General features: G+C 43.1%; 1 protein-coding gene across 1 annotated transcript; it reads right to left on the bottom strand.

Moving 5' to 3' along the window:
• Positions 1-20,489: 20,489 nt before the first annotated feature.
• Vat1l (vesicle amine transport 1 like) lies at positions 20,490-182,995 on the bottom strand. Its single transcript, XM_028862516.2, has 9 exons — positions 182,602-182,995; positions 156,816-156,945; positions 150,119-150,334; positions 114,357-114,499; positions 104,452-104,555; positions 102,297-102,352; positions 97,166-97,360; positions 24,715-24,798; positions 20,490-22,975 (listed from the first exon to the last, which is right to left on the bottom strand). Exons 1-9 carry the CDS (start codon positions 182,826-182,828, stop codon positions 22,877-22,879), a joined length of 1,254 nt encoding a protein of 417 aa, XP_028718349.1. The 5' UTR covers positions 182,829-182,995; the 3' UTR covers positions 20,490-22,876.
• Between the last annotated feature and the right edge of the window lie 56,996 nt (positions 182,996-239,991).

The raw sequence follows: 239,991 nt of genomic DNA, 5'->3' as shown, positions 1-239,991 counted from the left end.
ACACAGTTCATTTCCTGTTCCCTGAAGATCAAGATGTAAAACTCTCAGCTCCTTCTCTAGCACCATATCTGCCTACATGCTGCCACATCCCACAATGATAATAATGGACTAAACCTCTGAAACTGTTAAGCCATCCCAATAAAATATTTTCCTTTATAAGAGTTGCCATGGTCATGGTGTCTTCACAGCAATAGAAACCCTAACCAAGACAGAACTTGGTACCAGGGACTGACCATTTTATTGTTTGGAGGAATTTGAACCTTTGTACTGTCTTAGGGTTTTTATTGCTGTGAAGAGACACCATGATCATGGCAACTCTTATGAAGGAAAATATTTAGTTGGGGCAGCTTGCTTACAGTTTCAGAGGTTCAATACATTATCTCATGGTGGGGAGCATGGTGGCATGCAGGCAGACATGGTGCTGGAGAAGATGCTGAGAGTCCTACACCTTATAGGCAACAGGAAGTACTCCAAGACACTGGGTGGTATCCTGAATATAGGAAACTTCAAAGTCTGCTCCCATAGTGACACACTTCCTTTAACAAGGTCATACTCTCTCCCACAAAGCCATACCTTCTAATAGTGCCACTCCCTATGAGATTATAGGGGCAAATTACATTCAAATGACCTCAGGTACTTTGGGTTACAGTGGAATGCTTTAAGTACTGCTTAATGGACCATACTAGTAGGAGCGTGGAAGACTGGAACTGTGGGGGCCTGGCTCAAGATGTTCCATAGGAGAAGAATTTTAGTGTGTTGCCTAGAGATTGTTCTTGTGATATTGTGGTAAAGAATGTGGCTGTTTTTTGCTGAAGGCTTGTTCGAAGAGTGAAGAGATTTGGATTAATTTTATTGGCAGAGAAAATCTCAAAACAGCCTGGTACAGACTCCGTTGTGTGGTCATTAACTCTAATGAAGATTTATAATGAAAAGGACCACACTGAGAATGTAAAAACACAAATTGTACAATTTGAGGAGAAAAGGAGCACCAGGAAGTAGGATGGAGCTAAGTCCCATGTTCAAGGAGATAAACAGATTAAGAAATGGAATGAAGAGAGTGAAGACCTCAGGGTAAAATCCTATCCAGCTAAATTTCTAAGACAACGACCCTCAGCTTGAATGTGTTCTATTGATTTTCCAATGTTCACACCTCTCTTCTTAGGCATTAAGTTACTATTATAGAGTATCCACAAGGCCTTTTCCATGGTCCCTGAGCCCATTTGGTTAGAGTTGAACTCCTAACAACACACAGGGACAAGGTCATGCTCCAAAGGAAGGTCAGGTACAATGGTCAATGGGCCCCAAAAGTACAAGTGTCTGCTGTGCCAGGCTCTCACTTAAGCATTTTGCATCTACCAATTCATCTAATCTGCATCATGATGTTTTAATGGTAGGAGGGTGACAGAGGTCACATAGCTTGTCATTATGAGTCAGTGTTCAAATCTAGGCTATCCATCTTCGGATTCCCTGATTCCTATCACAGCTACCAATAGAACATGCAACAGGGCTCCAAACCTTAACACAACTGACTCCATGGTGGAAATGACATTCAGGACATAAAACTCAGCATGTAGGTAGCACCACCTGCCAAACTGAAAACAAAGGCCTAATCCACTAATGTCAATAGTCCTGGGAAAGGCTCTAACTGTACTAACCTTGCATCTTGGCTTCTGTAGTTCTGCTTCTGGCTAACTGTTCTTGTGAACTGAAGTATGTCCACCCAGAACATGGGCTTTGTGTTTAAAAGCTCACCCTGAGAAAGGCTCAGTGCTACAAAGGGATCCTGAACACCCAGTGTAGCTGGCATACTAATAAAGACTTTCTATTGGCTTAAATCCATGTACCGGCAGTCTTGTCCGGTGGATATTCCACAATATTTCTGGAGGTCCCACAGAGACCCCCCCAGAGACCAGACCTTGAGACACCAGGAATCTCAGGAGTGGTGAAGAGTACAGTGGCCATGGAGCTCCTAGGGGGTGCACAACCTGAGTTCCAGGTCCCCAAGACTCCCCTTGGTCAATTGTTGCTCAGCACTTTGGAGGAATCTGACACCTCCACCCCAAAGGATACAAATTAGAAAGTTGCCTGGTCTGTCACCTCTGGAGGTAAGTCCGGTTAAGGCACCTTATGTTTGGACACATAGGAGAGGCTGGACACAGCTGCTAATCCATTGTCGAGGGTCCATGTGAGATGTCACTGGATTCTGCTTGTTTGCTCAGGTGTGTGAATGTGTGGTGGCTCCTCTGGTTGTCTTCTCTCTCTCTCTCTCTCTCTCTCACTCTGTGTGTGTGTGTGTGTGTGTGTGTGCATGTGTATGGTATGTGTGTGTCTTTCTACGTGTTTCTTTTAGTTCTGTTTCCCTCTGTTAACTAACGGCTTTCTTTGGTGTGAGACATCCCCCACCCCCGGCTTAAGACCTGTGCCCCCTCCTGTTGGGGACCCAAATATTTTAGCTTTGCCAGGTCACCCAGGGAAACAAACAAACAAAAACAACAACAAAATCCAAACCAAACCAACCAAACAAACAAAAAACCAACCAAACAAAACTAACCAAACAGAAACCCTGCCTGCCTCACTCTGGAGCTCTATGTTGTTTACTTGCTTGACTCCTGCTCACAGTCAGAGACATCCGAATGTGGAGGGGGCAGGGCAGGCCTCTCTTCCAGGGTCCCCCTGCCATCTAAGTGGAATGCACACAGGCCGGGAGAAATAGTTCCCCTGAGGTGAGCATTCTGCTCCTTTGCCTGCTCTAAGCAACCCCAGCAAAAGGAAAAGAGAACATTCCACTCCTTTCATGACGTATGTCTTCACCCAATGATCCATATAATTGAAAACTTCTGAACCTATCATTCTCTGAAAAGTAGAAAAGCCATCCCCCCAGGCTGGATAGGGGGAATCATGACTGGACAAAGCAGCAGCCTAGATAAAATGGATTTTCTCTTCTGGCCAAAACTGACCAAGGAGACTTTAAACTTTTGCTAGGTCCTTTGTAGAAGAATTAAATACAGCTGCTAAAAAGATATCCTTTGTCATCCATTTGGCCCCAGATATTAAAAAGTTAAAAAATTTAAAGGTATAAGTAGATCCCAGTTGCTGGAGGTAGCTCAAATGGTGTTTAAAAAGACAACTGATTGGGACAAGACCTTTTGCATAAACTGAAAGCCCCCATGACTTCTGGTGGTGAGGCACAGTTAGATTTATAGATACCCAGCAAAATTTTGGTGTCTACCCTCTGTTAGAAGACTATCTTCTAGCTAAAAGCTCTTCCTCCAATCAAAAGAAACAGTTGGACTGTCTCTCAGATTGAAAATAAAGGTTCCTGGGCGTATGAGCAGAAACCATCCTCCCAGGACTGGCCCAACACCAGGTTCCTATAATTATTCAACTAATCAGTTCAGTTACCCCCATCTAGATTAAGTAATAATCCAATGATCCTGGAAAGAAAAAAGAAATTGCAGTCTGGCTTGGAGAGACAGTCATCCCGGTACCCTCCCAGTCATCCTAGAATACATCTCTCCTGCCTGGGAAGAAACTTGGGACCTCTGATTCACATGAGTCTGATTCTTCCAGAGAAACAGGTGTACACTGTCTTGGACACAAAAGATGCATTCTTCAATCTCCCATTGGCAGAGGTGAGTCAGTCTATCCTTGCTTTTAAATAGCCAGACCCAGAGGGAGGTTACAGTGGACAACTTACATAGACCAGATTGCCCCAAGCATGTGAGAATTCTCCAACTGTTTGATGTTGACTTCTTGACCTTCTATTTGAGGTTTCCTGGGAAAATAGATTATAAAAGGGCCACTGAGGGACTGTTGCAAGCACTATAGACTTTGGGCTAAAGAACATCAGCTAAGAAAGCCCAACTTAGTATATCAGAGGCCATCTATCTTGGCTACCAGGTAAGGGGAGGCAAAAGGAGCCTGTCTCAGAGTAGGATTGCTGCCATCCTTCAGATCTCAGCTCCAAAGACTAAGAGACAGGTTCAAGAGTTCCTAGGAGCAGTTAGGTATTGCTGCCTCTGTATTCCAGAGTTTGTGGAAATAGCAAGGCCCTATATAGAAGCATAAAAGGGGGCACTGAGCCCTTCATCTAGATTGAGACTCAACAAAAGGCATTTGAGGCTTTAAAAACAGCTCTGACCTCAGCTCATGGCCCAGAACTTCCAGGTGTCTCAAAACCTTTTCACCTGTTTGTTCAAGAAACAAAAGACATTGCCAAATGGATTTTAACCCAAACATTGGGATTATGGAAACACCGTGTGACATAACTGTCCAAACGGTTGAACCCTGTAGCCACACAATGGCCCACCTGTCTAAGAGCTGTGGTGGCTACTGCTAGCTTAATGAAAAACAAACTCTGGATCAGGATCTTAAAACTCACAGCACCCCATGCTATTGAGGCCCTCTGAGGAACACCAGAATGCTAAATGTCTAATGCCTATGTGGCCCAGTATCAGGGCCCATTCCTGGACCACTCTCCAGTCTGGTTTGAAAAAGCCACCACCATCAATCCTGCTACTCCTTTGCCTGATGACAACCCACAAGTGCTCATCCATGACTATCACAAGATGAAAGATAAAACCAGTACGTGGGAGCTGCAGCAGTTACTTTAGCTGAGACGGTTTGGGCTCAAGCCAGGTACCTCAGCTCAGAGAGCAGAACTGATTGATCTGACTCAGGCTCTCAAATGAGGAAGGTCCACCACCAAAGGTGCTATGCCTTTACTAGCAGGCATGTCCATGGTATGATCTATAGAAAAAGAGGGCTTCTCACCACTGAGAAAAAGGACATTAGACAATCTTGGCCCTCCTAGAGGTCATTTGGCTTCCCCTACAAATTGCTGTCTTCCACTGCTGAGCTGCTGACCTGGCTGTCTGATGAATGGTCCTAAGACTAGTAGGGCCTATTGGTATTCTGATGACATATCCTGGCCTGGTGCAGCCTGAGACTCCATGGTAAAGAAAGAATGGCCAGTTCAAACCTATAGGCTGATGGAGGACACCAGAGGGAAAGATCATTCTCCTGGAAACAGCTGGCAGGACTCTGATAACTGACCTTCACCAGGCTACTCATCTGGGGTCCACAGAGCTTTCTGGGTTCCTCAGACTAAGGTATGTTACAGTGTGGGATGGCTTAGTCAGATACCAGGTTTGTGCTCAAGGAAGTCCAAAACAAAGAGCCCTTACCCAGGGAGGGGTGAGCATGAGAGTCCCACACCCTGGCAAACTGGGAAAACTGACTTCACTAAGTTCCAGCCTGCCAGGGGAGGACAAAAAAGTACTTGTTAGTTTTTACGAGTATCTTTTCTGGTGGGTAGAAGCATTTCCCACCTGGACTGAAACTGCTTTAATGGTAGCTTAAAAGTTCCTGCAGGAACTGGTATCCTGATTTGGCCTCCCCATAGCAATGGAATCCAACAATAGTTCAGCTTTCATAGCTAAAACCTCTCAATTAATAACTAAAGCTTTAGACTTAGATTGAAACTTCTTAACTTAGGTAGATTGAAAACTTCATTGTGCTGGGGTGGTGGCGCCCGCCTTTAATCCCAGTACTCAGGAGGCAGAGGCAGGCAGACACCTGTGAGTTTGAGGCCAGCCTGGTCTACAAAGCAAGTTCCAGGACAGACAGGGCTGTTATACAGGGAAACCCTGTCTTGAAAGACAAAAACAAAACAAAACAACAACAAAACCCAACCCCAAAACAAAACAAACAAACAACAACAACAACAAAACCCGAAGGAAGATAGAAAGAAAACTTCATTGTGCATAATATAGAGATCAGAATCAGAATTCTGGGCTGGTAAAACTCTCATTAGAGCCCAGCAAATTGTGGATAAACCTTCCTTTGCTTCAGTTTGGGTCTGTTGAACTCCATATAGGGACAGATTTACCCCCTATGAGATTATGTTTGGAAGACTTTCCCTTTCCCCCTGCTTCCGCAGCTCAGAGACCAGCCATTGGTAGAACTCTCTAACCATTCCATTCTCAGGTCACCACAGGCCCTTCAGTCCTCCGTACAGGCTAGCCATCAAAGAGACTCAGCTGATCACCCAGTCCACAATCAGTTTCCCCTTGTTTGAATCCAGTAATACTGTCTGGGTCCAGTGGGTAGCCAAATGGGTGCTGGAGACAACTTGGAAAGAACCCTACATGGGGACGCTCTCCACTCCTACAGCTGTGAAGGTAGTTGGCATTACACCATGGATCCATCACACCCCAAAAAATGGAAGCCATAGACATTGCCTCCAAATAGACTATCTCCCAGATGATGGACCCATTAAAATTAAAGTTTCATCAGGTACCAGGGCCTTCCTCTCACTGCCCCTCTACCTCTTCCTGAGATTCATGTTTGGTTTGAATAGAGGGTTATGGGATAATCCCCACCATCTTCAGGCCTGGACCCAGGAACTAAGGAAGACAGAAACAGGGGAGGCAATAGCTAATATGGCTACAGACCAGCAATTCCATCTTGACATTTTACTGATGCCCACTTTAAGTGTCTTGTTGTATTGGAGAAAAGAAAGATATGGGAGTTTATCTTTTGACATAGAAATACAGAGTTGACAGTTCTATGCATGCCCTTAGGCTGGAGCCCCTAATTTTCAGGAATAGGGGAGTTTCCATGGCAAAAACTAGGGTTGTAAAATTGAGACTTCCTGAAAAATTCCTTAATAAAGATTCTGGCCTTTGGGAAACAGGAAAAACCTGGAAAACCAGACTCTATGTCACAAGAAGGGACCCTGGGGATAGTTAATCATTTCCAGCCAAAAATCAAGCAGAATTTCTAGTTATGCTTAGACACCTGGCCCCCATAATACATAGCAATAGAAACTAACCAGCCTGTCAGCCCATTGACTTATGAGACTCCTTGTGACTGGGGAAAGCCCAAATTAATGTTAGAGGACTTACAATGGGCTGAAACTTGTCTAATATCCCAAACCTTTAACTTAGACACTTCTCCTTATTCTGATGCCTCCTTTTCTGCCTTATGGGTTAATTAATCTTGATAAAAGCAATATTACCAAGCCCCTGAGATGACTGGGCATGTACTAATGGTTTGACTGAATGTGCCTCTTTAGATGCTTTCTGTTCTAAGTAGATAGGCTGATCAGGACCTAGAGGTATTAAAAGTTTCTTCTTCTGAATTAACACAATAGATTCCCTTGCAGGAATGATCCTACAAAATTGAAAAGGCTTAAACTTATTTCTCATAGGAGATAAGGCAAACTATATATGGATTTGGGAGAAACATGTTTTTTTCTTTCTTTTTTCTCTAATTGATCAGGATTTATTAGAGAAAATCTTGCTATTACTGTGGAAAACCTCAAAAATAGAAAGAGACAAAAACATAAATCAAATAATTGATACCAGTCTCTGTTCTCTTGGTCCCCCTGGCTAATACTCTGCTATCAGCACTGGCTGGACCTTTAATTCTCATTCTGATTGGATTAACAGCAGGCTCTTGCATCTTAAACTTATGGCCAATTATGTATCAGTTCAGTAAAATTAATGGTCCTTAGGACCAACTACCCCTCTTTAGAGCAGGATGAGTTCATGATTTGACTCATTCATTAATACCAGTGGGTAATATAACAAGGCCCCAGATCTTAATAGGCCCCAGACCTTAGCACAACTGACTCCATGATAGAAATAACATTCAGGCCATAAAACTGAGCATGTAGAGAGTACCACCTGCCACACCAAAAACAAAGACCTAATGCACCATGGACCATCTTCCTGGAAAAGTCTCTAAATATATTAAACTTGCTTCTTTGGCTTCTGTAGTTCTGCTTCTGACTAACTGTTCTTGTTATCTAAAGTATGTCAACCCAGAATATGATTTTTGTGCTTAAAAGCTCACCCTGAGAAAGGCTCAGTGCTACACTGCTGTGGAACAATCTTTGTATACTGTAAATGTGTATTACTTTCATTGGTTAATAAGGAGTTGACAGGCTATAGCTGGGCAGGAAGAGATGGGGCAGAAGAGCCAGATTATGAGGACACTGGGAAGAAGGGCAGAGTCTCGGGAGTCACAAGTGAGACACAGAGGAAGCAGGAGATGTACATGCCATGCTGAGATAAGGTACCAAACCACATGGTAGAACACAGATAAAAATATGGGTTAATTTAAGTTGTAAGACCTAGTTAGTAACAAGCCTAAGCTATCAGCTGAGTATTTATAGTTAATATTAAATCTCTGTGTGGTTATTTGGGAGCCAGCTGGCAAGACAGAGCTGACCAGAGGTCCTGACAAAAAACTCCAACTACATTACACTGGGATTCTGAATATCCAGTGTACTTGCCTGCCAGCTAATATAGATCTTCTATTGGCTTAAACCCATGTCCCAGCAGTCTTCTCTGATGGATACTCCACAACAGACACAATTGATTCTTATCAAGAAAACTAAGTCCTTGGGAGCCGAAGAAATGGCTTAAGTGTTAAGAACTCTTGCTTTTGGATCCAGATTTGATTTCTAGCACTGGTATCAGATGCTCACAAACACTTGTAACTTGTATCTCTAGATGATCTGAGGCCCTTTTGACTTTTCTGGGCATCTTCATGGAAGTGGTACACACACATATACTCAAGTGCACTTATATACACATAAAATTAAAAACAATTTAAAAAGAGAAAATTGAGCCTATTTACCATCATTTCATCCCATCTCAGAGACTTTCCTGGTCTTGTTTCAACATTGCTTCTCCCAATTTTTGCACACCAGGGTGCTGTTCATTTATCTTTGCCAGATCTGTCCTATGATTTGTATCTTTGCCTCTCTCTGTCTTCTAGACAATGAACTCTTTTCCAGGTTCTGTTTGTCTCTTAATCCTTCACAGCATGTAAGACAGAGCCATGCACATAGCCAAAACTTAGTAAATATTTGCATAACTGAACGAAATCTCTTCCATAACATTTGCTTTAACAGAGAGTGACAAGAGTTACCTGGGGTGGGGAGCATTTAATGAACTCTTAATTCATCTAGTTAGTAATTATTCACTCTAAGTGTCAATTTGATGAGGCACTGATTTCCTGCCTTACTAATTGATTAATACTGAAGAGTTGATTGGCTGTCCGTATGTAATAGTTAACCTAGAGTGTCAGCTTGATGGGATTTAGAGTCATCTAGGAGCCAAAGCTCTGAGTAGGAGGAGTGTCTCCGAGGATGTTTCCAGAGAAGTTTGAGAAGGGAAGACCATATTGCATGTGGGTGGCGCCACCCCACGGGCAGGGGTCCCAGACTATATAAAAAGAAGAGCATCTGAAGCCCAGTTCTAATTAGTCTTAATAATAAAAACCCAGAGTCAGATATGAGGGTGAAAGCTGAAAGATCAGAGAAGCAGAGCAGCAGCCACTAGAAACTTCTAGTGGCTCTATAGAAGTCCTCAGAAAGAATGGGGGCACTCCTGTCTCTACACATCCTCAGACTGAATAGGGCACTGAGATCCTGTCTCCACCTGCCTTATATCCCTGTCTCCATTTCCCTAGGGCTAGGATTAAAGGCATGTACCTCCCAAGTGCTGGGATCAAAGGTGTGAGCCACCACCATCTGGCTCGGTTTCCCTCTTTTCCTTTATTTTTATTTAAATTTCTTTATTCATTTTACATACCAGCCACAGATCCCCCTCTCATCCCTCCTCCCACTCCCCACATCCCCACTCCCTCCTGGGACCCACTCCTCACCCCCTTCTCCAAAAGGGTAAGTTCTCCCATGGAGGGACAGCAAAACTTTGTACATTCAGTTGAGGCAGGACCCAGTCCCTCTGTTCTTCTTTTAGACTGGTTCAATCTCATGTAGTCCAGAGTGGCCTTGAACTCCTGATCTTCCTGCTTCCTCCTCCTAAGTGCTGGGATTAAAGGCGTTCGCCACCACTGCCTGGCCTCTATGGTTAACTAGTGGCTAGCTCTGTCCTCTGATCTCCAGGCAAGTTTCATTTGTCAGAACATAAACAAAATATCATACAATAAGCCTACATCTCTCTCTTCTTCCTGACCTGACACAATGTAACTAGTTGGCTAATGCTCCTGTCATTGTACTCACCTCACCATGATGTACTGTACCCTCAAACCATGAGTCAACATGAACCCTTCCTTCTTTTAGTTGCTTTTGTTAGAAGTTTGGCCACAGCAGCGCAACTAATAGCCAAGACTTTTGTCCCTCAACACAGAGAGTTTTTTTTGTTTGTGGTTGGTTTTTTGGTGACGGTAGGAATTGAACCCACAGCTTTGCACATGCCAACCAACTGCTGGACAGCTGAGCCACATCAACCTGAACTCAGTAACTGGGCATTTAGGCTTATTTAGCAAAGGGTTCACTAGCCACATGTATTGTGTTCAATTTTCCAGCTTTTTGATGGGCCTTGAAGGGACAACAGTTACCTTAAAGGAAAAGGAGTCTCTCTTCCTTCTCAGTGGGGCTCCTTAGTGCCTCCTTCCAGTCCTTCTGTCCTAAAGGTTCATATGTCACTTACAAACCAAGCTAGATATCAAAGGCACCCATGCAGTTAGCACCCTGAATTTATTTTGCCTTCTGGAAGACCTAATGGGCTCCCCCATGACCTTGAGTTGGTGTTCCAAGTTTCTTTACATTCTTGAAGACTTTAAGAGGGTTCCTGTGTTGCCCACCTTCTCCACTAATAAGCTTTAGGGTGGATCCCACTCTTTCCCCCATGTGGTCTTTGTATTGGTCTGATTTCCTGTCTCACAACACAACCCCTTAAGTCATCAGGGCTGCTCGGGTTTTTCCCTTGGCCTGGGGTAGAGTTCTCCAGAGTTGGAAAAACAGTAGTAATCCCTTCTCACTTCCTAGGAAGGCTTTGGAAAACAGAGAGAAGGACTGGCACCAGGAGTTGTATTAACTATGACACCAGTTTAGAGTTTGAGTAAATGTTTCCACAGCGTGAAGTGGTTGTGTGTGTTTTCAAAGACCTGGGCATTTGGGGGGTGTGTGGCTTGATTTCTAGAGTGCAACTTCTGGAAATTCAGTTGCCGATTGTATTTTTTTGGACATCTTATTTATGTCTCTGATTTTGTACTTTATCATTGTAAAATAGGGACACCATCATTTACTTTGTAAAATGGTTAGGAAAAGTTAGAAAATTAACATCTAAATTGCTATTTTTATTTGGATTTCTCCCAAAGGTGGCTGGAAGACAAGGGCTTGAGCAAAAGTGGTTGAAGTGAAAGGAGGTGTTAGGAACTAGTAGCACCGGAATATGGGACTGCTCATACCTTTTAACCATGGCCCACAGGACAAGGGTGCTGGGTGGGTATTTATCATCAGGCTCTTTGTTTCCATTGTTTGAGCTTGCTCATTGAGTGCCTTTCCTCTACTTATAACCCATGTGTGCGTGTATCCTGTGGTGTTGGCATAAGCTTACAGGTGGAGAAGAACAAAGACCAATGTAGAAGCTTCAGATGGGAGCTGTCAGCATGCCAAGAACTGTATACAGCTCTAGGTGAACTCGGGTATAGCAAGAGCATGTATGTGTGAGATTTTATAGGGGTTGCTGTGGGAGTGTAAATCACTGTCTGGCACACAGTGCATGACCAATACAATGGAAGACTTGGGTGAGTGTGGTTTATGTGGAAGAGGATACCATAACGTAGAAATATGGAGTTGGTTATTTTACTCTTTGGAGGCCCACCACCCAGCTCCCAAATAAATATAGGGAGACCTATTCTTACTTATGAATGTCTAACCTTAGTTTGGCTTGTTTCTAGCCTGCTTTTATAACTTAAATTATCCTATTCTCTTTAACTACATTTTGCCTCTGGGTTTTTTACCTTCCTTTATTCTATATACCTTTCTTTCCTTCTTACTCCTTGGCTGGCTGTGTGGCAGTGTGGCTGGCACCTGTGCTGTGGGATGGTCTGTATGTCAAATTGTTCTGATTGGTCAATAAATAAAATACTGATTGGCCAGTGGCCAGGCAGGAAGTAGGTGGCCAGGCAGGAAGTAGTTGGGACGAGAGAGGAGAATTCTGGGAAGCGGAAGGCTGAGGCAGAGAGACACAGCCAGCCACCGCCATGACCAGCAGCATGTGAAGACGCCGGCAAGCCACCAGCCACGTGGCAAGGTATAGATTTATGGAAATGGATTAATTTAAGCTATAAGAACAGTTAGCAAGAAGCCTGCCATGGCCATACAGTTTGTAAGCCATATAAGTCTCTGTGTTTACTTGGTTGGGTCTGACCGGCTGTGGAACTGGTGGGTGACAAAGATTTGTCCTGACTGTGGGCCAGGCAGGAAAACTCTAGCTACACACCTGGTATCCTCCTCTCTTTTTCCTTTTTTTCACTACTTATTCTCTTCCCTAGATTTCTCCTCCTATTTATTTTCTCTGCCCACCAGCCCCACCTATTCCTCGCTCCTGTCTAGCTATTGGCCGTTCAACTCTTTATTAGACCAATCAGGTGTTTTAAGCAGGCAAAGTAACACAGTGTTACAGATTTAAACAAATGCAACATAAAATAATGCAACATATCTTTGCATCATGAAACAAATATTCCACAGCATAAGTGAATGTAAAGCATCTTAAACTAATATTCCTCAACAGAAATAGGGGAGTAGGAGAATAAGATGAGGAAGCAAGAGTTCCAAGGACCATTAAAAGAAAGTCATTATTGTGGACAACCTGGGTTTTATCCCTCCCTAGTGACTCCTTGAGATGTTATGTAGAACATGCCTTAGAATCATGGCACCAGTGGGCAAGGATGGTGTCTGGAATTTCTGGACTCCATTTTCCCCCACTGCTGGAGAGAGCTTTTCTATTATATGGATGCTTGGTTTTTTAACTAGTATCCTACGTTTTCTCATGCAGTGATTACAGACAGGCCATCCAACCTCTCTGAAATTTGGTACCCTATCTATAGGGTGGGACAATATGTACTGAAAAGGCATCGCTACATCTCAGTGTGGATGTATGTTTCACAGAGAAACCCTGTCTTGAAAAACAAACAAAAAAACAAAAAACAAAAAAAAAAGAAGTAAAATGGTTGTTAAATAGCAAATTATTGGTAATTTTCATGGTTTATTTTAATTTAGTTTCATCCCATGGAAATCAAACTCTGAATTGGAATAATACTTTTTTTGTAAACAATCCTAGTCTTTGAACATGAGTCCTGGCATGAGACCATGCCTTGTGGGTTGCTGTCCTGTATTATTTTTTGCTCCCTCATATGATAGTTTACTTTCTGGAAGCTTCTAATGGAAAACAATCCCCATATTCCTATGAAAAGGCATGGATTGCTATACTTTTCTTGAGATAAGTATTATTATTTACACCATACCAATTTAATAGTCACCCTAAAATATGGCCAACTAAACCATGGATGGACCCTGGGAAATTGATCGCAAAAACATTCATCCCAATATGGTACCACATCTGGTCTGCTTCCCACAGTGGATCAAGTAAAATAGTAGCATTTATTTTAGAATGGTTTCCCATGTTTTTTTCCATTCTTCATATTTAAAAAAATGTTTAGTATAAAATCTAAAACTCTTGGATTTCTTGGATAGCCATAATCCAGTGCCCCTCTTTGTTTCTCCATGGTCTTACTGTACAGCTCTGACTGTCCTGGAACAGGCTGATCTTGAACTCATAGCTGCTTTGGAACTCACAGAGATCCATCTGCCTGTATCTCTGAAGTGCTGGGATTAAAGGCATGTGCCACCATGCCTGGAAGTCTCTCTTTTCATGATGCACACAACAGCTAGGCAGATCATTCCACAAGCTTACCTTGTGTTTCTGCACTCACAAAACTAAATGCTGTGGATATCACTCTATATAAATAAAACACTGATGGCCAGTGACCAGGCAGGAAGTATAGGCGGGACAAAGAGAGAGGAGAATTGGGGAAACAGGAAGAAAGAGGGGGAGACACTGCAGCCACCGCCAGGAGAAGCAACATGTAAAGATGCCAGTAAACCACCAGTCATGTGGCTAGGTATAGATGTATATAAATGGGTTAATTTAAGCTATAAGAACAGTTAGCAAGAAGCCTGCCACAGCCATACAGTTTGTAAGTAATATAAATGTCTGAGTGATTATTTTATACGTGGATTGTGGGACTGCGGGGCTTAATGGAACCTGGAGAGAAGCCCTCCAGCAACAACTAAAGTTAGTGCATCTGCCTGGATAGTTGTCTGTGCCTGCTCTTGATGGAACTTCCTCATTAATTATAGTCATATTCTTTTCTACTCAACACACATCAATTCTCAGGATCAAGAGGGATTCTTCAAACAAATTTGCCTTTCATGTAGGAGATAAAACTTATTTGTTATCATGACATTAAACTGAGAACTCCTGCATGATGACTGAAGTTTCATTTTTTCCCCCCTGAAAGACACTAAAAAGATTAAAGCTGGATCATTCTAGGCATGTGATTGGTCTTTGTAACTTCTAGATGGAACTTGTGGGTGATACTTTCAATAGCTTACACATACATACGGTACCACATTTAATCTTTACAGCTCATGATTTCAGTTAGTTTACGGTTGGCCACCTCTGCTGTTTCTGGGTTGTGGTGAGGCAGAGCATCAGGTCAGAAGGGCATGAGAGAGCAAAGATATTCACCACATGGCAGCTAGGAAGTAGAAAGGAGGAATGGAAGGGGCTATCACATGCATGTACACCTTTCACTGACACTAGCCAGTGACCTACTTCCTCCAAAAAGGCCTCTAGTTCCACATTTCTACATCCTCCCAAATTTTGAATCTACTAACAGACTAAGCCATCAATGAAGGTAGAGTTCTCACTAATGCACTCACCTCTGAAATGTATTACCTCTTGTCTTAGTTAGAGTTTCTGTTGCTGTGAAGAGACATCATAATCATGGTTGGCAACTCTTAAAAAAGAAAATGTAGCTGGACTTTCCTTTGGGCCATCAGCTCACAAATAATGATATGGAGACTTATTATTAATTATGAAAGATAGGCCTATAGCTTAGGCTTGTTCCTATCTAGCTCTTATAACTTAAATGAACCCATTTATATTGATCTACAGTCTATCACATGGCATTACCTCTCTTCCATCTTGCACCTCCTGTTTCCTCTCTGTGTTTCCTGGCATCTCCTCCATGCCTCGACTATGATTATCTCCTCCTACTTTCCCTCTCTGTCCAGAAGTCCCAACTATACCTCTTGCCTAACTATTGGCTGTTTAGTTCTCTATTAAACCAATCACAAAAATATATCTTCACAAAGTGTACAAATATCCCACAACAGGAAAACATTTAGTTGGAGCTTTTTTACAGTTTTAGAGGTTTACTCCTTTATCATCACAGCAGGAGGCATGATGGTGTGCAGGCAGACATGGTGCTGGAGAAAGAGCTGAGAATTCTAAATCTAGATTGGCAGGCAGCAGGAAGAGAATTCCACCTTGGCCTGGCTTAAACATCTGAGACTTCAAAGCCCACCCCCAGTGATATATTTCCTCCAACAACATCATACCTACTCCAACAAGGCCACATCTCCCAATAATGCCAGTCCCTATGATCCTATGGGTCCATTTTAATTCATACTACCACATTCCATTCCCTGGCTCCCATAGGCTTATAGCTATATCATAATGCAAAGTGCATTTAGTCCAACTTCAAAGTCTCCATAGTTTAAGAGCATCTCAAATCTGTAAAAGTCCAAAGTTCAAAGTCTTTTTTGACACTCATGGAAATCTCTTAACTTGTAATACCCTATAAAATCAAAATCAAAAAAAGCAGATCACATACTTCCATCATATAATGGCACAAGATATACATTGCCATTCCAAAGTGTAGGGAAGGGAGCATGGTGTGGAAATACTGGACATGGTGAGGAAAGCAAAACTGAAAAGCAGCTGGGCAAATTCCAAACTTTGCATCTCTATGTCTGATGTCAAAATACGCTTCAGATCTCCAACTCCTTTAAGCTTTTTTTGACTGTAGTACACTTCTTCCTCTTGGGCTGTTGTTAGCAGCTCTCCTTAGCAGGTATCCCATGACTCTGACATCTCCAACATTCTTGGGTCTCCAAGGCAATCCTTTACAGCTTCACACAATGGCCTCTCTAGGCCTCCATTCAGGGACATCTCTGACATATGCCTGATCTCAGTAGTTTTCCTTAGTCATGGAGGGAGATTCCATAACCCCTTTCTTCTGTCCTTGACTCTAAAATCAGGACCATGTGACTGAGGGTGCCAAGTTCTGCAGCTTGCTGGGGCTGGAACATGGTCCCCTCATTCAAATATATTTTCAATGACTTTCTGGTTTTGATGATTTGTTTTATTGCCCAATCTTGGCTGTCCTGAAACTTGATCTGTAGAGCTAGCTTGCCTTGAACTTAGAGATCTCCTTGTCTCTTCCTCTGGAGTGCTAGGACTAAAGGCATGCACCACCATACTGGGATAGGACTAAAGGCATGCACCACCATACTGGGATAGGACTAAAGGCATGCACCACCATACTGGGCTCTAAGCTTTTCTTTAGCTCCTTTTCACAAGTTGGAAACTTAGCTAGGTGGGGTCTTGCCACGAGGTCACCACTCCCTTTATTCCACCCAACATCCGACTTTTCATTAATCTGTTTATCTCCTTGAACACAGGATTTACTTCTAACCCACTTCCTGGTGCCCCTTTTTTCTTGAACTGTAGATTTTGTACTTTTCCTTGCTCAGCTTGCTCCTTTTCATTATAGATCTTTATAAGAGTGAACACTAATAATAATAATATGACAGAGTCAAAACTAGGCTGTTTTGAAATTTCCTCTGGCAATGCCATCATTAATCCAAAACTCTTCAATTTAGTCTCAGGCAGACTTTTAAGAGAAGGGCGAAAATTAGCCACATTCTTAGCCAAAATATCACAGGAACAGTCTCTAGGCCACATACAAATATTTTCTCCTCTGAAACCTCGTGAGCCAGGATCCCACAGTTCAAATCACCTCAGCACCACTGTCTTCCATGCTCCTTCCTAGTAATAGCCCATTAAGGCCCACTTAAAGTGTTCAACTGCTTTTTTTGGTCCAAAGTCCCAAAGTCCACATTCCTCCAAACAAAAGTATGGTCATGCCTATCACAGCAATACCCTAGTCCCTGGTACCACTTCTGTCTTAGTTAAGGTTTCTATTGTTATGAAGAGACACTATGATCACAAATACTCTTATAAAGGAACACATTCAATTGGGCCTAGCTTAGAGTTTCAGAGGTCTAATCCATTATCATCATGGTGGGAAGCATGGCAGTGTGTAGGCAGACATGGTGCTAGAGAAGCTCAGTGTTCTACATCCAGATCAGCAGGCAGCAGGAATAGAATGCCACACTGGGTGTGGCTTGAGCATCTGAGACCTTAAAGCCCACTCCACCCCCACCCCCCCACAGGGTTTCTCTGTGTAGCTTTGCACCTTTCCTGGAACTCACTCTGTAGGCCAGGCTGGCCTGGAACTCACAGAGATCTGCCTGCCTCTGCCTCCCAGTGCTGGGATTAAAGGCGTGCACCACCACCGCCGTTAAAGCCCACTCCTAGTGACACACTTCCTCCAACAAAGCCACACCTACTCTAACAAGGCCACACCTTTCAATAGTGCCAGTTCCTATGAGCCTATGGGACCATTTTCTTTCAAACTACCACACCTCTAAATACTGCATGCATCCAGAACCACATCTTCAATATATGAGACTTTGCGAGGTGTGAGGGGGGAATTTGTATATAAACCATGACCATACACATCTCCATTTCAATAGGAGAAAATTCAGATGCTAAATCAGTTTTTCCAAAGCATTACTCCCTGTTGGAGAGATTCTAAGGCTTTTGCTCTTGCTCTTTTCACTGGAGTTGGGGCACACGCCTGTGCTATGGTTGGTTTAGTCACTCCTGCATAAGTTGCTCCTTTGTTTGGAAGTTTGGATACCTGGTGAAATATTCAGAGGTCATGTTCTCTACCATCTTTGTAGTCAGGGCTTGGCTCAATCTATTTGTGACAGAGAATACCAAGTCACCTGTTTCCTCTCACATAAACAAATTAGGAAACAAGTAAGTATTAGGATCTATAAATTCTCTGTTGTATTAAGACAGAAGGAAAAAGAGTCTTCTAACTTTTCCCCACGTGTCTGTTCTTCTCAGCATTGGCCAGGGTGGATAGAGAAAGGAAGATAATGTTTCCTAAGAGCTTACTCACTTTAAGTTACAATTCCAGGTGTTGTTTCTGGGCTGTGTTTGGATGTGACTAGGCACACACAGCACCCTTTGAGGGCAGCTGTGAGATAGATTTATATACAGAACAAAAGTATTAAACAGGAAAGGATAAATGAGGAAGTCTCGGTACTGAGACTGTGTCAGACTCCTTGGCAGTGCTGAGGATGTAGCTCAGTTTGAGAGTCCTGTCTGGTGGTATGCAGGAGGCTCTGGGTTTGTTGCCCAGCACTGCAGAAACTGGATGTGGTGGCACATCATTGTAACCCCAGTAATCAGGAGGTGGACACGGGAGGATCAAAAGTTGGAGGTCATCCTCCACAACAAAGTGAGATTGAAGCTAGCATGGCTACTAGAGATCCTACTTCAACGAAACCAAACCAGATAACGAGAAATGTCATGATAGTCTCCTCATCCTTTCTACTTTGTCAATTGAGACTTATCCGTGTGGCCCATGGACGGGGGCTTGGGGCAATGACTCTGGTTCATCAGCTTCCTGCTGAGAAACATGGGGAAGCACTGAACAGTCTCCAGGAGTGAACTCCTCTTTCCTGAGATCTTGGCCCATGCCAAGGTATTTTTCTTGATAACCTTGAGAATTTTAGATTGTGAACATGGACATTGTTGAGATTATACAAGCTTTAAAATCAGATTTTTATAGACTACTTGGATGGAAGGCCAGGAGGGGAGCAAAGAGCTTCTCCACACCTGTATTAGTCGCTACAAAGTGAAACAAATTTGCAAGCACAGTCTTGAAATCAAAGGGAAACAATCCCTGAAGGAGTTCCAGTGAACAGGAGATGGTGATTGGAAATGCATCACGTTAGAGCTGCTGCAAAGGAAATGTAGCAGTGGGAGTCTGCAAAGGACACTGACACTCAGTTCCCTCCAGTGAGGTTTGTTAGCACGAGAGGGCCTCAAGGGCATCATGGGCCTCATGGCGGGAGGGAGAGCATTGGATAGAAACAATATCTGGAGATTGATCTGGACATGATGAGGCCTTAAAGGGAAGGAAAGTCTCTCTGAAGCTTTGGAAAGGAGAGAGAGAAAGAGAGAGAGGAGGAAGAGAGAGGAGGGAGGGAGGGAGGGAGGGAGAGAAAGAGAGAGAAAGAGAGAGAGAGAGAGAGAGAGAGAGAGAGAGAGAGAGAGAGAGAGAGAGAGAGAGAGGAGGAAGCTGTTATGGGAGGGATGGTGGGTAGAGGGTACAGAGGAGGTTCTTCTGAGATAAGCCTTCAGGACCAAATCCCTCCAAGGAGTCTTGGGCCAGTCCCTAGAACAAAGGAAAGATTTGACTTTTTGTAATCTTTTAGAGCTAATGGGAAATTTCACATCATGTGACTTAGTTGAGCATCGCCTGGCCTGCGTGATAAATAGCATGAAGGAGCTAGGTACCATTAACTGAGAGCCGTCAAGTCACAACACAGGCTGCTTCTATATTTTCTGTTCCAGAGAAAATCTGCAGGGAGGTGTGGCCTGACTCAGGCTTTGGCATCTGCTTTGAAGTTGCAGACCGTGTTGAGTTCTGACAGTACCAGTGTTTAAAGTGTGAGACAGTGTCCTCGGGGGTTAAGAGCATAGTTTCCCAGAGTGAAAGCCTGGCCGGATCTTGGTGAGTGCTGGCTCTGTCATTTACCAGCCATGTGACCTCAGATGGTACTGACACTTCATGTGCTTTGGTCTTTCTGCCCATGCGTGGGTTCAATACCAGACTTGACTTGGCACTGGTGGGAGAGTCAGTGACTTAGCACATGCATTCCTTGGTCTTTCAGGTGCATTCAGTAGGTGTCTCATAAATGCTTGCCATTATCCTCATTGTTACTTTCTATCATGTTTGATATCACCATTGGTATCATCTGCATGCAATTAAAATTATTTTTGAGACTGGGGCTCACTATGTAGCCCAGGCTAGTCTCAAAATCATCATTTTCCATTCTCTGCATACAGGCTTGCATCACTATACCCAGGTACTCGTAGTAGGAGTTTTTTGTTAGTTTGTTGGCTTTTAGGTTCTGTTTGTTCTTTTGAGATGGGGATCTTTTATAGTTCAGGCTGGCCTCAAAGTCATTATTTAGCAGAGGATGACCTTGAGTTTCTGACGCTTCTGCCTCTACCACTCAAGCGCTAGGATTTCAGGTGTGCACCACCAACCCTGGGAACGATGTCTTTTAAAAATGCTCATGTCATTTCAGCTTCTTTCTCTATCAGATCTTCAGTTTGTACTTCCTATCTTAGGTGTCCTCCCCCCACTCCCAGTTACCTGCTCCCTATGTTTTCACAGTGAGGCCGCTCATCCAAATACTTATGTGGAGTAAAGGATGCCACAAGAGGTTATGCTATGCTGAATACTTTATTTATATTTTTATGTAAACATAATTTGCTTTGTAGGCACAATATAACAATATAACGAAAGCTCTGAAGCCACAGACACATTAGACAATGTTCGGTTCATTCCAATAAAGCTCAACCTTCCGAGAAGCCTTTGTAGCTCCCTTAAGGCAAACAAAGACACTCTTTACACTTCCTCCAGGAAACAACCACGAGAGGGCAAAGAAGGTGCTTAACACAAGAGTCCACAGGATGACTGACTGATTCCAGTTGTCCCCCACCCACCCTCCTGTTCCTCAAGGTGATGCTGGTTACACTCAAGTTTTCGCATTCTGTGTTCTCAGTAGAGGCAGGCTTTCACGTGTAACCAGTGGTTGGGGAGAGGTGACTTTCTATGCTTCTCTGCTGTACATGACAAGACCATTTGCATTCTGAATGTGAGTCAGGTTCCGTGTTCCCCAGAAGAGAACCTTCCTATGGCCAATGGCCAGAAGGCTATTTCTACACACTAGCAATAGCACTCTGAGAGTGGTCCTCAGGTCTACCCACCCTTGAGCATGGTTATGGTGGAAACGTAACTGACTATACAGTATTTAGCAAGGGGCATCATCTCTCTGGATAGCCAAACACTGGAGTGCTAGTCACTCCCTGGAGCTAGGAAATAAAAGTCTGTGGTTGGCACTCTCTTTTAGATATTCTCATCCCCTGGCTTATTGGCTGGTGGTACCTTTTCTCATCTCCATATTTGACTCACACAGTCACAATGAGGAAAGACTCCATTCAAGTAAATATTTGGCATGAAGAAGTCATCATCACAGGTTCAGGATCGAGATAAAGGAACATGATGAATGACATGAGACTGGTTACAGAGACTTTGCAAACCAAGCAGGGGACTGCTGAAATGTGTTTGTACCCAGCCCATGGGGGAAAGAGTGGGGTCCACCCTAAAGCTTATTAATGGAGAAGGTGGGCAACACAGGAACCCTCTTAAAGTCTTCAAGAATGTAAAGAAACTTGGAACACCAACTCAAGGTCATGGGGGAGCCCATTAGGTCTTCCAGAAGGCAAAATAAATTCAGGGTGCTAACTGCATGGGTGCCTTTAATATCTAGCTGGGTTTGTAAGTGACATATGAACCTTTAGGACAGAAGGACTGGAAGGAGGCACTAAGGAGCCCCACTGAGAAGGAAGAGAGACTCCTTTTCCTTTAAGGTAACTGTTGTCCCTTCAAGGCCCATCAAAAAGCTGGAAAACTGACCAGGGTATGTGATTAAGCAGTTTGGCCCCTGATTTTGAGGGAGCCTGCAAACCAGCACCATGGTTTTGTGTGTTGGAGAGGGGACCACACACTTGGCATCAGATGCTGGGTAGCCGCCATCTTTATCCTTAGTGCTTATTGCACAGTAGAACATGCTTTGGGAAGGCAAAAGAAACCAACTGATTTTTCAGCCCCAAATGTGGTTGGTCTTCAAGGGAGCTCTTCCTTGGGAAAGGCATTTCTTGGGCAGGAACTTAGAAATAATCATGGTAATTCTGAAGGCTGAGGGTGAGGGTGAGAACCTAGGTGAATGTAATGACATCTGAGTTAGGCCTACATGTGGTGAGTGTTTTTTAGGATTAAATAAATTGTGTGTGGCCACAGGGAGGACTTTGCTCGGGAGACATGGTTTCAGAGGAGAGGTCTCTGTAGCTGGTCTTCAGATAGATGCTGTTGACCCATCTCTATCCTAGAAAGAACCCATACCTGCTTCCCTGGTTTATGGTTTATAAATGAGAACCAGGGACAAGAGTTAAAGAGAGGCTCAAACCTTAAGGTGCAGAGACAAAGGCAGGGGCATGGCCTCTTAGAGGGGGAGTGACAAAGCACAGCTTGGAGAAGTCTGCATGTGTAAGATCTCGAATTCTCCTCCTGGCCTACTCTCTTGCCACTAGCCAAACTGACAAAGTGCCATAGTTAGAGGCATCGCTGATGGCTGGCGGGCAAAGAGTGTCATTGGCCTGAAGAATAATGGGACAGGGCTCGCTTTGTGACAACACCTTTCAATCAAACGTAGCCTTGTCCATGTCTGGTTTCAGACATTGGGCTCCACGGTCTTGTATTAATTTGCAAGGCTATTCTAAATCTGTCAAGAAGGACCCGAAGAAGGAGGGGTTTGATACGAGGGAGAGGGGAGAGTGTGATACACAGACCAGGAAGGGACACAATACTGCGTGGAATGGGATTGGCACTTAATTCCAAACACAACAGTGATCAACAGCTTCTTAGCTCGGCTGACTGCAGACAAACACGACACGCACTGGACTACAGCATTGGTTCACGGGGGCACAGAGGAGTTCTGATGGCGGCCGTTTTCTTGCCGGCCGTCCTCTACTTTCACAGAGATGAGGTCTTACTGGATGAAGGGCATCCTTTCCTTGTTCTCACTGTCGCCTTCGTGGTCCTCTTCCTCCTCCCCTGCCTCGCTGGTCTCTGTGCTGTCGTTGGCCATCTGCAATTCAACAGAGGTCATGATGGAGGCTATGTACCTACTCCCTCATCATCCCTGAGCATCAGACAAAGCATTGTGGGATGGACCTCTTTCACAGTGTTCTTTCCGACAGAGGAAAGTGTCTCTGAGGAACCCTTCTATACCCTTTACTAATACCCACCAAGGCCCTGCGGCTTTCTTTAAGGTCACCTGTAAGCCCTGGAGGTCATCTCATTGGATCCATCCTGAATCTCACAATGACCTAGATTCAGTTTGACTTCATGCTGTCTTCTTGCATCTAGAAGGGCTGCGGCATCTCCCCTACCACCAATGCTCCAAATACTCATTCTCTACTGTCTCTTTGTCCCTTTGGGTATCAGGGTAACAATATTTCCAGAAAACAAGCGCAACAATTCAACAGAAGCAGACCTGAGCTCTTGGCTTGAATGGGGGCATCATCTGGCCTTTGATAGGCTCTGCCCCTTGGTCAAGCAACCGTAACCCCTGCCCAAGGGCCATCAGAATCTCATGTGTTCATGGAGATAGGCCGTCCCTCTGCACAGGAAGCCAGTGCCAGCTATTTTGCTTAAATGCAATAGTTGGCTAGGTCAGCTCTAGAACCTTCTATGCATGGGGCTGAAAGAGACCTATTCACGTGGGCCGCAGGGAATTTGCATGAAAGTCCTGGGACCCTAGCCCCTCTCCCTAACTTCATGCTATCGTTTCTCCTTCAACAGTCCCGTGAACTTCGTGAGTATCTAAAAACTCTATCCATATCATCATCAGCAGCTTGTGTCACAAAGTGCCCCTTCCTTTGACTGTTCTGTACGGAGTGAAATGGCCATTACCCTTGAGCCATGTTATGGCTACAGAAGACCAGGAGCTATTTCTGAAAATACACACTTGGACTGACAGCTATGGATCATTTTAACTCTTTTTCTTGAAAAAGACAGAGACTGACACAAGACTAGTGCGTTAGTAAAGAAACTTAAAACAACAACAAACCTCCATGTTCTCGTTCTCTCTCTCTCTCTCTCTCTCTCTCTCTCTCTCTCTCTCTCTCTCTCTCTCTCTCTCTCTCTCTCTCTGCCTCTCTCTCTTTAGCTTACCTAGAACTTAGCATGGCTAGTCATGCTCAGTGAATGCCTTTCTAGTTGATCTCAAAGAACCTGTCATTCTCTAGCTCATCAACAGGACCAAAGCTGGAGTGCAAAGCAACTTTCCCAGGTTGCAAATGGACTGAGCATCAGGCTTTGAATGCATGCAGTCGGGAGAGTCTGTGCATTGAGGGCTGCATCATAGGCCACCCCTCCCCCAAAGCAGCCAGTTTGGCAACAGGTGAATCTGACCTGTTGTATTCTTGTGGATTGCCTGGATATTAGGGTTTTATCTTAATAAATGGAACAGGAGCACCAGGAGCATCCTAGAGGCAGCTGGCACTGTTCTGTTGGGCACAAGCAGTGCGTTGTTTAGAATTAACTAGGAAGTCTTCCCATTGTCAGCAGCCTTAGGGATATAACCGTAAAACAGTCCTTTTCTGTCCATTCCTGTCTGTCCTCACTCAGCAATTTTCCTGTCTTTCTCCATTTTCATCTCAGCCCGTGGCTGATCCCTCATTCTAGAGTCATCTGATCACCTCTAGTTTTTGAGAGCCTGTAAACACTGCCTATATTTCCTTCTTCATCAGCTGTGCTACACGTGATGATCCAGCAATTTGCCTTCGGTGTTGAGCCGGGCAGTTTTCTCTGCATTCCACTCACCAGCGGAGTTGGAGTCTTTTCCACATCTAGAATCAGCTTCCCAATGTTCCCTCGGTCGTGGATGCGCTGCATGGCCTCCTTTACCTGAGACACAAGGGAGACAGAAGCACTCATCAGTGAGATGCCGCTCCTGGAAAACGGGCCTGGAAAAGTCAATCCGCCGGCCTTCCACCAGAGGGCGCTGCAGCTCAAATAGTGGTTCAGACAGCAACTTCTGGGGGGCGCAAATATTTTCATTCGCCTTGCGTCAATTTTACACTGTGACCCTCTCCTGTAAGCCCGCGTACTTAAGTTTTACATAACCCTGGCTCATAATTTGGCTAAATAAACCAGTTACCAGGGCTGAACCGCATTTGCGAAATTCCCATAATTTCTAGTTGCTGGGATGAAACTGCTTTCACCCAGCAGGAACTCTCTTCAGAAGAGCATTCTCTCTAGAAAAGAGGATCGATGGCCTCCTTTCCCATATCTGGGTGCTTGTCAGACTCATGAATGTAGGGGACCCTCTCTGAAAGGAGGGCTGTAATACACATTTCCTGTTTGTTCGGAGCCTTTCCTTCTGCTGCTGTGTAGGAAGTGAACTGCAGGGGGCGCTGTGGGGATTAATGGAGAAGACACTGAGCCACGTATGTAAAAATTTATAATAGATTGAGTCTAAATATTTTTCTTAAAGTCTCACAATTTAAAATATTTTTGTTCCTTCAGCCCACAAAAAAAATTCAGTAAATGTTGCTTCAAGGCTAGATGCTATGACGTAAAAAAAAATAGAAAAGTCAGACATCGTTAACTGCATGTGAGGAACTCAGCCTGTGGCTGTTGGAGAAACGTTTGCTTATTGGAAACTCAAAGGCTTCCATTCATTTGGATCCAAACTCACAGAACCATTAAAATGTTTGTGTTCAAATTGCTTTTCTGGGACTTCAGAGACACAATTCAATTTACGGGAGAAAAACATAAAAGATAATGAGTGTATTGCTTTTAGTGGCAAAACCCTGAGACAGCGTATACGTCCCAGTAAAGGGATGGGTAAATAAACAATGGTTTCTACATTCATCTACCGAATGGAAATGCTGCATAGCTTTTAAGGAAAAGAAAGACATATTCCACTAATTATAAAGGAGACACAGCAGGATCAAATGCTTTTGTAATCCTGCTAAATGAGAAAACTGACAGGCATACTTTTATTTACATCTCTATAAAAATCTAGACATTCTAAAATAACTAGGAAGGCTTGCAGGTGTACTTGGAAAGTTAAGTGGAGGAGAGGTGGGCTTTTTAACTCTACTATCCAAATAATGTTATGTGGTAACGTGCTGTCAAAGTCAACCTTTAATATAAATTTAATGCATCTTTCAAATGTACTGTTTTTGGTCACTTTGTGGTGAGAAAGAATCTCTGTTTTGTAGACTGATAGTGTCCTGTGATTGTTAATTTTTTCGACCCCGATAAACAAACCAGTTGATTCCTTCCATTTATGTAGTGACTTCTGAAGTATTTTCACACTTGGTTATAACAACAGGTAACACCTTTGCCCCTCGGTATCTGTGGCAGGTCGATTCCAAAGCTCTTCATGGATTCCAACATGTGTGGGTGCTCTTATATAAAGCAGTGTGGTATGTATCTGCATAGACCCTACATACATTTCCCCATAGACTTTAAGTTCTCTCTAGATCACTTGTAACACCAAATACAACATGACACCGTGTTGTTCTACTATACAGAGAATCATGACATGGAATCAAAGCATGCATGTTCGTGCAAACTCACCCCTCCCCCACACACCCCTCCCCCGCCACCTCAAGTATTTCCTCTTCAAGGTTTGCTGAAACTGCTGATGTAGAATCTGCAGATGAGGCAGGCCCACCATGCTTATTGAAAAGCTCTATATGGTGACAGATAATTGTTGGTATAGCTCTCTGCCCATCATGGGAGTCATGTCCTTGTGTGATTCTCTCCTGTTGAGTATAGGCCGGAGCTAGGGACCCTGCAGAGCACAGCAGATGGGATGGGCTCCTCCTTTCAAGATTAAGTTACAGAAGACCACGTCTGTGCTGCAATGACTCTAGTGAGGAATGCTACATTGCCTGGGGCTACCCTACAGAGTCCCTCCATGAGAGAGTCCTAAGACACGCTCCATCCAGTAGTCAGTAAGGAGCTGAGACCCTCAGCTCCTCTGAGGAGTTAAATCTTGCCAACAACCCCTAAAGAACTTAAAAGTAGAATCTTCTCCAACAAGCCCTGAAATGAGATCATATCCTGCTGACATCTTGACTGTAGCCTTGTGGGGGGGTCAAAGGACCCAGCTAAATCATCCCCAGCTCCTGGTACCCTATCCTGAGCCTATGAAATCACCAATGCTTTAAAGTTCATTTTTTTTTTTTTTAGTGTGTGTGGGGAGTAAATGGGATAATAAAGACTTAACAGACTCCTACCTTGCATATATGTTTAGCTTGCAAGACACAAATAGTGCCCATTTTAAGGATAAGTACCCCGAGGCTAAAGAGCATAAGCAATTCATTCAAAGGTTACATGGCTACGGGGAACCAAAGTATGGTTCAGAATTAGGTTGGATAAACTTCAAATCCAGCATTTCCCCCTCAGTTTTACCTAAAGAGGCCTGTTTCACTTGATTCTAGAAAGTAGAAGGTCGTAACAAAAACCCTCACAATGTTCCTTTTGAGTATTAGGAACACTATGCACCTTCTGTATATCAGGCAAGTGCTCTACTACTGAGTTACATCCTTAGCTTCCTGATGGTGGATTCTGGCCAATCACTTGACCACTGCCCCGAGTCCCTCATTGTCAGATTCTAGTCAAGTGCTCTGCCACTGAGCTATGCCCTTAACTCCTCAATGATGAATTCTGACCAAGCACTCTATTACTGAGCCATGTTGCCAGACCTTTCCTGATGGTTTCTAGCCAGGCACTCTGCTGCTGAGCCAACCCCTAACCCCTCACTGGCTATGGTAGTTTGAATGTAATTGGCCCCTATAATCTCATAAGGAGTAGCACTATTAGGTGGTGTGGCTTTGTTGGAGTGGGTATGGACTTGATGGAGGAAGTGTGTCACTGTTGGGGGTGCTTTGAGGATCCCTATGCTGGAGGAAGTGTGTCACTGTTGGGGGTGCTTTGAGGATCCCTATGCTCAGGATACCACTCAGTATCTCAGTTGACTTCCTGTTGCCTGCAAGATGTAGGACTCCCAGCTTCTTCTCCAGTATCATTTCTGCCTACATGTTACCATGCTCCTCACCATGATGATAATGGACTGAACTTCTGAAACTGTAAGCCAGCCACCCCAATTAAATGCTTTCCTTTATAAGAGTTGTGTGGTCATGGGGTCTCTTCACAGCAATAGAAACCCTAACTAAGACACTGGCAGATTCTAGGCAACTGTTCTAACACTGAGTCATATCCCTAGTCCTTCCACGGTGGATTCTAGGCAAGTGTTTTACCACTGAACCACACCCCAGCCTTCCTTTCACTTTTTATTTTGAGACAGGGTTTCACTCTGTTTCCCAGGGTGGTCTAGAACTCAGTCTGAAGTCTAAGTAGACAATGAGTTTGTAATCCTCCTGTCTCACTCAGCATCTGGAAGAGCCAGGATGACAGGACACAGTTAGGCACACTTTAAGCTGCTGCTGTACTAAGTTGGAGTCCAGGAAAATGTAAAGAGCTGTTTTCTCACAAGTTAAAGTGGATCGTGATGCTCGAGGGGTTGGAGGAAGTCCCCCTGTAGGGTTGCCTTTAATCTGCACATTTTTGGAAATTTCTTTCCGAAATGAAACACCGCCTTGAAGTCCTGGTCTATGGAAAATGGATAAAGGACCAGGAGTAATCCCAAGAGGTCATTTAATTACCCCCACCCCAGTCCTGCTGTTGGACTCTCCACGCTCTTTTAAAGGCTGCTCCTGGAGCAGCACAGGAGCCCCACTGGCAGAGGCTTAGAAGGAAGGAGACTCCTACTTTTGATCAATTCTTTATCAGGCACAGTGTGTAGCATTTTGCACGCATGGTGCTATTTCATCCACTTGCTGAGCTTCTTGAGGGAATGTCTGCAGCAGCCTTTCAGATGAGAAACACAGGAGGAAGCATCTGAGAGGTCTGCCTCTACCTGTCACTTAAAGAGGAAGAGCCGTGTGGGAAAAGTGAGTGCCAGCTTCTCCCTCTAAAGCTCTGTGCAAAACCCATTACAAGGCTGTGCTGGCCACACCCCAAGACTGTCCTCTGCTGATACTTCTGCACAGGGTTTAGACTTAACCACCAATTTATCAGCTTAAAAAAGGTCCCCTAATAGGTGATGTTCTTGAGATGTTTGAGAGCACCTGAGAAGATTTGTCTCCTCTGCATTTAAGACTTGCCTAATGCACCTTTCCATCTGAAACCAAAATTGCAATGAAGAGAAGAATCTTGTAGGCTTGCGTCATCTAATCCAGTAGCCACAGGTCACCTCCGACAACAGGACTTGCACTTGAACGTGATACTAACTGCCACATGCTGTCACCATAAAATGTGTACCAGATTTCAAAGATTTAGTAGTTATGAAGCCACCAGAGCACAAAATAGGGCCTGGAGAGATGGCTCAGTGGTTTAGAGCACATACTGCTTTGGTAGGAGACCAGAGTTTGGTTCCTAGCACCCATATCAGGTATCAGGTAACTCACAGTTCCATGTGACTCCACCTCTAGGGGATTCAATGCCTTCTGGCCTCCATGGGCACCTGTACTCACACTGAATGCCACTCAGGCTCAGTTGTGTACACACACACACACACACACACACACACACACACACACATACAAATAATTAAAAAACTTATAAAAATTGTTTTAAAAACTGAAAAAAGAATGTAAAATATCTCAGTGAGGATTGTGGACAATGCTTAAAGGTTCATATTATGATATTTAGACACTGGCTCAAGGCGGGCTCATTCAAGTCATCCTCTTATCCTCTGACCGGGTTAGTAGAGCACTTCAAAACTTCACCGGTGGCCTGCCAAGTGTCCTGCTCTGCTCTGGACTGGCTGCCCCAGGAGCCAGTTCTTGCACCCTTCACCCCACAACTGAAGATATGCCTGAAGCTCAGTCGGCTGTCTGCTGTGCCTCTGTGTGTTTCCTGGAGCTTCCCAGTCCTGGCGCTATCTCAGTTGACAGCTCAGCTGTGAGCTCCTCTGGGTACTTGTTCTGTGCCCTGTACACTTGACCTTCACAATCTGGCCAAGTACTGTGGGGTCCTGGCAAGGCGGGCTGGCAGGTAACATCAGCTCCCTCCCTGTACTTGTAACATCTACAGCAGCCTTTATGTTGTGAGCCAACAGAACAACACACTCAAATACAAACACAAAGCAAGCTACAGATATGACAGGAGGTTTTCCGACTAGGCACAAGAAGAAATGCAATGAAGCAGCTAATAAAATTGATTTCAATAATATATTTTACCAACTCTATCCGTCCTACTTAGCTTTAATTACCAACATCTTAGTGTAACTTGAGAAGGTAGTCTCAGTTGAGGGGTTGCCCAGAACAGACTGATTCACCTGTGGGCATGTCTTTGGGCGGCTATCTTGTTAATTGATAGAGGAAGGCCCAGGCCACTGCGGGTGGTGCCATTCCCTGGGAAGGTGGTCCTGTCTTGTATACAAAAGCTAGCAAAGTGTTGGTCTGTGAGTTATCCAACACAGTGTTCCTCTAGGATTTCTACTTCAAGTTCCTGCCCTTCCTTCAATGATGGACTGTGACCTGTAAGTGGAAATAAACCCTTTTCTCCCCTGGGTTTGCTTTTGGTCTTGATAGTTTTCACAGTGACAGATGATAACGGGGACACTATTCAAAGCTCCCTCATTTCACTATGTACTCAAAGTGATATCAAGTTAATGATGTGTGTTTGTTCAGCATTTTGGGAATTCAGGGTATACAGCAAATTTACAAAGTATCTAAGTCAGACTAGCCTCTCTTTAAATACTCAGAGGCCCCACATGGCTCATGGGCAGCTTGGGGGTGCCTACAGGAACCCCCAGTGTAAAGGAAGGTCAGCATATGCTAACCTGCAGAATAAATGCATAAATAAATGAGAAGATGAAGGAACAAGTGGATATGTGAAGCAGCTGAGATGCTATGTGGCTGAGCCTCACCCAGTGGGTTTCCATCCTGTGTCTACCCCACTTCCCAGAGTGGGGCAGCTGTCTCTTGGTGGCCTGCTCTGTGCTTCCTGGGTGGCCTGGAGGAGTCTGCTCCTAATCAGAGCTGTGCTCCCCATACTCTGTGGGAGACAACAACAACTTCTGCTAGCTGTTAGGCCATCCAGATGTGTCTCAGCAGCTGACTTTCCCAGGGCTGGGCATTGTGGAAGTTCTCAGGCTCTACCCACTGGCACTAGTTTCCCACACACACAGTGGGAGGCAGGGAATCTGAGTCGTGCCATCCAGACACGTCAGCATCTCAAGATCCTGAAGTCACTCGAGCTTTTTCTGATATGGCTGTTTTTCATGAGGCTACTTGGATGGCAACCTGAGCAGATGGTGGCACAGGTGACTGGCTCTGCTTCTACTTGGTGACACTGTTTGATGTCCCTGGGTTTTGTCTTTGGTCTACATGAAACAGCAATACCTATGTTACCTACTCCCTCTGCCCTTTGACAGTACCAGAGCCCAGGTAGAATGGGTGTGCTCTATCTTTGAAAAAAAAAAAGACTTTTATTTTTAAATTCATGGGTCTCTCTCTCTCTCTCTCTCTCTCTCTCTCTCTCTCTCTCTCTCTCTCTCTGTATGCACAGGAGTGCTGTGCCCTTGGAGACCAGAGAGGGCATTTTATCCCCCTGGAGCTGGAGTTACAAGCAGTTGTGAGCTATCCTACATGGGTACTGGGAACCAAACTCAGGACCTCCAGAAGACCAGCAAATGCTTTTGAACTGCTGAGCCTTCTCCCTAGTTCCTGCTCTACTTTGAAGGAACCCCACTTTCCCTTCTTAAACGGGTTAATCATAAAGATAACATTCCATGACTCCCTCAAGAATGTGCTCAAAAAAGAGAGAATGATGTTTGGTTATGAGGAAAACATGGCCATGGAGAGGGGCAACCTATTTGTACAGTATGACAGGGAAGGATAGTGGGCCTCCTCAGGGTCCCTGTCACCCCACCCCCAGCATTCCCTACTTACTAACTACCTGCCATTCCTGTGGGGACCCCAGCCTGTCCTGCAAAGCCTCAGGATCTCATTGGAATCCAGACTCCTGCATTCATCACATGACATTATTACCTAATGTTCCTGGGACACTTTCCCCCTGTGAAGTATGGGGAAAGTTTTACATATATTTGTTCTCCCTGATGTAACAAATGGCTTCTAGCATGGTGCTTGAAGCACAAATTTATTTTCCTATAGTTCTGGGGGTCATGAATCTGATGTGAGTCACACTGGTCTAAACTCAAGGTAGGTTCAAGACCATGTATCTCTCTGGAGGTTCAAAGGAGGAACCCATTTCTTTGACTTTTCCAGCTTCTAGAACCCTGCATCCCTTCGCTGGTATGTCCCCACCACCATCTTCAAAGCCAGCAGCACAGAACCTCCTCATCTTGCTGACTCTGGCTTTCTTGCCTCTGACTTTTAAGGACACTCGTGATTACTCAGAGCCCCAAAGATAATCCAGGAAAACCCACCCATCTCAAGATCCTTAAATTAGTTTCATCTGTGAAATCACCTTTGCTTTGTGAGGCCACATGACCCCAAGTTCTGGGGATGAGAATGTAGATGGCTTTGAGGGGAACTTACTCTGCCCATCACAAGGTTAGGCCCACCTCGTAGAACCACCATTATGAAGAGTGACAAGAATGGCACATTAGGAATTTGGCATTGTAATTGGCCCCAAACTAATTTCATGTAATGTCTGCTCAGGACCAGGAAGATGTTCTCTACTGGGAGTTACTTTAGGAGGAAACCTGAGGTCTCAGCGCCCTCTATTGGAATTCTGAAAGATAGTCGAGTTCTCCCAGATCCAAGCCTGTCCTAGTGGCTTAGGTGGGACTTGAGGGTGTGAGAAAATTAGCCACTCACAGGCTGGATGCTTCTGCTTGTACTCTTGCCTCCGGCCCTGCACATGTGACAGTCAGACCTGGCTGTGACACAGGGGTTATGTAGTGTGACTGACAGGACCTGGTAACTGACTGTGGGGTGTGAGGGCGGCAAGAACTAAAGATGGCAGCTCATGGTGATGCTCTAAGACACGAACGAGTCAGAGCAGGTGATGAGTGAGGGTAGCTGACATCACCACAGGGATGACAATGATGATAAAATACTGCATATCCATATGAGGCTCCTCATGGTCATCTTTGACCTTCACTGTTGAACAATGCTTCGTGATGAACATTGATTTCTTCTTCCATCTCCATCCCTAAAATGTGGATCCAAGACTGAACAGGCCCTGGGATCTGACATTCAGACCAGGAAAAGGAGAGGGAACAAGAAGCTGAACATCCCAGAGGGAAGAAGGCCAATGGCAGGCAGGTGTCCCTGGGTCTGATGATGCAGAGGGTTTAGAATCAGCAAAGCTAAGCCACGGTGCACTGACTGAGAACAGCCCTTTGTGGGTATCCTGGGACTCTTATCTCTTGCATTTTGCTTCTTTACAGACCCATAGTCAACTCTTGATCTCCAAACCTATTCTCTCCATGCAAATTGCCCCAGCTGTTGCACCCAAGGTTAAACACAGACTGTCATGGAGGTTGCAGTCTCCTAATAGAGGTTCTCAGAATAACTTATTTAAAACTTCTTCATTGTGTGCAGGTGGCCTTACTCACGGAGAGTCCCTGGCTGATTTGTGTGGCCTCTGCACTGCAACCCAGCATAGTTCATCTGGTGCCATTGGTTCATGCTCTGCATGAAGTCCATTGTGTTTAATACTCAGGGCATGACCCACAAGGAAAATTTAATTGGCTCACAGCATGTAGGAGCAGTGGAGCAATTACGACTGAATGTGCTCATTTCTGTCTACACCAGAACCAGGAGAGATGAAGTTTCCAGAAGTCTAGCAATGCTGGCTCACTGATTGCACCTTTGGTGTTTTGTTTATTCTCAAGACATTGTGCCTCTCATTCATTCTTGGGCCTCTTTGTTCATTCCTCTGCCAGAGACTCTGGCAGCAGAACAGAAAACAAGAGGGGTAGTGGAGGCTTCCCCTTTGGCCATCCCTGCCTAGTGGAGGCAGATTTCTGGCAGGAGCTAGGTCTCTTTGTAACTGCAGCCATTGCCAGCTCCCAGCTCCCTCTCTGGCATCTGGTAGTATGACTGTCCTGACAAGCATCAAGATATTTTAGAGAGACATTTGTGTCCTTCTCTTTTAGCTAACAGACTATTGAAACAAAGTGCCCCGAGGACTTGGAACGTCCCCCAGAATGTCATGCTGGGAGAAGAGAAACAATAAAACATGGCAACAAATGGAGGGGAAGCTTGTGTCCCAGGAAGGAACTTCACACACTTCTGACAACTTATCTTAACTCTAACCACACAGGAGAGGCTGGAGCTCAGACAATGGATGGCAGGACCACACTTGGACCAGAACTATTTTGTTTTCCGTATCTCTGGCCTTGGCTTTAACCCAAACCTCATTACAGAAGTCTGGAGACGGACTGTGGGGTGGAGTGAAGGCTGGATCCTGTTGTTCTTCCCAGAGTGGCCACATTGAATAGATCTCCCATTTCTAGTTTTTCCTCTTACTATTTCTTTTTCTTATTAAGAGTGGATGGACAAACACAGCTTAGTGGGTCTGTCAGGGACCAGTCTCTGACCCTTACATGCCCAGTCATGGTAATGCTTATTCTTTCTCACACACCTTCAAGCTTGGGGCGGGCAAGATCTTCCTGCTATTGCTGGTTCTTAGGTGTCTCAACCTCTTCGTTGGTTTCTTCAACTCTGAAACATGTCAGTGGACACTCCCATCATTTAAGGTCTTCAATCCTCTGGGTTAAGGTGCTGTGGTGTCACCTAGGACACTTAGATTGGCACATTTAATCCATTCATCAAATTTAGTGAAGCTGGGCCATCGTTTGAGAGGATTGCTATGAATGTAAGGTCAGCCTAGGATAAACTGTGAGACCTCATTTCAAAAAATAAACAAACAAAATGTGTTGAGTGTACACTCAAACTTAGGTCTGGGAAGACTGATGGGCACATGATGGCTCCAAGAGTCCCTACCAGTGTTCTGCTTACTATCTTAAACACAAGCTTAGACACAACATTGTCATTTGCTCATTGCCCATTGGTGTGAGGACAATGTGTATAGGGAATTTGACCTGGCTGGAGGACCAGGGAGAAATCTGAGAAAGAAATAATTGATCTGGGATTTAAGAAATGAATGGAGTTTATTTATAGCAAAGGGGGATGGGTTAGAGAGGACAATTTCGACCAACAGGAGAATGTGAAAAAGACCCCCAAAGGCTAATGGCTATGGGAACTATAGAACAAAATGAACGTGAACCTAGATGTGAGAAAGGTGCGTTGGGACATTCCAAGGATATGTATTGTGATGGCTAGCCCTGTCAAAGTGACATAGTATAGAATCGCCTGGGAAGAGTGTCTCATCAAGAGACAGTTTACATTGGGTTGACCTATGGACATGACTGTAGAGAATTGTCATAATTGAGTTAATTGATGTGGGGAGACCCAGCCCACTGTGGAAGCACCACTCCCTATGTGGGAGCTCCTGAGCCATATGAGAGTGAAGAAATCAAGCTGAGCAAAAACAAGCAAGCTGCATGCATGCATGCATCTATTCCTCTCTTTGCTACTGACTGCAGATGTGCTGTGACTAGCTGTTTGAAGGTCTTGGCACCTTGACACCTCCACAATGATGGGCTGTAACCTGGCACTGTGATGTCTCCACAATGACAGGCTATAACCTGGCACCATGATGTCTCCACAATGACGGGCTGTAACCTGGCATTGTAAGTTGTACAATGACGGGCTGTAACTTGGAATTGCAAATTGAAATAAATTTCTTTCTCCCCTAGTTGTCAGAGTATTTTTTTCACAGCAACAGAGTTGAAATAACATGTATCATACAAACGGAACATCCCTGTATTCCACACAATCTTTTATACTTGGGCAATGAGTGTTATAGAAAGCTCAGTTTTTGTTTGGGGTTCCATTTAATGCTTCATGATATTCAATTTTCTTTTGAATGGTATGAAAGGGATGAAGTCATTAAGGTACAAATGACATCACTTAATAACTATGGCACTGAGCTTGTGTTATGAATAGTAATAAGAACTGTCCACCTAAGATAGGAAAAGAAATGAAGATGGATGACTATGAATCACTGTGCCTATTAGATGATAAATTAAAAGCTTTGAAAATGAAGAATTGAGAAATACCATAATGACAAGACACATCTAGTAAAGTCATCTGTGAGGCATTACACTAACTATGCCCATCTCTGGGAGGGACCAAGGATTGCTTAAAATCAAAAGTGGGTGTTTAAGGGAAGAATAATCATGACGAGTGCCCACAGGATCTAGATTTCCTTGTTCTACTGTGTAGTTTCAGATATGAAAGTGATAGAAACCCAAAATTTAAAAATATATTTATTTTATTTTTACTTATGTACGTGTGTGTGTGAGTGGTTATGTGAGTGCAGCTACTTATAGCATCCTGAAGAGGGTATGAGATCCCTTAGAGCTGGAGTTACAGGCAGTTATGAGCCATGGGAATGGGTGCTGGGAACCAAACCTGGGTCCTCTGCAAGAGCAGCAAGTGCTCTTAACTGTTGAGCCATCTCTCCAGTCCTCGGCCCGAAGGTTTTATAGAAGAATGACTGGAATTATGAAATGTCAGACCCATGGACTCACATGCCAGGAAGAGAGCGAAAATAGAGCAATCTTCATTTTCTCCTTTAACAAGCTACATGGGGATCTTTGTGGTAATGCAGGACACGAAGTCACATTTAAAGAGGACCTTGTTCTCAGAACCATGCAAGTGCAGGGTTAGCACCTGAAAGTGAGGACTGCCTTCAATTTTGTACCCTAGCAACCACCCTGTCTTTCTCTTATCTGGGCTTGTATGGACGACTATTATTTGGAAAGGCAGGTGGTGAATTAGATATTATATTTAAGGCAAGTCTCTACTTGGCAACAGGAGAGCTGGTGGCGATACTTCAAGAGCATTGTGTTTGTGTGGATATATACATGATTGTGCTTGTGTGCTTGTGTGTACATGCATGTGCATGTGTTGACCTTGGATGTCCTCTTCAGTCATTCTCTACTTTATATTTCGATCACTTTCTACTGTGTAATTTGAGACAGAGTCTCTCACTGAACCTGGAGCTTACCGATTCCTTGCTAGCCAGCTCTATGGATCCTCTAGGCTCTGTCTCCCCTGGGCTGGGGTTACAGATGTGTAACACTCTGTGTGGCTTCTTATGTGGGTACTTGAGATCAAACTCAGGTCTTCCCTGGGCTTGTGTGGCAAGCACTTTACTGACTGAACCATCTCTACAGCTCCCTCAAGAGAATTTTTAAGGAGCCTTTAGTAGCAAGTGTTGGCTCAGAAGACACCAGGAGCATCATGAGAGTAAGGAGCAAAGAAAAGCAAAAAGCAAATCAGAACCACCTAGATGGAGTGGTTCATTCTCTTGTCATGAGCATCTGGATGGCATGGGGTCCCTTGGTCAAATATATATTGTGGTCAAGTGAATTAAACAGAGCCAAAGTCAGCCATGTGGCAGAAATCTACCTAATCCTTATAGCAAGTCTGAGTGTTCATACTTACTCTGCTCTATTTTTTTTTTTAATGAAAGCAAGAGGTAGGAAAAACAATTGTCAAGTGTATTGCTGTGATAATTATTGATTTAGCCATTCATTTTCTTTTTGAGACAGAGTATAATGTACCAGAAGCTGGCCTTGAACTTGCTATGTACCCAAGAATGCTCTTGAACTTCTGATTCTCTCTCTTTTACTTTCTGAGTGCTGAGATGATAGGTGTGCTCTGCCATGCTTGGCTATTATGTTTGTTTAATTAGCAATGGATTTGGGTGGTTGGGAAGAACTGAAGTAAACATCCAATGAATGCTAATTCCAGTGTGTATGAGGCCAGGGGGAGGGAGGGGGATACAAAGAGATACAAAGAGTTTCCTCTCTGGAGACACAGTCTCTCAGAAAGGCCTAAACTCCAATATATACTGTGCAATCTTTGATGGTTATTACTGCAGTTTTTGGGGTCAAATCAGGGTTCTCATGCATGCTAGGTATACAGCCTGCCATAGTACAGTAAGCCACACCCCTAGATTGTTGCACAAGAGAGATGTTGGGGGGTGTGATGAGCACAGAAGAAGAAGCAATTTGTCTGGGAATAGGCCAAGGATGAAAACATGAGACAGCCATGGAGAGGAAGTGATTTCTCACCTAGGACCTGAAGATGAGTTAGAAATTTATCATTCAGTCAAATGGAAGGACTTAAATAATCTAAGAAAATATTGTCCTATCTAGAGAATGGGAGGTTAAGACAATAACCTGAGCTTCCAACATTTGTGGGATTCCACAAGCCAATGGGGAACTTGGAGATTACATTTAAAGTTTATTCTTGTTTTGAATATTTTAGAAAAAAAATCCTTAAATCTGGGAAGAGATGCAGTATTTTTGCCTGAAAGGATCTAGCTCCTCACTAAGGATATAATGACCTTGCTGCCAGATCATGTGGGTTTTACTTACTTACAGGGGAACAAATGAGTCTTTCCTACCATGCCTGAAGGTTTTTGCCTAGAATTATCAAAAGGAAGAATTTGTGGAAAGGGTTAAAAACCATAAGAAGTCCAGGGCTGAAGAGAAGGCTTAGTAGGTAAAGAACTAGCCATGGAAGCATGAAGACCTGAGTTTAATCCCCCTAACCAAGTAAAATTGCCAAGTGTGATGGCTCATGCTTCTAACTCTTGCTGGAGGAGTGGAGACAGGAGGATCCTCTGGGCTTACTGGCTAGCCAATGTATTCAAATTCATAAGGTCAAAAAATCAGGCAGAGAAGCCAAAGAAGAAGACATCCAAAACAATGACCTCTGACTTACACACACACACACACACACACACACACACACACACACACACACACACACACACACACGCTGCAAAAAGTCCAAAGATCTTTCAAGGCCTTGAAATTCTTAAGTGGTTAGCCATATTTGAAGGGGATGATGTTGTGGTGATATATTGTGTCCCCCAATATATTGTGCATCCTAATAAACTTATCTGGGGTCAGAGGACAGAACAGCCACTACATAGACATAGAGGCCAGAAAATAGTGGCACACATGCCTTTAATCCTATCACTTGGGAGGCAGAGATCCACCCAGATCTCTGAGTTCAAAGCCACACTGGAAACAGCCAGGCATGGTGACTCACGCCTTTAATCCCAGGAAGTGATGGCAAGAAGCAGAAAGGTATATAAGGAGTGAGGACCAGGAACTAGAGCTGGTTAAGCTTTCAGGATTTCAAGAAGCAGTTCAGCTGAGATCCATTTGGATGAGGACTCTGAGGCTTCCAGTCTGAGGAAACAGGATCAGCTGAGGAACAGCAAGGTGAGGAAGCTGTGGCTTGTTCTGCTTCTCTGCTCTGATCTTCCAGCATTCACCCCAATACCTCAGGTTTGATTTTATTAGTAAGACCTTTTAAGATGTGTGCTACATGACAGTGAACCTCAATGACACTGGAAGCTACAATTTAGTAGGCACAGGTGACTTTTTCCTTAGGCTTTGCAGACAAAAGGCTGGTCTACAGGGTATAGGGGGAAATTTCTGTACTTAAGGGAATGGAGATGCATTGACTAGGTGGAATGGAAATGACTGAGTCTGTGTAAAAAGCATTTAGAATAAAGCATTTCTGTACAAAGAGCTCCTTCAGAAAGCTGGTCCTTTCCCTCCTTGATGGAGGGACGTCCATCTCGGTTGGCTCCTTCCACTGAGAGAGGAAGAATGGGGAGGGCTCTGGGCTCTGAAGAAGCATGTAGTAGTGTGAGTCACTTCCTGCCAGTGGGTTGTAGGAGAGAGCTGAAACAAAAACTTTGGTAAATGTAAAGGACAAAGCAGGGGTGGTAAGTCCCTGGGTGGCAGAGGACATTGAGCAGTACCATCACAGCCGCTGACACATGACAGGTGCTGTCACCAAGCAAAGCACCTGATATGCATTCTCTCATTTTGTTGCATCAGTGCCATGAAGCAGGTGGGAGTCTGTCAGGCTGTCACTCAGGGTTACATAAAAATACTTCCGTTTTTCTTCTTGAGTCTCTGTCACTCATGGGAGAGAGTTGAAAGGAGAGTGAAATTTAGTGAGGTTAATGGCTTGCCCAGCGGAGTAAGGAGAAGCTAGCTCTGGATACACGCAGAGCTTGAGGCATTGTTGCAAAGTGAGAGTAGGCAGCCTCTGGGGATGATACGGGAATGGAGAAGAGGACTGAAGGATGAAGAATGCTGGGGACTGCAGCACAGGACCATCAATGGACTGTTTCCCCTGCACTTGCTTTTCCTAGGTCATTGCTTTTCTGCTGTCCTCTGGGGAGGGATTGTTCAATCTATGACATTTAGGGCTGGATGCTTCTTTGCTGTGGTAGTGGTCCTGTGCACTACAGGAGAGTAAGCAGGACTCTTGGTTTCACTGTATAGTTGTAGGCAACACCCTCTAGTTGTGACAAATGCATTTCCAGGCTTTGCCAAATGCCACCCTACTGTACAATTCCCTCCAGTGAAGAACTAAAGCATCACGGGAATGTATTGTACACATTCACCTTTCCATTGGTTAGTGGACATGGTTTTCAAACAGCATCTTGCCTCATCTTAATCCCATGTAACACCTTGGACAGGGACTTGCCTACCAGAGATTTGGTTCTGTTTTGTTCCTGGGACTAGGAAGAGAGTATAACACACAGCTTGGGAGATGCTCAGTAACAGAACACATTTGGTCTCTGATTTTGTATGCTCATTAGTTAGAATGTTTTTTTTTTTTTTTCTTAAAATTTAGATTGGAGACAGCCTCAATCACACACATGTGGTGCCTGAAAGCATAGTGAACTGGTTGTCTTAGTTCCTTTTCCTTTTGCTGTGATAAAATACCCTGACAGAAGCAACTTAAGGGATACAGGGTTTATTCTGGTTCATAGTTCAAGGGCATAGTCCATCGACGTAGAGAAGTAAAGGTAAAAGAAGCTTTGGGCACCACATTGCATCCACAATCAGAGAGTGGAGAGTGATGAATACACACTACTGTTCAGTTCCCTATCTCTATTTATATATTTTTATAAAACATTTATGTATTTATATATATGGCCTAGCCAAGGGAATTGTACCACCTGCAGTGGGCAGACCTTCTACCTCAATTAACATAAGTATGATAACCCCCCTCAGCCACAGCCAGAGGTGATTCTAGATTCTGTCAAGTCGACAATTACCATTAACCATCACACTGGCCATGCTGTCACCTATATGATCCCAAAGCTCTGAAATTCTGGAACTTCTGAATTCAAACAGTGCTTCATTTAATTAACAGTGCTTGGCCATCAGGAGATAGGCACTGTGTTTAGCTGATTCATGTGAAGAACAGAAGAGAGAAGTCTCTGGCTGGGCAAGATCCCTGGAGAGGATGAGGTGATGAACACCTGGATGAGGCCTTGGTTACTGCTTGGTTCAACCATGACACCATACTGGAAGTCAGCAAAGAGCTACAGTGATGAGTCTTTCAACCCTAGGGCAGCAGAGGAGGAATTGGATCCCAGTCTCTGTTCTGTGCAAGCATCAAATAATTAGATTTCCACTCAGTGCAGAAAGAACCCTTCAGGATATTGTTGTACCGTTAATTAAACTCACTCACCATCTCTGTGTAGTCCCTCGGAATACCCCCTCAGTTGAGCTTCACCTGCCTATTCTTGAAGGGGCTGGTCTGGATGATGGTGGGATTTTGATGAGTAAGAATCACAGGGTTGGTAGAATACCTCATAGCCCAAAGGAATATGATGAGACCAAACTTACTGTGATATGAGTTGAAATATTAGAAGCAGAGGTGCATGTTGGGATTGTAGCAGGTGGGCCTGACTCATTCTTAGGGAGGAAATAGGAGTCAGTATGAGCCAAAGGCTAGTAGGGACATGCATACCTGCACTAAGGGAAAAACAAAACAAAACAAAACAAAACAAAACAAAACAAAACAACAACAACAACACAAAACAGGGCCGGGGAGATGGCTCAGCCAGCAAAGGCACTTGCTTCCAAGATTGATGACCTGAGTTCAGTCCCTGGAATCTACATGGTAGAAGGAGAGAACTGACTCCTGAAAGTTGTACTATGACCCCCATACACAAAGTGGCATTCACATGCATGTATGTGTGTTGTGCACATACACACATGTGTACACATACACACTAAAATAAATGCAAAAATTAAAGAATTGCAAAATAGTGTTCTGCTGAATAAACATTTTTTAAAAAGGCAACCATACCAGAATAGTTACATCTGCTTATATCTACAGATAAGTAAATAATTGCATATAGAAAGGACATAGATACACCTTAGAAAATTATAATCCCTGGATAGCTCACCAAATTGGAGCTAATTTTCATTTTCTTCGTTTAAATTTCTCTGTTTTTAAAAATGCACATTAAGTTATTAAGAAACAGGGTCCAGAGAAAGCTTGTGTGGTGGACAGCCTAGAGTCTTTGTTGGGAGATGTGTGAGCAAGCCCTAAATAAGAAGAGAGCCCATTTCATGTCTCCTAAAGGGCAGAGCTGGCTTTCAAGTCATAGTCCACAACCTTCCATGCCAAATCCTTGCCAGGGTGCCCAAGCATAGGGTGCCCTGTCCTAGGGCACCCACTGCTTCAGCCCATCGGTCAGAGGGCTTTGTCTAGCTTAAGGCTTCCTCCTCTCTCTATGGGAGCTTTTTTTTTTTTTTAAACCTCCTGCTTGATCCCTGAGGTCACTGTTTTTCCAGTCTCAGCTTGTCCCTCATTCTGCTGCGAAGCTTTGATGACTGGTAGGTAGAGTGGTATGGTTTCATGTGTCCAGGGCTTGGGATTCACTGTCAATTAAGAAGCCAATGATGGTGACTTCAGCTACACTGGCCAGCTAGAGCTAACGGAAAGTGTTTGCCATGAAGCAGTGCCTTTGCTGCAGATTAGAACCCTGTGACGGAGGGAGCATAGCTATTCTTACTTTTCACACATAGAAAATGAGAGACAGACAGGGAGGTGAATTTGCCTATGGTTGTTGACATAGTAGATAGAAGAGCTGGGAGTTCAACCTAGCTCTTTGATAATATATATATTATATAATCTCTCTCTCTCTCTCTCTCTCTATATATATATATATATATATATATATATATATATATATATATATATATATATATCTGGAGTTGAGCAAGATAGTTGGTGGATAGGTGGATGAAAGCATTTACTGCAGAGACCTGGAAACCAAAGTCCAATTCCCAGAACCAGACTCATGATGGGAGTTATCTTCCGACCTCGACAGGTGTACTGTGGCATGTGTGCACACTACTCACCTCTTTTCCTCCTTCCCCTCCCTCTCATACACACATGTAATGATAATAATGATGGTGATAATGATGATAATAAATATATGCAGATGGGGTGATATCATACCCGAGACTTATCTTATAATACTAGGGACTGGAAACAAAGGAGACACAGTGTTAATCACTATGGAAACAAGGTGAAGGGAGTACCCAAGTGTAGGGAAAGAGGACTAAGAGCATCAATATTCCATTATTGATGCTTTTGAATATGGCTTGAAAATTCTAAAAGGTTTATGAATGTGAGCTTCGGGCTTTCTTCGCAAGCAACAACTATAACAATGACTTTGTACTGAAGCGCTCACCCACTATGCCAGATGATGATGACGATGATGTTATGAGCGAAGGGTTGGGGCTTCTTACACATTCAATGCTTAGAGAAGTGTTGTTCTCATCTCCCCAGAGAAGGATGTGCCTTTTCAATGAACCAGTTCACCTTTGCCAAGGTAAAACTTCAACAACTCCCAGCCAGGCAGCATTCACCAATGAATGCTTGCAAAGCCATACCCCAGAGAAGCCCGAAGGCTGGAAGAGGAGGGAGGAGGCCATGGAGACCGTCAATTCCCATAGAGTGTGGGAAGAGCTGCGTTTTCAGAATGAATGAAGAGGCGTGGGAGCCCAGGGGAGGAAATGACTCAATTTGGAGAAAAGTGGCATTCTCACTGGGTTTCAGAAGTGGAGAGGCGTTTCCGGAAAAGAAGCTGTGCACCCTCAGACCAGAGTCCTGAAGGGGAGTAGGTGGCTCAGCCAGGAAAATGGGGTTTGGGGGTGGTACCATGCCTCCCAGAGACACTATTGAGCTGTGCAGGTGTGGCTCTGCGAGGAGCAGGGAGGGGCTGTGAGGGGTTTCAGGAAGACTTTCCAGAGGGCAATGTTGGCAGGTGGAGAAATGGGGAGTTCAGTAGGGATAGGGAGTGAGGGGTACTTGAGGAGGCAGAGCTGACAAGATCTGAAGTGTGCTACTCAGTCCCCGTTTTCAGGATAATTTTTATGCTGTCTGCAAGTTGGGTATTTCCCTCAAATGGTGGAGAGGATTCTCCACAGTGAGCCATGTTTTGAAAGACTGTCAGGGAGAGATGAGATCTTGGGATAATTTGGTTTATTTCCATCCATTTCAATTAGCACTGGAAACAGATGGTCTCATCAGCCCTGGAACTTCCTTATGTTCCCCCTGTCAGCATCTGGGTGACTCTAAGGTCTAATTTTTAATTATCCCTGCCCATTTGCAGGGACATGAAGGGGAAACGGGAACATTCTAACCCCCTTTAAAAAAAACGTTTTCCTTTGCATCTTTCCTGCTTGCCTGTAAGCTATTTTTTTTTTCTTTTAAGCACCAAGGAATATCTATTAGCCTAGGGTCTGTGTTACCATGGTAACAAGACCAAACCAGCCCTAATATATAGGGAATCCAAGGGTATAGTTGAAGGTGACATTCCTTTCCAGTGACTGGCTAATGTGATGGACATAGCCTTGTCAGACTGGACTCTGGTCCTAAAGCAGGATCCATAGGTGGTCAGAGTGGAGTGCATGCGGCTGGTAGAGAGTAGCCAGCCAGACCCTCTAGAGTTGTGGAGAAAGGTAGGTATGGGAGAGGTTCACAGAGCAAAGAGTTTAGGAGGGTGTGTGGCAATTCCTCAGTACCAATAAGAAACAAGTCATAGACTCTCCAAGCAGTGTAACAATATTTGTGGGGGGCTAGAGAGATGGCTCAGAAGTTAGGAGTGCTTGCTGATCCTGCCAAGTTCCTAGTACCTGTATCTAGCAGCTCACAATTGCCTGCAGTTCCAGCTCCAGGGGATCTGACTCCCTCTTCTGGCCTCTGAAAGCATCTATGTGCATGTGTACACACACACAAGCACACACACACACACACACACACACACACACACACACACACACACATACATACACAGGCATATATATATATTTAAAAAAAATAAAATTAAAAAAGGAAATGTTTGTGTAGTCTTTAAAAGGTCTTTTATACGCCATGCAAATTCTTTAAAATTCCCCAAATTGGTAGTTCCATTTCTGAGACCATGTCCCAAGGAAATAATCCTCCAACAGGAATTAAAAAAAGACATATTCAAAATATTTGCAGCTATACCAATAAAACAAAAAAGCAAGCTAGGTATGCACATATGGGGAAATGGTTGAATAAATGCTGTTGTTATCATGACTTAGAGTATGTTTGGTTCACTGTACTTGTACATGCTGATAAGAGTGCAAAAAGCAGTTCCTACTTTTTTTTTACACAGTATGATTGGCGTGTTCCACCAAATGCCTAACCCTAAACAAAAGAAAAGCAAAAACAAAATCCCTTTACAAAAAGACAATTTTGGAAATAATAGAACACATAAAAATATCACCAGTGATAGGAATATGGGAGGTTTCTGTTCATTTTCCTTTTTCTTTTTTTTTTTGTTTAAGTATTTGTAAAAAGAATATGCTACTTTCCTTATGCAAAGAAAAATAGCAATTCAACAATTCAAGTTCTATAATTTGGAAACAACCAGCTATGTTTCCTGATAAATGGTCTGTTTTCAGAAGGTATAGAGACAAAAGGTACTTGGGGTGGGGGATGATCTTTTTTATTGTTTTTGTGACAGGGTTCCATGTAGCTCAAACTGACCTTGTACTTGCCATATAGTTGAGTATGATCTTGAGTTCATGATTCTCCTGCCCCCACTTCCTAAGTCCTGAGGTTACAGGACTTAGGTGGTTTGAATAAGAATGGCCCCCATATGCTCATAGATTTGAATGCTTGGTCACCAGGGAGTGGCACTATTTGAAAGGATTAGGAGGCGTGGCCTTGTTGGAGTAGGCGCGGCTTTCTTGGAGGAAGTGTGTCACTAGGGGTTGGGCTTTGAGGTTTCAAGGGCCCAAGTCAGGTCCAGTGTCTTTCTCTTCCTGCTGCCTGTGGATGTGGATGTAGAATCTGAGCTACTTTTCCAGCACCATGTCTGCCTGCGTGCTGCCATGTTATCTCCCATGACAATGGACTAGCCCTCTGAAGCTGTAAGCCAGTCCCATTTAGTTGCTTTCCTTTATAAGAGTTGCCATGGTCATGGTGTCTCTTCACAGCAATAGAACACTGACTAAAATAACTAACCTTAATATTTAAAATTTAAAAATTTTTAAAATAAAAAAATTTAAAAATAAAAAAAAAATCACTTCTTTTAAAGAAAATATTTCCAGGTTTTGGCTATTTTTTTTGTACACAAAGAACTGCTTTTATTGTGATATTTTATACATATATTTTCTCATACTTTATTCTTATTCAACCCTCCTAATTTTTACCCTCTCCATTTTGTGGATGTTGGGTCTCATCCCCCTCCCCTGCATGATATATAATTGTATAATTCAGGGCTCTGAGTAAAACAGCCACTGTCTTCACTGAAGATGGTGCCTTATTGCAAGAGACCATCATTTCCTCAGAGAAGGCGGGGCTTCGGGCCATGCCATTGCCTGAGGTTCCAGCTGCCCCTCTCAGCATCTGCATACAATCCTGTCCTAATGGCACGTGGTCTGTGGTAAGGGACATCTTGGAGGTGTCAAAGTTTATAGGATGGAGGATGCTAGTTGAAGAGGGGCTCTATCCATGGAGCAGTTGGGAAGCTGAGTGAGTATCTTCCGGTGAGGACACGTTGGGGTCTTGCATGCTCCTGTCAGTAGCCCCTCATCGTGTTCTGGAAGCAATCCAGGGATAGACGTATCCAAACTTCTCCAAACTCTCCAAATAGTCCCCTCTGCTGCTTTCATGACATGTCTATTCCATCATTCTCTCTTGTCCCCACTGTTGATTTCTTCCTCTCCTCTCATAGTCTTGGAACCCTTTATACTATTGCATATAAAATCTAGGCATTATGTGAGATATAGGACCAAATGATTCTGCCTGTCTCTATTGATTTGACAGATGAGTTCTGTTAGCTTCCAGATGCTTCTAAACGTGTGCTCTGTGCTGAAGCCAGATGATCTGATCTGTATGAACACCCAAGCCTCTGTGCAATGCGGGGTCTATCCTTGGTCCTCTCATTATCTATTAGTGGGGATTTCATGCAAGCTTTAAAGACATCATCCAAGATGAAGGCAGTTTGGAAGAGCACTTTCTTTCTCCCTCTGTGTGTGCAGATTGCATTGGGAAAAAAACTGCCCAGTGAAGATCCCATCCTCTGGCATTGTTTTCCTTTCCGCAGCAGTCTCCAGAGTCTTGGCACAAACATCAGATACACAGCCACCCACAACTGTTTAAGAAACCAGAACAGGCCTAGAGTAATGACGCTGATGCAATAGGTATTTGAGCCCCGAGTACTGTAGGCAATAGTAGTAATGAGGGTAATGATGATGGTTATTGAGTTCTAGGAGCACGCCAGCAGCAGCCAGCAAGCTGCTTGCCAAGCTTCAATGCCTTTCATCCTCACAACTCAGTGCAAGGCAGGTGCATTCTATTTGCTTTGTAGAGGAGGACAAGGAAGATCCTAGCTCACACTCTGCTCAAGGTCACAAGGCTGAGATGTGGAAGAGCGAGGACTTAAATATGGGAATAGGGTCCTGAGAATCTCTCCTGTCTGTTATAATTTTGCTTTTTAAGGCTCCTCGTTAGAGGAATTATGAGGGATCATTACAATGTGTGTGTGTGTGTGTGTGTGTGTGTGTGTGTGTGTGTGTGTGTGTGTGTGTATGTACATGTTCATCTCTTTCTGTGAGCATAGGTGCTTACATGCCACTGTGTACATTCAGTGGTCAGAGGACATTCCTGGGTGTTGGTTCACATCTTCCAGCTTGACAAGGGGTCTCCCGTTCACCTCTGCACGTGCCAGGCTAGCTGGCCCAAAAGCTTCTGTGGAGTTTCCTGGCTCTGCCCCTTGTGCCTCCATAGGAACAACAGACTTTAGACATTTGCTACCACATCTGGATTTCAGTGGCTTCTTGTATGGTAAACACTTGGTCCACAGAGCCATCTCTCCAGCCATACCTTGCTTTTTAAGGAAAATATTTCATTGACCTGGGAGCCTCACCATGGAGGCTGGGTTAGCTGGCCAGCCATCCCCAGGGATCCTCTATTGCTACCTCACAAGTACTGTGATTACAGCATGTCCAGTTCATTTTTATGTGGGTTCTGGGGATTCAAACAGAAACTTCATGCCAGAGTAGGGCAGCCTTTACTAAAAAAGAAAGAGCAAAATGCTCAGAAGAACCTTCATACCCTACTGAAACTTCACTTTTGATGTGGTCAGGAGCACCAGGAGAAGAGTGCAGAGGGGGGGCGATCTTCTCGCTAGGTGATTCAAGGCGAGGCTACATCATGCTTGAGCTCTACACTGTGTCATTGTACACCAGAGGAGAATGGAACTGTCCTTAGGAAACACCCATTAGAAGATGCTGGAAGACTTGAAGGTGGAGAGAAAACACCTTTTTTTTTGATTGAGCATGAATATAACGAGATAACTTAATACTAGATTTTTGTATTTAGCATGGTTCTGGGGATTATATCTAGGGCCTCACACATGCTAGCATGTAATTCTCACAGATCTACAAACCCTAGCCCCATTAAACTCTTACCCCACACAGTGGCATGTTGGACTCAGCTTGTACTAGCTCATGGGGATCAATGATTTCAAATTACAGGAATCTAGCAAATCAGGTGATAGTACACAAATAGCTTTAATTTCACCTAGTGGGACTGTTTATACCAAGCAATTTTAAAAAATGCTACAAACTCCCCACCCTTTAGAGCTGGTTGGTAGAACAGTCCCTGGCCAAAACTTCCATGCTTCTTTTAATATGTCCCCAAGGCATCTATGGCCATAGAATTTCTTTTTTTGGGGGCAGGGTGTGATTATCTGTTTTTTTCTCCTGCCTTGTAGAATTTGTGTGGGCAGAATGGAGATGTATTCAACAGCTTCCTTACGTCTCATGATCTCATTTCCATTACTTCATCTCGAAGGAGAGCAATAGGAACTACTGTGGAGAAATGTGCTGTAATTGATTATTGCATATAAAGTAGATGAACCAGGCTTCCTTCCAGCCTATACTCTTTAATGAGCTATTTTAGTGCTGGCCCTGCTAAATGTCTGAAATTTATAATGCTCTGGAAACTCATCAGTTTCTGAGGGTGTAATGACTATTAGGAGAGGAAAAAAAAACACCCCCTAAGATAGAAGGCATAATCAATTGAGTGCAGAGATTTTACACCCTCTATATCCCCCCAAGTTACTGCTGTTTTATCCTAAGCCTTTCTGTTTCTATTTTGGCCACAGAATCTCAAACCTTTGGTTTTTAACACCTCAGAAGCAAGTCAGGGACCAAACAGAGATCGCTAGATATAGCATAATGGACAGGGCTTTGGAGTTGTGCTTGTGGGTGGCGGTCTTCAGTGCATGTGCTGTCATTGGTGAGGTGGTAAATATGCTGTTGTCGTGGTAGTGGAGGTGTAAGGGTAGGTAGAATGTCTCAGGTAGGGGAAACCCTGAATTGCAGCCTTTGCTGACGTGTGATGCCTTTGATGCTGCTGATTTCTAGCTGTGATGTTGTTTCTGAGGAGCTGATGCAGGCTGGCTCCTGCCCAGCTCTGTGTTGCTCAAATCTCCAGTCTTTAGTGTTTCAGAGGAGTGGCGAGTGCTCAGTCCTATAGAGAGGTAGAAGTAGGTACTTTCCCACAGTTAGCTGGGAGAGGCGGGATAGATTCCAGGCAGAAATGGGAGCTCCTGCCCTTATGTGCTGTCTGTGGATCCCATAAGAGCCACCAGGGGGCAGCAAAAGGCTCTCAGGAGAGGATGCAACCAGAAGTGGGATCTGAGCATCCTGATGAGTGTAAACCGAAAGGGTCTGAACCTGCATCAGGAGTGGGAAGGGGCTCCAGAATTGCTTTCCTTTCTCCATGGCTTCCTTAGCATGGATCACTTTCTAATACTAAGAGAACATTTTCATTGGCTCATTCCATTTGTTCATTGCTTTTCTGGTGTGGTACTGAGGTGTGAACAACAGTGACTAGGGCTCTGGAGGGATGGTTCTGCTCTTCATTCTTACAGTAACCCTTCCCAGACAGTGGCAGGAACTGAGAGGCCCTATGAAGGGCAACTGGTCAACTGGATGTGAGAGGCTGTGGTCCTCTCTGCAGATATGAGAGGCTGTGGTCCTCTCTGCACAGATGTGAGAGGCTGTGGTCCTCTCTGCACAGATGTGAGAGGCTGTGGTCTTCTCTCTGCACAGATGTGAGAGGCTGTGGTCCTCTCTGCACAGATGTGAGAGGCTGTGGTCCTCTCTGCACAGATGTGAGAGGCTGTGGTCTTCTCTCTGCACAGATGTGAGAGGCTGTGGTCCTCTCTGCACAGATGTGAGAGGCTGTGGTCCTCTCTGCACAGATGTGAGAGGCTGTGGTCTTCTCTCTGCACAGATGTGAGAGGCTGTGGTCCTCTCTGCACAGATGTGAGAGGCTGTGGTCCTCTCTGCACAGATGTGAGAGGCTGTGGTCTTCTCTCTGCACAGATGTGAGAGGCTGTGGTTCTCTCTGCACAGATGTGAGAGGCTGTGGTCCTCTCTGCACAGATGTGAGAGGCTGTGGTCTTCTCTGTGCACAGATATGAGTTAGGCTGTGGTCTTCTCTGCACAGATGTGAGAGGCTGTGGTCTTCTCTGTGCACAGATGTGAGTTAGGCTGTGGTCTTCTCTGCACAGATGTGAGAGGCTGTGGTCTTCTCTGTGCAGATATGAGTTAGGCTGTGGTCTTTTCTGTGCACAGATGTGAGTTAGGCTGTGGTCTTTTCTGTGCACAGATGTGAGAGGCTGTGGTCTTTTCTGGGCACAGATGTGAGAGACTGTGGTCTTCTCTACACAGAGGTTCAGACCCACTCTATCTTTTATAGATTTTCTCATGCTTGTCATTATCATCAAACAGACTTAGTCATGAATTCAGGAATCCCCTCACCTGTTTAGAGCAATGCCTTTTATTTTTAAAAGTCATCTTAGTTACTGTTCTATTGCTATGAGGAGATACTATGACCAGGCAAGTTTTAAAAGAAAACATTTAATTTGGGCTCATGGTTCCAGAGAGTAAAAGAGTTCCTGACCATCATGGTGAAGAACATGGCTTATGGGGGCCATTCACATTGTAAGTGCCACAGAAGTGTACTCCCTCCCCCTCCACAATTCTTTCCTTTATTTTTTATTGATTAATTTTGTTCTCTGATACTTTCCTACGTGTGTGTAATGCATTCTGATTACTTTCTCCCCCACTTTTTTCCCCTTTATCTCCTTTCCATTCCTAACAACACCCCCCTCATCCCTACCAGTCTCTTTCCCAGATTCATGACTTCTGGTTTTATTTCGTGGCCCATTTGATATACCCAGGGCTGTCTGTGTGACCACTGGGTTGCAACTATCCACTGGAGCCTGGAAGGGTCAGCTGAAGGCTATGATTGCTCCTGTTCCCGAATCTCTCAGCAGCCAATAATCCAGCCGTGGGAGGTAGGCCCTGAGCTTTTCCACCATCCATTCTGACCACTGAGAAGCACATTTCTGTGTAGACCCAGGATGGGTATGCTCAGCTGCTTGGAGCTCATGATTGCAATGCCTATGTCTTCCCAGAAGATGGTGTGCTGCAGCTCTTCTCCCTCCCTCCTCTTCCCAATGTTCAGCAGGCCTATGAAGAGCTCTTATTACTTCAATTTGATGGATGAAAAAAGTGAAGAAGGGATGTCAATTTATTCACGGCCACTCAGATAGTTTATGTCACAGATGAGCTTCGGATTCTAGCCAGCTTCAGATCACTGCCATTACCAACATTCCTAAGCAACCCTTTCGCTAACGATGGCTGTGCTCAGAATCCAGCCTGAACCTCTTTTCCACACCTCTTACCACATTCCTTTCTAACCTTCATCCTCCATCTCCCTTTCCTCTATGTCTTTGTCTGTCTTCGATTTGAGATGAGGGTTGATTTTCTTTATAACCATCATTGAATGGACACCAGAGGAAGTAATAAGCTCAGATTCTACTTACCAGAAGGCATTGAAGATTCCTGGTCACCCAAATAGTTAGCTCAGCTCTAATTCTCCAAAGACTGTGAAGGTGTAGCATGTAGATTCTATTACCTGAACTGCCAATTTATTCTATTATCCATAATAAGTAGTAATGACATTTCTTAATTGTGCTCATAAAAATCTCAATAGACCATATTAGAATCATGTCATAGGAGATGAAGATCCAATCCCATACAGCCAAAAAGAAATGCTACTCTCTGAATGAATCTTTCATAATTTTTCAGAGATGTCACACACTCAGTGAATCACTTCACTGGTTTCAGGGGATATCCTAGTTAAGAGGAATGAATTCCACTTGGAGGGGCAAAGGTAAGTGGCCTGCTTAGAGAAAGCCCACTGGCCTCAAGGGGAACAGAACACCATGACACCTTTTTCTCTTCATCTAAAGATTAAAAACTAGATCTGAGTTCCTATCAGAGGCAAAAGAAAAGGGAGGTCTATTTACCCAACATGGAAGTGTCCCAGCCTGCAAATTTACCCATCACAGCTTTGGCCCTGCTGCTTACTCTCCTACCCTTCCATTATCAGATGTAGGGCTTGCTATAAATTGATGTCTCCTGCCTGTTGATGCAACAGAAGATACCACACAGTTAAGCCCTTTTCCATTTTAAAGTTAGGCAATAAATCTCTCCTGTCTCCCTCTGTTCTCTTGGCTGTAATTCCTGGTTTTCTATGGTGGTCACTGTGTGGTGTTTTATAAGCTCCAAATAATTGATATTAATTTCCAACTGTTGCCATAACAAAGTACCACTTGCCTAGTGGCCATCACCAATACAAATTTATTATCATTCTGGAGGGCAGGAATCTGCAATGGCTTTCAGTGGCCTAAAATCAAGATGTCAGCTGAGATGCGTTCTGTCTGAATGCTCTAGGGAAATGTCTGTTTCCTAGGTTACCATCTGAGGCTTTTGGTATCTTGCTGTGGCCTTGTGCTTCACTCTTTCAATAACCTCATAACCCCAGTGGGCCTCCTGGATCTCCAGGATAGTCCCCTTATCACAAAACCTTTATTTAATCATATCTGCAAAGTCCCTTTTGACACATAAGGAAATATATTCACAGGTTCCAGGGACTAAAACATAGACATCTTTGGGGACGTCAACCCATCTACTAGAGCCACTATTCATCTGTTGTTTCCAGCCCAGTACTTTTCTTGATCTCTTCTTCTTCCCAATCTTTACTTCTAATTGACCAGCAAGTCCCAGTGACTCAACTTGAAACGTTCTTCAAGTCTAACACTTCCTACCTCCTCTCACCTCTGCCAACTAGGCCAGTATCATTGTTTGCCTGGATGACTCCAGAAGCTTTCGCTAAGCTCTCTTTACTTCTTCTCTTATTTCTTCTTTTCTAGAACATTCTGTTCTACACAAAGGAACCAGAATCACGCACGCACGCACGCACGCACGCACGCACGCACGCACACACACGGAGGCAACAGGCTAACAGAATCCCTTTCTTCACATGCTCCAAAAGCATCTTTCCCATCTTGCTTAGTTTGTTTCTAAATTCACCACTGATCTGCCTTGATTATGCCTCATTTCCTATTTCTCTGACCTCAGAGACTGCTACTTCCTCCTTTGTTTTCCCACCATAGCACACTTGCCTCACTGATGTGTTCTTAAAAGTAAACAGCTTGTTCCCATCTTACGTCTGCACTAGCTGTTTCCTCTTCCTCAGGCTTTGTTTAAGACTGCCTTGCTGTCTCCAGACCCTGTTGTCTTTGATGCCCTAACCTGTAACATCTGCTGTCTTTATCTGTCCCCCAATCCTTTCCCCTTAATGTGTTGTTTTTTTTACTCAGAACTTGTCATTATCAGAATTTATTTTATTATTTCTTTGCTTATTTTTTTTCTTCCCATACAAAGTTCAGTTCTGTGTGGGCAGTATTTACCACTTCCTCCAAATCCCGAATAGCAGCTAGGTACATGTAGGTGTTTGATAAATATTTGACTGAATGAATGGCATTCTGGTTCCCTGGATTCTCCCAATAGCCCCGCCAGGTAAATACAGTTCTTGCAGGATGAGGGTTTGATTTTAGTTTATCATATGTCAGCTGAAAGAGTCTTAGGCAAGTGACTTAAGCATCCAGCAACAGTTTCTCAACTGAAAATGGGGAACTCAGATAAACTGCAAGGAACTCTATACCAAAAGGAGACAGAGTAATGATACTTCAAGAGGAGGTGAGTGAAGTGTAGGTCACATTCATTCCTTCTCTTGGTCACTGGGAGAACGTGGAGGTTGAAGCTGGAGACCCTGGTACTTGCATCTGGCTTTCTTCCCCTTCCTGGAGACTCAAGAGGACTAAACTTCCCAACCTTCTCAGTTAGGTGAGGTCATGTGGCAGTTTTTAACCAATGAGATTTGTGTGGGAGAATGTTGCCTCAGTCCTTGGAGCCCTCTGTTAGAATCCAGCTCAAACACACTTGAGTCCCAGTGTTCCTTCTTCTATGAGTTAACACAGTGCTTCTGTTAAACAACAAAAACCCCTTTGTTGTTCTTCCTCCCCTTTGGATTGCTGTGAATTCATGGAGGCAAGCAAGAATGCAGGCAGGAAGAGCAGAGAAGGGGAAGCTGAGGGTACTGTGGCCAGCATTAATGACGAACTGCTGCATCTCAAGGATGGCTTCCTCAGTGGGAGGAGGCCTCAGACATTGTGCTTCTACTGTGAGTTCCAAATGGTGGAGGATGAGATAGGACTGAGAAAAGAGTCCTCATAGTCAAAACTCAGAAAACGCTGTAGACAATATCAGCATGAAATTCTGTAGGTAAGAAACCCATTTAGCTCCATTATCTAGTGCTTCTTGAATTTACTAGATTTTAAGCTTGTAGGATACATTTCCTGAGAACCTTCCCATCTTACAGCAAAACAATGACAGCCCAAATGTCACATTTTATGCCCAGGGATGGATGAATAAATGAAAACCCAGGGTACAATAATATACAGTGACCTTCTTAATCTGCCAGCCAAAAGAGGTAGGCAATACAAAATGTCATGGTAGAGATGCAGCTATTCAAAAATTACATTAAGTGTGCATGGGCCTGGGTGGGTGTGCTGTGTGGAGACCAGAGGGCAAGGTTCAGGAGCCAATTCTCTCCTCCCATCATGTGAGTCCTGGTCATCAGGTGTGGCAGCAAATGCCTTTATCTGCTAAGCCATTCTACCAGCCAGAGACACAGCTTTTTGACACGATATCAGAAGTTTTAAGTCCATAGAGCTTTGTATATGAGGAATTTGGGTTTCTACTCATAATATATGAGCCTTAATATTTTACCACCAACTCTACCATATATCAGCCTTTGCTAGCATCAATATATTTCTTTCAGCTCTATGACTTTCCCCATATCCCATAGCAGTCTGTACGTTATCACCCAGAACCAGGCTCCATAATTTTCTACTAGGATCCCATTGTACAACAGTCTGCATTTGTACAAACAAATAATTTTCTTCTGTAAGATCACTGTTTAAAAAAATTATTTATTTATTTATTTATTTATTTATTTATTTATTTATTTATTATGTATACAGCATGTATGACTGCAGGCCAGAAGAGGGCACCAGATCTCATTACAGATGGTTGTGAGCCACCATGTGGTTGCTGGGAATTGAACTCAGGACCTCTGGAAGAGCAGCCAGTGCTCTTAACCTCTGAGCCATCTCTCCAGACCCCGAAAAATCCTTTCTTGCATGCAATTTTTTTTTTTTTTTTACAAAGTTAGTTTTTACTTCATGTAGCTGGTGTTTTTTATACATCAGCAAATGCAGCATTTGAGCCTCCAATTCTTCCTTTCCCTTTTCTGAAGTATCTTTTGATGTCTCACATCTCTTACTCTCTGGAAAATTTGATGTAAAAGTTAATTCTCTGTAGCCTGTTGTTGTTTTCCAGATCTGGGAAGCAAGATCTTAGTTTTAAGTAATTTCTTTTCTCTGTGTCTTGGGTTCTTTATGCTAAGAAGTGCTCTTGAAATAGTTAAATCCTAGAATCTTTCTCCTTCAATATGGCCATCCTGTGCATACTAATGCCATTTTATGTGAGGCTAAGCTGTTCTCCCCTTCTCCAATGAAAGAATGACTTCAGGAGTCAGTGATTCGGGGTGCAATCTAACGAAAGAATGTAACTTCTGACCTCTGGAATAGAATAACCTGGGTTCAAAATATGGCTCTTTCACTGCCTGGCTGTGCACTCCAGAATAGCTGCTGTGAACTCCAGAGTTCAGTCTCATCAGGAAAATGGGGATGATAGTATGATCTAACTCAAAAGAACTGGGATTTGAACAGAAGGGAATTTAAGATCCTTAGTTTGGTGTCAAGTACATCACAAACATGCAATAAATTACATTGACTACAGAGTGTTAAGCCAGAGAGAATACAGAGTCATTAGACTCGTCCACACTTCCCTACCTGCTGTTTCTAGAAAGGCAAACACTTCGGGAGAAAAAGATAAAGAGACTTCACATCTATCCATTCCACTAGACAAGGGTGCTATACTAAGGCCAAGAAGAGAGAGAGAGAGGGGTATCTCCTGGTAACAAGAGCAAAGAGTTCTTTTAATGAGGCACTGAACACCTTGAGATTAGAAACTATTTAAACATCAAAAAGTAATCTACAATTTGCAGAGAGTTTTCTTGGGTGTCAGGAACATACTCCTGAGGCAGGAGTTCTGAGCCCATCTTAAAGGTTGGAGGTTGAATTAGGGCCAGTAATGTGTTGCTGAGTTTTGATTTAGCAAGGTAACACCTTCATGATGTTTCCCTGGAAACTGGTCCCACTCCATTATGGTAGAGCTTTCTGTAATGATGGTGAAGACCATGGTGGGGTAGGAGGTGGTGGCTGCTGTGTGGGCAACAGTTGAACAATGCCCCCAAGGAAACCTGTGGCAGTGACAGCCAGGGATATGTAATATGAGCTGAGGATACAGCTTAGTGAAGAGCACTTGACTAGTGTGCAAGAGGCTCTGAGTTCAATCCCCTGTAACACACACACACACACACACACACACACACACACACACGCACACGCACACGCACACGCACACGCACGCGCACGCACGCACGCACGCACGCACACACGCACGCACACACGCACGCACACACGCACTAGTTGCCACTGAAGCTGAGTATGACTAGAGAAAATAGACAGTATGGACTGGATGTGGAAAACAGTGTGTTATTTTGAGAATGTCAATGAACATGGTCTAGGGTTGGGTTCTGATGTTCACTCCAAAGAAGATAAAGAATTTGGGATGGGGTTTGGGTTGATAGTTCATTTCATTTGAAGAAATTGGGGGTATGGTGTGGATTGGAAACTCATTTGGAGATGAGGTCCTTTTCTGGAAAGAAAGGCCTGCAGGAAGTCGAGTGTACTATGTGAGACAGGAGGATGGCTTAGAGTGCAGTTTCAGAAACTCTTTGCTGACTTCAAATACCAGATGTATCATTTACCAGCTGCTCTCTTCAAAGTGTTTCCTCCACAGCAAAACAGACATGGGAGCCCTCCCTCTTGCCACCCTACGAGTATGGAAGGTGGCTTCTGTTTCCTTCTGTAAGGCACTTCTGCCACTCAGAGTCCCCATGGGATGCCCTGTCTGCTTCCCTCTCCATTGTGAAAGTGTCGGTGCCTCGAAAAACGTTGATGATTTGGGAAAATGAGGTGCCTTTCTTCTGCCCGAAAATTTACTTTCATATTTGAAGTGCTCTTCTATCTGCTGGAACTGAGAACAGCTTCCTGTGGGTTATTTAACCAGCACTGAATGCTGAAGGAGATTCAGCATGCCTTCACACTCCCCAGGGAACAACATGATTGCACATGCTTAAAACCACGCACACTGCTTCTACCTGTATTCAAAGATGCCATGGATCTTTCTCTCACTAAAGGTCCCTGTCTGGGAGAGAGTGCCTCATTGTTTAAAGACCACTGAGCCAGGAGTCCAACAGCTGAAGGAGAGGGAGGGGGACTTCTGGAGACAAAGAAAGATGTCACATTCCATCCATCTTGAGAATGCAGAGTGCACATAAAGAGCGTTCAGTGTCCCTTGGCATAAAAACAGCAGAGCATTCTGCTGCGGAGATGCGAGAGACTTCACCACCCATTTAACAGAGCATTTCTTGCTTTCCAGACTTCTCTCTCGAGCTATTAATAAGACAATCTATGCAATTGTTTTTCTAACTGCTTTCGGGAGGCACATGAAAGACGTTGTTCAAGAGGAGTTTCCATTTAAATATTATTTCTTTGATCTTAATTATATGTTTAAAGAAAAGCTACAGGGAGGTAGAGTGTCCTTGCATAGACACACTGTAAGGAGAGGGGCTATGGCTCTATGTCTGGGCACAAAACAGAACAAATGCTCACAGTCCTAACCCTGACTAAGGCCAAAGGCCTGGACGAAGAAGATGCAGTGACAAGAGTCATTGGGATTGGGGTGGCGCTGAGAGGGCTGTGAAGTTGTCCTCAAGTTTTATTATAGACTTAATTTGAGACAGGGTCTCATCTAGCTAAGGGTGGCTTCAAATGTGCTAATGTAGCCAAGGATAGCTTTGAAATTGTAACCCTCCTACTTCCAGTTCAGAGTGCTGGCATTACAGGCATGTGTCATCATGCCTTATGTTTTTCTGAGTTTTTATTGTGTGTGTGTGTATGTGCGTGCGCGCGCGCGTGTGTGCACATGCATGTACACACATGCACACATGTGCCTGATATGTTCAGGAGCCTGCGGAGGCTGGAAGAAGGCATTAGATCCACTAGAGCTGGAGTTACAGACCGTTGTGAGCTTCCCAACATGGGGACTGGGAATTGAGCAGCAAGCACTCGTAAGAACTAAGCTGTCTCTCCAGCCTGTTTCCGAAGTTTTGATTTTGGAATACTTTTTAGAAAACCTGGCCATATCCATGTACCTAGCCATTAGCTCCATGGGTGTTGCTTTCTTTTGTTATGTCTTAATGATGGATCATTGGTGGGGAAGGATCAAAGGAATGTGTAGTGTTGATCATCAAAGGACCAAATACAGGATCCAGTCAATTTCATGGTTAAGGTCTTTCCAGGTAAGAAGCTGAGAGAAAGGAAGGAAAAGCTGCCACTGGCTTTTTAAGCTGTTTTAAAGATTTCTCAGAAGGCATCACTCCGTGACCCAGCACCAACTCTGCTGCTCTGAGATCTGTTTTAGTCTTCCAGTCTCCCCTTTAGAGCTTATGTCTTTCTCAGGGTCAAGGAAAAAGCGAAATTGATTTTAGAAAGAGAAACTGTGAAAAATGGTTCTGGGCTAGTCTCTTCTCCTGCTGAGTCCATTTGATGCACAAACTGGGACAGACACTAGATGCCGGAAGCTGAAATGGTTCCTTTTGCTTATTTGACTCTGGGCAGAGAAAAGCCACACTGAAGAATCCCTTAATCTCCCCAGTATTCTTTCTGTGAATGAAGTGTATTGGCCCAGTTTTATAGATAAGCTTCAAACAACTTGATCAAGACTAAAGTAATAATTATTTGATAAAGGTGGCTCCAGTTCATACTTGTCAGATCAAAATTCCAGAATGTACTTAGACCTCACAAAACAGTGTCACCAGCTAAGCACCAAGTGCTTAAACACAGGCGTCTTGGGGACATTGCATATTCAAACCATAAAAGAAGGTACGCTTCCTCTTGATTAAAGAAGTAGAGACAATTTTACCCATCACCATTCCTCTCTTCAAGATGGCCACATGATCAGAAAGAAATTGTTTTCATGAAATGAAAGAACTGAAGGCAGAGCTGACTGTCACAGGTTTTGGGGGTATTTGTTGACCCCAGATCTTAAGGAAAGAAAGAAATTTCTCTGGAAGAAATAAGGAAATAAATCTGAAGGTCTCAGAGGCCAGCTTGAGGAGTATGAAGAGGAGGAAGCGATGGAGTCTTAGAGAGGGTTTAGCTACCCTAGTGTGCTGTCCCCTGGTCTCTATACTCAATCATAAAATGCTTGGTGTATGTTAGGGCTGACAGCACCTTCTGGGGCAGCGAAGGTGATGATACTGATGCTGGAGGGACACGCACTAAACAGAGATCCTACCCACAACTGCCAGGAAGACAACAGGTCCTGAGCCCCAGAAGAAGCAACTATTGAAAAATCATTTCTGGTTTCTATAGATTATAGCATTGAGTGGAGGATATGAATCAAAAAGCTTGTCTAGGGAAAGCAGGACTCCAGCAGACCTCTGTCTTAGGTACACACAGGGACAGTGAGGCTCAGAGAGGCAGAGTCAGCTGAGAAGAGTCCCATAGCCAGAAAAAGACTGCGGACTCAGCTTTGGGTGTGTTTACTTTAGGAGCTGTGTACATATATTTCTTGTCTTTGCTTGGAAAGGGGGATAAGGGAAGGCTGACAGGTATCATGAGGGATATGTCTAAGCTACGGCAAAGGGCTGGGTGGACAAAGGACCCCATCTCATTCACATGTATGCCACTAAACTCAAAAGCACTGACCCAGGACAGTTCTTATAGAAACCATTTTTTCCAGCAAAAGTAGTGCAATAGCTGTGTGTTTCAGTTTGAGTAAAAAGCAAGCAGGAGGGGACCTTGGGGGATGATTTTTGCCCATCTCTCTCATCTTGCAGAGTGGGAAATTAAGTCCCAGAGGAGAAAGCCATGTGAGCAGGCATGAGGAAGCCTTCTGATAAATGCCAAAGGGAATTTGTGCACATGCAGGCAGAGCACAAAATAAATCTGACAACAGGGCAGTTTATTCTGTTAACCTGAGTCTACCCAGGGACAGGGAATGGTGCTATGGCCTCCCGTCTGGTTCCTTCTCCCTAGCTCCTGTCAGTGACGGTCAGCAAGCTCATAGATGCCTTGTCTCCAGATCTCCTGTGAATGCTGAGACCTAAAGATGCTTGCATGGGGAAGCCTATGAGTTGGAGAATCTTCCCAAAGCTCACCACTGTGGCCAGGAACTTTGGGCTTTGAGAGGCCTCAAAGATAGCCTAGTGGTTCTCAGGCTACAGTACATGCAGAGATTGACCTGAGAGATCCATGTGGGCTGAGGCCCTCGAGTCTGCATTTTTGTAAGGGTCTTCTTGAATGGCATCTCAGGCAGTTCTTAGACAACACTATGGGGGCATGGTATAGTGAACAGCTCACAGTTTGGGAAGCCGTGTATGAGCCCAAGTTCCTTCATAGGAAAGAGGCTTCATTCCTCTGTGCTTCACTTTCTTGATCTACCACCAGGAGTTTTGGGTATGCAAGTATAATGAAAAGCTCTCAGAAGTACCTGGTCTATGACGAGAGCACTATCAACTTTAATGCAACTTTCTCCCCCTTCCATGAGAAACTCTCAGAAGCGTCTGGTCTATGACGAGAGCACCATCAACTTTAATGCAACTCCCCCCCCCCACCCCGCACCCCCATTTTCAAGGCTGCCTTTTTCCTTGCCCTCTGCCTAAGTATGATCCTTGCTGTCACATGCCACATCTCCATTGCCAGCTTCCATTCCCAGCTGTGACAAGCCGTCAGCAGCTGCCTGTCTTTTCATTATAGAGAATTAATCTCTTCTCATTCCAAGGCCAAGGCAGGAAAAGAATGCTCTCCTGCAGCTCATAATAAGAAGCACATCCTACAGTGGTTTAGGTGCCTTTGTCTGCTCCATTGAAACATGTCTAACTCCGCTGCCTTGTGCTGGAACTGGCCTTGGTAATTACTGTAATTGTGTGACTCGGAGTGGCTCAGCAGGAACACAGTGCCTTTTTATCCCAGGACCTTGTAAGAGCCGTGTGGATGTGATACATGCACTCACATACCCAGACACACTTAGTGGCATGGAGACATGCAGAGACAGACAGACACACAGACATGGGCATACACACATGGGTGAGAGGAAGATAGTCTTATCTAATACGGTATTTGCTGTGATGTCAGTTTGAGATGGTCCTCACGGGCTCCTATGCCCGGAGTTTCTCTAGATGATGGAATTTCAGCAAATTATTGCATCCCGACGGTTCAGGCCCAGTCAATAGTTTAATCCCTGGATGTATTCATGATGGAGTATAACTGGGAGGTGGTGGGAAGAGAAGATGGTGCTCATTGGAGAGTGGAGGTCACTGGGAGTGTGCCCTGGAAAGACATTCTTTGTCCCCTGTGTCATTTCCACCCCCCTCTGTTTCCCAGCCACTATGAAGCAAATAGCTTTCTTTGATGCAGACACTACCTGATGCTCCGCCTTGCTGTGCGTCTAGAATCAATGGGGCTGGCTGACCACGGACCGAAACCTATGCAGCCAGGAGCCAGGTTACACCTGCCCTTCTCAGGTCCTGGACACAGTCACCCAGATCCGACGAACGCATTCCTCAAGTTTGGACTCAGCAGCAACTTCTTGCAGTAGGAACTAATCTGAAATTAAATTTTCATTTTTCTTTTCTGAAGAGTACAGAATCCTCTGACATTGTTATACAAGAAGGTGTGGGGTGATTAAGAGAAATGCAAATGCCTGAATATCTCAAAAGAAGTAGTCAAATCAGGACAAAGAAACTGTTCATAAAGACATGAAATTAAGGGGTAAGAAGAGCAGATAGAAGAAACACAAATGAGTGGGCGGGACTCAGCCAGCCATGGGCACCCTAATCCCCAGCACCTGACCAGATGCCAAAGAAACCCCCCAGCCCACACCTGCAGCTGAATGCACCAACCAGGAGCCTGCTATGGATGCTGCAATTGGGCACTACGGTGATCTCTTTGTGATGAGGAAGCATGACCCAGCACACCACCAGGGCGACCTGAGTGGGATAAGGAGAACTACATGCAGGTCTGAGGCTGTTCACTACAGGTCTGGCAGGGAGGGGGAGAGCACAGGCCCACCTGGCACCTTGCAGTACCAGGCAGATGGACACTATTAGTGAGAGCAGAGGTATGGTATGGTGGTTCATGGGAGAGAGAGAGAGAGAGAGAGAGAGAGAGAGAGAGAGAGAGAGAGAGACAGAGACAGAGAGACAGAGAGAGACAGAGAAAGAGAGAGAGAGAGAGAGAGAGAGAGAGAGAGAGAGAGAGAGAGACAGAGAGACAGAGACAGAGAGACAGACAGAGAGAAAGAGAGAGAGGGAGAATGGTTCAGGTCCTGTGGACAGAGGCATATCTGAAGAGAAGAGAGAGAGAGGAAGGAGCGTGCTGAGATGGTGAGGGAGCTGAACCCTCGACCAGCAGCAGCACACAGGAAAGCTTGCCCTGAACTTTGTTTGGGCAGCACAGCAGTGATCACCCTGTTATTGAGAGCACAGGTGCCCAGGCCTAGACCCAAGGATATGAGTTGGCCCACCCCATCATCCACCCCACCTATGATCTGCGGGAGCATGTGAAGGGACCTGACCTGCAGACTCAAAGCTGCAGGATCTCCACAACACAGAGCAACAAAAGGATATCCAGGAGGAGCCCAAGAGTAGAAATGAGAGACTTCGGACCAGACCAATGACATTTTGCAATGAACACTGGCAAGTAAAGATATATGGACAAAAGGGTATATATATGGCATGACTCAAGGTGTCACACTGTAACTTCCATGATGAGATTTTAAAGTTCTTCTCTTTTTATTTCTCTCTTAAATTTTGTTTTATTTGGGGGTGCACAGGGGCAGAGAGCTGATACGAAGGGACAGGGAAATGAATGGGATCAAGATACATTATGTAAAAGACACATAGAATAAATAAAAATTAAAAAAAGAGTAATAGCCAAGATTAAAGAGCCAGCACTTAAATTCAAGTTGTCCAATCAATTCTTTCCACATCTCAGGTACAGTCTAGGTCTTTCTGATCAGTGCAGGCCTCTGTGTATATAAAGCATCTCTGCGTTCATTGTTTATGTTTCTACCACATGAAACAAGAAGATGGCAGTGCAGATGTCATTTTCCCCATCTTTAAAGACGGTAAATAAACCAGCTGTGTTGATGGATACCTGTAAGTCCAGCACTTAGGAGTCAGAGGCTGGTGGATCTCTGTGAGTTCATGGCTAGCCTGGTCTACATAGTGAGTTTCTGACCAGCCAGAGCTACACAGTAAGACCCTGTCTCAAAAAAGTGGGGGAAGGAGTGGCTGGAGAGATGGCTCAGTGGTTAAGGGCACTGGCTGCTCTTCCAGAGGACCCAGGTTCAATTCTCAGAACCAACATGGCAGCTCACACCTGTCTGTAACTCCTACTCCAGAGGATCTGACTTCCTCACACAGACATACATGGAGGCAAAATACCAATGTGCATAAAAAAGTAAGTTAAGTAAATAAATAAACAAATAAATGTCAAATAATTAACCCGTTTTTAAAAAAGAAGAAACACAGATGAATCCAGGTGTATTCACACTGGCTCCTTTTGTTTCTGGCTCTTTCAGGAAAGGGCAAGTGTCCTAGTGATATGTAACTGTCAATTTGACATAGCCCAGGGTCACATCTGAAAGGAAATCTCAACCGAGTAATTGCCCAGATCAGATTGGCCTGTGGTCATGGCTGTGGTAGACTGTCTTTATTAATTGACATTGGAGGGTCCAGCCCATAGTGGGTGGCACCATTCCCTGGGCAGACAAGAAAGCTAGCTAAGCATAAAGCAGAGGGAGCAAGTGAGTGAGACAGTAAGCAGTATTTCTCTATAGTTTCTACTGTACTGCTCTAGCTATTAATGAATTCTGAGGTCAGAGGTAATACCTGCCTTTAAGTTCCTGTTTTAGTTCCTGCCCTAAATTCCCTCAGTAATCGACTGTAACCTGTAAATTAAAACAAACCCCTTTACCCTTAAGTTGCATTTGGTCATGGTGTTTGGCACAGCAACAGAAAGCAACAAAACAGGAAGCATAATTCATTACAAGATTCATGGTCTCCTGAAGAGGGGAGCAAACCAGTTCTTTAAGAGAAAGAGTTCTCTTCCCTGCTTTGTGTGTTTCTTCATGAGCCCTTGAAGATCAAATTTACAGACTCCCCTATGAAATACCCTGGAGATGCTATAGCAGCATCTCTTGTTGCAGGACAGAGAATCACCAACACACTGTTCATTAAAAACAGCTTCATGGTCAATCAGAGCAGTACCTTGATTCACTACATTCTTCAGCTCTGACTTGCCCCAGCTGGGGAAGAGCAGGAAGCCTAGCTTGCTTCCTTGATAAGTCTAGGGACACTTAGCATCAATGACAGCCCTTTCTAACCCTCAGAAAAGATTTGGCCTGGGCATGCTTCATAACGCAAATTTCAGGTGGCCACATTCAGCATCAAAAATGGCAGGAGATGGAACAGATGGCTGACTCTGGTCCAGAGCGATGGAGAATTGAGCTAACTTTGGACTCACTGAATGTGGGTGTATTTGCATACACCATGTACCTGCATGGACTTTAAATATTATGTACATTCATATGCACACTATACATAGACACATTATGCACATATAAATAAATTTAGACACTTCTGAGTGTAATTCAGGGGTGTCTTCCAGTCTCTGTGAGGTGTGTGGAGTCAGTCACTTTGTTCCCATCACCAGCTCTATCTTTGTGAATCTCTAACATGGCATTTTGGAAATCTCCCTGGCTTCCTCCTCTTCCTTTACTCAGACTATTGCTTCCAGTATTTGTAAGGGCTCTTCCTTTCTACTGGTTTCCTCCACCCCTATCCTCTACATTCCACATCACATCCGACTGGAAGCAGCCAAGACTTATGGAGGCTAGAATTTTGTAGAAATCCCAGTTCCTAGGAGCTGCACGAAGTCTTGCTTGACTAGAACTGCATTTGGGCAGCAATTACCTTGTTATCCCTTCTAGAGCTTCAGCTCTGTGTGGATATGGTTCGCTTTTTAGTCAGGTGACATATCGTTGACCTATTTTAGCAACACCAGCTGTACTGGTGACTTTCCCATGACTGTGGTTAAGGAGGAGGCTCCTGGCTTGTCCTAGTTCACAGTTCAAGGAGGTAGGAGGAGTGTGAGGCAGCTGGTCACACTGCATCACAGCAGGAAGCAGGGGGATGGGAGCTGGGGTTCCGCTTACTATCTCCCCCTTTTTTTTTCATCTTGGCAACCTGGCCCATGAGATGGCACCGGCCATGTTCAGGGTGTGTCTCCCACTCTCAGGTAAGCATTTCTGGAAACATTCTCCTAGATAAACCTAGAGGTGTGCTTCTTTGGCGATTCTCAAGCTAGTCAGGTTGGCACTGAAGGTCTGCCATCACTCCAGGCATCCCTTGCTTGCTGGCCCCTCACTGCAGTCTCTTGGTTTGCATACCCACAAGACTGAGGTTTGATGGCTGTTTTCTCTCTCGCAGTTATCTTTCCTCTACTTTACAATGGACTCATTTTAGTGCACATAACATGAGTAGAAACAAATGGGCCCGAGAAGTTGATGCAAACTCATGCAAAGATATGGGATGATTTCCACATCATATTATCATATTCATCCTCCCCCAGCCTTGTTAAGCCATGGAAGGGAGTTGTTTAGTGGTTCCTCACATCTCTACCTCTCATTAATTTTACACAGGCTGCCTGGCAACACTGTCACAGAACACTTCACATTCTAGTTTCAGCCTCTATTTCTGTTAATTGGAAAATGTTTTGTTTCAACTCATCAGCCCGGTATCTTTCCCATCAAAACATCATCCCAGTCTAGGTACAACACCCATCACTGAGGGGCCTGTGTGGTTTGAAAATCAGGGGACATGAAAGGATCTGTTTTTCCACATATGCCCGGGCTTCAGATGAAGCAGTGCAACACACACATGTACACATGTATATACGCACACATGTACACACAACACACATGTGCATGCAAATTCACACTGCATATGAATGTATACACACATATGTATATGCATGTGTACATGTGCACACACACACACACACACACACTCAACCAACCTTAAAACTCCTGAGGGACTTACAGTCTCTCACTGTTAGCTAGTCGTTTTCAATACCCTCCTTACATCTTCCCATAGCAGAGCTCTCGGGTGAAAGGAAAGATGGATGCCTTAGAATTGCTTATCTAGCAGAGACACACTTGAATAAGGAATAAGCTAGATAGGAAGGAATGATGGATGGTTCCTGCCTTCTGAGCAACTTAATTTTAACTATCAGCCCAACCTCTCTCTCTCTCTCTCTCTCTCTCTCTCTCTCTCTCTCTCTCTCTCTCTCTCTCTCTGTCTCTCCCCCCACTCTCTGTGTATGTGCACGAAATGGAGGGAGAGAAAGAGAGAATTATTCTAGTAAACAAACATGAACCAGGAACCTATACACGCTAAACCCCAAGATAAATAAAGGAAGGATCCTGTGATGGACAAAGTAAGAAAAGACAGATATGCTCCGCTAGAAGGATGGATACACTTCTCTCCACTTTTAAACCTTCATTTTCATGGAGGGAAGTAGGTCTTGAGAAATGATTGGAAGAGGTTTTCCACCTGTGCTATAGAAGACACTGGCCAAGTGCACCATGGGTGTCACATAGGTTCCCAGCTGGTTCTGGGATCTGACATTTTAGTATTGGTCACAGCAAGACAAGGAGGACAGAGGTCATGGCAGGACACAGGGAACAAGGAGACGAGCAATGCATAGAGGAGTTGAACAAGGAAAATGGCCAATGCAATTACTCCAGCTTCTCTGGGGTGACAAGAGGACTAGCTAGCTGTATGAGCTATCCAGAGGGAAGAATGAAGGACAGAGGGATTAGAACATGTGTCTGAGAAGGAGAGATATCAGCCTTGGCTTCCTGCATGGATACCAATGGCATTAATTGGGACATTATGAGAAAAACATGTTTCTCTGTCACCAAGTTAAACTTAGCTTATTGGGCCCACTGTGTTATCTTTGGCTGGCCTCTGAGACCACAGAACAGTGAGCTTGCTGGGTCAGATGGCATGAGGTTGGTTAGTGAGGAAACCCTGTGCTTTTTTTCAGCCAATTATATCATATTGCTTAATGCCTTTGCTTCACATTCTTGTAGGTCATTCACACAATAACATGAATTTCTTCAAAGTGTGTCTTTTGATAGCATGCTGGCTAATACTATAACAATTTGACATAAACAAGACAACTCTAGTTGACATAAACTAGAGTTGTCTTGGAAGAGGAAATAGCAATTGAGAAAATGCTCTCATCAGATTGGTCTATGGGAAATCTTGTGGTGGATTTTCTTGACTGATTATTGATATTGCTTAGCTCACTGAGGGTGATGCCACCCCTGGACTGCTAATTCTAGGTGCTATAAGAAGGTAGGTTAAGCAAACGCTGAGGAACAAGCCAGTAAGCAGCATTCCTCCATGGTCTCTGCATCAGTTCCTGCCTCCAGGTCCCTGCCTTGAGTTCCTGCTCTGATTTCCTTTAATGATGGAGTATGACCTGAGATTTGTAAGATGAAATAAACCCTTTCCTCTCCAAGTTGCTTTTTGTCACAGTGTTTTATCACAGCAATAGATACCCTAACTAAGACTGAGAGAACTTAGGTTTATGAACCAACTCTTTTTTTCCTTTGCCACCAAATGTGGGTGCCAAGCAATCAGTGTTTCCCTAGGGTGATGGGAAGGGGCATCCCAGATCTAGAGTCTTCACTGGCCATCAATTGATGTCTACTAATCAGGGCTCCACCACCAAACACATGGAGGAACACTTTCAACCCTTAGATCACCTCCTCAAGTGCAAAGCAAATCTTCAGTTACCTAGTATATGTCATGGAGTGAATGTGAAATGTCCTTCACAAGCTCATGAGTTAGCACACTTGGTCTCCAGCTGATGGCACACTTTTGGGAGGTTGTGGAACTTTTAGGAGGTGGAACCTCACTGGATTAAGTGGGTCACTAACAGGTAGGTTTTGAGTATTATATAGCCTGATCCCACTTCAGTGTGAGCTCCTTATGTGCCGATATGTGAGGACCACCTCATGGTCCCACCACCTTCTTACCATGATGAAATTGTACCCTATTTAAACCATGAACCAAAATAAATGCTGAACTTGTGTCTGAGAGGTGTTCTGTCCCAGTAAAGAGAAAAGTAACTAATGCACAGTGTTGTGGTGGTTTAAATGAGAATGGCCCCATAGACTCACATGTTTGAATGCTTGTCCCTCAGTTTGTGGAACTGTTTCAGAAAGATTAGAAGGTGTGGTCTTGTTGGAGGGGGAGTATCACTGGGTGTGGGCTTTGAAGTTTCAAAAGCTTCATGCCATACCCTGTTAGCTCTCCACCTTATGCTTGTGGATAAAGATGTGAGCTCTCAGCTGGCCCTGCAGCCATGCTTTTGCCCCACCATTATGAACTCTAACCTTCTGACTCCGGTTAACACTTTCTTGGCCATAGTGTTTTGTAACAGTAATAGAAGACTAACTAAAATGGTATACTTTGTAACAGTATCTCCCACTTTCAGAGAAACTTATTGTAGACAAAGTGGCACTGGGCTTGACCAAGCAGTCTTTGGATTAGACAGAACAGAAATCTTGTCCACCCTATATCATTCTTCCCGATCCTCTGTCAATAGTCTTATCTGTAGTCCTGTAAACTCTGCATTAATGGAAGCTGTGGACAAGCCAAACCACATTGGTTCGTCTCTGTGCTCTGTTGAAAAGCACCTTCATAATTGCAATGATTTGAGGCTGAATAGAGATCTTGGGGACTGAATTAGGTTGAATTTAATTACCTCTGTTAAATTTGCCATGGGACCCGAGTCCCTGTAGTAATTTTTATTTTCCAATATTAAAGGTGAGATGATGAAAGATAATACTTTAATAAAAGCAATATCTTTGAAATTATAAATCACAGATATATCTTCCATTGTAATAGCGACATCTCAGGAGTTCAATAGCAGTAAGAACCCTTTCCATTTTTTATTTCTCTTTCTCTCCTGGTATCTCATCTCTGAGCCTAGAAGATGAGCTTAAATTTTCTCTAATCCTGTCCCCCTTTCCTCTCTCATCCTTCCAAATTGGCCCTTCATTAAGAAAGTGATGTTTTACGAGGACCCGAGAGACTTAGGTTCTATTTTGAAGTCTCCATTAGGCCAAGAGGGTAGATTACTCATCAGTACCTCTCATCTAAGTCCTTCAAGCTCTGGTGCTTGGCTTATAAACTTTGATTCACTGACGAATACACAAAGATGATTTCTTTCAAATCAAAGCAGTGTCTGTTAGCACTCCTGTATGACCCAGCTGTTCTGTGAGTAATGTTGCTCTGAGATTAGTCACCACTGATCAAGGGGGTGCTCCTTGCTCAGGATGGCAAAGTAAAAGGGGGGAGATGATAAGAGGGTACCCTGAAAATATGACTGACTTATTTAAAAAAAGAAAAAGGTCAATGTGACATAAAAAGATCTTTTTTGCAATACACTTAAAAAAACAGATATATCATCTTCATTGTAGATTCTTTCAAAGCCTTAATATTTCTTGGTCAACAGTTCAATGTTATAAAAATATAAAAATACTCAATTATAAAACACCTCCATTCATACATTTTATATATATACACATATATACATACATATATATATGTGTGTGTTTGTGTGTGGTGTGTATAGGTGTACCTACCTACCTATCTATCTATCTATCTATCTATCTATCTATCTATCTATCTATCCATCTGTTTTGTTTTTGTTTGTTTGTTTTTTTTTTTGAGCCAGGGTCTTACTATGATGCCCAGGCTGACCCACAACTGACTATATAGCTTAAAATCCAGCCATCTGCAGAACCTTCCTTGGTGACCCCTTGAAGATTCTCACATGAGTCTACTACTCACCAGACATTTTTATAATCTTTCTACACATTAAATAATGTTTTACAGAAAAGAATCTATTTTCTTATGTATGTCACTTGCTTCCCCCCAAATAGATTTTAAATTTCTGGTTCTCAGGATCATGGTCACAGGCAGTGATATGCTAGTAGATGTTGAAGAACTGACTTCCTGGGGGTAAAAGGGTCCCATATTTATATACATAAGTTTCTGATAAATTTTTCTGGCATGGAAAATGTGTGTTAAACAATTTACAAATATAAATAGAATACATAACACTCCTGTCAAATCCACGGAGGTTAATTTGTTCTCAGAGGTTGCATTTGTTGATTTTTTCCCAAACCCTTTTGATCTGTAGCCAACCCATGGGCACCACTCAACCATGATTTGACAAATGGAGTTGCATTCCAATCCAATTCCTCCTTCACAGGAAACTTGGTGCAGTTCAGTGCATTACGTGATTGATATCTGATCTACTAGGTACGTCAACTTCTTACTCTCAAACAAGTTTTATTAATAAGTGAATCTCTTTCAGCTTTATCACTTAGCAAGACAGCTTTTAAAGATTAATTTGCATTACTCACATTTCCTTCATTGCTGTTTCTGTTTTTGACAGTACTGGGGATTGAACCTAAGGCCTTACGCATGCTGAGCAAGTCCTTTACCGCTGAGCAATTTCCTCAAACCTTCATTACTTACCAAAGCCTATTAAACTGCTAAATACTAAATCAAGCTCTGACTGTAGCAGTTGGCATTTTTCATGGGTTAAAAATTGCTATCAATGTGTAGGTGCATGTGAGGTAGCTCATCATTAATTACACTTCCACCAAAAAGACAAAATAAAGCAAATAACTTAATAGCATATCTAATCAAGTAAAGGACTTTAAATATTAACCACCTTTGATTTCAGTAACCATTTTAAATGATATCTTTACATAATTTAGTATTTAATACAATGGTTCTATTGGATGACTGGCTCACAAAATCTCTGCCTATTTAGCAATCTACACTCGAGAGCTGGTAGGAGCCAGTTCTAAAAGAGCAGCACCTCTGTTTTGTAATCCAATGTCTTCTATGGTTCTGGGCTGCAGGGAGAGCCTCTGAATACTCACCCTGTTGAATGAGGAGCTCAGGATTCAAAAGGGCTGATGGCCAAAGAGATTGCAAAAATAAGGCAGTCCCCTGACATCTCCCCAGTAAGTATTGATGAAAAGTGACCTCTGGATAGAGAAGGAACCCCGGTATCCCTGTGAGGTTCATAGGCTGGTTCTAAATGCAGGACTACTAAGGATCTCAAAATTTCCCTTTAGACATAATGTTAGATATTGTCTTGACCAACTCCTGCTCATTTCTGTTCATACAAATTACACCAACTCAGTGACTCTGTCTTCTTCTACTTGTAACCAGAACATCACAAGACAGTTTGTGTAGTTGCATCAGAACTACTCTAAGAATTACTGAAGAAAGGAAGGGCTAGGATAAAGGGCAGAGACAAAAGCAAGCATGGAGATATGCACATTTCCAGTGATGTGTGTTTAAAAGCCAGCTTCTCCCCTGAGCAGGCATGTGCTTTTGGAGAAGCTGCTGAACATTCCTGAATTAGTTATTTTCTTGTTGCTGTGACAAATTACTGGACAAAGGCAGCCTAAGGAAGGGAAGGGAAGGTCTTTTTTTAGCTCACATTTACTGTCATGCCTGGCTTTTTATGTGGGTTCTAGGGGATAGAACTCAGGTCCTAATGCTAATAAGGCAAGCACTTTACCAACTGAGCCGACCTTCTTCTTGCCTTTTTCCTTAAACACCAGGAGCTCCAATGATCTTGGCTATTCACTTGACAATTAACTATGGAAAGCCTTGCCATGGCTTTTTAATTGTTTTCTAAAGCTATTATAGGAGAATCACCATTGCTATTCTTTGCTTTTACTTCTCCCTAAGCAGACATTAAAGTCATTGCTAGTAAAAAAATAAAATAAAAAAAAAGGGGCCATGAACTTTTTCTTTTGATGGACCTAAACTACCCTGAAGGTAGTATTGTATTTGGTATCACTCAGCAAAAGGGATGGAGAAGGGAGGAAATTTCATATACTGAACTAGTAAGTTAGTGCTATGAGTATGAAATTAAACACCATGTCTGTCCTTGCCTTTGGGAAGCTTATAGCTTACTGAAAGATATGGAAAATAAATATTCAATTATGTCTCTTCATTGTAAGTACACAGTGCTGAGAATACAAAACAGGGACTAGAGCTGCAAGGATGTTTTCCAAGACACGCATGCCAAAGCAAGACCTAAAGAATTGAACAGAAATGGACCTTAGGGAAGCCTGATGTCTGGTGCCAGGGAGAGAGGGTCTACCTTGATATTCATTTCTATAATAAGGCCTCGTGTAAACCTTCTGGAATGTCTTAAGGTTGTTTCCTCTAGTCATATTGGACCAGTTTAAAACTTTCTGCACACAGGAGACTAGTAAAAGTGAGCTGTATGTCTGGTCCAATCCACTACTCAGGAGATCCAATTGTCAGTCAACCCTATGGAACTGGGTCTGTGTGAGCTTGGAGAAGTGATGGTTTGCACAATTTCCCAGCCCCATGTTTTCAGTGACATAGTGGTGAGAGCATTTACACCAGGGAAATTGGCAAGTACTGCTCTCTTTCTAAGGGCCTATTGCTAAATTAGTTATTAGCACACCCCTGTGTGTAGTTTTACTTGGGAATTTTCTCTCCTGCATCCCACCAGGTACAACCATCTTCATAGGTTTCTATATTACATTCTGCAACCAATTATATTGGAAGCTTTGTCCAACTATTGCTGTTGGGACCTGTTCCACATAGAGTTTGGCCAGAAACTGAGAAGTTAGTTTAGCTGAGAGTTAGTGTCTGTAGGGTCACTTTTGACTCATAGGCAGTGATATTTAATGACAGATGCTCCTTGCTCTGGTTTTCCAGGAAGACAGTTCTGAGATGCATTCCTAAGTCTCCCCAGGGCCTGGGATCAAGCACTTGCTACTTACAGCAGGAGCTACCTTTGAAAATGTATCTTTTCTTTTCTGAATATTTTCCTTATATCTCCCTCTTTTGTTCTGGGATCATTGCCCAAATGAATTTCTGCATGCTGTCTGCATCCCAGGCCAAACTCACCCTAAAGCTGAATCTATTGACATTTGTATGTCAGTCTCAAGACTGTCCTGTTGTATTAAGAAGTGGTAATAAGGAAGTGGCCTATGATGAACAAATAGCCCACTGTGATGTGTTGAAAGCCTTGTCTGGTCTCCCAAGACCAATCACACCTTGCTCCCATGAGGAATCTTGGGAAGTACTCATCACATTGTAAAGTAATTAATTGATGGATCACCATATCAATATTCTCTTCTTCCATGTATTTGACACTGGGACATTGGTGGGGCCTTGTCTCCCTCACCTTACAGCATCCCCTAAGCCAGACTAAGTACTAATAAAATTTAGATGAGTGAATTAAGTAAGCACTTTAAATACATCTTTAGCGCATTTTGGAAGAGTCATTAAATAGTAACTGTGGGTGGATGGTGGAGAAATGAGTTACAGATGTGAGTCCAAACCATCCACGTGCAATGTGTGATGTAAAGGGGAAATTAGACAATATAAGCTAAGGAAATAAAGTAAGTAAGGGTTTAGCAAATGTAAGCCTGTTGTGACTGTGACATGTTCCTTATGGGCTCAGGTGTTTGACTGTTTGGTACTTAACTGGTGGAACTGTTTGGGGAGGTTGTGGAGCTTTTGGGATTGTGGTCTAACAGAAGTGAGTCATTGGGGGGCAGACCTTGAGTGATATCTGCTTCTGGTTCTGGTCCAAACTCTCTGCTTCCTGGCTAGCTTTTAAGTGAGCACCCGCTGCTGCTCCCCTGTTGCTCTACTGTGGGTTCCCACTGTGAGGGGCTCAATCCCCTGAAACAATGAGCTAGACAAATCCTTCTCCCACGTTGCTGTTGTCAGGTATTTTTGTCCCAGAGATGTGAAAAGTAGCCCATATTTCCTAAGTAACAAACAAATAAATAAAATAAAGGGACTGCCAGGGAGAGAAGCAGAAGCCACCACGACTGACAATTTTTAATGACAATCTTTCAGAAAAGCACCAACATGTCTTTTCCTCACCAGGTACACCTATAACCGCGTGGGAGGAAACACAAACACGGGCGAGCCACTTTCCAAAGCATTGAGGATGGACATTGGTACAGTAAGCCTAAGCAGCATGTAATGCTGCAAGCAGGGAGTCATGATGCACGGAAGCCTGAAGACCCTGACAAAGAAAGTCAACCATGCATATAACAAGCCAGCAGTGGACACAGGAAGATGGCTGCCACACGGAAACCGGGAGCAGAAAACACAGCAACCCAGACCTAAACTGAGAGATGAACATAGCAGGGTAGGCAGAAAGATCCTAGATCTACTTTTCAAGGTTTTTGCAGGAATTATTTGAGGAGCCCCCCTCATCAAATTTTTAAGTGCAAAAACTTGTAACATTAGAGTCTTAGCAGAAACATAACACCAGGCACCTCCTCTCAGCTTTACCTTTCCTTATGTGCCTTCATCTTAAGTTCATTCCTTCAAAGATGATGATGAGCCACAGCAACCAGTGAGTTGGCGCCTTCCCTTCCTTCCCTCCGCCTCATTTGTTTTTAACCATAAGAAAATTATTTCCAGATTTGGAGCATCTAAAGCTATCAAGTGTCTCTACAGATTGTCAACGAGAGTCACATAAACAAAGCCTCACACATTGACACTGGGCGATAGCCTCAAAGGGTCTTTCTAATTGCAAAGGGGGAGTGGTGGAAACTCCGGTCTGTGCTGTCAGTCATTCTGAGGAACCTCTCTCCTTCCTGGAACAACAGCTCTATTTATTCATTTGTTTACTTTGCAACCATTCATTTTGAAGGTGCTTTGATTTTTCTGTCTCTCCAGGTCCTGAGCTTTAGTAGATAGTAGATGCTCAGTGAAGGCAAGTTGTTTTATAATTAGTGAAAAAATTTACAGGTAATGATATGTAAATCGAAAAAGAATATCATCTCAAAAAAATAAGTGAAGGGTGTGCTATATATGCCACTTCTAAATAATATTCAAATCACATTTATTTATCTCAAGTCCTTATATTAATTAGCAAAGAAAGATTGATCTAAGTCCTTATAATAATTAGGAAAGAGAAGTTGATGTAAGTCTTTTCTTAGGGAATTTGAGAAGTATTAAAGATTGAATGATAGCGTCCCCCCAAACCCATGTGTTGAAGCCATAAACTCCGTCAAAGAGTAATGCTATTTAGAGATGGGGTCTTTGGGATGTATGAAGTATTGAATGAGAATAGGGAGGAAGGTGTCTAATGATGGGATTAGTGTCCTTTAATATGAGACTCCACAGAAGTTTATCTCCCTCCCTCCCCTCTGTATAAAGACACAGGGAGAAAGCACACATCTAGAAAGCATTCCCATCAGGTACCATATTGACACCTTGATCCTGAACTCTCAGCATCAAAAAAGAGGTGTAGGAAGTAAATTGCTATTGTTGAAGCCACCTAGTCAATGGTATTTTGCTATGACAGCCCAAGAAGTCAGAACATGAAGCAATATGCTAGAAATAATGTTAAAAGCTAAACTATTAAGAATAAAATGAAGCCCAATGTGGTGGCCCATGCCTTTAATCCCAGAATTCAAGAGGTAGAGGCAGGTGAATCTCTGTGAGCTGGAGGCCAGTCTGGTCTACATAGTGAGTTGCAGGACAGCTACACAGTGAGAGCTACACAGTGAGAGCATTTCCCAAAAAAGAAGGAGAAGGAGAAGAAAAGAGAATAGAAGAGGAGGAGCAGGAGGAGGAGGAAGGGGGGGAGGAGGAGGAGGGGGAGAAGGAAGAGGAGGAAGAAAAGAAGAAGAAGAAGAAGAAGAAGAAGAAGAAGAAGAAGAAGAAGAAGAAGAAGAAGAAGAAGAAGAAGAAGAAAAGAATAAATCAGAATCTAAGTGAATAGATAGGTAAGCCACATTGGTAAACCACTGTCATTTGTGATAAAAGAACAAACCAATAATACTAGGAATAAAAAGAGTACTCTGAAAGAATACATGCAGAGATGGAATTTTCAAAATTTATATATTTTTGTACATGTATAAGTGTTTGCATGTATGTATGTGCACCACATGTATACAGAACCCACAGAAGCCAGAAAAGGACATTGGAATTCCTGGAACTGGAGTTGCAGATGGTTGTGAGCCTCCATGTGAGTGCTGGAAACTGAAGTCAGGACCCCTGCAAGAGCAGTAGGTCCTCCTAACTACTGAGTCATTTCTGTAGGCCCAGAAGGGGCTACTTTTGTTTGTTTGTTTGGTTTTTGGTTTTTTGAGAGAGGGTTTCTTTGTGTAGCCTTGGGTATCCTAGAACTAGCTCTGGAGATCAGGCTAGCCTTGAACTCTCAGAGATCCACCTTCCTCTGCCTCCCAAGTGCTGGGATTAAAAGCTTGCACCACCACTGCCCAGCCAGAAGTGGGGATTTAATGGTAATATTGTGACTCTGTCATGTATTTAATGTCTTTTTGAAAAGTGACATAGTTTGATTTTTTTTTTCTAAAAGTACCCACACCAATGTTTCACAAACCAGAGCCTCAAAGACTGTATATGGCTTGTTGCCATTTCTCTGTGAGACATTGGGACCTGTGCTTCTTTTCCCACATTTTTTCTATGCCTTGGGTCAATCTGTTGGCTCGTGTACAAGTCTTCGACAGGTAGTAGAGCTATTTTTTTTTTAGTATCTACTAAAAGTGTGAACAGATTAATTCTCACTCTCATAGAACACCAAGCTCAGAAGAGATACAGAATTATATATGCTAACTACTCACCGCAGCAAAGTCTATTTCTAAAATTAATTTACATAGCAAATGTATGTTTAAGCCTTAGATTTAACATTGAAAAAAAAAGAGAGAAGTATAAATCAAAGGTCGGGCTTAGATTTCACAGGAGAGAAGACGATGTCTTCTATGTCCTTGCTCTGTGGTGTACTGGTGGTATGGCATCCAAGATTTACAAGGGAGGAACTTCTGGTTTAGTGTTTCTTGCCACACCCTCCTTACTAGTAGGCAGGTATGCAATTAAACAGAGGGCATGTCTTCCCAGGCCAGATATGCATTCCTCTTAAAGAGACTTTTAGTAAGTAGCCACCATGCAGGGGCAGCATTATATGGCCAGGGCAGCGGCACAGTCTCTTTATCTTTTGATGAGTTTGCTTATTTGCCAGCGTGTCTTCTTTTGAGGACCATCCTAGCTGTGCATAGCTTTTTGAGGGTCTTACATTTTTACACCAAATACAGCACTGTTGAGAATTTTGGTTTTAATCTCCATTTTAGAACACTTACCACATTTGTTATATAAAAAAAAACAACAACCCAGTAATTAAAAGAGATATTGTAGTTGAATTTCATCAAGTGCCGTGGCATCTATTGAGATAATTACACAATGTTATTATGGAAATAGGATAAATTATATAAATAATTCAGACTGCTGTTGTCCCCTGACATGCACAGGTGAGGTTAATTACAAAAAGGAATGTCATCATGCATTTCCAACTTTATCCACGGCCCTTGCTTTTATTAGAACACAGAGAAAAAGAGAGGAATATGATAAATCCATTAACAAGCAACAGCTATGGTTGTGCATACTTTTTGATTTCTAATAGAGAAAATCTGGGTGGATTATACTTATATCGTCAGCCCCCTGGGTATATATATGGTGCCATATCTGCAAACTGAACCAGCTGCGGACTGGACATATTTGAAGCACAGTTGTATTGGTACAGAACAAGAGAGGCTTTCCCCCTGTGTGGTGAGGGGTGGGGATGAGCAGTGTGGTTCATTTAATACAGCCTGTCCAAGAAGAAGCGGATGCTGCCTAGAATGTTGAGCTGGAAGTTATCCAATAGTAAGAGGCACCCAGTGGAAAAGACCAAGATTAATTGGTGATGGATGTCAGGGACTGGGGAGGAAGTTCAGATGGCTTGCAAGCCATGGTCTTGGCCCTATCTTATCTAAAGGGAATCCATTTTATTTGCTCTGATCAGGGAATAAGTCAGCAGATGTGAGCACAGGCATTTGATAGAATTTAGGTGACAATTATTCTAAATGACTCTGTGACTATAGAGGCATAAAAAGAGAAAATGCACCATCATTTATAAATCATAGGTAAGCTACAAAGGAAGGCACCAGCTTGTTCCTGAATCTCAATGTCACAACTCCAGTCCCACCTCCGACCCCTCTGGCTCTGATCTTGCTCTTTAACCCAAGTCCTTCTATCACTCTTTAATTCTCCCACAGCTATGACCTTAGAGATAAGTCTAGATCCTCCCCTAGCTATATTGACAATGCTCATCCAAAGTTCACACTGCCTCACCGAGTTGTGACACCATGTCCTTCTCTAGCATCACAACAGACTCTTAAATTGCTTATACTAACCCAGAAGAAGACCTGGGGCACCCACAGTTAAAGCTATGGGGGGGGGGGAAGGGAGAAAGAGTCATAAAAGATATGTACTGTGATAAAGGCTGGAATGGGCTGCATTAAAACAGGAACTTGTTTTCTTTAGGGTGGTACAATTCTGGGTGATTGCTAATGCCTTTTAATAGTATTTGCTAAATGTTGGACATTGTGGCCATATGGTACTTACATACTTTATTCTTTTAGCTGCAAAAATGGGTGGTGAGGGAAAAAGGCAAATAGGCACAAAAGCAGAGCGCGCGCGCACACACACACACACACACACACTATCCAGAATAAAATGACCTTAAATTCTATTACTTTTTAAATCACCCTTTTCAGTTGATCTTTGTGAAAATCTGCGTAATGGTCACAACCCTTGTCCTGATGCCTCTATGGGTTCACTGTGGGTCCTCATCTCTACAAATGACAATGGTTAAATTCTATGAACAGGGAGCCACTGTTTCCCATTTTCACCTCTGCATTTTCCAGTACAACCTTGCATGCCGTAGCTTGGAAAGTAAAGTGATCCTTTGGCGTATGTCCAACTGGTGAGCCAGGAAATGCAACAAAACTAAAACAAGTAGTACGGGATTTGCAGTAAGTGGGGGTGAGGCCCAGGGGGTGACAGTGATGGGGTTCAAGCCCTGGCTTTGGAGTGAAACGAATCTGTGCTACCATGAAGAGTTTTGTGTCTCAGCTGACCTGAGCTCGTGGGAGCTCATGGACTCTCCACTGACAGCTAGGGAGCCTGCATGGGACTGACCTAAGCCCTCTGCATGTGGGTGATAGTTGTGTAGCTTGGTCTGTCTGTGACCCCTAGCAGTGGGACCAGGATCTGTCCCTGGCATATACGCTGGCTTTTTGGAACCTATTTCCTGTGGTGGAATGCCTGGCTCAGCCTTGATGTAGCGGGAAGGAGCTTGATTTTGCCTCAACTTGGTATGCATGCTTTGTTGACTCCCATGGGAGGCGTTACCCTTTCTGAGGAGTGGGTGGTGGAGGAAGAAGAAAAAAGGTAGGGGGAGGGGACGAGGGGATTGGAGGGGAAACTGGTTGGAGTGTAAAATAAATAAAAAATTTTAATACAAAAGAGTTTGCTGTCATGGCAGCAGAGGTATCAATGCTCTCCATCACCTCTGTCTCATCTGGAATGTGGACTTCGCTCCTCCAGCCACAGGGGGCTGACGTGAGTCAACCCTACTGCACCTCCTTAGTCAGAGCATTAAGATTTCATCTTCACGTCCCTGCCTGTCCTTACCCACTCGTTGCCTGTTGAGCAAACTCCTATGTATGTATATGAAGTTGCTAGGGAAACTATCAAAATGAGACATTTGAAAGAGAAATGGGGAAGGGTTTTCTCAAGAACCCTCGCTGGCTTTTAATTTTTTTTTGACTTTTTAATTGTTTTGTGTGCCTCTGTGTGTGGTGGTGGTGGTGGTGGTGGTGGTGGTGGTGGTGGTGGTGGTGGTGTGTGTGTGTGTGTGTGTGTGTGTGTGTGTGTTCATGGCCAAGACACGAGGAAGTAGGAGAGTGGGAGTCAGTTCTCTTCTTTCATTATGCGATCCTAGGGATTCAACCCAGGCACCAGGTTCGGCAACTAGCTGTGCCTTTACCTGCTGAGTCATCTCACCTGCCCCACACTCTGGCTTTGACCCTCCAGCATCCAGCCAGCAACTTGTATATTGATTGCAAAGGGCTTTAGAACAGGCCGGGAGACCTAGGGTTATTCCCATTTCATAGATGCAAAAACTGAAGTTTAGGATAAGAAGTCCACTGTAATTGGCAAAATTAGGGACTGATGAACCAGGGTCTTGAAAGCGATTCTCTCTCCCTTTCTAATAGCCCTGAGCCAGGATGTTTCAATCATAAAGGATTTGGGAGAACCAGAGAGAGAGAGCTCAGGATAAAGGCATCCTTACTCTTAGAAGGGATCTGTGTTCTGGTTAGGAGCACAGTCTCAGGAGACAGTGAACCCGAGAGTCAAGTTCTGCCTCCATTACTTTGCTGTGTGATCCTCACCTGTTCATAGAACCCTCTCTCTGAAACTCAACTTTCTTGCCTGTAAAATGGGGTAAAGAATTGCTTTTTCCTAATGGGACCACCAGGCATCAGACAAGTGTATTTAAGGTCTCAGGGCCAGCATCAATTCCACACTCCTGTTCCTTTGTCACCCATCCAGGACTTGGTGGGCAGCTGCTCACTTACAGCTTATTAAATGACTAACAGGCACATGGCACTTTCCTGGCAGAGCCTCCCAGAATAAGCTAACAGTTTAGTAATCAGAGACTGGTTGGTGCAGGGAGGAGAAAGGCAAACAGCAGCGTGTGTTTATCATGTGTGCTACAAGGAGCTTCTACCCCCAAAGCAGATCCACAGACGCCTTTGGCAGGGACTGAGCAACATACGGCAGAGCACCAGGGGTCCCATCGTGGCACCAGGAAACTGCCACACGAGGGCCAACTGCAGGATCAGCGAAAGACATGCCTTTCCTCCCTTCTGAAGGGCAGAGGCCCCAGGGACTTTATACACATCACCTCTGGGCATCACTACAGTGTTTCCATTGAGAAGGTACCGCCATTATCCTCATTTTATAGAGGATAGAGCAAAGTCCAGATAAGAAGTGAGGTGATTTCCTGAAGGAACAAGAGGCTGGACCTAGAAGAAGGTACATGGAAACCTTTTCTAGAATCTTCCCTCTGAATTCAGATGCCAAAGTTTGTTTCTTTGGCCCTTTATAGGCCATAGCACAATTGTACTTTCCCATCATTTTGGATTCATAAATTATGTGTTGAAATGTGTCTTCCCCCTCTTGCCTGCTAGGTTTTCAGCTATAGGCTAATCAGGCTATGCCCACCTGCAGAAACCTCTTTCTTACAGCTACATTTGATATAAGAAAATGGCAAGCTCCCTACCAAGATCCTGTTTGTAAATTTCTAATTCTCTAACAGACTCCCCTGGTGCCTGAATTCCATGAAATTGACAGGGACTACTTTTACTTCCCGAAGGAATTTTTTGCAGACCTCAGGTTGTTAGAATCTGGGACAGCAGAAGGCTAGCTGCATAATGGGTACATCTCAACTAGGTGTCCCTCTCTCCCCCACCTGCATCCTCAGAGCATCACATTTCTTTCTTGGGAGGTAAGACCCTCTCTCCGCTGCTCAGTAATCAGAAACACATGAACTGGGACTGCAGACCCATACTGTGTACCACTCATCACAAAACCTTTCCCCTTCCTCTGAGATGTAAGAAGGGATCCCCACTCTGCCTTGTGGCCTTAAACTCTCCTCAGAGCACCACTGCTTTCTCTCTCTCTCCATCCCACCCTCTCTTACTCCCCCCCCCCACCCAGTCTATGGCATTACTAAGTTTCTTATCCAAAAGGGTGATCCACCTCAGCCCCTCCACACACCCCCAATCTTAAACCTTTCACTCCTTAAGTTTGTATGTTGAAATCCTAATGCTTAGGACCTTAAGCTGTGACCATCTTTTCAGATGTCGTTTGTTAGATGACAGACACTGTGCTGGAGGAGGGCAGAACCTGGTATGATCTGTGTCCTTAGAAAATGGGGAATTAGCCGGGCGGTGGTGGCGCACGCCTTTAATCCCAGCACTCGGGAGGCAGAGCCAGGCGGATCTCTGTGAGTTCGAGGCCAGCCTGGACTACCAAGTGAGTTCCAGGAAAGGCGCAAAGCTACACAGAGAAACCCTGTCTCGAAAAACAAAAAAAACAAACAAACAAACAAACAAAAAAAAAAAAACAGAAAATGGGGAATTTGGGAGACGGATGCATGCAGGGACACCATGCTATGAAATAAACAAAGAGACCAGCGGATGTATCTACAGGCAAAGGCACACTGGAGACTGTTAGCAACAAGGAGCTTAAACGGGCATGGACAGATCCTTGTTCACAGGCCTCAGAAGGCATTAACCCTGGTGCCATCGTGATCTTCTCCTTTCTGTTCACCATATTGAGACAAAAAGTTTTAGTTGTTTAAACTGCCTGGCCTACAGTACTCCATTACAGTACTGAGAGTGAGTGACCACACAATTCCTCTGGGAAACAGGATCAGTTGTTCCCATTCTATAAGGAAATTGAAGAATGGAGAAATAAAGTGTTAGAGGGTAATGGCTAGAAAGCAGGAGGGTTGAATAAAACAATCTGTTGATTCAACAACTTATACTATTTATTTAGGGGTTTGCTCACAGATGGGAACAAGTCTCATGTAAATAGAGTACTTGGCAATTGAAAGTTCAATGCATTATGGATTCTGGGGATTGCACAATAAAAATAAAAAAATCCTATAATAATTACAGGGACATGACAATATCTCCATTTCTTTTTCTTTTGTGTGTGTGTGTTTCTACATACTTGTCTTGTCCATGGACATGCACGTGGAGGTCAGAGGCCATTGTCAGATGTCACCCCCAGTTACTCTACCTTAGTTTTTAAAATAGGGTCACTCTTTGAACTTGGAGTGTGCTGATTCAGCCAGACAGGTTGGCCAACAAGATTCAGGGATCCTCCTGTCTCTGCCTTCCTCGGCACTGGGATTACAAGTTTGTCATTGTGCCTGGCTCTTTAAAAATGTGGGCTCTTGGGAACCAACTTAATCCTCATACTTATACAGCAAGCTCTTTGCTGATTCATCTTTCCTGCCCCAAGTATCTTCATATCTAATGGAGGAAACAGAGGTTCAGAGAATTGTTGATGGGTTCCCAAGGATGGGAGTGGAGCTTGTTCACAGCATGCTCAGCTGCCAGGCTGTGGCCTTTATCCCTGCACCCTCTGATGTAAATGTCTGTGCTGGGGTGCAAATGACTCCTTATCTGCGGCATAGCAAGCCCTTCCATCTGGTCTGGTGAATAAATCAACATCTGTGAATAGCTTACCTCTGTAGATACCTTGGAAAATACTTAGAGATGATTTCCATTGCCCTCTTGCAAGTAAGATATATAAAATAACTTCCCTAACAGCTCCAAAGGCAAAGAGAACCATTGGCATCAGCAGAATATAGCTTCAGATCTTTTAAAAACCCATCCAGGAGCTGCCTACATCAACGGTCCCTGGCTTGCAAAAAAGACCAGCTTCACAATATATTTTCCACCAAGTGACAGGGGCAAAGGCAAAAGATAATTATTTTCTTCAAAACAGGAATGTATCCAAGCTGAGCCCGTGGACTTCAAACAGGAGTGTTAAGCTGTGGATAATATACTGAGGTCTGTGGTGCAGATAGGACTGTTTGGATTAGGTCTGAATGGGAGATGATGCACTGGGCCAATAAAAATGCATGCTCTGAGGCACTGGAATTCTCTTGAGTTCTCCTTGCTTGGGACATTGTTACCATAACTCTGTTGTAGTGGTGTGGCAATGCACTTTGACAGCACCATGGACTTCTGTGTCAACAATAGGCTAAGCAGTCTGTCTATTAGGTCATTTAATTTTTCCAATTAGAAATGGAAGTGACCATTGCTCTCTCCATTTTCACAGGTCCATGAAAGTGACAGTGAGGGAGGTGAGCCCCTGGGCTCTGAAGGCAGAAGCTCCTAACTGAGGGTCGGGGTATTGACAACAGGGAGGGAGTTGTGTTTTTACATAGGAGCTGATATCATCTTGCCCGAGTCTTAAAAATGACCAGAAATTCTTTAGGAAGACAAGCAAGGGGGAAGGGCACAGTGAGCAAAGTTTCCAGCATGGACCAAGGAAGTGAGGTGCAGAGCCACAGTCGTCCATTGAGGCTAGAACCATGGGCACCTGGCTGGGGCATCCCTACTATCCCATCTGATTTCATTTCTTTCAAGATCAGTCCCCCCCACCCCCCCACCCCCCGAATCATTTTGTGTTTAGCCTGATGAAATTCTTTGCTCTCCATGGATGTATCTGCCTCTCTCTGTCTCTTTCTCTAGCTCCTTGGCCTTAGCTGGGCTGTAACACAGACCCAGGTCTCACTCCTGCTCAACTCTCTTCTCTTCATTTTATTTCCTTCTTATAATGTTAGACATTGACTTCTACCCCCTGCCTACTCCTTGTGTGTAGATCCAAGCCCCGTGCACAATTGTTTCTAAAGCTCAGAGACTGCTGTGGCCACGGGGAGCTACTCTGGATGTGTTTGGGACATAGATGGTGCATTAGATTCCAGTTGCTGCTGTAACAAATGGCCACAAATACAGGGGCCTCAGCCAATACACATTCATCCTCTTACAGCTGTTTAGGTATAAAGCCTCTTGTGTACTAAAATCACTGGAGCTATCTGTGTCCTTTCTGGAGGCTCTGGGTCCTTGCCCTTTCTGGTTCTTACAGTCTTTTACTATTTCTGGACTCATGGCCTCACATCAAATCACCTTTCATCCTCTGATTATGATCAAAATGCCTTCCTGTTTCTGGTCCCTACTTTTCTTCTTACAAAGCCCCTTGTGACTACACTGAAGCCACCTGGGTAATACAGAGTCATCTTAAAGTCCTTAATCACATCTTCAAGGTACCTTTGTCATATGGGGTAGCATATTCAAAGATTAGAAATTTGGAAGTTAGACATTGGTTTGGTTTTATTTGAAGTTGTCCTTGCTTAGCACCTTGCATAGTTAACTCCTGATCTTTGATATCTCAATGCTTTAGGCTTTCACTCCATAGCTTAGGCTGGCCCAGAACTCACTATGTAGCCTAGACTGCTTGTCAATCCTCCAGCCTCAGCCTCTTGACAGATGTGGACATCTTAAAAATTTTTAACTTTGTGTGTGTGTGTGTGTGTGTGTGTGTGTGTGTGTGTGCATGCACACACATGTGTCATGGCACATGTATAGCCATGAGAAGACAACTTTCAGGAATTGGTTCATTCCTTCTAGCAGGGAAGGAACTCGGGTTGTTAGACTTGGAGGCAAGCACCTTCACCTGCTGAGCCACCTCTCCAGCTGCAATCCGGACATCTGGGAAAAGATGCAATTCTGCTTGACACAGATAAGTGAGCTGAGTTAGAGCTATGCAATTTATTTGGCCTGTTGGACAACTAGGAGCAAGGGGCAGGCAAATGCACAAGTAGGTTTAGAGCCACAATCCGTGGAAGTGTTTAGGTGGCAGAAAACATGTAGCCGAGGGGTGTGCATGGAAACAGAGAAGGCTTCCCGGGTGGGTCTCACAGTTCAGGGGGATACAGTCCATCACAGTAGAGAAAGCATGGTGGTAGGAATGTGAGGCAGCTGGTCATATGACATCCATAGTCAGGAAGCAGAGAACCACAAATGCCGGTGCTCAGTTGTTTTTTTTCAGTCTAGGACCCCAGGATGATGCTATCCACATTTAAAGGTAGGTCTTCCCACCTCAACTAACCCAATCTAGATACACAGATGTCCCCAGAGGCTTATCTCCTAATGTGATTCTAGATCCTGTTGACAATCAATATTAACTATCCTGTGTCTATCAATATCTATATCTATATCTATATATCTATATATCATAGATTTAAATATAATTCAAGTATCATACAGTTCATCCATTTGTGGTATGCAACTCAATGATTTCTAGAATATTCATGGAGTTGTGCAACTACCACTACCATTTACTGTAGAACATTTTTATCCCTCTAATAAGAAATCCTGTGCCTGTGAGCAGTCCCACTTCATTTCTCATAATCTTTCACCCCAGGGAATCCTTAATCCACTTTCTAAGCAGCCCTCTTCCAGACTTGGGCTCCTGTTGGATGCTTTCCAGGCACTTACTCTGTCTGATGCCAAGCAGCGGGCTTATGCTGGTTGTCAGTCTGCCCTACCTACACATTTCCTTCCCAGCCCTAACTGGTCAGACTTCAGCCCTCACCACACCACTGAAAGACTGGCAATGGGCCCTGGTTGAACCCAATGACATCTCCCTTACACACCCCTGGTAGCAAGCAGTGGCCAATGGTAATGGCCTATCATAACTATCTGCCTAACCAACGACACTCCCTAAGGATACCTCATCTGAGTCTGACTGCCAAATGAAGGAAAGGGCATGCTAGCCTTTCCCTCTGCAGTGGAGGAGTTAATAATCCTGCTCCCAAGTTCAGAGTCAGGCTCCCTGTGTCTCAAGCTTGATACATACAAGCTCTGTGATCTTCAGAAACTTTATCTTTGTATGCCTCCATTCCTCATCTGTTGTCACAGCTGTTGTCATGGTAACCACCACTCAGGGTCCTCATGAAGATTAAATGAATGTTAATGCCTCCACAAAGTATGTGGTATATAGACTCCTTCTGTGCTGATTCCTAATATAATTATTTAGCTCATTCTTTTGTTCAGTGAATTTATTCATTGCCATTTTTTTTTCAACAGTGTCTAGGCTTTAGATTTCTCTGAGGTTCAAATGTCCTGCAAATTCAATTAAATGCAGGGTCTCTGGGCAGTGAAACCTTTCCAAAAGCTTATTTTGTGGTCTTACAGATGAGTCTAATAGCTCCCTGGGTCTTTGGGTTACTGGAGAGTTTAAGCAAGTTAATACATGAAGCATATCGAACACTGTCTGGCACATCTAGAATCTCCCAGATATATTAATGGGCACAGTTATCCAGTCCTCTTCTCTCCCACATGGATGTGGGTCTCAGCTCTCTGGGGACATCCCTACATGCTTTTCCTGAATTCCTTAAACAAAACTCATGTCTGTCTGAGTTTTTAAACTTTCTTACAGAAGCTTCTAGATTTCATCTGGGCATTTGTTTCTATAAACCGACCGCATCATCTCTTAACTTCCTGGCCTATAGTTGAAGCCGATAGCTACGTTAGGACTGTCAATCACCTCCTCGGTCTGCCAGCTCTGGCCTTGAGTCATGCCACTCTCCTATGATTGCTTCCCCATATTAATCTCCCTTTTATCCAGCTGCTCTTTTGTCTCAAGGCATAGAAAAGCACCCATGAAGCTCAGCATCTAGCCTTTCTTTCCTTCCATTCATGCCTTTAGATAGCCTGTATCTGTTTGGAGCTAGTATTGGCTTCGAGTGAAAGACACAAATATATTCAAGCCATGACTATCTACACGGAGCTAAAGTGCAGGTTATGCATAATGAGACATTCAGGACACACACATCAAATAAGTGACTCTGTTTGGGCAGTGACCTTCATGACACCACAGCAAAGAGAGCGATACATGGAAGGGCATAATTAACATAATTGACGGAGAGGCAACCAGGCCAGAAGGCTGCAGAGACAAATTTTTCCCTGCTTTCAAGCAGAAGGGTGACATCATCACATAGAACAGTTCTAGTGAACCATTCTACAATGATGGGAGTGTTCTAAACACACCCTGTTCAGTATGGTAGCCACTAGCCACATGTGGCTTCAGAGTACTTGAAACTGCATTTTTAATGTGACATAACTGAAACTTAAAGAGCCACCTGTGACTAGTGGTATCATATGGGAGACTATAGCCAGGCTCTTGATGAAATCATGTTGCAAAATACTATACATGGTGCCTTCAGCAGAGAACTTATAAATATATTGAGGGCTGGGAAAATAGTTAGGGCTCTAAGATGCTCACTGTTGGTAGTGCAAGGACCTGAGCTAGATGCCCAGACCCAAGAGCCCATCCAAGGAAGCTGAATGAGGTGCTCTGCATGTAGAATTCCAGTGCTAGGGAGGCAGAGACAGGAGGATCACTGGAGTTTGCTAGCCAGCCAGACTAGCTTACTTGATGATTCCAGGCTACTGAGAAACCCTATACTAAAATAAAATGTAGGCAGTGCCTGAGAAATAACACTCAAAGTTGTTCTTCAGCTTCCAAAAACACATATGTACATAGATGGTCTCATGAACATGGGTATCCACACACATGTGCACACATGTGCCAACATGGGTATCCACATTCATGTGCACACATACACGGTTATTAAGATCTCACAGAGCCATTTGTGAGCTGTTAACTGGCAAATGGGTAAAGACTGCAGTGATATAGTCTAGACACACAGACTTTTGATGATACTGGTGTTTTTTTTTTTTTTTTTTTTTTTTTTTTTTTTTTTGCGAAAGGGTCTCATACAGCCCAGGTTGACCTCATACTTACTACATAGTCAAGGCTGGCGTTCAACCCCTGATACCTTCATTTCCCAAGAGCTAGGGTTATACATGTGTACTATCTGTATTGTTTCTTAAAATGTTTTTTTCTTTTAAAAATTTATGTTGTTTTTTAATTATGTGTATCTATGTATGTAGGTACAAGCATGTGAGTGTAGGTACCATTGGAGGGCAGGAGAGGGTGTCAGATTCCCTGGAACTTTACTTACAGGTGATTGTACCAGATGTAGATATTAGGATCTGAATTGGGGTCTTCTGCAAGAATAGTATGCAGCCCTAACTAATGAGCCATCTCTCCAGTCCCACTGTTTTTGTTTATTGTTTTTTTTAAGGCAGGGTCTTGGCCTATAAACTAGGCTATCCTGGAGCTTACTTTGGAGCCCAGGCTGAACTTGAATCCATGTTCCTCTGCCATCAGTGCCTGTGTGCTGGGATTACAGGTCTGTACCATCAAGCCTCACTTTAGGTTCATGACAACATAGATCAGCCTTGGTGGCATGGTTGAGCCTCACTAGACTGGGAATAAAGTGGTGTCATACTCGCTCTCATAGAAACCCCATTAATCAGAAGCCAACTCCAAGTCTTGTGCCAGGCAGCAAAGGTGTCTGTGATTTGAATCCATTCCCTAAACCCTATGTCCTCTCCCATGCTTACTCTGGAGCTGCCTTATTCCTGCCTGTGATTTTGTTCACACTGTCCCTGCAGTGTGTGGTATTTTTGTGATACCCAACATCAACCAAATGATTTCTATCCATTTAGTGTGTGTGTGTGTGTGTGTGTGTGTGTGTGTGTGTGTGTGTTGTATGTTTGTGTTCACCTAGCTGTGTATACATGTCCCTGTAGGTGTGGAAACTCATGTGCTTATGTGTGTTTGTGGAGGCCAAAGGTCAATATTGGGTATTTTCCTCGATTATTTGCATCTTATTTTATGAGACTGAGTTTTTCATTGAACCTGGGTCTCAACAATTTGCTCAGATTAGGCTAATAATCTACAGGGGTCTGCCTGTCTCTGCCTCTGCAGGGCTGCATCACAGGCTCGTGCCACCATACCTGGCTTTTATGTGGGTACTGTGTATATAAACCAGGGTCTTCATGCTTGTACAGCAGGAACTTTACTGATGGGGACATCTCTTTCCTCTTCCCCTTTTATCATTCTTAAAACCATCTCTGAGCATTTAGTTCATTCTTAACTTTGTTCTCTCTGATTTCACACCCAATTGCAGTTGACACTCATACCCTGTGATTGATTACTGCTGTTCTCTAATTATTTCATTGGTTTAAGTTTTGTTAACAACTCAAGGACAGGAAACAGGTTGCCTATGATTTGTGTAGACTTGACAGCTGAAAGTACTATGAGGGCATAGGAGGCGCTTGTTTACTTACTTTTCTGGTCCATGTGACCTAATGACTGACAAATGTAACTTAAGGAAAGATGAGTTTATTTTGGCTCCATATTCAAGGGTACAGTCTGTCATGGCAAGGAGACATGGCTGCAGGAGCATGGCAGCTGGGGAGCATGGGGTGGCCGGTCACATGGCACCCATAATCAGGAGGCAGAGACAGATGAATGCTGATGCTCAGTTCTCATTCTCCTTTTCATTCAGCTCAGGATACCAGCCCAGAGGATGGTGCTGCCCACGTTGGGTGGGTGTTCTCTCCTGAGGTATGCCTTTCTGGAATTGCTCTCAGAGACACACCTAGAGGCTTGTTTCCATGGTGACTCCAAAGCAAGTCAATTTCACTATGAAGATAAGCATCACTAGTGCCCAAGGAAACAACAGCTGCTGGGGTGACAAACACAAATGTTTTGTCCCCTTTCCAGCTTTAAACTGCAAGCTAATTTTTTCCCCACAATATAAAATACAGGTGTATATTTAGCATCTGAAAGCAAATGGGAGACTATAGTATCCCCCATTCTGCTCTGTGTATTAAATTTACAATAGAGTCCCAGACAGATGGCAAGAAAAAAATCCTTAATCGTGTCTGATATTATTAAATCTTCTTGTCTGAGGGCTCAGAGAGCCCAAGAAAATTTCCTTTTAATCCCTTTGGGTTTTATATTCTATAAATGGAGTTACATAGCTGGTCTGAGAAGCAATTTTGTGTAAGCCCTTACCAAATGGGAGGAGGGAAATCATTACAGTCCGCCCTCAAAGGTTCTCAAGCAATAAGCATGCTCTACTCCCTTTAAGCCCAGAAGAGCTGCGTGGGCTTGATAAATGGCTGCATTTGGCCCAACTGCAGCTCTAAACAGATGTCTGTAAATATTGTAGAAAAGAACCCTCAGAAAGTTGGTGGGTGTCGCTGATGAGTGGCTGTGGAGGCTTTGTTGGCAAACAGGCAGCAGCCGTCTGTCTCCCTTCTGTGGAGGACCAGCCTGCTATGCTGATTACAGTTCCTTTGTTTTTCTGGTGACTGGATCATTTACTATAGCTTCTGCTACTGAAGCTTCTGTTGCCTCCTCCTCCTCCTCCTCCTCCCCTCCTCCTCCTCCTCCTCCTCCTTCTCTTCTCCTCCTCCTCCTCCTCTTCTCCCCTCCCCTGCCTCCTCCTCCTCCTCCTCCTCCTCCTCCTCCTCCTCCTCCTCCTCCTCCTCTTCTCCCCTCCCCTGCCTCCTGGGACAGGGTATCATGCACTCTAGGCTGACTTCACATTCACTATAGAGACCAAGATGACCTCTAACTTCTAATTTTCCTGCCTCTGCCTCCTGAGTGCTGGACTTCGTGGCATGCACCACAATTCCTGGTAAAAGTGGTGCTCTGTGCAGCAGTTGCTAAGCAATGGAGCTACAACCCCAGCTCCATAGCTTCTTTTAAAGCTGTGATCCTCTACTAGGAACAGTTTTCCATCACCCTTGTCTTACCCAGTGGCCCAGGGGACGTGTGACAATAACTAGAGACAGTTTTCTTTTATTGCTGCTGCTGGCATCTAATGAGTAGATTCAACATTGCATAGGGCAAGCCCCCCACCCCTGATGAAGAATTATCCAGATCAAAGCATGATTCAGGCCCTAGGTGAAAAACCATGACTTCTTTCTTTCTGCTTAGAAACCCTGTGTTAAAAATAATAATATTGCCGGGCGGTGGTGGCGCACGCCTTTAATCCCAGCACTCGGGAGGCAGAGCCAGGCGGATCTCTGTGAGTTCGAGGCCAGCCTGGGCTACCAAGTGAGTTCCAGGAAAGGCGCAAAGCTACACAGAGAAACCCTGTCTCGAAAAACCAAAAAAAAAAAAAAAAAAAAAAAAAAATAATATTATTTTATTTTTACTCGAAATTGCATTTTTAACATTTTATTAAATAAATTAACTTTTTCTCTTTTTCTCTCACACTCTCTGTATTTATGTACGTGTGTGTGTGTGTGTGTGTGTGTGTGTGTGTGTATGTGTAGATGTGTAGATTAGAGGACAACTTGTGGGAGTCTGTTTGTTCCTTTCCCCTTGTGAGTTCCAGGGATCATCAACATTGGTGGCAAGTACCTTTACCCACAGAGACAACTTGCTGGTTCCAGGAAAATATCTTTGAAAAAGTATAGCTTATTTATTTCTTCACTTACTCATCTATTTTCTCAGCAGATATTTATTATTGAGCATAGCAAGTGTCCAACCAGTCCTGTTTCAGTGTGGTGCTGGGCTCACTGGTTCATCCATTACAATATGCTGTGTCCTGAGCATCCACTCTGCCAGGCACTGGAAGCCTATATGTAGGATCTTCCTCACATCCGGGTTACCTTCTAGGAGATTCGAGGCAAGAGTCAATGCAGAAGCTGATCAACCATTGGTTAATACAATGGAGACCACAAAACAGTGGAAAAGGAGTCAGTGACCAGGGCAGGGGTGGCTTCTTTGGAAGGCAGGGACGGAGAAGGCCTTTCCGCATAGGTCACAAAAGTAGTCATGAATAGTGGGGAGGATGTACATTTAATGCAGAGACGGCAACTACTTCTTCAGAGGTTCAGGGAGGGGAGGGTGTGAGTAGGCTCAAAGACCAGAAGATTGGAAGGTGCTGAAGTGTGGGTGGGAGAGGGTGGGTGGATGCATAGAGCATGAGAAAATGGTTGGTAGTACAGTGGATCAGGACTCACTAATCTCAAGAAGACAGGGATTTAGACTGGGTTCCAGATTCTCTCTCTCTCTCTCTCTCTCTCTCTCTCTCTCTCTCTCTCTCTCCCTCCCTCTCTTTCTCTCTGTCTATATATATGTGTGTTAACACTCAGGAGAGAGTGGGAAGAAGAGAGGATGTCTTAGTTATTGTGCTATTACTGTGAAGGTGACCAAGGCAACTCTTATGAAAGAAAGCATTTAATTGGAACTTGGTTTTATTTTCAGAGGTTTAGTCCATTATCATCATGGCAGAGAGCATAACAGCATGCAGGCAAGTGCTGGAGCAGCAGCTGAGAACTTCCTTAGGCAGAGAGACAGACAGACAGCGAGAGAGAGAGAGAGAAAGAGAGAGAGAGAGAGAGAGAGAGAGAGAGACAGAGACAGAGACAGAGACAGAGACAGAGACAGAGACAGAGAGAAACAGAGACACACACACACACACACAGAGACAGAGAGATTCTAGGCCAGGTAAAACTTCATGGAGAGGAAAAAAGTCTGAAAAAGGTCATTAGAGAGGCCATTATGAGAAGAGTCTGGGAAGGGAAACACTTCTATGTGGGAACTAAGTGATCTGTCCCCCCAACCCCCAACCTCCTGCTGTCACTTGAATCTGCAATGTTCCCCACAGGCTTGTATTTCAAGCATTTGTTCCCAGGCTAGTGACACTATTTTAGGAGGCTGGGTCCATCTGGAGTTACTGGTCACTGGTGGTGGGCCCTGGCTCTGGTGCTGCTCTCTGCTTCCTTGTCATCTCTGATATGATTAGCCAATCCCACACTCCTCTACCACCATAATCTGAGATGTTCTGCCATGCCTTTCCTGCCACAAAAGAAGGAAAGCTTCTGAAATTGTGAACCAAAGCGACACCTTCATCCCAGGTTGTCAGGTAGTGTGGTCATGTGAGGAAAACAGCGAACACAGTCCCTCCCAAGAGCTTATTACAAGCAGCAAGCTTTCTGGGTGTTTTTGCCCACTTCAGTAGTTTCTGTTCCTTCATACTCCTTGGATATAAACTCTGTAAAACCCAGGGATATTATCTACCTATTATTCACTGTCTCTTCAGCATCTCCCCAGAACTAAGCACACAATAATTACTCAGTAGGTGTTTAGAGACTCTATTACTACTGTAAGCAAGGAATAGTGTCAAATACTAAGAAAACTAGTGGACCGCCTCTCAGGTTTTAACCCTCATCGGCTACCAGATTTCCCTTTGGGCACTGAGTTTAAACCTGTCTATTTTTTTTTTCAATTTAAAAAAAATTTTAAAATTAATTTTACATACCAACCACAGATTTCCCCTCTCATCCCTCCTCCCATTCCCCCTCAGCCTTCCCCCCAACCCCAACCTACCCCCCATCAGCAAAGCCTGGTACATTCAGTTGAGGCAGGACCAAGCCCCTCCCCCCTGCATCAAGGCTGAGCAAGGCATCCCATCATGGGTAATGGGCTCTAGAAAGCCAGCTCACGCACCAGGACTAGATCCTGATCTTACTGCCAGGAGCCCCTCAAACTGACCAAGCTACACAACTGTCTCCCATATGCAGAGGGCCTAGTCTGGTCCCGTGCAGGTTCCACAGCTGTTGGTGTAAAGTTCGTGAGTTCCTATGAGCTTGTAAACCTAAGTCTTATATGTGCCACATGGATGAGAGTTTGTTCTGATTGTTCCTGCTTTTCTCTGGCATGCCATTATGAATACCATGCAGATCTCCGATTCATTAAATTGAAAAGATTTTCAGTAAAATGATGACAAGAGGCAAACCATCTTGGCAATTACACAGGACAAAGAACACATTATTGTCTGATTTACTTTAGCAATAAATTGAATTACAATGAGCATCTGCAATAGAAAAAGATGGGAAGGAAGGAAGCTGGAATGTTAACCACATTATCCTTCTCTGGAATGTGGATGTGCAGTTTGTCTTTTATTTATGCTGAGTTGATTTAGGAATGTCCTGTACTGAATATTGATTTAGGTTATCACAATAAACAAGGACTTTGGGTGGCTGTTTTTTTTTTTTTTTTTTTTTTTTTTTTTTTTTTTTTTTTTTTTTAAGGTTGTCCATGATACTTCAATATTAGAATGGCATACATGCATATAGTTCAAGTTCACAGTTAATCTGATGGCATGTTACCCCTCATCCAAATCTATCATACACACTTCTGACTTAGACAACTTAGTGTTTGCAACTTAGGTTGTAAAAGTTTCTGGGACCCTGCCCCCCAAGTTTAAAAGCACTTATTCCAGGGCTGAGGAGATGGTTCAGTAGGTTATATGCTTGCTCTGTAAGCAAAAGGACCTGAGTTAGGACCTTCACCATCCATGATGGTGTCCATTTATAAGCCCAGAACTAGAGTTGAGAGGGGAGGAAGGTGGAGCTGGGAAGTGCTGGCCGGCAGTTTAGCCTAAATGTCAAGCAGGTTTAGTGGGTGCTTGTCTCAAAATACAAAGTGGAGAGTGATTGGAAAACAAGTGTTTTTGTTTAATTTTGATGTCTGGGCTTCACACACACATACATGAATGAGTGTACCACTCATGGGTACACCTACTCACATACACTCTTCATGCACAAACACACATTTATCCATCAAGCACATCTTCTATAAGGTGCCTCATCCATGAAAACAATGCAAAACAAACCAAGAACACAGCCCATGCCGACTTAAGCATTTTCCCAGGCCTCATGGCTGAGGAAGATCTGAAATCACCCCAAATCCAGGCCACAAGCTTCCTTTATTCTCACAAGGAGGTGTCATGATTGACTTCCTATATGCTTCACCCTTGTCTTGTCCTGAAGGATTTCTAGACTCTTTGAAAACTGCCTTCCTCCTTGAGTACCATATGAAGCAATCCAGCCAGTTTCTACTTTAGCATCCTTGAAGGTTATTTTGTTCACACTTTAAGGATGTTTTCCAACACCAGAACTTTTGGCAATCTGTCATCATCAACAACACCAGCAGCAACAAAACTCCTAAGTCAGTTCAACACCAAGCTCAATACCATTACCGTGTCCACCGTGACAGCCGACAATGTCTCAAAGGGGCACAAAGCATCCAGTGTCTGCATACAAATCATTTCCATCAAGGTGAGCTACCTTGATCTTGATCTCTCATGTATCCATACAGTGACAATATTCATGACATTTTAACCATGTTCATACCCTTATGTGATCAAGGTGAGTTGGCTATATCCATTCAAATTTGTTGTCTTACCTGGGAGTAAAGCCTTCATGTATAAATGCTGGAGATGCATGGCTTGAAAGCCTCTTGGGACCTTGAAGTGGTCCTTATACCTAAAGCACCATGATCTAGATATGCCAAACCTGTGGGCATCTATGAATGCAGTCCAACAGGAAATAATGAGGTTACTTAAAATGTTATGAGATTTTTTTTTTCAATGATTTCCTTCTCGTTGCTCAACTGTGTATTTCTTGAGTGCGAACTTGGTAGGTGACAATGTGGCATTTTTGATGTCAGAAGGTTGGGTTCACCTACTTTAGGACTTTTGTTTAGAACAAACCTGAAGAAAAATGGTTTTGTAAAAGATAGTCATGGCTGCCCAAAGTCCTCGAAACAAACCAAGAAGGTGGCTTGCTTACCTCCTCCAGGGCCCATAAGGAATCCACCACAGGCTTGATCTTCTTCTGGTTGTACAGCCCCAGGAGCTTCTCCACTACTCCCCGGATGAGGCCTGAGCGGCCCTGTTTGAAGAGCAGGTTGAGGAGGGAGAACCCTGCGATGACTTTGTTTTCTTCATACAGCTTGATGGGGTTCACTTTCTCCACCTGCCACCACTGCAATTAGAGAAGATTCTAGGTTATGAAGTCCAAAGAGGGGGTTACATTGTGCAGCACTGCCTATGTCTTGGGGATATTATCTATTCCAAGGAAGCCAAAGTTGAAACTGGTTGGACTCCAGTGGACCAGCAAGCAGTCTTGGTGATACATCTTTTAAGCATCTATTTCTGGATCCACAGCCATTGGTGCAGAGGATATACTAGACAGCAAAGCTGTGTGAGGGTTTTAGTTTGGAGAGAGAGACAAGGCTGGGCATCCATCCCTTTTTCTAAAATCCCCACTCTAAAATGCTTCAAAAGCCAAATCTTTTTGAGTGCTAACATGGTACCGTAAAGGGACACTAAAAATCCTGTCTATGCTGGGAATGTAGCTCAGTTGGGACAGTGCTTGCCTAGTACATACGAAATTCTGGGTTCAAATTCTACAACATAGAGTAAACAATTTGGAGATAGATGCTTGTAATCCCAGAACTTTGGAGGTAGAAACAGAAGGTTTAGAAATCCCAGGGCATCTTCAGCTAAAAAGTGAGTTTCAGAACAGCATAGGCTACAGCAGAACCTGTCTTAAATACACACACAGACACAGACACAGCCAGACAGCCAGACACACATTATAAAACTTATATCTTATAACTTACTTGTAAATACTCCAAAATATGGAAAAGAAAGTCTCCCTTTCCCCACCAATGCAAATTCTGAAGCTCTTCTCACCCCATTGCCTTGGATAAGGTTTCTCAGTCTATTCGAGGCCACAGGTTGTTACAGTAGTTAAGCGTGTGATTAGGATCATTGACTCTGGAGTGGATCCTGGTTGTGTACCTCACTCCCCATTATTCTTTGCACTTCATCCTTCTCAGCTGACTCAAATGAAAGGATACACTGGCATCTTCCAGGAGGGTCCAGAGTAAAACATCTGGCTCTAAGAATGGTTGTGGGGATGATGAAAGAGTCCTAATCTAGGGATGTTCACAGAGGGACAAAGCATTGGGGGCATGGTGGAGGTGACCCCAATGAGTGCAAGATCACCTTTTTACTTTTTATTTTTTTTTAAGAGGGTGAGTTGTGGAGGGTAACGACAAGGCTCCTGGAAAGGTAGGTAGAAAGGAAGGGCAAGTTAAGAAGAGAACACAGCTTGGAGTGATAAATCCAAGAGGTTGGGACCGAGTAAATGGCTCTCCTGTGGGTTCAGCCCTTGAAATGTGACAAGGATTTTAAGGTCAAACGTACTGCTCTTCTGGAGCTGCCCCATCCCCGGCTCTGCTAAATGTGATTCCGTGGAAAGGTCGGTGAATGTGGCTGTGGGTGTCGCTCAGTTTGCAGACTGTGTGCCTAGCATGCATGAAACTCGGTGTTGCTCTCCAGCACCACAGAAAACTAGACACGGCAGTACCTGCACGAGAGCTTCAGGTTTGTTTGCAAACCGTCTTCTCTGACTCTTGCTCTCCCAAGCATCCCAAAACAGAAGTCCAAAATCTTGGGCCCCATGGTTGAGCTTGATGCCTGCACATCTGTAGGACCTCAGTGAACGTTTGTGTAATGCCAGCTGATGCTACAGGCACTGCACATCTGTGACCAAGAGCTCCAGGGATGGCTCCGTGGGTAAAGGGGCTGGCCACAAGGCCTGGAAATCTGACTTTGATCTTAGGACCTACAGAGTCAATGATCCTAATCACACGCTTAACTACTGTAACAACCTGTGGCCTCAAATAGACTGAGAAACCTTATCCAAGGTGATAGGATCTGGTGAAGGCAGAGAACTGACTTCTGCAAGTTACACTCTGACTGCTTCATGCATGCTATGCTAGGTGTATACACACACACACACACACACACACACACACACACACACACACAATTAGACAAGTATACTTTCAATCCTTTCTGAAATTTCTAGAGGTGAGTGTCACCTGTTAGCTGTGTAACTAGGCAATTCACCTAACCTCTCTGCGTTCAGTCTCCTTATATAGCTTAGGGAGAGAGAGGTTGTCATAGGAAGTAAATGTGTTCATGTGAGATGCATGCCATTACAGCAGTGTGTGTGTACCACAGGCTCCATAAGCATAGACAAATTTAATTGTCCTTTTAATCTGAAAGCCATGTTTTAGATTTACTGAGCAAGAGCTTGGAATTTGGAGTCAGGCTGCTCTCTAAATGTCAACATCATCTGTAGGAATCATCCTTGTCATAGCCCAAGAGTGAACGGCAAGGCTGACAAAGCATAAAGAATTCCTTCTGCTGAAATCTTAAGACGGAACATAATTAAGATAGCAGAGTGAGAGCTCTCTATATGATTCTAAATGTGCCTTTCTTGATTGCACAGATTTTTTTTTCCTGGAGCAAAGTCGTCTCTGCACTTCTCAGGAAACCTCTTCAATTTACTTCTGGCCAATCAGTCTGCATGGACCTGGGCCTCTGGGCTTTTATTCATGACCTTCAGCTCCGGAGCATAATGGTACTCATTTGAGGGAGAGGAAACCGAGTCTCCATCCTGACTGTGTTGTTATAAATACCGTCCTTAGCTTGGACACACTGTAATTATTTCATTAGCACTGTGTTGGGATTGGGCATTAAGGGTGAGAAAAGGGAAAACATTTCTTACAGTTGTATGTAATTTGGGACCAGCATGATTCCTCAGAGCAGTCTTTCAGCATCATGCAAACTGTATCCACGGCAACAAAACAGCCATGAGTTGTACACAGCCTGTCTTCAGGGACAGACAGAAGATAGCATCCCTCAGTAGGTTCTATCCTTGTTCCTACAGGAACTAAATTTCAAATTATTCTTTATATATATATTTGTGTCTGTGTATACATACACACACACACACACACACACACACACACACACACACACACACATATTTGGGATTTTTTTGAGACAGGGTTTCTTTGCATAGTTACGATGCCTGTCCTGGATCTCACTCTGTAGACCAGGCTGGCCTCAAACTCACAGAGATCTGCCTGGCTCTGCCTCCTGAGTGCTGGGATTAAAGGTGTGTGACATCACTACCCAGCTAGTTCAAATGATTCTTGACCTACACTTTTATTAAAGTCCCATATGCAAACAATGCAAAAAAAAGTCTTTGAAATTCTGATCTCACGTATAGAAGGAATACTGCCATTCCCTGATTCAGCAGATATTCGAGGGTAAAATTTAGTGCTGGCATAAAGAACATATAAATATTCCTGGCATGTTTAATATTGAAAAAAAAGTGTCAACTTTACAGCCTCCAAAATCATCTTAGAGACAAATCTCTGGGTATGTCTGGGGGGAATTTCTAGACTGAGTTAATTGAGATGGGAAAACCCTTCAAAAATGTGACCAATACAACTCCATCGTAATATATGGAAAGAGAATTCTAATGCCTTTTCCCTGGCTCTCTTACCATCCTTTACACAATGCTTCTACCTCATTCTGCCTTCTTCCAGAATCCCATTTCTATTTTCCTTTGAGGTTGGGTAGGCATTCACAATCAAGTTATTAACACATTTCCTTATTGTTGGGTCTATCTCCTTAATAGAATGTAGGAGCCACAAGGGTCCTGCACACCTCTGTCACATCCGCTGTGATACCTTGTCTTGGAATGCTGCCCACAGTCAATGCTCAGGAAATGCCTATGTAGTGATGCTTATTGTTATAGAGCATGGTCCTCTGAGCAAAACAGCTACCATTTTCATTGGAGTGCCTGTGCCTGTACCTGAGCAGGCTTGTTGACTATTGACATTCTCTCAGAGAAGGAGAGGGTAGACAGGATCCTTGGATCATCACCTGAAATTCCAGATGCTCCTCCAAGCCATATGTAATGCCATTTTGCCCTAATTGCATGTGGCCTAGTGGTCTCAGGAGGTACTAGACAAACATAATCTTGGGAGGGCTAAAGGAAGGGTTTCCATCTATGTGACTATGAGGAAGCCATCATCTAGCTGGGTATGAACTTCCCAGTGCAGCTGCTTTAGGGTCACCTACACTCCTGCCAGTAACTCCTCATCCATGCTCATATGTAAGGGCAATGATGTCAGTGGTTCCTCAGGGTGAACTCTGGTGGAATCATACTTTGGTCTGTTGTCAGGACTTTATATGGGGATGTTTTGTACATCTCCCCAGGGAAGAAATTCTTGCAACACTTATCTGGTACATCAGCTGCACCAGAGACTTGGAGCACAGGGACAGAAGCTGAACACTTGTGAGAAATAGCAGTCCCTTGCTCTAGTGAGTGGGGTAACAAAAGCACAACCCCAAATCAGCTTAATTCTAACACATATAAATAGCTCTGTATGGAAATATCCATCTGAGCAGGTGCAGTGAGGGAGAGCACTCCTCAATGGCAGGCAAAGTCATCACATACTCAGAAATTATTAAAGTTAGGCGTTTCCCATTCCCATCTCCAGCACAGTAAGATGGGGACACAGAAATCCACTGTGACCCTAGAAACCTGGACAGAAAATGGTCAAAATAAGACTGTCTACTATAAGGAACAATTACAGTGCCACAACTCTAAGTTCACTTTAGACAGGTTGAACCAATCTCTACTGAAATAAAAAGGAAGTTTTTCAAAATTTTACTGACACTACCACCTTTCAAGTCCTGGACCTGCCTGTATGCAGTTAGCAGGGAATGGATATGGAATTTATTAGAACTGCATGACGCAGATGACAGACCAGCAGTTGACCAGTTGACCAATGTCTTTTTTGTTGTTTTTTTGGTTTTGGTTTTTTTGTTTTCCCAAGACAGGGTTTCTCTGTGTAGCCCTGGCTATCCTGGAACTCACTCTGTAGCAGGCTGGCCTCAATCTCAGAGATCTGTCTGCCTCTGCCTCCTGAGTGCTGGGATTAAAGGTGTGCACCACCATGCCTGGTGACCAATGTTTTTAAATGGAGCTCACAACATGCAAAAGAATGTTAACTACTAGCTAGTAGACAGGCAAGGATACTTACTGACTTTGCAAAACTGAAGAAACTCTTGGTCTCTCCAGTTACCATGTTGGATGAACCTGTAAATGAGAGATGCCCAAGTCAAGTAATTGTTCATGAAAATCAAGGTGTCTTCTTATGGAAGAAGAGCGCAGGCATTTCATCTGTGCACAAGTGGCAAAAGCTTACAAACAACACGCTTCAGTCTTGGAAGAAGTACAGGTGTTGGGGTGGGGCACAAAGTGGAACATTTGGCTGTTTCATTCCTTTGGACAACCAGGCATGTAGCCATAGGTGATTGATTAGTCCAATGTTTTAATAATAAAACATTTTGGTCCTGTTTCTTAAAAATAAGAAGTGACCTTCTATAGGAAGGCACTACATAGACCCAAATTTGATTCTTAGCAAGTGAGAGGCTTAGGACTTTGACATGGGCTGGGTACTAAAGGGTAGGAGGGAAACTTAGATGGATACAAACAACGAGATACAGAAAAGATAGAGGAGAGCACAGTAATTTCAGAGGTTTGGGGAATGTGTGACTATTTGTCACTTCGAAAGGGGGCCAGGCAGGTTAAAAAACAGAACAAAACCTAAAACTCTAGATAAAACAATATTGGAAACCGTGTGTTGGCAGCTGGACCAAGTGACACTCAGATGCCAGCTGGAGGTGAGGTGAGGTGAGAGATGACCCCTTTGCAGGGTTCCCAATGTGGATGGGGTGGGATCAAGAAGAAACCCTCAACAGTATAGAGACCATCCTGATGCAATGGCCCGTCTCCACAGACTTTCCTGCTTCTCATCAGATATCTGGAAGTGTAATTTTTGTTAGAGAACAGTCATTTACTTAAAAAAAATCCATATTTTAAAATTAACCATTTAGTCTGGCTAAACTATTTCCCAATCAGTTAACCATCCCTTTATCTTTGACGGGATGATGAGTCCCAGGGATCATAACTCTAGGCTTCCATTACATAGTAACCAAGTGATCAATGTAATGACTTGGAAAATTGCGAGATAATCAAGTTGACGTTCACCCAAATGACATCATGGAATTGAGGCAAAAATATAACTCCAGCTAATGAGAAGGAAGGATGAATAAATTGCCCATCTGCCTTCTATTAGTCACGTCTGATGTTCTTATAATGGTATTGACCCTTGTAGGTTTTCTCATCAATAATATTAATCAATTATTTACTTCTTGGGAAATAAGTGGTCAGGATAGAAATGACCAGAATGTATCAGAAAAGGAGTGTTGCTCACCTGCTTGGTGAGCTCAGTTCCTTTGTAATAATGATCTGATGATGAGAAGATATTTATAACCCTCAAATATCTCTTTTATAAAGAGAATTGACTTCTTTTTTTCCTTCTGAAATACTCAGAATTAAGGCTCATTTTTTTTTTTTTTTTTATTTCGAGACAGGATTTCTCTGTGAAGCTTTAGAGCTTGTCCTGAAACTCACTCTATAGACTAGACTGACCTCAAACTTATAGAGATCTGCCTGCCTCTGCCTCTGGAGTGCAGGGATTAAAGGTGTGCGCCACCACCACATAGCAAGGCTCCATTTCTATTGCAAGAACAGGGCACAGAGGTTTTAGGAACATCAAACATTAGATACTCCAATATTCTGCTTTGGAAGATGGCCTCTGGCTTTCTATACACTTTTTGGAATTTGTGGAGACCACTGTTTATATTAGTGTGTGTGTGTGTGTGTGTGTGTGTGTGTGTGTATGAAGACAAGAAGATCAGACTCTAAAGTTTTATTTTGCTGGAGAAAATTTGCTTCTAAATTTCAAAACTTTTCTATACTCTCAAGAGCATAGTAGATGTGGCCAGGCATGGTGGCTCACACTCCTAATCCTATCACTGAAGAGGCTGAGGCAGTGGGATTATGAGTGCAAGGTCAGCCAGGGTTATATAGTGAGACTGTGTTTCAAACAAAACAAAACATTTAAAGAATGACAGTGAAGGAGATAGTGCAGTAGGCAAATAAGTTAGTTTTATAATTTATGACAACAGTATCAGCATAATAAATGTACTGAAAAAACAAACAAACAAACTAGACACTCTCAAGCTTGACCATTACCCAGGATACTAACACCTTTCACCTTGCAGAATGTGGTAGGCATAGTGGGGTGCTTCCTGTTGTTATTGATTTGAGCCCACTGTGCATGCACTCACCATATAAAATGTAGGTCCCCAGAGGTTTGAGGAGACTGAGCCCCTTGCCAGTGTTGTCCCCACACAGGCAGTCCAAAACAATGTCCACACCTTCAGCAGAGATCCTGCACAGAAGGAGACAAAGCAAAATGATACCACCCTGTCAGGAACCAAACTCTTGAGTCTTTCCTTTCCACATCACATCATTTGGTGTCCCGAAAACAAAGAGTGATCACTCTAGGACCATCCATCTAACTACTGTCATCCTTGACCTACTGCAGATGCCGGCGATAAGTCCTCTCTAAGCTAAAAATATCTCAAGTCAAATTTTGTTGAATTCATCTAACCTAATACATCTAATAATTCATCTAACCTGGCATAGCCAAGCAGTGCAGTACACTGTGGCATACCAATGGTTTACCCCATGTTTACATGGCTGTCTTGGCTCTGTCCCCACCCCTGGCATCACAGGAGATTATTATAAGACACATTGGTAGCCCAGGAAGAACTCAAAATTAGTGTCTGAAATATAATGTCTATGAATGCCAAATGCTTAAAAAAAAAAAAAAGTTCTGGGCCAAACCACTGTGAGTCAGGCACTGTCTGTACATGTATTTCACAAAGTTGGAGCAGCAAAATACCTCTCCCAAGAATAAGTCTAGGGTAGAATAATGAAGAGGAAAACTGGAGTCAGAAGGTCTGAGCTAGATGCTCACTCAAATTCTCCAAGCCTTAGCTCTCTCCTTTGTAATGTAGAGTGAATGTGTTTCTTTGTGGGAGGATTCGATGAGAAAACAAATGAGGTATTTGGCTCAGGCTTCCCACAGTCCAGTCAGTCAGTCTCTCAGCCAACAATCATTTTTTAAAGGAATATGGCCAACGTGTCTGTGCTGTCCAAGGTACTGAAGTGAGTCAGAAAACCAACATATTCCCTGAGTCTATGTGGCTACTAGTCTGGCCTGGAGGTCACAGCTTTTTGTAATCCTTTATTTAGGTTACCGCCCCCCCCAACTTCCCCATCCAACCCCTAGGATTCTCCCTCATTGTTTTCATATCAGCTATAGTCTACTATTCCTTCTCCTTTAAGCCCCCACTCCAATGGCTCCTTTCTACTTTGCTGAATTCTCCGTACAGTCCAAGTTAAACACACAATCTAAAGATTTGATGCTAGAGTCCACACATGGAAGGACATGGCATTCTTGCCTATGTTACCTCACTCAGTCTGTTTTATTTCCAGTTTTGTCCGTTTACTTATTCATTTTAGAATTCCCTTTTCAAAAACAAGATAGAGATACACAAAAAAGAAAGTCATGAACTAATCTTCCCAGTGAAAATGACCACAGTAAAATGCTTGCAAACCAATCCATAAACACATCAATGAGATCATGCATCATGACCAAGTTGGCTTTATCCCAGAAATGCAGGAATGGTTCAACACACAAATAAATAAGTGAAATAATCTTCCCTTACAAAAGGAAGAAGGTTGGCCAACTCCTTGCCTGAGGTTCTAGCTGCTCCCTTCCTCCTGAGATGCTGTCTTTGGAGTGCTACAGTATTTAGGAGACTGAACAGTGACTGGGGTGGGAACTCCAGAGATTCAAATTTTGTGATTTGTCATGTATGCCGGGGTGGGCTTTTTTGGATATGGCTACCTGAATAAGTTACCATGTTTTGGAAGTAATGACTTACCAAGGTGCCTGTAAGTAACCCCCTTCCCAAACTGCTGATTCACCAAGCCAGACATGGGTAGGATTTGGTCCTTTGGTATTTCATGTTTTGGTGAATGAGCATTCCTATACATTGCTCCTGTTGAGGGTAGAGACATTCCTTCAGTGAATAGTTTATTAAAGACTACCACCATCTCACCCTATCATTAGGATGAACAAATGAATGCTATTGAATGGAACCTACTCAAACCAAATTGGGCTTAGGTTTAGTGAAAGTGTTTCAGGTTCAGAGCTAGAGATTTGACTCAGATGGTAGAACACTTGCCTAGCATGCATAAAACCTTGGGTTTGATCCCTATCACCACCTAAAACAGGTGTGGTGGCACACTCCTTAGTTCCAGAAGAAGAGATGTGGAGGCAAGAGGATCAGAAGTTCAAGGCCATCCATGACTGTGTAGTAAGTTTGCAGATAGCTATGGTTTACATGAGACCATTAAAAAATTATCCAGATGCATTTTTAGAATTGGCTTGGCTATTGTCATGCTCCTCAGCTGTCCTTTTCATGACATCATTAGGACCATCACCGGAAGAGCCAGTCAGTTCTGAAAGGTCCAAGGCCCAGCCTCATTGCCAATGTCCTCACTTCTAGGGGTGTCACACTGTCTATGTATACATAACTATGCAGCAGCAGAGATGGGTCAAGGGCCAAGGATATGGTTTCTCTGTGTGTTTGCTGTTGCCATCACAAATCTCCATGAATTTAAGATACCAGCAACCCCAGCTCAGGGACTTTGGGCCAACTCAGCAGCAAGACATTTTAGAACTGCTGACCCAAGACCACACAGTTCATTTTTCTTTTGTCCCCAGTCCTGGTCCCTCTACGGGGAATTCTGCCTCTTTGATTTCCACCCACAGGGATAAGGGAGGCATTTCTCTGGATGGGATGAGGTTCCCTGAGAGCCATTATTAGTGTAGAAAGCCTTCAGCCTAGCCAGGAAGTGCATCCTTTCTCATTGTTTCCTTCGTTCTCTGCTGAGCTTTCTTTTTCTAGATTCCTTTGACCTGAGAACTTGCCTGTGCCATAACTTCCAGTATGGTTGTTGCAAAGTAGGTTTCTCACAGAAGGGCTGGTCCATAGTGGGCTTGTCCCAGAGACTGGGTACACTGTCCAGCATCCAGTAGACTTCCTATAGAGTGTTGGGCACAGTGCCCAGTATCCATAGACTTCCTATAGAGTGTTGGGCACAGTGCCTGGGGAATAGCAGCTTCTAGAGGGCTAGCCATAGTGCCAGGTGCACATTAGGCTTCTTAAAATTGCTGAGCATGGTGACCAACACACAGCAGGCTTCTTACAAAGTTCTAGGCATGGTATCTGGTACACATCAAGCAAGATGCTCACAGTAGGCTTCTCTAAGTGTGCTAAGCATAAGTGCTGATGCATAGTAGGCTTCTCAGGAAATGTTCACTTACTGGTAGTAAATTACTAAATGTAATTAGTAATATCCCTTCTAGAAGTCACCTTTAGACCGACATCCCTATTCTCTCCCAGCAATTTGATTCTCAATAATTTCCACCAGTAGTTGAGTAAGCACCTACTATGGGCCAGGCACACTGCTAGGCACTAAGGTTACTGAAGACAAGATGGACAATCTTTTTTCTGAGCTCATACTTTCTGGCTTTACCCTTACCCTGGTTCTACAGACTCAAGTTACATGAGCAAGCAGCAGCCCTCCAATGAGAGCTGGGTTCCCTCCTCTGGGTTTGGTGCTCCTTAGTCTGGCTTTTGCTCAGCTTTGCTCTCCAGTTTCTAGAGCCAGCTCTCAGTGGTCGCTCAGCAAGTGGTTGCAACCCAGGTCTACTCCCTGTAATCTCTGGGGCTTCACAGTCATGCTAGAAGATAACCCAACAACTCTCAAGGCCACAACAGCTCAAGTAGATGTTTTCTTTTCTCTTGTGTTCTTCTCCATTGTCACTGGTCACTAAGTCTATTTTTCTCCTATTTGCACAGGCATGGGTGAAGGCCATAGGTTAATCTAGGGTATCACTCCTCTGACACTGTCCACTTTGATTTGGAGAAAGGGGGAGCTCCTCACTGGCCTGGAGCTTGCCAAACAGGCTAGGTTGATTGGCTAATGAGCTCTAGGAATCCTGTTTCCATCTCTGCAGCAATGGGGTTGTAAGCATGTGCCACCCTGTCCAGCTTCTTAGTGTGTGTTCTGGGGATCAAACTCAGACGTCCATGTACATACAGACAAGCCCTTTATGGACTGAGCTACCTCCTCAGTTTCTGTTCTTTTCCTTTGACTCCGCCTGTTCCTGGACTCTGAATCCCATTTCCCACTTATCTTGCACATTATGGCCAGACTCTCTCATAGACTCATCTCACATAATAGCTCTTACCTGCCTTGAATCTGCAAAGGATTCTAGATTTTCAATATAATCCAATTTTAACTCCATCTAAGGGCTTTCCAGGATTTCATCTATATAGCTGAGAAGGTATGTTTAAAATTTTTATGTTTTCAAATTGGAGAGATGGTTTGGTGGGTAAAGGTACCAATCATCAAGCCTGAGAACCTGAGTTTGAGCTCAGAGAGTCACATGGTGGGAGGAGAGAACGGACTTCCTCCACGGTTGTCCAAATAAATAAATAAATAAATAAATAAATAAATAAATAAATAAATAAATATGTGACATTTTTTTCCAATAACTTTATTTATGAGTCACAGTGTGATATTTTCACACATGCACGCAAATCAGAATGAGCAAAGAAATCTGGGTAATTAGCATGTCCATCATCTCAGTCATTACTCATTCCAAGGTTGCTTAATTGGGAGCTGTTTGCTCACAGCCCCCCATGGGTGATATCCAGGGATGTTTCACATTGTCATGATTTGGGGGATGTGGCAGGTAGCTGCTAACTATATCTAATAAGTTCCATAGCTCTGGATGGCCTCCAGCCACAGAACAACTCCAAGTGTACACAGTGCTGAGATTGACAAGCCCTGATCTAGCCTGTTCCTGCCATTCAGCATCTCACACAGCCACAGCCTTCAAGTTGGATGGCTTGGTTCCCTCATTGACCCAGGGGTGAGCCACCCCTACTCCCTTAGGGAGAATGGGCATAGATGATAGAAAGTTTGAACTCTGGGAGTAGGCTGTGTGGCGAGTCCCACTGCGTGTAGGTATGTAAACACTATTTAAACCATCTGTACCTTGGCTTCTCCCTAAAGAAATAAGGACAGTGTCCACATCATCAAATTTGCAAAGGGACAAATTTGAGCTCCCATATGCGCTTTGGGCTTTTGGTCAGATATCACTTCCATATGTTCCCAAATGTCCTGGCTGTCTCTACTTGGTGCTGATGCAATTACTTACTACATTAACTGTGACTAGTAGTTTGGACATTTCAGGACACAGTAATATATGTGCCTTGGTCACCATTGTGTTTGCATAACATTTTTTTAAGTCATCAATAAAAACGTAATAAAACATGAATGCATGAACATAAGGTCTTAAATAATATTGTGCACCATTTCCACCAAGTGTTTGATTTTAAAGGCACCCTTAAGCAGCTTTATTGAGCTATAATTGACGACAATATGTAGGACAGATTTCAAATGTGCAGTGCATAGTTCAATGAGTTGTGGCAGTCCACATCAGTGAAAGCAAAGTCCACACCAGTGATGAAATTATTCACGGTGATGGATGCATTCTTCTAGCTCAAATGTTTCTTCGGGTCATCTTGTAAACCATAATGAGCTGGGGAACACTGAGCCCACACATTTGGAGGGTAAATCTGGAACTAAGCTTCAGCTTTCTCATCTGTGAAGTGGGGTGATTTTTGCACTTGTACAAGGTGCTTGTGAGATGGTTGTCTAAGAGAGCAGAGGTTGACTGAGCATGGCTGTTCTTACCTGCCTTGCCCTGTCCCAGTTCCTTCCCGCATCTCCTCCTGCTGAAGTACTTTGCACCCTTACAGGGGGCCATTGGGCCCCTGCGTTGCCCTTCTCTCTGAATTTTCCCTCTCCTTTTTATTTCTGAAGGCCTATGAGTCAGATGCACAGGACTCAAGGTTTCCAACTGTTTGGTCCATTTCCCACCCATTGTCATTTCTCTTTTCACACAGATAAGAACACCAATGCAAATATAAAGTCTACATCAGAGTTGTTTTTCTTCCCCAGGCTTGGGAGATGGCTCAGCTGTTAAAGTTCATGCCTCACAAGCATGGTGAGCTGAGTTAGGTTCCCCAGAACCCATACAAAAATGCTGGGTGTAGTAAACAAGCTGGTAATCCCAGTATTTGGGACCCAGAGCCAGGAGGATGCCTGGGGCTTACTGGCTAGCCAGTCTAACCACGGTGAGCTCCAGACCAATGATAGATCCAGCCTCAAAGATGGGTGTCAATATTCCTGAAGACTGTCCTCTGACCTCTACACACAAGTACATATACATGTGTGATCACACCTGCACATACAAAAACATGTATAGGCACATACATGCAAATATACAACACATGCATTATAATTTTTTTTTCCTCTAATTTCTTTCCTGGCTTGACATGAATTCCAAAGAGGCTCTCCAATTGGATAGTTTATATGAATTTTTAATCACCAGAAATTTTCTTTATTGTATCTTTGTAGTTCACTGTACATAGATTACTGTAACCATGTCTATAAGGAAAACACCAAAAAAGAGATGACTCTGTACAGTGCTTTACTACACGTGTGTGACTGAAACCCTTTCATTTTACATCCCCATGCACAGAGAATTTGAATCAAGTTGTGATCACAGTGTTGCTGGAACTTGGCATTCTGTTTTCCTCCCTTAAATTCTACCACAGGCATCTTTTCTGCGACACAACCTTCACAATAGTCGTTTCTAGGGGCTGCATAACACACGCATGTGGCATACCAAAATCCCTGCAGTGTATGCCTTCTGCTGACAGCGGAGACTGGATCTGATTGCCACTGTTACAGACAGGCCTATTATAACTCACTGTCGACATATGTTGAGCGCTGACGACCATGCAGAAGCAGAGCTCAGCTTAGCAGCTTTGTGCCTTTGGCTTTGAGCTTGCTCTGGACAATTTCCCGAGGGTAGGATTCTGTTCGCAGTCACAGCTCCCGAGCCCTTCCCCACATCTATGGGTCTCTGCTTAAAGTGAGCTGTTGGAAGCCACCTCTCTAAAGGCAGGTGGTAATGCGAAGGGCCCAAGATGCTCTTTCCTTCTACTTTTCTCGTAGTAGAAAACATTGATTCTGGCTCCGAGTGGGGCCAGGGTAGGGTGGGGCTGAGGAGATGGAGCAGCTGTGTGGGAAGTGGGGCAGGCAGGAGGCCCCTGGCTATCAGCTTCCATTTGTTGAGAACAGCTGTGGTGTCCTGATTTTCTGTTCTTACTGCTTTCCAGAACCAGCCACATTTGCTTCCGGTCAGAACCCAGGGTTTCCACAGCACCTCAGCAATGCTGTTCCCCCTAATCCAAAATGCTTGTCTCTCCACAATTCATCTTTCAACTCTCAGCCAAAACTCTTCCTCAAATCATTGTCATGTCTGAGATACCCTCTAGCAACCTGCATTTCTCCATCAGAGTGTATGTGGAAAGTCCAAACCAATGTATTCTTTGAATAGTTTCTTTTTTTTTTCCTGTCTCCTCTCTGACAACTAGACTCCAAACTCCATAAGTACAGAGCCTTTCTGATTGGTTGTTGGTGGCTCTTCCTCTTTGGCACAGGTCCAGTCTCATCTTAGACCCCCAACATGTATTTATTAAGCACTAGGTAGATGAGTGCAAAATATCAGTTAAGCAGGCTAAAGAAAAGATTATTAAAAGGGAACAATGAAGTTCATATTTCAGACCACAGCTTGTGAAACTCAAGTTAAAAGTAGATGAACTGGGCAAATAGAAGTCTTTAAAATTACCTGTAATGTCTGCATCTCTCAGAAATGGGACGGACTTCTAATATTTAGCTTCAGATAAAAGCTCCCCTTTTATGTCTTACTGGAAATATTGGGACATGTTTACCATATATATAACTCAATCACTCTATACATTAAGTTTTAGACAGGTTCTTTCAATGTAACCCTGGCTAGACTGGAACTCACTCTGTAGACTAGGCTAGCCTTGAACTCACAGAGCTGGTTTCTGCCTTCCAAGTTCTGACACTGAAGATATGCACCTCCATGCCTAACTTTACCTTAGGTTTTGAGACTGGGTCTCTCATTAAACCTTGAACTATATTTGACTAGACTGGATGGACAAAGCTCCAGGGATCCTCCAGTCTCTGCCTCCCTGGTGTTGGGATTACATGTATGTGCTACTGTTCCTGGTTCTTTTACATAAGTTTGGGGAACTGAACTCAGGACCTCTGGAAGAGCAGTCTGTGCTCTAACCTCTGAGCCATCTCTCCAGCCCCCTTGAATTCAGGTTCTTCCACTTGCATAGCAAGCACTTTAATGAATGAGCCCCAGCCAACAAATTTAAAAAATCCACCTGTCAGAAAAACTTCCTTCTAAAAGAATGCCCTACTTAATAAAAACCCAATCTTGTCCAAATTTCTGCTTGAACAACCAGATTTGTCCCTTTTTATCTCAATTTGAGACTTACAAAAAATGTTCCATTTGCGTGGTGCTGGGTGGGTGACTAGTTTAGACATTTAGGCTTTATAATTTAATGCAGACTATGAAAAGAGAAAAAACAGCTCCTGCCCACCACTGACTCCTGTAGCAGCTCTCAGTTGAAAATGCTGAGACTGAGTTCATCCTGGGCAGCAGCCAAGTGAGACACACACATCATCTACAGCTGTGCTACCACCTGGGGTCTCCATGGAATTCCCCATGTGGACACACATAGCCATGATCAATAGCTTTGGATCATAGGTAAACTGTAATTAGATTATATAGTCAGACATCCCTGAACTTATACCCTGTTGAAGTTTTATTGCTATTTTCCTGACCTTTGAGCCTTCGAACTCAGTTGCTCAGTATGCAGGCAGCCACTCCGATCTCTACAACATCCTCTTCCAGGCTCTCTTCTTCCTATAGGTATCTATGGCTCATGCTCTGCTCTTTAGAAAGTCACCTTCTCTATAGTGAAAGCATGGGTTCACAAGCCAGAGAGCCTGGTATGAACTAAGGCTCTGCTGTCCACCATTTCATGAAGGCCGGGTCTGCCTGCTTGTATAACTAGGTGATGGTTTCAGTCTGCTCTCAGGGAAGTGTGGCCAGGGACTTGAATAGTAACTTCAAATTTGGGCAGGATACATATATTCATCTCAGGACTGAGCAGTAAAAACCTCCCATGCATGGTCTATCACTATTTTCCCATTTTCTAGATAGAATCAAAAGAACAGAAGACTCAGCATGGTGATCAATGAAAATATAACGAGCCTGGGTACTAGAATCTCCTTACAGATGAACATCTTCCTTGAGCTTTTTATGTGAATGAATGAGAATTAGATTTGCATGTGTTAAGATAGTGTAGTGGCTGTTGTGGGAATTCATTCCACCAATAGCTTTGGGGAACAAGCCTTGGGCCATGGCTTCTTGTCTGCGTACATGACCACTTAAGGGGGGGGGGTGTCGCTTACTCTCTTGGGGTGAGGAGAGTGGGTCAGGCATTGGAAAGTGGCTTTCAATTGGTCCCCCATCTGACTTGAGGAGAACAGAAGCTGGATTAGCAGCACATCTCTCTTGCTTTGTATTAGTGAGTCTGTTTCCCCATCGCACCTTTTAATACATTGATTATATTTATTTATATATTTATTTATACACATCTGTGGGCTCTCATATCAAGTGCAGTTAGCATAACACTAACACATTAATTCTGCAAGTTTTAGGACTGCCTTCTTCTTAGGGGATAATAACAGGGAGGTTGAGAGTATCTGATGGGCTGACACATGTGAATTGTCATGCTCAGAGTTAGAATTAAGCCTCCAATATATGTTTATTATCACCATTATCATTAGTATCCTTTAAAAATTTACTTTTATTTTATGTGTGTGAGTGTGTTGTCTGTGTAGCATGTGAGTGCAGTGCCCAATAAAGAAGGAAGAGCTCATCAGATCCCTGAAATAGAGTTATAGACAGTTGTGAGTTTCTATGAGGTGCTGGAAACTGAATGGCGGTCTTCTGCAAGAGCAGTCAATGCCCCTAAATCACCTTCTTTCTAGCCCCACAATTAGTCATCTTCTAAATGAATACTAATGATCTTCAAACAAAGAGCAGGGGCCAGCCTGATGATCTGCAGAGCCACCCCCTTACCTTTTTACTTCTTGCACGTAGTCGGCATTTCTGTCAAAGAGATGGGTCACAGAATCTTTGATGGCTTCATGCTTGAAAGTAGAAGCTGTTCCAAAGACGGTCACGTTGGGGACAGTAGAACATAGCTGAGCCACAGCTTGACCCTGGAAGTGACACACAGTAATCACATGAACACCACCATTCTCAGAGAGGTGTGGCATAACATGGGTCAAGAGCATGGCACAAAATATGACACTTGCAGACACTTAATAAATCTCAACTATCAACAGCCAGTACTGCTGGACAGAAGGCAGAATTTTGCAACTTTGACATAGTTGACATTTTCGAGTTTGAATTCATGTTTTTCAGATAAGACTGCAGGGTATTTATCAGCATCCTTGGCCTCTACTCTCTTGAGGTAATGAACATCTCCAGCTCAACTGTGACAGCCAAACATGTCCAGGCATTGCAGCATTGTCTCCTGAAGGACAAAACCTGCCTTGGCTGGAAACCACTTGTGTGGGGGCAAAGTCAACAGGAGCCAGATAACCCCAGCACTAAAGTTAACTGCTATTTAACCATGCTGAGCTACATCTCAGCAGTCACGCTATCTACTCCACAGGAATCTTGGAGGATGTCTCATTTTGACTCTTAGAAGCAGATTCTGAGCAAACACTTGAATATAAATGTTTTATTTGTAAGATAATCTTAGAAACTAACAGGGTTAATACCCCAAAAGGGAGCCCACAAGATGGTACATCATTTAAGTGCAAGCCTTACAAGACCAAGGACCCAAGTTTGATCCCCAGAATTTACATTCAAAAAAAAAAGGAGGAGAAAAGAAAGAAAAACAGAAAGCTGGGCATGGTAGAGCATGCTTGTAACCTCGGTGCTGGGGAGGCAGAGTCAGGAGGCTACCTAGGACTTGATGGACAGCCACCCTAGCTGTCCAGCTGAACATGTTTCAGGCCAAGGAGAGACCCTTTCTCAAAAGAAATGTGGTTGGTAAACTGAAGAACAACATGTGGTATTGTCCTCAGGAATCCCTGCAAAGAACACATGTGCACATGCACCTATATACATATATGAGCATGAACACGCATACATCCCCCTTACACACAAAAAGACCCAGAAGAACCCAGATGACTTAATCCAATGGTTTAGTTCAACAACATGTGGCACTCCAGAGAAACAAAATCCCCCAAAGAAAGAGCTGACTGCTCATGTATTATCAAATTCATATCTATCATGAACATCCAGAGTTCAGCCTGACATCTCCATGATCAAGAGTCTACCCAACTAATTTCCATCTAATACTGGTGGACCACTGCTTATGTTTAAGTATCTCTTGACACATCTGGTGTGTCTTCATGAGTCAAGTATGCTCCCTGGTTAGACCGAAGCCCACAGACAGCAAGCTTCAGCATGTTGTGTGGGGCAGATATGCATGGCTGATTGCCAGTGTCCCATAGGGAAGGGCTAAATGAGGTATTATACCAGACTGAGGACCTGGGACAAATTGTGAGTCTGACTAGATACTCAATCTTAATCATCTCTCCCCCTTGGGGGCTTATTATATCCAAGGCTAAAGATGTCCAGTCAAATAAAGAAAAGGTCAACATGTGGTTTAAATGGTAAATGGTCTAGGGGGGAATTACAAATGCAGTTAAGAGGTGGGTGATTTATATCTCCTCTACCAATATGGTCAACATTAAAGACATTGAACAAAATTATGTGGGCATGTGCATCTCAAAACTTTCCAGTAAAACCCAATTTCCTGGTAATTAAGATGCATTAAAAGAAACCGCCATCACTCTCAAGCATCCCATTTACCATTTTAAGGAGGGGATTTTTCTAGAGGCATCTGTCACAGCCATTTCTGCCTATCATCTTATTTTTATGTCTTCATGTTGGTGGATAATTCAAGTTGGCAGGTCAGTTTATGGAAATGATATCTTATCACCAATCCTAATTAAAGGCAAGATGGAGAGATTCATAGAATGTCAGAGCTGGAAGAGCACCACATTAGAGATGAGGTAAAGGACCATAGAAAGGTCCAGGTCTCTCAGCTTTTCAGAGGCATAGCTGGTACTCAAACCAAGGCTTCTTGACTCCAGTTATTTCCATTTTCAACTTTTCTATTCTGTCAACTTATTTTGACATTTTAAGCTAAGCAATTGTAGCTTGCTGCCTAAAATAGACATGACAATTTCGCTGGGAGGTCAATATTTCAGAACAGGGACATAAGCCTAAGACTCTACACAGGGCACAGTTCTCTATGCTAAGAATAGTGTTGGTATTTATTTAATGTTTTGTCCCAGATTTCATAGGACAAAGAGGGGGTCTGTCTTCTAAATGAGCATAAATATCCCTAGCCAATGCAGCGGCTCCTTTAAATTCACTGACCTCATGTCAGCCTTGGTTACATCTCTGAAGTAATATGGCTTGAACAGACCCTGGCAGCGATGGAAGAGGTTAGAATTAACTTTAACATCCCTGTAGCCCCTTCTTCCTTCTGTGTTTGGGTAAATGTGACATTTATTCATTCAACTATTTCCCAAATCCCCAATGTTTAGTTCAATGCTATCGACATATGTCTCCATCTGATGGATTCCCTCAAACAACATATCAGATTCATCTGACCCCAAACACAACTCATGACCACCATGAAAATGGACTGATCTTTAAATCAGTGTGTGAAGGATGCTGCAACAGTGGCATGACATGCTGGATGACTTTCTATGAGAGAAACTTCTTTTCTTGAAGTTTGGAACTGGTCCCAAATCTTGGGTTAGGGACCATTTGCAAGGATCTCCCTTTAGTTTGATTGCTACTTCTGTAAAAATCCTGTTACAATTTAAATTTAAAAATTTGCTAAAGGTGTGTGTGTGTGTGTGTGTGTGTGTGTGTGTGTGTGTGTGTGTGTATGTTCAGGGCTTATTTCCCAGTCTGCAGCATGGTTGAGAGGTGGTAACACCTTGAGGTTGGAGCTTACTGGGAGTTTTCATGTTGTTGTCAGTAGTGGTGGCCTTTGATGGGGATGTTGGGACTCTGGACTTTCCTCTCTCTCTCTTTTGCTTCATGACTGATATGGTGTGAGTAGCTTTGTTCCACCATGTGCTCCCACCATGATGATATTATGGCTTAACACAGACCTAAAATGGCAGAATCATTACAACATGAGGGGACTATGGTTGCACATGAGATCTGCTGTTGACCGAAATCAACATATAGGCATGACTCCAAATTGTATCCTGTAACATGAGTATTATATAAGGAATAATATATGGATATAACATATTGCATGACACTATATAATTATAACATTGTATAATTACATATTGATGTTAAATATATTTATACAGTTAGTGTTATATACATAAACACATACACACATAATTAATACATAATATAGAACATTTAGGTGCTAGAGAGATGGTTCAGCAGTTAAAAATGTGTACTGACTTCCTCTTTTTGCCTCCTTGGGCAACCTCATGCAAATGCATCGACAGACAGACAGACAGAAAGACTTAAGATCAATCTTAAAAACTTAAAAATGAACACTTAATTAGCAATAGATAATTAGTATTCTTTTAATAATATCTGTATACTATGTAAGTATGATGTATGATATTATTATAGTATAATACAATATTATCATATATATTATGTAAGTAACAATGGTTAGAAAGCACAAATTCAACTGTTTGTGGCCTTTTAGCATCCCATCAACTCACTGAGATGATGAAAGACCCTCTACGATCTCAATGATTTTTTTTTAAAGTAAATACCATGCTGGGTTCTGTATTTAAGCATTCTCCCTCACAGTTATAGAAAATTTGCTTTCTCTCACTCCCCAGGTAATGCAAAATCAGCAGCTCATTCATTCTTCCGTTCTCTGGCCAGTCAAGGCATTGCAGGGACTCAATAAACACTTGTGGAAGATGGAATGACTTCTCAATAAAAAGGATTTTGCAGTTTACCTGCGGACCCACAGCATAAAATGAACAAGACAATCCATGCTCCTGGCAGCTGCAGTAAATGGAGATATGCATATGCCTGTTTTAATTGACTCTCCTTCCCTCTCAGGGACACAAACATTCTGCTCTAAGCACCCTGCCCTTCTTATGGCGAACAATGCAACAGCAATAGCAGCTGTGCTTCCTTTTATCCCTCCAGGAGCCAGGCACTAAAGGCTTTGTTAAATCCTTAAACCACTCTAAAGCAATTTTTATTTCCCATTTAAGCCTCAAAATGGGCATTCAGAGAGGAACTGGACCTGGCCCAAAGTTATGGGGCCTGTGAATGATACAGCTGTGTGCCCGGACTCTACCGTCACCCATGCTGCTGATCTGTCCAGCTGATCAGGCAGGCTGCTGACCTAGGACCTAACCTTTTCGAGTTCAGTCTTTTGGCATCACAGTGTGATGCTGTCATCTACAGATGTGTTTGACTGCATTCATAATTATCCTCAGATGCCTGCAGCCTGTGGGTCACCAAGTAGACACACCTAGTTTAGAGTCTTGGAGATACTGTAGTTTTGACCTCAATCTCAAAGGTTTTAACTGGTTTGTTGTGGAAATCTGGGTCTCAGGGTACAAGCATGAACAGGTTTCTAACTTCTTTATCACAAGGTTGCTGGAGCTTCCCACCATACCCTAAAATATAGGGAGCAAGAAATCTGGAGACAACTATGAGGAAATGTTTCAGTCTTCACACCTGAGTAACACAAGACAAAATCCTACTGTAGAAAAGCCAGGCGCAGCAAACAAATGGTTAGAGGAGCAGGAGGATTAGCTTTTGGCATAGTCCATACTGAGTACTGAATAAACAACAATCTTTAGCTATAGTTTTGGAGACGGCAAGAAATCCAGAGGAACTCTGGAAAGTCACTCGATGAGTGTTGAAGACATGATCTTATCAAAGCACTGAGATTCAGGATCACCATCAGAGACTCAATGACATGAGAAAAATGAATGGGTGGCTCACAAGGGACTCTCGAATGCAGATGGCATCCACCTCCCCTGTCTTCTTTCTCATCATATGCTAGAACTCTGGCTTTGACGCTAGGGAAAAATACCTATTTCTTACAAAGGGTCACCCTGTCTCTTGCCACAGGACCTTTGGATATACAGTCACTACCGCTTGGAATCCTCTTCCCTGCCATTTCTTCTGGATAATTCCTCATGATACTTTATACCCCAGCCTCCCACTTCCTTAACTCATTCAATCCTTTAGATATGCCGGAAATGCCTGCCTGCTGACTCCACTGAATCAATACAGTGTTAAAAGTCCAATGGCATATTTAAAAACCACGAGGCAGAGTGGTCTAAGACCCTATCGTGTCCTGTGCTTTAGCACATATGCCAAAAATAAGTGGTGTGCATTAAGGAGGAGTGTATGAACATTGAAGGAGACTAGACAGAGAGAAGGCCCCCACCATGTTACATGTTCTTAAATGTATCATATGGTTGAGGGCAAATTAATCTCTTTTTGCCCATTTCACTGTCTTCAAATTGGGAACTTAGCGGGCTGGAGAGATGGCTCAGCAGTTCAGAGCGCTACCTCCTTCTTCAACTGAACCCTAGAAAGACTATCTGAAGAAGTTTCCTAAAGACAATGAAAGTCAAACTAGACCTGGGGCGGGGGGGGGGGGGGGGCGGGGTGCAGGGGTGGGGACGGTGTCACAGGCCATTCATCCCAGCTGCGTGGGAGTGGAGACAAGGAGATTGCAAGTTCAAGGCCCGCTGGGATACAGAGTGAATTCAAGGCCAAGCATGCTGGCAGCCCTGGTCCGATCCCCAATACTATTTAAAAACAAAGCAGGAAGAGAAGACAGGGAAGGAAGTTTCTATCGGCATCATAACCACTTCCAAGTTCACTTCAAAAATAGACTTCTCTTTAGCTCTTTAAAGCTGTTTTCACTTTTAAACAGCTATGGAAACCACAGGCCATTAATGTGGTCAGAGAATGGAAAAGACGGAGCAGAAGGAGCCTGTGAGTGCACAAGGAAAGTGCACTGAGGAAATGAAGAGGGAAGATTTATTCCGAAGAACCATAGGCTGAGGTTTTCCCCTGTTATCAATGCACAGAGGCACAGACTTGCAAAGACCACTGTGTGCTAGATCACAAAGCCCTGGCCTCTGGACACTCACACTCTCCTTATGCCTTTCTTATATAACAATATGAACTGTCACTTTGGGACTTCACAATTGATGCTGCCTTTTGCCTGCTCAACAATTCAGTCCGTTCCATTCTGGGAAGAACATGATTTTCAAATCCCACCTTGGGGACTGCTGTGACTCACCACTAACAGTGGCAAAGCCTGTTCTCTGGGCTCACCCACCACGCTCTAAAGATCAGTCCATTTTTCTTTTCCTTTGTTGTGTTGTCGCAAAGCTGTTGACCTAAATATGAGGCCGATTGGAACAGGTGGGCACTGAGGATTCTAATGGCGTGAAGCTACAGGGGCACATGGGTAGGGGGGAAGAGAGGGAAAAAGTGAAGTAAGTGGGACAATGTATTTTTTTAACTGCTCAAGATGAGTCTGGATCTATTGTGGAATGCTGTCCTCTAAGCTCATCGACCATTACCATCTTCATGAGAGCAGTTGTGACTAAAATAGACCTTCAGGATTGGGCCTGCTTATGTTCCCTTACAGAAGGATGGGCCTGGAGCACCACTGTGTTCTCATTTAATATTCCAGCCTCTCACTCCCACACCCCATTGCTGGGTAATTCTTACTTGGATGCACAGGGTCTTGTTGAATGGTAGACATTGGAAGGTTAATTGGATGGGGAAACTTCATTTGCACAGTGTCTTAGTTTGGGTTTCTATTGCTATGATGAAACACAATGACCAAGAGAAGTTGTGGAGGAAATGGTTTATTTGGCTTATGCTTCCACATCCATAGTTGATCACTGAAAGCAGTCAGTGCAGGAACTCAAATAGGGTGGAAGTCTGGAGGTGGGAGTTGATGCAGAGACCACGGAGAAGTGCTGCTTACTGGCTTACTCCCCATGGCTTGCTCAGCCTACTTTCTTATAGAACCTAGGACCACATGCCCAGGGGTGGCACCACCCACAAGGGGCTGGGCTATCCCCCACCAATCACTAAGAAAAATGCCTTACTGGCTTGCCCACAGCCCCATCTTATGGAGGCATTTTCTCAGTTGAGGCTCCCTCTTCTCTGATAACTTTAGCTTGTGTCAAGGTGACTTAAACTAGCCAGCTCACACAGCTATGGAGAAACCTTCACCCATCCTAAGGCGGGGCTTTCCAGTAGTGTTCCCGAGTCACTAGTGTTCCTGTAAACAAATAAACTCATTGGTTCACCAAGCAAGAAATGAATCTGTCAGCTGGTCCCTACTTGGGTGAGTAGGTGTCTGCTCATACATCCTAAGGAGAAGTTTATACAACAGGATCTCCCCCTTTTTTGTTTCCCCAAAAGCAGTAGACACATTATTTGCAAAGGAATGGTGGGTGCTGTCAGCCTTTTACCCTTTCCCTTCTACCAGTTATATGAATGAGCACATCTCAGAACTAGTACCAGCCATCCTCCTCTTAATAGAGGCCTCTTGAAATGCAGACGCCCAGGCTCCACACAGATCTTCAGTAGAACTGTCCAGACGGGGCACCACAGTCTGAGTTTCACAAGTCTTCTTGAGAGTCAGATGCAGCTCATATTGAGAATTCTGGATGCAAATAATCCTAAGTAGGTAACATCTACTCCGTGTGGGGCAGAGGCAGGAAGAAGCCCACCCAGCAGATCTGAATGGCAGGCCTTCTATTCTAAACCCGAATAGAGCTTGGTTCTTAGTGTATCCTTTCTAGGTTCCCTGGGGGTTCCGATGTGCAGCAGTGCTGGGATCCACTGCCTCTAATGTATTCAGTCGTGGACCTGTCATGCTCCACTTCCTCTTTGCCTAACAGAGGTTGATGTCACAGCCTGTGGGTTCAGTGTGTGGGATGCTGTCAATAGGGACGTGATGGATATAGGATTCTGTGACTCAGACACAGAAAGAAGAAATAAGTCCTTAGCACTAGGAGTAGGGCCTGAAGCTCTCAACCCTTTGGAGGTGTGTGGCCTCTGAATGTATGACCAGGATCTAACAGTCACAGCCTGGCCCCAGCAACCCCCCTCCACCAGCTATGTGCTCAGGCCCAAATGTTTCACAACCTCTTCACTAACCAGGGAACCAAGAAGCATAAGCCTGTGGGGAACTTTTCACGTTCAAACCACAGCCGCTGACTTTGGCTCCTTGCCCATCACCTTCCCAAACTATCTCTTCTGGGATGCCTTCCCAGAGTTCCTTGGAAGAGTTAGCATCTTCTGCTCTGTCCGCACACTCACTGACAGCCCTACCCAATGCCCCTCTTCACTGCATAGAGTCTTCTTTCTCTTCTACCCATACCTCTTCACTCATCTGTCTTCTATCTTTTATTTTTTTGCTTTTTTTTTTTGAGACAAGATCTCACACTGTAGCCTAGGCTGACGCAGAACTCACAGCAATTCTGCCTCAGCCTTCTGAATGCTGAGATGACATGTATGAGCTTCGGTGCTCTATTCTGTCCACATGAGACAGTGCTCCCTGCCAGGCAGGTGGGGAAGATGCTCACTGCAGCAGGGGAGTTTGCTCAGCCTGGGGTACACCCAGAGCAGGAGCTCAGTGAATTCCAGGCTTTTTACTCTTTTTTTTTTTTTTTTTTTTTTTTTTGGTTTTTCGAGACAGGGTTTCTCTGTGTAGCTTTGCGCCTTTCCTGGGACTCACTTGGTAGCCCAGGCTGGCCTTGAACTCACAGAGATCCGCCTGCCTCTGCCTCCCGAGTGCTGGGATTAAAGGCGTGCGCCACCACCGCCCGGCAGGCTTTTTACTCTTATCCAAAGCATGATTCCATTCTTTGTATTGATCTTGGGTCTCGTCATTCCAGGTTAAATGCCTTTTTCTAAGGCACTCTGGGACCTACAATTGTCAATTACAGGGCAATTAGCTAGATTGGAAGGGCTCCATTTATAACCATTGTCACTCTGAAACAGTATCCTACTAGAATTTTATGTGAATTGGAAAGATAACCCTGTACCCACAGAGGTGTGAGTCTGGGCAACTGAAGTGAGGGTATTCTTTGCTTGCCTACGTGAAGCAGGTGTCTTTGTGCAATGTATAACCTGCCCAACTGCACATGACAGCCACATTAACCCACCCTTATAGGCTTCACACTAAGACTTGTGTCTCTGGTCAGCAATCCTTTCCAGGTAGTGGTGGTTATGCACAGCCACTGGAAGACCCATAGCTCACAGACGGCCTCTTTGCCTCAAGATGGGCTCCAGTAACTATGTAGCTAGCATCTTGGCCAGGGAACAGCCAGCCCACCAGATGGCAAAGTCCCCTTACAGGCCTCTAAATCACAGAGAGTCAGAAACCTTCCAAGCTGGCTGCCTTCCGACTGGTGCACCTGGATAGATTTCCGGGATGGCTGTATTTGCATGGTGGGGATGCCAGGTTCCTGTTTCCAGCCAGATGACAATTTGTACCCAGTTTTGAGCTGTGGTTTTTATAAATGCATCTCTTTCCATCCAAACCAAATTGAATTACAATCCGGCAAGGTGGCCAAGTACACCATATAATTTATTCTTGAAATAGGAACGTGGAAAACGCTATTGTTAATTTTTCCTTCATCAATAGATATAAACTAGAAGTGTCCTGGTAAATTGGGTCATACTGTCATTCTGATGTTGAGTGAAGAGAAAGAACTTAGAGGGTGGCCAGAAGGGGAGAGCTTCAGTGAGACTCGGATGTTTGTATCTATTGCACATTCCTTGAGGGACGTGACCTGGTTACTCTGAAAGGTGGCTGTATACATGCTGTTGGGGTAACTGGATGTAACCCACCAGGCAACCATGCAAACAAACTAGACACAGAGGTACAGGGCCTTGTGAGGAAACACAAGCTTGCTTCTTTTGCTTACTTTAGGCTGCAGTCTACACAGCATCTCCTCCCCAAACACAGGGATTTGTGAACCAACTTGCAATGGTGCCTGGCAGAGATCGGATGCTCTTCCTTGGGATGGGGTTTTACAACAAAGCAATCTGCCTTGTGCCCTGCTTTAAATGCCCGCACTTGCTGGAGGCATCTCATTAACCAGAGCGGTTGACTCCAGCTGGAGCCAAGGCTGGCTTCAACACTTTCTGATGTGATGTAGCATTTCATCTGAAAGCTCCTGCCCTGACCATGAACTTCCCCAACTCAGACTGCTGCTCTGTTCCTACCAGCCCTCACAGATCAGTCATGGGGACTCTTCACTGTGACTTCAAATCCTGAGGCTGGGGTTCTGAATGGGGCTGGTCAGGGCCTTTCACTGCTGGAGGTAACATCTGAGGCTCCCAGATCAGACTAGTTCATCAGTTAGTCCTGTAGGGAACTGAGGTGCCATGGATCAGTCTCCAGATCAGGGTTCCCACTGGGGGGCCCAGACCTAGTCACTTCATCTTTCTATGCCTTCATCTTTAGACTAGCTCTCTTTGCAGGCCAGCAAGTGTGCCCAGAGCTCTTTGTCCTGCTGTTTCATTTTAAGGAGAAACTTTCAAAGTTAACTGGATTTCTTTGCAGATACATCATGAGCAAAATTATTTTGTTCTTAGTATTGTTTACTAAGCCTTACTTAAGCAATGGCACCCTTTCCTTATTTTAAAGTCACAGTGGTTCTCAACCTTCCTAACCCTTTAATATAGTTCCTCATGTGGTGACCCCTAACCTAAGATGATTTTGTTGTAACTGTAATTTTGCTACTATTATGAATTGTAATGTAAATATCAGTGCTTTTTGATGATCTTAAGCTACCCCTGTGAAAGGATTGTTTGACCCCAAAAGAGTCACAACCTACAGGTTAAGAAACACTGATCTGGAGTTCCTGCATAGTGCTAGAACACAGAAGCTATTTGTAAAACTTGGAGCAGATAAATGAATGGTTCCATCAATGACAATCTTTCTTTTTTTTTTCTTCTTTGCCATCTCTGTAAAGCAATGTTGTTCCTTTCTCTGTTTATCCCCAGTGTCCCACAAATTTTATGTGTACATGTTTCATTCAGTAAAAATTTATGTGTGCCTTACACATGCCAGTGGGTCATCTACTTACGATTACAGGATTTGCTAGACCCCAGGACACTAAATAGCTTGTTCTGGGGACAGAGTGCCTCCAGGAATACTCCATTACATTTACTATCCTGGGTGGCAAATCACATAAGCAGCCAGAGCACATGTGAGTGGCCATGGTGCCCTTCTCAAGGTAGCTATAGGTGGGAAGTAGATAGTCCTCCACAAGACTCAGCACATTGCCTGGCACCAAGCAACACTGACATCAAAGACTTCATCTCTTATCCTCTCTTTTCAAGAAGATTTTTGGATCAGACGTTTGGGCTTGTCTCCCACACTGGAGCCCAAGAAGGGAGAACATGGAGTATGGAGAGCACAGACTGGAAGATGTGAAACTTGAAAGTGCTCTTGGGTCATTCAGTCCAACCTCTTGCCTATTGAGGAAGAGCTTCCTGACTCAGCAGCCTCCTCTAACAGTTCCAGGAAGAAAACAAATCAGATGAGATGGGGAACTAATGGCCTCCCACATTAGCCCATTCTTTTTTGAGGTGGCTCTGCTATCTCAGAAGTGTTTGTGGTGTGCAATAGACAGCCTCACTGTCGACTGTGCTGCTAGGAAGCATGGCACACAAAGCCAGAGGCCTGTTTGTGCTATACTCTCATTGTTACTGTTATGTTCCCAACATCAATCCTGTACCCTGGGCTTTCTGTCGGAGCCTGTTTATCCCCCTCACCTCTTTCCATGGACTCCTGTCCAGTAAATAACGATCTAGAAGGTGATAATCCTCTTAAATGCACCACAGTAGAACATCAGCAGTTCTAGGTATTTTTGTGTTCACAGCTGCCTTATCTGGATAATAGAATTTGTGGTACACGGATGGATCAGAAAGATCAGAGTAACACTAAATATGTTGAAGGGAGAGTATCATTTGCATAGCATGACTTCGTGTCTCTATGAAGTCACCAAAAGTAGTGTGACTGCTTCCTGGGTGGTGTCACCATTAGAAGCGCTTACCGGCCAGGCTCGGCCTTCTACAGAGGTGCATGAGAGACACAGTCCAGAAGACAGATCTTCCTCAGGTAACCAACAGCTTTCACAAGTTTCCCATTTACTTGCAGCAGAGTGTCTCACATGAAACCCTGTATTTTCAAACCAAATCATGTCTATTCTCTGATGGACATGCAGAACAATATAGCCAGTTGTATAAAGTCAAATGGGCATGTGGCTTTAGGGGCTGGGGAGGCAGGTCAGTGGTTGAGGGCTTGCCTAGCAGATGCAAGGCCCAGGATTTGCTCTCTAGCACCCCCAATAAACACATAGATTTAGGAGTTCACTACCGACATAGTGTGGGGGCAGCAAAACACAATGACTGTTTATCAGAAGCAGCAAGTTACCCAGGGAGAGGTGATGGGTGTATCATTGGTCCCCTTGTCTCCTGACCTTCATTCTTAGAAAGCAGTTGATGTAACAGAAAGCCATGGCTCCCCAGTACAGGAGAAGCTCTGGCCATATCAGTAATTTTTCCTACTATGTGCAAACATTGGAGAATGAAAGGCACCATAGTGCCATGGTGGAAATCTACACTGGGCTCCACTGAGCTTTTTGCAGAAAAGTGTCATTACAAAAGCAACACACATTTGTTGCCATTGTAAAGAACTGCATTCCCAAACTCCAAAAGGCTATAAAAACCCATCAACTATAATGCCGTTCGTCAGAGATAAACACTCTGCCCCTCTGGCTTATTTCATTCTTGTTTTCTGATAATGTGTTTGCTTACCCACAGAATTGGAACTGTAATGAATGCCACTGTGCACCTCAATGTATTTTTTTTTATTACTACGCTTATATTGTATTTTGGTGGATCATAAAAAAATGTTAACACCATCATTTTTAATAGCTGCAGGATATTTCTATTGTATGGCTAAACTATACTTTAATACTATAAACTATAATTTTTTGAATAAATCCATGTCTTACCAGGAAATGTAATATGTATTATTTTGAACCATATTTCACTAAGTATCTTTGTGAGGAGATTTCTGTTACCTACAGAAGGTAGGTTTTTATCTATGACATACAATTTGGGTTTAGTACATTACTTGATAGACTATAAGCGCCTGATGTTTGAGTGAACAGTAGTTGTCGGTGGGTTTTTTCTTCTGATGTGTGTGTGTGTGTGTGTGTGTGTGTGTGTGTGTGTGTGTGTGTGTGTGCAATCACCCCTAATTGCTCTTCCACCATATTCATTCAGGCAGTGTCCCTCAACTAAACTCAGATCTCACTGATACGGGTGGTCTTGTTAGCCAACTTGCTCTGGGGATCGACTGTCTTTACTTCCAAGGGTGGAATTACACGTGGGCTGAGATGCCAACATGTGTCCTGGGTATCTGAGCTTTAGTCTTCACGCTTGCAAAGTAAGAATATAACCATTGAGCAATCTTGCCAACTTCTTGATTACAGTTTCCTTGGGAGAGATCGTCCACTGTTGAAGTGGTTTCCTGTACTTCGTTTAACGTTAGTTAATTAATGTACTTTTTTCTGTGGTGTTGTGGATAGATCCAGGGCCTTGTCTGTCCTTGACAGACTCACCAAGCTCTACCCCAGCACTATGTCCTAGATTTTTATTCAGCAGCCTGACCAGCAGGAAACTGAGTTCAAAAGACTCAGCAAAGTTCTACAGAGATGATTTAGGGCATTAAAACAAAAATTCCCATCTCTTTAGTCTACAGAGGGATAAAGTAAAGCCCACCAGGGGGTACTTTTGCTTTGAAGATACATTTTGGTAGTGGGGAATGAAATACGGTCACCGGCTTAATGGTTGACAAGCTGTTTTAAATAATGAAAACTGTCTACATATGGCTTGTGTTTTGATGATAACATATTCATTTGTTAATTCCACATACTTAATGTATCTGCTGCCAAGTAATTAAAATGCTCATTATCATCACACAGATGTTGTCCAATTAAAACAGGTGAAGTTCATCAGTTTAATGTGATCTAACCCTTGCCCCTCATTCCCTTCTTTACATATACAGTGCTACTCACTGGAAGCACAGAAATGTCTAAGAAAATCCATGCAGCCCAGGAAGATGGATGGGAAATTGCACAATACTCTTGCCTAGCATACAGGGGCAGCCAATGTATACCTGTTAGTGGATGGATGGATGGCTTGGAAGATAAACGTGTGTGTGGGTGATAGATGGTTGGATGGGTAGAGAGATGAATGAGTTGCTAGATGAGTGAATAAATGGATATATAAATGCATATATAGATGAGTGGTTGGATGGGTAGGTTGATGAATAGGTGTACTGATGTGTAGTCAAATGGATGGGTGAAAGGATGGGTAATCAGATGGAATCTGGTGAGGGCAACATTAGAAAGGCAATGTCGGGTATGCAGAGGAAGGAGAAACATGGAAGGCTTCTAAGAGGAGGTAATATTGAAATGAGAAATAGAATTTTCCAGTGGAAGGTCAAATGTGGGAGTATGTGCTAACACAAGGCAAAAGGATGTGCTAGAACAGGGCAAGGACTTGTCTAAAAAAAAAGACTTAAAAATGATAAATAGAAAGTTTAAAAAGAAATGTCCAAGATACATCAGTAATGAGGTAAGAGAGAAAAGTCTACATAGCTGAAATGTTCCCAGACAGAAAGGCAGCACTAGAGATGGAATGTTGATAGAGGATTTACAGGGAGAAATAATTGATTTGACCTTTAGCTGTTCATGGAAGATGAATTCAAGGGCTTGGGTTCCCCTCCAAATGCATTGTAAGGTAAAAATATAGTTGCATATAGTTATTTAAAATTCATCTCAGGAGTAAGGAATGAGTTGGGAAAATGGGAAAGTCTAGAAAATGGCTTTCTCCAGTGAACAACACAACTCCATTCCAGTGGGACCCTTTGAGAGATCATATAAAACATAAAGCAAGGCTCATGGTTCTCCCATTGAGAAGTCTGATTTTTAGTAACCAATTCCCCAGTTGCCATGTGGCATCTCCTGAGGGGTGGTCCTGGGCACACTGACTCCAGCCTGCTCTGAGTATGCACCAAGTTGCACAACTGTAATCAGTCTTGGGGCAGTAAGCTGCTGGATTTGCTGACAGAAGATGGGACTGTCTGTGCTGACCTTAGGATGGGGATGTGGGTATGTCTGCTGCCAGGCTCAATGAGAACAGCTAGATCTCTGTAAGGAAACTGCACCTTAAGAGGGAGAATAATCCTGTTGTAAAGACTTCATGCCATGAGCCATGCCTGCCCTGTGTTTGCTGTGTCCTAAGGCCAGCAGGGTGTTTCCCCCTGCTTTTCACACAACCGTACCTGTCTCTGATTCAGTGTCATCCCTCAGTATGGACATGGGTGTGTTCTGATTATGACTCTGAAATGCCTTCCAATGGTTCATTGTTGGAATCTTTGGTCTCCAGCTGGTGGCACTATTGTGAGAGGCTTTGGAAACGTAGGAGGTAGAGCCTTGCTGGAAGAACAAGGCTACTGGTAGATTGGTCCTTGGTAGTAAATTATCCCTAGCCACTTCTGGTCTTGTTCTCTGTTCCCTGTTCTACTTCGATTTGAACAACCCTTTCTTATTATGTACTCCTGCTGCCATGAGGCTCTGTGTAAGCACACGGAGCCAAGCAACTCCACAGTGCATGGAACTCTGCAGAACTATCAACCAAAAACAGGTAACTCTTCTCTGACAGTGTTTCCTAGGAGATATTGCCAGTAGTTATATTTAATTTTATTTTAGTTAATTAATTAATTTTTCTGAAGTGTCAGCGGTAGACCAGAGGACCCTGTGCATGCTAGGCTAGCTCTTTACTTTTGAACTACATCCCTAGTGCTGTGTCATATTTTCATATGGCAGTCTGACTAGTAGGAAATTGAGTTAAAAGGCTCAATAAAGTTCTGAAGATATTGTGTGTGTGTGTGTGTGTGTGTGTGTGTGTGTGTGTGTGTGTACACATTTATTCATTACTCATGCATATTATAGTAACAAACAGAAGTTGTATATGTGAAGATATATTTATTTTTTATTTGGCTAAATGATAATCCCTGAAGACAGTGCTTGATTTATTTTCCAGATACCTTGTATGCTGCCTAGCACATAGTAAATAGTAAAGATCTACTGGGTAAAGTCCACTATTCACTCCATGAACTTGCTGTGAGAGGAAGGCAGAAGCAGCCTTGTCCTTCCACTGTCTCTCTGCTATCCAGCAGGTCCAGGCCCTGGTGAGTAACACAGAGGAAGGTTCATCTCTACTTGGCTCTCTGGACAGCCCAAGTCTTAGCACTGAACGTGCAGCCTTTCTCTCACCTTGGGGTAGACTGTGGAGAGCACGGCTCCCTCAGTCACTGCTCTTGAAGCTTAACATACTTGCCTTCCTTAATGCATTCTTGACTGGACCTGTTCCTAATCACATCAAATCCAGGCTTACTGCCTGGCTGGTGTAAATAATCCCCTGGAAGGTTTAGAACTTTCTGTGGGAAGACTCACAGGTCCTTGGGAAATAAAGACTACCAGATAAAATTTGTATTTGTTCAATCTAGTAACAGATAGATTGGTCATCTGTTGGGGCTCTGGAGAAGAGGGAAGTACTATGCCTACCCCTCTAAACAGAGATGGCTTGGTGCATGCCTTCCACCTTGTGTATCCTGATGCATTTCAGTCCTGCTCTCCCACTCTCCAAATGGCTTCTCAGAGGCCAACACAACCCCACATACTATCAGAAAAGACAGCTTGTAGCAAGTTCTCCTCCATACCCCAAAATAGGTAAGTGGTCAGAACAGATGGCTAAACCTGGACCTTCTGTCTTCTCCCTTCTTCTCTGACCTATATTTCTTGTTTAAAATACTGGCTTTAAAGAAGACCCACCAAGTGTGGATTTTACCTCCATCCTTGCCATGTGCCATTTATGCTGTATCTTGCCACATGAGCATTTCTGTACATGTGGCTTCACTTTAGTCACTCTCAAGTATTTTAAAATTTCAAGACACATCAGTGATCATAGTACCTCCTGAAGTTGTTGTGAGCATAAGTAAAATAAGAAAATCCACAGCAGCATGCTTGTGTGAAGTTGAGGGAAGAAAATACATGAAAATACATATTATACATACCAATTTACCTAGGGTTACATTTGGCTGTGAAATGTTCCTTATAGACTCATATATTCAAACACTCAGTCCTTAGCTAATAATGCTAGTTTGGGAGGTTGTAGAAACTTTAGCAAGTAGATCTTAGTTTGAGAAATTGTCACGGGGGAAGGAGTACTTATGACTTACATCTTTGTTCAGTGAGATGAGAGTTTGTGCCTATGGCTTCTCCATGATGACAGACTCTGCCCTTAAACCATGAGCCACAATAAGCCCTTCTTCCCTTAAGTTGATTCTTGTCAGGCATGTGATCACATTAATGAGAAAAGTAACTAATCCACCTAGTAAAATCTGAAAAAGTACCTTTTGGTGTTATTTTGACATTCATTTACCCATCAGTTCAATATCAAAGATTTTCCAATAAAACTTAATTGGTGGAACTGGGAGTGTGGAGAGGAATTTGGAGAGGCCTGTATTATACGGGATGGGGGATCAGGACCCTCATGATGTGACACCATCCACCTTTCTCATTTGTCAGCCCCTGCCTTTCAGCCTTAGCCATATCTAATGTTTGCAGCTCCTTGGAAGGATCGTGTGATCCTGGGCTTTGGTGCTACTGCTGGTTACTTGAAAACTACTTACTCTTAAGAATGGCTGACATATTATCCCTTCACACTCCAAGCAATTAACCATTTTCTTCTGAATACTTCCATTGGCTCTACTCTTGCAGCCCCCGCACTCTGACCATTTAATTGCTTATTGGTGTCCTCCACAGACCCAGTATCCATCTCAACGCAAGGACTGTATCTTCCAACCTTTGTTTTTACAAAGCGTTGTATTGAACGTGTTCCAATGAAAGCATCCATCTGTGTAAACACATTTCAATGGACTCAGGTTCATTTAGCCTCAGACAGTTTTTTGTTATCCTTGGAAAACAGAAACTACCCTGATTTTGAAAGACCTAGGTAGCTTCCTTTGCTTTCCAAGCTTGGGTGCCATTTGAAATAAAGTGAAATTCACACTTGTCCTTGCATGAGGATGGGCTCCCTTTTCATCATCATATTTTATTTTATTTTATTTTATTTTTGGTTTTTCAAGACAGGGTTTCTCTGTGTAGCTTTGCGCCTTTCTTGGAACTCACTTGGTAGCCCAGGCTGGCCTCGAACTCACAGAGATCCGCCTGGCTCTGCCTCCCGAGTGCTGGGATTAAAGGCGTGTGCCACCACTGCCCAGCCCCATCACCATATTTTAAATGCTGGCTAAACTCAGGCTGGTCATCCTCAGAGGATCAGCTCCCAGGCTCTCCCAATTATGCAAGAAGCCCTGCTTTCTCTTGTGATCTAAACATCTATCCCAGCTTCCAAGAGCAGGGTTTCTAAGGGACAGAGTGACTGCTTGGTGGATTATAGCTGTGCACCATTATTTCTTACTCACATATATATTCTTCATTTTAGAGCCTGTGTTTAGTTTTGCTTGGAAGAAGAAAATACTAGAGACCAATCACAGTTATAAAACCATGCCATTTAGTAATGAATGTATTTACTCGTTCGGTAACAGGGGAGAGTGGTTAGGGCTCTATACTTAGCAGATGAAGGTTCAATTTCTGGCTTTACTATTTGCTGATTTATAGTCTTTCTTAGTTCTCTAAATATCAGCTTACTCATTTGTAAAACGAGAAAACCCAGGTAATACATACTAAGTAGGCAGTGAGGGTCTGGCACACAACATTCTCTTAGCTATTTTTGACTGTAGTATTGAAAGTAGTCTTATTAGACTTTGCAGCATGGATTTAAAGAGGCAGATATTATATGCATGCTTGTTTTACTTTTTCCCCCTGTCAGGTTAAATTGGGTTTACAATAACTCCAACTTCAAACCTTACACTATGTGAATGTAAAACTTAACCATCAAATCAAATGGCCTTGTATGCAGCAGTAATGTGTTTCTTAGAAGCATTGGGAGATATTCATACAGAACTCCAGGATCAGCAGAGGTGCCCATTTGTATTCTACCCTTGTTGACTCATTTCATAGGGCAGATCTTTCCTCCCACTGCTTGGCACTCTTTGGGCAGTGGAGAAGTAAATTCCCACTTGCTCTTCTCTCTCATGAATTCTGAGGCTTGGGAACTGTACAGGGATGCCTTCTTTATCAGAGAATTGACCAAAATGGCCCATCAGGCTGTCAATTTAATACTTTGGTGGAAGCCCAAATGGCTTAGAGTTCATCAACTTCTTGGTCCACCCATTTATTCAATCCATTAGAATTCATTAATTTCCAATGCTGGGCGGTGGTGGCGCACGCCTTTAATCCCAGCACTCGGGAGGCAGAGGCAGGCGGATCTCTGTGAGTTCGAGGCCAGCCTGGGCTACCAAGTGAGTACCAAGTGAGCTCCAGGAAAGGCGAAAAGCTACGCAGAGAAACCCTGTCTCAAAAAACCAAAAAAAAAAAAAAAAAGAATTCATTAATTTCTTTTGTACACTCAGCAGAGTTCTGGAGTGTGTTAATATTCCAAACCAGAGATCTTAGTTAGGGCATGCAGCAAGACCTAAATGAAGTTCATGACTGAGGGATATCAATAGGTCAGGCAGTTTGTATGAGGCACGCATGTGGTGCCCATTAGAATATCCTCATTATTTCTGTAGTCTGGGTTCCTGGGAAAGGACTCTGTGGGGAGACTTGAGGAATATGTGTAAAGGGGTGACAGAAAAACAGGGGCAGGCAGAGGGAGAAGCTAAGCTGTGGTGTGCTTGAGAGATTCTCTAGCCAGCTAGCTGCCAGAGGAGATCTGAGACTGGACTAGCTAGGCCTTCAGTGTTGTTTCTTCTGAGGCAAGACAACTGGTGATTCAATGTAGGCTGCCCTTGCTACAAAGGGCAGAAATCGTTCACAATATAGCTCCATTGCTTTCAAGGCTATTCCCAGGGAAAGTTGCAGTCACCAGCAGCCAATTCTCCTGACAGTTAGAGGCCATGAATACCTTCATCCCAAAGAATGTTCTAGATTTTATGTCATAGTACTCAGTGCAATTTTATTAGGCAATTTATATTTATGTACAATGTGTTAGGCATTCTTCCATTTTTTTGCACCAAATGGTACATTAAAAATCTCACAATATTTTTGAGTGAAAACAATAGTGACTACATTATACATGGAAAAGTAAAAGACAGCTAAATAAGCCATGAAAACCAGTACTCTAGTTCAAAAGGTCTCTAGAGATTGAATGCTTAATGACAATTACTAATTATCTTTCTAATTCTAAGAATTTAAAGAATGGGGTCATAGTAAGGATAAAAGAGGTGGCAGTAAGGAGATTAATAGATAATAAAGTTTTCACACCCGAGTTAAAGATAGCATCCTAAAGAAAACACAGAGTACTAATGAAGACAACCAGGACTACAGGAATTATCTGTCCTATCTCACTTTTCATTAAGTATCAAGTCTACCTCATTGAAGAAGCATCTCATCTGCCATACCTTCCAGAAACAGCATCTTGACTGTCTCGCCTTACAGAAGAAGCATCTAACTTAACCCACAGAAGCAACTTAACCCACAGAAGGAACATCTGATCTCCCTCACCTCAGAAGAGCAGTATCTGGTCTGCTGCACCTCACAGAAAGAGCATCTGTTTCACTTCACCTCACAAAAGCAGCATCTGGTCTACCTCACTTCACAAAAACAGCATCTGGTCTACCACACCTCACAAAAGCAGCATCTCGTCTACCTCACTTCACTAAAGCAACATCTGGTCTACCTCAGTTTCCAGAAGCAGCATCTGGTCTACTTCACCTCATAAAAGACATACTGGTATAACTCATTTTACAGAAGAAATCTGGGGTCTAAGAATGACAAAGGACTTGTCAGGAGTAAAACAATGATGACAACTCTGGATGCCTAAATTTGTGAAGACTGTCTTTCCTCTCACTGCTCTGGGAGATGTTGGAAAGGGTACTTTGGATGCATTCATTTCAAAACCACTTGATTCTCAAACTGACCAGATCCAACATATTCACACCCACATTCCCCCAACTCTCCCTCACATAAAATCTTATAAAAAATGTCAACCATGCACTAAATATCTATTCAAAATCTTCTAAGGATTCCATATAGATTTTAGGAGATTACCACTCTTAACTCAGTTTCTTTAAACTCAGGTGCCAGCCCATTTTATTGTTATTTTCTATTTCTCCTGTTTTCTATCATGCTTGTTAAGTTCCTACAGGATGTCCGTATCCTGTGTTTGTGGCCATTCTTTCAATACTCTATTTCTGTCCTTTTTTATCCCTTTCTTCCCCATCTTGGATACCAGTTCTAAGTTTAGTTCATAAGCAGTCATGTGTGATGTCTTAGAGTACGAGGTCATGTGCTACGTTCCTCAGCCTCAGCAACCTTTACTCCTCCCCCCAGTTCCTGTCATCACTGCCAGTGATGAATAATAAAAACTTGTGTCACACATTTTAATTCTCAGAAGAGTTGCTTAATATAAAATATCCAAAGACCAGCACAATTATTTCTAATGCTTATACTTCACAGACATTGAGGGGGAGAGGAGGAGAGGTGAAAAGGAGGAAGAAAAATGGGAAGACAGAGGGATAGAAAGGAGCAAGGAGGCAGGAAAGGAAAGAGGAAGAAAGGAACAAAAAAGAGGAAAAGAGAGATGCAGAGAGAAAGAAGTGTAAGGCAGAAATAGAAATGAGCATAAAGAGAAAGGAACAGAAAAGGAGTGGGGAATAAAGAAATGAGAAGGCACAATGGAAAGAAACATGATGAAATGTTGTGGGGACAGCTAGGGAGTCATGTATGAGTGTAGGGTAGGGAGGATTCTGGGTTATTTGAGGGAAAGGTGGGTCTCTATTTTTTTTTTTTTGGTTTTTCGAGACAGGGTTTCTCTTGTGTAGCTTTGTGCCTTTCCTGGAACTCACTTGGTAGCCCAGGCTGGCCTCGAACTCACAGAGATCCGCCTGCCTCTGCCTCCCGAGTGCTGGGATTAAAGGCGTGCGCCACCACCGCCCGGCGGGTCTCTATTTTCATTTCCCTGTTCTGGTGTGTAATTTAGGGGCCCAACCATATCTTGAGCAAGAAGTACATAATTGGAAAGGGCAACTTGACCTTACCCTGGAGTAAGCTTAGGAGGAAGTGACCAAGATAACCAGAGGCCATCCAAGGCCATCCTAGGAAGCTCGGTATCTAGGACCTGGGTCAACAGCCCAAGAGTGTTAGCTGGAACTCAGACTAATGCCTCAAATGTGAAAAGGGTGTCACTTGCTACATACCTCATTTATTCCTAGCTGAAGTATTCTTTTTCTTAATAAGGCAATAATATTCTAAAAAGCAACTATGGCATTTCAGGTGTGTTACTGGGAAGAAGATGGGTCCCTGGGGTCATATAAACCGAGAAAAAAACTAGTCTGTTTAGTTGAAGATCTTGGCAAGTGTTCAAGGGGCTAAAACTCTGAAGCTAGCTTTTCTTTCAAGTTTAATGATCTCCTCTGTTTTCAAAGAAATTGATATTTGGAAAGGTACATGTGAGACCATTTTAGTAATCCAAAAGGCCCCTAAACAGATGCTTTCAGGAAAGACACATGAAAGAATGCAAAATTAGCCATATCTGCCCTTTTTATAGGTGTCAAAAGCTAACAACCCTTAGATTGTTCTGTTTCCTACTCATCTACTCCTAGCTGTGAATGCCAAAATACTACTGAGTATTCCTAATTGGATGATGATTACACTGTGTTGGTAATAATATTATTATTAATAGTAGCTAGTATGTGCATTTTCTACATGCTAGAAGAGAGTATGACAATCCAATTACAATCTTCTTTATAAAACACCACATGAGAACCATGAGACAGAGATTATAGTCACATTCTTATAGATGAAGAACAAGGTTCAAAGAAGCCACTCTGCTCCAGGGTCATACTTGAAAAGCTAGGATGAGCTCCAAATCTGGCTTCAGAATCTGGATTCTCTATTACAAAAGATTTTGTTTGCCTTTTGACCTTTTTGTTATTTTTCTTATGATTTCTTCACACTTTCTCCAAATATTCATCAAGCTACATAAATGTGCTTGATGTGAGCTCAATGGGCAAGATTCAAGAATGAAGGAATTGCACTGCCCTTGCCTTTGTGAACGTGGCAAGTGGGTGCTTAATTTCAGATGGAATGTTATTGTCAAGGGATGCTGGAGCACTGAATTTGTCAGATTCCTTGAGAAGTAATCCATCAAGTCTTCACTCCTCATGGGGATCTCCCAGCTCCTGTACAATACCAGATTATTCTCAAAATAGAAAAAGAGTGCACCAAACAAAATGCATAGAGGAGAACCCATCTCATCTCATTCCAAGTGGAAACAAAGCTTCTCTGTCAGAACAGCTGATTCATTTGCACAGCCAAACACTTTAAAACTTTGAATCCTTATACAAAGAGTTCACAAACCAGTTCTCATTAATAATAGCACAATGTAACCTCAAACAACCAAGGCACTTTTCTATGCCTCAGTTTCCTCTACTAAAATGGAACTGTAATAGTTTGTCTCATGGACAACGAATAGAAACTATGGGGCTCCATCTACTTTAGTATGTCTACTCTCAAGAGCTGATATATTTATCCAGCCAATATTAAGTGAATGGATCCAGCCTCTGAGGCCAAAGTCAACCTTTACAATATTTATGATGAAGGTAGCTCTCTTCAAGCTAATCATAATTTATGTACACGAGTTAAAAGCAACTAGAATAGAGTTCAAGTAAGGCTTTGTCAGACATAGTCAGAGCTTAGAAGATTATATATATATATATATATATATATATATGATTATATATAGATGATTTCCTATGCCAGCAATGTGTTTAGATCTCTCTCTCTCTATCTCCTGATATCTACCTATCTGTCTGTCTATTATCTATCTATCTATCTATCTATCTATCTATCTATCTATCTATCTATCTACCTAGCATTTACTGTATTTAATATCTGTATATATAATGCTTTTAATATCTATCTAATATAAAGCATGTTGGTGGCATAAGGAATCCATCCTAGATGTTTTCACCAGATGTTTCTGAGGATAGGGAATGGGGACCCTGTTCCATCACATTTCTCAGGAGCAGGAGCATGGTGGACATTTAGGAATGCAAGTGCTTGTCTCTTAGGGTTGGCAGTTAGAAGAGGTCTTAACCCTAGTAATGGCCCTTTCTGCTGATGTGAAGATGCAGCTAATCCTGGTGGTGTCAATTATTAATGAAGGACATGGCAGAGCTGCTTTGTTCTCTTTAAATTTTTAGCAGTTCTGCTTCCTATCATTGCAGGCCCCCAGGGACCAAGTGTCTCGCCACAGAAAAATCTCCCTTATTCTAGGGCACAAAGTGAAGTAGGCAGACAAAATGAAGAGAGATGTAGGTGTTTCTGAGGTTGTTGGTGTGGGAGTAGTGTCAAGAGCGCTGGATATGCTGTGGGAATCACCAGCCCTGGATACTTGGGATCAATTTGATCCTCTGACTAATTCACTCTATGGCTTTGGAAACATTATCAGAACTCTTAGTCTGGGATATTGTAACAGCTAAACTTTTGTTGGTGTTGATGGTATGACAAGTGGTGTTATAGCTCACCACTAACTGCTAAGGCTGGCAGTAATCTCACTCACACTTTACAGATGGAGCAGTTGGGAAAGATAAAATAGGAACAGAGCGATTCTAAACTGAGAGTTCACAGTCTCTTATCCTTGATGCTACATAAAGTCCAACAGAGAGAACTTAATGGGAAATAAACAAATGTTTCAAAGCATCTAATGCATAGCTAGTGATTGGCAGAAGGTGGTAGTGTCTTTGCTTCCTTACAGCTCTGTAACTCTTATGTATGTGGCTGCAGTTTAGATCCCTGAAGGAAAGGACTAAGGATTCAGGAGAACTGGGCCATGGGATGGTAGAGGGGTGATGGGAAGGGCAGGCACAGAGACCATGAAAATGGATCTCATTCACCTAGTACATATACCAGATGCAGATCAAAACCTCTTAGAAAAACATTTTCTGACATGAACAAGAGCCCCACAAACTGCCTAATAGATTAAAATTTACAAGAATTCTGGGAATGTTATTTCCCTTCTGGGATTAATTCAGTAGCAGGGCTTCTTAGCAGATACTTCATCTAGAATGTTTTTTAAATGATGAGCTCTTTGGTATACAAGTATTTACAGCCCTTATGAAGTAGAGAATATGTCTAAAATAAAGAGATCTGAGTTTTGTGGGTTGAGGTGAAATGATGAGGTAAGCTGACCCTCCCTTTATCATGGCTAATCCTTTTTGCCTGCTCTTCTGAGTTAAGTGCCTCTTCATTGTCAGCTCATTCAACATGAATAGAGGGCTTTGGAGTAATAGTTGCGTTGTTTTGATTCCAATTATATAAATGAGGAAACTGAGATGTTAAGCAGTTGCTCAAAGCACTGGTCTTTTGACCCAGACTGTCTGACTCCAGTACTCAGGTCAGGATCATTGACCTTGGGAAAGCCCAAGGAGAAGGAAGATGCAGACTGGGAGGTAGATGAACTAAACACATCCTGCAGAGGACTTGGAAGTAGTAGTGGGAACGGGAGATCCCAGGAATCTTTGTGGTTTAGATAGTAGCAGTTTCTATTCTTCCCTTTGCTTACATGAAGTCCACATGATGGTAGAGGCAGGGAATAAATGGGGTAGAGGAAGAAAGTAAAAATTCTTAGGGTTCCAGCTTGATTGAACAGTACCAGGTTCAGAATGTCTCTTGGAATAAACTTAACACCTGCAAGGAACTGGGGAGAAAAAAATCATGGGAGATTATGATGGAAGAGACAGGTCTGGAACTGGTGTGTATTATAGGGAGTCTGTCTATATACTCACCATCAACCCAAACATCAGCACATCATCCCACCTAGATTTAAGGCTAGGGCATTGTTGGGGCATTGTGCAGCTTCTCATAGAGAGCAGAATGCAGAGCTGAGTGGAAAGTTAGCCATCTTTCCCATGCACTTTATGGATGCTGAAAGCTTTTCTGTCCCACTGAGGTAAAGACGTAAGAGAAGAAGCCAGATGGGAGCAGCAGGAGAATGCTGGCAATAGTGGAAGCACACACCAAGAAGTTATGGATGTTGAGCTTAACCTGAGAATAATTCCCATTATTCCCACTGTCTGTTACAGCAGAGGGATATAGGAGCAGATTCGTGGGCTGTGGAACCATTTTGGACCCAAGCAAAGAGCTGAAAGAACAAAGTGTGTGTGTGTGTGTGGGTACTGGACACATGGCCCATTTGTTAAAGTCCCTGTTGTGTAAACATGGCAACTTAAATTTGAATCCCCAGAATCCATTTAACAGCCAAGTAGGGTAGTATACTTCTGTCATCCCAGCGTTCCTATGGTGAGACAGGAGGCAGAGGTAGGAAAATCCCCAGCAGCTTATAGTCCAGTTAGCCTGGTGTATGTAAAGATGAACAACCAAAGAATGCACATCTCTAACAAGGTGGAGGGCAAAGCCTGACTTCCAAGGTTGTCCCTCTGACATCCACAAGCTTACCATGGCCCTTACATGCACATAGACACTCATGAACACACATGCACACACATCATCATACACACACAGAGAGAAATTTTATAAAGAGGAGACTTTGTGAGCAGGAAACTGTTAAAGAACTTCATCAATAACCTAGGTGAGTGGTATTGGGGCCACAAAACAACAGAGAAGAAGGATGGGCTGCTAGTTAGCTTCAGCCACAACTTGACATAGCCCAGAGTTGTAAGAGAGAACCCCAGTAAAAGAATTGCTTCAATTAGTCTGGCCTTAGACATCTCTGTAAGCCAGTATCTTGGTTGATGTCAGTGGTCCCAGCCCTAGGTAGGTGGTCCTGGGTTGTATAAGAAAGTTGGCTGAGCCTGAACCATGGACAGCAAGCTGGTAAGAAACCTCTGCCATGGTTTCTGCTTTGAGTTCTTTTCCTGTTGAAGTTCTTGCCTTTCTTGAGCTTCTTCTCTTGCTTCTATCAACAATGGGCTGAAACCTGTAAGATGAAAGGAACTTTTCCCTCCTCAAGTTCCTTTTGGTCATAATATTCATCACAGCAACAGAAACCAAGCTAAGACAGATGGAGAGGTTGGTAGACATAAGAAATATCCTGTTGTCTGAAATTCTTTCACTGAAGGCATACACCCCCCAACTTCTCATGAAAGCCCAACCCACCCCATTTCTAATAAAGTTCCCTACCCTCATGAATCAGCTCATCCCAAATGCACTTTTCACCAAGGTTGTTTGCTTCCACCGTGGTCCAGTTCACTCATCATCCATAGAGTGGAGTGCAAATAGCATTCCCATGAGGAAGTGGCTTTCTGGTTCCATATCCTTCTCTATACCAAGTCTCTGTTATAAACACTTATGTTAGCATGTATCTCTTCCAAAGCCCACAGCAGAGCTATTTATGTAGTTATTTGATTAATGTATCCACTTTTGATTTATTGGAATTCTCATTAAAAGAAGGGAATCTGTCTTATCGCTTGTTCAATTTCTAGTTCATAATTCAATGTCCTGAACTAAGCATATCTTCACAATCTATGTGTTGAACTTGTGAGTGAATAAATGAATGAGTCATGGGATCTGGAAGGGACATCATGTCAGAGAAGAACTAACCATAGTTCTTAGGTTGTAGGCTTGAGTAGTTGGGTCAATGTTAGTTCCTTTTATGAGCAATCATGGTTTTGTTTTCAACAAAATAATCTTCTAAGATGACATCTCCACAGAGAGAATTCTCTTTTCTCCCTGGCTGTTGTGACATGATCTCTGTTCTATCATGCCTTTCCCACAACGATGAGTTGAAATTTTCAGAAAGATCAACTTTCCACCATTGAAAAAAGTTCTATGTCACAACTGACTCTTGCTGAGATGATATGTCTTCCTGTGATGGTTCGTGCCAACTGTCAACTTGACAGAACCTAGAGTCACCTGGGAGAGAGGCCTCTAGGCATGACTATGGGGGATTACCTTGATTGTATGAGTTGAGATGGGAAGATCTGTTCACTGTGGGTGGCACCATTCCCTAGTTAAGGGTCCTGAGTTGTATAACGAAGAAAGGGAACTGATGACAACATGAAGTCATCATTCTGTTTCCTGATTGAGGATGTGAGGGGACCAAGTGCTTCCAGCTTCTGCTGCATGACTTCTCCACTATGATGGATAGTACCCTTGAACTCTGAGTAAAAATACCTTTCTCCCTTAAGTTGTTTTTGTCTGGATTTAAAAAAAAATTGGAGCAACAAGAAAAGAAGCAAAGGCATCACCCTACATACCTAAATTCTTCAACACACTGAGGCTTTTTCTCCATCAGGTTTCATGCTAAAGAATTATGAATCCATCATTTAGAGAGGATCACCAGTTCCTGGGCCTGTGGGAACCTGTAGTGAAGACTTAGGGTGCCCCAGTAGAGACACCTCATTCCCTTACATGGTTGCTTCTTTTCAAGGTTTTGAATGATGCTGGGAGATTCTGTGCTTGATATATTGTGCACCCCAATAAACTTATCTGGGGGTCAGAGAACAGAACAGCCACTATATTAAACACAGAGGTTAGGCCATGGTAGCACACACTTTTAATCCTCGCATTCCAGAGGCAGAAATCCATCTGGGTCTCTGTGAGTTCAAGGCCACAGATCCCTCATCCATAAGGAATGGAGTGTAGTCATTGTGCTATAGCCAGTTAACTCTGAAAGTTAAACTGTGTTTTCTTTTCTAAGAACCATGAAACGATCACTTTTCTCACCCTGCTTCTTTCTCTGTCTTCTCACAGTGTCTCATCTGGGAGCCCATGCATAAAACCTCACTCACTTCCAGGGAAGAGTTGCAGATGCTTCAGCTATTCTTTCTGACTTGCAACTAAAGCTAGGATTGATGGAGACCTACCTACATTCTGTTTTCTCTAAAGTACTCTTTTGCTTGGGGAAAATGAGAGGCTTATGTGGCAGGGCTGAAGAAATAAAAAGAATTTGAAAATTATTTACTTTAGCCAAGAATCCATTAGCTGAAATTGTCTGTCTTTCTTCCAACTCTTTATCTTGGAATAGTTTTAGTTTTACAAAAAGGGATAGAGACTTTCTATTTAAACATTGCCTTGCTGTCCTTAATGGCAATGCTTTCCACTCCAGGGTACATTCACCTCAAGTAGGGAATTAGCATCATATTAACTAGACTGCAGAGTTTTTTGAAATTCACCAGTTTTCCCATTAGGCTACATTCTCTATTCCAGGAGCTGACCTAGGGTACCATATTGCACTTCCATGTTTTCCTAGTTTGGTTTCCTATTGCTTTGATAAAACACTGACCAAAAGCAACTTAGCTTACATTTCCCCCACCATAATCCATCATTTAGGAAAGTCAGGGAAGAAACTCCAGCAGGAACTTGGAGTCAGGAATTGAAGCAGAGGCAATGCTACTTACTGGCTTCTTTAGCTTGCTTTCCTATATCACCCAGGACCACCTTTCCAGGTGTGATACTGCCCACAATGGACCAGGCCCTCCCACATCAATCATTAATTAAGAAAATTCCCCCTGAGACTTGCCCATGAGCTAATCTGTTAAAGACAATTCTTCAATTGAGATCCCCTCTTCCCAGATATGTCTAATGCCAACACATATATCCTGTCTTCTTTGTCTTGTCTGATATGTGACAGGTTCTTAGAAGTTCTTTGCTTTTTTATTTTCATTACCTTGGCAGTTATGAGGAGTTTGGTTAGATATTTTGAAGGATTAGCTTTGATCTGAGCTTGTACAATGCTTTGTGATTAAACTTTCATAGGTTTGGGAGGAGGTGAGGTGTCAATCGCATGGCATAACTGGAAAGTATAATATATGAACTAGAGTAAACCTTTGTTTGCATCAAATATTTGCCAGAAGTTATAAGTCATTCAGCCCTTGCTTTGGGTCTAAGATTGTTCCTGGTACTATGAATATAGAGGTCAACCTCTCTGTCTCTGTCTTCTCCCTCATTCCTTCCCAGTCTCTATTCCTTCACCTCACCTTTTTCCTCTTCCTCTCCTTCTCTCTCTCTCTCTCTCTCTCTCTCTCTCTCTCTCTCTCTCTCTCTCTCTCTCTCTTTCTCTCTCTCTCTCCTTTTCCCCCCTTTCTCTAGAAAATCAATACACTTTATGTCAGGAATGACAAGCCCATTTTTCTCACATTTCATATGATGCCATGAGATAGACATGGTTATTTCCATGTTATAGATTTTAAGTTGTTCACAATCATCTAGCTACTGGAGGACAGAGCTGAGTGTTGAATTCAGGGTTTTTTGTTTGTTTGTTTTTACCACACAACCATCCATGCTTCCTACTAGATAACTATGAAACATTGTTCAGATGAACCCACGTATAAAGGAAGAGCTATAAGGATGCTTCTGTGTCTGCTGTTTTCCTTCTCAGAGGAGGTGACATCTGAAATGGGCAAGACAATCATTCTGGAAAGAAGAAACAGGATTCAAGAAAGCACAGAAGTTTAGAGTGTTTGGTGTGCTCTAAGAAGAATGAGCAGGTCAGCGTGGCTGGAGGAGGGTAGGGGAGTGAGTTATTGATCTAGCACCAACTTCCTGGAGTCCTTTACTGAGGATGTCTGTAAGGTCAACCCTTCTCATCTTCTTGTCTCTCTGTTGCTGGGGTCCAGATGGTGGAGCAACAAGAGAATGAAGTACAGGGTCAAGACTCTTGGAGCTCACTATGTCTCTGACATTTTTACTGCTCTTACCTCCCTATGCATCAGCTCCTATATCTGTCAAAGGGGGAGGACACTCAGTGCCAAGGGGATCACTGTTTCAATATGAGGAAAATCCCAAAGTAGAGAGCATCGAATATCACAAGTCCATGCAAATGGCTTCCCAGTAACAGTCATGCCACTTATTCTAGAACTGGAGCATACCCGAGTCATGATGCTGAAATTTGGAAGGCTCATCAACAAGGCATGCTGAATGGGATTGCAACAAAGCCCATACAGTTCCTGACATGAGTCCCCCACCATCGCTTGTTTTGTTACTTTCATTTTAAGGGCTCATGAACCAATTTTCCACCAGTTTCTCAAGATTTGATTAGGGGCATTATCATCTCAGGCCATCTGGTCATGCTATAGTCAGAGGAAATTATGTATCCAAGGCTTTGATGGAGCAGTGGATACATTTGAGTCACTCCCACGACCACACATCCTGCTCTGGTCTGAATTATTTCTCAGTGCCCTATTATAGCTGGATAAAATCACAGCTAAGGTTGGTATTCTTTGAGAGCTATCTGCAAAATTTCCACCCCGACCTTTACTGCGAAGCTTACAGAAATCTTGGTGCTATTAAGACTGTATATTTTTACAGAAACCCAATTTAGACAGTTTTATCCTAATGAGATTTAATCTTTACCAATCACATTAAAATTAAGCTAGAATATGCATGCCTGGGCCACAGTCTCACAGGTTTTGAAATGTCTATACTTATTCCTGAAAATTCACTACGTGTGTGTGTGTGTGTGTGTGTGTGTGTGTGTGTGTGTGTGGTGTGTACAAGTGTACATGTGTTTGCATGCATGTGGAGGCCAGAGGTCATTCCTCAGGAACTGTCTACCTTGTTTTTTGACACACGGTCTCTCACTGGCTTGGAACTTGCCAAGCAGTGAGTGTAGACTGGCTCCCCAAAATGTGCCCGTCTCTGTCTCGTTAGATTTATTTTTTTTTGTATGGGTTCTGGAGATCCAGCTCAGGCCCTCATGCTTGCATAACAAACACTTTCCTGACTGAGCCATTTCCCCAGCCCCGAGTGAGTGAAAACATGAAAATGAACGGCCAACGTTCTCCTAATATTCTGGTTTGCTGAGTGACAATAGAACAGGTTTAAAATCACCCAGAGAAGGGGACAAATTTTAACTCTTTTATTGCTTCCTGTGTTTTTGTTAAGCCACACTGGGATCTCTACCACAAGAGAGAGTCCAGGAAAAATGGCCTCTGTGACAAATGGCTACAAACTTGAGAGCTCACAAAATGTCTTTTTTTTTTTTTTTAAATATTTTGCCTCTAGAAATCTCATATCCAAAATGGATTTCACTCAGCTGAAACCAAAATGTTAGCAGAGTTCTTTCCTTTTGTGGGCTCTAGATGCAGTGTCTCTCTCAGCATCTAGATACTGCATCTAGATGCCATCTTTGGCTCATAGCCCCAGTCTGTCAGCAAAGCCACATGAAAGCATCTTTAAACCTTCCTGACTCTTCTGCTTGCCTCTTCTAGCTTCAAAAGTTCTCGTGGTTACTTTGTGACTAGCCACAGTCTGAGAGAATTTCTCCATCTCAAGACCCTTAGCATAATCAAATTTGTGAAATTCCCTTTGCTCTAAAAGGGACATACTCAAAGGGGCCAGGGACTCGGGTGTCTTCAGAAGCCATTGTCCTGCCTACTGCAACAGTTGTACACAGTGGTGGGGAGCATCTCCATTCCTCTCCAAGAGTGTCACAGATAATGTAGGTGAAATTTCCCTCAGGGGGTCCCTGACCACATGTACAGTCATCAGCCAGTCATGGAAGGAATTTGGTTCTAACTCGGAGGATTCATTCATCTCCATAATGGGGAATGGAGGCAGTCACCACCTTCCCCAGGCCACCCTTCATTTCCGCAAGACTATCAGCCCTGCTCAGCTCAGATGACTGTCCGTATGTGTAAGTATGTGGTTGGTTTACACTGTTTCCTTTAATGGTGGCCTTGAATTGTATCATTGAACCTATCAATTTTGTCTGGAAGAAATTCTCTCCAAGGAGGCCCTCCCGCTGGCGAGACAGGTGGCTGAACCACACGTTTAAATCTGTCCAAAGAGGAAGCCAGGCCACATCCTCTTGGTGCCAGGGGAATGTTGACTTTCACTAAATTTTATTTTACCTCTATTCTATTTGACACCCTTGGGAGCACAGCATAGGAGACTTCGTGGAAATATTCCACTTCCTGAAGCAGCTCTAGTGAGGATTTTCACGGCTTTCCCACATATGTTCCTTACGAGAAGCTACAGAAGATGAGCCTTCTACTCTCCAAACCAGTATTTTTCTCTCTAAGGGGGTTGTTTCCATTAAATGAACACAGCTTGCTTACACAAGTGATCATTTCCCCCTATGTTCGTCAGCTATTAAGAAGCCAAGGGAGAAAACTGTTGTCCATCTCAAACAAAGCTTTAAAACGTCCCAGCCTGTGTAATGCCCATTAACTTATTTTCCTCCTCTTATTGGCTCTTTTCTTTAACTCCTTCACCTTTTTCTCATTTTAGTTATTGTTGGTACTATCTGCAAGCTCAGAATAAGGGAGAGTAAAAATTATGGTGAGTTCCCAAGAATTTATTTTCCTGTATGAGAAAGATACTCTTGATATCTTGCTATTTGTTCTCAGCACAAGAAGAAAGAGAAAAATAATCAGTGATGACATGTGCAAATTAACTGTTCTAGTTTGCTTTCCGGTACTATGATAAAACATTCTGACCCAAAGCAACCCTATATGAAGCAGTCCCTTTGGATTACACTTCCAGGTAGCAGTTCATCCCTGAGGGAAGTTGGTGCAGGAATTTAAGGCAGGAACCTGGAGAGAGGAACTGAAGCAGAGGCCACAGAGGAATGCTGCTTACTGTCTTGCTTAGTCTGTGAGCCTGGGTGTCTCAGCAGTACCACTCTGATGCTGAAAGCCTTAAGGATTAAGCTACTCATCTTCAGCTTGCATTGGAAGCCTGAAGAAACTGGTTCTGCTACCACTGAGAAAGTGCTGTAGCAATAGGATAGATGGACTTGCCAGCAAGAGTGGAGGCAAGCAAGTAAGAAACAAGGCTTCTGTCTTCTGTGTCTTTTTTATCTGGGTTGCCCTTGGAAGATGCCTCCCACATTTAGGGTGGCCTTCCTGAATAAAATAATTGGATCAAGAAAGTCCCGGTAATGCCCAGAGGCTTGCATTTTAGTTGATCCCAGAGTCGATCAAGTTGGCAAGTAAGTATAATGAACCATCACACTGACCCTTGGCAGGATGGAAGCCAGTATCTCCATAAGAACAGGTGCTTCTGCTGGCAATCTGAAAGCATCCCCACACTTTGTATGCGGAACACACTAAGAACATAAATGCCAGCATTCTAAATGGCTGGCTTGCTGTTAGCAGATTGCCGGAACAGAAAGTATTCTCTTTCCTAAGGGGCATTTAGTTTTTATTATATCTTTACTCATGGTCAGAAGACATCAGCAAATTTGTGAATGAGATTGAAGATCTCTTCTTCAGGCATTCTGAAACTTTCACACCATTGTTTTTTGGATGTGAACTTGCTTTGTTAAAAAAGGAAATGCAGAAATGACGTTCATGGGCTGGGAAAATGACCTGGTAAGGTGCATGAGGACCCGTGTTCCATTTTCAGCATCCATGTTAATAAGAGAGGTGTGGTGGTGCCTATTGTCCCAGTGCAGGGGAGCTAGGGACAGGAGGACCCCAGTCTAGGTAAATTGGGAGCTTCAGTTTCAGTGACAGGCTTCATTTCAAAGAATTAGATGGAGAACAACTGCAGAAGACATCTGATGACTCAGTATCAACCTCTGGCTCACACACACACACACACACACACACACACACACACACACACAATTTGTTTTATACTTCAGAAATTTCTGGTAATTATAAAAAGTCAAGTTTTTCTTTTAAATCAATATTAACAAAACCTCCAATGTAAACATCTGAGCCAGATTAAACCATAAGAACTCATCTCCGAAGCCAGCAAACAGAATCACAACTCAGATACCTTTAAATTCTGTTAGATTGTGCCTTCTCTTCTGAGTCTATGTATGCACAGTGTCTAGAGCACGACATGTGCTTAATGAATCTGTGTTGAGTTAGTGAGTGATACAACTTAAACCTCAGTAGAACATGTCAAGCCTGGTAATTGTCCATGTGAAGGGCATACAGTGTGCACTGGACATAAGCACCAAGACATATTGAAACCATGGAAGAAAATCCCACCGTACATGAACAATAGAGAAGAAATTTTCATTTTCTTCATTTTTCCCACTTGGCAAAGATATGTCTGAAAGATTTCACACAGCATAGTCCCACGTATGATCACTCTCCTGGGTGTGCTAAGGTTCATGTGCAGTTCTCAGTGTGACAAGTCAATCTCTGTCCACAATTTTCCCAGTTAAGAAAATACACCAGAGCACAAGTGGATTAGAATGTTACTATAAGAATCATGTCAAACACTGCAACTAATTGAAAAGGATATTACCCACTCTCTTGGCATTTTACATGGCATCAGTAGGATGTGACATGTGCCAGTATCTCATAATAATCAACACAGCACTTGATTATGATGCCAAGACTAAGTGTCTCTCCACAAAAACCACACCTGAGACTACTGTGTCCTCCCATAACCCTCTGAGAACATCTTAAGCCCCAGAGACACCATCTATGATGTTCAACAAAACCCCACTGCAACAATCGATAAAGGTTTTTGCTGTTCATGTGAGTACCATTGCTATCGTGGATTATTCCTACCAATGACAACTCACATAAGAACCACACTGTCAATTTCAACTCCATTTGTACCATCACGACCCTGAAGAAACAGAATCACCAACAGCGAACTTACCACCCCGCCGCCGGCTGAGTGCACAAGCACAGACATCCCTTCCCGGAGGTTGGCAATCTCAAAGAGCATTGTGTATGCTGTGACGAAGTTCATGGGGAAGGCAGCAGCCTCAGAGAAACTCATGTCATCTGGGATCTTGTAGACAAACTCCACTGGGGTGCAGACCACCTCAGCCCAGGCATTGTAGTTGACAAATGCCATGACACGGTCCCCGATCTGGGAATAAAGAAGTACAAAGTTAAAGGAAACTGGTTCATGATGGGGTTCTAAGAAGGGCCCGGCTCATAGGGAGCTGTCCGTGGTACCCAACATGGACAGTGTTTCTATTACATAACAGACATGGGCTGTTTCTCCTAATTCATACACTGTGGCCTCCATAAAAATCTTTCCGATTTTCAGATTTCTTCTTTGATGAAGCAAGCACATTTCTATGTATTTGCAGTAAAATCTCAAGTAAATTGCTCTAGATCATATGATTATTTAATGAGCCATTGAGAGCTTTGGATTTCCTAACCTCTCATCTTCCCTACTCTTTATTGTCTCCTCTCCACAGCCATGACTTTGGGGAAACTCATTCTGTCACTAGAATAATTCTCCTATACCTCCTCCTCCACCTCCTCCCTTATTTCTCTTCCTCCTCCTTCTTAAACGGTCTCATGTTTTCTGGAATGGCCTAACAGTTATTATGTAGCTGAAGATGACCTTGAACTTGTGATTCTCCTGTCTCCACCTTCTGAGACCTGGGGTTTTAGGTATGCACCAGCATGTCTGGCTTTATACAGTGCTGAGGACTTGAACCCAGGACCTCACGCATGCTAGATAAGCATTCTACTAATTGAGCTACATCCTTGTTTTCTGTCACTAGAATTCAAGACTGTTTAGGTGGTAGCAGGGGCTTGAACAGTATCAGTCCACCTGATAAGGTTAGGATGAGGCACATACTTCCTCTCTCATTCCCAAATTGCCATTCACCTGAACCTCATGGCCTTCCTTTAAAGCTTCTTTTAGCCCTCATAGCCAAGCATCCTTGGACTTACAGTTTGGTTGGGAATGGATTTCTCTTCATAAGAGGTTGTTGTACTTGCACATTTGATTATTACAGAAAAACCCATTTACTGGACAAAAACAATTTTAGACTGAACTCTACCCTACATATTACATCAGTTATTTAGTCTCCATGGCAGCTTTCTGGGGTAGTAGCTCCACTATGCTCATGTTGAAACTGAAGGTGCATTATGTCTCCGACCTTAGGTCACACAGGCAAAGAGCTGTCTGTTTCCATATGTCTTTTCAGAATATTACAATGCTCTCCTGCGGTGATGGTTTATGTAAGCCCCTTCTCAGTCTTGAATTCCAAGCACAGGCGATATAATGGTAAATGAGTTACAGTTCATACTCTTAAATTGTTCATATTCTCTGAAAAACTGCAGGTGGCAAATACTTTGAGTGACAGGGCTTAGGAGGCAACTCCATCTGGAAGAAATATTTTAGTAGAGAATAAACTCTTAAGCTAATGGAATGAGCATGGTGATATTTCAGACACTGGTCCAAAAGAGTGAAGATTATGTTTTTCATGTGTGGAAGAGTTGATATGGTCCAAGAGATCCCACAGTAGTCTGTTTCCTAGGACCAGACAGTTCCATGTATTTGGGGATAAGGTTGTTACAACCTCAGTGTGTGGATGTCACAGCATCTATAAAAACTTTCCTGTCTATCCTGGAACCTATCAGATCTGGGTTAAGAGGAGCTCAATTAGATGACACAGGTGAGGACCACATCTATAGTGTTCTAAGAGAATCTGCACATCTCTGTCCCGGTGTCAGGGCATCCCTGATGGAGTTGAAAGAGCTCAATTCAGGAGAGATATCTGAGTCACGGAACCCTGGTATGCCTTGCCAGCAATAGGAACAATGCAAACCTGGTCTGCTTGGTCTGAGAGAGCAGTTAATCACCATGCTGATCTAGTGGCTGGGCACAGAGGAGTATCTGCTACTTAATCTTTCCTTTTTGCTGGAGATTTAAATGGCTTAGACAAGGTTCTCCTGTCCCTGAGTCCTCTCTGGTCTAGACAGTGAGCAGTCTTTGCTCAGGCTTACCTGTGACTCTGGTTTAAACTTGCTTTCTTTTTTCTCCTCTCTCAAGTCTGTAAGTAATCCTGGACTCACTGAATACTGATTAGAAGTAGTCCTCCACTTTACGAACATATTTCAGATTTCAAGTTTAAACAAATACATTTTATAATTTTTGGAGAGATTTCTGAAATTAGAATCTGATGGAAATTAAAGTTTCCTCCCCATGAAACAAAACCTAGCATTGCCAAAGATGAATATTCATGTCTAATTCCCTATTTCAAGACATTTTTGATCCTTCACAACCAATATATTAAACTCTTCCAGGGGCCACGGAGTCCACATTCTATTAGCCCTTTCCTTGAGTGACACACCACGGACTGTCCAAGCTATCTTCTGACTCAGTTGTCATTTAACTACTCTATTTTAGTGATGAGGGAATCAGATAAACCAGGGTAGCTGAAATTCTGCTAAAACATCCCTGAGCACTGAGGACAAGACTAGGAGTCCAGCTCACTCTCATTTATTTTTTTTCTCATGCCTAGATAGACTCCCTGCCAGTTTAGTTCATTGTATTTGTGTCTAACCAGATCCCAGGATTATTGATCCTCGTGGATGTGAAACTTGGTAGATGAGAGATCCACGAAAACACACAGGCATGAACTGAACAAAAGCAATGTGGCTTTGAGTGAAATAGGAGAGTGGCACTGGATGGGATGAGTGCTATACAATGTTTACTGGATGGGTAGCACATGGAGGCATCTCTCTAAAAACCTCACATAGTTTGACTCATGTAAGCTTTAGCAAACCCCGAGAAGGCACAGCTAGACACTGCATTCTTATCAATAGTTGATCTGGCCAAACACTATGAAAAATGGGGGAAAAAGAGCCATCTTTTTGAAATGACAAGTTTTTTAAATGCTTTTTAAATAGCATATCATTATTAGGAAATATCAGAAGAAGCACTAATGTTAGTATGAGTCACCAAGTGCTACGTAAATTAAAACATTCGGGAATTTGAAATATTTGTTCCTTATATTACAGTCTTCAAATGTAATAACAAATTTGCTATGGTCAATGCCAACTCTCAAGAACTAATGTCTTTCCTAGAGAAACGGTTCAATTTTTATGTATTTTTATTATAATTAATTCTTCCATTGTATTTTCCTTGCGGCTTAGTGTTTGCTTCCTATCCTTACCCAACAACAGCAACAACCTCCTTTAAGATAGGTTCTGTCATAGCCCTTGTGTACAGATGAATGACCATAAATATTTATCTTCATTTAAAGGAACCCAAAGAAACATGGAATCACTGTCAAAGGTCACGCAGTTGGAGAGTGGCAGCGTCGTGGTTGGCGTCCAGGTACTTCAACTCCTGCTACAAATAAGTAACCCACTGTACTTGAGGTAAGTGTTATGAAGAAAACATACCATGTAGAAGTGCACAAAAGGGGACTCTATGATGGCATCCTGAACTCCTTAAGTCACTTTCCTCCTCTCTGAAATAGATACCATGTTTACAGTGCAATGTGGATCCAGTGTACTTAGCACAGTGCATGGAAACCAAGGAAAGAGCAACACATGCACCTGTTTTACAAAGAATAAACTGGTTCTAAAACTCGGGGATTCACAGATCAATGATCCACTGAAGCACAGACCTGCTCCACTGCATGAAGCAGAAGGAGTAGCTGCCAAATGAAGATCTGAGAGAGAAAAGAAAGGCTGTCCCACTGGCAATGACTCTAAGTCATCAAGGCAAGCATTTGGACCAGATCATGAAGAGAGCCCAGCACTGGCTTCTTCCTCACAGAACTGTGAAAACTGAGACACCAACTCAGTACCCCAGAGTAGCTAATGGCCTCTAGTATCCACAGGGAGTGAAATGAATTGTTTCAATGTGCTTCACAGTTGGAAGTGTAGGACCACTCTCAGGTCTCACTACACTTCAGCCTATCATTTATTCATTTATTTCATTCTCAAAATAGCAAATGTGACCAGGCAATGGGATCAGCACACACATAAATACTTGGATACATGTGAAATATGTATCTATATTTACCCAATTAGTTGATTCTAGTAAGAAAAATAAATCAGCTCCAAGGCCATGAGTCCAAAACTTTTTTTTTTTTTTTTTTTTAACTGATGGCCTCTGGACACAACTTTTTTTTTTCTTTTTTCTTGTTGGTTTTTTGAGACAGGGTTTCTCTGTGTAGCTTTGTGCCTTTCCTGGAACTCACTTTGTAGACCAGGCTGGCCTTGAACTCACAGAGATCTGCTTGTCTCTGCCTCCTGAGTGCTGGGATTAAAGGCGTGCACCCCCACCCCCACCCACCCCCCCACTCCCCCACCCTCCCATCCCCCGGCTAGGACACAACTTTTCAGTCTCTTGCTATTAATAAAAACCAAGAGTGCCATGGAGCATGTTGCTGCATAGAATTCCATCTCCAACATGATGAAGATTAAGAATCTTAAGTCAAAACCACACAGAGGATATTAGTGTTGGCTTTCTCTCATACAACACCCTGTACAGAGACATAGAGAAGACTTTTTAAAAAATATGTGCAGCTGAAAATCACTGGCAGGAGAGAGGGGTTGACATGAAGGCTTGATATTACTGTCAAGTCATGGCTAACTAAAAGAAGGTAAGTCATATCTAGAGGACAAATGCATTTAATTGAGTATGGTAAGTTATTCCTCTAAACCAAGTCCAATGACATTTCTGATATTTACTGATATTTAGTCAATGCTCAGGGTTAGCAGAATGAGCAGAGTGAGATTTTTCTTTGGGGCCATGTGGAGGTGTGAAGAACAAACAGATCTATATACATGCAGCACATTCGGAAAGAGAGATGTGTGCCTCAGTGACAATGTCTACTAGGGTCAGAGAATGTGAAGTTGTATTTAAAGGTCCAAAGCTCATCTTTTCTTCCTTTCTGTGTTTTTCTTCTCCTATATTATTTGGAAATCTTTGACAGAAGCATCGCTAAATGGGATGAGGTTTCCAGGCATTCATCAATGTGAATTTAGAACATTTTGTATTTTCAGGTAGAGTGACTCCAGCTGGCATGAGGATGAGCTGCTGGATGAAGGTCAAGTTGGAGAGAACGCTGGTGCTGATTTTACAGGACTCATCTTCACTCCTCATGCCTTGTATGCATTTTGGTAGTGTTGGGGCTGAGGGCGGGAATATGGGTAAAGGCCATGAGATTCTAGGAAGTGTAAAATGACTTGGTGACTTAAATCTGGGGTCTGCTTCTACTTCCTACCTTCTAGACTACCAGAGAATTCTCTCTTCTCTCTCTCTCTCTCTCTCTCTCTCTCTCTCTCTCTCTCTCTCTCTCTGCCTCTCTCTCTGTCTCTGTCTCTCTCTCTGTCTCTGTCTCTCTCTGTCTCTGTCTCTCTCTGTCTCTGTCTCTCTCTGTCTCTCTCTGTCTCTCTCTCTCTCTCTCTCTCTCTCTCTCTCTCTCTCTCTCTCTCTCTCTCTCTCTGTGTGTGTGTGTCCATTGTGGTTAGAGAAAAGATGACTGCTCTGCAAAGCTGGTTATGGTGTGTTCTCAATCGTCAGTCTCCCTGCCTTTCTGCTGAGATTCCCAGTTGTGAGTGAGAACCCTTGAATTCGATTTGTAGTGAGTTTTTAGATGTCAAACTCCTAATTTTATACAGCTGATATTGCTGCAGTGTTTCATTAGATTGTGTGTGTGTGTGTGTGTGTGTGTGTGTGTGTGTGTGTGTGTGTGTGAACCACAGCACTTATGTGGAAGTCAGGGACAACTTGTAGTTCTCTCCTTCAGTCTTGTATGTTGTAGAGATTGAACTAAAATCACCAGGCTTGGTGGCAAGCACCTTTATCCACTGCCATCTTGCCAGCTATGGTGCTTCGGGCTTTATAGACTAAATTGTGTTTAGTTTGTATTAGAACAGCAGGAAGACTCATGCATGCATTTTTTTTCAAAATAAAATGTTTGATTATGGAGAATTTCACAAGTATATGAAAGCAGAATAATGAAATAAATCACTTACATGTTGCCTTCTTCCCAAAGCCATTAATTAATCCCTCACCAATTACATCTTATTGTCAGGGAGAGGTTCCTTGAGTTAAAGCACTTTTTTAGATTTGAAATCCTGCTTTGTTCATTTCTAAAATATTTCAGCATTTATAAATGATAACTTAAACAGCACCCACTAGGTAAATACTTTAAAGAACCTTATTATAAAATAATTAACTCCCCTTACTTTTGCATTTTGTAGTTGATTACTAGGACTGAGATGGTGGAAAATGGTAGCTGTAGATGGAACAAGGGACTATGCACTTAGTTACTACAAAATCAAAAAGTCTTAATAGCTATTTTAAGTAAGTATGAAAAAGGAATTTAACAAGACTTGTCCAGCCCACTTCCCCAAACTATTGCCAGGAGCAACAAAGATAGTATATGAAAAAAAAAATCCTAAAATATAAGCAGTCATGAGATTTTTGGAAAGTCCTATCATTACAAACATGGTTAATATTATCAAACTCAAAATGACAAAACAAAACATGGCTGCTATTATTTCAATATATTTTCCCATAGTCTTAGTGTCTCACATATTCTAGATGATCCATGCTATGTAAGTTAGACTTCAAACTTTACCTCGTATCCCTTCACGCTGTCCCCTAGAGCTTCAACAATCCCAGAACACTCAAATCCTGGCACCAAGGGCGTCTTAGGAGGGTTGTCAATATTCCCTTGTCGCACCATCAGGTCGAGGAAGTTCAAGCCACTGTGGAAAGCAAGCATAAAGAAAGATTCAAAATGAGATCCCCTCACACCACCACTCTGGTGTTCCCTTCCCTTCCCCTGCCTTCCACCTTCTCCCTCCTTTCCTCTCCTTCCTTGTAAAAAACATCCCCTTCTTGCCAAAGTGTCCCTAATAGTAATGCCACTTAGCTAGATATCAGCAATAAAGCAAAATTCAATTATCTCCATGCGGATAAGTAATGCTTTCCTGGCAGTGAAGACAGTTGCAGTTCACACTCTAATTCATCCCCTTTATCCTCCCTCAGAGTCTGCTCACTCTTATTCTGAAAATACATATTGACTAGATTGATCATTAGACATTCTAGCACTTAATCCAAGGGGGAAAAGTATACTAGGGAGTGGTTATGAACGGACATATGGAAAGCAGCCAGACACAATGGCTACCAGTCGATCTGTGAGACAGAAAGAGAAAGGAGACCTAATTTAAAAGGGCTCGAGACAACCGTCTCTCTTCCATCATCCCATGCTGTGGGATGTTCTGTATGGCAAATGTGTTGCTCTGATTGGTCAATAAATAAAACACTGATTGGCCAGTGGCTAGGCAGGAAATATAGGCGGGACTAACAGAGAGAAAAGAAAGAACAGGAAGGCAGAGGGAGTCACTGCCAGCCGCCGCCAGGACAAGCAGCATATGAAGGTGCTGGTAGGCCATGAGCCACGTGGCAAGGTATAGATTTATGGACATGGATTAATTTAAGCTATAAGAACAGTTAGCAAGAAGCCTGCCACGGCCATACAGTTTGTAAGCAATATAAGTCTCTGTGTTTACTTGGTCGGGTCTGAGTGGCTGTGGGACTGGCGGGTGACAAAGATTTGTGCTGACTGTGGGCAAGGCAGGAAAACTCTAGCTACAAGCCCACACATGTATACCAGCACTGTGTATGAGCAGCACCCACAACAGTGAATGGGAGCCATCCAGAGACTGCATCACTTCCTACGGGAGGAAGATGGCTCAGAGAAGGGGCATCAAAAGATGGCCCCAGGGGTATGAGGATACAGAATCTAAGTCATATCTGGATGGGAGAAGTGTCTCAGTTAGGGTTTCTATTGCTGTCATGACATATCATGATCAAAAAGCAAGTTGGAAGCAAAGCGTTTATTTGGCTTGCACTTCAGCACTGCTGTTCATCACTAAAGGGAGTCAGAACAGGAACTCAAACAGAGCAGGATCCTGAAGGCAGGATCTGGTGCAGAGGTCATGGAGGGGTGCTGCTTACTGGCTTGCTTCCCCTGGCTTCCTTAGTTTATCTTCTAATAGAACCCAGAACCAGCAGCCCAGGGATGGTACCACCCACCATGGGCTGGGCCCTCCCCCACTGATCACTAAGTGAGAATATGCCTTGTAGCTGGATACCAAGGAGGCATTTCCTCAGCTGAGGCTCCTTCTTCTGATGACCCTATAGCTTGTGTCAAGTTGACACACAAAACCACCGAGTAAAAGAAGTTACTGAGTATTTTCTGTTAACTTGTTACTTTTAAAATGAGACAGTTATGAAACTTATGTCTAAGTCATAGCCACAGGAAATCATATGCTCACTTTCAACAATGCCATCAGTGTCCCCAATGGCTTTGTATACATTGGCTTAAGTCTAGAGTTGCATTTTTTAATTTGCTAACCATATGGAGGAACATATCTCATTGAAAATGCATCTTTTTGCTGGGCGGTGGTGGTGCACACCTTTAATCCCAGCACTTGGGAGGCAGAGCCAGGCGGATCTCTGTGAGTTCGAGGCCAGCCTGGGCTACCAAGTGAGTCCCAGGAAAGGCGCAAAGCTACACAGAGAAACCCTGTCTCAAAAAACCAAAAAAAAAAAAAAAAAAAAAAAAAAAAATGCATCTTTTATCAAGAGATGCAGTTCTTACAAGCTTCTCATTTTCATCAGCTACCATCTAAAAAAACAAAAACCAAACATTTTTACCCAACCCAAGGTCCATTAGTATCTGGCCAAGCAAGACAGCTGGAACTATTTTGAACACAGAGAGGCCTCTTTGAACCTCCCAAAGCATGTAATTCTACCAATGCCCTCTGCTCTCACTCATTAGTCTCATTCAGACAGGACAGAGAAAGTCAAAAAGGATGATTTCCTTGAAGGGTGAGTTAAAAGTTGACACTTTCTTGAGGTCCTCCTGATCATGAATGAGGTGAGGTTCCCATCTTGCCTCAGATGATGCATCTCTTGTAAGGGGCCCTTTGGAAGGCAACTGTGTGCCTCATGACATTTATTTGTTTCTATAGGACCTAGCATGCAATGGTCCCACAGTCACACCATAAAGCAGGTACTAAAATTACATCTGGTAAACAAAGGAATAGTCATGGATATGCAAAAGTTTGCATTTCAGGTTTACAGTGCACCTTTTTCAAACACCAGAATAATGGAAACACTTTGGAAGTGGATGTTCAGATTTCCAAGGGTCCTACTTTGATGTTTAGTAAACATTTCTGTCACTTCTTAACCAAAAATGTCCTTCGACAATAAGTCCTGTTTCTTTTATTTATTCAGAGGTTATTTTTTATTCATTTTACATACCAATCATAGAGCCCCCTCTTCCCACTCCTCCAGCCCCCTCCCAGCCCACCCCCCATTCCCTCTACAACAAGGTAAGGCCTCCCATGGAGAGTCAGCAGAGCCTGGTACATTCAGTAGATGCAGGTCCAAGCCCCTTCCCCTGCATCAAGGCTGTGCAAGGTGTCCCCATAGGTAGTGGGCTCCAAAAAGCCTGCTCATGCACCAGGGATGGATCCTGATCCTACTGCTAGGGGGCCCCTTAAGCAGATCAAGATACACAACTGTCTCGATTACACTGAGGGCCTATTCCAGTCCCATGGAGGCTCCGCAAATGTTGGTCTAAATTTCATGAGTTTCCACTAGTTTGGTTCAGTTGTCTCTGTAGGTTTCCCCATCATGATCTTGATACCCCTCGCTCATAGAATCCCTCTTCTCTCTCTTTGACTGGACTCCTGGAGCTCGGCCTGGTGTTTGGCTGTGGATCTTTGTTTCTTAAGGGTCTGGGGAATGGAGTTCAAAACTCAACTCGAACACTTGTAACTATATGACTTTGAATAAATAACTTGGCTTCTCTGCCCTGAGTTTCCCCATCTGAAGGCAAGGGTTAGGCAGCACTCACAGACTTATGAAAATTAATGAAGAGTGAAGCCCCAAAACATGTCACCAGCTTCATAGAAAGCATTTAAAGAAACATCAAGCTTATAGCACATCTTTAATTAAGAAGGCAAGAGGTATGTTAACATTTTAGGAAGGCTTTAAAATAAAGAGGAGGTATGTTAAAAACCATTCCAAAGTTTACATGGAACAGCATCAACTATGTACAAACTTTGCTTCTGTGAAAAGGTCCATTGTCCAAAGTCACTGTAGAACAATAAAAAGAATTTCTGTGTCTTGAATCAAGCACTTCATCTCACCCACACGTGGTTCAGCTCACTGTTTCCCTTTGTGTGATAACTTATGGTTTTCTAAGACCCAGATAGTGAAATGCCAGAAAATAACCACTCAGCCATTTTGCAAACACAGCCACCCCTGGAGAAGGCTTCATGCTAGACTCCCATTACACAGCTTATGAGGGCTGTCTTCAGACACCTTTGGCATGAGGTAGGCCTGGTGACTGTGAGCTGAGATCCAAGCTCCTGCACTCAGTGAGAAGAATTAAGATTGATTGCAGCCACAGTAAGATACTCAGTGATTCTATCAGATCATGGGCAATACCACCGTTCCTGGGAAATAAGCACTCAGTGTCTATTTCAGTATAGAAAACATGACCTATTGTCAGTGGATTACATTAATCTGTTGTATCATCCACATCCTCTTGAAAAGGATACAGCTTCAATTTGTTATGGGTTTGATTTGTGGTAGGGACTGTACTGAGTATTCTTGTTTTATTATTTTAAACTCAATGATACTCCCTTGAGTAATGAACTGTGGTACCCATTTCTAAATGAGGAAACCACAGATACACAGATTAAGTCAGTATTATCTTTGAAAAACATGAAAGGACTTGACTTCAACCATAATAGAAACTTGAGCCCTTATAGAATATAGTACACTACGTGTGCATGTGGCACATGTATATATATGTGTGTTTGTGTGTACAGTGTATGCACATGTGTGCATGCATGTATGCACGCCTACATGGAGGGCAGAGGACATAGGGTGGTCACCTCTATCACATTCCAGTTTATGTCCTTGAGACAGAGTCTCTCACTGAATTTGAAACTATGCTGGCAGCCAGCAAGTCCCAGTGACCCTCCTGTCTCCACCTCCCTCAGTACTGAAGTCACAGGCATGTATGATGCCACAGCTAGCGTTTTACATGGATTTGAACTCAAGTTCTCAAACTTGTGGAACAAGTGTTCTTATCTTCTGAGCCATCTCCCCAGCCTCCAGAATATGCTACCTCTTCATGGAAACTTCTCCACCCATGATGCTGGCTGAAGTGGCATAGCCCAGGGCAATGTCTATAACTCCTCACCCCTTCCCACTTGTCGGCAGCTGAGTGGGCCAAAAAGGAGTCAAGCACTGTAAGAGTGGCCATTCATAATCCAAGCAGGAACTGCTCTTTTCTAAGAAAAATGTATTATTCTTAATTATGTGTATATGTTTGTGTTGCAAGTGAGTACAGATGAAGCAGGCACCTGAGGAGACTAGAGGCATGGGAGCCCCATGAAATTGGAGTTACAGGCAGCTGTGAGACACTTGATGTGGATTCTAGGAATTAAACTTGGGTCCTGCACAAGAGCAGTAAACAGTCTTAACCACTGAGCCATCTTCTTGTGCATGTATGATGCCTGTGGAAGCCAGAAATCTGTGCTGAATTCCTGGGAAGTGTAGTTACAGAGTTTGTGAGCTACCATGTATGTGCTGGGAATCTAACCCGCATCCTCGAGAAGAGCATCCCGTGCTCTTAACCAATGAGGCATCCCTCCAGCTCCAGGAACCATTTTCAGTAGGAGCAAATAAATTATCCCAACAAATGGTTGTTCCCCAGAAATCAGTAAGTGGAAATACTCTGGAGAGAACAATTTGGTGCCTCCTCATGCCTCCTTCTCTCTGAATTCCTTTGTTTATCACACATCTTTCTACTGGAATCTCTTTACTTGAATTCCCTGTGTGGTTTCGTAAAACCCAAACCTACAAACTAAACAAGTTCCATCATCAGCCACCCATTGAAACATTATTTTTCAGACAAAGCAATGATATTAGAAATATGAAAACAAAAGCCACAGAGTGAAGCTGTTGACCTCAGTTTCATGGTATCTACCACTTTTATTTTTCCACGGCTACAAAAGCAAAACAAAGCAGGGGCCCACCAAGCCACGAAGCTTCACAACTATAGTCTCCAGTACTCTCTGAGACAGCCTGATTTTTACCTGGACACTCATGTTGGGGAGATGTTGAGGACTGCGTACAATCACCCAAGTGCACATGGGGGCTGTGGAGGAGAGAGGGAGAGAGACTCTCTCAATGCCCCTTCTACTGAAGTTTTATTTTTCTTAAGGGAAGAATGATATATTTTGGCTCTCAGTTTGAGGGTATAGGCCATCATGACCAGGAAGGCATGGCAGAGTTTGGGGATCTCCAAGCATGTGACAAGGACTCCTCATGTCTCTCATTTACGTTTTTATATTATAACTTTCAAGCATTTGAAATAATTGCAAAATGGTGTTTGAAAGGACTTGATAATGATTTACTACAATCCTAGTTTCTTAAAAACTGCTATAATTTTAATATATATATATATATATATATATATATATATATATAGAGAGAGAGAGAGAGAGAGAGAGAGAGAGACTCTTTTTCCTCTCATACTAAGTCATTTGTCAGGAGTTAGGTACAAAGGGTTATTATTGAGAAAAGAATCCTGAAGGATGAGGGCAACAGCATGAAGAAGGTATCCTGAAAAAACGTCATCATAAGAAGGGGGTTCCAATGTTGTGTTAAGAAATATGGAGGCATTTGGGACATTCATTTTAAATAATATTGTCTAACACTTATCTAGAGTAGCAGAGTTTTCAATATGTTTTCATCAAGTCTCTTTAAAATTAATAACAGGTCCAGAAAAACCAAACATGCCAATACCATTTTCCCATCAAAGAGATGTACACATTAAGAACGGCACAAAAACACTGAACTGCCAAAGGCAGTGCATATAGTATGCACCAGAGCTGAGACTGAACAAAGGTTCCTTTCTTATTTTATAGCCCACGACACCATGAAAGGCAAGTAAACCAAATGCACAAAAGTCAACAATCTTAGACTCAAGGGCAAGAAGGCTAAGAGAAAATGGCAAAAGGATGGATGTAAGCATATAGAGTCTAGAACCTTCACTTCATTCCATCGTCTGTGGACCATTGCCGAGTCTCTGAAGCCTTCATCAGCTCTCACACTCTTCTCCTGATGGTCCTTTCTTCTGTGGTTTCTACTTAAAAATTTAGAATTAAATCTCAGGGGGATGAGAAGAGACACTAGTGGTCATGATAGAGATATGGACTCTTGATAGAAGCTAGCCTTCTTTGGCCTCTATCACTCCTTTCCTTATTTAGTGAGGCATGTCATCCTAGGAAGCCTCAGGAGAGGTAGTGAGAGACGTTACACTGTCTCCATCATGTGGTCTGCACCAACAAACACTGCTCCCATAATGAAGATGCTACCTGTGAAGACTAAGACTTTAATTTCCCTGCACAGAAGGAAACTGAGGTCATGAGAGAATCCAGTATCCCATTCAAGCCTACATCATAGGACCTGAATAAGCATGCACATTCTTTTTTATGACTTCTGAGCTTGAGATTTTGACCACTAAATCAGCATCTTGTCATTTATAAACCACAGTAGACTGTTGTGCACTCTTATCTGTTGTCATTTGGGATATGCTAACACTATGAGAGAATTTGGGGGCTTCAGCCAGCCCATTCTTTTGTCAGATAGTCAGTACTTCAACCCTGACCACGGGGGTCCAAACAATGTTAGATTATTAAGCAAAGACCACCAGGTAAAAACCCTCTTTGAGCCTACCTTTACAGGGACACCACAGATCACAAAAGCTCCACCCTATATTCTGATCGTATGCTCATCAGAAATCTCAAAGCTTACCCTGCCACGGGTCCAGTTAAGAGGCAGATAAGTAAAGAAATCACCTTCAGAAACCCAGTGTGCATACCCATGTAGAGGCCTGCCTGAGGTTGATATTGTATACTTTCCTTGTTCGTTTTCCAGTTAGTCTACTGAGACAGGGCCTCTCATGGAACCTGGAGCTCAGCTAGCTAGTCTAGCTAGCTAAACTGCCAGAGAGACATCTTGTCTTTGCTTCCACATATGCTGGCATTACGGGAGGGCTGCCACAGCCACCTGGATAGATGCTGGGGATCCAAACTCAGGTCCCCCTTCTTGTACTGCAAGTGTTCTACCTACTGAGCCGTTTCCCTAGCTTGTCTTAAAGCTCCACTTCATCTTAATGTCTGAACCTTAGAAGTTTCTACTTAAAATCTTATACTCTTTTTCAGTTATTTACAAATTTACTTCTTGAGTGTGAGGGTGCAAGTGTATGTCAATGGTGTGTGTGCATATGTGTGAACAAGTGCCTGTGTACACCTGTGGTCAGAAATCAGTAGTCAACCTTGGTACACAGTTTCTCAGGGGTTGTCCATCTTATTCTTTGAGACAGCATTTCTCACTTGTACTGAGTCTCACCATTCAGCTAGGCTGGCTCATTAGCAATTGTCAGGAATCTGCCTGCCTCTGTCACCCCAAAGATGAAATTACAAGTGCATGCTACCATGCCTGGTTTCTTATACATGGACTAGAGATCAAACTTAGGACCCTTATGATTGTGTGGCAAATGCTTTATCGACTGTTTGATATATCCCAGCTCTGGTTTGAAAATTATATTCTGTATTAGAATTCCAATGAAGGCTTGTTAGAGTAGATTGTTGGTCCCTTCTTCTGACTCAGTAGGCCAAGCTTCCAGGCCGTGCTGCCAGGCTGTGGACCATGCTCAGAGAACCACCAATACATCTTCATGAGCTAATTCAAGTCCTTCTTGGAATGAAATAGGGTAAGAATTACTAGGTGGTCATTATGTAGATATGAAAATGAAAAGTGCTGTCATCATCTCCCAGGGCAGTTGAGGTTTCTGACCTTGGTCCAGAAGATCTTATTTAGCCATGTTAAATGTAATCTTATTAGATTAGCGTAATTTGTCTAATTTGTCTGTTTCTTTCTTGAATCCCAATTCTTTGATCCAAAACCTTGGCCTGCCTTCATGAATTTCTGTTTTCTGAACATGTTGTCACCAAGCCCATTGCTATCTATGTCCAAATGGCTGATAAAATATTGGATAGGTTGTCACATCCCTGCTAATGGCATTCATAAAAAGCCAATGGAAGATGTCATGCTGGAAATATAGAAATATCTTCTAGACACCTTGAGCTCCTGTGCCTTGAGTGGAAAGCATGAGATCTCCTTGCTTGTGGCTGGTAGCAGTAAGTCCTCTCTCCTACCGTAGTATTGTTGAATACATCAAATCCAGTATATTTTGGATCCATGTCAAGATCCTTTTTCAGGTCTTACCTCCATGTAAGTATGAAAATCCTGGCCCAGCTCAGAATGTCTCTAGCCCAAGTATTATGGATTGAATTTGAAATGTGCCCCCACAGGACCATGTTTTGAGTGTTTGGCTTCCAGCTAATGCTGCCAATTGAAAGGCTGTGGAACATCTAGGATATAAAGCAGGTAAATAGGGATAGGCCCTCATTCTCTCTGTTCCTTGCTTTGTCACAATGTGAACAGCTTGTCTCATGTTCACCGAAACATGAACCGAACTGTCCTGCCATGGCTTCATTGGCATGTTGAATTGAAAAACTCTAAAAATGCAAGTCAAAAGAATTTCTTCTTGTCAGAGACCATGGTCACGGTGATAGGAAAGTAACAAATATGCCATACAATCCTTCTCACTGCCATAAGGGTTGCAAAGCACTACTGTAATAAGTAGTGTCAGTTCTAGCCATGAAGAGGAATGTCCAAGAAAGGTTGCATTCCTTCTAACTGACTTCTCTGAAGATGGAACCCAAGGAGAAAATCAATTGATTTATGGCCAGTGATTATTATAGATAATATTTATCAGGCACTTACTGCATCCAAGGCTAAGTGGTTTATACATATGGTATCATTTACTTTCTATAACGCCCATAAATAATGCCAAGAGATAATGATATTATCCCAGTTTTACAAAGAACAAAATGAGGGCCTGTTGAAGTTCACAATGCCAAGATGTGAGTGATATGAATCCAGAATCTCCATACTTACTTTCTTTGGAAGCTACCACCCAGCATTTCCAGTTACAAAGATTAGACCTCTGTATTTAGCATGTGGAGCACCTGATGTTTACCAAGCAGTATGCTTGCTCTTGGAAGGTTAGAGTAAACACATTCAAAATCCTCTTAGGAACAAATTCCTAAAAGCTCACTCAGTACGATGAGGACTTTTATGCTGCACAGAAGCAGAGTACTTGTATGGCCACCAGAGATGTGCCCAAATAGAATCTAGCTAGAAAGCCAAAACATTGACACCCAAAAGCTTTTATCAAAGAAGTGTTCCAGAGACCCTCTGCCATGACCAAAGATATATTTATCTCCTTCACTTGAATTTTCTCCCTTCTCCATGAGCACGTGGTTTGACTTCCTTGGGGGTTAGGCCAAGGTGTTGGTGTGGATCTAATGTTGATAGTGCTTGTGCTACAGAATGTCTCTCACACAACAAGTGCTCCATAAGTGTGAACCTCATCTACCACCATCATTCTCATAACACAAAGAGGGTATCAAAGGTCAAGTTCACTGGGAAACAGACTCCAAGATTGAGATTTGCATGCATTCTGATAGTAAATGCTCTAGGGAACAATGGTTGGATCATCTGAGGAAAGTTGGATTGGGCAGAGGAGAAGTTAATTTCTGATGTACTACTACAGAGGTCTCTGAATCCATGCAGACTCATGTCCTTTTAGCAGGTCTTAGTCAAGACAAGACCTTGTACTGAACAGTCACGGCTTGAGAGCTGCAGGTAGAGGGTTGGGAGAGGGAGGGAGAAAGGGAGGGTGGGAGGGAGGGAGGGAGAGAGAGAGAGAGAGAGAGAGAGAGAGAGAGAGAGAGAGAGAGAGATATCTTAGACAAGGGGGTTCCCTTCTGCTGAAATTAATTCTTTAGAAGGGGAGGGGGCTGGCTATGAGTTGCCAGTAGCCATTACTCCCAGTAGCAGGACGAATAAAGAATGGGGGTCTTAAAATAACGTTCTGATGACATAGGGCAGAACCCACTACAAGAGCAGTGGTGCAATACCTACTTTGAGGATTTTATTCCCTCATGATCATGGAGCAGCTGTTACTTGTGAATATTTAAGGGCTCCTTTGAGTGGTGGTCCCTGAGATGGAAAGACTTACATGTTCTAATAACTAATTATGGAAAACCTGAAATTAGAATAAGCCATTAATTAAGAATGTGAAGTAGAAAGAGGAAAGGAAAATGAGGAATTAAAGAGATCAAAGAACAAAGAAAGGGGCAGAGACTGAGGACAAAGAAAACAGAAAGGGCTTAGGAGGCAGCACCATCAAAATACTTGCAGGATTTGCACATTTCTGGGGGGTAAAAGTCCATATTAAGTTCATATCCATGTGCTTTCGATATTTCTGTAGGAAGCTAAGGTCCCAGAATGCTCTGGAACATGCAGCATCGAGGAAAACACCTTCAAATTCTAAGTGGAATTTGACAGCCAATGGGTGTCAAGGACTCCAGCATCTAAGACAGCCTCTACCAACTATGAGAGGGACTAAGCAGATCTGTTGTGAGACTCTGACCAAGCAGACACAGCAGAGAAAGTGAGCCGCTCATTATTCTGGTCTTGTCTTACTGATAATACGTTCATCAAAGCACTTAACTCCAACCCAGGTAGAGTCAAAGAAGTAAATGTTTGATTCATTTCATTTCTTAAGAACTGAAGTTTGGGTATCTGTTTGTTACTCCCAGCTGATAGTATAAGCACGCCCAGGAAAATAGGCATTGATTGATCTCAGAAAAATCTTGCTTACATTTTTTTCTCTCTTGGCTTTTTAAGACCCCATTTTGATATCTCAAGACTGTGAAAATCATTTGCTCTTGGAAGGAAAATTACGTGCAAAGCAAGGACACCTTATTTGTAAATTCCAAATAGTTTCTTATGTGAGGACATTCAGAACTGTTCTGAATAAGTCACAGCAAAGAGTAGCCCTCCATCCAATCAGAGGGTGGAAAGAGTGTGTTCTAGAAGGCCAGCTCCTTTCTTCCTACTTCTCTTGACTGTAGTCCTCTTGGGGTCTGGCTCCACATAACTCTGCCTGCCGTCTCTATCCACAATTGCTAAGTAAACAAGCCTTTGCATCCATATGATATATAGGGAATTCACTGATCCATCTGATGTTTTTGCATAGCCTACCATTTTCTTATTAAATAAATGATAGGATTGTTGTCCCACCCAGATCACTTTCTCTATAACATGAACAGTGATGATGGATGCTATTAGCAAAGGATATAACTGTATGAATCCTTTATTGCTACTGTGTCTGAGAAAGGAAATACATTTAGACCATCTGTCTAAATTTGTATTCAAGGCACACTTCAGTAGTATTTTCACCATGTAATAAAATAACCAAAGAGACATATTGAGAATGTAAATATCCAGAGCCAGTTTTCAACAGAAACAGGAAAGCATGGCACAAATAAGCTCCCCTTGATGCCAAGACTAATGTTTTTGATTTGAGGGACTTGGAGTTATTTATCTACTCAACCCCTGGGAGCGGCAGATGGTATTCCTTCCTATGATGGTTGCTGAAAAGGTTAACATCTCTATGTCCCATGTTTTATGCTGACCAAGGCATGAGCTTCAGAAGGCTTCTTGGCAGCAGTTGATAGCACAGAACATTCATTCTCATCCAATTTATATTCAACAGACCCTCTGTGTTTTGGGGGTTGGCTAGGCAATGATGTTACAACATTGACAGTGACATCTGTGCTTCCCTGGAGTTCAGGGCTCAGCAAATAAATGACTACACAGTGTGACAATTCCCTAAGAAGCTGCTACATGAGGGTCATGGCTAACATGGAGAAAGTAGCTATCAATTTGTCCCATTGGGATTGGGTGTTTCTCGAAGGAAAGAATGGGATGGGCACGCTTTTTGCTTCCATTCTTCAAACCCTCCAGCCCTAGCCGACCTCTCGATGGAGAGGAAAAAGGTTCAGAGTAACCCCAGCTTGATTTTTCCATAAACCCAGGGCACAAGGAGGCCCAAATAGAAACGGTTCACTTTTGCTGTACGAGGGCAGTTACTTCCCAAGACATTGTGACCAAATACCTGACTTAGGAGGAGAAATGTTTCAGTTTGGCTAACATTTGCAGACAATGCAGTCCCTAGTTCCTTGCTCCATTGATTCTGAGCAAGTGGAGAAACAGGTTAGCCTGGTGGCAGGAGCATGGAGAAGGAGGCTGTTCACTTCATGGTATGCAAGAAGCAGGGCAGCAAGAAACTAGGGACTAAGAACATAATGTCCAAGAGACCTCTACTTTTCCCATCTGGGTCCCACCCACTGAAGCTTCTAGAACCTCCCAAAACAGTGCTAGCAGCTGGGGGCCAAGTGTTCAGTACATGAGCCTATGAGGGACATTTCAAACTCAAACCCTAGCCCTAAAGAACTGAATTTCAAATGTTGTTTCATTAATATTTAGGTGTCATTAGCCTAAAAAGACAGCAGGATCATGATGCACCTGCCTTCTCCACAGATAATTAGCAACTCTAGAAGTCTGTCTTTCAAAAAAAAAAAAAAAAAAAAATGCTTAGCACAGGGTGCATCAAAGGCTTGCAAACAATGCTTCTTCAACTGGAGACTCAAACAGGAAAACATCTGAGAATTTCTAGCTTTTCCCTTTCTTTTCCTCTCTTTGTTAACAGAATTATCCCTCAGCTCTGCTTGGCTCACAGCCTCGGGTGTCTACTGGTATAATGGGGAGTGGGAGAACCAAGTAAATCAAAGACTTCCTGCATTGACTTCTTTGGAAAGGGCAAAGATTTACCCCTGGGAAGTGGAAGGGGAAAGGTGAGTAAAGATAAATATAAAAGACCAGACAGCAAGAACAGAGTTTAAAATCCAGGCGAGGGGCTGGGGAGACAGCTTGGTTGGTAAACTACTTGCCACATAAGCATAAGTGCCTTAACTCAGATCCCTAACCCATGTGGAGCGCTGAGCACAACCATCCATCTTTGTAATGGCAGCATTGAGGAGGCAGACACGAGGGGCATGAGGCTGGCTGGCTAGCCAGGCTAGCTGAATTGGGGAACTCTTTGTCAATATGGCAACCTGTCTCAAAATAAATAAACAAATGAATGACTGAATAAATAAATAAATAAATGTGGTGGAGAAGAAGAGAGGAAGATCCTGCACCAAGCTCTTCTATCCATGAGTATTCATGAGAACACATACAGGAAAGTGATGGGGTGGGAATGATGGGGGTAGGGGTAGCAGGGGGAGTGGGGAAGAAGAAGAGGATGAGGGAGGAGAGTGTAAAGACAGCAAAGATAATATGAAGAACACAGGAGACATTTGGGGATGTCAACAGCAAAGCACTATTTTCAAGACCTTTCTCTGTCGCTCTAATGGATCCAGTTTCTCGTTTTCTAGAGAATGCTGGATTGACACAGCTTTCAGTTGCCTAAGAAGTGAAGCAAGCCCAGCTATGCTGGAGAAAGGGAAGAGTCTGACTAGGGAAAGAAGAGCAAGCCCTGCAAGGAAGGAGCCAAGCTGCTGGCTGCCAGCACAGGCCTTGCAGCGTGGAGGAGGCAGGAAGTGACTCTGGCCTTTGCTACTTAGTTCCTAGCATCCCAGAGGTGCTGGCTGTTCCTCTGGTCACATCAAGGAGGCCCTCAAAACTGAAGCTGCTGTTTCAGGATGTGCGGAGGATGCATCGGTGCCTGCATGAAGCATCTCCAAATCCGACTGAGAGGTTGAGTCAGAGTGTATGACAAAATCCCCAAATGGAACAATTTCAGTGAGTTTTGCTGGGAGGATAAGAAGAATCCAATTACAAAATCACTCAGACCAATCATGGGAACGGTGGGCTTAATAGCTCTCCATTAGCTGACTGAACAAGAGGTAGCACAGATAAATGAGAAAGCAATTCTCTTTGATCCTAGGCAAGGCCTGGTTTTCTTCTCCCACCAGAGATGATGACTAACTGTTTTGGGCGGAAAGAGGGAGCTACAGAAACTGTAGTGAGAGAATCTCATGAGAGTTCCCACAAATCCCAGGCCACAAACTACCTGCATGGGGTGGGGCACTGCCCATTGTATATCAGTTTCCTTGAAGGATAGCTGTATCTTCTGAGGGAAAAAAAAAAACAAAAAACCCAACCTTACTTTGAGGGAAAAATGGGCCCAAGAATCTAGGTTCAAATGAAGACAGCAATGATGTATCAATGTTGTATATGCTACCAATCAAACTGTTTTCCCACTCCAGGGGCTCGTGTCTAGGACAGGGCAGTGAAGCACAGGTGTATAAAGAGGGGTAGAACAGGATGGAGTGCTGGAGACAGACACACTCTGTCTTAAATCTATACTCTCAGTCTTATTATCTGCGTGATTATTATTTATTTATCGTGTAGTGCTAAGGTTCAAACTCAAGGTCTTGTACATGCTAAGCAAGCATTCTACCACTGACCTACATCCCTAGCTCAGATCCTAAACAAATTCATTCACCTGTCTGATCTCATTTCTTCATCTGGTGTTACAAAGAAATGATTCCTAAAGGTTTTTTTTAATGATATTAATAATAATATAATAATATGACTAATATATGATTGAAATAAAGGAAATGATGATAGCATTCTTATATTGTTTTCAAACAGTGAGAATATGACTCTGGGAAGAGTGGACACAAAATAGGTGTATAATCTGGATGCTTTAGGGGCAAAGGGGGCAAAACAGGGTGACAGGAAAGAGTCATAATTAAAAGGACACCACAAGAAAACTCCATTTCTGAGCACCCATACAGCACCCCATAGGAAACACATTCAACTGTCTGGAGATTGAGGAGTGGGGGCTGGGGGCTGATGCATACATAGGAAGACAGGGATATATAGTTTCTTTCCAAATTCTGTTCCTGATACACAGGCATTGAGGGATGCCTGAGTGAGTCCTCCCAGAATAACAGTTATCAGAGGCAGCCCCCTGGGTTCTCTCGACAGCCCTGGCTTCCAGCACATGGTGGAGACAGAGGTCAATAGGGAGAAAATTACAGAGCATCCTCAGAAGTCAGAGCCCCACATTTCACAGCCCAGAGAAGGTAGTTATTAGAGAGCGGGGAAGTAACTTCAGGTTCCAAGGTAACACAGTGTGTTAAGAAGAAATAAAACTCTCTGAAAACACTTCCACTGGGGCTTGTTCAGTCCTTACTCAAAGACCTGCCAGCTGCAGGTTTTAGAAGAGATGACCTTTCTTGTTTGGGAAAAATGCTAGATAGATTGAGTGTGTTACTGGTTATGTTACAATAGCTGTATTTATCACCGTCAGAGTCAATCATTTATTTGTCTATCCTGTGAATATTTATTGGATGTCTGTCTATATTAACCAAGTCCATATTGGGTATATGATTGGTAATGTTAGAATTTTCAAGATTACCAAAGAGGTATGAAGACTTAATCCTATATCATTTAATAAGTTTGAAATAAGAATTGTAAGAGCCTAAAATGGAATGAATAGGGTTGCCATTCCAGTCCTCTGCCTGGTTCTACCAACCTTTTCTAACTGGGCATGGTGGCATGTACCTGCAATCTCAATCATCGTCTCTTTTTAAAATTAGTTGTACACACACACACACACACACACACACACACACACACACACACACACCCCACGCTCAGTTTGCATATCCTTTGGGGTTCTTGTTCCTATCTTCTGATCACTGCTCTCTACTGATTTTGGAGTATCTATTCCCCTTTCCACTCTACACAAACACACACACACACACACACACACACACACACACACACACACACACACACACATAAGGATACACACAAATAGACATGCATACAACCATGCCTGCATGCCCGCGCTCTCCCCCTCCTCTCTCTCTCTCTCTCTCTCTCTCTCTCTCTCTCTCTCTCTCTCTCACACACACACACACACACACACACACACACACTCCAAGTGAGCTGTTAATCACATAGTCCTACTATTTTAGGCCAATGTGGGAGGGATCAAGACATAAATACAGACAGTCTAAGTTCTTTATTCCTTTGGGGACTAGGGAGAGAGAGAGAGAGAGATTTAGAGGCTGCTAAGCAATGACCAATCAGATTCTTTCCTCGCTGCTTGAGAAATCAGAAGAAAAACATCTTTTGTTGTACTGGGGCTTACTAAAAACTTGTACAAGTCAGCCGAATCTAGAGGTTGACATCTCTGTCAGTCTCAAGATGGAAAGTCATGGCAGGAGCTTGCTCAGGAGAAAGGAGACTATGAAAAGATAAGAGGGAAGACAGCAGAGCCCAGTTAGCAAGGGCCCATCACAACCATCAGCACAAACAAGACACAAAGACACAGGTCAGGGAAGAACAGGCTGCTCTTCCCTCTGAAGACTTGGCTTCAGGTCCTGGCACACTGTAGGAGCCTAATATCTCTGGATTCTATTTCTGCTCTTCCTTCAGGAATTAATCTTGGTGCTTCCTTCCTGGGCTACTCTTGATGTCAGGATATTGTAACCTTTGGGGGAGACATGCAGTGTCTGAATGATGGGCCAGAAAACCTTATGAGGGGCCAGGGAAGCAGCTCAGTGATTAAGCTTGCACTTGTAGAGTATACACAAGGTTCCAGGGTCTATCCCTAGCACTATACACAGAGTGTTATGGAGGACTGGGGGACTTCCTAATGTATTTCTTTGCATTGTTTCCATACCAATAATGTCTTTGGAACACATAATATGTACCTCAGAAAAATCATTAATTCAACAAATATTACATACATCAATATCACTGCTAGGAACTTGTATCTATTTGTGTGTGTGTGTGTGTGTGTGTGTGTGTGTGTGTGTGTGTGTGATTGTATTTGTGGGTACATTGTGGGTGGGGTGTGAGAACATGTGTAAGTGCATTTGTGGCTAGATATCCACACCCATGCTTCTGTGTGTGGCAACCAGAAGTCAACCTTGGGTAGCAGTCCCCAAGAGTTGTCCACTTTGTTTTGTGTTTCTTTGTTGTTTTGTTGTTTGAGGCAGTCTCTCACTAGGATTCCAGGCTCATCAAGTAAGCTACAGTGGCTGGCCATCGAGCCTTGAGATCTATGTGTCTTTACCTTCTCATTGCTGAGATTGCCAAGTGTGCACCACCACATTTAGCTTTTTATGTGGGAGCTGGGGACTGAATTCAGATCCTCAGACTTGGGCTTGCCAGCACTTTACCAAATGAACTATCCCCACCCCCCCATTATCTATTATTATACCCATATTGCATATGAACAAATTGAGACCTTAAAGAAGCCCACCATTATCCCATAGTTATACAAGTCTCTAAGATTATTGGAAGCAGGACTTACATCCATGCCCACTTCACTTCAAATATAGAATATTTTATAATCAAAGGTTTGCACGCAGTGACATTCTAAGATATGAATCATTATGCTTCCCCCGAATAAGGGATAATTATCTTGCATTGAACTCTGGGGACCACACTCAATTAGAGAAGTTGAGAGTAACAAGCCTCAATGCTTTAGCTTGCTACTGGGGTTTTGTTGGGGAATGTACTGTTTGGCATGCCCTGCTCCCAGACAGTGCTGAGGATGAAACTAGATGAAGAGTCAGGGGTCACTGGCAGAAGAAGATTAAAAGCAGAAGCTGACTGCATGCACTTATGAAGAAAATATCACTTCCAGAGATGAAGCATTCCCTTTTATGGGAGCATCAACGCTGTCTCCTGAGCCTTCAAACATAAAACTCACTCATTTCAATGCCATGACTCCAACCAATTTCCTGTATGAGATCACACACAGAGGAACTAATTTGAGATTACATGCCTGCTGCCCTTTCCTACGAAGAGTCTCTTCTGGCTTCTAATTAAACTTTTTCTTCTACAACAAATGCCAAGATGTCAAAAGGATCCATTTTAGGAAAGAGAAGTGCTAGGAACTTGGGGGTACAATTTCTCTGTGCCTGGGTGAGCTTTGTTGTTAGCATTGGATGTCATTGGTCCACCCAAAGGCCATGGAATTTGGAATCCTTTGAATTACAGTGAACCAAACTCCTAAGGATGGATTATCCACGCATATTCAACTGTCAGAGAATCCCTACCACTCCCCATGGATGGCTATGTAAAGGCTGGTGTGATGGTAGTCATAGAGCAAGCCAGTTCTATTCCCAACCCTAGGAATAAGGATTAAAATCCAATTTCCTGCTCCTTGCCGCCAACATGGTTCAGAACCAGGAGACATCAATTCAAACGTGAGAGACTCAGGAAGGAAAATGACCTTTATTGAATACCTATTATGGGCAAGATGTGTTGAGAGCTGTTGTGGTTTGAATATGAAATGTCTCCCCCAAAGGCTCATGTGTTTGAGCACTTGGTCCCAGTAGGTGGAGCCTTGAAGGAAAAGAATGGGTGGGGCACTAGGGGTGGGCCTTGAGGTTTTATATCATGGCCTCACTTCCTGTTCATTCTGTCTTTGCTCGCTGTCAATGCAACATGACCAGCTGGCTTCCTGAGCCTACCACCATGCATTCCTCACCACCATGGAAGGTCTCCTACCAAACAGTAAACCAGAAAAAAAACATTTCTTCTTTAATTTGCTTGTTGTTAGGTATCTTATCACAGCTTTCTTATACTTGCTTTCCTACCAAAGAGTGTTGACCAACCATCACTTTCTAAAGGGTGAATGAATGAACTGATAATTTCTCCCTCAAACCCAGAGCCTTATGGATGTTATGCAAGTGCTCTTTCACTGAGCTACATCCATAGTTCAGAACAAACTCTTTCTGTGTGGACTCATTGGCCTTTCCAGTTCTTTCTTCAGGTACTTTCTTTTGCTCCCGAACTATTTTCAATTTCATAACTTTGACTCCCAGAATGTTTAGACATAACTGCTACCAAAACATAATCACAATTACGACATTAGTAACTTTAGCAAGTTACAACATTCCAAATAGCATTGTTAAGCTAATTGCAATTTAATTTATTTTTATTTTAGTGAAACTATTTCCACTTGGATGACTCCTACTTTACATAAAATATTACTACTCATTTTAATTCCTCGGTCTTGTTTACCCTCCACTATAAATTTTTCCAGTTACTGCTCCTGTTATTGGGACTATGCTTTGATGGCCATTGCTGTTTTTTTTTTAATCATAATGAAAAATGAAGAGGAAGGGAGGAATATGTGTGATAGAGGTGGGGGGGGGAGGAGAAAGGAACAGCCTAGTGTGTCCCTATTGAATTGAGATCAAAACAGTCTCAAAGGGACAAGATGGCTCCCTATAAACAGTCAGTTAAAAATTATGGGGGTTAAAGCTGCAATAGAAGAGCCACCATGTTACAGGTTAAATCTTAAATGTCTCCTATAGGCTCATGTGTTTTCATATGTGGTCTCCAGCTGGTGGGTTATTTAGGGAAGTTGTGGAACTTTGGGGGTCTGCACTTGGCTGATGGAGGTGTGTCACTGAGGGTAAGTTTTTCAGGACTATAACCTGACATTGTTTCTAAGCTCTCTGCTTCCTGACCTACACTATGCGAGGCAGCAGCAGCTGCAAGCTCCCACCACTATGAGCTGAGCCTCTCCAGCTGGCATGCCCTTCTTGCCGTGATGGACTGTTTCTCCAAACTCTGATCCAAAATAAACTTTGCTTCCTTTAAATTGCTTTTTCGGACATTTGGTCACAGTGATGAGGAGAGATACATGCCATTTTTTGTGGTCCTACCTGTCCAAGTTGCTGGGAGGCCGGGATGTCTAAACTAGGTATGATAGCACATATTTAAACTTTGGAAGGCTGAAGCAGAAGGATTGCAAGTTCCGGTCCAGCCTGGGATGCTTAGTGAGACCTTGTCTCAAGACAGAGCAAAACAAAATGACCAAAGAATTTCCATTCTAGTATTGGGTAAGCAGGAACCATCATTGTCCCCAGCCCTGGCTAGCAAGGATATAGGTAAGGAGCAAACAGAAGCTTCAGGAGATGAGAATGACCCCTGAGCTAGGAGCTGTGTCAGGTTCATTACCAAAGGAGACTTAGTTACGACTCAGCACAGAGCCACCCTTCTCATGTCAAACCCTGCTACTTTCACTCAACAGAGAGTGATTCAGAATACCATAGCCCAGTTTCCATGTCAGAGCATCTTCTGAGTTGGGCACTTAGGGTTCTCTCAGCATAATTTCTCGGTTTTATGAACAGCTGTGTCATCGAACCTCACGGACTCCATTTGCTTACTTGAACAAACCCAGAGCATGCCATTGGCCGCATTTCATCCCATCAGCCTCATTAGTGACACTTTAATGCTATACTGATTTAGGACATCTTGTCCTCAAGTTGTCAGTGTTTCCAAAGGTGGCCAGTTAATCAAAGGAAGCAAAGGAAAGAACTCCACTATTTTGAGTGGTTCCAAGGTTTAATCAGCATGAATGTTCTTTATCGACAGCCCGAGTAACTTTATCCTCAAGGTATCTTATACCTCAGAAGCTTAGAGGAAACGGAAGTGAAACAAATACAAATGTCCGTCTAGGGGGCAGACAGTATACAATTTTGAGTCTTATCAGTTCTATTTGGAATGGTGTTTTCTCTGTGTTACCCATTCCTGGGTCTGCCTGCCCTCCTGCCCCATTCTTCATTATTATGATTTCCTATTATCTGGCACCTAAATGTGAAGAATTCAGGAGCAATATAGACTTGGACTTTTTATATCTCTTTTCTACTTGGAAGTCTGAAGTCCTGACAAGTCTTCTTTAAAAGAGAGTCAGTGACACTGACCTTGTTGACCTATACATGCACTCAATTTCTGGCTCATAATAACCGTTCAGTGAGCATACATTCTTCCCCTGTCTCCTACATACCCTTATGACATATTAGAATTCTGCCCATCTGCTGGCTTGCTTCTGGTGTGGCCTGCCCTCGGCCCATTTTTAGATCAGCCAATGGGGCCATGACAAGCTAGAACCATTTTTCATCCAATTGGTCTCCTTCCAGCAGTTTCATATGGCCTCTTGCTGTAAATCACTCTGGGAAAATAAATGTCCCCAATCCATTAGCGACTTTCCGTCACAAGCCAATTTGAGCCACAAACTAGACAAGGCTTGTTAATGGCCACTTAAATACATTCCTACAGCCCAACCTGGAGACCTTCAGCCCGCCTCAGACCTTACCAGCTCCTTTTCAAAAGACATGATGGCAACAAGTTCACACGTCATCAGACCCTTGTCAGGTAGGATACCCTAGTTTGTCCAGAATCCTTCCAGTTTGCTGCTGCTATCCCAGTGTAATTATCAATCATTTTACTTTCAAAACCATTCTGATAAGACTCTGTAAGGTAATGATGTGATGTAAGCCAAAATTAATAGCTTAGACAGTAAGTCATTTATTAACCATTAATTGTATATATAGGTCTTGTGTGTTTTACCTCGTTTCAACTTCCCTACAGTACTAATAAAGGGGGGCATCACAATTATCCCCATTTTACAAACCAGTCCCAGTTTAGGTTTAGGGTAGCTAATCAGCAATGCTAACCAAGGAGTGAGATTGTACTTCATCTAGATCCCTCCTGTGAATGTTGGCTACTCGTAATTTCCTGGAGAACTGTGATCCATTGTATGAGAACCTCTGCTTAAGAGATTCCACACTCCCATTAGCAGCCCAGCCAGTGACCAAAAGGCTTACCCTATTTCTTGCTCTTAGGAGGAGCTGACTCTGCAGAGGGAGCCAATGGAGACCCTACCCTTGTTTAGCTCTCTCGGCCCTGGCCTGCTTGTATTGCTCTCTTTGCCCTGAAAGGTCTTCCTCAGTAAACAGCTTGCAAAAGGCTCTCCGTACCAGTCTCTGGTTCCAAGGAGCCTGGTCCATGCTATCCAGTTAGCAAGGAAGAAGCTGAGCTGGAACTCAGGTTTGGCCGTCTTGATACCTCTACAGCCATCATCTTAACGTCCAAGTTTTGAAGATGAACCCTGGGAAGCTTGGAGAAAATGAGACAAGCTCACCAAGGTCACACAGAAGGAAGAGCAGAAGCTCAAGCATATGCCCAGGTCCACCTTTCTTCAAAGGACACACATGCGTTCTCTCTCTCTCTCTCTCTCTCTCTCTCTCTCTCTCTCTCTCTCTCTCTCTCTCTCTCTCTCATACATACTCATACACAATCACACACACACACATACTCATACACAATCACACACACACACACATACTCATACACAATCACACACACACACATACTCATACACAATCTCACACACACACACACACACACACACACACACACACACACACACACATTTGCTGGTTGGGCACTTAAACCTACTCTTACATAGACCACTCAATGAAGGACTTGTGAAATGGATCTCCCATGAATTGACTTTTTTTTTTTAGAGGGCAGAAGCCTCTGTCTTTCCAACCCTATAGTAACAAGCAGTGGCTCTCCCTAAGCTGCACTTGAACACATCTTTAATTTCCAGGAAAACCAACCATGTTGCTCTGGCAATAGCCAGAAAGTATCCCCTTAACCACACCTAAGAAGAACAATGGACCGTATTTATTAAAGAAACAAAGGACACAACCATACATGCCATGGTCTAGAGAGGCAAATCACATCTCCTGTGGTATTTCTGAGGGTCACAAAATGGAACAAAAGGGCAAGTGTTGAAGCCCAGAGGACACACAAATATACATCCTCACTACTGTTTGTGTGACATTTTTGACAAATCACACAATGTCCCCAATGCCCAATTTGTTCTGTAAGAAAAATGCCTGCCCAACCAATCAGTGAATTAGAGGGTAAATGAAATAAAATACTCCTTTCTTCCTGCTTTTTCTTATCCACTTTTATAATTATAGACTCGCCAACTTGAGCCCTTGTCCCAGGTCTGAGTAATACTAGTTCAGATGCGCTATGCTTTGTTTCCAAGCAAAAAGAACATCCTATTTGATGATAAAAAGGTTTCCATTAAAAACAGAAAGCAGATAAAAGGGGGACCTTCAGCCACAAGGCCTCAGTTGATTCATAAAAACATGGGATGAGTCATGTTGCCTCTCAAGGCAGAAACTTATAATCAATGGGCCTCTTTGGCTAGCCAATCCCAGCCCAGCGGAGGATGACAGACCCAGCAGGCCATCTCCACAAGCTATTCCAATGCGGCCTTGCAAACTGATTAATTCTGCTTCTCACTTGGTGAAAGGGAAAAAATCAATCTGAAGCTCTTTGCCATACTATATTCCTAGTACAGACCAGGTCTGTGTGGCTTTCTGAATAAGCAGGGCTTCTGTAGTAGTGTGTGTGTGTGTGTGTGTGTGTGTGTGTGTGTGTGTGTGTGTGTGTGTACATACATGCAAATGTGCATGTGTTCATGTGTGTGTGTGTGTGTGTGTGTGTGTGTGTGTGTGTACATGTGTGTGGCTGCATTCAAGAGCAGGTCTGTATGTCAATCTCTGAAAATCACCTCCTCATTTTCATCTTGAGATTACTTCAAAATGTCCCTGCTCCTGCAGGCATTTTCTTGTTGTTAGCACAGGGCTACTGAATGCAGAAGCTGGGGAACACAGATGTACACATACTGCAACTAAAGCTCTTTTCTTGAAATTGTGGCCCCAATAGTTATTCTCTGAATATGGCTTTGAATCCTAGGCCTCAATCTTCAGTGTGAATTAAAGTTCATAAATACACACACATACACTTGTGTATATTGTGTGTCCATAGGTGCATCATATTTTTGATGAGGTCATTAAGGAAGGGGAGTTATTCATACATGTTTTTAATTATATTAGGTAGATGGCCTTCCATCAACGAGTATAGAAAAATGATGACTCCACGACCCTCCTCCAATCTACCCCCTCAATCCATTCACCCATCGCCACTTACTTAGAATATGCACTGTGCCAACTCTGTTGGATGCTGGTGGTTTATTGATGAAGGGGGCAGGTAATACCTCTACCTGCTGGGATCAATCACCTTGGCTTCCTAAGAGTTAATGAAAAGAACTGCACCAGATCCCCAGATTGGCCAGAAGCTTCTCTTAGCTTGAATTCATCTCCTCACCTGAGAAACCTCCAAACAGTGTTTAAAGTCAAGTAGGATCAGCATCATGTATGAAGAGCTAACCATGGATCACTGCTCCCTGCTCCCAGCAGCTGCCTCCCAATCTGGCAAATAAAACCCACCTGCTGTCAAGGTGGTGAAGGGGCCAAAGGGAGCTCTTTGCATTTTTCTTGCCCTTAGATCAAGTTGCAGATCCCGGCTTTCTTTCCGTATCTGTCCTAGGGAGGTTTGAGTCAGCTGCTATTTCTATGAACTAGGGACATCAGGGGCTTAGGAAATCCATCCAACAACCCTTGTTAAGAATCGTGGTTACTACAGAACGCTGAGCCTAGTGAGCGGCTCCCCACTCCACTTGACTTCAGGGGCATGGCGGTTTGTGCCCCCAAGGAGAGAACAGCTTTCACACTTACACACTGCGGGGAATCACAACTGGTCTAGTCACATCTCCCCAGGAGGAATGGGAATAGAGGGTCTCTTAAAAGTGTGGGCTCCTTCTGAGAGCAGCTCAGGAGTTCCTGAAGAACACGATCTGGTTTTCCCAGCTACTCGGAAAGGCATAAGATGCAGTGGGGGAGAGAGGGTGGGATACATCCCTGGCCTCGCCTTTCAACCAGCTTAGGTTGGGTGATTTAACTCTCTTGAGTTAAATCTCAGCTCCTGTTTTCAAGTAAGTCCGGGGAAAGAAATGCACAAGGGTGAGGGTGGCGGCACCCAGTCCTGCACCCTGTCCTCAGCCCCATCTGAATGCACAGAGGTGAAAAGAGAGATCGAGTGTCAAGTCCCAGCCAGGTCACTTACTGGCAGCGGAGTGATCTTGGCAGATCACTCATTCCCTCTGAGGCTCCCTTTTCTCACCTCTAAAGCTGGGCACCTGGCTTACTGGGGCTCAGGAAGTAGTAAATGGGATCGCATATGTAAACTCCAAAAAACGGCACCGGGAACATTACGAATACGGCAATTGCTATTTTTCAAACCACGTAAACGATCAATTCCCATCCTTACATCCTTCCCAGTGTTGCAGCTGAGTTGTCCTACAAGAGGGGCACGATGCAGTCTTCCTGACTTCAAGTCCTGGGAACCACTATCCTTCCTGTCACCCTATATCTGCTGTGGGGAGAAGGGCCACCTCTGAGCATCCTCCCCAGGCTCCACTGGCTTGGGCTGGGAGTCGGGGAGCTCTGAGAACCAAGTATGGGTGTAGAGAGGGCGCCCGCTGCCTGTGGGTACTAGGTACCTGGGCAGCATCCCCAACCTAGGCTCTCCCACCCACTCCCGGAGCGCCCAGCGCGCAAAAGAGAAAAACGAGAAAGTCGTGGATACTGGACCAGGCTTTGACGCGGATCTTGAGCTCGCCGTCCTGTGGCTCTGGCATGGCCTTTCTGGAGAGCCTCAGCTTGTTGAGCCCGCCGAAGCCGGCCAACACCACAGCGCGCATCTCCTGGGCATCCCCAAGGCGGTGGGAGCTGTCGCTGCCCTCAGCAGGCTCCTTGCTGGTCTCCTTCTCGATCATCTGCTCCGTCTCCTCCGCCTTCTCTACGCCTTCCTTGGCCATGGCGCGCTAGGGGTCGCGGGGCGCACAGGCAGCCGCTATGAGGAGGGTCGGGGCTTCTCTCCCGCGGGCTCCTCCTGTTGAATGCAGGATGCTCTTCAGTGCAATGGCTGCAACCTCTGCGAGCGGAGCCGCGGTCCACCGCCTCCGCCGTAATCCTCAGAGGAGCCGCGCCCTCGCGCCCCACCTCCCCCACGCCCTCACATTTCCTCCTGCTTCAAATCAAACCTCAAGTCCAGCTTTTGTGCGGATCCCAAATCAGGTTTTGGTCGCAACATTCAAAACGGATTTCCCCCCAAGACTCTTGAATAAAACACACCAGGAGCGGCTGCCTGGACACCCCAACCCAAGTATTGGGCTCAATACTTGGGTATATACGGCACAGACTCTGGCGCCTTGAAATGGACAGAGATGAATGTCTGGGCCTGGAGGATGCTGCCGCGAGACAAGGTTGCCTCCTCTCCCGCGGGTAGGCAGGGGTGGGCGGGACAGCCGGGAAATTGGGCTGTTTACCATCTGCTGGTTCTGAGTGGAACCGCAGGGAGGTGCGGGAAGTTAGAGATCCCTCCCAACCAGGGCTCTGAAGGGCCAGGTTCCAGTCTTTTCCCTCTGGACCCCTTGTCATGCGAGATGCTCTTCCTGGGCTTCTCCTGAGGCTTCCTTATGACAGTTAGTTCCTAGGACCTATGCTTTTTTTGAGCAAAGAGGCTCCAGAAAAATTCGGTCCCAGAATAGATCTGGTTCTTGCTGGGATAGAAGAATAAGAACCTCCAGGAGAACACACACACACACACACACACACACACACACACACACACACACACACACACACAGTCTTTTGTTTTGAAAGTTTATAGAAAAATGTGTACTTTCTCCAGCAGGGTGTGGCGACATGTCTGCATAGTCCCAGCACTCACGAAATTGAGATAGGAGGGAAACCCTGTCTAAATGAGCTTAAAGGAGTAAAGCATTAATTGCCAGGCAACCGAGGTCCAACGTCTTTAATTCCAGCATCTGGGAGGTAGAGACAAGGTGGGTCTCTGTGAGTCTAAGGACAGCTTGGTCTACATAGTGAGCAGACTGGCCAGGGCTACATAGTGAGACCCTGTCTCCAAAAATAAAAAATAGCAAAAACTATAGATGCAATCCAAGCACGTCTATCACATAATAAATTCTAACTCTTAACAAAAGTTCATTTGTGCTGCCTTAAAAGATGATATAGGAGTTGCCCTGTGCAGTTTAAGGAAAGAGACACAATTTCTCATCAGGTGCACGTTTCAGTTCAGGTAAATTCTACCTTTGAGATCTCAAGTGATATTTACTCTTCCTGAGTCCCAACACCCATATCCACTGTCCTAGTTTCATCATTGTTGTGATGAAACACCATGATCAAAGTGACCTGGAAGAAAAGAGTTTATTTCAGCATATACTTCCAGGTAACAATCCATCTCTGAGGAAAGTCAGGGCAGGAACTCCAACAGGGCAGGAACCTGGAGGCCGGGACTGATGCAGAGGACATGGAGGACTATTGCTTATTGGCTTGCTCCTCTAAGCTTGCTCAGCCTGCTTTTTTTTTTAAGAACCCAGGACCACCAGCCTAGGGATAGTACCATCCACAATGGGCTGGAACCTCCCCTGTCAATCATTAATTTAGAGAATGCCTTATAGCCATATTTAATGGCAGTATTTTCTCAATTGAGGTTCTCTACTTTCAGATAACACTAACTTGTGTTAAGTTGACATAAAACTACCCAGCACATCCACAGAATGGGCACATTCCTTTTGTGTTCCGCATGGTGTAAAGTGCTATGGTGGCATAGCTCAGGGATTGTGAGGCTCTTGGTCTCAGTGAGTGAGACTGGTGGGGCAATGATTGCAGGAACATGGTAGAATGATGTTATAACAGTCTCTCCCCATTCCATCCTTTCTGTGCCTCTCTGTTTTCAAACTTTGGCCTTTACCTGGAAAAAGTCATTATGTCATCCCCATCTTAACTCAGAACTCTACACCTGCTGTGCCCTTGAACTTGGATGTTCAGCCTGCCACCTTCATCAGGGGTTAATTCCTTTACCTACTCTCATCCAGAGCATCAATTTTTCATCAAAGTTCACTAACTCCCAGGCGGGGTTCTTCACTGTAAAAATGCATGTCAGTTTGTAAGTATAATATGATTTATTTAGCAATGTCTCATTCCCTAGCCCAACTTAAACTTCAGGTGGATAGGAGCTGTGCTACTTTTAAGCAACCTTGTTTTCCTAGGTGTAGCTCATGATTGGTCCATAAACATGTTTGTTGGATGAATGATTTAGCCAAAGGAAGCAGATGCTTCTGTGGAATCCCGGAAGATGGAACTATGAACTCATCCTATGAGGTTGGAGGCATTCTCGGGGAGGAGGGGACATGTAAGACAGTTCTACAGATCAAGAAGATTCTAGGTCCACTGAGGCATACAATGGTGACAGGTAAAGGCAGTCTTCAGATAATGCTCATCTGTCCTGTGAGCTGTAGTCCTTACAGAGGAGCTGAAGGAAGCAACATTTGAGGCTGGTCTTTGAAACATGTTTTTGTTTTGTTTTGTTGTTTTTTAATTACAAATCATGCAGGTGATGGGCACCACTGAAAGCTTCAGATTAAAAAAAAATGAGGGACCAGTATTACCAGAACTGCATTTTGGGGTAATAATGTTGGCTATAAGTGGGCTGTGGGTGAGATGATAGAGTCCCTGGAAGCATGGTGATCAGTTAGAGATGAGAGCATGGGCAATGGAAGATGATGCAAAGGACAGGGGTTTCTCCTGAGGCAATGGCTATGTGTGGGAGGGAGAGGGCAGACAGAGGCAGAACAGAAGGTCCCCTTTAGTGAACTGAACTTTATCGTAAACCCAATTAAGAACCCTGATCACATTGTGAGATAGAGTCTTCAGGCTAGATTCAATCCTGGAACAAGAATTGGAACAAGTGCCCATGGTTTATTTTGGAGGTAATCCCAGGAAGCTTTGGTTATAAATTAGGAAAGTGAGACAGTAAAATGATAGAAGCCAATACAGGATGCCTTTAAGAGCAGATTACCACTGTGGGTGAGTGGGGTTAAAACCATAGAAGACCTTTGGGATACATTGTGGATGAAATACATCCCAGAGTTGTCTCATCCAAGAAGCAGGGAAGTTGTTATTTACTCTCTACACTCTGTGTATGACTGGCCAAGAGCTGATCCTGGAAGTGTTTGCTCTGTCCTGTCCTGGGTATCTAGGCAGAGAGAATACCAGGCTGAGAACTTTAGCTGCTCTCCGTGGGAGGCTGTCACTTTACACATGGAGAAGTGAGTAGAGGTTGCTTTGGTGTAAATAGCATTGCAATATATGGTGTTGTGTTGGCTGTCTACTGTTCTAGACATTGCATAATAAAATCTGATTCTCAGAATAACCTCATGAGGTAAGAATGACCATTTCCACCTTACAGAAAGAAAATTGAGTCTCAAATGACTCAGCGTATGGAACACCTCAGTTCTTTTGAATAAGATAAAAAAAAAACAAAAAACAAAAAAACAACTGACTCCAGGTTCCTGCTCTTAGCATTTCCCATGTGTGTTTGTTGAACTGGGTATAATCAGTTATGCCTCTGATTAACATTACTCAATGGAACTGTTAAATGTGTCTGCTCCTTTCTTGGACTTCTAATATCTCTATTTCACCAAGGCTCTTTGTGTTGTTTCTAAGCTTTTTCCTTTGGCCCAAAGGAAGTAAATCTACGCTGTAGTTCACACGCTGCATATTTAGGAGATGGTGTTTGTCTTATACAGTGTGTTAAGTGGAAGATAATTATTCCCTACAAGTGAGTCTTCTGGCTGTTAAAAAACCCCAGATTGTAACTGGTAGACAGCTGATATTCACAACAACCAAGAAGGGATACACCACACTTTGAGCTACTTGGAGAAGAATACTGTCCTTTGAGTCCCATATAACAATTTAAGTAAGCATTTGTAACATTGTTCCTCTCTAGTATAATGTGGTGGAAGCTATGCTGGCTGGCATAACTCCACATAAACAATAAGTCAGCTTTTATTTGGTGTAAATGGGTTATTCCAGGTATTCTCATGGTGCTTCACTTGAGAAGTACCTTCCCATAAAGGGCAATGTCAAACACTGACGTTGTACCACTGCAGGCAGGATGAGGTATTGCAGCTCAGCTCTAGACTGTTAATGGCTCTCAAAAAAGAGCACATGTGTTCCTGAGTGAGTGTGTATGTGAGTGCATGCATGCCTGCATGAGTGCACGTGTGTAGGGGGCGGGGAGGAGAGAGATAGAAAGAGGGAGGGATGGAGGCAGGAAAGGGGGGAGGGAAGGAAAGGGAGAGATTTTTTTTTTCTAGACAGGGTTTCTCTGTGTAGCTTTGGAGCCTGTCCTGGAACTCACTCTGTAGACCAGGCTGGCCTCGAACTCAGAGATCCACCTGCCTCTGCCTCCTGAGTGCTGGGATTAAAGGCGAGTACCACCACACCCAGTGAGAATTTAAGTAAAGAGGAACAGAGTGTCAGGTGAAGCCTAACAGTCTAGTTCAAGTGATGTATATTGATTTAGGTTGGGTTGCCCAGAGTCAAACTTTTCTTAATCCAGAAAGTAAAAAGATACAGGAAATAATACTGAAACAATATTAATATTAGTTTATAAATGATTATCTAAATAATTTGAAATGGCTCAGCAAGATTCTAGAGAAATACACCCCTTGTATGATGATCCGTGCATCCAGATGCACTCTTTAACCAGGTTTGGTCCACTGCATCATCCTCAGTCCTGTTAGAATAACTGGTTATTCATAAATCACAATCGTTACTCTTCAGGATACTTTTGTGCCTTAGGAACTACTATTCCTATTTTACAGAGGAAACATTTGCAAAAAGCTGAAGAGCTTTCCCAAGATCATTTCCTCAGGGGAGCCATGTCACTTTGAAACATGACATCTTAACCATGATTTGATAATATATATGGTTTTATGTTATTCCATCTTTCTAACTTTTTGAGGGTTTATTTATTTTATAGGCACCCGTGGGAGTGCCTGAGTGTATTTGTGCACCACCTGTCCATATACAGGAGCCCATGGAGGTCAGCAGAGAGCATCAGGGTCCCTAGGTCTGGAGTGACAGGCACTTATGAGCTACTGTGTGGATTCTGTACAAGTGGAGCAAGCGCTCTTACCCACTGAACCATCATCCCTCCAGCCCCTACATACCTTTATTCTTTTTTTTTTTTTTTTTTTTTTTTTTTGGTTTTTCGAGACAGGGTTTCTCTGTGTAGCTTTGCGCCTTTTCCTGGAACTCACTTGGTAGCCCAGGCTGGCCTCGAACTCACAGAGATCCGCCTGGCTCTGCCTCCCGAGTGCTGGGATTAAAGGCGTGCGCCACCACCGCCCGGCTCATACCTTTATTCTTAAGGACACTACTTACCTCCAATGAGCCACAATCTTGTCTAGGTTAGTCTCATCCTCTTGCAAAGGAGGTGGCGGCGGCGGCAGTGGGGCGGTGTGTGGGGGGTGTAGTGTTCTGTCAGTGAAGTGACAGAATCACTGAAGAAAGCAGGAGTTCAGTGACAAGGGGAGAGACAATATTGGGAGTAATAGTAGGACACTAATAGATGACACTCTGGGATGGTGGATGGACGGTATGGGGAATAAAGGGAATTCCCAGGTTCCCTTGTCCAAGTACAACATCACTTAAATAACTCTGGCCCATGAGACTTGAGGCTATTTTCCCAAAAATTCCTCCAAAACATGTTTTCTTTAAAAAAATTTATTATATTATTTGTGTGTGTGTACATGGCCATATGCATGTAGCTGTCCATAGAGACCAGAAGAGGGTGTAAATCCCTTGGAGCTGTAGTTCCAGGGGCTTCTGAGCTGTCTGAGGTAGATGCTGGGAACTGAACTCTGATCTCTTGAAAGAGTAGCAAGCACTTTTAACTGCTATGCCATCTCTCCAGCCCTAAAAATACATTTTTTGTCCTATTTCATGTTCTTTGTCTCCATAGAATTCAATTGCAGTTTAATGAGAGAAACTAATAGGAAAACTCTGTTCTTTTTTCATAACTTGGAGGTGCTAGCCCTAAGAAGAGCATTTTAGATTTGTATTTGCCAGATCACAAATGAATAAAATTGGGATCATTTTACCTGCTCTTTCTTTCTCTTTTATTCACAAGCAGCTATTGTCTATGGAGAGATGATTTTTATTGATTGTTTTGCATTGCTTGGTAAACATGGCTGGCCAAGTGTGGAGGAGAATATACCACATGGGACCAGGTGAGGAAATTTAAATGAAGCAGTTTATGGTTTTGTAACTTCATTCATGCTACAAGATGATTTCTGAGTGATTTCTTTTATCCCCTTCTGCATATTTTGGTGGGTTTTCCCCTCGTATGAGGCTGTGTGATTTCTTCTATGAATTATCACACAGTAATGCTGTCTGCTCCTTCCAAATGCTGCGTAGAGATGTGTTTCCCCAAAGCACTTTGGTATAGATCATTGTGAATAATGGCAACTGAACAGGGATGTAAAATCCAGGTTTAGAAGCAAATAAAACCTTGACTTCTCAGATAGGGTCCAGTAGAAACCAGATCTGGGGAGGATTTTTCCCTGCATGCATCCATCCTTCCTTCCTTCCTTCCTTCCTTCCTTCCTTCCTTCCTTCCTTCCTTCCTTCCTTCCTTTCTTCCTTCCTTCCCTCCCTCCCTCCCTCTCTTCCTTCCCTCCCTCCTCCTTTCTCCCCTCCCCCCTCCTTTTTCCCAGATTATTACACTACACACCAGGGTGAACTAAAACTGCAGCTACCTTGGCTCTCTTATTTCCCTGACAGATCTGGTTTGAGCTGAGCCAGGTTTTTTTTTTTTTCTCCTCCCAGAGTGCTGTTTCTGTTATTATTTTATTGGCCAGTATCCAGTTTGTTGGCTTTTTCTCAGAGTCATGACCGTGCGAAGCTGTAAGATCTGGATGCAGCAGAGAATACGGGAAGGGCACACTTGGCCTTTTCTTTTCTGAGGGTAAATGGCTTAATTTCCAGGAGAGGGGAAACATCCTTCAGGGACAGGAGTCCTACCCATCGCCTCTTAGCAAGTACCTCCTCCTCACAGAACTTACATAAAGTAAGTGGGCAAGAAAGATTATTCCACCATCTGTCATTCATTTATCCATCCACCAGTCCAGCCACCGAGTCTCTAAATTCTTAATATGTACTGAGCAAAGCCATCGTGTAACCATGACCAAGTTCCTTAACTTTTCTGAAGGAAAAAATTGGGGGGATTTATATATTGTATTTTCATGGAAGGGTGTTTTGCCTGTATGCATGTATGTGCACCATGTGCATATCTCATACCTACAGAGGCCAGAAAATAGCATTGGATCCCCTGGAACTGAAGTTATGGATGATTGTGAACCACAATGTGGACTCTGGGGATCCAATGTGGGTACTCTGGGCATTATGCAAGTACTCCTAACAATGGAACCATATCCCTTGACCTTTCAATTTTTCTTTTTAAAAATCTATTTGTGTGTGTGTGTGTGTGTGTGTGTACATGTTGCATGCAGGTGCAGGTACATGTGTGTGTATATGGAGGTCAGAAGTCAATGTGTGATGTCTTTCTCACCCACTATTCTTTTATTTTTTTTTATATATAGACAATGTTACTCATTGAACACAGACCTAGAATGGCTGGCCAGTAAACTCCAGGTATCTGTCTGTGTTCTTCCCAAGTGCTGGAGTTACAGATAATGGTACCTGAGTTGTGGTGTTCTGAACTTTACCAACTGAGCCAGCTCCCCAATGCAAGATTCTTAATCTGTCTTGTTTCATTTCCTAATTTGTAGAATATAGGTATTGATCACTTACTTTGATCCCAGACACTGTTCACATCCCAGTGTTCCCAATTCCCAACTGTGTGAATTTTGGGCTCTGAGATGTTAAGACAATTTGCACCTGAAATGAGAATCAGATAACTAATTTGCAGGCATGTAAAAAACTGTATGGGATACATGATAAACCCTGAGTATCATTTCTCACACACAGTAGTTGATTAAGGCATAATAACTACTTTCCTACTTGCTTCATGAACAGGGCCTGGTGCTTTCCTTGTAGGCAAAGAACATATAAACCACATGCTGTGCTGCTCCAAGGATGCAGGGCCAAGGTAAACAGAGGGAAAGCTCCTAGTTCCTAGTGTTGATCAGGCTGTTCATTCCAGACCTGGCTTCATTTACCTCTTCCTAACTGTATAACCACTGCTGAAGTTCCATATGCTTTCTCTCTGTGTGTCTCTGTTTCTGTCTGTCTGTCTGTCTGTCTCTGTCTCTCTGTCTCTGTCTCTGTCTCTGTCTCTGTCTCTGTCTCTCTCTCTCTCTCTCTCTCTCTCTCTCTCTCTCTCTCTCTGTGTGTGTGTGTGTTTATTGCTTAATTTGCAAAATGTGTATATTGATCATGCTGTCTTCCCAGATTTGTGGGGAAATTTAAAGGAAGCAATCCAAATCGATGTCTGTGCTTGGAAAAAGCATGCCTTACTTGAAACTCCCTTTAGTATGTCACTTAGTATTTTAACCACTGTTTAACTGAGAAAGGTTAGGGCTCCAAGCTAGCCTTTTCTAAAGTCCACTGAGTGGTACATTGGTCTCTTAGGATACTGATGGATGCAGAGTTAAAGGGGATTCTATAGTCAAGTTAACTGGGGACACAGGGGTCAAGTGCAGTTAGGCAGCTGTCTTTAATCCAGATTTAGAACCTAGTGTAGCACGATTCTTGAACCTCCAAATGGAGCTATGGAATAGAGCTTCACCCAAGCATACTTGACTTCCAGGCCTTTTCCAGTGAAGCTCACAAGGGTGACAATTTCAGTGTGTCATGGAGAGAAGGCTACTGTGGGCAAATCAATCCATAATTAGTTTTGAGTATTTGCCCAGCATCAGATACCATGGAAGGGCAACAAGAAAATGTCGTGATCTTGCCCTCAAATTTCTGAGAGGCTTATTAAGAGAAAACAGAGCCAAAGAGTTTTGAAAACACTTCACTCTAAATTTGGAACCACAATGCATGTGAGTCAAATGAAATGGCTCTTGCGTGGGGTGCAATAGGGAGTGGAAGGATCTGAGATAAACATTAGTGTGGAGGGCATTCTGAAGGGGAGAACTATCAACTCAACCTTGACTCGCTGTGTCAGTTGATTTTTCTCTTGCTTGACAGATACCAAAAGGAAAGTATTTTAGAGGAAGAATTTGTTACCACTTATGACTTCAGAGTTTCCAACCTTCTGTTTGCTGGCTTCTTTGTTTCCTGGCTGTGGACAGATAGAATATCTTGGTGGAACAGAGCTGCTCAACCCCATGGTGACCTGGAAGCACAGGCAGGAAAGGACAAGTTACTCTTTGGTGACACATTCCTGGTATCCCACTTACTTACTCTAGCAAAGCCCCACCTCCTAAACTTTCCACTGCCTCCTCAGATAGCACTGCCAGCTGGGGACAAAGCCTTCAACCCATGAGTCTGTGGAGACATTTTGTATTTAAACTCTAACAGCCATGATTGCCAGGTAAGGATGTGAGCTCAGGATTGCCAGATCTTTTAGATATTCACAAGAATCGAGTAGTCTGGATTTTTTTATGCAAAATATACCAAATTTATAAAATCCTTATGAATATAACATTGGATGAACACAGCATGTCTATGAGTCAAATTTAGCCACATGGCTTCACTTTGCAGTCTTTGGTCTTTGCCAATCATTATCAGGTGGGATAAATTTGTTCCTTCGGTCATTTGCCAATGCCTGGGTATATTTTTGTCACAACTGGCATTACAGGCAACTAAGGGATAGAGGCTTCTAAATACCTTTGTCAATAGAAAATAATTAATACAGCCATAATGTTAAAAGTGCTCACTCTAAGCCATAGGTTCAGATGTCGGGAATGTGTGACTCTGTGGTTTTTGTCCTCCTGCCTGTGTGACTTTGGAAATGTCCTTGTTCTAGTTGGTAAAAGAAGATATTTGTGCTAATTGATGCTCCAGGGACTTTCCAGCCTAGGGCCTGAGGTCATATCAGTCCTCATACTGGCAGTGACCTGGCACAAAGGCTCTCTGCAGAAATGTCCTTGATGGGAAATGATAGCTATGGATAAGACAACACAGGCTAGGAGTGTTCCCAACCTGGAATACTGTCTGTCCTTTGGATGAGTTCCGAAGCTCCTTTCAATTCTATCTCACTCAAGGCACTTGAAAAATTTGAAGCTGATGTTGCAAGGCTCCTAAATCATCCTGTATAATTTTGTTTTTAGAGACTGTTCATATTTTCAGAGAGGAAAAGAAATCAAAGGACACACTCTAATTTGATATGCCACTGCCCTTCTGCATAGAGACAGCCTTTCAGATATGGACTTTGAGTCTCGTCATTGTGTGTGCCTGTGTACCTCCTTGGCCTTCATGAGCAAAGTTATTATTTGATCTTCAGGATTTAATTCAATAGTGCCCACAGGGGTAGTGAGGCAGACTGTTAAATGAGGTATATGGAGGAAGGGTGATGCCAGGCTAGGAGCAGCAGGGATGGACAGAAGGCACATGATGCAGCTTGCAGGCTCCCATGCTTAAACACAGCTCACTGCTGAGCATGCTCATCCCCAGGCAGCCTGAGTCACTCTGACTGTTGTCTTAGTCTGGGATTATAGAACAACATACGTTGAGTGGGCTTATTTTATAAATAAGAAAGATCATGGTTCTGCAGGCTGGAAATCTAAGATGAAGCTGGCAGCAGATTCGATGTTTGTGAAAGGCCTCTTCTGATTTACAGCAGGAGTCTTCTAGCTTCATCCTTCCACGGTAAAAGGATGGAGGGGGCTATTGTGTGTACCACTGATAAGGATACTGAGCTAATTCCATTTGTGTTGCTCTAGTAAGACATTCTGACCAAAACTAACCCAGGGGGAGACAAATTTTATTTGACTTACAATTCCAGGTCACAGTCCATCACAGAGGAGAGATCAAGGCATGAACTCAAAGCCACTAGTTACATCACATCCACAGTCAAGAGAAGAATGAATAAAATGGACACATGGTTGCCTTTCAGCTGTTTCTGCTCAGCCGGCACTCTTGCATGATGAAATGGTGCTGCAGACATTCAGGGTGGATCTTCCCACCTCAAATAATAATCAAGACCTGTCCCTCAAAGACATGCCCACTGATCAACCCCATCTAGACAGTTCCTCACCTGAGGAAAATTTTCAGGTCATTCTAGGTTGTGACGTTGTCAATAAAAAGCAAGCCATCACAGATAGTAACCCCACTCATGAGGATCGCTTAGTCACCTCCCCAAAGACACACCCACCAATACAATCACCTCAGGGATGAGCTTTTCAATCATAAACTTAAATATCCAGTCTTCTGTATTACTCTTGTTGGTACCATAGCCCCTTTCTTTAATATGCAATAAGATTGTTCTAATTGGGATATATTTATTGGGAGGAAAAGCTGCTAGAGAAGAGACAGGGTCACTCTTTCAGGATTTCTGGATACTGACCCCACCAGCCTTCCAAGAATAGGCGTGGCTTTAGTAATGCTAAGTTTCCTCCAGAGTCCCAGTCTGTCTATAGCATTTGATTTAACAGCAGTTAAATTTAACACTGATTGCTATGACAAGCTATTCATGGCAGTGCAAACCTGAGGATTCAAGAGTCATAACAAAGTAAACCCCTGCCCCAGATAAAAAACTTCCATTTGCTTTCCCACTCCATCCCTCTTCCAGCTCGACCATCCTGTTCCCTCATGTTCTCATTCCCCATCCCCTATCCTCTATTGCCCTTCATCCCCAGTTTACTCATGGAGATCTCATCTATTTTCCCTTCCCAGGGCAATTTATGCATCCCTCTTAGGGTCCTCCTTGTTTCCTAGCTTCTCTGGAGCTGTGGGTTGTAGTTTGATTGTCCTTTGCTTTACCTCTAGTATCCACTTACGAGTGAGTACATACTGTGTTTGTCTTTCTGAGTCTGGGTTACCTCACTCAAGATGATATTTTCTAGTTCCATCCATTTGCCTGCAAATTCATGATGTTGTTAGTTTTTTACAGCCGAGTAATACTCCATTGTGTATATGTACCACATTTTCTTTATCCTTTCTTAGGTTGAGAGGCATCTAGGTTGTTTCCAGGTTCTGGCTATTACAAATAATGGTGCTATGAACATAGTTGAATAAGTGTCCTTAGATATGATTAAGCATCCCTTGGGTATATATATGCCCAAGAGTGGTATCATTGGGTCTTGAGGTAGATTGATTCCCAATTTTCTGAGAAACCACCACACTGGTTTCCAAAATGACTGTACAAGTTTGCACTCCCACTAATAGTGGAGGAGTATTCCCCTTGTTCCACATCCTCTCCAACAAGTGGGAGAGCAATGAAAGAGATATCTTGATAGAGGGAGATATTATCAGGTAAGGGAGAAACTTGGAGCTAGGGAAGTTCCCAGGAATTCCTAAGGATGACCCCAGACTAGACTACTAGCAATAGTAGTAAGGGTGCCTGAACTGGCCTACCCTGGTAATCAGATTGGTGAATGCCCTAACTGTGATCATAGAGCCTTCATGCAGTAACTGATGGAAGCAGATGCAGAGATCCACAGCCAAGCACCAGGCCGAGCTCCAGGAGTCCAATTGAAGAGATGGAAGAGGGATTATATGAGCAAGGGGGATCAAGATCATGATGGGGAAATCTACAGAGACAACTGAACTAAGCTCAAAAGAACTCACAAACTTTAGACCAACAGCTGTGAAACCTGCATAGGACTGGACTAGACCCTCTGCATACAGAGACAGTTGTATAGTTGAGTCTCTGGGGCCCCTGGCAGTGTGATCAGGATCTATCCCTGGTGCATGAGCTGATTTTCTAGATCCTATTACCTATGGTAGGACACCTTGCTCACCCTTGATGCATCGGGGAGGGGCTTGGTCCTGCCTCAACCAAATGTACCAGGCTTAGCTTTCCCCTCATGGGAGAACTTACCCTGCTGGAGGAGGGGATGAGGAGTGGATCAGGGGGATGGTGGGAGGGGAGTAGGAGGAAGGATGAGAGGGGGATCTGTGGTTGGTAGTAAAATTTTAAAAAAAAAAGAATAAGCACTTTAAAATGCTTACAGTAACTTGGTAAAGTCTAATAAAATAATTAAATTTGTACTTGCTTCTATAGACAAGAGTTAATGCATAAAACATTCTATACCTTCCCTCTGAGTAGTGATTGCTCTTCCAGCAGCTTCCTATACCTTTTACTTGTCAGGTTAGGAAGTCAGTCTACCAGCATGATAGATGTGTGAGCAAATATAGGTAGTTTGTGCCAGTTCCACATGCAGAATGTAGAGGTGAAGGGCAATGTTGACTGGTGGGCAGCTCTCTTGGTTTAGGTTTCCCTTAAAGCAGACACTGGAACTAACACTGGAGGCCTAGTTGACTGGGGTGGATCCCAGGAAGTATTGGAAGCAGTGTGGGGAAGTCACATCTGGAATGAAAGAAAATGGGGAACAGGCACATTTTCAAACAAGTGGGTGGCTGGTTCTTGACTCTACTAGAGATCTCCAGAAGGTAGTGTGGATCATGCTTTTGAACTTTACAAAGTGGCCACTAATGAAACTGGGATATTTATGAATGCTGTGGCCCTTTAATACAGTTTCTCATGTTGCGATGACCCCCAACCATGCAATTATTTCATGCCACTTTATAACTGTAATTTTGCCAATGTTGTGAATCATAATGTAAAGATCTGATATACAACCCCTGTGAATGGGTTGGCCTCAAGGGGGTCATGAGCCACAGGTTGAGGACCATGGCTCTGTCAAGCATTCAACATTGCTTTCAAGAGAAAAGTAGTTTCCGAACTCTTGTCTTGCCTTCCTTGTAGAACAAGCCATCACCAGTGTCCTCAGGCAGACAGTAGCAGGTGTTCAAAGCCAGCAGCTCCAGGAGGGCAGTGAGTGCAGAGGAATGCAGGCTTTGATGGGATAGCACTTGCTGGAGTGCATTGATTTAAACTGTTATTATCACCGTAGCACTTGTACAGACGAAAACCGACTATAATATTCTTATGCTTATAGTGCTTAACAGATTGTGCTAAGAAGCAAAACATGCTTGAATATTACATTTTCAAAGCAGTAAAACACAGCGCAAGTCAAAATAACGATACCTTGATGTGATGCATAGCATACTTTGGTCAAACAAGATAGAGATTTACAGTGCAAATATGCTGACTACCAAGAGGCCAATTATTCTGAAATCCATGTGGCTAGATCTTGTGATAACTATACCTCCCAGCTGAAAAAAAAAAACCCAAAAAACAAAACCCTAGTCTATAGCTATAAAGTTTTCAAGTTTTCACTGAACCCAAGCACACCATTTTGTCTTAACTTTTATTTTTTTAATTTTTATTTATTCTCTCATACAATACATCCCTACTACAGCCTCCCCTCCCTCCATTCTTCCCAGTCTCTCCTCCCATCCTCTGCTTCTCTGCTTCCCTTCAGAAAAGAGCAAGGCTCCCAGGGATATCAACCAAATATGATATAACAAGATGCAATAAGATCAGGCACAAACCCTCATGTCAAGACTGGATGAGGCATCCCAGTAGGAGGAAAAAGAGCAGGCAACAGAGTCAGAAACACCTCTATTCCCACTGTTAGAAATCCCACAAGAATTCCAGACTAAACAATCACAGCAAATAATGCAAAGGACCTAGCACAGACCCATGCAGGCTCTGTGATGGCCACTTCAATCTTTGTGAGCTCCTGTGAGCCCAGCGGTGGGTCTTGTTTTCCTGGAATTCTGGACACTGCTGTCTCCTACCATCCTTCCTCCCTCTCTTCAGAGGAGTTCCCAGAGCTCTGCCTAATGTTTGAGTGTGGGTCTCTGCATCTGCTACCACACCTGCTGGAAGAAACCTCTTTGATGACAATTGGGCTAGGCTCTGATCTGTGAGTATAATGGACTATCTTAACTTTTAATTTTAGTCAAATGAGGCTTTTAGTTGAAACTGGTTGACCTAGCACATTAAGGAAAAGGATCTATTGAAAAAGGTGGTGACCAGTGAGATGACTCAGTAGGTAAAATCGAGGCCTGATAACTTCGGTTCAATTCCCAGGACCAGCAAGGAGAGAAGCAACACCCTCAGATTGTCCTCTGATTTCCACACCGGTGTGGTGGCATGCCAATATGCAGACATACACATGCAAAATAAATTTTAAAATGCAGGGGGGAGATAAGGACTGAGTTTCCTTGTTCTATGAGTAACTATCTTGTTTGGGCAGCAGCATTTGTTGAAGATGCTGTCTTTTCTTCAATGTGTATTGAAGAAATTGTATTGACAAGGATGTTGATCTCCTTGTCAAAGAGCATGTAGATGCAGTATGGTTGTAGGTTTATATAGAGGAAGGAACAAAGAAGAGCTAAGTATAGTGGCATATGTCTGTAATCTTAGTACTTTTTCACCTGAAATTTGAGGCCGGCTTGGGCTATCAAACAAGACCCTGCCTTAAAAAATAAATTCATAGCTGGGCAGCGGTGGCGCATGCCTTTAATTCCAGCACTCAGGAGGCAGAGGCAGACGGATCTCTGTGAGTTTGAGGCCAGCCTGATCTACAGAGTGAGATCCAAGACAGGCACCAAGACTACACAGAGAAACCTTGTCTTGAAAAATCAAAAAAAAAAAAAAAAAAAAAGAATAAATAAATAAATTCATTGAAACAAATGATGTTGGGAAGCTCACAAAATCCCTGGGATCACTAGGACTCTGCAGAAAAATGGGAAGAAATGAAACAGGAATTTTTAACTAGAAGGACCAGGTGTCTACTGTGATTCACACATAGTTTGAGTGTGTTCCCCTAAAGCTTCACATGCTGGGCTTGTGGGCCCCAGTGTGCTCATGTTGAAGTCTTGAGGCTTCTTTGAGGCAGGGATACTGGACAGCAACGAGATGGTAAGGTACAGCCTCTCAAGAATCAATACTGGTCTCTTGTGAACTAGTTCTTACAAGAGATGTATGTTATAAAACAAGACTGCTAACTCACCTGTTCCTTCAGCATTTCCCTTTCCACTTCTGTTGTGTTGTGACCCAATCAAGGGGACCCTCAGTAGAGGATGTCTGAGGAGGCTACTCAGTCTTGGAATTTGGAGTCAGGAATCTGTGGAGTAAATTAATCTATAAAGTACCCAGACTCTGGTTTTTGTTTGTTTGTTTTTGTTTGTTTGGTTTTTTTTGTCACAGCAGTACAAACCAGACTGATAATATTAGTTATATCAAACACCAATGTCTACAGAGGAAAGAGTGCTGGGGAATATTCAAGAATATCTTGTCTTTCCACAGTCCTTGCTCTGTAAATAAAGCTGACATGTGTTAGCTAATATTGTTCGGGCAGCTGTTTTCATTGACTTTGGTTAACAGAGAAGAGCTTCTTGTAAGAGGAGGTCGAGGCTGGCTTAACTGAAGGGAATTCATACCTGGCACTGCAAACATAGCCAAACACCTGTGGCTGGTGAAGTAATGGACCCTAGAGGAAAACCCACAACTATTACTTTCCTATACTCATATAGTTTCCGACTGTGTTCTAAGTTTCTTTTTTGTAGCAGACAGACCATTACAGAAAGCCACAGCTTGTCAAAATGCAGAGAACACAGAGGTACCTAACCCCAACTGATACATCTATAGCACAATACCTACGGCTCAGGGCACATCATCGAAGAAGGGGTAGAAAGATTGTTAGAGCCTGAGGTTCAGCAAGATGGTAACTTCTACATAGGACAAAGATGCTGATCCATGAAATCAACAATATGGTTGCCTGAGCAAGACCAGCACATTGACACCAGTAGACATGTCAGTATGAATAGGGGTTGTTTCACAGATCCCTCCCCGAGATGAAGAGCTACAAGCAATTAATGACTCCTAGGAAAGGGAGATTTAGTTTTTGTGCTCCTTGATAGGTTACTCAATCTCAAGGGATCACCCCTAAACACACAAAATGGATCCAGCAGGTTGTCTTTTAAATATCTATCTATCTATCTATCTATCTATCTATCTATCTATCTATCTATCTATCTATTCTATCTATCTTCTATATGTAACAATAATAATTAAAGAAGATGAAGTCATGAATTTGTGAGAGAGAGTTGGAGGACACAAGAGAGAATAGAGGGGGAGAGGAGGAAAGAATGATATAAATTCAGTACTCATGGATGGAATTCTCAAAAAATAAAAATAAGAATTTTAAAATCAGTAAAAAAAGAAGAGAGGAACATGGAGATTTTATTATTTTTATAGAAAGTCACAAGGTCCCAGGTAAGTTTATTTGGCCAACCTTTCTCTAATCATAGAAGAAATATTCCCACAGGAAGGCTATTAGGAACAGATGGGTTGCAAAGTCTGTTTGAGATTATTTTCCATCTGCATTTTTGGGCCTCTGAGTCTTAACGAGAGATTTCATAGTGAGGCATATGCTCACAACTGTAAGTCTTTTTCAGTCATACATAGCTCAAGTGTGTCCATCCCTGTTCTAGGGAGGTTTTGTTGCTGTGTCTTTACCGCTTATAGACTAATACTGAGGGGAGCCAAGGTGGGAGTTTTTCAGAAATCATGGAGGAATGCTGCTAACTGGCTTGTTCCTTCTGGCGCGCGCGCGTGTGTGTGTGTGTGTGTGTGTGTGTGTGTGTGTGTATATACATACAGCCCAGGCCAGTGAGTAGAGATGGCACAAACAGTAGTGAGCTGGACTCTTGTAAATAAATTAGCCATCAAGGAATGCTTCACAAACATGACCTCAGGCCCACCTGATGGAGGCATCAGGTGGCTTCCTCTTCCCAAGTGTATCAAGATGATGACCAATATTAAAAATCACAATCCAAATGTGGTGGTAATCTAATTGTACTGAAATGTGATTTTGATTGTATGTTAATAAATAAAGTTGCCCGGGGGTCAGAGCTATTAGAGCCATAGCAAGAGTGTGGCGGTGGTGGCACACACCTTTAATCCCATAGATCTCTGTGTGTTCAGGGATACGGCCAGCATTGGAGACATATGCCTTTAAGACCTAGGGGGCTGTACATTCAGACAGTGACGAGGCAGTCACGTGTTTGGGTTTACAACCAATGAGAAGGCAGAACAAAATACTATAAATAGACGAACAGACAGGAAATAGGTCTCTTTCGGGAAGCTGGGACACCGCAGGCGGAAGGGTGAGATTTTAGCTCTGAGCTCTGACCTCTCGGCTTTCTCTTTTACATTGTTTCTGTGTTTCTTATTTAATAAGACGGTTAGTTACATCTACATCCAAATACCTGAAAAGGCCCAAGACAAACATCAAAACAGGGCAGCCATTTAAGACTGCCCTGTGCATGAGGCACTGGAAGAGAGTGGGCTCAAATACATGAAAATTTAAATGTTGACTTTTTCTTCTTTTGCTGCTAAGCTTGAGGTGGGGGTATTTTGTGTGGTTATGCATGTGGATTAGGAACCCACAAAATAGTAACATATTTTTGGAAGTGTCAATGGGTAGAAATATTTTGGGAAGGGAATTTGGGCAAATGAAACCAAAGCCTGAAAAAGACAGACCTTTTGTCACAGTAATGAAAACGCTATTTATTCTGGGGAAGTAATTAAAGATGTGCACACACATTTCAGCTCCAAGTATCTTCATTGCAGTATTAATGAAAATATGCTGAACCACAGACTAGGAATAAGAGCTTTAGTTTTGTGTGTGTCCATACATTTTAAAACCACAGGACCTTGGAAAACATTATCAGTGGAAGAAGATTAAAAAAAATACACCTTTAATAATATAATCTTCTCTACAATAGGCCATGCATGCAGATTTGCTGAGCATGTAGATGGTATGAAATGCTACTTATTTGCAGCTATTTTTTTTTTTGCAAGCCTGGCTTATTTTCATCATACTTTTTTATGTTTTCTTATTTTTCTACAATTTAAATATAATTATTTTCAAATGATCATGTTTTAAGGGAAAAAAATCCCTGCATAGTTCTTCTGTTTCTAGCTATGTTGATGAAAGTAGCAGGTGGCCCTTAAAATTATATTTATTTGTATATGTGTGTATGGTGTGTATGTGTGTGGGCATACACATGACATGGTATTTATCTGGAGGTCAGAGGCAGCTTGCAGGAACTGAACTCATCAAGCTTGGCAGCAAGGGCCTTTACCTGCGGGGCCATCTTGTTGGCCCCTAAGTGATTTTTCATAAATAAGCAAATAGTTACAACATGTGCAATGTTTTTATGTGCAGTTTTTCTCAACTAACACTATTGTGTCCTATATAGTATATAATGCTTCATATTGATACAGCTTCTGTTTGGAAGAGGCTGAACAGATGAAAGTTGTATTCTTCTAGACAGTAGAGAACTTGAGTTCAACCAGCTCAGCCAGTTTCAAAGATTGTCTGATTCTCACCTCACCAGCTGACACCTAGGTCTCCAGGGAGCTTCAGGAGGACTCTCCTACCCCTGCTTTTCATTGACAAGATTTCTATCCTCAAATTGGCTTTCAGAAGCCAACAGCTTTTTTTCAGTGGGCAGAAGCATAGGAGTTCAGTCTGCTTGAGTTGAAGTACCAATAACCATTGACATATGAGCTGAGATTGTTTCTGTCTTGCTTCTCTTTGAATAATGCTATTATAAAAATAGTATAATAGGATAAAAGATGAAGAAAAAACCAAACTCTCTTGGATAATATGGTGGGGGGAGGGGCTTAACCTAGGCAGGGTAGAGGTCAGGATCCAAGGTGAACCTACGTCTCTATTCTGGTGGACTCACCCTACCTAGATGGAATGAATGAACAAATGAATGAATGGAAAGTGACTCTCCCTTTTCCTTTAGGATAGAGAGACCAAAGCATTAAAAATACCAAGAGCTAAAGAGGGAGGAACTAGAGAGAATTTGCAAAGGGGAAATTATTATTATTATTTACTTTATAGTAGGTAGGGAATAAATCATGATCTAGATATAAATATAGATTTAGATGGGAGGTTTTACCTTGCCATATAATTGCCAAACTGAAGAAAAGAGAGTGTAATAGTTAGCTTTGTCAGTTTGACACATCCTAGAATCACCTGGGAGGGCATTCTTTTTTTTTTTTTTTTTTTTTTTTTGGTTTTTCAAGACAGGGTTTCTCTGTGTAGCTTTGTGCCTTTTCCTTGAACTCACTTGGTAGCCCAGGCTGGCCTCGAACTCACAGAGATCTGCCTGCCTCTGCCTTCTGAGTGCTGGGATTAAAGGTGTGCGCCACCAATGCCTGGTTCAGAGGGCATTCTTAATGAGGAATTGTCTACATTGGGTTGGCCTGTGGAAATGTCTGTGGAGGATTGTATTAATTAAGCAAATTGATGTAGGAAGATCCAGCCCATTGTGGGCAGCATCATTCCCTAGGCAGAGGGGCCTGAGATACATGGAGAAATTGAACTGAGTGAAATCAAGGAAGTGAGCATGCATGCTTGCATTTCTATCTGCTCTGGACCTTGGGTTGGTGTGCTATGACCAGCTGTTTGAACTTCTGCCTTGACTTCCCACAATAATGGGTTGAAAACTGGAACTGCAAGCTGAAATAAACCCTGCCTCTCCTTCACATTGCTTTTAGTCAAAATAATTTTATCACAGCAACAGAAATAAAACTAGAACAGGGGACCATTAGCCCTGAGCATAGCATGAGTTGCAAGATACATTTTGACTTAAAAGAAAAAGCAGTTTAACACATGTCAAACCCATCTCATCTTGACCGTGTGTAAGGAAAGTGATATTAAGCTGACAATTATACCACTCTTCTCTTCTTGTCTGTGACAATTTTAATGTTATGTTTAATATGTGGAGCACTAATGTACCCCCAGACGACAAAACGATACAAAAGGTATACTAGATAAGTGTTCTCCCTTCTCTGCATCTCCCACCCTCTTCTTCCCACTCACCCTTGATGAATAACCAACTTTATTGCTTTACATCTTTCCTTTGTGTTTCTTTCTGAAAAGATTAGCATGTGAATGGATGTGTTTTCTTTATTCTCCTCTTCTACCATAAGAGGTAGCATTCTGTGCCCACCTTTTTCATGCTTTGCTTTTCCATACAACAATATCTGCTAGAAAGTGTTCCATAATCACTGCACAGAGATTCTTTTTATTTCTTTTGTAGCTGCCTAGTAACGCAAATGTGCACATGCCACAGTTTATTCTGACTTAGTCATTAACTCTTGACAAGTAATGCAATTATCATATTAAGGTAAAATAAATCACACCAGTGGGCTGCGAATTTATGATCATTGGCCTGGATATTTCCATTGTGGTAGAAAATGTTCCCAGGGGAAGGAAGGTTCTTAGATTGGAATACTGGCGGCTGGAGAATAGACACAATCAGCTCAGGGTTGGGCACTGAGAACATGTCTCAAACTGAGAAAGGCTCACTTATTCCATGAATGACTGGAGACCACTTAGTTCTTTGTGTTCTGAGGGCTGATAGACTTCAGAAGAAAATGGCTGTAGGAGGAAGCTCTTAATAACGTTGAGACCCAGTGCTCTAGGATTCTCAACCTTGGCAAATCCCTTGTGCTTGAACTGTGTATCTAAACGTCAGGAGAATTCTTCCTTCAAGGGTTTATCAAAAACCAGGAGGATCCCAGATGATGATTCTGAACTTTGGGGAACTCTGAGATTTTCACAAGTAGGAGGGGGGCACTATTGAATTTAATGCCATTCTGACGGTATGGGGATCAACACAGGTTTTCTTTTCTTTCTTTTCTTTTTTTTTGTAAAATTTGTGTGTGTGTGTGTGTGTGTGTGTGTGTGTGTGTGTGTGTGTGTGTGTGCACAGACATGATTGCATGTGCCTATTGAAACCAGAAGACAGCGTTGTGTCCCCTGGAGCTAGAGTTACAGAAGGTTGTGAGCCATCTGACCTGGGTGCTGGGTCCTGAACTCAGGTCTTGTACAAGAGCAGCTCCTAACTGCCGAGCCATCACTCCACTCCATCCACTTTTGGACTGTCATCCCTCTGTATTTGTTTAGAATTGATTCTAAAATTTCCCTGGGCTACTGAAATTCCCAGATGGTCAAGTTCCTCATATAAAATTGTATAGTGTTTGTATGTACCCTGGGCATATCTTCCCACAAGCTCCCAATCATCTCTAGATGATATCTAGTCCCTAGTGCAGTATAAATGCTATACAAGCAGCTAGACCGCACTGTTTAGGGAGCAGCAACAGTGAAATAATCTGTATGCATTGAGTGTGGGTGTCATTCTTTTCAAAGGACTTCTTTTGCCTTGTGGTTGGCTGAATTCGGAGATACGGCCCCTGTGGATGGTGTGTTGGGTGGATTGTATTTTTTTTTATTGTCTCTGGTATGTGGATGGTTGTTGGTACATTAGATGTGCAGAGAAATGAAAGTGACATGTCTTGTCCCTGTGTGTTAGGGTTACATTCATCTTTCCTTCTTGTATGCTATTGTATTTTGTTCTTACACAACTCCTGTCAGAAAGATTTTATTCCAACTTGATGAGTGTGAGATCCAGAGAGACTGACTCCCTTGCTTAAGACCACAAAACGGTTCTGTGACAGAAGTGGAGTATATACCTGGCTCTCAAATACCTCCTCTAGCTTTTCTAAAGGGTAGCATTTCTCAGAAATAATGAGGCCTACAATAAATTCTCGGTCACAGAAACCACTCTCCTTCAAACAGTTAAAATATCTACCTTTGGTATGTTTTGATCCTTTTATTCAAATTCAGGAAGTACAGGGAATTCAAAGTCTAATCTGCCTTTGAGTCTGCAAATACCCAGGAATGTCTTTGAACTAGCAGATGAAGCTTGATGGATAGCGTGGATATTTGTTTTGGCATTGGTTCTAGTTTTCTTCTTGCTGTAGTGATGAAAACACTCAAACCAAGCTACTCAGGGGAGGAAAGGGTTTATTTGGCTTATGGTCCCAGGTCATAGTCCATCACTGAGGGAAGTCACAGCAGGAACTTAAGCAGGGATCTGAAGCAGAAATCATGGAAGAGCATTGCTTGCTGGCTAGCTCACAGCTAAGACTCACAGTCCAAGACCACCTGCCTAGTAATAGTTTGATCCATAGGAGGCTGTGCCCCTTTGTATCAACAATTAAGGTAATACCCCACAGATGTGCCCACAGACCAACATGATAAAGACAGTTACTCAACTGAGACTCTTTATCCGGTGATTCTAGGCTGTGTCAGGTTGACAGTTAATGCTAACTAGGACAGCATGTTTTATGATTCACACAATTCAATTTTACCTCTTGGTTAGGAGGGGAAAATTTATTTGAAATACATAGAAAAGAGATGAAAAAGTCAAGAAGAGCAGTAAAGTGAATTAATTAGATTGATGATCAAAGGGTCTTTTGCATTTTATTACTGACTTTGGCAGACAATTAAAAAAAAAACAACTAAAAACCTGAACCCTCTGACAGTGTTTGGAAGAAAGCCAAGGCATGAGGGAGAAGCCTAGAGCCCTGGCACTGTTTTATCTTGGTTTGTTTTGAAAGTGTTGCCCATTCCTCCTTTTTCGTGACTGTGTAGACCTTTTGTGGTGGTTTGAAAAGGAATGACCCTAATAGGCTCATATATTTGAATGCTTAGTCATCAGGGCATGACACTGGTTGACAGGGATTAGGAGGTGTGGCCTTGTTGGGGGAGGAAGTGTGTCTCTGGGAGTGGGCTTTGGGATGTCAAGTGCTCAAGACAGGCCCAGTGTCTCTTCTGCTGCCTGTGGATCCAGATATAGAACTCTCAACTACCTTTCCAGCAGCATGTCTGCCTATATGCTGCCATGATTCCTGCCATGATGATACTGGACTAAGCCTGAAACAGCCCCAATGAAACATTTTCCTTTATAAGAGTTGCCGTGGTCATGGTGTCTCTTCACAGAAATATAAGATTGACAAAGACAACTTCATCATAGTTTGTTCCTCCCATGGGTAAAAAATGAAATAAGTCAATAGTAGAAGTGGTGTATAATGAAGAGCAAATGAGGAGCCTGCAGAAGACTTCCTCCTCCCATGTTCCAAGTGACCTTCCAGCAGGTACAATTTGATGCTGTGATTTAGATATCATTGGTCCTCCCAGCTTGGTCCCCAGGGTGGCATAATGAGAAGAGGTGTGGAACCATTAAGAGGCTGTATAAAGTAGAACATCTTTAGGGCAACAGGAGATGTTTTCTTTCATGGCCAAAAAGGGTTAAGATACTTCTCATGGGATCATGGTTAGTTCTCTCTAAAGGTTCTTATAAAAATCTGAGCTAGCACAACCCAGTCTCTCTGGCTTCCTGTTAGAAGATGTGATTTGTCCACAGTCGCTCTTTGTCTGCCATAAGCTGAGACAAGAGGAGGATGCTACCTAGAGCCTGCTTCTGCTGTTCAGACTTCTATCTTCAAAAATGAGCACAGCTGGTTTTTCTTCCTAAGTAGCAGATATTAATCTCTGCTAGGTGGCAGAAAAACACAGACAGCAATGGGGACAGATGAAGGCATGGAGTCTACAGGAAGATAATTTTGCAAATTGCTTGGGGTAATATACTACTATAAGGCAGGCACAGGATTTGACTCAGTCCACTTTTATTTTAAGCCACTACACTAGGACTGACTTTTCCCTTTTCTAGTTCCCTCATGAATTGCTGGGAAATGCAAATACAATAAATAGATACATGTCATATTTTGGTAATTAGAGAATACTCACCAGATGTGAAATCCACCTTGTAGCAGACTCTTCCAGCAGTGGCAGGACCATGTCAGAGGAAGAAGGGGAGTCTGGGCTGTGCAAACACAGAGGCAGGTGCTGTCATGATGGAGAATACTGACAATTCAATCATAAAATTTTTTTTTGCACTTAAAAAATAATACTTTGGGCTACTATATTTAATCTTAATTTCTGAGGTTGGGAATAGAAATTATGAGGTTTGCATCCAAATTAAGTCCCTATGTCTCTTGGTCCTAATCCACCCCTAATGTCATTTAATTTGAAATAGGTTTCAAAAAGTATGGGACACATAGATTTTAAAGTGTTCATGATGCATAGATGGTGCTTTGTTTGACTTTAGGTGATACTTCATCATCAAGATACTTCCATTTTTCCACTATACCTTCTGACTAAATGAAGGATTACATGTCAAGTTGGCAGCTGGCAACTCTGAACAGGGAGAGATGAGGCTTCAGCCCCAGGTCTCCAGCAGGTTCCTGGTGGCATCTTCTATTTGCCCTCAAGGTAATACTCACTTCTTCTTCTCATCCTGGTCAGTGTCCCCAGGAGGCCAGTTTCCAGGGAAATCAATGGAATGGACTTATAGGTGCACTTACCTGCTAATTTCAGGATTGTCCAAATAATTAGAAATACCAACAGAAAGTTGTAAGATTCAAGGAAGAGAGAGTTCAAGATGCTTGTTACCAGTTCACAGCCTGTCTAGTTAGGTTCTAACTGGCTCCTAAGGAAGGCTATAATATCTAGAAGGCAGCTCTTCTCTCATGTCCCAGTTTCTGCTCTCTCTACCCTACTCTCTTCACACCCAGGTAAGTGTTGTCAGGAGCATATTGAACAACCAGTTAACTTTGAATTTCAAATAAATTACTATTCATTTTAATATAACTAGGTTCTACATAGTATATGGAACATAATTATATATAAAATTATTTTTTCTGGGCTTCAAATTTAATTAGACATCTGATATTTTCATTTGCTAGATCTGCCACCACTAGCCTTGTAGATAATTGCACCCACTATTGCCAGCTCCTTGTTAGGGTCCTTTAGCTTGTTCACAACTTTGTTAATGGTTTCTTCATTGAAATCTACTTGACTTCCCCAGTTGAGAATGCTGTCTAGTTTTTGATTAATGGAACTCATACTAGTGGGCAGCAATAACTGTTAGGCTTTTATGGTACAGTTTCATTTCTCATTTTGTCTTCTTTTGGTCGCAAGTGACATTGGTTTTCTTTTGTAGTGAAATATATTTTCATTTAAGAATAAATGTATTTGTGGGGGTTGGGGATGTAGCCCAATTGGTAGAGTGCTTATGCAGCATGCACAAGGCACTGGATTTGATCCTTACTACTGCATAGCTGGCACATAGTGGTGCACACCTGTAATCCCAGCACTCTGGAAGTAGAGGCAGGAGAATCAGTAGCTCAAGATCATTCTCAGTTATATAGTGAGTTTGAGGCTAGCCAGGAATATATGAGACTCTGTCTCAAAATAAGTAAAATTAAATAAAATAAGTAGCTTTGTTTTAAAAATAAAGTAGAGGTGGGAAACTGTGGAGGCCCAAATTACTCAGGGTCAGAGAATCTGACCAGCAGGACTGCCTAAGGAGATAATTTGGCCACGGGGGTGTTTACCAGGTGTTTGGAAGGGTCTACACTTGGCTGCACAGTGTGCGTTGATCTTGCAAGAGGGAGGTCTTTTGCCGCTCCCTTGGCATGTTATAAAACGCCCTTTTGAAGAGGTAGAAGGGGCTGTTGGGTTTTGATCCAGGTCCTCCGAAGCTATCCTATGTTTCTTTCTCCTCTTTGCTATCTTTCTAAATGTTTCTTATCTCTCTCTCCTCCTTATAGGAACCCTTTAAAAGGTGGGAGCTTGCCTCCCACAGGATACATCTATGACAAAATTCACAGATACGAGCAGAGAATAGGTCCTGGTGTTCAGCTAACTTTAGATCAAATCCCAAGCCCACCACATAAAACAATCACAAATACTAAGAATAAAGAAAAAATCTTTGTAAGTATGGGGTCTTGGCTTTGAGCAGTATCATATTTACATAAGTACACGGACAGATGGACACACACACACACACACACACACACACACACACACACACACACACATCCCTCCTCATTCCAGGACACAAAGCAAATATTAGAACTAAGATCATTGTATGAGAGCTTAGCCTGAGCCCAGAGTTTCTCATGCCAGACCACAGGCCCTGGCATCTTGCTTATAGAGGATTGCCATGCCAGCTCTGGCCCTACTCTGCCCTGAAGAGTGGCTGGTGAGAGTAGTCTGACCCCATGATTGTGATGTTTTGAAACATAGGAGTAAACATCTTTAAGCTTGGCAAAGTTGGTATTTCAAAGGGAGATACTGAAGACAAAAGTTTTTCCTTGGAAAGGAATACTTGCCTGTTGATGGTGAGAATATACATTGGTACAGCCACTATGGAGATCAGTATGGCAGTTCCTAAAAGATCGAAAAGCAGGACTGCCATTTGATGCCACTCTTGGGAATATACCTGATTCTTCACTGGGCACTCCACAGAGATACTTGCACATCTTTGTTTGTTGTGGTTATAGACATAATAGCCAAGGTAAGGACTGAGCCTAGATGCCCATCAACTGATGAAAAAATAAAGAAAATTATATACACACAATGGAGTTTAACTCATCCAGTAAGAACTGAGAGATCATGTCACTTGCAGGAAAATGTATGGAACTGGAGATCACAACGTCAAATGAAACAAGACCTACTCAGAAATTCAGAGATTGTGTACTTTCTCTCAAGAAAAGGGACTAACAAAGGGGAGAGAGGGCAAATGTGAGTGAAGTAAAATGATATACATGGACAAAATATCAGAATGAAATGCAGTGCTTTGTAAACCAACTTCTAAATATCAACTTAATAACTTCTTTGCATTTAGGAGGCTTAAAGAATGAAAAGAGAGAACTTGTTTCATGAGTGATGAATGAAGAGAAAAAATGAATTGAGGAAGGTGTGGCGTGAGTCTCAATCTGGATTTAGTGTGCCCTGTCCTCAATGTCCTAATCTCTCCCCACCAGCTGTGAGATGACTTAGGGTATAATCCACTTTCAGGTCTTGGCACCACCTTGGGAGATATGACATGTTCTGAGCCCTCCAGACTTCTGGAGTCTTAGTTACCTGACTTCTGTGTTGTATGTATGTCTATGTGTGTGTTCACATGTGTGTGTTTGTATGTGTCTTGACGTGAGTGCCATGCATGTGTGGAGGTCAGAGGACAACTTTGTTCTCTCCTACCTTTACAGAGGTCTTAGAGGCTGTCTTAGAGCCACTTTTATCCACTGGACCATCCTTTCATACTGTCTTAAGCACACCATGAAGCCCACAGGCAGCAATCAAGAATTAGCAAGAGGAAGGAGGGTTCTCCCTGCTCAGCGAAGGGTAGGAGTCACATTACTTAGACCACCATCCTGCCACAGACAATCCTCGGAGCCTTTAACTTTACAACAATCTCAAGAAAAGGACACTGTGCCTGGAATACTTTGGTATTGCCGTCCAGTGAGTCCGTCCTACTAACTCAGGAAGGAGATCCTCCAGGAGGAAGATACTATAATTCTGATGTTTACCCAAAATAAATGACATCAGGATCTCTAAGACACTGTGGCTTAGAGAGGTTAAAGATGAGCCCAGAATCACATGCACTGGAGCCAGGACTGAGACCTGGTCCTGCAACCTTGGAGTCCAGCCTCTCAACATCAGGCCCCTCCCTGGCATAGTGCTTTAAGAAATTTCCTCATAACAGAGGAAGAGATGTGGAATACAGTTCAAGTTTATGTTCCCTCCCCTCACAGCTCTGTGTCTGGCGGAATTTGTGTATTTCAAATCTTGGAAGTTACCTTTCTGTTGAGTCAAAGTATCAGAGAAGTGCTGTAAGACGAAAAGTGAGAGGGGACAGAGAAAGGCCCCAGGTTAGTAAGATACAAGTTTATAGAGAAGATCGCCTTGGAGGATGTGCTAAAGGAAATGGAGGGTGAGCAAAGGCTGGGGATGAGGACAATGCAGGAACACACTCAAAGACTAATCTAGATCTTCTGATATTTCCGATACTCTAGCAATCTGCCTACTGTGTTCATCTTGACTAATCCACAGTGACACTCCTCATTGAAATTTGGACTTCTTATTATGTTGGCACCTGTTACACAAATCTTCTGATCTCTGGTCCTTAAGTCTCCATAAGCAAAGGGCTTTCTGGGAAATCTAATTGCCTGGACAGAGACTCAAATGTTGCCAACCCAGGACACTTTCCATCAGGCCTCCCTGATGTTCTTGCCTGGGAGGTTGCATTTTCCCAGCCTCTTTGCAAAGTGAGCTTTTAGAGAACGGCGAACAAGTAAGAAGGATTGGTTGGCATTTCTCCAGCTAACCTTTGGCTTCTATACTTTTAACCCTTAGTATAGCTATCAAGGGGGTGGGTGTTGGTAGCTGTCATTGATTGCCATAGAAAGTGGAATAAATGGGTTAAAAGTTTGCTTTTCAACTTAGAGATGAAAATTGAGCAAGTGTATAACATCCATGCTTGGTCTGGCATAGGTAAAACTGTGTTATACTACCTCTCAGGCACTCATGTGTCTATCATTTAAAAATGGTACCATGTGACATTTTATTGGGCACAAAGGTAACCATGTAAAGGTAGCTACAATGGGGCTGGAGAGATGCCTCAGCCGTTAAGAGCACATGCTGCTCTTGCAGAAGACCTGAGTTTGGTTCTCTTCACCCACATGAGGCAGCTCACAGTTGTCTGTAAATCTAGTTTAATGAGATCCAGGGTTGTCTTCCAGCTTCAGTGTGCACCTGTGCTCACATGCACATTAACATATACAGAATTAAAAGTAATAAAAACCAAAAATGTTATACAAATGGCATGTAAAATTTTACTTCACACTGAAGTCACTTTTAAATATGTAGAGAAAAGGTATTTGATGTTTTTCTGTCAGCTTAATGGTTGCACATGAATCTACTGATGTTTTAATTATTATCTGCAGCCCCACGGCCCCACAGTCTGTACCCCAGAGGGCCTTTCAGTCCCCTGGTACCAGCTCTCCTCGGCAGTGATATGTAAGTTTAAACTAAATCTCTAGCATTCTTTTTACCAACAAAGACTCAGAAGTCAGATGCGGGGGTGAAAACCTGCTAGATTAGAGAAGCTGAGAAGCAGTCAGCTGACCTTGCTTTTTGGCCAGAGACCCAGCAAGCATCATCCCCAAACAAAAAAGAAGCACCGAACCCAAGTCCCGTCCTTTTCTTCCTGAGTATCTTCTCTATCCAAATTGCTGGCTTCTTTGGCTAATTCTGGCCAGCTAAGTCACTGGCTCTCCCCCTGATTCAAGGAAAACTTTATTTAACAGTCTCAGAGTGTCACAGTGTGATAAAATATGGCACAACAGGTATCAGCAATTTAAAAAAACAAAACAAAAACACTGCTACAGTCATTGTTATCCTTTTTACCTGTCCTGAGGCATCTTCCCTACCAGCAGAGGCCCCGTGACTTGGGGGTCCAGGATAACACAAAGTAAAGAGGGTGGATTCTGCCATTCCAGAGTTTGTCTTGCTCTGGACATGTCACTTAATCTTCAATTGCTTTAATAAAACAACAGTGACAGCCATACTGTCTTTAATTCTTCAACTAGATCAGTTTAGGTACACAATGACTAACATGTTGGAAAAAGCCACAGCTATATACAACAAAATAAAGCATAAAAGGGTAGAGCAGAAAATGCCACCAAGAAATATTAGTAGAGTATAGCATTATAAAATGCCTACACATGTAAATAGGTGCAACCCTCATTATGATATATGATGAGGTTTTTTTTAAGTATCTCACATTTTATCAATTAATTTTATGGTACTGGGGGTCAAACCCAGGGTCTCATATATGCTAGATAAACAAGCTCCACTGAGCCACATATCTAGCTCATACATTTTATGCTGAGCATTTCCAGAGAGCACTGACAGGGAGCATCCACTTAGGATATGAGTGGCATCACTCCATGCACCGGGGCATAGACATAAAAGGGGGACAAAGGAGAAGGTGTCTCTTGGCCTGGCACTGATGTGCTGTGAATGAACCTATCCACCATGCCTTCCCTCCTGGGAAGGGCTGAACCTTCTGAAACTGGGGACCAAAGCAAATCCTTCCTCCTTGATGATGTTTGTGCAAGGTATTTTTGTTGTATTTGTCACAGAGACGGAAAAAACAATACTAATGCCAGAGCAGATTAAAGGCAAATTTAGGTAAAGGGAGTGCTGGATGCACAGTGAGTGACAGAGCTGTCATTGTCATTATTATTGTCTTCTTCACTGTCGTTTCTATCTCTTGACAAGGCAGGAGAATCCCAGGCTGTCTGTCTACATTAACCAATGGTCCTCTGATCGCAGACAACTGAAGGATTGAACAGGCTAATGCTTCTGAGTCCTGCTAGCCCTCCAAACTGTCTAGAGATGTCCATCACCAAGGCAGATGATTACCACCAGCACAAACTTTCTAGTTTTGGAAATGCTGAGCAGAGAACAGACCCAGTTTGTCTCGAAGAAGTCATGGTGCCTTCCAGGCATGCTAGGTAGGTGCTCTCTTGCCCTTTCAATCTTGTATCCCTTCTCTACTTAAAAAGCATTGGAGTAGCAACTGGCATTCTGGTTACCCCTGAATAGCTGTACCTCCTGCTCAGACCAGAGTGGCATCTGCTTAGAACAGAACATCTTTTCCCTCTTCCTTCCAGCAGTTCAAGGATGGTGCATGTGGGATATACTGGGCAGAGACCTATGCAAACCTATGCTGAGATGCAAGTTAAGTCAGTTGTACTAGGCTTTTGGAGAAGAGCCCCCCCTTGCTGCCACCAGAATGGCCTTCCATCCATGTGGCTCTGGTTTTGTCGATCCCCGACTTTAACCCCTTAATTCTTGCTCATGATCTGCAAAATGAACCCCCAGCATCTGCAGGGAGGTGTTGAAAGCCTTTCCTAATGGGACTCAGTGAGTGTGATTTCCCTAGCTTCACACTTACATTCTATTCCCCAGTTCCTTCTGCTCCGTAAATGGGCTTTGTACAAGTTCTGTGCTCTTGGATGTTGCTTTGAACTGCTGTTCCCACTTCTTGGACCATCTCTCCATGATAAGGTCACTTGCTGGATTTCTAATCACTTTTTTTTTTCAAAACTCAGCTCTCCTCCTTTGTGAGTCCTTCAAGGTTAATTACTTCTGTCCATTGGAAATTAATTTGAGGGGTATGTTCATTAATATTGGATTATGATAGATTACAGTGACGTTATTTACTTTCTGTTTCCATGAAGTCATCTCCAGACGGGACTGTGTTAATTGTGATACCCACCAAATACATAAAATTCAACCAACCACTAGTAAAGACCAACTAAGTGCCAAGCTGCAGACCTAGTCTGTACAGAGCTCTCTATCCTAATAGCTGTGTCCTAACCACTAGAACCCACCAGACATACTTTAAGAGGAATCTTGCAGATGGGATTAAAAGTCTACACATAGTGATATAGCCCAGGATGTGTAATCACAAGTGTTTGTACTTACAATAGAAACAAGAAGGTATGAGGCCTAAAGCAAGATGCTAAGGTGGTAGCTTTGTAGATGCAGGGAGGAGATACCAGCCAAGGAGTGTGGTTCTAGAAGCTTGACTGAGCAGGATCTCATAGCTAGAGGAAACAAAAGCATTTAGGAAGTCCAAGGAACAGGAACAGGGATGAAATGGGAAGGGAGCACCCGGGTCCAAAATTAGATAGAACACTTATAGCATGACTTGTTTAAAAATGGTGTCACCACCTCCCTCCCCCATCTATCACCAGCTTTGTGGCCTTAATGAGTTTCCTCATCTGTAGCATAGAAATCTTTTCTGTTAATGCCAGGTGAAGTGGCAAAAATCAGAATGAGCCCATATACAGTTCCTGCCTTTCGAGTCTCCCTGAAGTGACTGATTCTCTTGGAGTAAAGGTGTGTGCCATAGGTCCTTATGGATTATTGGGCTTGTTTGCATTAGTGTAATACAGTGAATTTAAATATAAGTTTGCCACAGAGTCCCGTGCCACAGTTTGACTGTGTCCCTCAGAATTCCATGTGCTAGAAACTAAATCCCTAAAAATAGAATTGGGAGATAGGACATTTAGAGGACACTTATGATTCAATAAGGTCATAAGGTATAGACTCCTGAAGCACTGGCAGCTTGCCATTGAGTGTCATTTGGGTGAGTGGTTTGTGTAGCCTATCATACCCATGTCTCTTTATTTCTTACTTAGTGGGTCTTCAATAATAAAGTTAGTTGAATTTTACTCTTCTTATAATTTCACTAAGAAGGTCTTCACCAGAGGCAAAGGACATGCCAGTACGTTTTGTAGCATAGAAACAATAGATATGTCCCTGAATTTTTTCTAAGTTAATTAACCAGATTTTCAGAGATCAGGAGAAAGGAAATATAAAGTTTAAGCAGAAAAGCTCTCATGTCATGGGTAGGATCTTTGACTGCTGGCTAGTATTTACACAACATGGAATGCAGATGGACTCTCCCTCCCTCTGAGTCCTCTTACACTTTATTTGCTACCTACCCATCCACCTGATGGAGGCTCCTATTCTGGCTCCCCCAGACTAAATTAAAAGAATATCTCACAGCAGATATGACCTGGAAGGGAGGAAAGGCAGTGGTAGAATAGCTTTAGGGAGAAAGCACTGTGGATTCATTAAGAGTGCAAATTCTATAGCTAATAAGCAGTGTACTGAATCCTTCCTTCCGTTGGAGGGGTTTCACAATGTTAGGATTGTCCATTTCACCATTTATAGAATGGGAGTGACAACAGCATCTTCCAATCTCTTGGCATTGATACAGGTTAAAGAAAATATTTAGTATTGTTCATGTGCATGTGTGCCTGCATGAGTTTATGTGCACTGAATTTATGCAGGTACTCACAGAGCCCAGAAGAGGGCATCAGATCTGCAACTGAAGTTACAGGAGGCCATGAGCCACCTGATGTGGGTGATGGGAACTGAACCTGGATCGTGTGTGGAAGCAGTAAACTCTCTTAACAACCGAGCCGTCTCTCTAGCACTGAGGGTGAAATATAAAAAGGAGAGAAAGTCATCTAGATGAGAGTTTAGCAAGCTTTTTTAGTTAAGGAACAGATGGTGAATATTTTTTATTGTTGACATCTACAGTGATGTATTTTATTACAATAATCATAATATATGTATTTTTTATTTTAAAACTCTTAATTGAATTTGTCTTTTGATAACTTTATGCATGTCTAAAGTACACTCTTATTCCTGTTATCTCCCACCCTCTCTGGTCTCCTTCCCAATCTTGTTAACCCCTTCTCCCTAAAACTCCCTTTCAAACTGTTTATTTTGGTTTGAGACCCACAGAGTTTAATTTTCCTTTTTAAGATTTAGTTATTTTATCTGTATGTGTGTTTTGCCTGCACATGTGTTTATGTATACCATGTTCATGTCTGGTACCTGTGAAGGTCAGAAGACGAGGTCAGACTCCCTGGAATTGGAGTTCCTGATGGCTGTAAGTCACCATATGGATGCTGAGAAACAAACCCAGGTATAACATGAATTGCTAAATGGTCTTATTAATAAAAAAAAAAAAGAGCCAGATATTGGGGTGAAAGCTGAAAGATCAGAGAAACAAGTTCTTCCTCTATGAAATTCTCAGTCTAAAGAGAGTTCCTGTTTCCTTACATTTTATATATCTTTTTCTGCCTTGACATCACTTCCTGAGATTAAAGGCGTGTGTGCTTCCCAGTACTGAGATTAAAGGTGTGTGCCACACTGCCTGGCTCTGTTTCCAGTGTGGCCTTGAACTCACAGAGATCTGGATGGATCTCTGCCTCCCGAATACTAGGATTAAAGTTGTGTGCTACCACTGCATGACCTCTATGTTTAATTTAGTGACTGGCTCTATCCTTTGATCCCCAGATAAGTTTTATTGGGGTACACAATATATCACCATACCCAGGTCCTCTGCAAGAGCAACAAATGCCTTGACCACTGAGCCATCTTTCCAGCCTAAGACACATGGTGTTTAACCTGTATCATCTGTGTGACCAGGGGTTTGTAACTATCCATTGGAGCCTGGTGGGCTCCTCAGTAGATACAGAACTGAAGACAGTGAATACATATATTTTTCTTGAAACTTGAAAGGCTCTTTTCAAGTTTCAAGCTTTTCGGGGCATTGCTTCCTGTAGTAACTCTCAACTCTCCAGGACTGTATGCTAATAAAACTTTAATTGCAAGTCAGAGTTTGGGCAATAATCTGTGTATCCACACTTTAGATCAATACCATTAAACCTTCAAAGCTGGTGACTGTGATTCCGATTCTGTACATTAGAGCATTGTGGTGTCAACTGAGTCCTTATTTGAATGAGCAGATTCCCAAAAATGGATGGCTGCCATTCTTCTTTATCCTCCTTGGAGGATTGCTTCTGTGGATAGGGAAGTGGCAAGAGGGAGGGAGGGAGGGTAGACGCATTTCTTTGGACTTTAAATCAGCCAAGAGAATTGTATCTTCCAAGTGCTTTTGGTATTGCTTTTTTGAAATGTTGGCCCCTTGAAGGTTTCATTTTTATTGATCAAACTTTAGGGTGTTTGGGGGATAATCTGAGAAATAAATAATACACAGCATGGTTCATTTCTCATTAACTCAGCCAGATTCGGCTGTAGAGCAAGAGAGTGAAAATACTATATGGGAATGGTTTGCTGCAAAATGTGAGTAGATTGAGATAATTTAATTGTTTACTTTTAGCTATCCTGGAGGGCTGAGTAAGTCTTCATAGCCAAGAGAATTTATTTGATGACTTTAGTGTAAGAACCGCAACTTTATTTTCTCAGGACTAGCTGAGCAGAAGCAGCAGTTTAACCGTGCTTGTGTGCCCTGCAAACATCCACAGTCTCATGTTCCAAATGAAAATGCTCATTAGTGAGCTTATCTCCCAATGTGCTATTAGCTGGAAGACAAAATTAATGCGTTTGTTAGGTTGCCTGCAGTAACGAGAGGAAAGGATGGAATTATTAGGTAGTTGGTTTCCATTCTGTGATTGGCTCCTTGTTTTGCTTTGCTTTTTTTTTTTTATGTCACCCCTAGAGGTCTTCTGAACTTCGTGTGGCCTAGAATTCTCAGAGCTAACTGAAATAGCGTCTCTCCACTTCTAGGGTCTCCTTTGACCTGTCTATATTACTGCTACAGAGGCAACACAAGTAGCATGGGGTTTTATGAGAAGAAATTCGAACAGGGGTGTTGTGAGATGTGCACTGGATGCCAGGCTTTTGTCAATTTGACCCAAACTAGAGTCATCCGTGAAGAAGGAATCTCAGTTGAGAAAGTGCCCCCATTAGATTGGCCTTTAGACAAGTCTGTGGGCCTACGGGGTATTTTTTCAGTTGGTGTGAGAGGGCCCAGCCCACTAGAGCCGATGCTACCTCTGAGAAGGTGGTCATGAGTTGTACAAAAAAAAAAAAAAGCAAGTTGAATGAACCATGAGGAGCAAGTCAGTAAGCAGTAGTCCTCTGTGATGTCTGCTTCAATTCCTGCCTCCAGGTTCCTGCTTTGAGATCTTGTCCTGACTCCTTTCAGTGATGGACTGTGGCCTGGGAGTTGTAAGATGAAATAAACCCTTTGCTCCCTAGGTTGCTTTTGATCATGGTGTTTATCAAAGCAACAGAAAGCAAACAAACTCGGCTTCCTTTGGGATGGTATGATGATGTATCATCAGTCCCCTCCATCTGTGAGGCCTGCTTTTGTGAGTTCTCCTAGCTATGGATTGAAAATGGGATTTTAAATGTGTCCATTGAATATGTATAGAGACTTCATGTTATTATTCCCTAAATAATACAGCATAATAACTATTTAGATAGTATTTACATTGTATTAGGTGCTGCATTCACCAGTGTTCTCTAGGGGAACAATGGAGATAGAATGAATATACTAATGGGAATTTGTTAGATTGGCTAATTGGATTTATTAGATTGGTAGTTTTGGCAATCAATAATGATTGTCCCACACTGGAGAAGCCAAGAAGCTGGTTTTACTCATTCTATGAGGCTAGAGGCCTGCACAGTCCCAATCTGGCATTGAAGGCCTGGAGAGCTGCTGGTCTTTAGTTCACATCTGAAGCCTGAAGAAGCTGGTAACAGCAAAGGAATTATCATCATCATCATCATCACCACCACCACCATCATCATCATCATCATCACCAGCAGCAGCAATAGAGTAGATTAACTCACCAGCAAGAGTGAAGGCAAAGCCAGCATAAAAACAAAAAGCTCTCCTTTTTCCATGGATTTTTAAAAAAATTCTGGGCTACTACCAGAAGGTGCTGCCCACATTTAGGGTGGGTGTTTCTGCATCAATGAAGGGAATCAAGACAGTTCTCCAAAGACATGACCATGAACCAATTTGATGTGGACAGCCCCTCATTGAAACTCTCTTTCCAGGTGGTTCTAGGTTGTATCAAGTTGGCAGTTAAAATTAACCATCACCAGATATTGTAAATACTCTAACAAAAAATAGTTGTGAGACTGTGGATGGATGATATGCAAATACTGTGATTCTATACAAGGGATCTGAATATCAGTGGATTGGGGTATCTGTAAGGGAAAAAAAAAGGGGTCTGGTCCTTAGAATTCCTGGCCCTGGAGGCCAAAAGAAACTCTACACATTTAGTAACAGCAATCCTCATTTGAATAAGCTTACACTCTGGGGAAACATTGAAAGTCAGTAAACCACCTTAGGACTGTTTCAGTCTTGCATCTGATTGTACGGACTACTAACTAAGAACCAGAGTAGGTGGAGGAGAGAGCTCAGTTGGTAGAGAATGTACCTAGCATAAACAAAGCGCTGGGCTCCATCCCCAGCTCTGCATAAGCCTGACATATTGGCACACACCTGTTACCCTGCATCCAGGAGTGATGACAAGAGGATCAGAAATACAAGGAAACCCTTTGCCTACACAATGAACGTGTGTGTGTGTGTGTGTGTGTGTGTGTGTGTGTGTGTGTGTGTGTGAAGCAGCAGAGAGAAGCACTACAGAAATGTACATTATTGTTCATTTGATTTGTTCTTTGTTTTCTTTTAGACCTCACTTTACAACAGCAGTAGGTAGAAGAGGACATCATGGGCAAACAGTTACCTGATCCATGTGAACAGAGTATAGAGGTCTTTAGAATCCATGTGTACAATTAAAACATACATTCCATGTTTTGTGTTGGCTTAGAAGCAATTACATGGGCAATGAAGGTCCTGATTACTTTTTAGTCATAATATTTTCTCCAAATACTCATTCGTAATTAATCACACTCTAGATCCATATGTTCAGATCAGGATACTTAAAACTCTCAAAGAAACATCTATTCATCCCAGCCAAGGCACTAACAGACCAAAGGAAGGTTTCAGCCAAGCACAGCTTGCCAGACAACGTTTATAAGGTTACTTACTAGTGCTTGGATGATTCAAAGGCAGCTTGCATGGTCAATGGCTTTCAACCTCAACACAATGACAGCTCATGAAAAGTTGTACAGCCGAGGATTCCCAACCTCAGTCATCCTCCACCTCCTCTAGCACATCTTTTCTCATGATAACTACAGTTGGGGGCAGTAAGAAGACAGGTCTAAAATCTTAGATGAGGATCTGGTGACCCTCTCTCCTTCCTAAGAGGGAGTGTTAGCATCCTTATTACCATTCCTGGCAGCATGGTTATCGCTGTACTGGTATCAGCTATAAAGCTCTGCTTAGTACCTTGGACTGGAGGGCCATCCTATTCTACAAGTTGTCAGTAATCACTTCTCCATGATGCAGATGGTCATGTCACACATGGCAGACATAGCTACTCTACCACAGGAGCAGACTGGACATTTTTCATAATTACATTTTTCCCTTCTTAACAAGCAAATCTTAGGGGATGATCATCATGGAATGTGCATCAACACTGCTTAAGACAAGTGAGCAGCAAGGGTAGCAGAGCCTTCAGGGGTTCATACTTGCAGTTCTATAAAAACACTTATCCCCTACAAAGCAGCAAAGAAAATTCAAAGCACCACACTCTTCTTTGAATCACAAGGTGTTTACTCCTAGGTTCCACCCAGAACGAGCTTATATTCCTCCTCAAAGGACTTTGTCCTAGACTGCCCGTGTTCTCTTGGCAACTCATTTGTAGCAGAGGCCCCTCTCAGTTGTGATATGTCTGGATATTGCTGGGTCCTACTGTGTGTGGGGTCAGTTTGCTTTCTCAGCAATGACTCTGTCCCATATACATTAACAGATGAAAATAGAGACACAACAGAGGAAGAGATCCTGCTTCACACATGATCTTTGCACACAGAAAGTCCCAGGTTTCTCAGATGTTTCATTTTTAGGCAATTTATACTTCAGAGATGAAAACTGAAGACACAGTAGAGTACCGGGTGATGTTAGGGATGTGCAAGGAACAAGGGAAGAAGAAGAACAGAGGAGGAATGGGCTCGTATTCATGAATATTCTATTGTGGTGTTACTCAGACAGATGAAGCCATGTCATGGAAGACTTGATCACATCAGTTGAACTCAGTAGCTGAGAATTCGGAATTCAGAATTTGAATTCTTGCTTCCTATTATTTCGTATTAGGGATTCTCTGGAGGAACAAAACTCCTAGAACAAATACTTGACAGTTTCACAGGTCCTCATCTGAATATTGAGACAGTGGCTAAACAGGATTGTTTGGAGAATATATTATGACTGAAAAAGCTGTCAGAACCTTCACTTCCCGAGACACTGCTTCTCATTTTGAAGACTGCTAACACCAAACACGGAGCGCATGCTTTAATGGAACACAGGTTCCAAAGACTTTCCTCCTCTGCCCACATGGATCAAGTGACTGCCCATGACTTCTTCTTCAACGCACCCCTAATCTAAAGTGATGTCTAAAAGGAGACAAAAGAGGAAGGAAATCCACAACAACGTACATCGACCCAGTGCTTGCCCTGCTCCTTCTTCTTCTCTCTCAAACTGTGTAGGAAAAGATGCCCTTGAACTTCCGGTCTTCCTACCGCTACCTTCCGACAGCTGCAGTCACAGGTGTGAGCTGATAGGCCCAGTTTAATGCCTAGTGCATGCTGGGTAAATACTCTACCAAGTGAGCTCTATCTCCAGGCTACGCTGATTCTTAATTTAGATGCCTTTATGATTCCATATACGGGACTGGAACGGTTAGCCCCACTGCACACTGTCCAGAGACTTGCACTTTTCAGTGTTTCTCCCACAACATATGGCTATACAATTTTAAATTTAGAGATTAGAATTTTTGTATTTAAAAACTCCTTCTCATACTCAAACACCAAGTCCTTCTGTATTTTAACCTTTGAGAATTTCTGTTTTTAAAAGTTATTTTTTTTTCTGGCTATCAAAGAGATGTGTAAACGTGTTTGGAGGGGTTGGGGATTTAGCTCAGTGGTAGAGTGCTTGGCGCAAGGCCCTGCCTGGGTTTGGTCCTCACCTCCCCGGGGCGGGAGGGCATTTTGGAAAAGTGAGGAAGTGGAGAACAAGAAAAACCCACCAAAACCCAAACTACGTAAGGAGTAGTCACAATCCCAGGACCTGTCTTGGGAACTTTTAGCAGTTTGGCAACTAGTCTTCCAAGGACAGAGATACATATAAAATTACTTGCCAAGGACAGCCAGTGGTGGCACACGCCTTTAATCCCAGCACTTGGGAGGCCCAGGCAGGTGGATCTCTGTGAGTCTGAGGCCAGCCTGGTTGACAAAGCAAGTTCCAGGCCATCCAGGACTGTTACACAAAGAAACCCTTTCTCAAATGATAACAACAACGATAACAAAGCAGAACAACAACAACAAAATATTACTTGGCAAGAATAGATATATAGGTTTTTCATAATATTCTATAATTCTAAAAACACTTCATAAGTTCTTTGGTGTCTTTTTTCCCCACTGTATACAAATATAGAGGGAGGATAAATGGCTGAGGATAAATTAAATATTTTTGGTTCAAGAAAAATGTATTAACAAATATAAAATGTAACAATACATAAATGATTATAAAATCAGCCCAGGTCAGAGCAAATGATCTATCCTTTTATTTTTTAGAGGCAGGGGCCCACACTGCCTACACATACTCACTAAATGGCTACATCTACCCTCTAATTTGTGGTAATCCTTCTCCCCCTGGCTTTCCCATGCTCTAGGGTTACTAAGTTAATCTATGTCCAGCTAATATCTATTTTAAAACAATACTTTATGTATAGCCATACAAATTACATTTTAAACAACACTGTAATAGAATATTTGATATGGTTTTAAACAAAAGAAAAAGGGAAACATTTTCAAGTTACAAAACTCTTCCCCTAAAACAAATGTGTTTGTTTGTTTGTTTTAAAAATCACTTTTTCTAAACGGGTCAATGTGACAAAGCCATCCAGTGACTAGTCATATCAAATGCTTACCACAGTAATGATCAGCTGAACTGAATAGAAAGTCCAACTTCAACATTGGCCAGGCCCAGCTAATATTTTTTTAAATAGTAAAAATAAAAGTCATAGTGTTTGGGAATATTTTTTACCTAATTATTAATATGATTTCAGTATTATAAGGAGCTACTTCTTTGTTGTAAATGACTTTGACTTAGTTTCAAAAAAAAAAAAACCAAAAAAACAAAAAACAACCCAACTCAATTATCCATTCAAAGACTATTTACATTTCTAGCAGAAAATAAAATATAATAAAAAGTTGCCATGTTCACAGAGATTTACCGTGGTGTAAGCAATAAAGGGAAACATGAATAACTACTCAAAATAACAGATTTGTAGAAGGTAGGAAATTAAAATGTGCGTATACAATAGAGTGATGTCAGAGTTTCTCAGCATAGACAAGTGTATTACATGGTTAAAACTGATTCTTGACATGAGGAGACCAGTGCCAGTGATGGGTGGAGACCATTCTGGGGGGAGGGGACACTGGGTGCAAAAGTGCTGTGGAGCAAATCAAATCAGCCTGCTTACGCAGGAGTCGAAGAGCAGGCGTTACTAAGCAGGTTCGAGAATGTGTCATCTTGTAAGGGAGAGAAGGTCAAGCTTCATTTTTGTACAACTGCAAGGCACCGGGAGTGGCGCAAGGCTTGAAGAGATGCCACGTGGCCCTCAATGTTGAGTGGAGCATGAAGTGCAGGGAAGAAGAGTAGGCTCTCAGGGAGGAAGGCTAGCAAACTTGTAGGTCCAGGTGGGAGGGAGGGGGAAGCAGGTGCCCCGGGGGCATGGCAGGAACAGGATGCTCTTGTGTGAACTGCAGTTGAACTTGTGCTGGAGTGGAGATGGGAGACATGGGAGCAGAAGAGACTGAGGCAATACCAGTGGAGATATAGAAAGGATAATTTGTTTGGTGAACATTTGGAGACAAATAGAATAACATGTTTGGGTATCTCTTCCAAGTACTCGGCAGAGTATAAAAATGTTTTCTAGTAATAACAATACTTTCCATTTATTAAGAACCTAGCACGTACTTAATACTGGTCTCCCCCCCCACGCACTTTTTTTCTCTTCATGTGCAGGGGGAACAAGGATACAAAGGTGTACATTGAATGAAATTCTATCCTATTTATTTTACTTACTAAATTACCAAATATCCCATGTTTTCCATATGCCCTTTGCCCTACTGTGGACTGCATTGCCAAGGAAACAGATTGTTAAGCAGAGGCGCTGCAGCTAAATCCTATTAAACATGCTATAATTCAAACGAAATGTGCAAAGCCAACCAGCACTTGGCTTTGAAACATTGGCCTCCAAATGTCCCCTTCCTAATGCCTAACACTATACTTAATACGATCCAACATTTAGAGGCCTGTCTAATGCTACCCAGAGTTCTAGACTTGCACATTCCTTCCTCAAATCCCTGCTCTGAATGTCAGAATTTTTAATTAACCCCACCAAATGGTATTTTCACGTAATAAACTCTTGGCATAATGCTAGTTTCAAATGGTAGGGGGAAAGGTATTTGTTTTCTTTTTGTCTCAATCACATTTCTCCTGTGTAAAACATTAAGCCTAATTGCCTATGTACTCACATGTAGTCAAATGTAGCTGGACAAATCCAGAATGGGTTTTCAACAGAAGTTTAAAGACTGCATACTTCAGATTGACTTTATACATAAGGAGCCTTAGGTTCAGCATCATAGATTTATTTTCCAAGGTCACACACACAGCTTATTAATGGGCAGAACCGGAGGCAAGGTCCACTTGCCCTGGCTGAAAACCTAGTGCTGTTTTTCTCTGTATCAAGGCTATTTCTCTTACCTCCTCTTAAAGTTGCCCCCGCTACTCTTTGGTATAAATTTTTCACATTCTCTTCTCTCTCTTCCCAATATCCTTTGCCCTCAGGCTCCTTAATAAAGCCATTGCCTCTTCCCTCCCCTGATTGCTTCTTGGAAGCCCAGATTTCTCTGCTGCAGCAAATTATTTCAAACCTCACACCTGCTTTTATCATTTGTTTCATTACTATGTCTTAGGCTCATTTCTCTCTTTGCAAAATAAGGGCCTGATGGTGTATACCTATAAGCCCAGTCACTGGGAAGTGGAGGCAGGAGACTTGGGATGTCCAGGTTACCTTTAGTTACATAAGTGTGAATGTGGTGGGGCCTGGGAGAAGGTGCTGCAAGGGAATAGGAGGCATGAGATTAATTTAGTTATGAATTGCAGATAGAATAAGTAGACTTGCAGTGAAATAGAGATGAGACATGTGAAGGTATGGACCACAGGAAACCTTGTTTAAAAAAAATACATATTTGCACATCAAATTGTATTTTGCATAAGTATATTTTCCAATCCAGTGCCCATGGGTTTTGGCATAAGCCTGTCCTCACTTGACCCTGGTCATTTCATTAGAAAACAGCCAGTGAAGTGAGAAAAATGTAATTGGAATCATTGTAGCACAAACAAATGCTTATATTAGGACAACTCACTGCTAAGCTTATTGGATGCAGAAGATGAATCCTCATGGGCATGAAATACCAGATGTCAAACAGATACAGTACTTCAAAGGAAGTGAGTATGGTGTTAGTGGTAGATGTAAATAAAAGAGAAAAGAGAAGAATAAATGTGTCATTTCTGTGCAATCAGGACTCAGTATCTGTCTGTGACAGGAAGTTTTGAGGATGAGAAATGTAATATTTAGATTCTATTCTTGTGTGGTGTGGTATAAATGGTCTTTAATAGTCCTGTGCCTCTAACTCAACTCACTGAGTTACATAAAAACATATTAATGTAATCAAGAGGAAGTGCTCTCTAACTTGGATTTTGCTTGACATTAATGTAAAGAGGGGAATAAAATGAACTGGAGATACAGAAGTAAGAATCACTGAAGTAGAAATGAACCTGAAGGTGATTAGAAGAAATAGAAGCCCTGAAGCGTTGGAATAAATCTCCAGGACACTGAGCTTCACACTAAAGTTATAATAAGGATATAGGTCAAGTTCATATAGAACTGATGGGGGATGGTCCCTAAATCTACATCAGGAGTGACAAGATGACCAAGAGATTCTGCACTGAGTACTAGCTTGAGTTCATTGTTCTCGGCTTCTCAACTGTGGATGTGATGTGACAATTGCCTCAAACTCCTGCCTTTGTGACTTTCCACTTGAACTGTAACCTTGAACTGTGCACCAAAATAAACCTGAAGATGCTTTTGTCAGAGTATCTTATCACAGAAAGACAAAGAAACAGATGAGGAAAGAGGTCTGTTCACCTCATGGTGCCTGGGAAGCAAAAAAGAGAGAAGAAGGGGCCAGGTCCAAATATCTTCTTCAAGGCCATGCTCCCAATGACCTAACTTCCTTCTGCTGACCCCCTCTCTCCAAGGGTCCACTCCCTCTCAACAGCACCACAGGCAGACAGTGGCACCTTTAATATACAAAATGTAGAGAAAGATTCCAGATCCAAGAATTAGACCCTTTTTCTAGAAGGATGATGTATTATCATTTTCTGTTACTTGGATAAAACATCATGTCCAAATGCAACTTATGAATAAAAGAGTTCATTTGGGCTTACAGTTCCAGAGGGGAAATCCATAATGGTGGGGGAGGGTATGGTAGCAAGCAGCTGAAGCAGGAAGCTGAGAGATCACATCTTCTACCACAAATGCAAAGCAGAGGATAGCAAATTGGAGTGGGGAGAGGCTATAAACTCTCAATCCTACCCCTCCTACAACATACTTCTTCCAAGAAGTCTCCAAGTCCTAAAAAGTTCTACAACCTTCCCAAACAGCACCACCAACCGGGGACCCAGTGTTCAAACACAGGAGTCTATGGGGGAAGTTTCTCAGTCAAACCACAACAGATGAAGAAGATCTGACTTTTTCCTTCTGGAAAGTCAAGTGTGAACATGACTAAGTTACAAGATAAGCACTGCTTAAAGACAAGAGCTACTAACTCTTGTCTATTTTCCAGGGAGCACTTTATATAGAGTATTTTACACATTAAGTGAAGTAGTAGTGATGGTTGATGGCAATGCTTGGCAACCTGAGGTTGACTTGTACTGGAGACAGTCTATTGGGAAGATCTTGACTGAGTTTCTCTTAGACTTAATAACAGGTGAAATCTTCTATTTGATTACAAATAGCTGTCTCTCATTAAGTTATATTTTAAAATTTTAACTAGTATCCATTGAGCCTAAATCATTGACCAAGTCCAGTGCCAAGGCTTAGAGTTCAGTAGTGGATCAAACTGGAGACCTGATCCTGCTATTGTGGAATCTGAAATCTGGAGGGAGAGGGGATGTCAAGAAAAATAAGTGAACAAAGAATACCATGATATCACTGGGGCAGGAGTTTGGAAGTATAGGTACCAAGAGAAACTGAACTAAGGAAGCTGATAGAGGGGTCAGTAAAGTAATGAACTAGTTAGAAAGACACAGGAAGATGTAAAATCCTGGGTAGAGGGATCAGCTTGTCAAGAAGTCCTACAGCACCCATGAACTGAACCAAGGCCAAGTCCGGTGGTGAGTCCTGGGGGGGCGAATGGTACACACTACACAGGTGGAGTCACACAGGAGTGAGACCAGAGAATTTGTAATTACAAGAAACAATGAGAAGGCTTTGGGTCACTCACACACACACACACACACACACACACACACACACACACACACACTGGGGTCCTACGTAAATGTTGAAAAATAACCATTGCTGGAGAGGAATGACGACTCTAAGGAACAGCTGCTAGACAGATGTCTTCAGGAGTTCCTGGAGGCTTAAGCTCAGTTGATTCAGGAAAGCAGGGATGTATGAGACTAGGATGGTCAGAGAGGGAAATGTGCAGGGTTTGGTGACCTATTGGATAGAGAAGTGTGAGAAGACGAGGAAGCCTTGAGTGAATGAAGTCCTGAGGGATGTGTGCAGTCTTTATGCCATAAACGTCTGTGGGGAGAAAGTGATGGTGGACTTTCTACACACAACATCACCGATTCACACTTGGACTAGAAGGGAAAGCTTTGCCATTTCCCTGAGTCTAGCCTAGGGAAGTATTTGTCATTTTTCCCAGGGGCCTGAGGCTTTGGTCCCTGACATAACCATACTCATGTCAAGTTGTCTCCTGTGCCAAATGAGTTCAAGGTTACTTCCCACTTTCTCGTATCAGGTTCAGTGTGACTGGATTTATGTTGAGGTCTTCGACCCACTTGGATCCATTGAGTTTTGTGCAGGGTGATAGATTTGGAATGGTTTGAATTTTTCTACATGTCAACATCCAGTTATGCTAGCACCATTTGTTGACGATGCTTTCTTTTTTCCATGGTATAATTTTGGCTTCTTTGTCAAAAATCAAGTGTTTATAGGTATATGGACTTATATCAGGGTCTTTGATTCGATTCCATTAATCCATGTGTTTGTTTTTATGCCAATACCAAGCTGTTTTTATTACTGTAGCTGAGTCTTGCCTCAACTTGATATGCTGCACTTTGTGACTCCCATAGCAGGCCTCACCCTTTCTGAGGAGTGGATGGGGGGAGGGAGGGTAGAAAGGAGGTGGAGGGAGGGAACAAGAGGAGTGGATAGAAAGGAAACTGTGGTTGGTATGTAAGAATAAATTTAAAAAATTTAATAATTAGAAAAGAAAAAAGAGTTGAAAGCTAAAACACATAGTCAAGAATCGGTCAGAGTTTTTGAGTTGATAAGATAAGCAATATTGGAAAGTGTTGCAGGCCAGATATTTCTGGATTTCTTAGTTTCTGTTCCTGCGGCTATAATAAAATACCCTGAGAAAAGCAACTTAAGGAAGGGTTCCATGTTGACTGAGCCTACATCTCATAACAGGAGTGAAAATACACGATTTCCACTTTTCTTTCTTTTATGCCCAGTGGGTCACACAGCTAGCGAAGAGGACAGAATTTTAACTCTGGGTTTTCTGCCTTCAGGGCCTTTCTTACCACAGCATGTTGCTTCCAGAAAATTCTGCCCATGGATAGGTCTAGTCTGAGTTAAGAAGATTACAATTGAAATTCCCCAAAGTATGAAAGAGTATGAGAAAGAAGATGGGGAGGAAGGTCAGAGGATATGAGGACGTATACTTATAATATGGTAACATACTTTAAATTTTTAAATAAACTTTACTATAAAACCTTTCAGGTAAATATAAACATCACTCACAACACACTTAACCAGACCAGGAGTCTATACAAGTCAATGAACTCTGTGGTGGTAATCTAATTGTACTGAAATGTGATTTTGATTGTATGTTAATAAATAAAGTTGTCCGGGGGTCAGAGCTATTAGAGCCATAGACAGAGTGTGGCGGTGGTGGCACACGCCTTTAATCCCATAGATCTCTGTGTGTTCAGGGATACAGCCAGCATTGGAGACATATGCCTTTAAGACCTAGGGGGCTGTACATTCAGACAGTGACGAGGCAGTCACGTGTTTGGGTTTACAACCAATGAGAAGGCAGAATGACTGGAAAATCGACTTACAGACAGGAAGTAGCTCTCTTTCGCGAAGCTGGGACAGCAAGAGGAAGGGTGAGATTTTAGCTCTGAGCTCTGACCTCTCGGCTTTCTCTTTTACATTGTTTCTGTGTTTCTTATTTAATAAGACGGTTGATTACATCAATAGAACTCCTTTGCCATTGGAATTAGCATTCAGAAAAGAGCTGTGGAACTTCATTCTCATTAACTTTTAAGCTTTCAGTATTGAATATGTTTTATGCACATATTCACCACCAAAAACAAAAAGTCCATGGCCGATCTAGAACTATTTCAATAATTCACTTCATGCCCTCTTTCATAACTCATGTCTAGTGTCTGTGGTCAGCCTTTCCTCAAGCTCTTATCCTTTTTCTCTTAGCCTTTCTTTCTCTTTTTTCTTCATGTTATACTGTACCCACATGCCTATTTGTTTACATATATACTTTTTGAGGAAAGGTCTAGAAATCTTTTTAAGCTTTCATGTTAGGGAATTATACCCTAAAAGACAGGTATGTTTCATGGAAACCATGAAACTCAGGCCTCCAGAGTATCTGGAGAGCCCAAAATCCTCAGGACACACTGCTGACTGCCATCTCTGTCCCAGTCTGGACACTGACTTTATTGTCCCTTCCAGACATCAGACAAATAGGCCCTGGTGCCACTTGGTTCTAATCCCAAAAGGATTTCTTGGAATTAAATCTGATTAACTGAGCTTAGGCTGCATGCCAATCTCTAGACTGTCAACAGTGGCCCATTCCCTGCTAATCCCAAGGCGAAGGAGAAGCTGCACCAATAAATGGGGAGCTACTTAAGAAAGGGGGTGAACATACAGTTCATCCTAACAAGTTAGCACAGACTCAGTGGCTTTGCACAACAAAAATCTGTACTCTTTCCATCCTGGAAGCCGGAAGTCTGAAAGGAAGGCATCGCAGCAACTTAGTCTCTCCAAGTTCTCTAAGGGGTTGCTACTTCCACGTCCTGGAGGCTCTTAGCATCCCCTGGCTTGTGGCATTGCAATCTGATCTCTGTCCTTGTCTTCATGTGGCTTGAGCCTCCTTCTCTTTTCACTTATAAAGATGACAGTCACTGAACTTAGGACCCTCCTCAAGATCCTCAAGTTAATCACACCCATAAAGACTGTTTCCAAGTATGTTCATGCAAACACCAGGGCTAGGATTCAGTTGTGTCCTTCTGTGGCAATTATTTAACTCACTGAGACAGGAGAATGGATGCTTACCACAGGTTAAGGATGCTCACAAAATGTTGCCACTATCTCCGGTTGATCGTTCAGTCTGATTTGGGCTATACAAATTGATAGTGGAGCAAAAAAAAAAAAAAAAAAAAAATGTAGGCCACTTCTCAGAAGGCCTTCTGGGGCCTGTGAAATACAGCAGATGTAAAAGAGGAACAAGGCTGGTGGGAAGAAATGAAATGAATCCCGAGTCAGGAAATACATGGGAGTTAAGCAAAAATGAAAAACCATCAGGAACTTAAAATTTCATGTTAATAATAAATGAAAAGAAAAACGACACAGACCTGCCAATGACGGCACAATGAAGTGGGGAGTAAGTACTCTAAGATATAAAAAGAGGGAAGTAATAGTCAAGGAAATATCAAACCAACTCCACACCTATAAAATAAAAATTTATGTACTTGAGTATGAGACTTTAAAAAGAGGAACTTTAAATTGCTTCAGAAAATATATCTTCTCCCAGATTTATGTGGTGGGCTCCCTAACAAGGCAAACGCTGCTTAGACTCTCAGTGGTTCTCAACTGTCCCCATGTTGTGGTGACCCCCAACCATAAAATTATTTCACGGCTACTTCATAATTCTGCACTGTTATAACTCATAATATAAATATCTGATATGAGGACACCTGATATATGACCCCCAAAGGTGTCTCAACTCACAAGTTGGGACTCACTGGCTTAGAGTAGAGACATATTTACTCCAATTATTGACTGTCTGACCTTACACATCTGGCTGGCTGAACTCACTCTAAAGTCTTTCTCAAACATGTGTTATTCCTGGTGTAGTTCAAAGTCTTGGAGAAATCAAATGTATTTGGAGAAGTTATTTAAAAAGGCCCAAAGAAGTCACAGGCCCGGTCATCAAATTGAGTTACCTTTAGGTTTGCTGTTGACATTAACCTGAAGTCAGAGGATGAAGGAGTCTCACAGTATGGAAATCATTCCTTTTGGGAATTGGGCTACAAATTAAATGTGTCATATTGATATGCAGAACAGTGCAATAAAGTCCAAGAAAGGAAGGCAGTTAGAGTGCACATGGATGACCTGACCTGTTGTTCCCAGTAGGAACTCTTTGTACATGTCATCTAAGATAATTGTGAATGGGTGATGGGTGAACATTCCAGAAGTTCACTGAAACCTTATGCTGTTCTCAGTAAACCCACTATCAGTGAGAAGAAAAGGAACAACTACTTGGGCTATATTTAATCACTTTGTTTAAGGCAGTTGGATATTTTCCCCATTTTGTTCATTTTTTTAAACTTTATTTAATTTTTAATTAATCAATAATTAATTAATTTTCCCCAGCCCGATCACATTTTCCCATCCTAGTCCCTCCCCCAAGCCCCCCATCCACTCCTCCTCCTTTCTCTTCAGAAAAGGGCAGGCCTCCCTGTGTATCAGTCAGCCATGGCGTATCAAGTTGCAGTAAGACTAGGCACCTCTTCTCCTATTAAGGCTGGATGAGGCGACCCAGTAGGAGGAAAGGGTTCCAAAAGCAGGTAACAGAGTCAGAGACAGTCCCTGCACCCACTGTTAGGAGTTCCACAAGAAGGCCAAGCTACACAACTGTAACATTGTGTAGAGGGCCTAGGTCAATCCAATGCTAGCTCTCTGGTTGGTGATTCAGTCTATGTGAGCCCAAGTTAGTTAATTCTGTGGGTTTTCTTGTGGTGTCCCTAGCTCCTCGGCTCCCTTAATCCTTCTTCCTCTTCTTCCACAGGATTCCCTGAAGTCTGCCTAATGTTTGGCTGTGGGTCTCTGCATCTGTTTTCATCAGTTGCTGGGTGAAGCCTCTCTAATGACAATTGGGCTAGGCAATATGAGTATAGCAGAATATCATTTCATTGACTTTTTTTTTCTTTTACCAGTCATGTTTAATTCTTTCCTAGGTCTCCAGGCTGTCCAGCCTTTGGGTCCTGGTCCTCCAGGCAGTGTCAGGGATGGGCTTCCTCTTATGGTATGGATCTCAAGCTGGACCAGTCATTGGTTGGCCACTCCCACATTTTCTGCAACACCTTTACCCCAGCACATCTTGTAGACAGGGCAAATTGTAGGTCAGAGGTTATGTGGATGTGATGGGGTCCCAATCCCTCCACTGGAAGACTTGTCTGGTTAAAGGAGATGGCCAGTTCAGGGTCTGTATCTCCCATCACTAGGAGTTTTAGTTAGGATCACCCTCATATATTCCTGGGAGTTTCCATTGCTCTAGGTTTCTAGCTCATCCCAGAGATGCCCCTGATTCCAGTTGTCTTTCCCAGTCCTCTCTCCCTCCATCCTCCCCCTGACCAAATTCAGTTGATTTTTTTTAAAGATTTATTTTTTATTTTTAATTTTCTCTCTCTTCTCTCCCTCCTACCTCCCCCCCCTCTCTCTCTCTCTCTGTGTGTGTGTGTGTGTGTGTGTGTGTGTGTGTGTGTGTGCTTGTATTCATGGAAGTGCCAGGAGAGGGTATCAGATGCTCTGGAGCTGGCGTTACCAGCAGTTACGAGTTGCCCAATGCAGGTACTAGGAATCAAACTCAGCTGCTCTGCAGAAGCTGTACTTGCTATCGACCATGAACCATCTCTCTAACTCTGAGCCCATCCCAATTCTTTAACTGAAACTCTGGTGGCATGAATAAAATGTGAAATTAGCAAGTATGCCAGCACTGTCTTTTTATTAATTGGTATGTTCTATTTCAATTAAAACCACCCTAGCTAATTACTCAATTCACTGTGTGTAATGCCAGGGAATAAACTGGAGGACACGGTTTAGGCAAAAACAAACTCCACACTCTCTCTGCTTCGTTAACTTTTTAGTGTGTTTCCTTCACGCATGTGGTGTAAAAGGAAGGAAGTGTAAATTTAACCTTCCAGTCCCTCTTCATCTTGGAGTCAGTGAGCAGAGTAGAGGGAACAGGAGCTTTGAAATGTGTTTGTTTGGATTATGATGCTGGCTTTGCTCTTCATGAACTACACAACCATGACCTTCTAGCAGTTTTCTCACCTAAAAATGGGCACCGTATTGGTAGTTGCCACACAAAAAAGAAATGGTGTGAGGGTTCAATGAAGTCATAAAAGCACAAGGCTGGCGTATAACAAGTCTGGTGGTTTTGTCCATAGGCTCATTTGGAGTGCTAGCTTTCCAGCTGGTTGCGCTCTTTCAGGAGAGTGTGGAATCTTTAGAAGATGGGACCTACCTGGAGGAAATAGGTCATGGTGTGAGGGGCGGGAAAGAGGGGACAGTGGAGTTTATACTCAACTGCTCATTCAGGCCTGCCCTCCCTGAATCCTTATCTGCTATCACCTGATCAGCAACTATTAGGTACTTCCAGTGTCATGGACCAGGATTCTCTACAGCCTTCTCCATTGTGACAATGGGTTGGACCCCTCTGAAACCAGGGACCCAGATCAATCTGTCCACTCTTAAATGGTGGAATATTTGTCACAGGGACACAACAGTAACTATTACAATCTGTACTTAATAAATCTTAGTCGCCATTATCAACACCACCTTCCCACTGGATGCCATCTTCTCATCCACCAGCCTCAGCTTAGTCACCACATTCTCCTAAAAGCTGGCATTGCATTCCCAATCTGATTCTGCCTCTCCTCTCTATATGGATCTATTCTGCCATATGATGCCACTTACTGAAGCCTTCTATTGACTTGTAAGTAATAAACCCCATGGTTAAGGCTGAAATGGGAATATTTTTCTCCCAGTGTGTGTAGACTGCATGGTCAAATGGCTATCAAACTAGTAGAACATAGATCCGTACTAAGTTGTTACGGTGGAGTTGTAGAACGGACAAAACTGTTAAGTGGTGTTCTGTTGTTTTTCCACCTAGATGAGCTTTAGAAAAATTACTGAGGTATGAAGGGCTCTACACTGAGAAAGTTCTAGAACCCCAAGTGCAGGAAAATGGTAAAGCTTTAAACTAGAGCTATGACAATGGCTATTGCTATTGTTATATGTTATAGGTATGACAATACTATAATTAGCCACTTTGGAGACTGAGGCAGAAGTATGGCAAGTTCAAGACCTATTTGGGCTCTAGGATGACTTCAAAGCCAGCCTGGGTAAAATGGTGGTGGGCCTGGAGATGTAGTTTAATGGTTCAGTGCTTGTCTAGCAAGCATGAGAGCTTGGGTATAACTATCCAGCCACAAAATAACAGCCACAATTAGTAGCTAACAAGAAAGTAAATACTAACTTCAGAGCCTCATGTATGTTGATTTATTTAATACCTTGACATTGGTGCTGGTTAGTATATGTATTTATTCATTTTGTCAATTTGACACAAGCTAGAGACTTATGGGAAAAAGAAACCTCAGCTGAGGAATTGTTTCTATCAATAGTCAAGTCTGTAGAAAACGTTTTTGATTTATGACTGAACCAGGAGAGTCCAGCTCACTGTGGATGGTACCACCCCAAGCAGGTGGGCCTGGGTTGTATAAGAAACCAGGCTGCACAAGCCATGGAGGACAATCCAGTAAGCACCGCTCCTCAAGGTCTCTGCTTCTGTTCTTGCCTCCAGGTTCCCTCATTTAGTTCCTGCCCTGACTTCCTTAGTAGTGTGAAGTGTTATCTGAAAGTATAAGGTGAAGTAAATCCTCTCCTCCTCAAGTTGCTTTTTGGTCAGTGTTTTTTTTTTTCCACAGCAACAGAGAAATAAACCAGGACAACATCCCTGACAGGAATGTTTATCCTTCTGTGTGGTAGGGAAGCCACAGAGAGTGGAAAACGGGTTTGGGTCATGGGCTGGTGATGATGGAGGTGGTACCCATGCCTAAGCATCCTAATGTCAGACTTGGGTTCTTACCCTCTTCTTTCCCAGTGCTGTGGGCCGTAGAAATACAGAGTTGAGGCTGTCTCCTTGGAAGAACCACTTATGAAATCAGAGAATGGAGACAGGAAATGATTCAAGTTATCTGAACAGTCCACACTGAACCCTGCATATCACAGAGTACTGGAATCCTGGCATGGAACACTAGTGGGAGAAATGGTACCTTCTTCTAGGAATTTTCTGATCTTTTTCTTTAAAAAAAACAACCTTAGTGTATATTTATTATTACATGAAGTAACAGGTTTCATAATGCAATTTTTGTTTGAGCATACCATGACTTTCATTGACCAATTCACCTGCATTATTCGGTCCCCTTCCTCTCCTGCTAGTCCCCTGCCTCTTCCCAAATATTCCCCATCTTAGGGTCACTTTGGTATGAGGAGACACCATGTACAAAGCAGCTGGGTGGAGAAAAGGGTTTACTTTGCTGAAACTTTCATAACACTGTTCATCATCAAAAGAAGTCAGGGCAGGAATTGGAACAGGGCAGGAACCTGGAGGCAGAAGCTGATGCAGAGGCCATGGAGGGGTGCTGCTTACTGGCTTGCTCAATCTGCTCTTGTATAGAACCCAAGACCACCAGCCCTGGGGTGTTCCCACCCACAATGAACAACAATCTCAGTCTCCCAACAATCACTAATTCAGAACATACCCTATAGGCTTGCCTGTCTGTAGTCCAATTTTAGGGAGGCATTTTCTCAGTTGAGGTTCCCTCCTCGCAGATGACTTGTGCTGTACCAAGATGACATAAAACTAGCCAGGACATACCCCTCTTCTGTTTTTATGTATCCTCACCCCTCCACCTCAATGAGATTACATGACAAAAATGTGACATCCACTTTTCTGAGTCTTAGTCCTCTTAACCTTATACTCTCCTGTTTCACCCACTTTCTTATAAATGACATAATCTCATTCTTCTGTATGGCTAAATAAAACTGTATTTATGTGTATACCACATTTTCTTTGTCCATTCATCTATTGATGGGCACATCGGCTTGTTCTGTAACTTGGCAAACAGGTTGCTCTTCTGTGTCTGCATCAATTCCAACAGATGGTTCTTATTACAATAAATGACAGGATGCAAAAACAAGGTCCAGGTCCTTCTGATTTTGAGGTCTTCAGCAGTATGTGCTTGTGGCTGCTATTATACTTGAGGCTAATCTGGTCAGTAGCACTGTAGACTCCCTGAGGTCTGCACTAGGCCAACAGTGTGTGTGTGTGTGTGTATGTGTGTGTGTGTGTGTGTGTGTGTGTGTGTGTGTGTGTGTATTAGGCACATGTATGTGGAGGCCAGAGGACAGCCTTGAGCATTAGGTGATTAGGTGACTGCCACCCATCCTTGTGTATATATGGGCATGGTGTGATGGTGTGCATTCAGGTGCAGTCCCCCCACATGATTGCACGTGGACAGCCAGGGACTGACCTAAGCATGTCTTTCTCAATCACTTCTGTTCTGTTTTTGGTGGTCTCTCACTGAACCTGAAGGTCATCATTTCAACTAGACTGTCTGGCAAGCAAACCCCTGACGTCCACTTGTTACTACCCCCAGCATTGAGGTTACAGACTTGTACTGTTATGCCCAGGTTTTATGTGGGTTCTGCGGATCTAAACGTGGGTCGTTTTGCTTGGGCAGCAAACACTTTACTAACTGAACCCTCTCCCGAGTCCTCTACCTTATGTTTTGAGACAAGATCTTTCACTGGCCTGGAGTCTGCCCGTTTCATGATACTGGCTGCCAGTGAGCCTCAGGAGGATCTGCCTGCTTCCACCACCCTAGCCCTGAGGTCGCAAACAAGTGCCACCGTGTCTGACATTTTAAAAAACAGAGGTTCTAAGTACAGAACTTAGGGCCTCAGGCTTGCCCAGCAAGAATTTTGTCTGCTAAGCTCTCTCTCCAGCCCCCAACAACTTCTTTGTATTTGATCTAGATTGGATATTTAATTAGAGCCCTGAACATAGTTGTAATTAGTAAAGGACAGGGACCATAATGCAGCTATCAATAAATAACCAGCACTCAAACTTGGGTGTCTTCAGGTTGCAGAGTTCAGCTGCCCCAACTCCTTTCAGAAAGCAGTCAAGGCCAGTGGAGTTCACATCAACAAACAGTGTGAAGGGGAGGCTTTCTGGACCGCTGGAGAGGTCAGCCATCTCCCCAGCAATTACACCGCTGTCAGATTGTAAATACACATTTGCAAATGCCTCTGTAATTGTTCAGAAATGGCTCAGGCCTGCTCATGCAGGGCTAGTTACAGAATGTTAATGGGAATGCTCACCCAACATCTGCTTTCCTGGTTGGATCCAGATCTGCACCATTTAAACGTTTATGGGCATAAAGCAGTAGACTGGGTATTTGCTTCTGCCAAATTTGAGGGGAAAAAAAAAAAAAAAAAAAAAACCTCAGCAGCAATGGACACTTCCCCAGCAGATTGTCGTGTTTAGTGTGGGCATCAGATTTTCAGCTATAGCTATGAAAATCTAATACTACTACTCAGTAGGATGTGAAATTAGCATCATAAAGTTGTGGTTCTAGGGCTTCACTTATCAGCCTCTCTGCCCTTGGCACAGTTAATATCTCAATTAAACAAAGAAGTCCCCACTGGCACTGAAGCATGGTCCATGGTGATGATCATGGAGAAGGTGGTAGATCTCAAGGCATGCAGTTTGGAATGCTTGTCTTTCTGATTTAAGATTTGTATTTGAAATTGGGGTTTTATTTGCCATCAGCATATTGGGAGATGGCTGGTTATATGGTTATATTTGGAAGCACATAGGCCGCCTCTCCTGCTCATCTGTTTAAGCTGCTTTGAGTATCTGGCACCTACCCCTTCCTGGGCCTATGACATTCTGTGCACATCACAGAATTTTCACATCACGAGTCAGAGCTGGGATGTCAATTTTGCGTGCGATCCCTTGAGCTTGGGTGAATACTCATCTTGTCATATTCAAGTATTATAGTATATTATTTAGGGTTGCAGCAGTACTGCAATGAGAGGGCCCCAAATTACAATGCAGAAAGATGACAGGATTTTATTACTGTCTTCCATCACTGACCTCTGTCAGCTCGATCTGAAGGGTTGCTTTGCTTTACAGAGTCGCTTGGAGAACCAGGCGCTCACCATTCTTTGCATTCTGCCATTCCCTTAGGGAATTTCATCATCTACTTGTGGGGGTCCCCTTTTCCCCCACTGCCTGTTGGCCACCAGTCCATGAGGAAAAGGGGCAGAAGCAATGACAGAGAACTTGGTATGGCCTGTGAGCATGGAGATAGCTCTCTGGGAGACGGCTCAGTGAGTCAGTTCAGCTTTATTCCAGAGTACAGGGAGTGTATAGGACTGGGAACAGTAGCTGGGGTATCACCTGATTTGCATTAAAC

This window comes from Peromyscus leucopus, chromosome 5 (assembly GCF_004664715.2).
Source record: "Peromyscus leucopus breed LL Stock chromosome 5, UCI_PerLeu_2.1, whole genome shotgun sequence".
In the NCBI taxonomy this organism is placed as follows: Eukaryota; Metazoa; Chordata; class Mammalia; order Rodentia; family Cricetidae; genus Peromyscus; species Peromyscus leucopus.
Note: the sequence above shows the minus strand (reverse complement) of the source record. Positions and strands in the feature narration are given on the sequence as shown.

Bases quoted from the DNA above. Each gene is read 5' to 3' on its own strand.
- Vat1l (XM_028862516.2), bottom strand. From the start codon at position 182,828: ATGGCCAAGGAAGGCGTAGAGAAGGCGGAGGAGACGGAGCAGATGATC. The intron at 104,556-114,356 runs GTAAGGGGGTGG...CCTTCTGTGCAG, and splicing joins TACGTGCAAGAAGTAAAAAG to GATCTCTGCTGAAGGTGTGG. The intron at 22,976-24,714 runs GTGAGTGGAATG...GTTGAATTGCAG, and splicing joins AAAAGACTCCAACTCCGCTG to ATGGCCAACGACAGCACAGA.